Source organism: Arvicola amphibius, chromosome 5, assembly GCF_903992535.2.
Source record: "Arvicola amphibius chromosome 5, mArvAmp1.2, whole genome shotgun sequence".
In the NCBI taxonomy this organism is placed as follows: domain Eukaryota; kingdom Metazoa; phylum Chordata; class Mammalia; order Rodentia; family Cricetidae; genus Arvicola; species Arvicola amphibius.
This window is the reverse complement of record NC_052051.1, coordinates 131,444,534-131,718,699: the sequence shown is the minus strand read 5'-3', so window position 1 is coordinate 131,718,699 and position 274,166 is coordinate 131,444,534. Positions and strand designations below refer to the sequence as shown.

The window sequence follows — 274,166 nt, the reverse complement described above, 5'->3', positions numbered from 1 at the left end:
CCTTTTTCGAATCAATCAATCAATCATCTTGGGAGCTGGAGAGATGACACAGTGGTTGAGGGTACTGGCTGCTCTTCCATAGGTTCTGAGTTCAGTTCCCAGTATGATGGTTCACAACCATCTATAATGGGATCTGATGTTCTCTTCTGGCAAGCAGAGAAACATGCAGAGTACTCACATAAAACCCATATGCATAAATAAATTAAGAAAGGAAGGAAGGAGAGAGAGAAGCCGGTGGTGGTGGTGGTGGTGGTGGTGGTGGTGGTGGTGGTGCACACCTTCAATCCTAACACTCGGGAGGCAGAGGCAGGCAGATCTCTGAGTTCAAGGCCAGCCTCGTCTACAAGAGCTAGTTCCAGGACAGGCTCTAGAAACTACAGGGAAACCCTGTCTCGAAAAACCAAAAAAAAAAAAAAAAAAAAAAAAAAAAAAAAAAAGGTTGCACTTCTCTAATGTAACACTTTGTTTCTTCCTTTAAGGGATTTCAGTTGGTTGGTTGTAAAATGAAGGATGGAGAAATGAAATCTCAATTGTCATAGGAAAAAGGGAAGTCACCGAATTACAGGAGTCCAACATTTCTTTTTTTTAAATGTTTTTGTTCTTTGAAATTGTAATTGCATCATCATTTACCCCTTTTCCTTCTTCCAGCCTCTCCCACACACTACTCCTCCCTTGCTTGCAAATTCATGGCCTCTTTTTATTTCATTATTAAACATATACACATATATCTACACAGACACACATATATGACTAAATACATGAACACAACCTACTCAGTTCATATAATGTCATCTATACATATATGATCTCAGGACTGATGACTTGCTATTGGATAACCAATTGGGAGGTCTCTTCCTCCAGGAGGACCATTTCTCCCATTCAGTATTCCCCAGTTGCCCATAGTTCTTTGTCTAGGGTTAAGGCCCTTTCATGTTATCATGTGTATTGGCGTCAGGCTGATTCAAGTCTTCTTAAGGCATCCATGTTGGTAAAATTTCATGGTGTAGCATCTGATGTCTCTAGAAGATACAATCTCACAGCAAATGTCCTGTTCCTCTGGCTCTTACATTTTTTTCTGCCCTTCTTCCACAATGATCCCTGAGTCTTAGGTTCAGGAGCTGTGTTGTAGATGTATTAGTTGGGCAACATTTTTACTGCTAAAAATAAAGTGAGGGCCAGCAAGACCCTGCATCAGCTGAAGGTGATTGCAGCCGAGACTGATGTCATGAGTTCAGTCCCTCGGACCCACGTGGTAGACGGAGAGACCAGACTGTGACAAGTTACTGGCCTCTGGCTTCCACATGAGTGCCGTGGTTTGCATGCATTCACGCACAAATAAATAAATGTACATTTTTAAACTAAAAAAATAAAAGTAGGGGCCTGGAGAGATGGCTCAGCAGTTAAGAGAATTGGTTCTCTTGCAGAAGACCCAGGTTCGAATCCCAGCACCCACATGGTGGTTTCACAAGCCATCCGTAATGCCAGATACTGGGGATCTGATGCCTTCTTCTGACCTCCATTGGCACCAGACATGCACGAGGTGCACATACATGATGCAGCAAAACACTCACACATAGAATAAAGTGAATAAATCTTGGATGAAATATAAAATAATACAAGTCAAGTGGATAAAAGCATCTGTTACAGAAATAACTAGCATGCCATTCTCCCACACCATTCACCCTCTCATTTAGGATTCAGGAAGACTTTTAGGGACACTGCCATGATGTTATACCGTCACCTCTGTGTCCCCTACCCATGTGCCAGTAGACAGTGTCAAACAAAGGGTGGTCTCAGTGCCCTGGCCTTTGCCAGGCCCTTCCTCCCCTTTCTCTCAAGGTATTAAAGTAGCAGAGATATCTTTGTGTATTTCCTTTGAGCAATAGACTCTGGTGTGTTTCTGTGTGTGTGTGTGTGTGTGTGAGAGAGAGAGAGAGAGAGAGAGAGAGAGAGAGAGAGACAGAGACAGAGACAGAGACAGAGAGACAGAAAGAGAGACAGAGAGAGAGACAGACAGACAGACAGACAGAGAGGTGTGCAGTGGTACATGCAACAGCACGCCCACGTCAACTGACCTCCCTCCGAGCAAACTGCTAACAGAAATCTTACTTTTGAAATGTTTTAAAGCGATTCTCTGTAAGAATTACACAAGATGTGTGCCTGACTTCCTGTTCCCTATTCCTGTCTGAAAATAATAATCTGATCTGTAATAGTTTTTAGTGACTGCATACTATATATCTAGTGTTATTAAGAAGGCACTGAAAACAGTAAAAACATGGAGTCTCTCTAATGGCATTGCCCGATTTCGGTTTCATATTTATACATCTCATATTAAATGTTGCCCACAAAACTGGTCTCAGTTATTGATGAAAAAGGGGAAAGTCAGCTACTTAACCTAAAACATACATGCAGATACATGCACATATGCATGGCTGAGGTAGGTACTGAGGTAGGATTTATGTAGCCCAGGCTAGCCTGAACTTGCTCTGTACCCAAAGATGGTCTTGACCTCAAGATCCTCCAGGCTCTTCCTCCCAGTGCTGGGATAGGCTACTTCACAATTTTGAAAGTGATTATTTGGTTCGAAATGAAAATGAAAGCCTTTCCAGGGTTGTCCATTGTATTTTGTCATGTGACCATTTATCCTGATGTAGCATTCATATTTAGAAAATGCTGACTCGTGCACGCAGTAATTGAATTGTCACAGCTTGATTCAATTTTACACACTTTCTTTTTTGCCATCTGTTTTGGTTTTATTTTTGTTTCCAAGACTGTGTCTCTGCATAGCCCTGGCTATCCTGGAAGTCACCCCGGAGACCAGCGATCCAGCTGCCTCTGCCTCCTGAGTGCTGGGATTAAGGCTGGATTTAACAAACTTTTAGTGACTACAATTGCAGCCAGCTTCAGAGAGAGGAGGCAATGATAGAGGCGGTCTCCAGCATCCTACGGAGGTATTCGGGAAAGGCCATGGTGGGCTTCTCTGACTTGTGCTCTCACAACTACCTGGAAGCCAGCCTCTCTCCAAGCACAAGCTGCTCTGGCTGCTAAGTGGCGACCAATCACTTTCCCGTGGTGTCAGCCTCTGACAGGCACCAAGCTATTGCAAGAGGCTGAAGGAGATAAGATCTACTTCTCTTCGACATGATATTCAAATCGTTCCGCTGCATGTCCACCACTTCCACATTCTGAAAAGAACAGTCTGTGTGCACTTTCTGCCCAACAAGACCAACCCGTGCTGCCTGCTGGACAGAAGGAGGTAGCATGAAAGGTGCAGCCATCTGCTCGCCTTGGCTCCTGGGGAGGCTAGACATGCTAATTGGCGCCCTTACCCCACCTCCACACTCTTACCATCTGCCTGGGTGATCCTGTCTGCCCACATCAGTTCCTTCCGGCTTCCTTTGGCTGGAGCAAACCGTACATGTTCATCCTCCTAGAAAGACAAAACCAGGGTTCAGAATTTTCGGGCATGAGTTGTAAAATTCCAAAAGAAATTACACAGATTATCTTCTGCGTCCCCACAACCATACCCTGTCCCTCACTAGCCCCTGTCATATCACCTAAAGCATCCTCTCTTCTCTGTCTAGGAAAGTGTGGGATCCGGTGTGCTTATTACTGACAGTTGTTTGATGATCACCAAGAGCCAATTCCTGCCGAGATTCTCTCTCAGCAGTGTGACTTAGACAGTTAGGGACATAAATGGGATTCAAAACTCTGCAGTAAATATCATGTCTCTTGCTACGAAGCCACAGGAAATGGTGAGAGGTATACTTCTGAGGCACTCACGGCGCAAATGGCGCCAATCCTTGGGCAGACTCAGCAGAAATACACCACCAGTGAGGCAGACTAAGATTCTGGAGGTTTTGAGCCTCCCATAAGTAAGCACCAGTAGCTAGTAACAGAAGAAATATGATCGCATCTGTCTGAGGATTGACTGATCTGGATAAGTTGGTGTTTGTACCACTGTTTTTCTTTTGATTTAACAAAATCCTGTTTCACACACACACACACACACACACACACACACACACACGTACATACATACATACTCACATTTTTTTCTCTTTTGGTTTTTTATTTGTTTGGGTTTTGTTTCTTTTTCTCGATACAGGCTCTCACTATTTAGCTCTGCCTGTCCTAGAACTCACTATGTAGACCAGACTGGCCTCGAACTCACAGAGATCGACCTTCCTCCACCTGGGCTATTGTGGCTAGCTATGCCTTTTTTTTCCCTATCTTGTACTGTCATCATAGACTTTGCATATATGTCACATATAATATATAAGGGTGCCAGTCAGCATGTCAAGCCTCCCCAGGAGCCAGGGCAAGCTGATGGCTGCACCTTTAAAACTACCCTTTGTCTGTCCAGCAGGCAACAGTCTTGAAAAATCAGAGTGCTCTCACCGATTCAGATAGAAATCCGGTTAGGACATTATTAATGGGCTGTAGTTAGCCTGGGATGAAAAGCCTCACTCCGCAATTACATTGCAGACCCAGCAGCATAGACCCAGAGAAAGAAAGAACCTCAGGTTTTCCACACTGAATGAAGTCAATTATCCAGGGAAATGCCTGTGTGTTTTTATTATAACAGGCCAAGAAACTCTGTGTAGGATATTTTTCTAAATTAGATGAAATGAACCCGGGACCCAGATCCGTACAGATCCCCAAATGTTCCTACCTGTGGGAGACTCTATCTTTTTCAGCTGCTCGCCCACTCTACTGTTTCCAAGTGTCTGGGGAATTCCTCACCACCGAAATTTAGCAAGCCACAGGGGCCACCTCCCACCCACTCTTCTTTTTACTTTTTTAAGTACAACAAAAGGACCATTTTGTTAGAATTTGAAAGGAAAACAACAGGGAAGGCAAGCTGGGCAGCCTCTGAAGGAGGAGGCTGAGAAGAGCAGGACAGGTGGGATGGCTTTCGAGCTAGCTGTAAGACAGCAGTTTAGAGGCTGGGCGGTGGTGGAGCACACCTTTAATCCCAGCACTCAGGAGGCAGAGGCAGGCGGATCTCTAAGTTCAAGACCAGCCTGGTCTACAGAGCGAGTTCCAGGATAGTGTGGGCCACACAGAGAAACTTGTCTCAAAACAGCCCCTTTACACACACAGGAAGGAAGGAAGGAAGGAAGGAAGGAAGGAAGGAAGGAAGGAAGGAAGGAAGGAAGGAAAAGAATGGTCTCCAGAAGAAAAATGAGAAGTCCCAGAGTATCAAGGAAAAGATGCTCGGGCCTTTGACCAGTATCCAAAGAAGATATGGAAAGGTAGAAAGGAAAAGTTATTCTTTTCTGTGTTTGAACTCAGAAAAGCAGACAAGCCTGGGCCTAGCAGTGTTGCTGTTGGAAGCTCTGAACTGGGGAGCGGCAGGAGAATCCCCAGAAGCTCAAGAGCCATCTAGTTTGGCTCAACAGTGAGAGACAAGGAGACCTGGTCTATAAGGTGGAAGGTAAGGACCGGTACCTGAGGCTGTCAGTCCTCAGATCTCCACACATGCTCTCTGTAACACCCATAGCACTTCCCCACCCCACCCCCACACACAATTTCTTTGGAAGTGAGGGAAAGAAGGAGGGAAGGAGAAAGGAAGAAATTTTAAAAATTCTAAGAATTGTTGTGGGGCCTCCACCAGAGAAGACAACGTGGACGTGGATTCAAGCCAATAGAAAGTTTTTATTAGGCCGGGCGGTGGTGGCGCACGCCTTTAATCCCAGCACTCGGGAGGCAGAGGCAGGCAGATCTCTGTGAGTTCGAGGCCAGCCTGGTCTACAAGAGCTAGTTCCAGGACAGGCTCTAAAAAAGCTGCAGAGAAACCCTGTCTCGAAAAACCAAAAAAAGAAAAAAAAAAAAAAAAGAAAGTTTTTATTAGCCGACCTGTAGCTACACTGGGTGATCAGGAGCCCAGTACAATCCTGAGGTTTTCCCAAGGGAAGCTTTTAAGCACAAAAGTCACATCCTGGGTTAACAAGAGCAGTTAGCCAGAAGCAGAACTACAGAGGCCAAAAGGCAAGCTTAGTCCATTCACACTTCCCCAATAATTACAGACTTTGATGGGTTAGGTTAGATCTTTGTTTTCATTCTGGCAGGTGGTGCTGTCTGTGTGCTGAGTTTTATGCTCTGAATGGTTCTTTCATCATGGAGTCAGTTGTGCCAATATCTGGGGACCTGTTACAGAATTGAGGAAAGGGGTATAGGATCTCTTATAAACTATATTCTACTCACAAAGACATGAGCTAAGGGCAAGGTGATTAATGTAAACGTGTGTATTTTGCTTCTATAGAGGGAAAGGGGTCTTTACTGATATTTGAAAGCACTGAAGAGAAACCTTGTCTTTATCAAGGTCCGGGTCCCAAAACTTAGGCAAGATGCAGAACTAGTATCTGAAGGTCTCTGGTCTGCCACTTCCTTTTTGCTCAGGTCTCCTGAAAAGAAACTCTAGCCTTGGGGCTTGGAGAAGAGCAAAGCAGATGGATTCTGGAAGTTAAGGCAGATGCTTTGGAATCTGTAGCTCCCAGCTGAGACTCCAACAGGCAGCTGGGGTTAGGTGAGCACTCTGGTGGAAAGCCAGGGGCAGGGATTGATGTCTGACTCTTTGTCGCCCCCCCCACCCGCCTTTATAGCCCAAACACTTTCAGTCCAAGTTTGATCAGATAGTGTATGAGTTAGGTATCTCTAAAGGAACAGAACCAAGATGATGACTATATACATTTAAACAGGGAGTTTTGTTTGTTTGTTTGTTTGTTTGTTTGTTTTATGGAGACAAGGTCTGTTACTCAGTCCTGCCTGGAACTCACTAAGTAAATCAGCTGACCTTAAACTCCCAGAGATCTACTTGCCTTGCCTCCCAAGTGCTGGGACTAAAGTCATGCACCACCACAGCCTGACAGGAAAGGGGGATTTATCAGACCAGCTTACAGGATGTGGTTCAGGTAAGGTAGCTCGACAGTGACTGTCTCATAACAGAAGACAGTCTTGCAGTTGCTCGGTCCACAAGGCTGCATCCTCTGCAGTTCTAATCTGGGGATTTCTGGAGAGCTGCTGGTCTCAGTCCAGGCTGGAATCCTGAAGCAGCTGGGTTCAGCACTAGGCAGAACAACAGCACATCCACTGGCCAGCAAGAGCGAGGGCAAGCAGGCCAGACACAAAGCTTCCTTCCTCCATGTCCTTTGTATCTGGGCCACCAGCAGTAGGTGTGTGGCCCAGATACAGGATGGGTCTTCCCGCTCCAAATAATCTGATTAAGAAAATCCCTTACAGGAGTGCCTTGTGGCTTTCAGTTGACTCCAAGTGTGGTCGAATTGACAACAAGGAGAGTAGAGCAGCATCTTCTACATTTTTGTTGAGATGATGGAAAAACTCTGGAAGGAGATAATGGTGATGATTTCCCCGTACTATGAGCATGTTTAACATCACTGAGTTGTGGTTAAGAATGATAAAGGGCTGATGAGATGGCTCATTGGGTAAAGGCACTTGCTGTCAAGCCCAACACCTGTGTTAGGTTTCCGGAACTCACATGGTAGAAGGGGAGAACTGGCTCCCATAAGCTGTCCTGCCTCCATGTGTGTTCTGTATCACACAAATTCACACACACACACACACACAAGCAAATCAATGTAAAATTTAAGAAGAATATCAGACGAGATGGGGCATGTTCAGGGTAGTATGGCCGTAGACAAATTTAAGAAGAATATGAAGCTAGCAAATTTTGTTTTATAAATACTTAACACATAACTAGGTGGTGGTAGCGCACGCCTTTAAACCTAGCACTCTGGAGGCAGAGGCAGGCCTGTCTCTGTGAGTTCAAAGGCCAGCCTGGTCTACATAATGAATTCTAGGAGGCCTATCTGTGAGTTTGAGGCCAGCCTGGTCTGCAGAGTGAATTCCAGGACAGGCTCCAAAGCTACACAGAGAAACCCTGTCTCAAAAAACAAAACAACAAACAAACAAAACCCAAAACAACACACATTTCATTTATTTAATTGTTCTGGTGTCTGAGACAGAGTGTCTATGTAGCCCTGGCTGTCCTGGAATTTCTGTGTAGACCAGGCCAGATTCGAACTCGCAGAGATCCGTTGCCTCTGCCTTCCCCCAAATTATCTTCTGAACATTTGGTATTTGGTGCTAAGCAGTCCCTCTTTTGAGGAGTTGGGAAACTGTTCGTGTTGTCTAATAGACGTTTAATTAGTCACTCTCCTTTCCCAAAACATTAGCTGTGGATAATTGGGGATAATAGAATCACTAGTGCCTCGAGGTTTGAAATAATACATCAGAGACTTAATGGGAAGGAAAAGTGGGTCCAAGGATGTAGTTCAGTTGCTGGAGAGCTTGCTGAACATGCACGAAGCCCTGAGTTCAATACCCTGAACTCCATAAAACCAACCCATGGCGTAATGCTACATTCCTCAGTAAAAGGAGGAGTAGAATCAGTTCAAGATCATCACCAGCTACAAAGCAAGGGCAGCCACAGCTGTACGGGACCTCATCTCAAGAAAACCAAACCGAAAACAAACTGGGGAGACAAATGTCGTTATCATTTGGACATAAAGTATTCAGGTGATTAATGAAAGGTTTCCATACTCTGATATTAAGTCTCTTCTCCGACACAGTAAGTCAAATCAAGCCGAATTGAGAATAAAAGACTGTCAGGCAGTGGTGGCGCCTGCCTTTAATTCCAGCACTCCGGAGGAAGGGGCTGGTGGATCTCTGTGAGTTCCAGGTCAGCCTGGTTTACAGAATGAGTTCCAGGACAGCCAGAGCTGTCACGCAGAGAACCCTGTCGCAGATAACAGAAAAAGAAGAATAAGAGACCAAGTTTATTGGGCAAAACATTTCTGAATGATTTTCCCAGCCCCCAGAGAGACTGGGAGAGGAGACTGGGGGGGGGGGGGGGGGAACCCATGTGACTGCTCTCTAGGCGGCGCTTAAATACCCTGTAGGTGAGGTCTTGAACAGTTCTGGGGAGGAGCCTCCACTTGGTGGGATTTCTGAGAAGGGCCAGGTTTGGAATTGGGGGCACTGAGACCAAAGTGGAGCTTCCAGCTGAGCATTTAATATTGGTGTCTATCCAGTGGCATTATTGAAAGATAATTGGATCATGAGAGCACTAATTTCATTGAGGAGTTTGTAGCTGTGGTGGTTTGAAAGAGATAGACTCATAGGCTCACAGATTTAAATACTTGGTCACCTGGGAGTGGCTTTATTTGAAAGGATCAGGAGGTAGGGTCTTGTTTGAGGAAGTAGGTCACTGGGGGTGGGCTTTGAGGTTCCAAAAAGCCCATTCCAAGCCCAGAGTCTGCTCTCTTCCTCCTGCCTGTGGATCTGGATGTAAAACCCTCAGCGGTTTCTCCAGCCCTGTGTCTGCTTGCATGCTGCCATACTTCCCACCTTGCTGATATGGACCAGACCTCTGAAACCACAGCCAGTCCCAGTTAAATGCTCTCTTTTATGAGTTGCCAGGGTCGTGGTGTCTCTTCATAGCAATAGAGCTCAACTAACACAACAGTTAAATGGTATATTGGGAGGTGGAGCCTGGTTGGAGGAAGTGGGTCACTGGGATATAGTCCTTGGAAGAGCGCGTCTCTAGTCCCTTCCCTCTCCCCTCCCCAGCCCTCGTCCTGTCTGCCATTAAGTGAGCCACACTGTGCTGTTACATTAGCCTTCTGTTTCACCGGACACCAGCCCAGGAACAACAGAGCCAAGTGACCAAGGACCAAAAACTGCAAAGCCATGAGCCAAGCCAAACCTTCCTCCCCAAACGGTTTGTCTCAGACAAAATGCTAAGCGACACAAAGTCCTTATCTAGAATGTGGCAACCTGGCCAGAGAGGAGTTAAGAATTAGCAAATGAAGATGAACATTGTACTTAGCAAAAGATGACTTCAGAAAAATCTATGACGTTCACAAAAAAAGCGGATGGCTGTAGACTCACTCATAAGATAACGTGCTTGGAAGCTCTCAGCAGATTCAGTTCTGACTGACCTGCCCCACAGACCACATCTACCAAATTCTGCACCAATCCTCGCTTCTGGACGAGCACCTGGCTTGGCCCTGGGCATGCCCATTTCCATGTAATTACTCTAGCTGTTCTCTGTTCCAGGAATGTCCTTTCTACTTATCAGCACACATCCGGACCCCGCAAGCTTCTCGGGGTTCAGTCAAAATGTTTCCTTCCCCTTTCTTATGCCCTAGCTGGGGTGCCTCCTTCGATACAAGTCAACTGGTTTCAAAACGATGATTGTGGACACAGCACCCAGATGTTTTCAACCAGGGAGGGCAGGGATGGAGGCGCTCAGAAATGCCAACGTGGTAGCTGGGGATATAGTTCAGTTGGTAGAATGCTTGTCTAGTGTGGTCGCACAGACCTGTAACCATAAATCTAGTTAGAATCAGAATGGGAGCTTCCTTCTTACTAGCTAGCTTTCCTAATCTCAGAAGCTGTTGTTCAGGCCACTGGCAGAGAAAAAGCATCAGTCATCCTAACCAACCTGCCAGACAAGATGTGCCCTGAAGCAATAGTGGCACAATTGCTATGGGAGCCACCACCTGTGTTCTGATTGGATTTGAGGCCTGCTCTATAGGAACCTGTGTACATTACTTTAAATACAGTCCAGTATGTGTGTGTGTGTGTGTGTAATTGCAAATGAATAAAGTTGTTTTGTGCTCATGCTTTTTCATTTAGAAAAAGATATTGGAGTGGAGATCTGATTCTGACTCTTGCCACATTCCCTCAGCGTGACCTTGAGATCCTCTCCATCACTGTGTAGGCATCTAGTCTAGTTGCACAGGACTTCATGGTGGACATCTCCCATGTCTAGCTTACCTATCTGAAATAATGAGCCCTGGGCTGTACCAACCCTAGGATTCCACGTGCCCTACTACGATGAACCCCTAACCACCTCCCCTGTGTGGCAGAGTAGCAGCATCCCATGTACACAGACATTTACAAGGCCTGTCCGTTGTCTCAACTCCCTAGACCTGCATGAAAAGCTGTGGATAAGGTTTCCCCTCTCATTTCACAGCATCTTGCTGTTTCACAATGCAAACAGAGGAGCCAGAATCAGAAGCCCCGCCCACCTCTACTCTCTTCTTTAAAAACAAGTGCTGGGAGACCAGGGAGATGACTCAGCTGGTAAAGATTCTTTTCCCCAAGCCTGACCTGAGCTCAGTCCCCGGAACACACAGAGTGGAAGGAGAGAACTGAGTATGGCAAGTTGTCCTCTGACCCTGGCACGCATGCCATAACCCTAACACACACACACACACACACACACACACACACACACGCACACACACACACGGGATGGGGTTAGGGGTGAGTAGCAGACAGACAGACCAACAGATATAGAGAGACAGAGAGAAATAATAAGTAAAAATTTTTTTAAAAAGCTGGCTGGGTAGCTCAATTATAATGTGCTTGAACGCCAAGTGTAAAGCTGGGAGCATGATTCCCGCCCCCCCCCAGCACCACAAATAAACAAAGCAAAAAAATAAAAGCCAGGTGTGGTGGTTTACACCTGTAATCCCACATTTAGAAGGGTAAAACATGAGAATTGGTGTTAAATTCAAGACCAGCCTGAGTTACAAAGGGAAACCCTGTCTCAAAAAGAAAAATCATAAATTAAAAAAAATAATAACGAAGTACCAGGGTTCTGTGAAACGAGGGGGAACTACAGTTGAATTTCTTGGACGGCACTTTGTGTAATTTCCACCCCCACAGGGAGGAAGGTGTCCCTCCGAGGCAGAACACCGGGTAATCATTACCCCTGCATTACTGTGCTCAGCCCGTGTGCCAGGTATAGGGACAGCCTCGCCTATTCCTGAACCATAACCTGCTGCGTGAGAACGAAACTGGGAGCCAGGGCTTGACAGCAAGCCATGCATTCCCTGTATGCCATCCTGGAAGACCTCGCCAGAACAATCAGCTGAAATAACTCCCATAAAAGAAACAACCTTTGCTTCCTTGGATAACCTGGGAGTGTGGTGCCGGTGGAATGGGCCCTCGCTGGGCTCTGCTGGGAGCATCGCGCGCAGGTTTCTGGGATTCGTTCTGACAGGGGAAATGAAAACTCATTAGCTTTATTTGGAAAAATCCGGTAAGCAATTTTGCTTTTATTATTTTTTTTATTTTATTTTTTTGTAAGACAAGGTCTCACGTCACCAAGGTTAGTTGTGAAATCGCCCAATAGCTAAGGATGGACCTTGAACTCTGAACTCTGATTCTCCTGCCTTTATCTCCTGGCCTTACAAGCATAGTCTACAGGTGTTTTCTTCCTTCCTTCCTCTCTCCCTCCTTCCCTCTTTCCCTTTCCCTCTCTTCCTCACTCCCTTTCATTCCTTTTTCTGTTTTTTTGTTTTCCCTTGGAGGTGTTTATTGAGTGACCAATATGCTGTCATGGTCTTTGGACCGAAACTAACAGAGAGACTAAGTACAATTCTCAATAATAAAGTTGTGCAAGGATTTTTGTTTTGTTTTGGTGATTTGTTTGTTTGTTTTTCAGGTTTGGTTTTTCGAGACAGAGTTTCTCTGTGTAGCCCTGGCTGGCCTGGAACTCACTTTGTAGACCCCGCTGTCTGCCTCTGCCTCTTGAGTGTTGGGATTAAAGGTATACACCACCACACCTGGCTAAGAGTTTATTTTTAAAGCTACTTTTTTTAAAAAAAAAAATCACAATTGATCAAATGATAAGGAGAGAATAGTTCATGAGATCATGTCTTTTTTTAACTCTTAAATACAATTTTGCACTGGAAAAACCAGATACCCTGATGTGGAAGGATGAAGCCTGACCCCTATCTCCCACCCTGTGCAAAAGTCAACTCAAGATGGATCAAAGACCTAAATACAGCACCGGATATCTCAGCAGGCAAAGGCACTTGCTGCCTGGCCTGGCCACCTAAGTCAGATTTCCAACATGCATGTAGTAAAAGGGAGAAAACTGACTACCATACATCGTCCTCTGACCTCCACATACATGTCATGACACATGCACCAGCACACACACATATCCGCACACACTTAAACGCACACACAAATAATGTTAACAAAAGGAAAACCTAAGGAAAGCCTTCAAAATACCGACATCAGTGCTTACTGTCTGATTAGGACTCTGCTACCTTAGGAAATAATAGCAAGAAATGATAAGTGGGCTTGGGCATGGTGGTTTAATATTTGCAATTTCAGCACTTCGAAGGTTGAGACTGGAGGATCTCTGTGAGTTAGAGGCCAACCTGGTCTATACAGTGAGTTCTAGGTCAACTGGGGATACATAGTGAGACTTTGTTTCAAAAATAAAACCAAGGTAGCTTGGTGTTCTATTGCTGTGAAGAGACACCATGACCATAGCAACTCTCTCTCTCTTTTTTTGGGGGGGGAGGGCTTTTGTTTTTGTTGTTGCTGTTGTTTTTGTTTCTGTTTTTTCAAGACAGGGTTTCTCTGTATAGCACTGGCTGTCCTAGAACTCTTTCTGTAGATCAGGCTGACCTTGAATTTACAGAGCTCCAACAGCCTCTGCCTGTATTGAGATTAAAGGTGTGCACTACCACTGCCTGGCGACCTTGGCAACTCTTATAAAAGAAAACATTTAATTGGGGCTGACTTGCGGTTTCTGGGGGGGGGGGGTTAGTCCATCATCATGGTAGCACAGGCAGACAAGGTGTTAGATAGCAGAAAATTCTACATCTGAATTGGTAGGCAGCAGGAAGAGAGAGGACACAGGACCTAGCTTGAGCTCCAAACCTCAAAGCCTACCCCCAGTGACACACTTCCTCCAACAAGGCCACATCTCCTAATAATGTCACTCCCTAACAGGCCATTGAGGGCCATTTTTATTCAAGTCACCACACAAAGCCTGGTGTGGTGGTGCACACCTTTAGTCCCAGCTTTAGAGAGGTAGAGGCCAACCTTACAGAGTGAGTTCCAGGACAGCCATGGCTACACAAAGAAACCCTGTCTCAAACAGATATGCACACACACACACACACACACACACACACACGAAAGAGAGAGAAAAAAGAAAGAAAGAAAGAAAAGAAAAACAAAGGAGAGGGCATTGGAAAGATTTGGGTTAAGAGCACTGCCTGCTCTTCTAGAGGACATGAGTTCGAGTCCCTGCACCCACATGACAGTTTACAACAATCTGAAACTCAAGTCGCAGGGAATCTGACATCCTCTCCTGTCACCAAGTATGCTGTGGTATAGCTACATGCATGTAAGCAAAACACTCATGTATGTAAAATAATTTTTAAATTGAAAAGTGTGCTGGTCTTGCTAACATGCATGTAATTACAGCGCCTGGGAGGCTGAGACAGGAAGGTCCCTAGGAGTTCAAGGCTGGCCTGGGTAATCTACCTAGTTCCAGGTCAGCCTGGGCTACATGGTGAGACCGAATCCCTGTCTTACAAGGCTAAGAAATAAAACTGGTAAATTAAAAGGCTGCTTGCAGCAAGGGGAAGAATTAGAATGGAGAGGCGATTTATAGGCTAGGAGAACACCTTTTCAACTATTAGTCAGACAGGGGATTAATATCCAGAATCCATAAGCAACTCAAGAAATTCAACACCGGAAAGAAATCAGAATAAAGCCAAAAAGAAACATAGAAAAATGTTCTTTAACCATCAGAGGAAAGTAAGCTACACTGAGATCCCACCCTGGTCAGAATGGCCATCACCAAGCAACAGCATCAACTGGAGAGAGTGAGAGAGGGAGTCTGTCATGGTGGGTGGGAATGTAGATTAGGGTAGCCACTGTGAGGCCAGTATGGTGATTCCTCAATAGAATAAATACAGAACCATCACATGCCCCAATTTGCCACTCCTGGGTACAAACTGAAGGAATCTGAGTCTGAGCATTAGTGATACCATCCCACTTTCTTTATCTTGGCACTGTTCACCATAGCCAAAAGGCAGCAGCTTGGTACCCACCAACTGATGAATGGACAAAGGAAATACACACCGCAAAGTGCCACTCAGCTGTGCACTTTGTGCAAAGAAACCCATTATTTTGTACTATATATATATATATATATATCTTCTTTTATATATATATATATATATATATATATATATATATATATATATATATATATCTTCTTTTTTTCAGTCTGGAGTAAAGAGTTCTAGGAGTCTCATAAACTTTACGGCCTTGAAGAAGGAGAAATTGCTTTCTATGTTCTCTGGGAATAAAGAAATGTTGCCAAGTAGGCAGGAAGTTTACCTCTGCCCTCCTGGCCTAACTATCAAGCTTCAGTGAACTTTGGAAACCAAGATGGATGGGCAGGGCTGGGCAGGACTGGGCAGGACTGGGCAGGGCTGGGCAGGGCTGGGCTGGGCTGGCAGCCATCTTCCTGCTAATGCTTCAGGAAGCTGCTAACGCAGCAGGTGTGTTGATCCCTTCTGGGTCCCTAGAAGAGCATTTTCATTCTGTCCGGTGATTCTGAAAGTTCCTCTGACCTCCATACATGGACAACAGCACATGTGTGCCTCCCTGCGCCCAGATACACACTTAAGAGAAAGAAGAAAAAGGACCAGCCTGGGCTATGCAATAAGTTCCAGACCATCCTGGTCTTCAAAGTTAGACCCTGTCTCAAAACAAACCAACCAACAAACCAGAAATAAAGGAAAACAAGAAGCTAAGGTATTTGCAGAAAAATATTAGACCTGTTAACTTAAAGGTTTCTTTCTGTTAGTGGTTAAGGTTGAGGAAAATCCATATACTTTTTCAGAATTCCAGTGTTACACAGATCTTTCAACTTTTTTTTTTCAGATTTCTTTTATTATTTTATGTATATGAGTGTTTGCCTGCCTGTATGTATATGTCTCACATGTGTGCCTGGCGACCTCGGAAGTCAGTAGAGAGGGGATCAGATCCTCTACCATTGGAGTTGTAAATCACCATGGGGGTTCTCAGACTCAAACCTGGGTCCTCCACTCTTAATTATGGAGCCACCTCTCCAGCTCCATCTTTTGACTTCTCCTAGGCAGATGGTTCTTCTTGAGTTTAGTCATCAGACATGAACGTTCTTGTCTACAGACACAGGAAGCAAAAGTCCTAAGTCACTAAACACCAGTAAAGTTTAAAAAAAAAAAAACAAACAAAGCTTCAATAGGAGGAAACGGAGCAAAACCAGGCAGGGCCCCGTCTTGCCACAGTCTATATTACTGTCTCACCGGCTCGAGCAGGAGGTGCTAGAAGCTTCCTGCTCAATGTGGAGCCAGCAGCAGCAGCATTTAAGTCCCCAAGGGGCTGTTGCTACCCTCCCCCAGCCCGCTCCAAGCGCAGCAAAGTTCATCCTTGATACCTGAAAGTCTGCACGCAGGACACCACTGAGCATCAAGGACGTTATCTCCTTGGTCCCCAAAGAAATGACCTAAAATTGAGGGCAGGTCAGGTATACTGAGATCTGGATGGGAGTTCCAATAGATAGCTAATTACAGTATCTTGTCATTGAATTCCACACTCCCACTAATTAATTGTTTTTTGCTTGTTTGTTTTGTTGTGTTTTTGTCTTCTGAGACAGGATTTCTCTGTGTAATCCTGGCTGTCTTGGAACTCACTCTGTAGACCCGGCTACCCTTGAACCCATGGAGATGCCTGACTCTGCCTCCTGAGTGCTGGGATTAAAGCGTGTGCAACCAGCCTAGCTCACTTTGAACCATCTCTGAGCACTGAGATTTTGAACTCTTCATCTGATTTATTCGGTGCTGAGGATCAAACCCAGGGTTCTGTGCATGTTAGCTAAGCACTCTGCCAACTGAGCCACCCCCCCCAGCACCTTGTGAAAGATAGAAGGTCACACTCTACTTGTTCTAAATGAGAATTTTAGACATTACTTTGTGGTCTTTTAGTTAATGTTAGTGTCTTACTATCAGTTGAACCGAGCAATCCCAACTGTTCTATCAGTTGAGTTCTTAAGAACCAGAGCTTTGTGCAATCCATCTTTACATCTCTCATACCTAGTATCAAGCCTGCTGTTAAGAGAGTCAAAATCGGGCAGTAGTGGTGTGGGCCTTTAATCCCAGCACTTGAGAGGCAGAGGCAAGTGGATCTCTGTGAGTTCAAGGCCAGCCCGGTCGACAGAGTTCCATGACAGCCAGGGCTACAAAGAGAAACCCTGTCTTAGAAAACAAAACAAAATAAAACAAAGCAAAAAGCAGAAACAAAAAATCCTTTGGTTAAATTCTGAAGACCAAACAAGTGAAGCAAGTAAAATCCAAGCAAAAAACAACACGGCTTTAGGCTTCCAATCAGATATGCGGCCCAACAAGAGGTAAATACTGGCAAGCAGTGTTTTAGGGAAAATCAGTGAGAATGGAACCCTCTGACCTGAGGATGGGACCCTCTGACCCGAGGATGAGATCCTCTGACCTGAGGATGGGACCCTGTGACTGAGAGGATGGAACCCCCTGACTTACTATAAGCCACAAAATTATACAGTAATTGCTGACTCATCTTTTCACGAGCGACTTATCAGAACCAAGCGATCAGGTAAAGGCTAAATCAAAAGGCAAGACTTTTCAGCGTTATTGCTTTGTGAATAAAGTGGCTGTCCTTTGCTGTAGATTTTTCGCTGTAGCTGACTTTCCTTCTGCTACATATTTGGGAATTAATTCCCCAGCTCAGAACTGTTGCGTGAAAACAGTTTCCCACTGCCAGACTTTCATTCCTCTCAGAGATCTGCCTTCCTATAATTATCTTACCAGCAGGCATTTGATCAGTGCTTAGGGTCCAGGCATAGAGCATCCCATCTAAGATATTCACAGATATCCAAGAACAAAGAATTACTACTTGCCCAAGCTGCTGTTCTGGTTTTACCCCCAAGACCAGAACACCTGATAACAGCATACACCAGAACTGATAATTTAGATGCCTGGGTCTCTTCTTCGCTTAAAGCAATAAGTCCAACTCCAGACCTAGGCCCACAGATACTGCAGTGTCTGGTGTGTGTGCTATCTGATCAAGAGGCACCAGCTTCTCCCTGTTTACACAGATTACCTGGTTACTTGGTAGCCTCTGTGCATACTGGGAGAAAAGAAGCGGCACGCTGACTTAAACAATTCGTTCCCTATTCATAATTTTACTGAAAATAAACCTTATAGTTATTTTATCTACCACCTAAAACTGTAGTGCAGTGCACTAACCTCCTCCTCTAGAATCCTGATGATTTAATTCCTTTCTATATAACTTTAGCTAACTTTCTCCATTAAGGCATTCACCAGATGTGCACTAGTCACTCCCATGGATCTCTGTGTGTGTGTGTGTGTGTGTGTGTGTGTGTGTGGAGAGAGAGAGAGAGAGAGAGAGAGAGAGAGAGAGAGAGAGAGAGAGAGAGAGAGAGAGAGCCCTTATCTGATTTAAGAATTCCAGCCCTGGGACCTGCTAGGGCTGAGAAATTGCTGGGTTTAAGGATATATCTATCTATCTATCTATCTATCTATCTATCTATCTATCTATCTATATCTATATCTATATCTATATATATCCTTAAACAGGTAACATCTGTAACAGGTAGAACAAAGGAGAACAACGTAGAACAAGAAGGAACAATGAGAAATGATGGATGGAAGAGAAAAGAATAAGGAAATATAGACAGATAGTTCCCGTTGTGAGTAGCTTTCTTACCTCTCAGGACTTTATCCTCAGATTTATAGCCCCCTTTAGCTCATCCTGGCATCCTTAGTTGAACCCCAATACTGACTGTGAGGGTGGGACCCTTTGGTCTGAGGATGGGACCCTCTGATCTTGAGGACTGTCGCCAACAGTCTTAAAGAGTTCTTAAAGAGTCACTTTGTTCTTTTCAGTTGGCTGATGAGTCAAACCAAAACTGCCATGTAGGCTGCCAGCGTTTCCCCTCTTTCTTTTTTGCTACTAAGTCAAGCTCCTCTGTCTATTAAAGGGAGGTCAGAATATACCACAATAAACAGCGCCCCTTTAGCAGAAGAATATGTTGAACTTAAGGTCATAAAGAAACTTTAACCTTCTGCCCAGAAGCAGGGCACAAATGACCCCTTGTAAACGCATTCCCCTCCTCTTCACTAGGAAGAAAAGATTGACTCTTAAGTCATAACAGACACTAAGCACCTTATATCTACTACGCATTTTGTCTTGTTTTTGTTTTTCAAGACAGGGTTTCTCTGAGTAGCCCTGGCTGTCCTGGAACTCACTCTGTAGACCAGGCTGGCCTTGGAACTCAGAGATCAGCTGCCTCTGCCTCCCAAGTGCTGGGATTAAAGGTGTGTGCCACCAGCACCTGGCTACTATGCATTCTTTAGTCACCTCCCTAGAAATAACCATCCCAAACCTCTTTTCCTTTTGGTAAAATGATCCATAAACTCCTAGGTCTAATAAACTCTCTGAGTTTCTAGTTCTTTTGTGCCCATAGGCACCTAAAACACTAATGTTGTCCTAGCCTCTTTTCTATGCTATAACGGAATGCCTGAGAACGGTATTTATAAAGGAAAATGTTCATTTTGGCCCATGGGTCTAGAGTCTGGAAGGCCAAGAGTGTGGCAGCAGCACCTGGTAAGGGCTTTGTGCTGCTCCAACCCATGACAGAAAGTGGGAGAGCAAAGGAGGAGAAACTCCTGCTACAGTGTACCATTCCTGGTAGAAAGACGCATATCCATTCTGAAGGGCTTGCTGCCCCCAGCAAACACCGCCCGCTGCAACCCAACCCCCCAGTCCTGGCGCACTAAGGATTTAAGATTCCATACATAAACTGGGGGTAGGGGTTGAATGAAAATGAGGACGTGCCGGGTGGCGGTGGCGCACGCCTTTAATCCCAGCACTCGGGAGGCAGAGGCAGGCGGATCTCTGTGAGTTCGAGACCAGCCTGGTCTACAAGAGCTAGTTCCAGGACAGGCTCCAAAGCTACAGAGAAACCCTGTCTCGAAAAACCAAAAAAAAAAAAAAAAAAAAAAAAAAAAAAGAAAGAAAAGAAAATGAGGACGTGACCATTCATAGGTATGATCTAGATATGATTGAGAAGACGGTTTTTATTGTAGCTATGAGTTAAAAGAACAGCCAACGGCATCTGGAAGGGTCCAGACTGAACTGGGCCATGCGGTGGGTGGAATGGACGAACACGGGGCACAGGATGGGGACTGGGGGTGGGGCACTGATGCAAAAAAGAAAGAGAGAGGAGAGATGTAGCCAAGATGTCCAAGAGGGCACATAACTAAAACGGCTGAGTTATACAGAGATCGGAAGCTGGGGGGTAAGGGAAGCGTGAGGTTTGGGGTAGGAGGTGGAGCGAGAAGAACTGGGAGGAGCCACAGGTACTGAGTAAGACTTCTCCAGGGTTTCTTTGTGATCTGACACTCCTGACTGCTGGGATTAAAAGCATGGGCCGCCAAGCCCAATGACTACTCTCTTGAGATGACACAGGTATCGTATCATATCAATTAACCTCCCAGAAGACCTGAGAGCGTTGAAGGGTGGGGTGGGGTGGGAGTGTAGCACTTAAACCACAGAAGTGTCAATTAAAGAGGAGGCATTTGTCCCGACACCCTCCTCTCTCCCTGCTCGGCTCCCTTCTTTTGTTCTGGTGCTGAGAACTGAGCTCAGCCTGGAGCTGCAAACCGGCAGCCTCATCTCTGCCGGTCTATAAATCTGTAGATCCCAGAAGATCCGGCTGGCAGTCAACAGGAAGACTAAAACAACAGAAGTCCGGTCGTGAAATAGTGTGCCTGGAAGAGCGGCTTCCTGGATGTCGTTGGGAGTGTTCACCAAGGGGTTAACTCAGTGCCCCACCCCGCCCCCGCCCCAACTATCCTGCACACATTCCTGAGTCGAAGAAACTTCGACATATCATACTCTGAAAGCCAACTTTTTATCTGGGGCTTAAGAGAGAAAGGGACCAATGGAATTTCACAGGTCAGCAAGAGTTTCGCGGCTCTAATATGGAAACCCGCTAGAATGGAACGTGTTACTGAAACATATGCTTTAATGATGCTTTCATTACATTTTATTTATTTATTTACTGGTGTTTCAAGGCAGTTTATGCAGAGAAGGATAGCAGTGAATTTCTGGGACTTCTCATCCATCTCCCAAGTGCTGGGATTACAGTTTCGGACCACTGCTTGAAACGTATGCTTTTTGTTTTGTTTTTGAAGACTTGTTTATATTATTTGTGTGTGTGTGTGTGTACGCATGCTTGCACGTGCGTGCGTGAGTGTATGTGTATGTGCGTGCACATGTATACAGATGCTCAAAGAGAACAGAGCGGATGTCAGATCCCCTGGAACTGGAGCCATAGGCTGCTGTAAAGTGCTTCATGCCGAAACAGATCTTCGGTCTTCTGCGAGCACACCAAGTGCCCTCAACCACTGAGCCATTTCCCACACACAGACCTTGCACCCTTTTAATTTGGTTTTAGCTTTTAAGACAGAGCCTCACTATGTAGACCAGGCTGTCCTAGGGCTCACTATATAGACCAATCTGGTCTATAGTACACTCTGTGGACCAAGCTGATCTATAACTCACTATATAGACCAGGCTGGCCTTGAACTGACAGAGATTCACCTACCTCTGCCTCCTGGCTACTGGATTTAAGGTGTGCCCCACCACCACTAGCTGAAATGTACATTTTAAAATGACTAATGATTTATTTTATATTATGATAATTTTACACAGACAGATGAAAACTTGGCAAGCAAGTTGTGATCTCTGGAAATCATACCACAGTCATAAATTATGTCCACATTGCTTTGTGTTTGTGAGGAACTGGACAAAGACTAGAGAACCCAGCACTGCAAAGAAACTGTGAACACAAAGTCTGGGTTTCAGTCTCCATTCTGCTACATCTTGAGATCATTATAATTTTCATTCTTTTTTGCATGTATTTGTTTATTCATTCGCCCTCTTGCTTGGGGAAAGGAAGCAACACACATCATGTGTGTGGAGGTCAGGGGACAACTTTCAGAAGTTGCTTCTTTCCTCCATCCCTTGGGTTCAGTCATCAGGTGCCGCAAGTCCCCCACCTCCTGAGTCATCTCACTGGCCTACATTGGGATTCTTTTTTTTTTTTTTATCATGTATACAATATTCTGTCTGTGTGTATGTCTGCAGGCCAGAAGAGGGCACCAGACCTCATTACAGATGGTTGTGAGCCACCATGTGGTTGCTGGGAATTGAACTCAGGACCTTTGGAAGAGCAGGCAGTGCTCTTAACCTCTGAGCCATCTCTCCAGCCCCCCACGTTGGGATTCTTTAACCTTTTTATCCATCCAGTTCTTACAGCTGGAACACATAACTCTGAACCTCTGGGACACTGCAGTCTCCCATATATTTTATAAAATAGTGGGACAGTAATATCTTTTTTTCTTTTTCTTTTATTTTCCTTGGTTATTCAAGACTAGGTCTCTCTGGGTTTCTCTGTGTATCTCTGGCTGTCATGGAACTCACTCTGTAGACTAGGCTGGCCTCGAACTCACAGCCTCTACCTTCCTGAGTGCTGGGATTAAGGGCGTGCACCACCACCGCCCAACTGGACAGTAATATCTCATTCTGGTGGAAGCTCCACCTCAATCCTCCTCCCCCTCCCCTGTCTCCTCAAATTCTGCCTCATCCCAGAAAGCCCACCAAACACTACTCCTCCCTCAGAGATGCTCAAGGCCACTCCCACAGGGTATTTAAACTGTTCCCCAGAAAACAGACTGGTGGCTTTTCTAATCTCTCTTCCCTCTCCGGAGCGGTGGGGAGAGATTGTCCAGGAGTGTTTTACCCATTAAACCTGGGCTTTTTCTACTTCGGTTTTATTTGTTCTTATTTGTATTGCCGCATGGCGGAAAGGCTCATCAGGGTGCAGAAAGTTTTCATATCTGGTCACCAAGTTCTCTTGCAAATGTAAACGGACCCACACGCAAAAGTCATATTAAAAACTCCAACTTACCATGAACATGAAGTCTTACATGCATCTCATCTTCTGTGCAGGATGACGCCAACCACCTCTTCCATTTCTAGGTACTCACGCATTGGAAGTCAGCACCAGCTTACCTTAAAGGAAGCTTTAACAAAAGGCCTGTTTTTCTCTCTTTTTTTTTTTTTTTTTTGGTTTTTCGAGACAGGGTTTCTCTGTGGCTTTGGAGCCTGTCCTGGAACTAGCTCTTGTAGACCAGGCTGGTCTCGAACTCACAGAGATCCGCCTGCCTCTGCCTCCCGAGTGCTGGGATTAAAGGCGTGCGCCACCACCGCCCGGCCTGTTTTTCTCTTAATGAGCTTTTCTTACCCCCTGAAGAGTCGCCTCATGACTGCCACCAAGCCTTGCTCACCACCACAGACCATAACTGAGAACCTGGAGCCAAACAACCCCTTGCTTCCCTGTTTTTTGTCACAGCAAGGAAGCGAATAACTAGCAAGGAACTTGGGCTTGGCCCTGGAGACGTGACGAGAAAGCTGACTGGCTAATGGAAGATGCTCAGGGAACAACGTGCTATCCCGTCACAGCCTTTCTGACAGAATGTGTAGGACTTCTGTGAAAATGTCTGCCATTTGCTTTTAGTTGCCAGGAAACAGTAGACACACTTCAACTGAGGAGTTATATCATAAACAACCTGGACTCTTCAAAAATCTTAATATTGTGAAGATACTTTTTAAATTACCTCTAATTAAAGGCAGATAAAGAGATACCACACTGAATACATTGTATAATATATTACCTAAGTTTTTCTTTTGCTGTAAAAGACATTATTCAGATAACAGAAAAAATACCTGAATACAAAAATAAGATTTGCCATGTATAATGCCTTATGCCTGTGTTCCTATCGTTAGGGAAGTTGGGGCTGGAGAACTGTCATGAGCTCCAGGCAGCCTGAGCTATTATGGCTTAGCTGAGGAACAGTACCTCGGCCAAGGAATGCCACAGAGATCACACCACCAATAGATCAACACAGGAGATTTACTGGGGGCTTGGGGTGGAGACCATCAAAGGCACTTCAGAGCAGGGACAAGCATGACAGAGACAGAGAGTGAGACAGACAGACAGACTGAACAAGCAAGTGGGTTGTGATGGCAGGGACCTTTAAAGAGTACCCGTGTCACATTTGGCGGTTGGTGATGACGTCACTACTGGGGCTGAGTTGCTGAAGGCAGGCTGGGGGAGCACCTGGCTACTAACATGAACTACAGAGCAAAACAATACTAAAAAAAAAAAAAAAAAAAAAAAAAAAAAACCCAAGAAACCAAAATGTAGCTCAGTTACTGGAGTACTTAGTACAAAGTTCTTAGACTGATCAATCAGGTGTGGAATGCGTATCTGTAATCCTAGCACTGGACGTAGAGGCAGGAAGGTCAGAAATTCAAGGCTATTCTCAGCTGTAGAGTGAGTGTGAAGCCAACCTGAGCTACAAGGACAACTTCCTGATTTGTGCTTAGGATTTTTTATGACACCATGTAAGGGCTAAAGTTAACTTATAAGCTCCACTTGCCCAAGGACAGATAACTTCCTCCACCGCTGGTGGATGTTGTTCGAGTAAGATAGCAAGTCCTGTGTTTTCACTTTTGCAGATAAAGTTGGTTGTCCCAACTGCACAGGAAGTGCTTGATTGCACAGAGGCGGGAGGTATGTAGGGAAGAAGTCCATCAGGATGTATGCTTGCCCTGATTGGACAAAAGCAGGAAGTGCCATAGCCTTATGGGTTCTGCCTTTATGAGCACCTGACTACCATAATTTACCACCGTTCTCTGAGAATCCATAATCCTGGCCAGTATTAATAAAGCTTACTTTAATTGGACGATTGTGGATTTGGTCTTTCTCATTGTTTTCAAGTTTAACACCTGATTCTGTGGTTTCTATTTTTACAGATAGGGAAAGTTGGTGTTTTCTATCACTTCTGGTTTTTATAACCTGACTTGGGTGTGGGGGTTTGGGAAGGGGGGACTGGGGATTGATTCAGGAACCATACCTGAAAACCAAATAATAAATGTCTATCTGTTCACTTCTACTGAGCCTCTCCTGCGTCATGTCCACTACCTAAGCCTTGCCTGCCTTCCCTGGTGTCTTCCGGCTCCAGCTCTGGCCTTGAACTCAGTCTGTAGTTCAGGCTGAGCTCTTTAAACTAAAGATTTACTGAATAATTACTACTCTTATCGCCCACAAACAGAGACCCTGAGCATGCCCAAGCAGACTTCGCCCTCGCCATCTTACGTACACTGATGTCTATCTGTTCCTGGGGAAGTGCTTCACTGTACTCAGTTTTTAATTTATTATTTATGTATTTATTTTTTTTCAAATTTCTTAAGTTAAAATATAATTACACCATTTCCTCCTTGCCTTTCCTCCCTCCAGTCTTTCACATTCCCCGACTTGTTACCTCTCAAATCTATGGCCTCTTTCTTTCATTGTCATGGTTACATATATATACATGAATATAGAAATACAACCTGCTCTATTCATTTTGTGTTAGCTTTGCGTATAGAATTTCTGGGAAGACTTTTTCTCATGTTCTCCTTAATTGACCATAGTTCTTTGTCGTGGGTGAAGCCCCATGAGATTCTCCCCTTCCATGGTGGTGTGTCTATGGGTGTTGTACTTGTTCAGGTCTTGTTTAGGCAGCCATATTGTCGAGGTATCGTCGATGAAACTTCTCTGTCATTTCCAGGAGACACAATCTCACACCAGTTTTCCTGCTCTTATAAGCGCCCTGCTCTCCTCTTCCACAGTGTTCTCTGAGCCTTAAGTACAGGAGATGTTTATATTCAGCAGGGCAACCCACGATCACTTCTTCTCTGCCTTCAAACCAGTTGTAATTTTCAGTTTCTTTGATGAGGAGTGAGACCTACACTTATCTATGTGTACGAGGATAAGTATGTAGAGTGCAGTTGGGGATTAAGGCTAAGTATTTAGAGTGCAATTAGGGATTGCGACAGTTTAGTCAAGTGACAGTATGGCAGTAGCCTCCCCTCTAAGATCCAGGACCTCTCTAACTGAGAGTAGTTGGCTAGGATTCCAGCACTAGGCACAATATCCTTCTTGGGCAGCAGGTCCTAAGTCTAATTAAATGACTGGTGGTTACTACCGAGGTATGCGTGCCACTTTGCATCCGTAGAAATATCTAACCATGCAGATCATTACTGTTGATCCCAGGTGTTAGGATTCAGGCATTATCTCTAAGCGGTACAAAGTTCCCTTTAAGACACAGTCCTGCCTACTCCCACTCTCTTCTGGCTGCTCTTCAGAAGAGGCACGCAGGTTTTGCCTCTCTCCCCCCTCTCTCCCTCCCTCTCTCCCTCCCTCCCTCCCTCCCTCCCTCCCTCCCTCCCTCCCTCCCTCTCTCTCTCTCTCTCTCTCTCTCTCTCTCTCTCTCTCTCTCTCTCTCTCTCTCTCTCTCTCTCTGTGTGTGTGTGTGTGTGTGTGTGTGTGTGTGCGCGCGCGCGCTCGTGCGTGTGTTTCTCTCTCCCTGCCCCCCCTTTTCCTCTTTATCCTTCTTTCAATAAACTCTGCACTCAAGTTCTATCTGTCTGGCCATGTTGGCCCCTCACCTGTCATGGGACCACCTGCCAGGGTCCACTCACGCCAGTTTTACAACAGGTATCTCAACTGGGTAGACTATCAGTTCCTTCCTTCAGCAGCTTGCACACCATCTTTTAAGACAGCTATTCCTCAGGGAGGAGGCCTTTCTGGTCAGATCCAGCTCTGATTCAAGTCCTGTGTCCGAGGTACATGCTGTCTATAGCAACAGGGTGTTACTTTCAGTCTACAGGAGACAACGAAGGACAACAGCAATAGCCTATAATTTTTGGGGGGTGAGGGAGGGTGTGCAGTGATGTTTAAAATATAGAAGCTACAAATAATTAAAAGTTTCATCTAAGCTAGGTGATGGTGGCACACACCTTTAATCCCAGCACTCGGGAGAGAGGCAAATGGATCTCTGAGTTCAAGGCCAGCCTGGTCTACAATGTGAGTTCTAGGACAGCCAAGGCTACACAGAGAAATTCTATCTAGAAAAACAAAACAAACAAACAAAACCAAAAGTTTTATCTAAGTATATTTAAAGCTTTTAATTAAATCTTTTTTTGTGTGTGAGACAATGTCTCATGTAGGCCCAGCAGGCCTTAAATTCCCTTTGTAGCCAAGGTTGGCCTTGAACTCTTGACCCTCCTGCCTTCCCCTCCCAATTGCTGGGGTTATAGATATTTGTCTCCACATCCAACTAGCACCTTAAATCTTTTTAGAGTAACATCTCTTTTCGCATAAAATAAAAGTCACTTTCAAAGTGTTTACTTAGGTAATATTATATCCTGGAGTCTTTGATGGAGTTGAAGCATTTATACTTATAGTTAAAGTTTTGCTTAGTTATGATAAAAGATAAAGTAGATATAAATATTGTAATTGCAAAAAAAAGTCATTTTCAGGAAGACTGTCTTGTGTAAGTGTAGTATGTTAGTTAAGGTTATCTAAAAGAATAGCAGAACGGTTAAAATGAGTGTATCCTACCCATCATATTGTGAGTGCTTCATTAGAGTGGCTGACAGGCTGTCTGGGTCATTCAACAATGGCTGTCTCCTAATAGGAGGGCCGAGACTTGCGTAGTAGTTGTTCAGTCCCATAGACTGCAAGTCTCAACCATCCCAACTCTGAGGATTCCCAGAGGATCACTAGTCTTTAGTCTGCACTGAAATTCTGAAGAAATAGGTTCTAATACCAGAGAAGGAATGCTTCAATTACAGGATAGAACTTTCCAGCCAGAATGGGGGTGAGCAGGTGTGGTGGTCTAAGTAGGTATGGCTCCCATAGACTCTGAAACTGAAACTGTAAGCCAGCCCCAATTAAATGTTTTCCTTTATAAGAGTTGCCTTGGTCATGGTGTCTCTTCACAGCAATAGAAACCCTAACTAAAACAGCGGGTAAAAAGCAAAAGCTTTCGTCTTCTATATCCTTCTGTTTGGGCTGCCACCAGAAGGTGTTACTAGATTTACTGTGGTTCTTTCCAACTTAAATGATCAAATCAAAAACTCCCTCACAGGTGTGCCCAGATGCTTGCGTTATAGTTGACTCCGGATGTAGGCAAGTGGACAAAAACAAAATTAGCCATCACATGTGGCCTATATATACCCTCTCAAAAGAAAAATACAATCTGGGCAGGGCATGGTGGCTCTTGTCTGTAATTCCACCACTTGGGAGGCTGATTAGAATTGCCAGGAGTTTGAGGCCAGCCTGCTGGGACTATACAATGAATTACATACAAGTCTGTCTCAAATATATACCAGAGAGAGAGAGAGAGAGAGAGAGAGAGAGAGAGAGAGAGAGAGAGAGAGAGAGAGAGAGAGAGAGAGAGAGAGTGAGAGGGAGAGAGAGAGAAAATGAGAGAATGAGGCCAGGTATACAGTGAATTCTATACAACTCTATCTCATATTCACACCCTCACACACGCAAAGATCCCGGGAGTAGGGTGGGGTATAAAATCTGAGTCATTGCTCCTGAGAGCCCAAAGGGTCTAATTAAGAACAGCTGAAGCAGTAGTGGCTCCACCCTCCAGACTTAGTAGTGGAGAACCAAAGGCCACTTGATAACCCCTGTGGTGGGGGAGGGACACTCTGAAGAACTGGAGATTCTCCCGAGGCTAACTGCAGGTAGACACAAGCCGGCAAAGGCTGCCTCCTGAGAGGTGTGCCCCAAACCACCAGTTAAGTAGCCTCAGGTCGTGTTGGGAGATAGCGCAGAGCCAGGAGAGTCCAGCTGCCCAGCAGATAAGAGTAAGGAATGTCGGGGGTGTGGGGCTGTGAGGCTCAGGGGTAGAACTTTTGCTCAGTGTTCAAGAGGATCTGGATTCTGTCCCCAGCACTAGGGGTGAAGGGGAAAGAATGTCCCCTACGATGGAGAGAAAAGGTGCCTGAGTCGGTTTTAGAGGTGCAATCATCACGTAAAGCTAAGTTTTATAGCCTACTGATTTCAGAATATTTCACAGTGGACTCACAGGTGGGAAGAACAAAGTGCATAGCTGGGAACAAGATCAGTTTAAGTTTCGGTATCTGGGAGAGCTGACCGAACCACTGAGTTTTAGAAGTCAGTGTTTATACAACGTAAAACTCTCCGGTTCCACCTGTTTGCTGACAGACAGGGTGAAAGGGGCCTTGATTTAGGTTCGCGTTCTCACCAGTTAGAGTTAAAAGGCAGGAAAATCTCTGGCTCAACAGTGGCGAGCAGAGAAATCTTCAACACGGCACCCAGAAATGAGCAGGTTTTTTTTTTTTTTTTTTTTTTTTTTTTTTTTTATGGGGGTTGAGGAGTTACACACTCAAACACAAAAGCAGACACACAGAACCCGGCCACTTCTTGAAGACTGGGTTTTTCTTTAAGTTGCTGCAGGGTCTTTCCTGCCCTAATTACAGGTTGGTCAGTTTGAAGATAGGCAGGCTGGTGACTTGGCGCACAACTGATACTTAAAGGTGTCCTGGCCCGATTGGAACCTGTTGAGCCGGTCTATCAGCAGGGGGCTTCCTGGAAGAAGAAAAAAGCCCGGGAGGCCCTTGTTTTAAGGCGTCTACCTTTTGTCGGGGGTGGGGGGGTGGGGGAGGGGAAGCCATCCCTCTTGGACGTTAGCCACCTTGATTACCAAGCCAGGGCTCCTCTCACGGTCTGCCTATCCGGGAGTCTAAATCCTCGTCCTTCAGTGTAACCTACCTGTGGCACACACCTGTAATCACAGTGCTTAGGAGGCTTAGGAAAGAGACTCACAGGTGAGAGGCCACCCTGGGCTGGCCCTGTCTCAGAAAAGCAAAAAGCTAGGTGTCCTAGCCTGTAGTCCCAGCCCTCTGGAGGTTCAGGCAGGAGGCAGGCTCAGATAATTTAAGGTCCAGCTGGGATGCCTAAGGTCTTGTCTCAAGAAACTAAAATAAGGATAAATAATATAATATTTGTGTTTTTTTCAAAATATTTGTTTTTGAAACAAGAGTCTTTCTATGTAGCCCTGGATGTCCTGGAATTCACTATTGCAGACCACTTTGGGGCTCTCCTGAAACTCACCAGAGCTCTGCCTGCCTCTGCCTCCCAAGAGTTGAGATTGAAGGCATGGGACACAAGACAGTCTCTTGTTTGTTGTTACTTTGTTGTTTTGTGTTTTCAAGACAGGGTTTCTTTGTGTAAGAGCCCTGGCTGTCCTAGAACTTGCTCTGTAGACCAGGCCCGCCTCGCACTCAAAGATCTACCTGCCTCTGCCTCCCAAATGCTGGGATTAAAGTTGTGTGCCACCACAGCTACCTCTTTAAAAAAAAGTTTTTAAAAAATGTTTCACTTATGTGTATATATCTGGACAAGTGGAAGCTGTGTGTGCGTTGGTGCTCATGGGAGCCGAAGAAGGGGCTGTTACAGGAATTGGAGGCATTTGTGAGCTTGCTGACATGGGTCCTGGAACGAAGCTCAGGTTCTCCGGAAGAGCAGCAAGCAATCAAGCCTTAATAATTTTGTTTGTATAAGAAATTTTCGTTATTTAATTTGACACGGGAGCCAGGTGTGTGGAGGTCAGGGGACAGCTTCCAGGAATCATTTGTCTCCATCTACAGTAGGATCCAAATATCAGACTCAGGACTTTACATACTTCTATGCTTTTATGATGATCCATTAAATACTTTTAACTTTTTTTTTAAAAGATCACCCTTTGTTAGAATGAAAACATCCCCATAGGCTCATAGGGAATGACACTCTTAGGAGGTGTGGACTTGCTGGAGGAAGTCTCTTGTGGGTGCACTTTGAGGTTTCAGAAGCTCAAGCCAGGCCCAGTGACTTTCTCTTCCTGCGTTCTGCAGACCTGGATGTAGAACTCTTGGCTTCTTTTCCAGCACCATGTCTGCCTGCATGCCACCATGCTTCCTGCCATGATGATAATGAACTAAACTTCCGGATTGCAAGCCAGCCCCAGTTAAACATTTTCCTTTGTAAGAGTTGCTATGGTCATGGTGTCTCTTTACAGCAACAGCAACCCAAACTAAGACATGTTCTTATAATGTGATATTCTTTTGGAGGGAGGGGGTTTAAAGACAGGATTTCTCTGTAGCTTTGAAGCCTGTCCTGGAACTTGCTCTGCAGATCAGATTGGTCTGAAACTCACAGAGATCCACCTGCCTCTGCCTCCTGAGTGCTGGGGTTAAAAGTGTGTGCCTCTACACCTGTCTCATAATGTAATATTCTTAAATATTTAAAATGAGCAAATTCCCCTTTTGTAAAGCCATACACATCTCTGCAAAATCTTCTGTGGGAAGGATTGTCTTTTTTGTTGTCTTGGGTTACATTCTACCCTGGTGGGAGTGCCTCTTAAACCATTCAAAAGGTACTTGTCTTCATCTGGCAGACATAAAGAGAGAAGGAAGGAGAACAAAGGAACCACATCCTGGCTTGCCAGAATCTCCCAGGTGTGCCTCACTTCTGATTGCTTTGACACTTTACCTTGGCAAATGGGAGCTTGTAACACTTCCATAACAAACAATATGACTGATTATTTCTCAACCACATAAAGGGAATTGAAACGATCTCCAAAACGCCACAAAAACCCAATCTGTTAAAAGGATTATCTTTTCTTCAGAAGTATACACACACATGCACCTTCAGAGGACTGTGTCTGTGTGCTTATGCTGGGATGGCATTCACAGAAAAATCTCGCAAATATATCCACTTGTGTTATCTGCTTATATAATCATTCTTGCCCAGGCCAGCCCTGAACTCATGGCCTCAAAGATCCCTCTGAGCCAACTCGCCTACATCCAGCTTTTTATGAAGAGGTGGAACCAGTTGTGTGAACATCAAAGGTCTGTCATCTGGACCATTACAAAAATGGCGCTTGTACTGGGTAGGTCTCACCCAGCTAAATGCTCCTTTTAGTTACTTGACCAAATTCAGATATCATCCTGTGATATCTGAAGGTTTGGGATGCAACAAGACGGCTCAGCAGCTGAAAGTGCTTGCCACATTAAACCGGACAACCCGACCTGGAACCCCACCATGGAAGAACAGAAAGGACTCCTGAAAGTTACTCTCTGGCGTTCATAGCACGTGACAACATGGCCTACACACAACAATAATAACAATAGTAGTAGTTGTAGTAATCGTAATCATAGTGAACTAAATCAAAGGTTTTAGACAAAGGATAGAGGACGGAGAAAAATAAAAACAAGAACAAGCTATTTAGTAGAAATGCCATTCATCAAAATGCCTCACAAATAGATGACTGGTTAAAAAGATGAAGATCTGAGGTGTGGCTGAGAAAGGGAGCTTGCTTACTGTACTGCTGATTTTTGTTGGTCTGGGCTTTTTTTTGTTTTGTTTTGTTTTGTTTTTGTCAATTTGACACATGCTAGGGCCGTCCGGAAGGAGGGAACCTCAGTTGAGACAATGTCTCCAACAGATTGGTTTGTGGGGAAGTCTTCAGGGCATTTTCTTGATTAAAGGTTGATATGGGAGGGCGCAGTCCACTCTAGGTGGTGCCACCCCTAGGCAGATGTTCCTAGGTGGTATAAGACAGCTCTCTGGCCAGCTGTGGTGGTCTTATGACTTTAATCCCAGCACTCGGGAGGCAGAGGCAGGTGGATCTCTGAGTTTGAAGCCATTTGGACCTACAGAGTGAGTTCCAGGACAGCCAGGTCTGTTAACACAGAGAGACACTGTCTTGGGCAAGGGGCTGGGGGAGAGGGGGGGAATGGCGGTGGGCGGGGCAGACACCGAACCAGACTGAGCAAGTCTTGAAGAGCAGCATCTTCTGTGGCCTCTGCTTTAGTTCCTGCCTCCAGGCTCCTGACTTAAGTTCCTACCCCAACTTTGCTTCACAGTGGACTGTAAACAGTGAGTTAAAATAAACCCTTTCCTACTGTTTCAAACCCAGGAAAAGGGCCTAAGTGCCTACTGAACATACCAAAGCTGTACCTGGCTCCAGGTTCTCCCAGCATCCCTCAGTTCCTTCCTTTTGCAGGGTATGGCTGTCATAGCCCGCCCTCTATCTTGAACTCTCCAGCCTAGGGTCTTGGCTGCCCTCCTCCAGAGACTTTTTCCTATATAACCTGCCCCTTTGTTGAACCTTTGGCCTGCTGGCTGTCATACCTGGTTCTCCTCTTTCCCCTGCCCCTTCCCCTCCCCACTCCACATGGCCCAGCTCAGTCTGGTCCGGTCCACTCTGGACTCTCCCAGATGTCCCTGCCTCAGACTGTGTCTCCCGCAGGTTCTGCAGTGAACTCTCCACCACACCTAGGAGCAGCCACATTCTCTCCTTTCCTCTTTAGTTCCTTAAATAGTGCTCTCTAGAAGGGTGGGGTGCCTCCTCTCGCTGCTGCACTGGTGAGATCCAGGCCGGCTTGCAATTACATGCACGATAATAAACCTCGCCTTTTGCTTTTCAGCAAGCCGGGCTCCCTGGTGGTCTTTTGGGGACCCCATGGACTGGGCACGACAGTTTCTTTTTTCACTCTCCTCCCCAGGTTACTTTGGGTAATGGTGTTTATCACAGCAACAGAAAAGGAACCAGGACCTTGGTTTTGAACCCCACCACCACGAAGAAAAAAAAAAAATTCAAGAAATCTTCCTTTCTGTTCTAGGAATGTTAGGAATGCCCAGAAAGGCTGAGCCAGCAGCTGGACTGCATGCAGATAGCACTGTCATGACTTCTGCAACAAGTTTGTATGTTAAAATTTAGCCTTTTTCTTCCCAATCTGTGTAGTCCTGGCTGTCCTGGAACTTATTTTGTAATCCAGACTGGCCTCAAACTCCCAGAGAGTCACCTACCTCTGTCCCGGCTGAGATTAAAGCCCTGGGCCATCACATTTGCCCCCAGTTTATACTTCTTAGCTTCAGCCAAAAAAAACTTCAATTTGCACATTACATGAATTGCCTGAAGGGACAAAGTGAAGACTCTAAAGAAACCTACTTGTTTTCTTTGTTAGGAAAGTCAGTCTTTGAAAATGTTAGAAACACAGAAAACCAAAATGCTGTCTGGAGGGAATCTGCTGGTCCCCCAATCGGATGCAAGAGGCCTGGAAGCTGACTTCACACAGGGATTTCTGTCTCACAGGAAAACCATACCACAAACTGAAGCTCTTAGCACATGCGGACAGGATTCTCCCCCACCACAAACATTTCAGAAACTCACACCTAAGCCAGCCTTGGCCAGGAGCCAAGATAATTCAATAATCCACCCAGACAGCTGAGAAGAGAAAAGCTGGGTCAGAGATAAGCAGTGGCTGACCGTTCCAAGTCCAACTACCACCTGACAAGCTCCAGGCATGAGCTGTGAGGGACAGGTGTGCCCACGGGGCTTGCCCGAGCTTTACGGATGCCATGATCTAGCCTCCGAGACTGGTGCTCCCCTGCCTGGCACTAAACATTTGCCAAAGAGAATAAATTTCCTAAATTCATACATGGTTGCTGAAACAAAATCCTCAACGGTTTTTTTTATTTGCTTTTTTCTTTTAAAAAAAAAACAAACAAACAAAACAAAACAAAAAACCCACATCTCTACTGGGTTTTCATTTCACTCACTCAATAAAGATTTATTGAGTGCCTCCTGTGGCAGGGTCTTCCCTATGGTTGAGCCAAATAGAACACAGATGCTCATATTGGCCTTGTTCTGTTTCCTGAGTCAACTAATTCCCCTAGGAGTCCTGGTTTAGAGTCGTGTGCTGTGGCAGTTCCCAGCTGTAAGGGAGCAAAAGTGTCGCAGCTTCCCGATGACAGATGGAAGTGACAGCTTGGGTTAAAAATTGAAGAAAGCCAAGTGTCTGGACCAACAAGAGAGAAAAGTCAAGTTTCTTTAATGACATACATCTAAGCTCCGGAGTAGGATAAAAATCTAATTGACATGAAGCATTTCCATGTTGCCACAATACTAATAGATTTGAGAATTAAAATATTATGCTTGTTAAGTAGATTAGCACCCTCTGTGTAGTCCTGGCTTCTGCAGTAGTCGGCACATTTTCCTTCACAAGGGACAGAAACTCAACTCAAAACAGCGTGAGACAGTTTATCCGTTTGTGTCATTGGCGTGTGCAAGGTGGGGCTGGTTTCAAGATGAGAGTTAATGTCTCGGATGGGTTGGTAAGATTTTTCTCTCAGTTTAGGTTTGTGGTGGTTGTGAGTTTTTGTTGTTATTGTTGTTTTTTGTTGTTGTTTTTTTCAAGACAGGGTTTCTCTGTAGCTTTTTGAGTCTGTCCTGGAACTTCACTGTCTAGACAAGGCTGGCCTCGAAGTCAGCCTCCCGAGTGCTGGGATTAAAGGAGTGCATCGCCAACCGCCCGGTTGTTAGTTTTAGGATATGGTTTTACTATGTACCTGGAGTGGGCTTTGAACCACAGTGCCTCAGCCTTGGAGTGCTGGGCTGCTGAGCAGCACAAGGCAGATAATTGTGGTGGTGGTGGTGGCTGTTGCTGCCGGGGCCCCAGTGTTCCACAGCGGGTCTCTTCTCCACGGGTGGGCTTCCCCCACAGAGCTGGGGTGTAGGGTAGAGGGTCGGAGTCTACTTCCAGGTTTGAAAACTCACCAAAGCCCACCAGTCCTTGGCAAACCCACCAATACCTGAGCTTGAAATCCAACTAATCCCTGAGCTTGCCTTGAAATCCCACAAACCCCAACCCTGCAAATCTCCTCCCTGGAAAACCCCACCCCCAAGAAGCAGTTCTGCTTGCCCAAGCAGAGGCAGCCACCCTCTCGAGTCTCTCCTGATAAATCTCTGGTGTGAGGTTTGTTGTACAGTGTGACTTTGTGGTATTCCTTGGCTCCTTTCCCTTCAGAGCTGCAACCCTTCCATTAGGGAAGACTTTCCCTCAGAGCCAGAACACATGCGGGAGGGGAAGAGGGGCCATGCTTTTGGTTATGTCTGTTCCACCTCCCAAGTACAGAAGGGAAAGCAGGTTCTCCCAGGGACTCCAACTGTCCAGTTTACGTACCCTGGTCTGGAATGATTAGGGAAGCTGGAAGGATGTTAGAAAAGCCTGAAGCATCAGGAGCCCACTCATGAACAGGATCCTTGTTTACTTGTCCCCCCCTAGAATTGCACAACTGCATTGCTGTGGAGGACAGATTCCCCAAAGGAAAAGGAGATCAGCCTAGGAAAGCAAAAGACACACCAGAAGATTCCATTCCAAATTTTAAACCTGCCCTTCCCTTTTGTTTGAGCCAGGGTCCGCTGAATTATTGAGTAACATGGCTACACTTCTAGCGTCTTCTTCTGTCATCTACGCAGAAATAGCTGGGATGGCAGCTCAGAGTTCTTTTCTTTTTTAAATTTTTTAAAGATTTATTTCTTTGTTATGTATACAGTGTTCTGTCTGCACATATGCATGCAGGCCAGAAAAGGGTACCAGATCTCATTACAGATGGGTTGTGAGCCATCATGTGGTTGCTGGGAATTGAACTCAGGACCTCAGGAAGAACAGCCGGTGCTCTTACCGCTGAGCCACCTCTCTAGGCTCCAGCCAGAAGTTCTGACTCAAGGTCACAGATGCTGCTGGTCCAGCATCTGTGACCTTCTGTTTGAGATCCTCTTTTTCAAATGAGTAGCATCGCAGCTACCTACAGGCAAATGTTTTCGCATCTTTTGGGAAGATGTGGAGTTCTCACACTGATTAACTTTGACCTTTTGGACAAGTTTTTTAACCATACGAACAGTTTCTTTCTTGTATAAACCAGGAATCACTGTGCTGACTCCAAATGTCCACGGCAGAAACTAAGGGAGTTATGCATAACACACCTAGAAAAGTTCCCAGTCTATGGTGTGCAACATGCTAACATTTGAAAGCATTTAAGCTGCTTCAGAAATAGTCAAAGGAGAAAATCATCCCCATGGCTATAAAGGAATGAAATTATGTGATTATATTAGATTTTGAAGATTATGTACTTTACCGACGAGGATGAGTTAGCCGTGAAAAATCCTAAACTTTAGCAAATGGAATCCAGCTCAGCATTAAACTACAGCTGCACAGCTGTGTTGGTCACCTTTGTCGCAGCTGTAACAAGACCACCTGACGGGAGCAATTAGGGAGGAAGGGTGTACTTTGGCCAACAGTTTCAGGGCTGTTTCGTCATGGCCAGAAAGTCCTGGCGCCTGAGGGTGATGTGTGCCTCGGTCAAGAAGCACAGCAAGGGGTTCAGCTCCTGTTCTCTCTCTTTTCTTTCTCGCGGAGGTGCATTTGTGTGTGTGAGCAGGTGTGTGTGGTCTGTGTGTGTATGGATTCAATGGTGTGTACGTGTGGGGATGTGTCTATGTATAGAGGCCGAAGAGGCTGTTAGGTCCTCTCTATCTCTCTCCCCTTGTTCTCTCGAGACAGAGGTTTTCACTTGTCAGCTCAGACCAAACAAGTCCCGGCAATCCTCCAGTCCCTGCCTGCCCTCTACCCTGCCCACCTCTAGTACCAGGGCTGTAGACGTGGGTGGTCATGACTAGCTTTCACGACGTAGACCAGGCTGACTTTGAACTCACAGACAACAGCCTGCCTCAGCCTCCGGAGGGCTGGGATCAAAGGTGTAGACCACCACCCTGGGATTTTTGTTTTTGTTTTGGGTACTGAGGATCAAAACTCAGGTCCTCATGCTTGGACAGCATGTGCTTCCACCACTGAACCATCTTCCAGCCCTGGACAGTTTATGTATCGGTGAAAACAAGAAAAAAAAATCCCATTAATGACAGCAAAAGATACAGATGTTCCATGGCCATCTCTGGGGATTTTGCTGTCATTTTGACTTCTAGGAAGTCCACAGAAAGGGGCAACTTTGATTCATCCAAACCTTATAAGCACACTATAGGCAAGGTGAATTAAAATGTCCCAGTAAATCGGGGGTAGGGAAGGGGGGAGCTTTCCACAGGCCAAGCAAGCCAAAGGAGAACCTAGCGATATGTCCAGAGAGGCTTAACAGATGTCTATGCTCTTCGCTCAGTGGGATCCAGCCTAAGAAAATAATCAAGGCTGAGAACAAAGATGTGTGTGTGCAGCGAAGAAAAACTGCATCTGGCCTCCACAGATGACAAGCAGCCTCGTTATGAAGGAAGAAATGGCTTCTTCTTTTCTTTCTCCATGTTCTCTTCTCTTTGTCTTAAGTTGATCTTTAAATTGTATCATTATTACACTTCTATTTAGTCTCTCTCTCTCTCTCTCTCTCTCTCTCTCTCTCTCTGTGTGTGTGTATACATGTTACTGTACACATGTGAGGATTTTTAGAAGACAACTTTCAGAGCCCAATTCTCTTCTTCTACCACATGGGTTCTAGGAATCGAACTCTGTTCTTTGTACTTAGTGGCAAGCGCCTTTTACCAGCTGAGTCCACTTATCAGCCCAGCCTCCTGTTTTTAAAAGAAAGAATCTGCTTTCTTTTTCTTTGCCCTCCCCCTTTTCTCTTCTTCCTCCTCCCCTTTACTTTTTTCCTCTCTTTAATTTTAATCGTTCCTTATTTTGTCTCTCACAGATAGGAGCTGGGTCCATGGCTCAAGCCTGCAGTTCCAGCACTGGGGAAGCTAAGACAAGAGGACTGGCCGCAAGTTTGAGGTTAGCCTAGGCTACACAGTTCCAGGCCAGCATGTACTGTAGTGTGAATCCTGTTTTGAGAGAGGAGTGGAAGAAGGGAGAGAAGGACACACACAAAGACAGACAGTCAAAGAAATGAGAGAGAGAGAGAGAGAGAGAGAGAGAGAGAGAGAGAGAGAGAGAGAGAGAGCATTTTCCGGCTGGTCTAAGCTGATACATTGGGAAAAGCTTAGCAAGTACTTCTAATTAATGAGTTTTCACGGTGGGGCTTTGAAACTCCAAATGGAGGGAGGTTCTTGACATGTGCAGGGGGTGTGTGTTGCGGTGGGGGCGTGTCTCAAGCTGAGGAGGTGGACCCATCTCATGGGTAGGATGGTGGAGAAGGCTTAGCGAACAGGAAGGCCAGCCATGTCTCGGATTTCTTTTTCTGCATGTGATTAAATTCTAGTTTGCGGAGAGTAGCAGTGAAGACACACAGCACAGACAACGCAGCTTGAGTCAGTGAAGGGCAGAGGGGGACACAGCGCTGCCCCCGGGACCTCATGTCTGCAAGCCGCAAGGTGGAGTTGCGCCCGAGGAGAATTTGAATCTCACCACCTTCCAGGAGTTCAGTCCTCACAATTGCTGGGACAGATTGGGGCTTCGAGAAACAAGGATTTTCACAGCACTAAATAAAAGTAACCAAGAAAGCAATGGGATCTGGGGCCTTCAGATATGTCTGCTTAGTAGGACTCAGACACAGCTGCCTTCAGAAAGTCCCAAAATTCCAAACACTTAGAGCTCTTTCTTCCTTTAAAAATGAAGTATTACATTACATTTATTTATTTTGCGTTTGCACACATGCGTGGAGACATATATGTGCCGTGGCATGTGTGTGGCAGTTGGAAGCTAACCTGTGGGAAGAAGCTGGTTCTCTTCTTCCACCCTAAGAGTCCTGGGGATAAAATTCAGGACACAAACACCTTTATCTGCTATCCTGGTTATTTTATTTTTTGTTAGCTTGATACAAGCTAGAGTTGTTGAGAAGAAGGAAGCTCAATTGGGAAAATACTCCCATTAGACTGGCCTGTGTGAGGGCCCAGCTCACTGCGGGTGGTGCCATCTCTGGGCTTCTATAAGAAAGCAGGCTGAGTGGACTGGAATGTAGTGTTGCACGCCTTTAAGCCCAGCACTTGGGAGGCAGAGGCAGGGGGATCTCTTTGAGTTCAAGGCCAACCTGGACTACAGAGTGAGTTCCACAACTGCACAACCTGACACGCTCTCACACACATGTGCACACACAAATATACACACAATCTGTCTCTATCTATCTATCTATCTATCTATCTATCTATCTATCTATCTATCTATCTATATCATCTATATCTATCTATCATCTATCTAATAAAGCTTTCCTTTTAACAGATCTAAAGGCTGTCCAACTACAAGTCCATGCCGTATGATTGACAAGATCAAGGTCTCTATGCAGTAGAAATGAGGTTTCAGCCATTTTGCTTCAGACATGACAAGCAAGAGCAAGCACTCGCGACAGACTTTATCTCAGCTGTGCTATCAGAGGCCTCCTTTGTCTGCAGCATGGTGGCACAGTGACCTCTTCTGTGTTAAAACAGCCATCTTTAGATGGGAAAATCTCTAAGGCGGGGGTGCCAGGCATACAGGACGGGCATCTGTATTTGGTACCAGGGGTAAGACTCAGCAAGCAGGACCAATCGTTGAAGTGAGTATGTTGGGGGATTCGTAATATACTAAGAAAGGAGGACTCGGAGACCAGGTTCTGAGCATACTAACAATCTGACTGAGGATATACAAGTGGGAGGCAGTTCTATGCCAAGATTAGAATTCGGAACGCCTTAGTTAGGTCTTTCTGAGGCATTCTCGCTGTCTAGGTGGCTCTGCAATTTGCAGGCACACATGAATGACCCGCCTTGGCTTCTAAGTAGCTCCAACAACATCCCCCATGCCTGGCTTCAAAATCAGGCTTTTGTTTTTTTCAAAGCTGGGAATTAAACCCTGAGTCTCATGCATATGAGGCCTGTGTTCCACCATCAAGTTACTAGCCCACCCAGCACTGTTACGCTTTGAAGAGAATTTACACTATTGCTTTTGTTTATTTATTTATCATGAGTCTATATCTGTGTGCAATGCAAACTCTTGTGGGCGCCCAAGGAAATCAGAAGGGGACGTCAGGTCCCCGGGAGCTGAAGTTACAAGCCATAGTGAGCCTCTTGATGTGGTTTCTGCCAACCAACCTCAGGTCCTCCGCAAGAGCAGCAACCACTGAGCCATCTCTCCAGCTCCTGCACGATTGCTGTGAAATTCTAGAATTCTCACATTGGACATGGGAGCAACTTCAAATTTCATCTAATGAAACACACACCTGATGTTCAGATCTTGTTGCTGAGTACCTTCCACGGATCTAAGCTGGATCAGGATGGAAACTGGGATTCTGGATCTTCTTCATCCTATGTTTAGAACATATCAAGAACATGTTATTTTGAACATTGAACCTAAAAGCTGGGCATAGTGGCTCATGCTCAAGCACTAGGGAGGCTGATGCAGGGAGGTTACTGCTATTTCAGTGTCCCTGTGGACTCTGTAGTAAATTCAGCCTGCGTCACAGAGTGAGAAAACAAACAAAAGCAAACAGACAAATTAAGCTGAAATTTGCCCTTTTGTCTAAGACAATGCAGTCTGAGTTTAACCATCATCCACAAAAAACCCTCAGGCAACCTGGGACCTTCTGTTTTCCAGTCAAACCTGTTGGAGCCTTAGGGGTCTAAGACTCCAGCTTTCTTTCTAGGAACACTCAAAGGGGTTCTGCTTTTCCTTGTAAGAATGGTCTGCCATGCTCCTGGGAAGAAAGAGTGGCAGGTCCCTATGCTTTTTATTTAAACAGACCGGGATCATACTGTTGTGCTGGAGGGCTTGTTGTGTGGGAGATGGAGAAACTTCAAAGTGGGTGTGGCTGGTACAACTGCTGGTAGCCTTCCCCTGGTCATTTTTATGTGAGGTATTGCTTTTGTTTCCCTCCAGGCAACTGTTGGGCTGCTTGAGAAACTCCAATGTCCCTAGGGGTCACGGCCCAGCAACCTGGGAAGAACTGATCCAGGCTTCCAGATTCCAGGGAATCCTGTGCGTTCCATGCGTTCAGCTACAGGTTGTAGCTGTTCCTAAACAAGTGACCATCTATCTTTTTTTTTTTTTTCTTTTTTCCTTTTCTTGGTTTTTCTAGCCAGGGTCTCACTATGTAGCTCTGGCTGTTCTGGAACTCACTTTGTAGACTAGGCTGGCCTCGAACTCAGTGATCTGCCTGCCTACTGAGTACTGGGACTAAAAGTATCACCACTACTCTGGGCGTGACTAGGTATCCTATAAACATCAGTGAAGATACCAGATTTAGCAAATCCTATTGCTGTTTTGATAAAAGAGCAGCCGAAGGATGAGCACGTTTGGATTTTCAGCATTCAATTTTGCAATTGCAGATTCTTGGGGAAAACCCAAAAAAACAACAATAGAGTGCTTCATGAGTGTGCACTGAGACTCTAACCCAGGGCCTCATGTGCGATAATCACATTGAATCCTTTACTGAGTCATATCCCAGGCCCTGTAGAATAGTTTGTGGAGCTTTTTAAAGCCTCGTTTTGAAAGACTTGTACCTGAAATAACCGTGTTTGTCACCACAAAGCCTGGGTCCACTCCTGGGAGCCAGCAATGGTGGTGCATGCCTGTCATCCTACCATTTGGGAGATGGGCACAGAAGGATCGGGAACTCCAGGCTAGTTTGTGTGTGTGTGTGTGGTGTGGTGTGATGTGTGTGTACATGCATGCGTGTGTGTCATTCACCTTCTAGCCTCCAAACGTTTGAGAGAGAAAAGAATTAAAAGAAGTGATTGTTAGGAAATAGCATAGGACTTTGCAAAGTACCTGGCTCTTTCCCTTTTGTCTTGGTTCAACTTTGTGGAGCACTTGGAGCCCCTGAAGTCGGCATTACACAAGGAAAGTATCAGGGCCGAGTTTATAAAGCTTAGAAATGCAGTTCTTAGATACTTGGCACAAAACAAGGAATCTGTCAGATTCTTAGGATTACGAACTCCCAGGTTCGTGGGAGTTTCTCCCCCCCCTCCACCCCTTTTCTGTTTGAGGATTGAACCAGCAAACCTATATTGAATCAGCCAAAGACTCTTTTCTAAAATTAAAAAAAAAAGTTTCATATTTTGGGTTATTTAAAAAGCCTCATAAAAACTCAGCTGTGGCTAACTCAATAGACCCAAATACATGACTTCATACTTCTTGATGTAAGTGACAGTATTTTAAATCACATCTGGACTTCTGCTGTTGTAACTTTACCCGGCACACACTGCTGCAGGGGGGAGGGTGTTGTGAGCAGTGCAGCCCGCCAGTCTCAGGACATAAAATTCTTGACTTTTCCTATGGGAACTACAGGGCTGTCCCACCAAGGCGGGCTGATATTTCACTCTCTGGAAGTAAAGCAATGAAATGAGTTGCTTTTTTTTTTTTTTTTTAAACAAATACTGAAGAATAGCCCAAACCCACTGGTATTAATTCCCCTACACTCCTCAGTGTGTACATAGACATGACTCCACTTAAGACTAGCCCTTCCTCTACTTACGGGGAGGCCCATTCCTGGGTGGGATTTTTTTCTACAGAGTTGGCAGAGAAAGCACTGTTGTGTGAAATGTGAGCTCCTCCATCTGCTCAGCTCTTCTACCTACTGCTTGGGCCTTAGATCAGGTAGGAATGTAATGAAGGTGCTGTCTCCTGCATCCCTCAGTGGAGGGTCACACCCGCTTCTATCGGATATGGTCCTTCTCAGGTGAGAGCTATCGGCCCAGGGAAAGACCAGCTGAGCATCTGGGCTGAGAATGGTTGTGGTGGAAAGGGCTTTGTAAATGGGGATTGTACTTTGGTTCTAGGCTGCCCAGACCCAAATAATCAAGCAGAAACTATATTAATCATTTGGCCAGTGGCTCAGGCATATTTCTAGCTAGTTCTTACATCTTAAATTTACCCATTTCTATTAATCTGTGTATCACCATGAGGCTGCGGCTTACTGGTAAGGTTCTGGCATTTTTCTCCTTTGGCAACTACTATCTCTGCTTGGATTTCCCCTCTTGCTATATTCTGCCCTGCCATAGGCCAAAGCAGCTTCTTTATTAACCAATGGTAATAAAATATATTTACAGGATAAAGATACCATACCCAGGCTTTGTGGAGAAAATGACTTGCATTCCTCATAGAAGTGTCTGGTATGTGGACCATTCTGGGTGCCTGATTGAACAAGACTGCCCATCACCAGACCCCCAGGACAGTTAGCAAGGTGACCTGGCAGACCACAGTCTACCTCCCACACTGAATGGCCTCTAGTTATTGCTGACACTGGCTTCTACGGTCCAGTCTAACGCCAAGCCTCTTCCTCAGTACCTGGGTATGGTGTTTCCTCTTTTCTTCCTAAGCTCTGGCAGATTCTCTTTTTAAAGATAGTTTTGTTTGTTTATTTTTATGTGCACGTGTGTGCTTGCATGTAGTGATATGCTCAGTGTGCATACAATGCCCGAGGAAGCCAGGAGAGTACCCCAGATCCCTGCAACTGGAGTTACCATTGTTATGAGCTGTCACATGCGTGCTGGGGACCAAACTCAGGTCCTCTGCAAGAGCAGCTAGTGCTCTTAACTGGTCTCTCCGGACCCTCTAGTGATTTCTTAATTTGTTCTGGGGGTGATCATAGGGTACTTACTATAAATGTTTATGTGAATTTTCATCTTTACCTACACCAGCAGCTTTGTAACTCCAAGTGTGCAGAAAATGGAATGTTTGGCCTAAAGCCAAGGATGACTCAGATGTAGCTCACTGGGTGAGGCTTTCGAGGTACAAGGAAGATATTCACAGGGCACGTGGTGTGGGCAAAAGGCATGAAGATCACACATTTGTCCTTTGACATTTTCTATGACTAAATGTTCTTAGAGAGAATGGAACTGATAGCTTATAGTTAATTTTAAAAAAAGAGAAAACTACAGGTATCTTTAGTAGTCTTGCCTCTAGATTCTGTATGGAAAATGAAGAAAAACTTGGAAAACAAAGGTACTATACTTAATGAAAACATGTGATTTCTACGTGGAATAATAGTAGTAGAGCCTTAACATGCCTGAGTGTTTCCTTTTATTCCAAGCGTCCTCACCGGGCTGTTTGAGTTCTATCTCTAACCGCCTTGCCTCTTGGCAGCATCTCTGTAGCTTTGGAACTTGTCCTGGAGCTCACTCTGTAGACCAAACTGGCCTTGAACTCACAGAAATCCAGCCTGTCTCTGCCTCCTGAGTGCTGGGATTAAAGGAGCGTGCCTTTAATCTACCACCTGACAACAAAGTTTCTCTTTGCACCTTTATGTGCAATTCTGGATATCAAAGCTAGGTTTCCAGGCTTTTGCCAGATGTGCCTTTACCCTCTAAGCCACCTTGTCAGCCAAAGACTTTTATAAAATCATCTTTATTTTCTCGCTTTCATGAAGTTTCTGTCTCCAAATGTAGTTACATGGGAGTCAGAGCTTCAGCATATTAATTATAGATGCATAAGTATTCAGCGTATAACGTAGGGAATAAAAATGGTATCACGGGGCTGGAGAGATGGCTCAGAGACTAAGAGCACTGGCTGCTCTTCCATAGGTCCTGAGTTCAACTCCCAGCAACCACACGGTGGCTCACGACCATCTGTAATGGGATCTGGTGCCCTCTTCTGACATGAAGGCAGAACACTGTATACATAACAAATAAATCTCTAAAAAAGGTTGATTTGATTTGATTGCCAAATACTGATGATGTTAATCATCTTTCTATATTTATGCATCTTCTTTGGAGAACTATTTATTCAAAACGCTTGGCTGTTTTTACATTGGTGGGTTCATTCTTTCTTTTTTTTTTTTCTCCCTCCCTCCGCCTCCCCTTTCTTTCCCTAAGACAAAGTTTCTCTGTGTCACCCTGGCTTTCTTAGAACCTCCTCTGTAGACCTAACTGGCCTCTACCCCCAAGTGCTGTGATTAAAGATATGTGTCACTACACTTGGTTGCTTTTGTTTTTTCTTAGTGAATTGCCATTTATATATTACAAATACAGTTTCCTTTGAGGAACTTGGCCTGACTCCATTTTGAAGGCAGGAGCCATTCTGCTGTATTGGTAAAAATAAGTTTTTATTTACTGAGTTGCTCTCTGTTTTCTGGAACCTGACCTTCCCCAACTCATGACCTTGGCCCTCCCTGAACCTTCCCTAATCGCATAGTGACCACATGATATTTTTTGAGAGTTTTTTCTGTATTTCCTTATTGCTCCATTGTCTCTCTTCTGTAAAACTACTCATGATTTTACTCTGTAAAGGGGGCACAATAAACAAATTCAGGGCTACTCTGTTTAATCCAATTTAGGAGGTGGTTGCTAGCCAGCTCTTGCATGCACCCCAATAAAAAAAATCAAGCTTGCTTTGAATTGGCTCAAATTGTGGTAGTGGTCTTTGCTAGGCTGAAACCTCCAGCTCACTCCTTCTCGATCCAGAAAGCCCCATACCTCTTTCTTTGAACCCCGCCCTCTCAGAGAATCAAGAAAAACTGGCAAAAAGCCCAGGTCTGTGTTCTTAGCGAATATAGCAGCTCCTTCCCTGATGTTGCCAGTGGCCCAAGACTCCATCTAAAGTGCTCAGCTTTTGACCATACTTGGGCACAAACCCAGCTTGTGGAGGACACAGCATCATCCCCTTGCCTACAGGACCCTGCTTTAGTTGAGGCATATGATTTCTAGGCCAGGATCTCTGGGGCTGGAGGGCTCACCTGGGAGTTGCTTTTCTCAAATAAACCTGTTCTTTTACTTTTTCAGTTTGGCTTGATATGGCCTACCTCATTGGCAGAGAAACCTATTAGTCTTATTCTTTTTTATATATAATTTTTATTGATTTTTATTGAGTTCTACATTTTGCTCTGCTCCCCTCCCTGCCTCTCCCCACCCCCTTTCAACCCTCCCCCAAGGTCCCTATGCTCCCAATTTACTCAGGAGGTCTTGTCTTTTTCTATTAGTTTTATTCTTGCTGTTAAGATTAATACTTTACCAGATACACAGTTCGAAAAAAAAATATAAATTTTATAGAGAAACCATTGCGGGGGCTGGCTAGGGTGTAGCTTGGTGTGTAGAACTCATTCCTGGTATGCATGAAACTTTGCATTTGACCCCCAACACTACATAGAACTGGTGTGGTGGCATACATCTATAATTCCAGCACTTAGAGGTGGAGGCACTAGGATCAGCTGCAAAATAAGTTCAAGAGCAGCGTGGGATACAGGAGAGTTTGAAAAACAAAACAAAACCAGGACAGAAAGAAACCCCTGGAATTGAATGCAGGACTTTGCATATGCTAAGAATGTGCTATACCTCTGAGCTATACTTCAAATTCCATAAAACCATTCTTAATCATAAAATTTATAAAAATGTCAACTTCCACAAATATTAGAGTTACCAAAAAAAACAAAGAAAATAAATTACACTGAAAAAAAAAAAGAAATTATAAAGACAGGAAATAAAAAGGAATTAATAGAACCAAGACTAGACGTGACTGTCGTGTGAGAAAAATGGAAGTGTGCTTGAAGTCCCATCTGGAAACAAAGTGGTCCCCAGATTGGATCACAAAGCAACAGTTCAAACTGTAGTGTGTATGAAAGGAAAACACTTTGGGTCACAAAGGATGAAAATAAAAGACGGAGGAGAGGAGACATCTTAACATCAGACCAAAAATGATTCATGGGGGGGGGATAAAGCATGAAATGAGAGCAAGGACAACAGCCCTTCTCCGTCTTTGTCACCTTGTCACAAGCTTGGGTTATCTGGGAAGACAATAAGATACAAATAAGAAATGCCTCCCTCAGATTGGCCTGTAGGCAAATTTGTGGGGTGTTTTTTGTTTGTTTTTTTTGTTTGTTTGTTTGTTTTTGATTAATGATTGATGTAGAGAGGCCCAGCTCATTATAGGCGGTGCCATCCACAGGCAGATGGTCCTTGGTTGTGTAAGGAGACAGGCTGAGCAAGCCACAGAAAGCAAGCCAGTAAACACCTCTCCTCCGTGGTCTCTGCTTCAGTTCCTGCCTCCGGGTTCCCGCTTGAGCCCCTGCCCTGGCTTCCCTCAGTCATAGAATGTGATTGGGACATGTAAAACAACAAACCTTTTCTTTCCCAGGTTGTCTTTGGTCATGATCTTTATTACAACCCAACCAGGAGCTGGGCAGTCGTGGTGCCCGCCTTTAGTCCCAGCACTTGGGAGGCAGAGGCAGGTGGATCACTGCGAGTTAGAGGCCAGCCTGGTCTACAAGAGCTAGTTCCAGGACAGCTAGGGCTATACACAGAGAAACCCTGTCTCCAAAAAACAAAAGCAAAACAAGAAACCCAACCAGGACAGGTACTAATCATATTAAGTGGTATGATTTGCAATAATGGTATAAAACCTATAGATACTTATATGCATATTATACATAGCAAAATGGTCCAAGATCAGAAATGACAGTAGATAAAAAAATAGAAACCCATACGAAGTTCATTTGTATGTCAGGGTCCAAGTCAGATTAAGTAAACAAAAATGAAAAGTTAAACAGTTAAGGGTTGTGGCGTGGGAAAGGGATGGGGAGTGTAGATAACGTAGGAGAAACTAAGTGAGGTTTCATGTCTCCCTGATGTAAGATTCCAACAGCTGAACTAGACCATTTTAAACATGGCACTAGGAAAATAGATTCAATGAAATTGGCGTAATGCCTTAGTTATATCCCTGAAAAATGAATAACAATGGTTCATTCTCCTCTGCTTGTTATAAAATGCATTAATTATTCTGAGGGACTTGCCAATTTCTCCTGAATCCAGTTGTTTTATTTAGTGTGTAGTACAATTTGTTTTTACACATATCTCTCTCCGGAGCTAAATGTCACTTCTTTCTCTGTAGCTATTGTTCTTTTCGTCTTCTTATAGCTATTCTTTGAAGGCAATCTTAATTTATATTAATTATATTGTATACTTCATATCATAGTTAATATGTAATGAATATGTAATATAAATGTGTAATTTATATTACATATTCTATATATGTGTGTGTGTCTTGCTTATACTTATGTATTTACTCAAGACAGGGTTTCTCTGTGTACCTTCGGGTGTTCTGGAACTTGCTCTGTATGCCAGCCTGTCCTGGAACTCAGAGATCTGCCTGAGGGTTGGGATTAAAAGAGTGTGCCACCATGCCTGGTACTGTGTTCTATTCACCTGTAAGGCAAGTGTTTGCTATAACCCACCCTAGTTTGAACTCATGGATGTCCTGCCTCAGTCTCCTGAGTGCTGGACTTACAGGTGTGTGCTAACTCGTCTGGCTCAGAGTCTTGATTTTATAGGTGCAATGAAGCCTTCGGTTGTTCTTCACAAGACTGTGTAGAACTGTAATCCTTAGAGCAATAACCTTTGCTTTGCAAACATCCATTTTATATCTTTCTGCTTTGCTTCCAAAGCTTTCTATGTGGGTAATAGCTTCTATTTTCAGTGCCAAAGCATAGTGTCATCTTCTCAACCACAATTTAAAAAGCAGTTAAACTGCACATAGGCAGAACAAGCAATAAAACCTGTTAATATTGTCAACCAGCCAAAAGTTATTATAAATATCCACCATGTATTTTAAAATGCAAAAGAGGAAAATTGTGTCTTAGAATCTTGGGCTGAGGATCAGTCCTTGGGTGCACGTAGTGAATGGGTGGAAGAACCAACTTGAGTAAGTTGTCCTCCGACGTTCACGTACCCTCAGCAGCATGCGTGCAACACATGCACACACACACATGCACACACACATTGGTTGCATCTGTGTTACACAAACACACAACAAATAAATAAAATATAATAAATAAGTAAAGGGGCTGGAGAAATGGCTCAGAGGTTAAGAGCACTGGCTGCTCTTCCGGAGGTCCTGTGTTCAATTCCCAGCAACCACATGGTGGCTCACAACCATCTGTACTGAGATCTGGCGCCCTCCTCTGGCATGCGGGCATACATCGAGGCAGAATGTTGTATACATAATAAATAAATCTTTAAAAAAAATAAGTAGCCGGGCGGTGGTGGCGCATGCCTTTAATCCCAGCACTCGGGAGGCAGAGGCAGGCGGATCTCTGTGAGTTCGAGGCCAGCCTGGTCTACAAGAGCTAGTTCCAGGACAGGCTCTAAAAAAGCTGCAGAGAAACCCTGTCTCGAAAAACCAAAAAATAAAAAAAAAAATAAAAAATAAAAAAAATAAGTAAGTAAAATCTACCAAGGGATCACTGACTTGCATTTGAAGTGAGTTTATTAAGGCAAAGGCCTGGATTTTTTTTTTTTTTTTTTTTTTTTTTTTTTTTGGTTTTTTGAGACAGGGTTACTCTGTAGCTTTCGGCTCTGTCCTGGAACTAGCTCTTGTAGATCTGGCTGGCCTCGAACTCACAAAGATCCACCTGCCTCTGCCTCCCTAGTGTTGGGATTAAAGGTCTGCGCCACCATCTGACTGAGACCAGTTCTTCGTTGGGGGTACCTATCCACTCTGCAAGGAGTCTGGCAGCCCCACCTCCATCCATTAAATACTCCTTCATCATCACTGTGAGAGACATAATATGAGCCTACATGTTTCTGAACACACACGTTAGGCTAAGACACGTGCCCTTTGCTCCCCTCTGTACAGTCACCAACTGCACTGCTGTGATCTCGGATGCTAAAACTTAATGCAGTGTCCAAATGCATTTACATTTGCAAGTTTGCCACGCACTCCCTTGACATTTATCACAAAGGCCTTGGGCAGCTGCATACTGAGGGAGCCTGGAAAGGCCCCCCCCTTCACACACTGGAAAGACAAAGGCTCCTATACCCCAGAGGAGAGAATCAGAAGGGTCTCTAATGTGTATAAAAAAGGAAAACAAAACAAACAAACAAAAATTGTTTCTTTGGAGCATGGTTTCTGGTACTTCCTTTTCTACAACACGGTACAAAGTTATAGGGTATGTATCAGGCCTAACACTATGCAATGCTCTATGCTCATTAACAATTTGGTTAAATCTGGCTTATCTGTCCAAGGCAGTGAATTTGATCTTGACATAAAAAGCTAGATGAATTAGTAATATAAAAAATGATGAAAAAAAATTCTAACAGTAGGAAGTTACTAGGAAGTTAGGCTTATCCCCCATCCCCTTCTTTCCTTTTCTCTTTATTTATTTTTTATTTTAGCCAGGCAGTGGTGGCACATGCCTTTAATTCCAGCACTTGGGAGGTAGAGAGGCAGGTGAATCTCTGAGTTTGAGGTCAGCCTGGTCTGTAGACTGAGTTCCAGGACAGCCAGGGCTACACAGAGAAACCCTGTCTTGACATTTTTAATTTTAGTTTTAATTTATGTGTATATATGTGTGACTACCATTTTTGGATTTGTGACATGTATACAGGACCCTGTGGAGGCCAGAAGAGGACATTGGAACTCATGGAACAGGAGTTACAAGTGGTTCCGGGGTGTCTGATGTGGGTGATGGAACCAAGCCAGGTAGGAGTAATAAATGCTCTGAACTACTGATATCTCTCCAGCCCCTCCCGTTTCTTTCCTCCTCCTCTTCTTTCTCTTTCCCTTCCCCTTCCTCATCCTTCTTCTATTTATTTTGGTGCCAGTGATTAAATTCAGGAAACGGTGCATGCCAATACATGGGGTACTTTCAAAAATTATTATATCTGTTCTTCGTTTATTTAGTGTGTGTGTGTGTGTGTGTGTGTGTGTGTGTGTGTGTATGTGTGTGTGGTGCCCATGTGGAGGTTAGAGGATAACTTCTGGAAGTTAGTAGTCTTCTTTTAGCATGTGGGTTCCAGGATTTGAACTGAAGCACAATTAATAAAAACTCAGAGGCAGATATTGAGGTTCAACCTGAAGGTCAGAAAAGCAAAACAATCCAGTCACTGGCTCTTACCGCTACCTCAGTCTGAAATGGCGATCCTGCCTCCAGGAATCTCAGAATGAGACTGTGTGTGAGAGCTGTCTCCTCCCATTATATAATCCTCGCTAGAGTTGGGATTAAAGGCAATGCACCAGTTTCTATTGCAAACTAATGTGGTCACTAGGATTAAAAGTGTGTGCTACCACACTGCCTGGTCTGTAAGGCTGACCAACGGGGCTGTTTTACTCTATCTTCAGGCAAGCTTTATTTATTATAATACAGATAAAATGCCACTCATGTTGGCAGGATTGGCAGCAAAAGTCTTAACCAGATGAGCTGTATCCTTGGCTCTACGTCGGTGATTTTTTGAGACTATAAATGTAAGCTGGGCATGGTACATAGGCTGAGACCCCAGTCACTTTGAAGTGGGGTAGCAGGATGGCAAGTATGAGCCTATCTGTACAACCAAGTGAGAACTTCCCTATCAAAAGGGGGAGGATGAGGGTGATCTTGAGAAGCATGCCAGGAGAGGAAGTCACCTGCTTGTCAGCCCATCCCTCCAAAGACAGGCAACATTGCAAGTTCTAGGCCAGCCTGCAGTACTCTGACTCAAAGCTGAAACAACCCAATCCAAAGCCAACGCAAACAACAACAAAGTACCAAGGATAGGGTGTAACTCAGTGGTAGAACACTTTCTTAAGCATCCCCACAACAGAAATACAAGTTTGTGAGTCAAGATCTACTAGTGCAATCTCTCTGAACTCAGGAGGCATGGAGGGCCCGTATGTGAACCTGATTAATGTTAGAAGTAATTTAGAAATGAGTGTCAGGCATGGGTTTGTTTTAATCGTAGAAGAAACAAATAATGAGAGCCCATTTCTCCGTCCCCAACCAAGCCGATGCTCAGTTAATTATAGGATTATTCATTGGGGCTAAGTTTATATGACAATAAATGAGACTCTGCTACCAAAAGGAAAAAGAATGTGCCATGTCCTCACTCTGAAACATACCAAGTTGCACTGGGCTTTCTTTTTCATAGCTGCAGTTAATGGTCTAGTCTGTCATCTATGAAATGCTATGTATGGGCAAAATTACAAGGTTGAAGTGCCAACTGATGTAATAATAATGTAGCCAATAAAACATAAGAAAGTTGAGGCCTGGTGTTCCCACCAATTATATAAATATGGAGGAAGAGGCTGGTTTTGTTTCTTTTTTTTTTTTTTTCAGGATTTCTTGTAAATGTGTGTGTGTGAGGGGGGGGAGAGGGAGAAGAGGAAGGGGAGGGAGGGGGGGAGAGAGAGAGAGAGGGAGGGAGAGAGAGGGGGAGGGGGGGAAGGAGAGAGAGAGAGAGAGAGAGAGAGAGAGGCATCCCTTGCTGCTAAAGTTACAAGCGTTTGTGAGCAGCATGATTTGGATGCTGGGATCTGAACTCAGGCCCTCTGATAGAGCAGTATGCAATCTTGACTGCCAAGCTACTATCTCTCCAGCCCCTTGCTTTTTAAACAAAATTATATGGCTTAGGCTTCCGTGAGATGGCTTAGCAGTTCTTACAAATGGGCAAATCGAGCTGTTCTCCTGCCTCTGTGTCCTAAGTGTCTGGGACCATGTGTACGCACCACTGTGCCTAGCTTAGCTGGGGTTTTAAACAAATTCCCAACTTCTCATTTCACTGGTAAATATTTTAATATGAGTTGCAGATAGATACAGACTTTAAAATTGTATATAATAAGTGTATAGTAGTTTTTGGTATCTGTGTTAATTCAGCATTTCCTGACTAGAATCATGAGACAAATCATTTCATAAGGAGAACAGAATTATTTTGTTTATCTTTATATTTTATTTAATCTTGTTTAACGTATATGAGTGTTTTCCTACATGTATTAATGTATGCCTGGCGCATGAGGAGGGCAGAAGAACGCATTAGATCCCCTGGAACTGAGCTTGTACAGTTTTGAGGTCCCAGGTGGGTGCTGAGAATGAAACCCGGGTCCTCTGGAGAGTGCCCAGTGCACTTGACTGCTGAGCCATCATCTTTCCAGCCCCTAACAACAGAATCAGTTTTTTTTTATATATATAGATTGTTTTATTTTGGGGGCTAGAGAGATGGTTCAGCGATTAAGAGCACTGGCTGTTTTTCTGGAGGACCCAGATTTGAGTCCCAGTTCCCACAGGGTAACACACAATTGCAGTTCCAGGGGATATAATGTCCCTTTTTCTGTTCTTATGCACATACACGGTGCCCAGACATACCTGGAGGGAAAACGATCATAATACATATAAAATAAAATATAGACATTTAAAAAGATTAATATTTAAATATATATGTACCCATGCACATATATTTGGTTTTTTGACAGGGTTTTCTTTTTTTTCCTTTTTTTTTTTTTGGTTTTTCGAGACAGGGTTTCTCTGCAGCTTTTTTAGAGCCTGTCCTGGAACTAGCTCTTGTAGACCAGGCTGGCCTCGAACTCACAGAGATCTGCCTGCCTCTGCCTCCCGAGTGCTGGGATTAAAGGCGTGCACCACCACCACCCGGCTGAGACAGAGTTTTCTGTGGGTAGCCATGGATGTCCTGGAACTTGCTCTGTGGACCAGGCTGTTCTTGAACTCACAGAGATTTGCTTGTCTTTGCCTTCTGAGTGCTGGGATTAAAGCCATGTGCCACCACAGTGAGGCAGGAAAAAAAAACCCTACTTTTATTCATGCGTAGATGTGTGTGTGTGTGTGTGTGTGTGTGTGTAAGAGGCACTGGAGCACCTAGAGATGGAGTTACAGGTGGTTGTGAGCTACCAGATTCGGCTGCTGGGAAGTGAACTTGGGTCCTTTGGAAGTACACCAGGTGTTCTTAACTGTTGAGCCCTCTCTCCAGCCCTGAGAACAAAATTATTTCACTTTCCACTTTGAAGGCTTCCGTCCACACTTAACTGGGCCTCTGAGCCAGTCTATCAAGTTAGGGAGTGAGCAGTAAACTCTTACTTCACGGTGGCCATGAAAAGAGAAAGAGACTGGCATTCCACTGTTGGGGAATATTGTTTTACAGTGTGTTGCATTTGTTTATGCTGCATTTGTTTAACTCTGAAGCTGTGTTACGTTACCTGTCTGAAACACCTGATGGTCCTAATAAAGAGATGAGTGGCCAAGAGTGAGGCGGGAGAAAGGATAGGCCAGGCCGGCAGGCAGAGAGAATAAATAGAAAGAGACGAGGAGAAAGAGAAAGATAGGAGGAAGAGGACTGCATCATGGGCCGGCCACCCGGCCACCCGGCCACCCGGCCACCTAGCCAGCCACAGCGTAAGAGTAAAACTAAGATACACAGAAGTAAGAAGAGGAGAAAGCCCAGAGGCAAAAAGTAGTTGGGATAATTTAAGGAAAGCTGGCTAGAAATAAGCCAATCTAAATCTAGGCATTTATAAGTAATCATAAGCCACCGTGAGTGATTTATTTGAAAGCTAGGTGGTGGTCCCCCAAAAGACACAAAGAGCAAGGGTAATAAGAGTAAAAAACAACCAGCAGCATTCCACAGGGTCCTTTAAGGACAAACTCCAATAACCTAAAACATTGTCCCAGCCCTGCGTTGTACAGCTTCCGTGACCGCCCCAGATGGAACTATAGCATGGCCATCTAAAACTCAAGTTCATGTCAAATTTCAGTGGATTGGCTGAGAAATGCACATTTTTAATCTTTTTCTTTTTGACTCAGATTTCAAATATGTTACAACAATTTCCCCTGTCTCTTAAATCCATTTCATTATTTTTGAAGTGGGGACTTCCTCTGTTGCCCAGGCTAGCCTCAAATTCCTGAACTCCACTGGTTGTCCCACCTCAGCTCCCTGAGTAGCCAGGACTACTACAGTCCCTGCTCTTTTATATCTTTTTTGATCTCACTTAATTCCTGAAGAATCAAGTAGTATGTGAATTATTAAATTTTATTATTTTTTTATAAACTTTACTATTAAAATCTTCCAAAAATCACATACAAAGCAAATGAGACCCAGAGTCTATGCATCTCAATGAACTTATACAGTTAGAACAGCCATTCTGAAGCTCTGGAGCTTCACGTTGGATTTTACACTTTCACCGTTGGATGTATCTTTATGTGCTCTTTGCTACCCAGAAATAAAAATATTCATGGCAGATTGAGACTATAAAAACACCTAGCTATATATCCTTGTATCTTTCATAACTCCTGTCCATTTCCTGCCTTCAGTCCTTCCTTATCCCTTCTTCTAAATCTGATAATTAGGAAAGAAAAGAAGAACTTGGGAGGCAGAGGGAAATGGGTCTCTGTGAGTTCCAGGACAGTCAAAGCTACGTATTAAGACATTGTCTAAAAAAAAAAGCACAAAGAAAAGATGACACCAAATCAATTTCCACCCTCCCTTCCTTCCTTCCTTGATGTGGGATGCCCTTCTGTATACTGTAAATATGTTTTATTACTATTGGTTAATAAAGAAGCTGATTTGGCCAATAGCCAGGCAGAATAGAGTCAGGTGAGAAATCCAAGCAAAGATAAAGGAAAGAGGAAGGTGTAGTCTGGGAGATGCCAGCAGCTGCCAGGGAAGCAAGATTTGAGCTAACAAAGCACCAGCCTTGTGGTAAACTATAGAATACTAGAAATGGCTAATTTAAGTTGTAAGAGCTAGTTAATAATAACCACGAGCTAATAGGTCAATCAGTTTGTAATTAATATTAGCCTTAGAGTGGTTATTTGGGAACTGGGGAACAGGACCTCCAGTTACAAATGACACCCACCATCAGGTGTGGATCCACATAAGACCTGAAAAAACTTTAAAAAGGTTCTAAATATACAAAAAAAACCCAAAGCCGCATTGGACTTCCTTGTTTCACAGTCCTATGTCAGCAGCAGCTCAGAGACACATCTCCCAGCAGCTGCCTACAAGATGGAGCTGGGCACCAGCTGCTGTGAGCTAAGTGGTGTGGCAGGTTTCATTTTCATAGTCTCACACATGTCGTGGTACAGAGAGGCTAATCAGCCGTGCACTGTATGGTAGACTTAGCATTTGCTCATACATACAGGTATGGGCCAGCTGCACACTACCTGACAGCAGCATTGGTAGGGTAAGCATGACTCCCGTTGCCACCTCCACCATGTTGAAAAGCTGAGTGGGGCAGAACCAACAGCCAAAGTGGCCACTTTGGTCCTAGCCATGCCTACTTACCAGTTTAAAACGGTGATCAAAAAATGATTACAGGTACGCAATACTGACAGATTCAGACAAAAAAAAAAAACCCCAAAAACAAAAAAAACCCTCTAAATGAGTCATAGTGTGTTTAAAAAAATGTAAGTAAGCTTAAGAAAAAAAGAAAGAAAGAAAATGGGTATAGGCAGTTATAGAAAGAAAGAAATAGTTCTAAAAAATAAAGTCTTTAAAGAGACAATAAAAAGAATATAAAAGAAAAAGTCATGTAAAGATGAAAATACACAGAGAGTTTGTATTATGTATACTATTGTGTTATCTTTTAATTCTTTGACTGTTAATGCGCTATCTGCAGAGAGACATTTGGCTGTGGGGGCTGCTAAGCTAAAGCATCAGAAAGGTGTCTTGACTTCAAAATTTGGGTCTAAGGATGTGTCGCTTTGGAAAAGAGGTTCATTTTTTGTTTCCACAGAAGATGAGAAGCTGTGGATTCCTTCCGGGCTAATATAGTTTGATCAAGACCTCCCATGAGAGGTCTCCATGGGAGCAACGGCCCAGGTGATCCAACATCCAGAACAGTTTCAAGGCAACTGGCTCAGATTATGCAACCTTACAGACAACCACAGCCAAGAATTAACCATAATTCTAAATTTCCTCAGTATCCCCATAAGATTACCAGTACCCCAATCAACGTGAAATAGTATAGAAAGCTATGCCCAAACTACCAAAGTATTGTTTATAAATGTTTGTTTTCACTTAAAAGGGGTTGATTATAGATGGTTAATGGTCATAGTGAATCTCTTTCTAAAGAAAAATGGGGGATATAATATAGAAATGATAAAAAGATAGATTATTGAATATACTTTAATCTAAAAAACTGTTTATCCCAAAATACTTTATATTGGTATAACTTTCAGTTTACTGATACAAAGGTCAATTTTGTTATACTATATGTATATGCATATTTCTACTCTTGTTAAGGTATTACGTTTATGCAGCTCCTTTAAAAAATGTAATGTATAGTTAAGAAGTACAAATTAATTGTCATTTATAATAGTCAAACTTACAGTCATGTTAGTTTTTCTAGATATGCAGAGATATATTTCAGATATATCTAAATATATATTTCAGATATATCTAAATATATATTTCAGATATATGGATAGGTAATTTTCAAACACTTCGAAGACATACAGAATATGGCATTTTAAATGTTTTAAGAACTTAGACTTTTCTCAACAGTGAGGCTCCTTATGGAGTTTGTTTTCAATGTGGCAAGACTAGTTATTTGAGCAAGAAGCTGTTTTTACCTAGACTGATTGAGAATATGCTGTATAAAATGGACATGCAGGACCCACAGAAAAGTGACTGCTGAATTTGCCAAAACAAGATGGGACAGTCCTTCAAGGTTTCTGTTTCATGGAAGAGTCTAGCAGATATTCTGAACACAGAAGAAAAGGACTGATAAACTGTAAATATAGATAGAAGAATTTCAGATTTCCTACTTCAATGAGAAGTCTGTCAGACATCTAGGACTAGGCTAAAGATGGATGCCCCAATGTTACAGAAGAACTTTGGTTGACTGTCCAGGCAACCAGATATCTCTGTCATTTCTAGAACTTTGGAAATTGCTTACAATGTACTTAATGTTTACTTAGGTAATATTATATTAGATAGTTATAATTATAGTTTTTCTTAGTCATGATAAACTTAGACGTAAAACTTTAGACTCAGGAAGATAGGTAAGATTATAGAGAATTTTCTTTAAATGTTTAAAATACAAATAGACTAAATATTGTAACTGTTATTCTTGCTTAATAGTCATTTTGTTATATGTAATTTTACTATGTTAAAGTTAAAAACCTTCCCTTTTAATTAGACAGAAAAGGGAAGATGATGTGGGATGCTCTTCCATGCTCTGTGAATATGTTTTATTACCATTGGTTATAAAGAAGCCAATCTGGCCAATAGCCAGGCAGAATAGAGCCAGACAGGAAAACCAAGCAAAGATAAAGGAAAAATGAAGGTGCAGTTTGGGAGATGCAAGCAATGGCCAGGGAAGCAAGATGTGAGGTAACAAACCACCAGCCTTGTGGTAAAATATAGAATAATAGAAATGGGCTAATTTAAGTTGTAAGAGCTAGTTAATAATAATCCTGAGCTAATAGGCCAAACAATTTGTAATTAATATTAGCCTTAGAGTGGTTATTGGGAACTGGCAGGTGGGAAGGAAACCTCCAGTTACCCTTCCTTCCTTCCTTCCTTCCTTTCCTTTTTCCTTCCTCTTTCCCTCCTTCCCTTTCTTTCTTGGGTCTTCTGTAGCCCTGGCTTGGAACTGAGGGTGACCTTGAACCTCTGCTCTTTCTGCCTCTGCCTCCATTGTGCTAGGATGACAGGCATCCACTACGTGCCCCCCAGGGATGGCACACAGGTCCTCCTGCATGCCACACCATCACTCTACCAGCTGAGCAACATCATCATCCCTCAACCTAATTTTAAAATGCAATGAACTCAAATTAAATGTAGCTAAGGATATACAGCCAAAATTAGATAAAGTGGAGCTTTTACAATACAATGCTTAGTTACTTGTTTAAGGACAGTGACTGCATTTATTTATTCTCTTCCTCCCCCCATCAGGGTGGGGCAGAGGGGTGCTGAGGAAATCAAAGGATCTTTGAGATGAGGCGGAAGGACAAAGAGTTCAGAGCAGCCAGAGCAGATGATCCTAAAAAGCACTACTCCCCACAAGGACAGTTTCTAAAGTGTGGGGAGCTCTCGGGGTCCATCTTCTATGATTCCAGAGGAGAGTCCCGGCTCTTTAGCCACTCTACCAAAGTTAATCTATTTTGTTATTTTTCAACAAATTTAAAGGTGCCTGCCCAGATCTTATTGAAGGCTCAGGAACAAATCCTGATGATATGGGGTTGGGGAGGAGTAGTGAGAATTGTCATCTGCTGGGAGCTACAGCCTGCCCAGAGATAGGCCTAGGCTGATGGCTGGTACCTGCAGGAATTGGGATGCCAAGTTCTGTTTCCTTGACTCAGTCAGGGGCAATGCTGAAAGACTACCCTAACTTGAGAACGCACCACGGGACTGAAGAACAGGCTGGGGCCTCAGTTGTAATGCCATCATAGGTCAGCTTCCCTCCATGCCAAGGTGCCTCTCCCTTCTGTAGGCATGTCTCCGGAGGTCACTTGTCAATAAACCTTCTGCTCTCAGTTTTGTCTCAGAGCTCGCTTTCTACAATTTTCCTCTGAAATTTTTGGCTAAAAAAATATAATAAAACCAAGGCTCCTCCCACATTTCTTCTCTAGTGTCTCCGGTTATAGTTACCAGCCTGTCATACGCCCTCACCACACAGGTATAAACGGATGCACATAGTCCATCTCTCTTAGTTTTTACACAAATGATAGCTTACAAATCATTCTGCATTTTGCTTTTTTTCCCCCTTTGAGTCATACATTTATCTCTTAATAATATATCTTGCAAAGCTGTCTTATTATTTTTAATGGATGCTTACAGTGGTTATGTGATGCTTTATCTACCCATCGCTCTGTTATTATTGTATACATACATAAGCTGCTTCCATCTTTGGTATTATATACTGCGATGCGATAAACAGCGTTCTGCGTGTATCTGCCTTTTCAGACGTATGTGATTACATCTCCGGAGTACATACCTAGAAGTTGAATTGCTTGATCAAAGAGTGTGTGTCGTACTATAATAATAGACGGGCTGGGGTGGAGTGTGCTTAGAATGCAGGCTAGGCCCTGGGTTCAATTTCCAGAGCCCCAAACAATAATAATGATGATGACAGATGCTGCCAAATTGCTCTCCATAGAAGCTGGAAAATGAGATTACCTCTTCTGAGGCCCCAAGTGACTAATGGTTTTGATTTTTATCAATCTGATGAGGAAGAAGCTGCCTCATCATGGCTTTATCTTGCATTTGAGCATCATTGATAGTTTTATGTTGAAGAAGCATCATAATTATTTCATGTATGTATATACATGTATGAGCTAGTCTTCAAATCCATTGCCTTTTGTTACTATTGAGTTGATTGCTATTGTTATTGTTTATAGTAACTATTTTCTTAGAATCTTATATTATGAACTATGGTGCTTCTCACAGTTTGTGATATGTATTTAGCTTTCGTTTGTGGAGGGTTTTGCTATGATTTATCTCTCATGTATTATGTATATTTTACTGAGAGACTGGCCTAGTGTTGCTCAGACTGATCTTAAACTTAGGATCCTTGTCCCATCTCTTGAGCAGCTGGGGTTACAAAGCAGGTGCCTCAACACCCAGTGATTGTGTCTGATTTTCCTTTCTGAGTTGAGAACTCATTGTGCAGCTCATACAGGCTTTGAACTCATGATTCTCCTAATTCAGCCTCCCATGCAGCTGGAACTACAAGGATGAGAACCCACAGCAAGCTCGTTATACTTATATTTAAAAAGTGCGGCTTCTCGATCTTTTGTGGTTTCTGGGATTTGAGCTACAGTGGTGCAGAAGAAAAAGGAGTGGGCTGCTCTTTTTTTTTTTTCTTTCTTTTTTGGTTTTTCGAGACAGGGTTTCTCTGCAGCTTTTTTAGAGCCTGTCCTGGAACTAGCTCTTGTAGACCAGGCTGGCCTCGAACTCACAGAGATCCGCCTGCCTCTGCCTCCCGAGTGCTGGGATTAAAGGCGTGCGCCACCAACGCCCGGCTGGGCTGCTCTTTAATCACTCTGCTTACTAGCTCACTTCCAGCCCCTCCTGTTCTTGCCATTGTACTTTTGCTGTTGTTTGTTTGTTTGTGTTTTGAGTTAAAGTCTCATGTAGCCCAGGCTGGCCTTCAAATCACTGGGATCACCTTGAACTCTGGCCCCCACCTGCCAAGCCCTGGAATTATCGGCCTGTGCTATCATGCCCAGCCTACTCACATTGTTCAATAGTATCTGTCCTGTGTGACTAATGCCTATCTGTTCACTGTCTTACCTGTGCCCTCAAAGAATGTTATGTCCGGTTTCTATCACCTTTGATTCCACAGCCTTAGCCCTTAAACAGTGCCTGTCACATGTAGTCAGACTTTCTTTGGACCGCCAGCTCTGCTTAGTACCCTACATCCAACCTCCTCCCCTTCTCACTGGTGAATCTCCTGCCTCAGTGAGTCCCATGATACCCAAGGTCAAGAGTCAAGAGAGTGTAAATTCATAGAAGCTGATACTCAGCACACTTTCTCTGTTCTTACACAAGCCAAAGCCCGGCTGGAAGCATGGTGCCACCCACGTTCAGGGTGGCTCTACCTACCTCACAGTCATGCCCACAGGCCAACTCATCTAGACAATTCCTCACTGAAACTCTCTTACCAGGAGATTCCAGTCTGAGTCAAGTTGATAATTAAAGCGATTACGGGTCACATGTTTGGAAAGGCTTGAACTCTTCCAGGTAGCCATATTAGAGCAGGTTTGTGAAATTAATTTGAGAAAATTAATGCTGGGAAATGCAAATTTGGCTTAATTCAGGGAGGGTTAAGGGTCATGTCATGCTTAAATATATGTGCAGTAAAGAAACAGAAGACGTGAGTAGAAATGAATATACTGGCAAGTAGATCTTAAATAGCTGGTCTGTCTACTATTATGCCAAGATACATGGGAGCTATCTGCAAGAAAGCCAAACATATAGCATCACATAGAGGTGACAGCTTCAGAAAGGAATGACATGGAAAACCTGGTGTGTGCTGAATAGACCCAAACTAGCAAGGGATTGGTTGCAGAAAAAAAGAAAAGAAAGAAAGAAAAGATGTTAGGGCTGGAGAGATGGTTCAGAGGTTAAGGTTGCTCTTCCAGAGGTCCTGAGTTCAATTCCCAGCATGTGAGCCACAGTCATCTGTAAGGAGATCTGGTGCCCTCTTCTGGCCTGCAGGGATGCACGCAAGCAGAACACTGTATACAGTATAAATTTTAAAAAAAGAAAGAAAAGATGGATAATGCTGTTTTTTGAAGTGTGGGCCAAATAGGCACATAAGTTTCATGTAACAGTGTGACATGGGTGTTGTCTGTTCCTTATGGAACAAAGCCTTCTTTGGCTTGAAGGCCTCCTGTAGGTATCTGGAGATATTCTGAGATGGTTTCTCAGCAGAAAGCGCCAGAGATGCCTCAGCTCTACGTTCTTCCCTTCACACTGATGATAAGAGTGTAAGGAAGAAACCCCCCTGCCGTGGGGACCCAGGTCTGCAGCAAGCGGAGGAGAATACAATGTGCAGCCAAGAGGCTGAAGAAGGCTGCAGATACAGCTCAGCAATAAAGAACTTGCGCAGCATGCATGAGGCCCTGGGTTTGATGGGCAGACTCACACCTGCACATGTGCACGGTACACTCACAAAGACTAAAGGATCATCTGACCTTCCTGTACCTTTAAGAGCTTCATGAGTTACCATTGCTCATGTGTCACATGACCTCCGTAATTTGAGACTTTTGGAGATGGCTCAGCACCCTTGAGTGTGGGAAAGTTAACCCAGAGAAAACACACATTATAAAGTGGGTAATGTCAGAGAAAGGTCAGAAAAACCCTTTCTCATGTGCATTTGGCCCAAGTTTCTTATACAAACCACAGGCAACTGAGACTCTTGCTGTGAACACAAAAACAAACCTGTGATTCTGAGAAGCAGATAGATTATTGTTGTAGGAGGCTGCTTGTTTGTTCCCAGCAGTTCAGACCCAAAATAATCACACAGAAACTATTTATATTATTTAAATCATTGCTTGGCTATTAGCTCTAGCTTCTTATTGGCTAGCTCTTACATCTTAATTTAACCCATTTCTGTTAATCTGTGTATTGCCATGTGGCTGTGGCTAACCAGCAAGGTTCCGGCCCCTCTGTTCCTGGTGGTGGCTACATGGCATCTCACTGACTCCGCCTTCTTTCTCCCAGCATTCAGTTTAGTTTTCCCCACCTAGCTCTACTCTTCCTTATCACAGGCCAAGCAGATTCTTTATTCATTAACCAGTAAAAGCAACACACATACAAAAGAATCCCCTACACCATCTGTGATGGCATATGGAAATTTTTATTTTACTGATTGTATGCTTTCTAATGGAGTTTCTTTAGCCTGTTCATTTTTTGGCCAATGATTACTAATACATGCAAATACGGTTTTCCTGGAACACAACCATGCCTGCTTGTTTATAAAGGAAACAAATCTTCACTCAGTCTGTAGCTTAATTGGTGGATCCATTCTCAGCCTGGACTGTAGGTTGGTGACATGGTCCTGGCCAGGTGCCTTGGCTGACACAGGCATTGCCAAACAGCTGTCCCACTGGGCTTTCTTGGCTCTCATTAAGACTTCTCTGAAGCATAAATCATCCCCAATTACTACCTTAATTGAACAGAATATTGAAACTCTCAGTCACCTTAGCTTTCCTCTGGCACCAAAAGCCACGATCATAGTCTCTTGGCTCATCTCTTAATAATTTTAAAGTCCGATAATAAAAGATACTTAGTGATCAAAAGGTTGATGTATTGAAGGGTAAGTCTGTGCATTATTTAACATGCTGAAGCTTTGTGTTCTCCATCCTCTTAGCTGTCGGAGACTGCTGCAACATATTAAAACAACTTTAATTCAACCCAGAGAGTCATGAAATACAGACAAGGGATGGGGGTATGACTTGGTGAATAACAGCACTAGCCTTGTAAGCCTACTGACCTGAGTTTGGTCCTGAACCCATGTACAATACCAGAGGCAGTAGTGTATGTCCTTAATCACAGCACTTTCTGCGGTGAGTAAGAGACAAAAATAAAAAAATTGGCATGAAGCATATATGGGTCAGCTAGCCTGGAGTACCTAGTAAGGTACAGAAACAAGAGACTGCCTCAAAAAAAAGGGGATGGGGTGGGGGGTTGGTGGGAGGGCTGGACCTACACCCCTGCACCAGTTACCAATCCCAGGGAATCTATGAGGTGGGGAGTGTGGTTACTTTCCAGATGTATCTGGTACAGACAGCGCCCCTCAGGCCAGTGCTAGCCCCGTGGGAGGAGCACCAATCATATCCAGCACAAGCCAGCCTGGGAAGACTATTTAGCAGGGCCGAAGTAACATCTGGGCCACTGAAACATTTGCGCCACTCAGCTCCAATCATTTCGCGTGGTAATGTCACTCCATCTGCCAGGATTCTGACTGGTGCAATTTCTGAGTACTCATGAGAGGAGGGTTAGTGTAATAAACGTAAACACCCTGAATGGTTTGTTACAGCTGGTCCTGAGCCGAGGATAAATACAGTCATCCTCGGGATGAATGGCCGCTTGTTGCCCCGTGAAAGGCTCTGATGTAGTCCCTTAGCTTACACAAGTGGCTGGTTGATTTTCTCAAAGGACTGTCCTCTACAGAGGGCTCAGGGCCGGCTCCTCCTCACGGACGGTTACCAGCACAGTAGCGGCAGGAGGCACGTCCGCTTCGCAGAAGGTCCATGCTGCAGAACTCATTCAGAGCTCCAGTGGCTGGCCCATTCATAAGGCAACTGTATAAGAACCGGAGTGGCTGAAGCCGAAAGCTAGTTGAAAGCTTTTAGGTGATATTTCTAGAATTTTAATTGTTAAAATTATTTCATGTGTTTAGGTGTTTTGCCTGCATGCCTGTACACCATGTGTCTATACACCAAATGAATGCCTAGTGCCCACAGAAGCTAGAACACGGCATTGGATGCCTGGGGACTGTAGCTCCATACAGGTGGTTGCCAGTCGCCGTGTATGTTCTGGGACTCAAACCCAGGTCCTCTGAAAGAGCAGCCAGTGCTCTTAACCACTGACTGTTACACTCCAACCCCCTATTTTCTGATTCTTGTTCATTGCCTCATCTACCACGGTTAATTTTGGTGTGTATTAGCAATGCTCTTTTTTAAAAATTACATTTATTTGTTTATTGGGAGAGGGGCTTGTCACAGTATTGGTGTGGAGGTCAGACAGCTTGTCCAAGACTATCTTCTCCTTCCAGTATGTGGGTTCCAAGAGGATGGTATTCTTTGCCTCTTCTCTCCTCTCCTCTCCTCTCCTCTCCTCTCCTCTCCTCTCCTCTCCTCTCCTCTCCTCTCCTCTCCTCTCCTCTCCTCTTCCTCCTTCTCCTCTTCCTCCTTCTCCTCCTTCTCCTCCTTCTCCTCTTCCTCCGCCTCCTCCTCCTCCTCCTCCTCCTCCTCCTCCTCCTCCTCCTCCTCCTCTTCTTCTTCTTCTTCTTCTTCTTCTTCTTCTTCTTCTTCTTCTTCTTCCTTCTTCTCCTTCTCCTTCTTCTTCCTCTCTCTCTCTCTCTCTCTCTCAGTCTCTCTCTCTCTCTCTCCTCTCTCATCTCTCTCTCATCTCATCTCTCTCTCCTCTCTCTCTCTCTCTCTCCTCTCTCAGCAGGGTCTCACTATGTAGCTCTCTGGAACTCACAATATAGACCAGGCTGGCCTCAAACTCACAGAGACCATCTTGCCTTTGCCACCCACGTACTGAGATTAAAGGCATGAGTCAGCAGTCCCAGATGAGGATGGAATCCTGATTGTTAGTGTTGGCAGCAGGCACTTTTCCCTGCCATGCCATCTTGCTGGCCCAGAAGCACATCTCGCTCACTATCACAGATCCACCCACTCACCTATTGGTTCTTCCAACTGTTTAAGATTCCTCCAGTGATGCTCTCTGCGTGCACATCGCTGGCCAGGTCCATGGTCCATGACTACCCTTTTATTGGTACAGTTTCTTCTCCACCCACAGTGAATAACAAGGAGTCCCACCTGAAGTTCTAGCCCCAACACCACTGTCTTCCTTCCCTCTATCTTTTTTTCTTGCAGCGTTGAAAAACAAGGACTCCACCCCAGAGCTCCATACCTCTCTCCAGACTTATGCGGCTCCCTTAGTGGTAGAGGACACAGAGTACAAATATCTCCAGGGAAGAGTTGCCCTGCCGTGTCCAAGAACACTGGATCCTTGGAAACTTTGCCAGCGTAGCAGGCTCCTTCATGTTTTTTAGGGGTTATCTTCCATTTGTACTGCACGTGTCTTGGCAGCGTTCCAGAGAACCGGGCATTTCTTTCTTACCAGGTTCATCTTGATATCAACCGAATTGACCAATATAAACGTCGATTGTCAATACAATCCCTTTGTGCATTTTTTTTTGTTTTGTTTTTGTTTTGAAACAACATCTTGCTACGAAGCCAAGACTGCCCTCCAACTTATGCTCCTCTTCCCTCAGCCACCCCAGTGCCAGGATTGCAGTTTATCAGCACATGCCAGCCGCACTGAGTTTTGTTTCTTGGTTGGTTCAGCCCCAGGCCTCTGGGGAAACTTAGAAAGAACCAGCCAAGGTCACCGAATCACCAAGCCTCTTTCTCTTAGGCCACCCAGACCAGACTTTGCTCAATCATCATACCGAGCTGCACGTGCCGTGCTGAGGCGCTCACATCCACCGTCCTTCCACTTTGAGCTGGTCCTTTCAGACCTTGAAGCGAGCATGTCTGTGACTGTACCCCCCATCTTTTCCTTAATTTTTTTTAATGTTATGGGCATGAGTGTTTTGCCTGCATATCTATCTGTGTACCACAGTTGTGTCTAGTGTCCTTGGAGGCCAGAAGAGAGGATCCCCTGAAATTATGGACAGTTGTGAGCCATCATGTGGGTGCTGGGAACTGAACCCAGGTTCTCTACAACAGCAACAAGAGCTCCTAACTGCTGAGCCATGTCTCCCCGCCTTTACTTTTTAAACTATGATCTCAAACCGAGCATGCTCCAAATATGTATCTTAAATTGGGCATGCTCAGCAATGTGCCCATCCCTAACATGCTTTCTATATACCAATATGTATAGATTGTTCTGATAAACTCCCATTCTTCCTTATTTCAGGAAGTGCATTGCTTTGCAAAGAACCCCAACGTGACTTGTTGTGATGGGAGCGCATCCAGCTAGCTTTACCCAAAATAATTACACAGAAACTGTATTTTTTTTTAAACACTGCCTGGCCCATTAGTTTTAGCCTCTTATTGGCTAACTCTCATATCTTGATTAACCCACTTCTATTAATCTGTGTAGCACCACAAGGTGGTGGCTTTCCGGGAAGATCCTAACCTGTATCCATCTCGGAGAGGAGAGCTATGGCGTCTGCCTCACTGTCTGACTCTGCTTCCTTTCTCCCACAATTCTGTTCTGTCTACTCCACCTACCTAATTTTCTGTCCTATTAAAGGGCCAAGGCAGTTTCTTTATTAACGAATGAAAGTAACACATAGACAAAAGAACCTCCTACACCAGTGACTTAAATACAATAAATAATACAACTATATGAAATAAATATAACGTGACCGTAGACAAATTTTTTTCTACTCTTTTATCTATTGGTTATATGTTTCAGCTTCGCAGCCATCAAGACAAGACCAAACCACTGCATTCGGTCACACTGTGACTGGGAGTTGGGGAGTTAACACGGTTCCAAACCAAAGTCATAAACAAACTGAAAGAATAAAAAACAAAAGAAAAAAAAGGAAAGCTCACCACTGCTCCTAGGTATGGTGGAGGAGAAAGTTTATTCTAGATAAAAGGGAGAGACTAGTTAGAGGAAGAGACATCTGGGAGAGTCCAGGCTGGATGTGACTCTGAGCCATGTAGGGCGAGAGAGGACCCAGCTATAGCACCCAAGAGGGCAAAGGTACAAAAAAGGGCAGGTAGCCAAATTGTCTGGATTATACAGGGAAGAGCCTCTCTAGAAGGGCAGTCCAGCCCCTAGGATGGAGAGTTTAGGGTAGGGGGCAGGTAAGTATGTCAGTCATACCTGTAAGAGGTAGGGACTGAGGGATGCTGGGAGAACCTGGAGGCCAGGTCCAGATTTGATGTGCTATCTGGGCACCTCAGTCATTTGTCCCAGGGTTTGAGACTTAACACGCATAAGCATCCGTTCCTTGTAAACACAGCTATTTGTTAGCTATTACTGTCTAACGGGAATTATTGAAAAGGACGGAATTATAACAGAATTCCCAGGCTCGTCGGTGTTTCTCTGTGTGGTAAAGATGCTGTATTCGGCGCTGAGCTCCACTTAGGAGTGCAGGCCGATTGCTTCTGGTGCTGTTCCATCACACTTCCTTTCACTGAGTAGAAACCAGGCTACTTAATTAAATGGATGGGTGTGGGAATCGCTGTCTCTGTATCCCTTAGGCTTTGGTAACTCTATTAATATTTACCATTCTACCCAGGATTCAATACTGCTTTTGGTTGTTGCTATTTAGTTGTTTTTAGCTTCAAGCTGACGTTTGGAAATGACCGGAGGTTCACAAGAAGTTGAAAACTCCCTTGAAGGCAGCTCTGTGGACCCAGCATCTATATTCCCCGGGGTCTCCCATGCCAGGGTCCATGCACCTTCACAATTCGACGCAGCTTCTGTCAATCATAGTTCATCCCAGCGAACCACATGGGAATTAGTTACTTGCCTTGTTGCTGTGACAAAATGCATGGCGAAAACAGCTTCATGAAGGAAGTGTTCACACTGGCTTGCAGTTGAGGGGGATACAGTCCGCCATGACTGAACAGTAATAAGACATCAGGGGCAGCTGTTCATATCGCATCTGCTGCTGCACAGCAGAGAGGCTTGAACGCTAGCTTTCAGTTCACTTCCTGCCTTTTGTTTTCTTTTGTTTTCCAAGACAGGGTTTCTCTGTGTAACAGCACTGGATGTTCTGGAACTTGCTCTGAAGACCAGGCTGTCCTCGAACTCACAGAGATCCACCTGCCTCTGCCTCCTGAGTGCTGGGATTAAAGGTACTTTCTCCTTTTTATTACAGCTCAGGGCCCCTGACCCATGGAATAGTGCCACCCACAGTTAAAGTGGGTCTTCCTGCCTCAGTCGACCTAATCTAGATGGTCTCTCATAGACGTGCTCAGAGGTCTGTCTCCAGGTGATTATAGATTGCCACATTTGACGGCCACCACTGGTGAGCAAGCATCTTAGCAATTACAAACTAGCAATAGTTTACCTACCACAGATGATGGGGTTCTCACTGCCATCTAGTGGATGAATGATACAATGCACGTCTATCACCAAGTGTTCCTGTGAGCAGAACCTAGGGTGAAGAAGCTGAGGAGATGGTTTAGTAGTCCAAACATACCCCGTAATCTCACGACATCTCACAACCCTCTGTAACTCCGTTCCAGGGGATGCTCTCTTCTGGCCTCCACAGTACCAAGCATGCATGCGGCGCACAGATATACATAGATACATGCATGCAAAACACCAATACACATAAAGTAACTTTAAAAAACTTAAACAAGAGCAGGGTGTGGTGGTGCAAGTCTTTAACCTCAGTACTTGGGAGGCAGAGGCAGGTGAACCTCTGTGAGTTCGAGGCTAGCCTGGTCCACAAAAGGATAGCTGGGGTGTGGGGGGGGGGGGGCGGGAGATGGTGATTACACAGAGAAACCCTGTCTTGAAAAACAAACAAACAAATGCAACAGAACAAAAACAAAGCAACATAAAACAAAACACATCAAAAACCTCAAACCAAAAAGAACTTGGGGTAGGAATTTTCACTTCTGTGATTCCGAAGGAGAAACTTTCCACTGGGGCGAAAGGTGAAGAAATCCAGACTCCAACTAAGCCCAAGGCAAACCCAGATTATGAACTGCACTCAGGTGCTCCCTCCCCACAAGAGGCCGTGTCTTCCATCAGTTAAGTCTTCGCCGCCATCTCCTCTGGGAGCCAGGCATAGCCTTTTAGACACTGTCTCCAGAAGCACTTTCAGGGAGGAGGCACCTGTCAGTCAGTGACAGCCCAGCGGATGACGACAGAGGCCTGAGCTCCAGCAGCCAGCAGCTCCTCAACCGAAGGATAGGTAGAGTCTGGGGAAGGGGAGATGGACAGGGCAGCCAGCAGCATCCACCCTGCTTCCCAAAGAAGACAAAATTCAGTATAAAGACTGAATGATAAGAAGCAGCTATGTGCAGGGTTTGGGGTAGCACCGAGATGGGGACCATGTTAGCATATGCGCGACATCCAAAAGGAAGGACAGTATGGGTGGAATGTGAAGGAGGTGGAGCCAGGCCAGGCTGGGCTTGTAAACACGACAGAGTATGAGGTAAGAGTAGCCGGCTTTCCCTTGGAGCACATTGATAAAGTGATTTAGTTCCTATGTGAATGGATAATTTATACAGGGAATCATTTCTCTTTAATAACTGGGGAAACGAGAGCCATAATTAATTTGATGGGCACTAAGACACAGAGAAATTTGAGTTCGTGACCTGGTTGGATTTGTTGTTTCTGCTTCCATTAAAATTACTCATCCACACATCGCTCATAGCGCATTCCAAATGTATCAGATCTTAGCGATCGCTGCTCTGGGGAATTTTTGTGAGATTACAAAGCAAGTCCAGCGCTGACCTTGAGTGTCTTATCTATCCTCTCTTCATTAGGCTGTGCTCGAAGGAGCTGCTCCCGGAGGAGAAAATGTATTAGTCATGCTAAAACGCTCCGACACAGAAGAGCCCTGGACTTGTCGTGTCTGACACGAACATCGACCTTGCCCTCCGTGTAGTCACCGGCTGCCTTTGTAGTAGAAGCATTTCATTCCCACTTGGAGGATGAAGTGATTCTCTGAGAGCGCCTTCCTGACCTCATTCAGGAAGGTAAATGCCACGAGCAGCTCAGCACTTCTAGTGCGACCCTCGCCAATCTCCGCGTGTGCAAGCCCCGGTTGTGTGTGCTTCATTTACACCATCAAACCCTTCTCTGTCCCTCGGCTCTGGTCCTCATCAGAGACCGTCACCTGGACTTTTGTCTATGCAAGCACTCATGTATCTCACTTTGCAATTCATCATTTGAACCATTTCCAGATTGATTTTTTGTCACACCAGGCTGTACTCATTAGCATCCTCGTCTGTTCCACAGTAATCTGTTACGACTGCTTGTTGGGAATTTCAAGTTCTTTCTGAGAAGCCAGGCATGGCGATGCACACCTACATCCTGGCACTTGGGAGGAAACAAGAGGGTCTTGAGTTCAGGGATATATAGGGAAACCTTGTCTAAAAAATCCGATCTCTGTGAGTTTGAAGCTAGCCTTGTCTACAGAGCAAGTTCCAGGATAACCAGGGCTACATATAGAGAAACTCTGTCTTGAAAAACAAACAAACAAACAAAAAAAGAAATTTCTTTTTTTCCTATCTGGTGCTGTTGTTTGTTTCCATTAAATTTATCTTATATTATTATTATTTGTGTGTGTGTGCATGTGTGTTTATGTGTGTGACAAGCATATGTGCTAACAGCATGTGTGTTGAGGTCGGAGGGCAACTTTTTTTTTTTTTTTTTTTTCCGAGATAGGGTTTCTCTGTGAAACAGTCCAGGTTGTCCTGGAACTCAACTCTGTAGTCCAGGTTGGCCTCAAACTCACAGAGACCCGTCTGCCTCTGCCTCCAAAGTGCTGGGATTAAAGGTGTGTGCCACCAGGGCCTGGCAGGAGGGCAACTTTGTAGAGTTAGCTTTAACCTTCCACCTTATGTGGGTTCGCAGGCTTTGAGCTCTGGTCATCTGGCTTGTACAGCAAGCACCTCTGGCTTACCCTGCCAGTTCTAGTTCTGGTTCTTTGAGACAGGGTCTCCTGTAGTCCGGGCTGACCTTCAGACTCAGGAGATAGCCAAGAAGCACATTGAACTTCTAGCCCTCCTGCTTCAGAACCCTAAATCCTGGGGTTACAGGCATGCAACCGCACACAGCTTTCTTTGGTTTGTGAGAGCGTGCAGGCCATGAGCTCAGAATCCTCCTGCCTCTGCCTGCTGAGTGCTGACATCACATGCGTGTACCAAACTCAGCAGCACCGTCTTTATTTCTTTATTTAGGGGGGGGGGGTTGGGAGTCAGGGATCCAGTGTTTCGCCCTGTACTCTCCAAGTGCTGGGGAACATCACAAACTCCTGATCCTCCTGCCTCTACTTCTAAGAGTGCCAGGACTAGAGAGGGCGGCCACCAGCCCAGTTTAGCATCTGCTTTTATTCTCCAAAGAAAACCTTCCAGAGACAAAGTGCTCTGACTTCCCCCTTGCCTCTGTCTGAGCTTTATCTGAATATAAAAGGCCCACACCAGTTCCCAACTCCCCAAAGCTTGTTTGTCTGTCTTCCTGAACCTGCTCTGAGTGCTCAGGCCTCCCAAGGCTCTTTTCTCTGAAAGGTCACTACAGTCAAGGGCTGGTCATGTGAAGTAAGGGAGAAGGAGCAGGCCCGAAGGCTGGAGTAAAGCATTTGCTTTCTGAATGAAATGTCCGTGAACCTTCCTGCACTTGCAAAGAATTCTTTTAAGTTCTACAAGTTTATCATCCTGACCAAGAAAGAATGGAGTTGTTACTTTAAAACTGTGATAGCATTGTTACAATTAGTTTCAGGGGATGGCTGCCCCCATGCCTGTGGTGTGTGTGTGTGTGTGTGTGTGTGTGTGTGTGTGTTGGCATCCAGTCGAAAGCCTTGTGCCTGGGTAGTTGAGTGCTCTATATCTGAGCCACATCCTCGGGTTTGGGAGAGTGACCTGTGTGAATCCATTGAGTGAGGACCCTTGGAAGCTTGTACCTTCTGCCATGGGACATTGTCCCATGTACCTTTTCCCTTAAGTCATAGCCAAGAGTATGAGCATATGCTGGGATGTGTGAGTCTCTATAGTAAATGAAAAGTCACCTTTGGGAACTATAAACATAGAACCAAATGTCCTTCAGTGTGTAAATAGACAAATAACAAAAACATCGTCTCAAAAAACTCAGAACTTGCTGGGTAGTGGTGGTACACGCCTTTAGTACCAATACTTGGGAGGCAGAGGCAGGCGGATCTTTGTGAGTTCAAGGCCAGCCTGGTCTACAGAGCGAGTTCCAGGACAGCCAGGGCTACACAAAGAAACTCTGTCTCTAAAAATCTAAAAAAAATAAAAAATAAAAGTTGTGGGCGAGTTAATTCTAATTTGATTTCAAACTGTGCTTGGTGTGTCTTCATGTGTGTCTTAGTATGTGTGCATGACACAGAGGACATACCACCAGAGAGAAGAGCACAGTGAGTATAGTCAGGCCTCTCCCCATCCCGCCAGGAAGCAGGCAGGATGCTTCCTTGCTAAGTGCCTGCTCAGTCTTTTGTCTATCTTAAATGTCAAACTGCTTCTCTTCACACTGTTTCTTCCAAATGGACTCTTTGGGTTTACTTATTTCACGTGATGTCACCTAGTCCACAGATTTCTTTCACTTTGTGAGTGGGGTCTGAGGAGGAAGATGTCTTCAACGAAGTCAGGAACTTCAAATTTTCTTTTACGGCTAGTGCTTTTTGTGTCCCATTTACACAGTATTCAAAGGCATGTGGGAATTGGGGATGTGGTTTGGGTGCACAGGTCTCCTATCTCTCCTAGAAAGAGAGGGGAAATGGAAGAGAGGTGGGAAGGGAGAGGTTTTCTTGAGAGCCCATCCGCTCGCAGGCATGTCCTAAGCTCCCCTATTCTTTCTTGGGAAGCACATATTCCCACCCGCGTGTGCCATGTTTCCTCCGGGCACCTTTCTTCTTTGCCCTTCAGCCTGTATCAAAAGCATCCTTGCAAACTCCCAGCTGTGCTTTATTAAACCAGTCTCGAAAGCCTTTTTAGCACTGAAGCCACAAACTCTGGTGTGATCTCTGGCTGGTGTGGGTGGCGGGGTGGAGATGTGTCTGCCCTCGCGTTACTGACAGGCACAGGGATTTGGGGTAGTGATGAAAGCAGTTTTCATTGTTATTGTTGTTGTTTTTTGAGACAGGGTTTCTCTATGTAGTCCCAGTAGCTGTTCTGGAACTCACTACATAGACATGGCTGGCCTTGAACTCAGAGATCCTCCTGCCTCTGCTTCTCAAGTGCTGGGATTAAGGCGTGCGCCAACACTGTGTGATGAACGCATTTTAACATGACATCCCTGGTCGTGCTTGTGTAACGCTGTGAATCCCCTAATTACCACTAAATGACTCGAGAAGGACAATTCTTTCTTCAGACAGATGTCAATGCAAAAACACAATTCTCACGCCATAGAGGGTAAGAGAGAGCTGGTTTATTCTGGAGCCAACTCATGACCATGGCCAGGAACAAGTTTAGGTCACACCAAATTACAAGTTCCAACCTGGAAACAGATTCACGAAGTTTTTATTGTAATGAAACAAAGGAAGTAATAACTTAAGGCGCCTTTCAAATAAGTTAGTGGGGACATCAGAGAGGTGGGTTGTGGCTAAGGGGGAAACCTCTGCTGTAGCCGCTGATGCTGTCGGAGGACGCTCTCAGCGTGTGGGCTGGTGGAAGCCAGGGGTCTAAGTCAATATATTCCAGAGGAGAGCTAGCGTTCCGTTCATACATTCCTAGTGACTTACCTGCTGGCTGCAAAGCTGTTCAGCCAAGGACAGAGGAGGGCAGTAAATGGCTACCAAGAGGGCTAAAGATGGGGCTGGAAGAGCTGGTGCCAGGGCTAAAGATGGGGCTGCAAGAGCTGGCATGGGGGCTAAGAGCACTGGCTGCTCTTCCAGAGGATCCAGAGTTTAATTCCCAGAACTCACATGGCTGCCTGCAATCATCTTCTGGTCTCCTTGGGCACCAGGGACACACACGGTGCATATGCATACATGCAGACAAAGCATATAGAGACATAAAATAAAATTAATAAATAAACAGGAGAGGGACAAAACACTCTGAAGACGGACCAAGATAATTGGGCTCCGGTCCTGCCACATTCCGACTCTCTCCAACCACTGCCCCTCCCATTAGTTAACAGGCAGCAGAGCCTCAGTTGAAGCATCTTTCTGGGGACCCTGGTTTACATTCTCCCTGGAGGCTGAGTGACACATTTTGTGCATGTGGGGGTCACGTACTGTTTGTAAATGTGACTGGTGTCCCGGGATGTAAATGAGGCTGACCAGCAGGCAGGAAAGCAGTTTGCAGGAGAGGAATAGCCGCCAAAGCCATTTAAGAAGAAACCAGATCATACTAAAATCTGCTAGACATTCTAATCTAGATCGGATCTTTTAAAATTAATCTTCTGTACCTGACATAAAGTGACATATATTAAGAGCAATAGATCTAAAATTAAAATAATATGAACACTGAATAGATGAAAAGAATACACTTGTTGGGGGGGGTTGAAACAGGGATTTTCTGTGTAGCTTAGCTGTCCTAGAACTCGCTCTGCAGACCAGGCTGGCCTCGAACTCAGAGATCCACCTGCCTCTGCCTCTCAAGTGCTGAGATTAAAGGTGTGAGTCACCACTGCCTGGCCAGGAATACACATTTTAAACAACCAAAATTTCCATAGTTTTTAAAAGTTAGATTGACTGTTTATTTGAATCTAAAACACGGGAAACATATTTAAGGTATCCTAAGTACCTAAACTTATAAATACGGTAAAACGCATTAATAGTTTTGTATTTTCTTAGCCAATTTAAATGAGCTCATTTGCTAAAGAATTAAGTCATTATAATGACTACTTTGAAATTGCTTTTATTTTTTTTAAAAGGCATTTACTGCTCATTAAAGTTTATGAGGCATTGAAAGCTGAATAAAGTCGAGGTATTTTAATTCTTTTTGAGCTACCTGTTGACCTGGGTGGAAAATTTGTTAATCCTTTAACAAGTGTTTTATGTAAACTATTTTATCGTTATTTAAAACTAAAAGCACAGAGACGAATAATTGTCCCATGTATATTATTATGATTATAATTAATGAGATATGTAAAACTTTATGTGATATGTAAAAAAAAAGAAAACTTTAAGATGTGTTTGTTTTTTTTTGTGTTTTTTTTTTTTTTTTTTTTTTTTTTTTTTTGGTTTTTCGAGACAGGGTTTCTCTGTGGCTTTGGAGCCTGTCCTGGAACTAGCTCTTGTAGACCAGGCTGGTCTCGAACTCACAGAGATCCGCCTGCCTCTGCCTCCCGAGTGCTGGGATTAAAGGCGTGCGCCACCACCGCCCGGCTAAGATGTGTTTGTAAGCCTTGACACAGGTCTTTAAAAATGACAATTTTAGAAAGACTGCTTAGAGTTGTGTCCCCTATGGTTGGTAAGACACAGAACGTCGAAAATCTGCTTCGTTTTAAGAAACAATAGTGGTCAGAAATATGTTTAAATTCTTAGGATGCACACACATGTACACACACACACACACACAAAATTGGAAAGTACTGAGATCAGTCTTATTTAGCATTCAGAGGAGGGCAAGTGTCTTAAAGGAAAAATTGAACCCTGAGCAGAAGTGATCATCCCTCGAAGCTAATTTATACCTCAAACAATTCGGTCCATGTTGCAGAACCAGAACTGAGCAAGGATCCAGAAGATAACCTCTGAACCAGAACTGTATGATTTTATATATATATATCTATTTTCCTTTTTAAAGGAATGTTTACATTTAAACTTAAAAGCTATGTTAATTCCAGCAAAGTTGGATCTTGAGCATCAGCCTCATTTATTTCACCAAAGTGGTCACATTGCTGTCCTCTCTTTGCTGTTCTGTCCCTTCGACTGGCATACTGGGCACACGGCCAGACTTACTCAGCCTGCAGGGGTAGGTTTAGTTTTACTCTGAGCCAAAAGAGAGCTGGACAATTTAACAGCTTTGGTTTACACGAGCACCTACAAGTCAATTTGGCATTGAGTAAATGGCATATATAGACACTACATTCGTAGATAATTATATATCAGCTCTTAAAAAGGAAGCTAGATAGCTGGAGAGTGGGCAGTTTCCTCTACTGATAAAAATGCTTTTTCAATGTTACTTTAGGCCAAAGTTTTTGTTTTGTTTTGTTTTGTTTTGCTTTGTTTTGCTTTGCTTTTTAACCATCTTAATTTTATTTACCATGCTTGCTTTTGTATCTCAAAGCGGAAAGAAAGAAGTAAAAGTGTAGATCCTTGAATCAGGAGCCTCTGCTGCCCAGGATCAATCTGGAATACAGCTCCCTTCCTAGATCTGGCGGTGTCGCTCTGTCTCCGATCTGGATTAAGCATCACAGGCCTGTCTCAGGCGGCCTTTACCCAACGTCTGATCTGTACCCGTGTTCACAGAGCCCCTGCTTCCCTTACGCATCTATGCTTCTGTTCAGAGGAAAGTTTAAAGACACACACGCACACATATACACAGGCACGCACATACAAACACAGAGGCATACACAGGCACACACGTACACACCACACAGGCACACACATATATGCACACACACACACACAACCACACACCACACAGGCACGCGTGAATCTAACACCATCCTGTGTGCACAGACATACACGCAGGCAAAATACCTATACACACAAAATTCACTCATTAACCTAAAAAACTGGGGAGAGGGGGCTGAGAAGGCTCAGTGGGTAAAGGTGCTTGTTACCAATCCTGAGGACCTGAGTTCAGTACCCAGTACCCACATATGTTGTTGGTTGTTTTACTCTTTTGGCTTTTTGAGGGGTCCAGTTCCCATATAAAATCATACATAGAGGCATTTTTTAAAATATTTATTTATTTATAAAATATTATGTCTGTGTGTATGTCTGCAGGCCAGCAGAGGGCACCAGACCCCATTACAGATGGTTGTGAGCCACCATGTGGTTGCTGGGAATTGAACTCAGGACCTTTGTAAGAGCAGGCAATGCTCTTAACCTCTGAGCCATCTCTCCAGCTCCACATAGAGGCATTCTTAATTATGAATGCCTGGCCTCAGCTTGGCTTGTTTCTTGCCAGCTCTTCTTAACTTCAATTATCCCGACTTCCTTTTGCCTCTGGGTTTTGACGTTTTCTTCTGTGTAGCTGACTTTCACTCTGTGACTGGCTGGGTGGCTGGCGGCTGACATCCTCCTCCCGCCTTGTTTCTCCTATTTATTCTCTCTGCTCGCCAGGCCCGCCTATCCTTGTTCCTGCCTCGCTGTTGGCTGTTCAGCTCTTTATTAGACCATCAGGTGTTTTAGACAGGCAAAGTAGCACAGCTCCACAGAGTTAAACAAATGCAGCGTCAATAAAAGCCACACAGCTGACAATAATATTCCCTAGCGCACACGGTGGTTCACAACCATCTGTAACTCCAGTTCTAGAGGATGTGAAGTACTCTTCCGGCCTCTGCAGGCGCTGCACACATGTGGTGCACAGGTGTGCATGCAGGCAAAATACCATACACATAAACTATTTGAAAAAATAAAATAAAGGGGAGATGTTGCCTTGATGTCATAATACCAACTTCTTCCTTCTGTGATAAGGGCAAAGTTGAATCACAAACAATGACAGAAAATTCTTTAGTAACTGTTTTATAAGTTGAAACATTGCTTATCAGTAATTCACTCAGCATATAACCAAGGATAGTGGCTGAAGGAAGAGCATGCTTACCTAACATACACAAGACTCGGGACTTGATCTCTATCCCACTATACCACACAGACACACACACAGACACACCCACACACACACACACCCACACACACACACGTGTTTGCACACATAGACAACAGAGTGTGAACATGGATAGTTGTATAACCATTCTTTTCTCTTTTTAAGATTTATTTCTTTGTGTTATGTATATGAATCTTCTATCTGCATGTATGCCTTCATGCCAGAAGAGGGCATCGAACCCCATTGTAGATGGTTGTGATCCACCGTGTGGGTGCTGGGAACTGAACTCAGGACCTCTGGAAGATTAATCAGTGCTCTTAACCTCTGAGTAATTTCTCCAGCCTTGGACAATCATTCTTGATAATAAGTCCTTGAATTACGCAATGGAAAGATATTGCCGCTGTATGGAAAAAAAGGGAGAATCACAGCTGTGGCAACAAGGAAGCTCAGGAAGATTGACAGTCTAACAATGAACAAGATTCACAACTTGGCATTTGATGGCAAATTCAATGAAGAAAGCAGGAAAACTAAGATTTCTAAAACCCAGCTTAGTAAAGTGTTACAAAAAGCAAACTGAGCCTTCAAATATTTGTGTGAGCCCACTGGGGTCTGGCAGTGTGAGCCATTGGTGGTATATAGTACCCCCAAGAATCCTAGGTGAGCTTTGGGGAAGTGGCCCCCCAAGGGAGTTGTTGGAGGAAGTGTGTCACTATGGGGGCAGGCTTTGAGGGTCTCTTTTTCCCAAGTTTTCCTCAATGTGACAGTCAGTCAACTTCCTGTTGCCTGGGTCAAGATGTAGCACAAGCAGCTTCAACTCAGCTCCTCTGCCTATGCCTCCATGCTTCCCACCATGATGTTAATGGACTGAACCTCTGAAACTGTAAGCCAGCCCCCTTAATCAAATGTTTTTCTTTATAAGAGTTGCCATGGTCATGGTGTCTCTTCACAGCAATAAAACAAACAAACAAACCCTAAATAAGACATAGAGATACCACGAACTTTACCAACGAACACCTCTGTGTGCAGCCAATGGTATTAAGCACAAGCGTGCCCATTCACATTACTGTATGACTACCACCACCCCCCATCCCCACTTCAACCTTTCTTGAGTGCTGGCTGGAGGACGAAGATTTAACCTGAGCAAGCAATCTCTTTCCTTTCCTTTCTCTGTCTTTTCTGAGACATAGTCTGAGGTAGCCTGAGGTGGCTTCAGACACAGTCTGTAACTAAGGATGGTCTTGAACTCATAATCCTCCTGCCTCCACCTCTCCAGTTCTGATATCACAGGTGTTTTTTTATTGTTTAAAATCTGTATATATTTTTAAATCCTTGATAACTTCATACATGTGTGTGAAGTATCGTGGTCCTAGCCACCACCCACTTCATCCCTCCATCACCCCTTACCCTCCCAGTCCCCATCCTTTCAGCTTCGTGTCTTTTTTTCAGTAACCCACTAAGTTCAATTAGTGCTGCCCATATACGCATGGCATGTAGGATTGTCCTCTGGGACTTGGGCAGCCTACCACTGGCTTCTTCCCCCCAAGAAACATGACTCTTCCTCCCTCAGTCGTCAACAACTGCCGTTAGCTTCTCAAGTGGGAGGAAGACATAGCCGCTCTTTTCTTCATTATGCAAGGTTTTTTTCTTTTTCTTTTCTTTTCTTTCTTTTTTTTTTTTTGAAAATAGATTCTTCTCTCACACAATACAACCTGACCAGTTTCCTCTCCCTCCACTCCTCCCAGCTGACCTCTCCCTCCCAGATCCACTCCCCATCCACCGTCTCTTCAGATAGTGACTTGCGTTTTTAGTGATGCAACAGCGCCCCCTTCTGGTCCATTTATGGAATTGAACACAAAAATGGACCTGTCAGATAGGAAAAGTTGAATGTGAAGTTGAGGGCAAACAGCAACCCCAGGGGAGATGGTGTTTGTGTTGGCTTTGGAACTGTGGCAGTGCTACAAGCCGCAACATTATACAGTAATCGCTCAGCCATCTTCTTGCGAAAGACTTATCAGAACCAAGGGATCTATCTGGTAAAGGCTAAACCAAAAAGCAAGGCTTTTTGGCGTTATTGCGTTGTGAATAAAGTGGCTGTCATTTGCTGTAGATTTTTCGCTGTAGCTGACTTCCTTTCTGTTAATTTCTGTTAGGAATTAATTCCCTAATTCCTTGTTCCTATCTCCTAGGTAAATGCAGAAATCTACCTTCCTGCAATCAGCAGGCATTAGGTTCAGGCAAAGAGCCTCCAATTTAAGATATTCACAGATATCCAGGGACATAGAATTACTACTTGCCCAAGCTGCTGTTCAGCTTGATAACAACATAACCCAGAACTGACAGTTTAGAGGCCTGGGTTCCTTCTTTGTTTCTACTGCCTAGAGCAAAACTCCAAACCTAGACTGGAAAAAACTGCAGCATCTGGTGTGTGTGCTGTCTGATCAAGAGCCACCACCAGCTTCTCCCTGACTGTTTACATAGGTTGCCTGGTTACCTGATTCTATGCATGCTGGGAGAAAAGAAGTGGCGTGCTGATTTAAACAATTTGTGCCCTATTCATAATTTTACTAGAAATCAACCTTTTAGCTCTTTACTACCACCTACAAATATAATATAGCACACTAGCCTTCCCCTCTAGGATTCCCTGACGATTTAATTCCTTTCTTAACTAACTTTCTCCATTAAGGAGTTCATTGGATGTGTGTTAGCCACTCCCATGGTTCGCTGAGTGTGTGTGTATAAAAATTATTATCTCACTTTTTATGGGACAAAAGAATTCTGGCCCTGGGACCTGTGAGGACTGGGGAATTGCTGGTTTTAAGAATATATATGACTGGGAACATTTGTAATGGGTAGAACAAGGTAGAACAAGAATGAAGAGAGAGCCGGGCGGTGGTGGTGCACGCCTTTAATCCCAGCACTCGGGAGGCAGAGGCAGGCGGATCTCTGTGAGTTCGAGGCCAGCCTGGTCTACAAGAGCTAGTTCCAGGACAGGCTCCAAAGCCACAGAGAAACTCTGTCTCGAAAAACAAAACAAAACAAAACAAAAAGAATGAAGAGAGAAAGAGAAAAGAAGAATAAATAATTATGGATAGACGGAAAGTGTTGTGAGCAGATTTCTTACCCCTCAGATCTTTACCCTCAGATTTTTAGCCCCCTTTAGCTCATCCTGGCATCTTTAATTGAACCTTGAAATAATAATAACCCTGAAATAATAATAAAAAAAACATAATGACAGCAGGACAGAAGGAAGAGCATTTCCCACCCAAGGAAGAGTGTCTGCTGATAAAATACATGTTTGTGCTTGCCTGTACTCCCAGCACTCCTGAGTTCTAGGCTAGTGTGGGCTACAGAGCTGTTTCAAATGACATCATCACTAACATCACCAATAGCATCACCATCACACCCAGAAGTACCAACATTGGGACCATTTTGGTGTTCTGGCTTCCAGTATTGTTTCTGTTGTTATTCTCTCTCTCTCTCTCTCTCTCTCTCTCTCTCTCTCTCTCTCTCTCTCTCTCACACACACACACACACACACACACACACACACTACTATTACCACCACCACCACCACCACCACCACCACCACAACAACAACAACAGGTATTAAGGCTCCATTGGGAGGGAAATCGTAACCTCGAACCATCATGGAGAAGGAAAGCATTGAAAGGAGTTGAGTATGAAATCAGGCATGGGGTGGTCTTGAAAGGAACACTTACTGCAAAATAACTTGGTGTTCACAGAACTAGAAGGAAAAGCAAGTGGGACAGAATTAGTTACTTTTGTACAGTTGTGAACTAACACACCAAGAGAACAACAGTATAATGAACGAAATGCATTTGGGCTCATGGTTTCCTAGAGTTTGGCCCCTATCTCTTAGCCCCATGAATGCGAGCAGAACATCATAGGAGCAAGAGGTGTGGAGGACCCAGAGAGAGAAGGACTGTGGCCCAGATAAAACTCTCAAAGGCGCATCCTCAGTGACCTACTTCCTCTAGTTAGGTCCACCCTGCCCCCAAAGTTTCCAGAACTTCCCAGAATAGCTCCGTCCACTGAGATCAAGTGTTTAAACATTTGCCTGTGGAGGACTGTCTTAGTCAGGGTTTACTATTGCTGTAGAGAAACACCATGATCATGGCAACTCATAAAGAAAACATTTGTTCGAGGCCAACCTGGGCTACAAGAGCTAGTTCCAGGACAGGCTCTAGAAACTACAGGGAAACCCTGTCTCGAAAAAAACAAAAAAAAAAACAAAAAAAAAAAAAAAGAAAGAAAACATTTAACTGAGGATGGCTCACTTACCGTTTCGGAGGTCCAGTCTATTACAGTCATGATGGGGAGCACGGCAGCATGCAGGCAGACACGGTGCTGCCGTCGAGAGTGCTACATCTTGACTCAGAGGCAACAGGAAGTCAGCTGTCACACTGAGGGAAGCTTGAGCAAAAGAGACCTCAAAGCTCGCCCCCCCCCCCACAGTGCCACACTTCCTCCGACAAGGCCACCCCTCCTAATAGTGCTGCCCCTTTTGGGGGACATTTTCTTTCAAACCTCCCCAAGGCCATTTCAGATTCAAACTGTAATAGACAGAAAACTTGGTGTCATAGAGTGGCTATCTCAGGGTCAGACTTCACAGAGGGCAAGTAAGTTATTAGACTGTTCTAGTTACTCTACAGTATGTCTAGATATATTTACAAGGAAAAGTTTGAACCAGATGTGGCATGTATCCTAGCACAGGAGAGGCAGAGGCAGGCCGATATCTGTGAGTTAGAGGCTAGCCTAGGCTACACAGTGAGACTATGTCTTGGGAAAAGACAAGAAAAACTTAGGCTGGGGGCATAGTTCAGTGGTTGCGCACAAGCCCAGCACAAGTGAAACTCTGGGTTTGATCTCCAGTGCCAGGGAAGAAAGAGAAAGAACTCTTTTATGAAGCTTATATTTGGAGGCTGCAAGTAAAGATGAGTTAGATCCACTAGTTCGGTCCCCTAGGAAGTGGTTTCATAATCTGAGCATAGCCAAGAGTGAGAAAATACCCAAAGCCAGACCTGCCGCCCTTCCACGAGGAAGGCCCTGGAGTTGAGCCCTGATAGTGAAGGCAACATTAACAACCAGGGGACTGGAGTGATTCAAGGGCTCTTACAAAGAGCTAACTCAGGGGTCCCCCAAGTGCTACCTTAACTTCTTCTGAGTGTGCGTACCCAACTACCCAAGACTCCCATTATACTCCATCACTTCACACCGACACTACCGACCCAAACTCAGTACACTAATACCATTGGCTGTCATCAATGTATTCAGAGGTCTCTGCTTTGTGTTCGCTGCTCATTTCAACTCAAGCGTTTTTCCCATCTGGTTCTAGAAATATATGAAGATCCCAACTCACATCGGCTCCCAGACTCAAGGTAACCATTCACAGAGGTCTTGGGGCTCTTAAGATGCCCAATGAAGTTCTCATTCCTCATTCCTGCAAAACTGTCTGGACTTCAGGTATGTCTGAGGTTTGAAACTCTAATTGAGCGGCATAAATATAAAGGCTATCTCCGAAGTTGACACAAAGCCTTCGCTTCCCCCATTTTCAGCTGAATTTGCTTTGTGGTCAATGGCATTGTTATGCCCGCGTCATGAGCTTCCCAGAGACCACGAGTTCATGTGCAAAAGCAAAGAGTGTTTATTGCAAGCTCGAGCCTGGGCTCTCTGTCCGTTCCAACACAGTGGTTGGATTAGAGAGAGCACTGAGCTCAGCTCTGGCAGGGTTTTTAAGGAGCAAAGGATGGAGGGCCTAGGGTAACTGCAGATTCATCTGGGGGTTGAACTCCTGACTCGGCAGGAGTGAGGTAATAGAAGTCTTGTCAAACACGGATTAGTACTGGCGCTGCTGTAAGGAAATTGGCAACCTAAATACAAGTTAGGTAAGCTACTCTTTTTATTGAGCTATACATTTTCCTCCACTCCATCCCTTCCTCCCCTCTACCCTTTTGCCCTCTCCCATGACCCCCACACTCCCAATTTACTCAGGAGAGTTTGTCTTTTTTACCTTCCCTTGTAGATCCATGTATGACTCTCTTAGGGTCTTCTTTGTTGTCTAGGTTCTCTGGGATTGTGAATTGTACGCTGGTTTTTCTTTGCTTTTTGTCTAAAAGCCACTTATGAGTGAGTATATATTATATTTGTCTTTCTGAGTCTGGGTTACCTCACTCGATATGGCATTTTCTAGATCCATCCATTTGCCCGCAAATTTCAACATGTCATTATTTTTTATCACTGAGTAGTATTCTACTGTATAATGTACCACATTTTCTTTATCCATTCTTTGGTTGAGGGGCATGTAGGTTGTTTCTAGGTTCTGGCTATTATGAATAATGCTGCTATGAACATAGTTGAGCACATATCCTTGTGGTATGATTGAACATCCTTTGGGTATATACCCAACAGTGGTATTGCTGGGTCTTGAGGTAGATTGTTTCCTGATTTTCAAAAAAAATTACCATATCAATTTCCAAAGAGACTGTATAAGTTTGCACTCCCATCAGCAATGGAGGAACATTCCCCTTTAGGTAAATTATTCTTAATGTTCTGGAGCATCTAGTACTTATTTGCCTCAATTCTGATTGGTCCCCTATACCGTAGAGTATGTGGCTTTTCCTGGTTATTGTAAGGGTGAGGCCTAGTCCCAGTATTGTTAGTCTACGGCCTGTTATGGCTGCACTGATGCTAAGTTAGGCCTCTTCAGGCAGAGAGAGTATTGGATTGATTTTCGACAGGGGCAGGAAAGCTTGCTCTAGAGGAGAGGGTTAATTGACTCGGATCTATTTTAGAGGCAAGGTAGTGTCATGTGATTATAAGTGAAAAATCTACTTATCCTTAACAGCCTTTGACGTTCAGGGCCACTAACCTCTCATTTCTTAGGCATGTAATTTATATAAATGTATAAACGATCAAGGAGATGTAGAAAATAAGTCCTCTGTAGGAAACTCCAACTATTTCTTAAGTTTTGAATTGAATTATGGGACAGGGTGAGAGTTATCCTGAGTGTGATGTTACAAACGTAGAAACTTCTGAGCTTTTCTGCAATGTCAGAACTTAGAAAATAACAAACTTACAAGCCGTGTTGGCCTCATCAGCTGTAGCTTGTCAAATCGACCCAGCTGCCCTTGACAGCAGCGTTGGCAAACACGCTTCTTTTATTCCAGTCTCGACAGCTAAGGTTAACCCTGGGTCACAGTAGAAATCACACAGCAAGCCGGGCGGTGGTGGCGCACGCCTTTAATCCCAGCACTCGGGAGGCAGAGGCAGGCGGATCTCTGTGAGTTTGAGGCCAGCCTGGTCTACAAGTGCTAGGTCCAGGACAGGCTCTAAAAAAGCTGCAGAGAAACCCTGTCTTGAAAAACCAAAAAAAAAAAAAAAAAAAAAAAAGAGAAATCACACAGCAAATCCCCTTCCCCTCTCCTTCCCTCATTTCCTCCCTCTCCCTGCCCCTCCCCCTCTCTGTGTATGTGTGCACATTTGTGTACACACCTGTGTTATGGGATGGTCATGGAGAGGCTGCAGCAGAGTTCCAAAGAGGCCAAGCTAGAGGCAGGCACAGAGCTCTTAAGGATGCAGAGGGAATCTCTAGGCAGTCACCGACACAGCTGGAGGTCAGCTGGAGGCACAGCTACGGAGTGAAGCAACGGGGGCAGAGTTGAGCAGAGCCTAGGAGTCAAGTTTAACGAAAGCGGAATGCAGGGCTATGGTGGTTGTAGAGACCAACAGCAGGGCCGAGTCCAGACAGATGAATGAGAAGATCAAAGCCGGGTCCTGGGATGGCTATTCTTGGTTGTCAGTTTGATGAACTATAATCCAGAAATGGAGGGCACACCTGAGATTTGGGTCTTGATGCAAGAAGACAATGTGCCTTTAATCCAGACCTTGAGGGGGGGAAGGCACACCCCTGGGCCACACTGCTGTAAGGACAGTGGAAGAAGGAAGGGGGTGTGTTCATCCTTCACTTGCCCTCGCCTTGCCAGCGCATCCGTTCCTTCACTGGCAAGGAAGTCTACTTCCTCGGGATTCCAGCAGATACTGCAGACCAGCTGAGACACCCAGCCGCGTGGGGCTGAGCAGCTACTAGATTCTTGGACTTTCTGTTCACAGCCAGCTACTGTTGGACTGCAGCCTGTAAGTCATTCCGATAAATTCATATATGTATTTATATATATATATACATACATACACACATATATATGTACATATATATATATATATATATATATATATATATATATATATGACAGGGAGAGAGAGGGAGAGAGGGAGAGAGAAAGAAATATTCAATTCACTCCATAAGTTCTGCTGTGACTCTAGAGAACCCTGACTGATGCAGGTCCAGATAGGCAAATGGAATGGACAGCAATCTGAACAGGCCACACCAACAGCAAAGGACAAGCCTGTCTGTCACTTGCTGCACACACCAGCTGGTCACATGACAGCCCATTGTCACATTGTCACCACACTCTTAGATGTTTCTCCTCTTTGTGGAGGGCACACTTGTCTCAGTCTGGTGTGTTTGGTAAGTTCTCAGGCTTGGCTTTCCTATTATTTAAAAGCACTCACGCACTCACGTGGTCCCAGTTGACTTTCTAGGAGGGTGTCCCTTTCTATTTTTAGCAATAAGTCATTCAGGACCTGTGCCTTGTGGGTGGTGCCAGACAGAAGATGTTGTTTATGCGCCCATCTAGACACTCAAGTCCTCCTTTCCCTGTGTTTGCTCTCAAAACGGAGCAAAAGGCTGCTCCATGGAGCTACTCAGGGCAGGGCACAGCCTCAGAGTCAGTGTTTGCACAGCACAGGGTAACACTGAGCAAGGTACATTCTGATCTCAACAGTTATGTAAACTATATCCCACAGCGTCTCTCTCTAGTGCACCTTTTCTTAATATTTCTATTTATTCTTTGAGAATTTCACACATGAGTACAACAGATTTTTTTTATCATATCCCCACTGAACTTCTTCCCTCAAACTCCTCCTGCAAGACCCCCAACCATGACTTCCACCTCATACCTCATCCTTTTATCTTTTATAATTTACTGAGTACAATTAATGTTTTTCACATGTACATAGTGTGAGCCTATCTACTGGAGCGTGGGCAACCTGCCAGGGGGCCAGACTCCTGAAGAAAATGATTCCCTACCCACAGCAGTCATCAGCTGCCAATAGCTCCTCAGCTAGAGACGAGGCCTTGTGGGCCCCGCCTCCATCCATACCGAAATGGTGACTGGCTTGACCTTGTGCAGACAGTTTGAAGGCTGTGAGCTCTTAAGGGCTCCAGCCACGTCATATCCAGAAGATGTCATTTCACAGTGGCCCTCCCCAACCTCTGACTTTTACAAACTTTCTTCCTCCTCTTCTGTGATGCTACCTGTGTGTGTGTGCGTGTGCACGTGTGTGTGCACATGCGTGCGTGTGTGTGTGTGTGTGTGTGTGTGTGTGATCTAAATGTTCTATTTGGGGTGAGCATCCCACAGTGATGTATTCACTGCACTTTGACCAGTTATCTGTCTCAGTATGAACCACCATCTGCTACAAAAAAAACCCCTCCATGTCTTGTAAATTTATTGTTATTCAATAAATTCTGGCATTGTAGAAAGACAAAAGAGTGTCCATATGTTTCTGACAGTGCACTGATGACATTAAGTTTCCACGAGAGAAAGGGTGTCAACCCCCTGAACCTGTTTCTCAGCTTCTGACAAGTGGCTGAGAGGTAGAGGCTCCTTTGTGTACTTTTTTTTTTCTTTCTTCTTTTTTTTTTTTTTTTTGGTTTTTCGAGACAGGGTTTCTCTGCAGCTTTTTTAGAGCCTGTCCTGGAACTAGCTCTTGTAGACCAGGCTGGCCTCGAACTCACAGAGATCCGCCTGCCTCTGCCTCCCGAGTGCTGGGATTAAAGGCGTGCGCCACCACCGCCCGGCTCCTTTGTGTACTTAATTCCAACTCATGGGATGGAAGATGTACCTTGCACAGAACCCCAGAGAGAACTAGGACCTCCTTCACCCTTGCTCAAAACCTAAGGTTGGTGTTTCTAAGTTGATGAGCTGAGAAAACCACGTGCCTCCTACCCACACCATAGTGGGGACCTAGCTCCTTGGCATCCAAATATACTAACCTAACACACCGAGGTGTTATACATTATAGGAGTGCAGAGAATGTCGGTGAGATGGAAAGGGGGCTGAGACCAGCCATCCTTCAGAAGGAGCGTCATTGGGAGAAAGAGAGCTCTGTGACTAGTGAGGCCATGGTTGGGCCTTAGGGTGGGAGACCATTAAGGGTCATAGGTTAAAGTGGAAGAGAAGATAGGCATATATACAACACTATGAGGTAACTTGAAGAAGAAAGCAAGAGGGTGCTGGAGAGATGGCTCAGCGGTTAAGAGCACTGCCTGCTCTTCCAAAGGTCCTGAGTTCAATTCCCAGCAACCACATGGTGGCTCACAGCCATCTGTAATGAGATCTGGTGCCCTCTTCTGGCCTGAAGGCAGACATACAGACAGAATACTGTACACAAAATAAATAAATCTTAAACAAAAAAAAAAACCAAAAAAAAAGCAAGAGAGTAGACACACATACACAAAGAGAGAGAGAGAGAGCCAAACATAGAGACATCCCCTGAGCAGTACCGATGGGTCGGCTTACCAGGTAAACATGGTCGTTATGGGGTCTTCACGTTTGACAACCTGCATTTGATCTCCAGGATCCACGTGGTAGAAGGAGAGAACCAACTTCTGCAAGCTGTCCTCTGACCTTGACACACAGACTATGGCATGCGTGCCCCTTCAGAAATAAATACATAGATGTCCTTAAAAAGAAAGACACACACACACACACACACACACATACACACACACACACAGGGGATTTTCTGGCTTCTCTAAAATTTCAGGGTATGATGGAAAGTTCCACACCGAGTAAATCTGGATGCCAAGGAGCCAGGTCCTACTAGATAGGACCATGAGTTTATCGTGTAGCTATAAGAGGAAGGTGTTCGGCTTCTTTCCCCTGGCCCCTACCTGTGTGCTTTCTTTTACAGTAAGGGCCTATGGGCTTTACAGAGCGTAGGCTGACCTCTAGGGGAGAGGCAGTTGGAGGGTGTGTAACCTAACACAAAGCCTACTGGGGGTCTTCAGTTTATAGATCCTCAGGCTGCTCCCCACTTGTCTCCTATCCCACTCTAAAATCAGGCTGTGTTTCTCCTGCCATCTGTCAAAGAGCTGACAGGTGTGTGGGAAAATCAAACCCAGCCTCCCTCCCCACAGCTCAGCAAAGAGACTAAATTACAACTTGATCAGTCATAGTCTGATTCCAGGCACATAGTCCAGGACAGGCTAACCCACCCGGAGCAGAGCTTGGGGTTATCCTCTCGACCCTTAGAAAAGTCAGCCTCTGGCTTTCTTCAGTTTTGTTTGTTTCTGAAGGAAGTTTGAAGGCTCCCCTTCAGGCCCACTGACATGCTGCATGGCCACTCTCTCTTAATGCAGCTACTCATGGATTTCAAAGAGGTCTCTCTCCCTTCAAGATCCCATCATGCTGTCTCTTGTGTATTTCTTCTAATTCCTCTCTCATTATAAGGCTGGATCATGTCCCCAGAGTCCCACAGCCACAAGGCTTTCTCCTAATAAAGCCTGTGTCAACTTCATTTTGCTGTCTGCCATTCTTCCTTCATTTGTAACAAGACTGTTGTGGAATATATTTTTAAGATGTGTTACAGTCTTTTATGTTGCATTTGTTTAACTCTGTGAAGCTGTGTTAATTTGCCTACCTAAAACACCTGATTGGTCTAATGAAGAGCTGAATGGTCAATAGCTAGGCAAGAGAGGGGTAGGCGGGGCTGGCAGGCAGAGAGAATAAATAGAAGAATGAGAAGAGAGAAAGGAGCAAGAGAAGAGGAGAAGGAGAGGAGGATGTCAGGGGCCAGACACCCAGCAACACAGTCAGCCACAGAGTTAGAAGGAAAGAGATAAAAAGGTAAAAGTCCAGAAGCAAAAGGTAGCCTGGATAATTTTAAGAAAAGCTGGCTAGACATAAGCCAAGCTAAGGCCAGGGATTCATAAGTAAGAATAAGTCTTTGTGTATTTATTTGGGATCTGGGTGGGAGCCCCCAAAGAGCAAAGAGTAAAAATGAAAATCAACAACACAAGAGTGTCACATGGAAAGAAGTGGGCTACTGTCCTCGCATCCGCTCCAAGGGCAGGCTTGGGGATTGTTCCTGAGAGAAGTCGCTCAAGAAAAGCCACTCTTAGCCGGGCGGTGGTGGCGCACGCCTTTAATCCCAGCACTCGGGAGGCAGAGGCAGGCGGATCTCTGTGAGTTCGAGACCAGCCTGGTCTACAAGAGCTAGGTCCAGGACAGGCTCTAGAAACTACAGGGAAACCCTGTCTCGAAAAATCAAAAAAAAAAAAAAAAAAAGAAAAGCCACTCTTAATTTTTTCTCATAGCAACTGGCCTCTTTTGCAATGGTGTGAAGAGAAGCTTTAAGGGACTTTCAAAGACAAGGAACTCCTGGGGATGCTGGCGGGGAGGTCACAGGAGCCCAGGAAGAAGGCTGCCCAAACTCTGCCATAGGAAGACTTTTGGGTAAATTCAAGACCAATTTTCTGAAGATCCCCTTGGACACTCAATACTACAGCTGGATGAGGGGGTAGGAGTGGGACTGGGTTGAGGGGAGATTAGACTTCATTAGGAAAGAACAATTTATACATTAGAAAGAAAAAAGGTAACAAAAACTGTCAGATGTGGGCTTTGGCAGGTAGATTCCTAGAATCCATTGTAAGTTTGCTTCAAAAGTAAGAATATTGATAGTGAGTTCCAGTCTGACCTGGGCTACATAGAAAGACCCTGTCAAAGAGGAGGGGGAAAAAGAGTAAGGAAATACGAAGTGTGTTTCTAGGGAAGGGGGTAAAACTCAGGTGATGTGAAGGGGGAAAGAGAATAATGGAAGAGGAAGGGTTAAATGGGGGTGGGGGGAACAGAAGAAGGACTTTGGGGAGTGATAACATGAAAAATCTTTTTAAATGCTACATGGAAGGTGTGCAAGCTAGTCTTATATCAGCTTGACGCAAGCAAGAATTATCTGAAAGGAGGGAACCTCAGCTGAGAAAACACCTCTGTAAGATCTTGCTATAAGGCATTTTCTTAAGAGTGGTTGATGGAAGAGGGACCAGTCCATTGAGGATGGTTCCATCCCTGGGCAGATGGTCCTGGGTCCTGTAAGAGAGCAGGATGAGCAAGTCAGGAAGAGAAAGCTTGTAAGCATCACTCCTCCATGGCCTCTGCATTGGCTCCTGTCTCTGGCTTCCTGCCCTGTTTGAGTTTCTGGCTTCCCTTGGTGAAAGTATAAACCAAATAAACCCTTTCCTCTCCAACTTGCTTTTGATCATAGTGTTTCTTTTCAGCAACAGAAACCCTAAGACAGAAACCTACTGTAGAAGCTTCCTAATACAGATAAGTACATATAGAAAAGGAGTTTTAATGGGGGTACTCTAAAATGGGAACAATGTCTCTGTCAGACACCATAGGATATCGAATAACAAGCCCAGTTCCAAGTGCAGGTGACCTCTTTGCAAGCTGTTGTTCAGCAAGGTCCCATGGACATCTTCCCCTAATATTACAAGCTGTTGCCTTTGTTCTCGGTTCCCTCCCCTCGATGAACGTGATGGTAAAACCTTAGTGCTGAAGACATCACGTGAATCACAGGACTTGGAGAAACTGAGCTCAGCATTGCAAAAAATGCGATGAGCTTAAGCACCAGAACCGAGCGAGGGCAAGAGATTGAACTACTTTATCATTTTATTATTTTTAGTAGCAATGGGGTCCGAACCCTGAACCTTTTGTGTGCTGGGCAAGCATACGGCTACCCCCAGGTCAGCACATCAGACCAGTCGCCTCCTGAAGCCATGGGAGATCACGGTGCTCTGGTATCTGGAGAGAGGCGAATGCAAAGGCATGTCGGCAATCTTTATCTCCGGAGGGCCTTTCTTCAGGACGACTTTCCGATCTTCCCCATGGCAAAGCCGCTCACTGTAACCCCAGAACAGAGAATCTTCCAAGGGGCCAGCATAGATCCCACACGCTTCTGCTTGCTAAGAGAGAAAACACTTTGCTGAATAGTACCAGATGTCGTTTTCATGTTAGGTTTAAAGACTTTTTTTTCTTTCTCCTCCCCCACTCAAGGACTATATTAGAGTGTATTGCTAATGTGGGTGCTGAAAATTGAACACAGGTCCTCTGGAGGATCAGCCGGTGCTCTTATAGGCTAACTAGGTAGTTGGCTGGCCTGCAACTTGATATCTAGACCAGCCTGGCCTTGAACTCACAGAGATTCTCCTGCCTCTGCCTCCCAAGTGCTGGGATTAAATGTGTGTGTCACCATGTCTGGCTTTTTTCTGGCTTTTTTTTTTTCTGTTTAAATTTATTATACAATTTTCTGTCTACATGTATGCCTACAGGCCAGAAGAGGGCACCAGTTCTCATTACAGATGGTTGTGAGCCACCAAGTGGTTGCTGGGAGTTGAATTTAGGATCTCTGGAAGAACAGTCTGAGCTATCCCTCCAGCCCTTGCTTTTTAATTTTTAAATTACATTTACACAAGTATGTCACCATCTAAGGCAAAATGGAAGGGGAAGAGCAGGCTACAACACAGTAACCGCTACTCAGTGTGCGCACGCTATTTCATTTCATTCTCTATACTTCATGGTAACTGTTTAAGGTAGAACTCTGCACACCCACACCCACCCACAGACACACACACACACACACACACACACACACACACACACACACAGTCACCGGTAATATTGTGAAAGTTTTGGGGAATGCATTAACACACACTGTAAAAGTGAAGCATCCTTAAAATCACTAAAGATCCAGCTGAAGATGGCAGCTCAGTGGTAGAGTGCGCTCAGTACCAAAAGGAAGCCTGACAGGTCAACCCTCACACTCAAACAAAACAACAACAACAAAAACAACACAAGGAGGAGGGGCTAATGAGATGGCTCAAGTGGTAAAGGCTCCTGCAGTCAAGTCTAATGACCTGAGTTCAGTCCCTGGGACCCACATGGTGAACCAACCAGAGCACCCCCCTACTCCCACACACTTACACATAAATGTGTGGTAGTTTTAATGTAATTGGCCCCCATAAGCTCATAGGGAGTGACACCATTAGGAGGTGTAGCCTTGTTAGAGTAGGTGTGACCTTGTAAGAGGAAGTGTGTCACTGTGGGGGTGTGCTCTGAGGTCTTCTTTGTTCAAGCTATGCTCAATGTGGTACACAGTTCACTTCCTGTTGCCTGGAGATCAAGAAGTAGGACTCTCAGCTCCTTCTCCAGCACCATGTCTGCCTCTACGCTTCCACATCCTGCCATGATGATAATGGATTAAACCTCTAAAAATGTAAGCCACCCCAATTAAATGTTTTCCTTTATAAGAATTGCCGTGGTCGAGCCGGGCGGTGGTGGCGCACGCCTTTAATCCCAGCACTCGGGAGGCGGAGGCAGGCGGATCTCTGTGAGTTCGAGGCCAGCCTGGTCTACAAGAGCTAGGTCCAGGACAGGCTCTAAAAAAGCTGCAGAGAAACCCTGTCTCGAAAAAACCAAAAAAGAATTGCCGTGGTCATGGTGTCTCTTCACAGCAACAGAAAGACAAAATGAAACATACCTTTTACAGAAGCAAGCAAGCTTTCTTTAATACACTCAGTATTTCCAATTTCAGTTCATAAGGTTTTAATTTTGTATTTCTAATAGGCGAAAAGAATAGCTAAAAGCAGTGTCTTACCATGTAATGCTATTAATTTTTCTAATTTATTTATTTTTATTTTATGTGCATTGGTGTTATGCCTGCATGTATGTCTCTGTGAGGGTGTCAGATTCCCTAGAATTGGAGTTACACTTGTGAGCTGCCATGTGAGTGCTGGCAGAGCCCAGGCCCTCTGGAACAGCAGCTGGTGCTCTTAACCACACTCTCTCCAGTCCCTGCAATGCTATTCATTAAGCCATCAAATTATATAAAATAGATCCCAATATTAAGACTGAAGAAAAGCCAGTCATGGTGGTACACACCTTTAATCCCAGCATTTGGGAGGGAGATCAGGTGGATCTGAATTTGAGCCCAGCCTTGTCTATATGCAAGTTCCAAGATAACCAGGAATATATAATAAGACTTTGTCTCTTTGTCTTTCTCTCATACATATACACACACACATAAAACAAAATTTAAGGAAGTCTTAGTAATAAATGTGTGTAGACTGGCATTTCATACCTGTTTTAATTTCTTTAGGTTTTGTTTTGTTTTTTAAGTATTAAATAAAAACATATTTCAGGCTGGGCAGTGGTGGTGCACACCTTTAATTCCCGTACTCAGGAGGTAGAGGCAAGCAAGACAGCTAGGGAGAAATCCTCTCTCAAAAACAAACAAAACCCAAAACCAAACCAAAAAAAAAAAAAACCCCATATATCTCAAGGAAAATGTAATTTCTTTTATTTTATAGCATTATATATGAGCATTTTATAAGGAAATAGTTGAGCCATGTTTTATAATTTATTTTATTCCATGTAATTATTTATAATTTCTAAGACTTTTCTGCCTTGTCAAAACACACTCTTATTCAACATTAACTCTTCTATTGAAAACTTCAAATTATTTATAGTATACTACATTCTAACTCTTTAAATTAGAGAGATATGTTGGCTCATGTCTGTAATCCTAGCTCTGGAGAAACTGAGGCAGGAGGATAACCATGAGTTCAAAGTCAGCTTGGGCTATCTAGTGAGTTCTAGGAGAATCTGGGCTCCTCAGTTTGAGAGGGGGTAGTGAGAAGTGGAAGGAAGAGGAAGAGAGGAGGGAGAGAGGGAGGAAGAGAAAGGAGGAGAGGAGGGGAGGGAGGGAAAAGAAGAGCCCTATAATGGCCAGTTTGAATTTGGAAAACATTTTCAAATTGGCTAGCAGCACCGAAGGGCAAGTCTTACCTGCAAACCTAGAGCAGCCGCTTCCCTGGCTCTGCTTGAATATCCAACACGGTCTCAAATGGAGCTCCTGTGCCGTAGCTTTACTATTCACGCCACCTAAGCCGGCTCAGCCTCCAACACTGCCCATAAGTGGACGTGACCTCAAATGCTGTCATGCGTCCATTTTAAGTTTGCATTTGGGTTATTTTTGTTTACAAGTATATGTGAAAATATATAAAATGAGTTTTTTGCATTGATATATATGCCTTAGAAATTATACTAAATTGGGGTTCTATTTTTATTATCACATTTAGTTTGTTTAGTGGGCACGTGTGTGTGCACACATTAGCATGTGTGTGTGCGCAGGCCAGAGGACAACTTGGAGGAACTAGATTTCTCCTTCCATCCTGTGGGTCCTAGGTCAGCCTCCTACTGTCAGGCTTGGTGGAAAGCGTCTTTACCTCTAACAGCCATAGGCAGGCTTTAACCTGAATATTGGTGAGAAAATACCTTCAGATTCACATTCCTGAATTTCATGCTTTCTTTCCAAGGCATAACGTAACGTGTCGGGATCATGCCTTGCTTTAGTGAGAAGCGTGGCAAGTGAATCTCCTCAGACCTGAAGATTAGGAAAGGAGAAAGGGAGTTAACTTGTGTCCACATCGTTCTAAGACAGTGGTTCTCAACCTGTTGGTCATGATCCCTTTGAGGGCATGTCAAATGGGGTCACAGGGGTCACTTAAGACCACTGGAAAACACAGGCATTTACATTACAATTCATAACAGTAGCAAAATGACAGGAAATGGCAACAGAAGTAATTTTATAGTTGGGGGTTCACCACAACACAAGGGTCCCAGCATTAGGAAGGTCGAGAACCACTGCTCTAAGAAATGGATGCAGTTTGGGTTCATCACACCTGACAGCTGCGGGACAGAGAGCTGTGATACTGAGGTTCATCACACAGCAAGCCAGCCAGCTGGGTGTGGTAGCTCAGGCCTCTAATCCCAACAGTTGGGAAACTGGAGGATTGCTATGGAGACCATCCTACTCTACATTTTGAGTACTGGACTAGCTAGGGTAGAGTGAGGCCCTTCCACAAAACAAACAAAGCCAAGTATCACCAAGATCAAGTTAGGACAGGTACGTGTACTCCAACTACAAACGTGTATACACCCAGGTGTTCATTTTTATTTGGTGAGTGTCTGTGAACGAAGATGCCTTTCACAGGCCAGAAGTGGGCATTACAGTCCCCTGGGACTGGAACCAGAGGGAGCTGTGAGCTGCTCAATGTGGGTGCTGGTTCTCTGGAAGAACAGTGGGTGCCCTGAACCACTGAGCCATTCCTCTAGCCCCAGTCTAGATTTTGTCTAGGTTTTCTCTGTGTAACAGGCCTGGATGTCCTGGAACTTGCTCTCCACACGGGCTCTAACAGTAGACCAGGCTTGCCCCAAACTCACTGAGATACTCCTGCCTTTGGTTCTCAAGTGCTGGGATTAAGGGCTTGTGCCACCACCACCAAGCCCTACAATCTAGTTTTAAGAGTGAATATAGTACACCATAATTTGCTTCATATCTATGAATTGTACAAAGTAAATATGAAGCAATAGAAAAAAAAAGCAAAGGAGGAAGGAAAAGATTAACTTGGATTCTGGATTTATCCAAGCTCTATATTTAAGTCAGACTCACTATCCCTGCAAACTTTTCTCTATGAACATTTAGCTTTCTGTCCAAATCCTCAGAAGTGTGTGGTGGTTTGAATGAGGATGGTCCCCATAGGTTTGGGAAGATTTGGCGGTGTGGCCTTGTTGGAAGAGGGTAGGTATTGAGGTTTCAAAAGCCCTAGCCATTCCCAGTTAGCGCTCTCTCCCTCCCTCCCTCCCTCTCTCTCTCTCTGCCTTGTGCTTGCTTATAAGATGTAAGCTGTTTCAATATGCCTGCCTGCCTGCCTGCCTGCCTGCCTGCCACTACGCTCCCTGACATGACGGTCATGGGCTAACCCTCTGAAACCATAAGCTTCTTATAAACTCTTTCTTCTATAAGTTACCTTGGCCATGGTGTCTCTTCACAGCAATAAAAAAGCAGCTAAGACAAAACGCAAACTTACTGTGCTCTTGCATGTCCCAGACTGCACAACAAATCAAGAAAACCCAGGACTGAGAGTTGGTGGTACACACCTGTAATCCCAGTTATTTGGGAAGCAGAGGCAGAGGCCTCACAAACTCCAGACCAGCACAGGTAATTTAAGGAGACATTACCCCAGATCGGGGAGGAAAGACTATGAGTCAGAGGGGATGGAGGGCACCAGACAAACATGGGCTCAACTGAAACAGCAAGCACGGGCCGGCATGGGTCTGCACTTGGTCCTCTGCATATGCTAAGGCTGTTAGCTTGGAGGTTTTTGTTAGTTTTAAATAAAGTGAATTCTTTTTAAGATTTTATTATGTAGACAGTATTCTGCCTGCAGGCCAGAAGAGGGCACCAGATCTCATTACAGGTGTTTGTGAGCCACCACGTGGTTGTTGGGGATTTCAGGACCTTTGGAAGAGCAGTCAGTGCTCTTAACTGCTGAACCATCTCTCCAGCTCAGGCTGGCCTCGAACTCAGAGATCCACCTGCCTCTGCCTCCCGAGGGCTGGGATTAAAGGTGTGCCCACCACCCAGTTTAGCTTGGACTGTTTATGGAACTCCTAACGGTAGGTAGCAGGTGTATCTCTGACTCTTTTGCCTGCTCTTGAGACTCTTCCTCCTATTGGATTGCTTTGTCCAGGCTTGTTATCTTGTTTTGCCCTGTTTGGCTGTCCTCTCTAGGAGACCTGCTCTTTTCTTATGAGGAAACAGAAGGGGGGAAGGCAAAATATATCTCTGGGGGAGGGAAGGTGGTGGGAGTTAAGAGGAATGGAGGAAAAGGAAGTTGGTCAGAGTGTATTTATTATATGAGAGAACCTATTTTCAAATAAAAAAAAAAAAACCTTAGAGGCTGCAGCAGTTAAGAGCACTTGAATGTTCTCTCCTGAGGACAAGGGTTCAGTTCCCAGCTCCCACACTGGGCTGCTTACATCTGCCTGTGGTTCCAGTTCCTCCCAAATCTGATATCCTCTCAAAGCCTCCAAGGACATACATACACCACACCCACACAACCAAGTAATGGGTGTTTTAATAATAATTAAAAAAAAAAAACCCAAACCAGAAGAATAACAGTATTGAGGGGCTTCCAGGTACAAGGGATGAAACTTAGGTGGTAGAGAGTTTGCCTAGCATGCATAAAGCTATCTCTAGCACTGCTAGGTGGTGCTCACCAGCACCTTGAGCACTCTGGGGGTAGAAGCAGACTGAGTCCAAGGCCATTCTTGGTCAGCTACATAGGTAGGCCAAGGCCAGCTTGGGCTACAGGAGACCCTGTCCTGGGGGTGTAATGAGGAGGCTGATGAAACTCGGTGGTAGATCACTTGCCTAGCTAGTGTGAGGCCCTATACCATCTCTACTACAAACAGCAAACCAGCAGCCCGGAACCCCGAGGTCCTCACTTATTGGCAGGCTTCGCTGCATTCCCTGCTGTGCTGCTCTTGTCCAGTTTCGGCAAAGCAGGACAGGCATCTTTTTCCAAAGCCATCACTGGCAGCAATGACAGAATTCTTACCTAGAACCTCACACAGCCTAATTCTGATGAAACTGCTGCCGTTGATGTAACAATTGTCCTGCTAACGCCACAGCAACCCTTAGTAGCTAGGAGTAAGCAGCTCGGAGCTATTTAAGTCTCTTTGTGAGAAACACTATCATCAATTAAAACACGAGAATAGTTGGAGCCGCTGCGAATTTGGCAAACAGGAAAAGTCTGCTGACTAGAGCCGCAGGACGCAGATCAGTTGGTGGCATTAGCTCGGCATGAATGAACCCTAAGTTCAGTCTTTCACACTGGAGAAACCAAATGGTGGTGCACGCCCGTAACCACAGCACTTGGGAGGAAGAGACAGGAAGGTCAGATAGTCAAGGCCATCATTTGCTACATAGCAAATCTGAGGCCAGCCTGGTCTACACAATGAGTTCTAAGGACAGCCGAAAGTATATTATTACAATCCTATCTCAAAAAAAAAAAAAAAAAAAAAAAGAAAAAGAAAAAAAGCTTCTGATATTTACTTGCTTTCAACAAACAGATGGTGAGCAGCTTCCACACAGACTTGTTTCTGACTTTAAGAGTGCTTGAAAGGGGTCAGTGAGACGGCTCAGCAGATAAAGATGTTTGAAGTACAGGCCTTACAACCTAGAGCCCACTTAAAGGAAAAGACACCTAACTTCACAAAATTGCCCTTTGAGCACAACATGCATGCCCCCCCACCTCCATCTCTTACCCACCTAATAATAAATAGCTTTTTAAAAATTGCCAAACAATAGAACATGGTGGCATAAATCCATAATCTTAGCACTACTTAGGCTGAAGCAGAAAGAGGTTAGTCCATACCAAGATTCTGCCCACCCTACAGGAACAATTGGATGCAAGAGCTGAACAATTTATATATATTTTAGCATATTTTAATGGAATGTGTTAAAACCAAAGCATAGTTCGCCACCAAGATAAATCAGAAAACAAAAGCTTCTTAACGGCATGAAACAGTGAGCTGGCCAGAGCGATCGCAGGTAGAACTGGGCCGTAACAGTCAGTACAGGCAGCAGAATGAGAAATTAACCCGTGCTGCACACCTGACAGACATGGCCACCTCTAACACGTATTTACTTCAAACAAGAAACAGCAGCAGTTCTCCACTCTCTAGATTCAGTGCACAGCACAGCAACCTCAGCAGAAACGGAAACTATGTTTACTATGTTTGTACAAAGGTTTATCTTCAAAACGTCTAAAATGTGCCTAAAATATGTCCAAATCCTGAGGATGGTCCACCTCGATGGCTTCCTCGGCATCCAGTTTGGTTTCGCCAGGTCCTTCCTGGGCTTCATCAAGGGAGGCCAGGGCCTCGTTGGTGTCGCTTGCAAAAGTTTCTCGTGATGTGTCGTCGTCCTCTTGAAAGTTCAGACTTTTAATAGCTTGTTTCATTTTTTTCCCCAATAGCTGTGTTCTTCTTTTTCTAGCAGCTTTTTTATTTTCATATTCCTTTTGATTTTCAATGTAGAAAATGTCCTGAAATAAAAACAACTTTGGCTAAAAATAACAAAACAAAACCACCCCCTATTATTTGTTATAAGTAAATTATGAGGCAGGCATTTTATCATCACCTGTTTCTCCCAACCAATCTACTGTTAGGTAGGCCGTGCTCACTCTACTATAACACACTGTCCCATACCTGCTTGCTAAAAGAGAAACTACTATGGGGAAATTTTATTTAGAATTTAAATAAACTGTAACTGATAACACAAAAACCAGAATAAAAGATTAAAGACATACTCACTTTGAAACATCTTAACTACATGTGACTGCCTGTGCTATGAAATCAAAGTGACCCATTTAAGAACATGCCATTTGCAAAAATGTAACAATTTCATCTTTTAAGAATACTATTGTAGGGATGGAGAGATGGCTCAGAGGTTGAGAGCACTGACTGCTCTTCCAGAGGTCCTGAGTTCAGTTCCCAGCAACCACATGGTGGCTCACAACCATCTGTGATGAAATCTGGTGCCCTCTTCTGGCCTGCAGGCATACATGCAGGCAGAACACTGTCTACATAATAAATAAAATTAAAAAAAAAAAAAAAACCTCTTAAAAAAAAAGAATACTATTGTAGAAGCTGGAAAGATGGCAGTTAAGAATACTTGCTGCTTGTCCAGAGGACCTGGGTTCAGTTCCCAGTACCAACATGTTGACTTACAACTACCTGTAACTCCAGTTTCAGGGAGACCCAACAACCCCCCCTCTGGGCTAAGAGCACTGTACACACATGGGATGCATACATACATGCAGGTAAACACAAACACAAAACAAACACTGGAGAGCACAGTGCTTTCTAACACTGGCACTGCTGAAACTCCAGGCTGGATATGTAGTCTTCACTCTACTTGTAGTATGTAGCTATGGTATCCCAAATTCTGACAGTCAAAACTGCTTTCTGAGGCACAAAACTAGTACCAGTAAATATATGCTTGTTACAGTGCCCTGGCTAGCCTGGAACTCACTCTGTAGACCAGGCTGGCCTCAAACTGTGAGTATCCTCTTGCCCCTGCCTCCCAAGTGCTGGAATTACAGGTATGTAATTCTGCAATCCTTGAAATTACATCCTGGTTTCAAGAGGTTAAGATGCATTTTTATTTTATATAGAAGCACATTTTAATTTATTAAGCATCTTGAGCTTAAAAAAAAACTCTAGTAATATCTTCCAAAGCAGTAAATGATTATGAAGTTCCTTTTCCACCAAACACTGCAAGTCAAGAAACTGCAGGTGGGGCATGGTGGTGCACACCTTTAATCCTCAGCACTCAGAAGCACAGGCAAGCCAGGGTTACACAGTGAGACCGGTCTCAAAAGCAAAAACCAAACCATTACCTTCTCATTTACACACACACACACACACATACACACACACACAAAAAAAAAAAAACACACACACACAAAAAGCTCTACTCAGCAAATCTGGTTCTGGCTTCCAAACTCTATAGACTGACTGTCACCAATGTGGCAATTAAAAGACTGGTTGCAGCATCATGACAGATACATGTCTGGCATGGCAAACACTTTTACCATTGGAGACATCTAGCCAGCCTTACATTTGACACTTAAAAAAAAGTCTTTGTTTTCTTTATTGAACTTGGGTTTTTGGGCATACTAAGCACATGCTACACTACTGAGCTACACCCTAGTTCTCAAACTCACTTTTACTGCACCTGTAGAAAATTTTATTACACTTATTTGTGTGTGTGCATGCTTGTGCACATGTGGTCAGAAGACACTAGCAGGGGTCAGTTCTGCAGGCCCACCATGTGGGACCTACGACTAAACTCAGGCTGTATGCCTTAGCGGCCAACTTTTAACAACTGATCCCTCTCACTGGCCCGACTGCATGTTTTTTTTTTTTTAAATATTTATTTATTTATTATGCATACACAATATTCTGTCTGTCTGCAGGCCAGAAGAGGGCAGCAGACCTCATTTACAGATGGTTGTGAGCCACTATGTGGTTGCCGGGAACTGAACTCAGGACCTTTGGAAGAGCAGGCAATGCTCTTAACCACTGAGCCATGTCTCCAGCCCCCCCCCCCCCCCGACTGCATGTTTCTAAAACCAATCCTCAAAACGCTAGACTAGCCAGGCGGTGGTGACACACACCTTTAAACCCAGAACACAGGAGGCAGAGGCAGGTGGATGTCTGTGAGTTTGAGGCCAGCCTGGTCTACAAAGTGAGTTCCAGGACAACTAAACAAAACAAACAAACAAACAAAAAACAAAAGAAAAGCCGGGCGGTGGTGGCGCACGCCTTTAATCCCAGCACTCGGGAGGCAGAGGCAGGCGGATCTCTGTGAGTTCGAGACCAGCCTGGTCTACAAGAGCTAGTTCCAGGACAGGCTCTAAAGCCGCAGAGAAACCCTGTCTCGAAAAACCAAAAAAGGAAGAAGGAAGAAAGGAGGGAGGAGAAGGGAGGGAAAGAAGGAAGAAAGACTGAGTAGAAGTCCAAAAAGAACTATGCATCTTTTTTCTCCTCTTCCTGGGACAGGACCTCATATAGCTCTGTCTGGCCTCAGACTCACAGAGATCCACCTGCCCCCACCTGTACCTGTGTGCTGGGATTAAAGGCAAGTACCACCCTTCCTGGCTCCCCTCTATCTTCTAAAATGGGATCTTTCCTGAGATGTGCACAGGCCCTCCTCCTACACTCCTGCTTCTACTTCTGCATGATACAATTACAAGTGTGTATTTTTACAAGTCTGGCTTTTTGATGCATCATAAAGCCAAGGACACAGTCATTGTCATTACCTTAATTTGTTCTTCACTGATGCTAGGAGTGTTCTTCAGGAGATTCAGAAAAACCCCACCGGGTGTTCTTCTTCGACTACCATTCTACAGAAAGGAATTAAAAAAGTAAACTATATAGACATTTCCATAGCCAATTTTTCGAGATTATTTCCAATTTATTTTGCAACAATTTCACATGCAAAGACTGATTACTTATTTAACAGTGCTGAGACAGAAATCAGGCCTTTGCCATGCTAGGAAAGTACTCAGTCACCGAGCTACAAGCCCAGTGCAGGCCACGGGCTTCATGAATGACCAGGATATATCTGAATAGACATATGCTTATGGGGACAGCCAGGACCAGATTTGAAACCCAGATCTGATTCTGGCACTTTTTAAGATTTTTAGATTTAAATATACACACTAAGATATATGTATCTACTGTTACATCCCACTACTCATGATGACATATTCTATAAAGTTGCCACCAACACTGAACTAGCAACCATTAAAACATAGCTCTACATGTAGTATAACATTAATTTGTTCAAACTTGAATACTGCTTAAGGACACTTTCTTTAAAACAATCTGTTGGGGTTAAGGGTGTAGCTCAGTGGAAGAGGGCATGTTTTGCACACGACTGTGCCTGATCACCCACCAAAGTGACAACAAATCAAACCGAATCAAACAAAATGCACGTACACACACAGATTCATTAATACTGGACTAATGGTCAAAAGCATTATAAATCATTATTAGTGCTTACTATTCTGCCTTTTAAGCCAGTTCAGATCTCTACCCTGACCATATTTACTCTTCTCTGCCCTCTTCCCTTACACCTCTATTCAATCTACTTCTTTTCCCTCAGTGCTAATACACTTGAAATTATATTTATTGCTTTTTTAAAAAAAAGTTAAACTTTTTTTTGAAGAAAGGTGTGCATACATGAGAAGTTCAGTGGACAATGTGCAGGAGTTTGCTAACTGTTCCACCATGAGTGGGACTAGGGATGAGCTCAGAACATCAAGCTTGGCAGAAAACGTCTTTACCTACTAAGCCATTTCAAAGGCCATTTTTTGTTTTTATTTTTTTTGAGACAAGGTTTCTCTATAGCTTTGGTGCCTGCCCTCGAACTGGCTTTGTAGACCAGGCTGGCCTCGAACTCACAGAGATCTGCCTGCCTCTGTCTCCCGAGTGCTGGGATTACAGGCATGCATACCACTACCTAGCCTCCCCCACTTTTTATGAGACAGGTTCTCATTATGTAGGCTAGTGAGTCAGAAACTTACTAGGTAGCTCAGCTCAGCGATCCTCCTGTCTCTGCCGTCAATGCTGGGATTATAGGCATGTGCCACCATGCTTGTAAAATTACTGCAATAAACTGAGTTTTTTTTGTCTTCAGACTCAACAGCTCTCAGTACAAAGCAGGCACTCATTAGTCAAAAAGGATATATCAAAAGTACACTTGAACTCACATCTCAATATTCAGTAGACCAGTATTAACTCACTGGAACATAGTTTTCTTTTTTAAAAATTACAATATTATTAATAAACCTTGATCTTCATGTTCAAGTAAATGAAAATCTAAATAGCTTATATGACTAATTTTATCTTTGTTGCAAATTTCTATAAAATTTAAGATTATAGTCTGTTTTTTCAGCAATGTTCTCAATTCTTTTTCAAATTTGTTAATTTTAAATATCATGTGTGACAGTGTGAGTGCCGGTGTCCAGAGAGGCCAGAGCCTTGGGTCCCTGTGGGGCTGGAGTTAAAGGAGGCTGTGAGCCATCCAACAGGAGTGCTGGGAACTAAACTTGGGCCCTCTCAAGAACACTACGAGCTCTTAGCTTGTCAGCCCTACAGGTTTCTTTTCTATCTCCACAGCATGTTACTACCTGTGCTGTGCCTAGTGGGTCACACACCGCAAACCAGGAGCAGAAGACAGACAGACATCCACACTTCCATCCTTACTTCACAGTGAAAGCTGAATTAACGAAATCTGTAAACCATGTTCACAGAGACACTGTCCTTAGTCTTGCCAGTGTAGAAACAGTGAGCAGTTTTTCTCAACTGCTTTTCCTGTCATTGCTCTCCCACATAAGGATTTTTTTCAGATAGTTTTCCTTCTTACCTGAACTTTTTTTTTTTTTTTTTTGGTTTTTCGAGACAGGGTTTCTCTGTAGCTTTGGAGCCTGTCCTGGAACTAGCTCTTGTAGACCAGGCTGGTCTCGAACTCACAGAGATCCGCCTGCCTCTGCCTCCCGAGTGCTGGGATTAAAGGCGTGCGCCACCACCGCCCGGCTAGCTGAACTTTTTTTTTAAGGTTCATTTATTTATTATGTATACAATGATCTGCCCACCTTCAGGCCAGAAGAAGGCACCAGATGTCATTATAGATGGTTGTGAGTCACCATGTGGTCGCTGGGAACTGAACTTGGGACCTCTGGAAGAGCAAATAGCCAATGCTCTTAAACTCTGAGCCACCTCTCCAGTCTACCCTTGAGCTCTTAATACATGCAGTTTTACTGTGTATCTACTTGTGATTTGGCTTATTTTTGAGGCAGGGTCTTGTCTAGGCTGTCCTGGAACCCTAAGCAATCTTAAGCCTCGGCTTCCTGAATGCTGAGGTTACAGACAAATCCCATCATCCTCAGTTCTTCTATTTGACTTATTATTATAACTTAAGTATTTTCAAGACAGGGTCTTACTCTGTAAACTAGGCTGGCCTTGCAACCATAATGCCAGGCACCAAGCTAAGCTGTGTACCATCTCATCTATCCTTATAGCAAAGGATTCGTCCTCATTTTCTACCTGAGACTGAGCACAAGAAATTGAATAATTTAGCTAAACCACAATAAGTTGTGCTCAAAAACCAAAGCCTTCCAACTTGAGCTTTCGGTTCCTTCTAGACAGTTATCTTAAAATTATTCCTGTAAGAGGGTATAACGACACAGCCTACAGTATCAGCACTGATGAGGCTGAGGTGGTACCAAGTCTGAGGATGGATAGCTCGAGCTACATAGTGAAACCGGGTCATCAAAGTGGGGGTGGGGGGCAACAGAGAGGAAAGGTCATTTTGCTTAAATAAATAAAATCCAGATAATGATATAAACCCAGAAACAGGTGCCAGGCAGTGGTGGAACATGCCTTTAATCCCAGTACTCAGGAGGCAGAGGCAGGCAGATCTCTTTGAGTTTGAGGCCAACCCTAGTCTACAGAGAAAGTTCCTAGCCAGTCAGTCAGAGAAACTCTGTCTCACAAAAACCAAAACCAAAACCAAAACCAACCAACCAACCAACCAACCAACCAAAACTCCCCAAACCAAACCCAGAAACAGCACTAGCATTACCATTATGGAAAGACCACCATTCTGTTCAACTTCAGCCGTTTCCATCAAGAGTTCAATGGCTTTTTTGGTCCCAAGTATCCTCACTACTCGGGCTATCAGGTCTTTCTTCGGTTCCTGTAACCTGTTGAGAACACAAAGCAATTACTACTGTTGAAATCTACTTTAACTCCCAGTGAGTTCTCAACTGGAATTCAAATCTTCCTGCTAACGCTCGCTTTTCTAATCTCCATCGGTGACTGTGGAGTCACTGACAGGGGACAAGCTGCTCTTCAGTCACTGGAGGTTGCTAACCTCAAGCCCCATCTGTTCTTTAACTAAGGCTCTTCATTTGCCTTTTGGATTATGGCAGTTCACAAAATCAATGAGGTGAATGAATTCAGCTCTAAATGTAAAGATGATAAACTCGTGCACATCTGCCAAGACAAGTAACAAACATATAGTAGGCTTTCAGTTATATGCTTCAAAATTAACCTTCCGATGGTTTCTTATAGCTTAATCCTAATGGTCGGCCTTATCTGCACACGTCAATTCTTTCAAATGTTAGATACATTATTTTCATCCTACTCTTCAGAGATGAATAATACAGGGAGTGCCAGGCACGATGGCACACGCCTTTAATCCCAGCATCCAGGAGGTAGAAATGGGATTTCTGTGAGTTCGAGGCCAGTCCGGTCTACAGAGAGTTCCAGGACAGACTCCAAAGCTACACAGAGAAACCTTTTCTGGGAAAAAAATAAAAATAAAAAAGACAGACGCTTGTTGGGGAATATTATTTTCAGGTGTGTGACTTTTGTTTCTACCGCAGTTGATTAACTGTGAAGCTGTGATTCATTGCCTCTCTAAAACACCCGACGGGCTAATTAAGCGCTGAACGGCTAACAGTGAGGCAGAAGCAAGGACAGGCGAGGCTAGCAGGCAGAGTAAAAAAGGAGGCGAGAAAAAGGCACGCAAGAGAACAAGAGGAGGACACCACGGGTCAGCCACCAGCCAGCGACTGAATAACAAGGAGAGAACCAGAGAAAGATAAAAGTCCAGAGAGGAAAGGTAGATGGGATAATTTAAACTAAGAAAAGCTGGCAAGAAACAAGCCAAGCTAAGGCTGGGCATTCATAATTAAGAATAAGGCTCCATGTGTTATTCATTTGGGAGCTGGATGGCAGGCCCCCTAAAAAAGCCAGAAGAGTAAAACATACAACAGACCCCATTTCAAAAGCAGTAAATGAAACAAATACAGGGAGCTGGAGGAACTCTGCTAACCGGGTCAAACAGAGCCTATGGTCCCCATAGAAAAGAAACAGTGCAGAAGACTTTTCAGCTTTCAGTCAGACCCAGCAACTTGGTTTCTCCTCATAGGAAGCTATGCAATACTGTGGAAAAGGAGGAGGAGCAGGTAACCAAGGTTCAGCTTCAGGTCTGACCCTCACAAAGTCAACAACCTTGTGCAAGCCGGGTAATTCCTGGGCCTCAGTTTCCTCATTGCTGAAGGAGACTTTGGTTTATAAATTCTACATTTCTTCAGAATACAAATTCCAAACTTCTATTTAAATTTTTTGTAGGTGTAAGTGTATTACCTGCATCTATGTCTCATGTTTGATGCCCAGGAGGCCAGAAGAGGATGCTAGGTCCTCTGCAGCTGGACTTGAAACCCAGCCTGATTTTGACTGTTTTATTTTTTGTGTCTGAGTGTTTTGCCTGTATGTATACATGTGCACGCACCATGTGCACGCACCATGTGCATGCAATGCCCGCAAAGGTCAAAAGAGGGTCTTCAATTGCCTGGGACTGGAGTTACAGATGGCTGTGAGCTGCCGTGTGGATGCTGGGAATCGAACCTGGATCCTCGAACCTGGATCCTCGGGAAGAACAGGCAGTGCTACTAACTAACGAGCCACCTCTCCAGGCCGCAACCATCTTAACAATTAAAAAGAAAAACAAAAACCCAAAACAAAACTAACCAGTACAGATATTGTCTGAAACATTTGTTTCCTGACAGCAACACTTATTTTCAAATATGTGACTAGTGACTTAGAGCTAGTAAGTTAATTAGAATCTGAACCTGTGAAAAATGAATGAATTGACAATTTAGGATCTGCCAAGCAATTCTACTTACCCAAAAGAAATGAACATATATGGTCAAGGATTTACAAGCAAAGGTGTTCATTAACAGCATTAATCATAATAAATAAATGCAGACTACTTATTCAGTCTGGAGATACACAGATCTATACACATGCAATAAAAACACAGGGTGAGGGTATGGTCGTGATTGCCTACAACCCCAGCCTTTGGGGAGGTAGAGACAGGAAAATCAGATTTCAAGACCCACCTTGTTACATAGTTAAGTTTGAGGCTGGCCTGGGTTATGGGAGACCTTTCCCAAAACAAAACCCCAAAATACACAAAAAGCAACACTCCTCATTTATAAATTAATAAATAGCTAGGCATAGTGAGTGGCGCACGCCTTTCATCCCAGCACTCGGGAGACAGAGGCAGGTGGATCTTTGAGTTCAAGGCCAGCCTGGTCTACAGAACTACACAGAGGCAGGGAAATCTTGCTTTAAAAAAAAAAAAAAAAACACTACAAAAATGAATACTGCTGTGGCTGCATCTGTATGGCAAATTTGCAAGGACAGAAAGTACGCCTGTCTGGGAAGGAGAGAAGGATGTTAGCAGTAAATGGACATACAGACATGGACACCAAGAATTTTACTGGATGATGAGAGAAAGGTTTTAAATGCAATGGTTGTAAAAATATAATAATAAAAGCAATGGTTGTAAAACCAGATTTGTCTCCATAAAAAAATCAACACCTGAAAAGAGTGATTATCATATTAACATATCAGTTTTTTACTTTTCATCTCAGAAATAACAGTAAAAATTACATCCATTTATTTGTGTGGATGAATGTGGAGGTCAGGAGACTTGCAGGAGGCAATTCTCTGCTCCTACCGCATGGGATCAGGGAGTAAACTGACACCAGGCTTGGGGAGCAGCTGAGCCATCTTGCCAGCCCCCTACCCCCCTCCGATTTTTCCCCCTTTTGAGACAGTATCTCATCTAGCCCAGGCTGGCATCATGTAGCTGAGAACTCATTATCTTAAACTTTTGATCTCCCATCTCCTTAGTGCTGAGATTTCAGGCATGTAACACTATGCCCAGTTTATGGGGTACTAAGGATTGAACTCGGGGTCTCATGCATGCTAATCAAGCACTGTACCAAGTTCCAGTTCAAAGTTATCTTTAAAAAGACACAAATGTAGGGACTGGAGAGATGGCTTGGTGGTTAAGAGCACTGACTGCTCTTCCAGAGGACCCGGATTCAATTCCCAGTAACTACACAGTAGCTCACAAATGTCTGTAATTCCAGTTCCAGGGAATTGGACCCCTTCAAACCAATGTACATTTAAAAAAAAGACACAAATGCATTCATACTCAAATATGTCCTCGGCTGATTACTTTAGGAAAAACCAAACCAAACCAAACCAAACCCTCAGCTAGGTGTGATAGACACCTTTAACTCCAGCTCTGAGAGGCAGGTGGATCTCTGTGAGTTTGAGGCCAGCCAGGTCTACATAGCAAGTTCCAGACAGCAGGGACTATAGAGACCCTAAAATCAAGCAAATAAAAACAACCTCACAAAGGAATGTATTTAACATCTATTTTCTTCCTGTAAATACAGATATGTAGTCAAGTGCTTACCTGAAAGCAATCTCATCAGCCACTTTCTCCTGAGAGTCATCTTCTGTGATCTCATAGCGGCCTTTGTAGTTCATCTCTGGTCTGCTACCCAGTCTGTCTTTGACAGGCCGCTTCCGTTTGAGGTGGCCTTGCCCATTCTCTTCCTCCTTTGACCCTGGTTTTTTGTCACCATGCATATATTCATCTAGATCTTTGTCTAATTCCTTTGTATACTCTTGAGATTCCCGTCTAAGCTTCTTAGCAAGCAAATAATTATAGGTCTCAGACTGCCTGCTTTTGTCAAGGGTGCCTTCCATTCCCAAGATGCCAAGTTCAATGGCCACTGCATCTTGGTTTTGTTCCTGAAGCACGGCACCCCAAATGTTGTTCACCTTCTTTCCGCCATTGACTGCTTTCTGACTGCTCTGGCCAAGTGGAAAAGGCTCTGGCTTGGGAGGATGCTGACACTTCTGTCGCTTGCGTTTCCAAGGAGAGCACTCTTCATCTGAGTCCGCGCTCTCCTCGCTCGAGTCCACGTTTCTAACAGCCCGGTACTGTGTGACTGGTGCACAGGCAGCACTGTCCCCACCTAGTACTTTCTGCAAGTGAAAGAGATTACAGTCAGTTCCAGAGCATCCATCCCACCTACCACGGGCCAGTTTCCACAACGATGTAGTATTGCGCACGCCTGCCACCCCCACATTCTAGAGGCTAAGGCAGGAGGATCACAAGTTTAAGGACAACTTATGTTCAGGCCTGAGTTGCACAGCAGGACCTCAATAAGGAGAAAGGAGGAGGGAGAAAGAGTGCAGTAGAGATTCACCTGAAGCATCAGAAACAATCACACTCCAAAGACGCTGAAACAAATCTAACCCCTATTAAATTAACTCGGTCTGAAAGACCGCCTAAAAAATGTACCAAAGGGCCGGGCGGTGGTGGCGCACGCCTTTAATCCCAGCACTCGGGAGGCAGAGGCAGGCGGATCTCTGAGTTCGAGGCCATCCTGGTCTACAAGAGCTAGTTCCAGGACAGGCTCTAGAAACTACAGGGAAACCCTGTCTCGAAAAACCAAAAAAAAAAAAAAAAAAAATGTACCAAAGGGCTGGAGAGATGGCTTAGTGGTTGAGAGCATTGGCTGTTCTTCCAGAGGTCCTGAGTTCAACTCCCAGCACCCACATGGTGGCTCACAGCCATCTGCAATGAGATCTTGTACCCTCTTCTGGTCTGTAGCTACATATGCAGACAGAACACTGTATACATAATAAATAAATAAATCTTAAAAAAAGGTACCAAAGCCTTTATTTTTCACCTTTAAAGACCACATTTGTGAGAATGACATACGCAATAATTGTTACTGTCAGTTAAGACAGTTATCTTTCTCTCCAAAAATATATTTTCTCATTGGATATACCAACTTCCCTTATATGGTTCCGCAGCTACTCCTTTAAGATTTGATGGTATAGTAGAGCCTGGCGACCCACAACTTCAATTCCAGCATTCTTTGGAGGCAGAGGCAGGCAAATCTCTGTAAGTTCAAGACCAGCCAGGTCTACATAGTAAAACCCTATTGCAAAAACAAAAACAAAAACAAACAAACAAAAACAAACATTTGATGGAAAGCTCTTCTGGGGAAGAATCCCAGACATATCTACTTTTAACTGCAGATTTCATCACGTGCAGTAGCGCACACCTTTTTTTTTTTTTTTTTTTTTTTTTTTTTGGTTTTTTGAGACAGGGTTTCTCTGTGGCTTTGGAGCCTGTCCTGGAACTAGCTCTTGTAGACCAGGCTGGTCTCGAACTCACAGAGATCCGCCTGCCTCTGCCTCCCGAGTGCTGGGATTAAAGGCGTGCGCCACCACCAGGTTTTTTTTTTTTTGAGACAGGGTTAGTGCACACCTTTTAATCAGAGATCAGGAGGCTGAAGCAGAAAGATCTGGTTTTGAGAACACTTTGGGCTACAAAAAGACACCATGACTCAAAACAACAACAAAACCCCTCAAATTCAGATTTCACACATTATGTTAACCAACTTTTTAACTAAAAAATTTTTAAAGGAACTGAAAAATAAGATCCTAGTATTAATTTCCTAAGACATCTACATGTGAAGATAATCACTTAAAAAATCTGACCGCCACATAATAACCACAAAAATTTATGTGGTATAACATGATGCTTCAATTTGTGTATGTATTTTGTAATGTTCAAATCAGGGTTGTTAGCCTACTTATCACTTTAAATGTTTATCATTTCTTTACGGCTTTAAAAAAATACTTTATGGCGAATAAAATCCTTTTATGGGGGGGTACACTTGGCTTTTAAGTAGAGGGGGCTTGAACTCAGGGCCTCCAGCATGCTAGGCAAGCACTCTGCCAACTGAGCTACACCCCCACCCCCTGGCTATTCTTGAAATATTCGCTATTGTTAATCAGTCACTCTGGCATGCAAATAGAGCCCTGAGTGTATTTCTTCTAACTGTAACTTTGCCCTCAATCTTTGCTTTTTATACTAAACACAAAACCAAGCATTTATTGAGTTCCTCTTAGGTATTTAATCTGAGTGCGGTGTCTTAAGCCAGTGACACTAGTCCGCCAGTAACATCTGCTGCCAACATTGGCCAGGCCTTACAGTGGCCATCACGCCAGTCCCACCGGAACACCAAAACGGAGCAGTTAAATATTTTGCAGCTAGTGGCCGTGCCGAGGATGGAGGGCGGGTAGCCTGGCAGGTAGCCCTCCTGCGGGAGTACCAGGAGTCTCAGAAGATTAGGAAGCATCCTAGAGTGGCAGGGCAGTGGGATAGCCCAGCACTTCTGGAGCGTAAGCGGCAGGACGACAGCTCACGTGCCAGTCCAGCCGTGGGCGACACCGCGAGACGCCGTCTGCATCCCCGGACAACAGAAACAAAGCCTCGTGCCTCCATGCTGCACGTGGAAGCTGCCCAAACTCGGGGGGGAACACTGAAGACGGGGCCCCGGGTACGCGAGGACCTCGCTATCCATAAGCATCAAACGCAGTTACAGCTCTCTGTCCCCACGTTCTCCCTTTGGGCAAATCCTGTCCCCAGGAACGGCTGTGCTGGAGCGGGGAGTCTGCAGAGGCAGGAGCCGCAAGCGAGGGGATGCTCGCCCGTTCCGGGAGGCCGCGAGGCCGGCGGCTCCGCGGGGCTAAGGCTCCGGCGGGGCCCCGCGGCCTCCGAGCCGCCGCATCCCGGAGCCGCCCGCGCCCCTCCATCCCGGCCTCGCGGCCCCCGGCGCCCAACCCCGTCTCCCCCGCGCCCTCTCGCTCACCGCCATCTGCGTCGGCCTGTCGCTGGGGACGACCGTCATGTCGGAGTCCGAGTCGGAAAGCTGCCCCTCTTCCATGTCGCCAGCCTCCAGCGCCATCTTCCCGCGGCGCGCAGGGTCAGGAGAGCGCTTCCGGCGGGCGGAGGGAAGGCCCGGTGGCCGCGCTCCGGCGCCCCCGTGCGGGCGGACCCGCGGCGCCTCCGCAGGCCCCCGCGAGCCGCCCCATAGCGAGAGTCCGCGCGGGGAGGCGGGCTCCGTGCACCGCCGCGAGCTCCCGCCACGAGGTGAGGCGGCGCGCCGGGTCGCCGCTCCGACCTCCCGCCTCTCACCCGGATGCTCTGCGCAGGCCTTCCGGCCGCCTGGCTGCGCCGCCGCCTCCCTCGCTCGGCTCTCCCGGCTCGTACGCGCGGCTGTGCCTGTGGTCACTGGGCCCCGGCTGTCCGTAGGCCGCCTTTGCTGGCGGCTCTTCCCGAGCCTCCCTTAGGCTAAAGTAACTAAGTGAGCCCCCTTTTCCAGGGTGTTTGGTTAATCACGGCTGAATTCTTTTTAAAGTGTTGTTAATGATAGACCTATATTGTAAGCAGTCGTTGTAATGTTTATTTTTTTCCCTTTAACCTATGCTGATGGAGGCCGGGGCCCTTTGATCCTTTATTTTGCAAGAAATAAATCATATTGTGTGCTGCCACGCTTTCTACATCACTGTGAACTTTGACTCCCTGGAACCATGAGACAAAATAAGCTGTTATTAAATATTAAATAGTTTTCTATTATTAAATAGCTTAAATATTAACTCATTATTAACTATTAAAATAAGCTTTATTATTAAGTAAATAATGTTTCATATTCAGTATGAGGTGGTTTAGCGCACAACTAAACAGATAAGCCAGAGGCGCTAGCCCAACCCCTGCCACCACCATGGGTTCCCCAGCCACACCCCTGTCTTCCCTGAGCTGGCAGCTGGTGCCTGCTTGTCTCTCCAGTTTATCCTAGGGATGAAAAGTGACAGGGGCTGGAGAGATGACTCAGAGGTTAAGAGCATTGCCTGCTCTTCCAAAAGTTCAATTCCCAGCAACCACATGGTGGCTCACGAGGGCAGGCTGTCTTTTGCAATTAGGACCTTAAAAAAGAAATCACTATTTCTTGAAATATCAAACAAAAAAAAATCACTGTTTTGTGCCAAACTGGTATGCCAGTACTTGTAGTAGGCCGACATCCATGTCTACAGAATTGTAAAATAAAATTTTAACTTTCCATCTTCTCTTGAATTTAAAATTACAAAGTGAGGGTGTTGTTAATTCGTGTATAAAGCTAGCTGGTGGCGGGGATGCCGCCCGCAGCTCATCACTACAGAATGGCGCCCACCTGGATGGCTGAATCCACAGAAAGCCTGAGAAAGCTTGGGAAAGAATAGAGTAAAGCATGTTTTCTTGGTAGCAGCAATTTCTCCGGTTTGGCTCTGCTTGCTAGAGATAAGCAAGCACTCTCATCTAAGAGAGGCTTCCTGACTCAGCTTTAGCTGCAAAACCCTGCAGCTCTATTTTTTTGTTTTGTTTTATATTTTATTTATTATGCATACAACATTGTGTCTACATGTATGCCCGCAAGCCAGAAGAGGGTACCAGACCTCATTATAGATGGTCGTGAGCCACCATGTGGTTGGTTGCTGGGAATTGAACTCAGGACCATTTGGAAGAGCAACCAATGCTCTTAACCACTAAGCCATCTCTCCAGCCCAACCCTGCAGCTCTTTTAAGAGGTCCTGCTATGAAACACAGTGTTGATGAAAAGCTGAACGCATGCTTTTCGGTTTTCAGCCATAGCAGGAAAAAAGTTGTGCCGTTTTAAAATGCCTGCTTTCTGGGCCGTCCTGCCAGGGCAAACTCTGACTCTTTCAGGCAGGCGGTCCAACTGTGGTCTGTGAGCAGAATGCTGCACCTTGCTTGCTGGCAGGGACCTTGAAACACCATAGAGTTGTGGCAATAAAAATGGCTACAGCTGGTACCTCCACCATGAGGCTGGAAAGCTAAGGAATGGGCTGGATCTAGCCGGCAAAGCCACGGCTTTAATCCTACCCATATTGCTCAGTAATTTAAAGGCTCATGTGGTCAGAAAAAGAGAGAGAAAGATACAGTAAAGAGAGATTCAAAAACAAAGACAACCTCTAAATGATTTACAGTGAATTAAAAATGTACGCAGGCTGAAGGTTAAAGTTCTTAAAAGTAAAGAAAGTGTGGTAGTACACACCTTTAATCTCAATGCCTGGGAGGCAGAGACAGGAGGATCTCTGAGTTCAAGGACAGCCTGGTCTACAGAGTTATTCCAGGACAAAGATATACAGAGAACCTATCTCAAAAAGTAAAAGTAAAAATAAAAGAAATGGAAGTTACAACAAAGCTGTACAAAGATGGAAAATACACAGAGAATCTTGATACTGTATACTATTATGCTCTCTTTGAATTGTTTGAATGCTAAGGAGCAACAGCTGCTAAAAAATATTTGTTTATAAATGCTGCTGAACTAATCCAAGATAGATATTTTGAAAATACCTTGACTTCAGAATTTGGATCTAAGGATATGATACTTTGGAAAAGAGATTCTTCTTTTGTTTTTACAGAAAATGAGACCCTGTGGATTGCTTCTATCCCATTATGGTATGATAGACCATGCCCTCCTGAAAGGTTGCTGTGAACACCTTCAGAAAATTACTTCACCCAACTGATGACTGAGATGAACCTGGTACACAGGTTACACCATGAAAGATCTGATTAACAGCGTCCCCATTCAGCAGGAAGCAGTTTGGAGAGAAATAACTATGTCCATATTCCCAAATATTGTTTATAAATGTTCTTTTACATTTAAAGGGGGATATGATATAGATATGAATAATTTGCATTGGTATAGATTTTGCTTTATTGATAGAGATTTAAGGTCAATTTTGTTATATATATATATATTTCTGCTCTTGATTAAGGTATTGTGATTGTGTAGCTCATTTAAAAATGTAATGTATAATTAGGAAATATAGGTTGTTAATGGATAATCATCAATAATCAAACTTGTAGTCATGTTAGATTTTCTAGATATATAGAGATATATTTCAGTTAGATAGGCATTCTTCATATCTTTCAAAGACTACAGAATATGGCATTTTAAATGTTTTAATAACTCAGGGCTTTTCATGACAATGAGACACGTCTGCTCCTGGCAGCACCAGCTACTTCAAGAGGAGGATGGGCATCGAAGAGGCTCCTCATGGAGTTTGATGGCCATTTGGGCAAGAAACTGCTCTTGCCTGGACTGTTGTATAAACTGGACACAAAGAACCCGCAGAAAGAAGACTGCTGAACTTGCCTAAAGGTGAGATGATCCTTTGGGGTTCCTGACTCATGAAAGAGTCTGTAAAACATTCTGCAGGACACAGCAAAAAGTGACTGAACTGTCTTTGAAATTTCCTGCTTCATGGAAATGTCTGCTGGATACTATGGGCCTGTAGGCCGAAGATGGATGCCCCAATGGTACAGAGGAACTTTGGGTGACTGTCCAGGCAGCAAGATGTCTCTGTCATTTCTAGAGTTTGGAAGTTGCTTATTTCTTGTTTACTTAGGTAGTATTATATCTTTCTGGAGTCTTTGATGGAGTTGAAGAATGGATAGATAGTTATAGTTTTCCTTAGTTATGATAAAAGATAGATATAAATATTGTAACTGTAATTCTTGCTTGATAACTTTTGTTATACGGAATTTTACTATGATAAAGTTAAAGCCTTTTTATTTTGTTTAAACAGAAAAAGGGAAAATGATGTAGGTGGATCTTCTGTTTGATTTCATTGGTTAATAATAAAGAAACTGCCTTGGCCCATTTGATAGGCCAGCCCTTAGGTGGGTGGAGTAGACAGAACAGAATGCTGGGAAGAAGGGAGTGAGGCAGATGCTTCGGGCAATCATCATGCCTCTCCTCTCTGGACAATTGCCATGAAGCCAGCCACCAGGTCAGACATGCTGAATCTTTCCCGTTAAGTGACCACCTTGTGGTGCTACACACATTACTAAATATGGGTTAAAGCAAGATGTGAGAATTAACTAATAAGAGGCTGAAACTAATGGGCCAGGCAGTATTTAAAAGAATACAGTTTGTGTGTTGTTATTTCAGGTATAAAGCTAGCCAGTGGCCAGGAGCCGGGCGGAAATGCCGCCCGCAGCTCATCACTACAACACAGATTATTAGAAATGAGTTAATCAAGATGTGAGAGATAGCCTGTAAGAGGCTAGAGCTAATGGGCCAAACAGTGTTTAAAAAAATACAATTTGTGTGTTGTTATTTCGGGGCATAAGCTAGCCAGGAGGCCAGGAGCTGGGCGGGAATGCAGCCCGCAGCTCCTCACTACAGCCAATGAGGTTGTTTGCCTTTTTTCTCAGCATGTTTATTATTGCTATATAGGAAGACCACTGGATTAGTCATGTAGCTACATTGGTAGACTGTTTGTCCAGCATGCATGATTCCCTGGGTTTAGTTGCTAGCACTGTATAGTTGGGTGCCTTTGAGCATGCCTATAATCTCAGCAAGCAGGTGGAAGAGGCAGTCATTAAGGTCATCCTTCGTTGTGTAGTGAGTAGGAGGCTAGCCTGGGCTACATAAGACTTTGTCTAAAAAGGTACATTAATTTCATATGTTGATTTTGTATCTAACTACTTTGCTGCCAAGTGTTACCAGATATTAGAAATAATTGATAAATCTTGGGGTTTTTTATTTACTTATTTTTTTGAGATAGGGTTTCTCTGTGTAGAGAGAGCTAATTGCCCTGGACCTCGAACTCACTTTGCAACTCTATAGACCAAGCTGGCCTTGAACTTACAGAGATCTGCCTCTACCTCCTGTGCGCCTGGATGAGAGACTTGTACCACCACCGGATGTTTTTTAATTTTATTTTTTAAATATGTTTATTTATTATGTATACAGTGTTCTGCCTGCATGTATGCCTGCATGCTAGGGGCACGGGATCTCATTAAAGATTATTGTGAGCCACCATATGATTGCTGGGAATTGAACCCGGGACCTCTGGTAAAGCAGGCAGTGCTCTTAACCTCTGAGCTATCACTCCAGCCCCCACCACCAGATTTTTAAGGAAAGCATCATATTATATGCAAATAAATATAGTTTGATTTTGATTTTTTCCTTCCTGTTTGTATCCTTTTGTGACTTTAAGAATATGGTAGAAAGCAATGGAAATATATTGAAAACGTAAGTGGGGAATCATTGAGAAACCCAACATGGCCTGGGAATCACAAGGGCAAGTAACAGGCTGGAAATGATCAGGCACCTATTTAAGTTGAATGCATGTGTCTAGTGCTGATGAGATGTAGGATTTCCTTTATAAAAAAGGCCTAGTTATTGGGGGAATGACAGAGTTACCCTAAGATAACTAAGAGGAGGAGGAGCTAGGATATGATAGACCAAATGGAGACTTAAGAACATTGATCAAAATGGTCTGTTCTTCCAAAGAAAGAATATACTCAGGCAGCGTATTTAGAAGGCAATGCAATGACGTAATACTTTTCATTTATTAGGAAACATGTGTAACTCACCAAAGCAATGAAAATGACCCTCTTCAAACCTTCACCCACTGAAAAACCCTCAGGGCTACAACAGAGACCAGCAACACGACAGCTCCTTGAGAGCCGGTTAGAAAGGCTGAGGTTTTCAGGCCCCAGACCAGACCCACTGAATAAGCACGCCTGGAATACCCTGACCACTATGGCCTATGAGCATATCATTGTTTGAAAGCTCCTCTCTAACCCTCTGGACTTCAGAACCGACGGGAGGCGCGTTTCCCCGCCCCCACCTCCGCCCTCGCCTCCCCCTCCGCCCCCCCCACCTCCGCCCCCGTCCTCCACCTCCGCCTCCGCCCCCACATCCGCCAGGGGACCCAGACCCTGCCAGGCAACCTTGTCCAGCGCGAAAGGTCATGAAGACCCCCCGCTGGGACAAACTGGGAGGGAGAGACGGGCAGGGGACGTGTCGCCGGGGGGTGGAGCGAGGCTGCCGAATGGGCTCCCGGGGGAGGGGTCTGCCCAGTGGCCATTCGCGGAAGGGGGTGGGAGAGGAAGGTCTTCAATGGACTGGGCAGGGGGCGGGGCCTGCCCTGCGGACTCTCCCGGGCGGGGGGCGGGGCCGTATTTCCGGGACTCCCCTGCGGCGGGGGCTTCTGGGGTTCTGAGCTCGGTATGTGGCGCCTGGCTCGCCCTGTGTGCGAGCAGACTGCGAAGAGTTGCAAGCTTTTCCGCCCTCCGTGCAGGCCTACCGCCCTCATGTCCACTCTGCTGATCAATCATCCCCAGTATTCTTGGCTGCAAGAGCTGGGACTCAGCGAGGAAAACGCGGGCGTGTATAATGGACACTGGCGCGGCGGGGGAGAGGTATGCGAGCGCCCCGGAAAGTGGTAGCCTAGGATTTGCCTGGGAGGCCAGGAGGCAGGCGCCCCCATTACCATCATCTCCCGATTGGAACTGTGGGAGGATAGACAGGATGGGAAGTTTTAAATTTGTACAGTAGAAGTTTTTTCACGAAGAAAGACAAGAATAAGCGAACTTTAGATTTTAGCGCTGCGACGAATCGATGGAGGTTTTGGAGCCTCCAGGAAGGCTAAACCTCAGGGCTTAAAACCGTATGGCAGTTTTGCTTGGGATCTGTCACAAGCTCGACCTGGCTAAAATCTTGTGAATTTTTTCACCTTGAAGACTTGATTTTCAATATTTATTGCCCAAACTTGTCACGGTAATAAAACGTTTTCTAGAATGCAGTGGGACAGGTAAGTTATAGTTGCCCAAAACTTAGGAGGGTGTCAACGTAGTTTCAAAAGAAGGAAAGGAGGCTTTTTCAGAAACCTGTGGTTCTGCTGTACCAGAATCTGCTTTGGTACAGAAAACGCAACTTCTTTTCAAGGCTGCTGTTGACTGTAGGAGAGCCAGGTGATTTTTAATTGTTGTGAAATTGAGGGTTTCTCCCTGTTGTTTCTTTTAAACAAACAAACAAAACTTTTTGCCCTCAGCTGCTGCTTTTGTGGCATTAGTCATTAATGACTGATAAAATGTAGCCTTTTAGATGCGTTTCAGTTTTATCTTTCCACTTGGAAACCTCTCCAGTTTCATCAACCCAGGCTTTTTTGTAGTTTGGACTTGGGCGTTCTGTTTCCAGACCAGAGGATGGGCAGAGTAAGGTGGCAAAGCAGTAAGTTAAACTGTCAGTTGAATTTCTGGTTACCCTGAGGGGTCAATGAGTGAGTGTGTTGTGTGCCTTGACCCTAGTATTTAGATGACCAGCTCGTGGGTTTTACAGAAAGTTCCTAATGCATAGGTTAGAAACCCAAGACTGCTCTGAAGAGTGGGTTGATCATAACAGAAGTTAGCCTAAGGCTCCTATTTTGCTTTTCTTTTTCTCTTTGCTTTCTCCTCAATCATGGAATGGTTATAATTTCCATGTATGGTTGTCATCTTCTTGTTTGTCTCTTCCAAGGTAATTACGACCTATTGTCCTGCTAACAATGAGCCAATAGCAAGAATCCGACAGGTAAGTTGCTGAAACTCAGGGAACTGTGCTAGCGGTCTTTAGAGGCAAAGGTTAAGATCAGCGCAGTTGTACAGAAGTGAAGAGTTACGTACTTCCTTGTCATTGTGAGGCCCTCTGGGGAGTCTGCTCACTTTGGCTTGGTAGTATTAGCTGGAAATGGTACATCATAGAGAGAATTAGACAGAGGCTTTTTTTCTTGGTGTATGGACACAAGATACCTAGCCTAGAGCTTGCTTTTAGCTGGCTTTTAACTTAGCAATAGGCATGCAGCACCATGCTAGGTTTTTGCTGGGGCTTGAACCCAGAGCTTCGTGCATGCTAGGCAAGTTGAACTGCATTCCTAGTGTCCTTGGTTTTTGCTTCTGACTCATTCCAGAGGTTTTTTTTTTTTTTTTTTTTTAAGAATGAAGATTCTGATTTTTCAAATCTGGGTTGGAGCCCACGATTGAACTTTCTAATATGGGCTATATGTTGTATCCAGATGAGGCTAGACCTTGATTTGAAAAACAAGGCTTTAATGCACAATTGTGCTGTCTTTTCTTGTATTAGATTCTAGCTGGTGTTTCTATATATGCTTTAGTTTAATATTTCTATATTCCTCCCCTTCCCCCACCATGCTGGGAACTGAACCCAGGTCTTCAGGTATGCTCGTCAAGAGCTTTGCCTCTAGCTACAGCTCCAAGCTATAGCTCAAGCCTTCTGGATTGTAGACTGTTGAAATCATTATTGTCTTGAGTCTTAGGGACAGAGAAATTTCCACTTTTTTTTTTTTTTTGCAGAGATGTATATATATTCTAGAAGGTGAGTAACTGTGGTCAGTTGATGGGCCGTGGTGGCACATGCCTTTAATCCTGTCACTCGGGCGGCAGAGGCAGGTGGATCTCTGTGAGTTCGAGGTCAGCATGGTCTATAGAGCGAGTTCCAGGACTGGCTTTAAAGCAACACAGAGAAACCCCCTCTTGAAAAACCCCAAACCAAAACAAAAACCCACAGCTCTCACCTCAAAGGGAGTAGGATATAGCCTTTTCTGGACCCAAATTTGAGTAACCACCACACCCTGAGAAACACAGCCAGATTACCCCAGGTTGTTCCCTCAGGGAAGCTGTCTCTTAGAGTTTTATAGTCGCAGGGAAATGAAAGTTGTATGTCAAGGCAAAGTGGTTACAGCAAGACGTGGGGGGGGGGGGGCTCCGTCTCCGTCTGTTATCCAGTGACATTCTCTAGCCTTTGGGACTAGTGGTCTGCTAAATTGATAGATCCCAAAAGATCTTTTTTTTCCAGTTAGCCACAGGATGTTCTGACAGACACCGAGGTGAGCGAGGAATTCAGGGGACTGAAACTAGCTCAGGGTAAGGTAATTAGGCTCTGGATTTGCTGCGTTCCAACCTCTCTGCATCTGTTCTTTTTTTTTGAGACAGGATTTCACTGGCTGTCTCAGAACTCACTCTGTAGACCAGTATGGCCTCGAACTCACAGAGCTCTGCCTCCCGAGGGCTGGGATTAAAGGCCCTCTACAGTATCTGCAGACACAGCCTCTTTCTGGGAATTCTCACTCTTTCTTCCTTTTCTCGCACCCCAATCTTAGGCCAGTTCGGAAGACTATGAAGAAACTATAAAGGAAGCCAAGGAAGCATGGAAAATGTGGGCAGAGGTAAGTATGCGCTCCTGGTCCCCACTGCAGAGCAGGTCGCCTGCTGTAGTTATGAGAGACAGATAAACATGAGACAGGGCTGAAATGTGCAGTCTTGGGGACCGTGCTAATTTCCTCCCTGGTGTTCACAAGATAGGTCCTTCCCATCTGGGATTGCAGGGGTGGGTAACTGTAAAATCGATGAAAACTCTTATGATACGGTGTAAACCGGAGCCCGGAATAGTCTCCCCCAAAACTTGTAATTGAGCAAAAGAAGGGGAGCTCTTTGTTCTGTGCTCCTGCTGCCAGGGACTGGATGTCTTCACAGCATGTCTGGCTCCTGTGCAGCTACACTGTTTTCTCAGGGCCAAGGAGTTCTTGTTGGCCATGAGGCAGAATCTGCCTCCTTCATCTTTGCACACCATCCATCACAGGTTAAAAAAAAGCGAAATTGCGGCTGCTCAGTAGGTGGTCGCACACACCTTTAATCCCAGCATGTGGGAGGCAAAGGCAAGTGGATCTCTGTGAGTTCGAGGCCAGCCTGGTCTACAAAATGAGTTCCAGGACAGCCGGGACTGTTACACAGAGAAACCCTGTCTCAAAAACAAAACAAGCAAACAAACAAACAAACAAAAACAAACTTAAAAAACAAAGAGCCAAAGTGAGAATTCTGAGGGCTGCTGGGCTGGGCTCACTGATCCACCACTATAGGTCAGTGTGGAGGGGGAATCAGGAAGGAAGGAGTCACTTGGGTTTTCTGGCAGCCCTCTGTTTCCATCAGAGTGTGTTCATGAAGAGGGGAGATCAGGGATGTTGGTCTTTGCAGGTGTTCATGGCAGAGCTGGCACGTGGCAAGCATCAGTACACCATGATGCCATGTGTTGGAGTCTGAACTTGGGTCCTCAGGCTTGGTGGCAGGTGCCTTTACCCACTTAGTCATCTCAACAGCTCTCTGGCCTTTTGGTTTCTCTTTTTGTTTTAAGAATGATGCAGTACAAAAATCAAATTTAGTCTTAACTCCAACCTCGTGAATACAGATGGTTGTCAGAGCTGCCTTTGGGCATTTCTCTCCCAGGTCTCAGGTGTTTACTCCACCATTGTGATTCTTTTTTTTTTTTTTTCAAGACAGGGTTTCTCTGTGGCTTTGGAGCCTGTCCTGGAACTAGCTCTTGTAGACCAGGCTGGCCTCGAACTTACAGAGATCCGCCTGCCTCTGCCTCCCGAGTGCTGGGATTAAAGGTGTGCGCCACCACCGCCCGGCTCCATTGTGATTCTTCTATGCATATTACATGACGTGTGCAATTTTAGGATCACATTGTATGCCAAAAAATTAATGCGTACTTTAAAAAAGTTTATTTTTGTGTGTCTGTGCACATGTTGCGTGTGTGTTGGCACATGTGTCATGGAGGACGTGTGGTGGTCAAAGGACAATTTTGTGGAGTCACTTCTCTTTGACATCACATGGGCCTTGGAAATCAAACTCACGATGCCAAGGGCATCCTTCACTCACTGAGCTGTTTCTCTGATCCAGTTATTTTTTTAAAAGACATTTGTTTGTCTTTTGTGTGTTGTTCTTACATGCTTGTGCATGGCGTGTAGTGAGACCATAAGAGGACATTGATGTTCTCTTCCTTCACTCTCTGTTTGTTCCTTTGAAATGGTTTTCACTAGGTTGGAAACTGGCAATAAAATTCCAGTAATCCTCCTGTCTCTGCCCCACTCAGTGCCTTGAGGTTACTGGCATTTGCTGGGATTTCTGGCATGTTGTGCATGCTGGGATTAGAACTCTGTTCCTTAAGATCATGGAGCAAGTGCTGTTAACCACTGAGCCATCTCTCCAGCCCCCTTAAACTTCATTTTTTTGGGGGGGAGGACAGATTCTCTATTTTCCTGACTGTCCTAGAGCTTGTTATGTAGATCAGGCCGGCTTCAAACTCACGTAGATTCTCCTGCCTCTGTCTTCCGAGGCATGCCCCACCACACCTAGCCAACCGTTTAAAAAAGAGGTTTATTTTATACAGATGATGGTTTTGCTTGAATGTCTGTCTGTGTGCTATGCATGTGCCTAGTGTCTTCAGAGGTCAGAAGAGGGCCCTGAACCCCCAGAACAGGAGTTACAGATGTCTGAGCTACCCCATAGGTCCTGGGAACTGAATCTGGTCCTCTGCAAGAGCAGTGAATGCTCTTAACTGCAAAGCCATCTCCAACCCTGGCCTACTTTTCCCTCCTTCTTCCTTCTTTTTCTTCTTTTTTTCTGAGATATATTGTATGTAGGCCAGGGACTATCTACTTTCCTCAGTCTTCCAATGCTGGAATCATTCACATCTTTTAATGAGAAATATTTTATGTTCATGTGTGTCTACCTAGAGTAATACAAAGGAAAGGTTGATGTGGTTTCAGGGTCTGTTTTCCTAGACTGATTTTAAAGACTTTATTTATTGGTGGTGATGGTGATGTGTGTGTGCTATAATGTGCGTATGGCTGTCAGAGGTCAGTTTTGTGGAGTTAGTTCCCTCCTGCCATCTTAGGTGGGTTCTGGGGATCGACCTCATGTCACCAGGCTTGCGCAGCAAGCGCCTTGACCTGCTGAGCCACCCCATCTCCCTCCTCCGCTGACTGTTAATGTCCGCCCCCCTTGCTACAGTGGCTGCTGTCCTGATAATCTTTCTGAAATATTGTGCTCTATTGTTTTTGTTGCTCTTTTCCAATTTAGGTTCTCGTTTGTTACTTCAGTATCTTGCCCCACACTGCCAGATTGCATTCAACATTCCTTCAGCAGCTTTTGCATTTTTTTGAGTTGAGGTGGAATTGCTGGATAAGTTAGGCCAGCCACTCCCGGATCTGAGCGAATTGGATGAGTGGGGGACCTGTTTGTTGGCATGTGAGTTAAGCAATTGAGTTCAAAGTTTAGTGTAGAGACAGCTTGTGTTAACAGTCCTCTTGGGCTCTGGTCATGTGACAGCGACTTAGAGATGGGATGGCTGGGCCTCAACGAAAACATCAGAGCCGGCTGTCCGGTCCACAGCCTCCCTCGAGGACCCGCCCATGGAGCCTCTCTGCTGCCCTCTGTCCTGTTGGCTTTGCTGACCTCACAACAGAACATTGCTTCATTCATTCCAGTTAAGTGTAGAAGTTCCAAAGGGAATATTTTTCCTTAAGGGAAGTAAAAAAGTATAAACACAAAGGAAAAGTAATTTATAAAAGCTGCTTTGTTTATTTGTTTGTTTGCTTATAAATTTATTTTGAGAGAAAGGGTTTAATGTAACTTAGGGTGGCCTCAAACTTGATAGAGCCAAGGCTGGCCATGAGCTCCTGATGCCGCTGCCTTCCCAAGTGCTGGTGTTATAGGAATGTACCTCCATGCCTTCGCTGAAAACAGGTTTCCATCACCACCACAAATAAAGTCCTTAAAATCAATCTAGGAAAACAGATCCTGAAGCCTCATAAACTGTTCTCAAACATGCTTGTATTATTACTCTAGATAGACACACATAAGCTCTTAGTGACATCTCTAGCTATAGAGGCCCTGGCCTTCCCCACCAGCCCTTTATCCTCGATGATTCCTTCTGTATCTCAGGCCAACTCTTTCCATCCTTCAGGATTCAGCAGAGTCTGAGCTTAGATTGCCCCTGCATCTAGTCTTTTCGAAAGTCGTTTTCGCTCTTTCAGTAATTGTCTTTAGACCATCAGCAGTGGACAGTTGCTTGTTGCCTTTTCATCTGTGCCTCCCAGAAGAGATTCGCTCCAAGGACGTTTAGCCGTATCACAGTGCCAACACGACCCGAAAAGCCTCTTCCGACGTAGCTGCAGTCTGTTCTTCTGCGGCATGCATCTGACAGTGTGGCAGACACAGACATCTACTTTGACACCAAAATTCCACTCTTTTCTTAGATTCCTGCCCCAAAGCGAGGAGACATAGTGCGGAAGATTGGCGATGCCTTGCGGGAGAAGATTCGGGTGCTGGGAAAGCTGGTAAGGTATTCTTTCGAGTCTGTTCGTGATCTCTTGAGTAGAGAACAGGCTCTTAGTTTTCATGTCCTGTCCATTTTGTTTTGCTTGAAGCTGAGGTTTTTGCTGTGTTGTCTCGCCTTGGCTCAAGTGATCCATCCCTCTGCCTCAGACTCCTAACTGCTGGAGTTCTGTGTGCTTCCTTTCCCCGCTAGACTGAATAAGATTTAAAAGGATCATCATTGTATGTGTGTCCTAAGATTGTGATTTCTAAGAGAGACAAGTTTTGAGATCCATTGTTTTAGAGGAAAGAGAGAAAAGTGAAAAAAAAAAAAACTATGTGATTTAAAAATTCATTGAAATCCATTATGCGTGGATGAAATTCCCAAAGAATTAATAAACAAATTATATTAAAAATGAGACAGAAGCAAGTAAATAAAGAAGTAGAAAAATAAAAAATCATCAGAAAACAGGTTTTCTTAGTTTCTTATCTACATAAAATAAAATAATGTTTTTATTTTGTCCTTAGCTTCATGTTTAAAATACAGATTCTACTGGAGAAATTCTACTTGGATTTCTATATTTTTAGGTGTCTTTGGAGATGGGGAAGATCTTAGTGGAAGGCATAGGAGAGGTTCAGGAGTACGTGGACATTTGTGATTACGCAGCTGGCTTGTCAAGGATGATCGGGGGACCCGTCTTGCCTTCTGAAAGTAAGCCAGGAGTCGCTTAAGTGTTTGGTGCTGTGGTACAGAGCTTCAAAATTTCCGCGGCCCAGTGAGATCGGGCGAGATGGCTTGACAGGACGCCTGACAACTTCGGTTCCATTCCCAGGACCCCTGGAGCAGAAGGAGAGAACTGAGTTTGCTGTCCTCTAGCCTCCATGTGTGTGTCCACACAGACTCGCACAACAATTCCTTAGGTTTTAGAGTTGAGGGCAGTGTCAGGGAATTGGTAGCTGTAATAGAGCGAGTGGATGTTGAGACCATATGCATGTAGGTATGCTGTCGAAAGGCCTTGCAGGGAGGTTAGTCTAAGGCCTTGAAGGAGATGGAGCTGGGAGGTCGAATACTTCAGGTGGGGAAGGGGGTTGTGGAAATGGAAAGTCAAGGATGGAGGAACATGCACGTGGAGACTGCCTTGCTTCGGCACAGCTGGAGGACACAGTGCAAGGATCCCTGTTGGGAGTTTGGACTTTACCCTGAATAGCTACAGCATCTATGCAGACTGTAGAAGCCTCCAAGCGAGGGATTGATGGCAGTAGGGTAAAGAAGGGGGAGCTGGAGTGAAGGCTAGCCTTTCCAAGAAGGAGTTGGGGTGCTGGCCTGCAGGATGGCCTCAGTGTGAGGTGCTATGCTGGGAAGTCCCCAAGCCTGCTTCCAGGGTGTTCTGTGTTCAGTTTATATCTTATCCTTTGTGTTCACATCTCCTGGGGGGACTTCTTACTGCCTCACTGACATGTCATTGCCTTCCAAATGGGATCCATAATGCCCTTACCTCTGCGGCTCCTAAGGTATGAGGTGTAATGAACATCATTAAATTTGCTGACGTGGTATAGCAAGAAATAGTACTTTTTAAAATTAAGTTATAAGTTTTTATTAAGTGATATATTCATACCCTTTTGGTTGTGTGAGGTGATCCAAGGAAGCAGCAAGAATCCTCTCTGGTACATGCACTTCTGACCTGAAGAGAAATGGTTTAGGATTTTATTCTTAACACATTTACGCTCACTACGAATATTTATACACCTCAGGACCTGGTCATGCTCTCATCGAGCAGTGGAACCCGTTAGGCCTGGTGGGAATCATCACTGCCTTCAATTTCCCTGTGGCTGTGTTTGGCTGGAACAACGCCATCGCGCTGATCACAGGGAATGTCTGCGTTTGGTAAGCTGGGCTCGTTCTCCCATCTCATGGAAAGAAGGGGGCGAATAAATAGCAGTAGCGATTGCTCTGCTCTGCTCAAAGGGTTTTAGATGTGTTAAAGTGTTTTCCAAACTTTTGCAACTAATACATGAAGTCACATGTGCTGATTGTCTTCATTTTTAATTTGTATTTTACCATCAGTGATGTGTTTGGATATAGTAGTGTCCTCTTCCCCTCCTAGCTGTTCTCCCTCTCAGTGGAGGTCTCATATCTGGGTTCTGATATGAAATACCTGGAGTTAGGCTCCATATGTTAATGGCTCAGCTTCCAGTTCAGATGATTCATTTATTTATTTATTGGAGGAAAACTTTGAACTCTTTCCTCTGTCTTCTAAGTGCTGGGATTATAGGCATAGGCTACCTTGTCCAGAATTTTTCTAAATTGAAATTTTTTTTTTTTTTGAGGTAAGCTCTCACTATGTTACCCAGGCAATTTTACCGCCTCAGCCTCCCGAGTGCAGGGACTACAGGCATGTAGCAGTGTGCCCAGCCAAATTTATTAGTGTTAAATATGCCTTCAATAGAATATTCTCAATTTCTCTATAAGACAAAATGTAGTTTGAAGGCTTAACGATTTGGTACCATCTTGCTGAAGGAACCAATGCTTTCTGTTTGAGATTTCTCATTGCTGTGACCAACTGCTTGATAAGAGGCAACTTACAGGGGAAGGGTTCTTTTGGCTCACAGGTGGAGGGTGGGGTACAGTCCATCATGCGGAGGAGGCATGGTACCAGCTTGCTCACATCTGTGCAGTCAGGAAGCAGAGAAAGGAGAAGGCTAGTGTTCATCTGTCTTTTATTCCGTCGTGGAGCCCAGCTATGGGACGCTGCTCCCCATGCTTGGGGTGGCTCTTTCCCCTTCAGTTGGTGACCTCTGGAAGCACCTTTCTAAGCACGTGTGGTTTCCATTCTGGGCATTTCAGCACTGCCCAGGCAATGCTTAGTCCCCTCAAATTGACAGTCCTATGTAAGAATTGTACAGTGTTGAAATCACCTTGCTGTTATGTAGCTAGCTGGCAGTTACCATAACAGTTCTGACTGTCCTGCAGCAGGTGGGCTCAGCATTGCTTGGTGCAGGTTGATGTTCGTGAAGTTTCCTTATCCATTGTGCCCAGAGACGCCACCTAAAGGATAGGTTTCCATTTCAGTTACTAGAGCTATTTGTTGTCTAATTGGACAGAACCTTTTCTCCCTAACTTTGTTTTTCTTTGTAATGAAAGGTATTTGCCTCTCCTCAAGTTTATTTTTTCTCTCTTTCTCTCTCTTTAAAAAGGAAAGGAGCACCAACAACTTCTCTTGTTAGCATAGCCGTCACAAAGTAAGTATGGTGGCTTGCTTTTTCCTGGGCATGACAGAATTTTGCAAAGGTGATTGGTGGGCACTGCTTTTTGTTTGTTTGTTTTGGTTTGGTTTTTTTGTTTTGTGTTTTCAGGACAGGATTTTTCTTTGTTCTGTCTTTAACAACCCTTGTGTCCTATAACTCACTCTGTAGACCAGGCAGATCTTGAACTCACAGAGATTCACCTGCCTCTGCCTCCTGAGTGCTGGGATCAAAGGCATATACCACCACATCCAGCTCCCCAGGCGCTGGGTTTTTAATGGTGGGAAGCATCCTGCTTCTTTCAGCTTGGAGATCAGATAACTTCCTTCTTTGGTTGTAGCAACACTTTACATCGCTTTGCAGTTGTGTGGTCCCTTCTGAGCCTTGCCATTTAATTGGGCCCCCAGTCTCCTGGAGCAAATCCAGAAGCACAGGGTTCAGGTGCCCGGAGAGTCAGGTGCTGCCAAGCTCAGGGAAAGCTGAAGGTGTGCTGTTCCCGGGAGTGGAGTCCACAGCTAGTTGTCCCGGTCCAGCTGGAAAGGAGCTGCAAGTTGCTCTGTTTGTCCTCTTAAAAACTCAGAATTAGTTGTTTTGGAATAGCATCATCTCACTCTGTAGCCTAGGCTAGTTTCTCACTCATGGTGAGCCTCCTGCCTCAGCTTCTTGTGTATTAGGATTACAGGCATGAGCCATCACACTCCACTGGAAACTTGGAAGGAAGAATCATACTTCCGAAAATGCAGAGTCAACAGCCTCCTTCCTTCCTTCCTTCCTTCCTTCCTTCCTTCCTCCTTCCTTCCTTCCTTCCTTCTCCCTCCCTCCCTCCCTCCCTCCCTCCCTCCCTCCCTCCCTCCCTCCCTCCTTCCCTCCCTCTCCCCCCCTCTTTTCTTTCTTTTTTCTATTTATTTATTTATTTATTTATTTATTTATTATTTTGGATGCAGAGTTTCTCCGTGTAGCCCTGGCTGTCCTGGAACTCTGGAACTCAAAGATCTGCCTGCCTCTGCTTTTGCAAGTGTATGGATTAAAAGGCACAACCACACCTGGCTAGTTAAGCCAATTTTCACAACTCACAGCCAGAGTTAGGTAGTGTTTAACTATGATCTCATTTAACTGCAGCCCTTAAATCGAGAGAACATATTTTCCTGTCCACAAGCCTTTTGGGCATGGAGGTTGCTGCCGTTTTCTGACGGAAGCCAGCAGACACGAGCCCTGTGATACGTCAGGGTTACACTTGGCGGGCCCCGTTCCCCAGCATAACTCCATGGAAACTCATGTGCTTTGGAGACGCCTTCCCTCCACATTCCATCCTTTTTTTGTTTCAGTTTTGTTTTTTTGAGGCCGGTTCTCATGTCGTCATTCTGCCTACATTCTTTACACAACTGAATTTGACCTTGAACTCTCCATCCTCCTGCCTCCGCCTCCCAAGTGTTGGGATGGCAAACATGCACCACCATGTCTGGCTATCCTTCCATCCTTTGCTGCTCTCTCTTAGAGGAGAGAACAGGTTTTTTGTAGTCCAGGCTAGCCTTGAAGTTCTGTTCCTTCCGCCTCCACCTCCCAATTGCTGTAATTTCAGACATGCAGTAATATGGTTGGCGTATGCAGGACTGATGAGCCCAGGGCTTCATGCAAGCTAGGTAGATACTCTCAACCGGGCTAAACATCCCCTGCTTCCCTTTCCCGCTTCTCTGTGTGAGCAGATGCAGGGCTATGCTCAGATGTCTTATTTGCTTATGGAGTCTCTTTAATCTCCTTCATCTTCCTGTACCTTATTCTTTTGTACTTCCCATACTATTGTTTTGATGGATGTGTGGTTAGGGATAATAGCAGAAAAGCAGGGCTTCATCCCTGTACTTCCATGCTGACAACACTCCAGCCTCCAGTCTGCCATGTTGACTCAGATGTGTCTTCATAGTTGGGCAGAAATATTAGATGAAAATATGTTCTTAACCACTCATTGCTTTCCATCTCCTATTCATATTCTGTATATGTTTTCCTTTAACACTCTATTTTAAACCCAAACTTCCACTTGTGTTTGCAAACCTTATCTATAATCTGTAAGGAAACCCCAGGTCTGAGTGTTTGAAGAGTCAGAGGCAAAGTTGAGAAGGGGGGTTACATGAGAGGGATTTCTCTCGTTTATAAAAATGTTCTGAGTGAAACGGTTGGCTGAGCAGTCTCTGTCGTTTCCTTCCTAGGATCATTGCCAAGGTTTTGGAGGACAACCAGCTCCCTGGTGCCATTTGTTCCCTGACTTGTGGTGGAGCAGATATTGGGTAGGTGAATGCATGAAGAGCATCCTTCTGTTGAAGGACCCTGGGTTGATTGCTGGGAGTCTTCTACCATAATAACCAAACCCAGTGTGGCTAAAGAGGCGAGGAACCTTCTGTGGGCGATAACACTGTAGACCTGCTGTGTGTTATACTGTAGACCTGCTGTGTGTTATACTGTAGACCTGCTGTGTGTTAATACTGTAGATCTGCTGTGTGTTAATGCTGTAGACCTGCTGTGTGTTATACTTTAGACCTGCTGTGTGTTATACTGTAGACCTGCTGTGTGTTATACTGCAGACCTGCTGTGTGTTAACACTGTAGACCTGCTGTGTGTTAATGCTGTAGACCTGCTGTGTGTTATACTGCAGACCTGTTGTGTGTTATACTGCAGACCTGCTGTGTGTTATACTGTAGACCTGCTGTGTGTTAATGCTGTAGACCTGCTGTGTGTTAATGCTGTAGACCTGCTGTGTGTTATACTTTAGACCTGCTGTGTGTTATACTGTAGACCTGCTGTGTGTTATACTGTAGACCTGCTGTGTGTTATACTGCAGACCTGCTGTGTGTTAATGCTGTAGACCTGCTGTGTGTTATACTGTAGACCTACTGTGTGTTAACGCTGTAGACCTGCTATGCTCTTTAGTGAATAACCTTCCTGGGAAATACTTGTGTTTTAGTTCTTAACCTACTGAATGTCAGCGCTTATATTTTCTTTTTTTTTTCTTTTTTTTTTTGAGACAGGGTTTCTCTGCAGCTTTTTTAGAGCCTGGCCTGGAACTAGCTCTTGTAGACCAGGCTGGCCTCGAACTCACAGAGATCCGCCTGCCTCTGCCTCCCGAGTGCTGGGATTAAAGGCGTGTGCCACCACCGCCCGGCCAGCGCTTATATTTTCAACAGATAATAATTTCCTGATACACGATTTATTCAGAGACCTATTAAACAAAGCTGTGACATTGCTCTTCATGCCTGAGGACTTAGCCTAGTGACATTTCCTTAGCTGATTGTAAAAGGAGACAGGGGATGTAGCCAGGAAGATGGGGAAATGGGGGGAGGGTAGAGTGTTTGTCTAGCATTCAGGAAATTCAGGGTTCAGTTCCTAGCACTGAATATGCCAGGTATGGTGGCACATGCTTGTAATCTCAGGATTCTGGAGGTGGAGGCAGGAAGATCGAGTTCAAAGTCATCCTCAGCTACACGGCAAGTTTGAGACCCTATCTAGAAAAAAAAGGACTTTGAGTTTTTTTTTTAACTGCCACAAGATTCATATACCATAAAGTCCTCTCTTTGAAACTGTATAACTTGATAAGTTTTTGTTAGTTTTGTGTTGGTCTTGGAGTGGGAGCCCAGGAACTCTGTGTGTGTACTCTGTGTGCGCAGCCTAGGTAAGGGTTCTCCCACTGACTTGTACCCTCAGCCCCTGCTGAGTGGCTTGGAGAACATTCATTGTTGTGCAGTCATTGCTGTCTTATTCCAGGGTATTGTCCACACCCACTTCCCACTGCCTTCCCCAGGTTTCTCACAATCACTGACCTACATTTTGTCTCTGAATTTTTCATTTGATGCCACTTTGTATAAATGGAATCATATAATATCAGCTCTTTTTTTAAAACACTATCTTTATGAGTCTTCTTTTGCTTAGCATAAGGTCACACACAGCCTCTTGAATCTGGAGTTGGCTAATATTGTTCTGAATTATCAGGAAAGCTGGGGTCACTTTAAAAAAAAAAAAAACAACCAGCTTCCCCTTTGACCAGGGAGGTTCCCTACGAGTCAAGGCTGAGAATAATAGAAAACCTATCTCCTACCTCCGTACCCCCATAGTAGCCACTCAAGTGTTTTTAAATGTCACTGAAACTTGAGTTTTGTATTCTTTGGCCTTGGCATCGCTCAGTAGCATACATAGGATCTGGCTAAGCACAGCCGCCTGGCATGCAGGTGCCCATGCTTGTGGGCTGAACCTGGCGAGTTGTACCTGAGTAATTCGCTCAATCTGTCCAGTGTGCAGGCCAAAGTAGGGGCTGCCCTGCATTGCTCACGCTGAACGGAAGCACGAACAACTGAACGGTGACGTTTCAGTCAGTAGTATTGGAGCTGTGTTCCTGAGAACCAACTGGAAATCCCAGAGCAGCTTTTAATTGTTTAAAAATTGTATGTTTTTGGGGGAAATTTTAGTTGGGAGAGAAAAGGGGGTTCAGGGAGGTACTGATTTTGGAGAACTTAGGGTAGTGGACATGACTTGAGCTTTGATCCTCCTGCCTTCACCTCAACTTGCGGGATTATAGGTATAGAGCGCAGCATCCAGTTTTGTGTGGTTGCCTTCTGAGTGCTAGGAAGCAAGCTACATCCCTAGCCCTAAGAGAAATGTGTGTTATCTGGGTCCTGGAGTTAATTGTGAGCAATTTTACTTCAAGGCAGTCCCTTACTAAGTGGCCCAGGATGGCTTTGAACTCACTCTAGCACAGGCAGGTCTTCAGCATGTGCTCTTCCTACATCAGGCTCCCAAGTCGCTGGGATTACAGGCTTGTGTCATAGATCCGGTTCTTTTCTTTTAAATAAAGCCTGCATGAGTACCACACGTGTGCCTGGTGCCTGTAGAAGCCAGAAGAGAGTTGGGTCTTCCAGAACTAGAGTTATGGATGGTGGTGAGCTACCATGTGGGTTCTGGAACCTGAATCTGCGTCCTCTGGAAGAGTAACTGGTCTTTTTAACTGCTGAGCCAGCACCCCAGCCCCAGGTCTGGCTATTCTTAAAGGGGCCGTTTTGCAGAGCAGGAGCCTAAAAGCACCTGGTGCTCATTAAGAAAGCACAAGGAACACATTGTCTCTGCTCCCTCTCAGTACAGGAAGAACTCTGTTCATGTACTAAGGAGGTTCCCTGAAGGGCTGTCATAGCTCACAGAGCAGGTCGGCTTGCTTTCCCCGTGCTGCTACTTGTGAATAGTTTGTTTCATTACTTCATGCCTTGGGATAGACTTCCTTGTAACCTTGACTGTCTTGCCAAGGGCCCGTGTCATGCTTCTTGCTGGTACTGTTGGCTGCCGTCATTTCTAGGTGGTTTTTTTTTGTTTTTTTGTTTTTGTTTTTTTTTTTTTTTGCCTGGGTCACTCTCTGTGTTCCCTTGCAGCACAGCAATGGCCAAGGATTCACGTGTGAACCTGCTGTCCTTTACCGGGAGCACTCAAGTTGGGAAGCAGGTGGCCCTCACGGTGCAGGAGAGGTTTGGTAAGTGCAGGCTTTGTGATGAGGGTTTGAATCACTATATGATATCTGCAAGTCATTGCTGGGCCTGGTGGTGCACTCCTTTAATCCCAGCACTTGGGAGGCAGAGGCAGGTGGACCTCTGTGAGTTCAAGCCAGCCTTGTCTATATAGTGAGTTCTAGGCCAGCCTCGTCTATATAGTGAGTTCTAGGCCAGCCTCGTCTATATAGCAAGTTCTAGGCCAGCCTCATCTATATAGTGAGTTCTAGGCCAGCCAGTACTATATTGTGACCCTGTTTCCAAAAGCCCAAGAAACTGAAAAACAGCAAACCGAACAAAAAGCTCAACAAAATAAAGAATAAGGTCAATAAGGTTGTTTTAAAAAAATCTTATTTCAGTGTAGCAACTATCAGTGACTTAAAAATGAAATTTAGAAGACAGTTCCACTATGGTGACATAAAAAAATAAAACACATGTAAATCTAAAGTCGTGTTAGTCTTTTGTGTAGAGTAGCTAATGAAAGACATTAAGACCTAAATAAATGGAAAGCCGTCCCGGTTTCACTTTTCCTGGTGTTTAGGCTTGTTAAGATAGCAGTTCTTCCCAGGTGATCTCTGGGCTCAGTGTAGTTACTATCAACATCAGCTCTGTTTTGTGTCACGCGACAGATTGCTGCAAAATTCCTACGAAGAACGCTGACATCAGAAGCAATTTTGAAAAATATTAGTGATGGAGAACTCATACTTCCTGATTGTACAACTTACCCCCAAATTATTGCACGAAGTCATAGAGATAGAACCAAGAGCCCGTACGTTTATTGCTCATGGGTGTCTTATCCTCTTGGCCCGATTGCCAGACATTTTCAGTGGGTAGGAACAGTCTCTTTTGACAGGTAGTGCTCGGACAATTAGATAGCCACTTGAATCAGTATGAAACTTTTCCTTGTCTTACTCTAAACCTCAAACTTAACTAAAAATGCATGCACAGACACAACACACACACACACACACACACACACACACGTGGAAGTCAGAGGTCAATTTGCAGGAGTCAGTTCTCTCCGTTCATGTAGGTCTTGGGGATTGAACTCAGACAGGCTTCAGGCTTTATTTGCTGAGCCATCTTGTCAGCCTTTAATGAATTTCATTGCTCAAAGGATCGAGGGTGAGGGTTTGTTTATAGGCTCACAGGTGCCTTACCAGTTGCTACACTGAAGAAATGATCTCTCCCTGCTCCATCAACCATTAACTGTGTATAAGTCCCCAGGGAGCAGTGGGACCCCATGAGTTCCTCCTTTTCCATGACAAGTGTTGACAGGCCCCATCTTATTTGGATGATCACACAGCTACTTTGAGCTAATTTGCCATAGCCACATCCTGCCTGGAAGTCACCCGTCCCTACTACTTAGGAGGGTGTGATAGCCATGTCCCTTCCCATTCATGGTGGGCGTTCAACTGATTCTCAGTACTCTGACTAGTAATGAGTCAGGGCAGTCCCTGCTCAGGGAAGCTTCCCTGACCAAAGCGGACAGCAGCAGCAGCAGCTGTGTGCATAACGTTTTGTCCTTTACTCTTCCTAGAAACATGCATGTGCATGGGCTCACACGCACAGTGTGTGCACTTAATATCCATTTTCAGTGTATTTCTCAAGAACACATTCTTGTATGTAACTGTTGTGCAATGTTGTAATTGTCATTAATATCATTGTTAAGCTGCTTGAATAATCAGAAAGTAAAGGAAAAGATAACTAGGATCGCTCTAATGTGAGCCAGTGTGCACTGAGTACTGAGACAGGAAATAATTGTGTCTGTTTTCTTTTAAAGGGAGAAGCTTGTTGGAGCTTGGAGGAAACAATGCCATTATTGGTAAGGCTGCTCTTTCCCCTTTGCTTTCTGTGCAGTCATCTTGAGTGTGTGGGACTTGCATAGAAACGCATCCTTTCCCGAGCCCTGTGTGCTTGGGACTCTGTGCCCATCTTTAGGAATTTTCCTTAGGAGTCAAGACATGAACTTGGCTTCAAGGAAGAGGGTGCTTAAGAAACAGGATAATGTTGGGAAAAATGTTACCTGGGGTCCTGAATGTGGGCATGAGACTTCTGTTGTCTCTAACGTGGCATTACTTCTTCATGCTTTTCCTTTTCTTGTTCTCTAGAAACTGCCCATGTGCTCTTCTAGAAGAATCAGTTATTTCCTAAGTGACTTGCTGATTTCTTTAGGTTTCACACACACAAAGTTGACCTTAGTGGAGTATTTGGGGCTTTCATGTTAGGAAGGAACAATTCTTTTTTTGTTTTTGTTGTTTAAGATTTTTTTTTTACGTGTGTGTGTGTGTGTGTGTGTGTGTGTGATTTATGTAAGTGGGTGCAGGTACCTGAGGAACCAAAAGAGCCATCAGCTCCCATGGAGCTGGAGTTACAGGGGCTTGTGAGCTGCCTGACATAGGTGTTGAGAACCATTGGAGTCCTCTTCAAGAGAAATACATGCTCTACTCTACTGAGTTATTCCCCTGTGCAGCTTTTAAAGCCTCCGTTTGCTCATCTGTAATGTAGGCTAATGATGCCCCCATCTGAATGGATGGAGGGAAGGACTGAAGCCCTGTGCTCTGTGCTCTGAGATCTGATGTCAAGGACACAGCTAGTACACAACCTCACACGTACAAGACCCTGGATTTGGCCCCCAGAACTGGGAGAACAATTAAATAGTGGAATTACAGAGTTGGGAAATGGATAGGATGTCTAGGCTGTGTGTGTAAAATGCCTCTTTCCATCTTCCTGAACCGAGGATGCTTAGGTTGGACAGGTGACAGCATAGGAGGGGACAGTGGCGGTAGATTCCGGAAGGCACAGGAAGCAGGGATTGTAAGTCGTAAATTAGCCTCCTACAGGTTAACCTTGTAAAGACGACTTTTCCTCTTCTCAGGGGAGAGGAAGAGGAAGGGAGAAGACGGTAGAGATAGGACTTTACCTGGATGCCTTCAGGGGAAGCTGGAACAGGCTTTGACCATCTCCCGCAGCAGGGGACAGGCTGTCTCATGTAGGAACAGGAAGCTTTGTGGCAGTAGGGAGTGGACTGGGACAAGCGAGCACCCTGATGGTGGCAGAGCTCATGGGTTTCCATGGAGCAGTAGTGACGGGGTCTCTAAAACAGGTGAAAGGTGACATGACCCAACCGAGACTCAGTTTACCTGTGTATTGGGTAAAGGTTGTAGTTTTCATTGCTCTGTTATCATATACCTTTCCCTAGAAGAAAAGCACACCTTCCCCCTTGGACATGTGTCTCTGTACCATGAATCGTCTGTTCTGCCATAGTTATTTTGATGTCATTGTATTTTCTAAAGGCATTGCTTTATACCGCTTAGCAAATGTTCTCTCTGTCTGCCTGCTGCACAATGATGGCGTGTACTTTTGTTTCTTTAAGCTTTTGAGGATGCAGACCTTTGCCTGGTTCTTCCATCAGCTCTGTTTGCCGCCGTGGGAACAGCCGGCCAAAGGTGTACCTCTGTGAGGAGATTGGTGAGTGTGTCCACAAACATGCTAGAGATTGTCCTTCCTCTTCCTACGAATGTGTGTATGTGTCTGTGTGTGCTCTGTGTGTTGTGTGCAGGCGCGCTCAGAGGGCCCAAAGCAGGCATCATATCTCGTAGAGCTGGAGTCCAGGTGGTTGTGAACTGCTCAGTCAGGGTCCTGGGAACCAAACATGGATCTTCTGGAAGAGCAGCAAGACTTTTTCAACTGCTAAGCCACCTGTCCTGCTATGTGAACACCCCAGTTTAATGAACTCTGTTGACTGGGTGTCATAGAAGAGTTGCTAGAAAAATATATTCCCTAAACATGAGTGGCAGATGTGTGCTCCTCCTCTACTCCTGTGATGGTGGAAGATGCTAAACCACCCTAAGCTGCAGTAGGCTTACAACCAGAAGCTGGACACAGAGGCGATGCCAATTTTGTGTCATAGTCCATGGCTAACATGGACTAAGTCCAGTGTCTTCTAGGAGACCAGATGAGTTAAGTTCTAAAACTGTTAACTAAACAGTAGCTTTGCTTTTTCATAAACATTTCAAATATTGTAAGTGTTGGCCTCAAGTCTCAGATTTCACTCAGTGTGATATGGCTTATTGAAAAGCAAATGACTGTCATGTCTATTTGTTTTACTTGGGTGGTGTTTTAAACACACACACACACACACACACACACGTCGGTATGAGGAGGTGGTGTCTAGCTTCAGTGTGTTCAGTGTGGGGGATGTGGGTAGTTGAATTTATATACTAGATCAAGTTGGATTTCAATTTAGAAATAAATCCTTGATTTATTTGTTTGTTTGTGGCTCTCCTATAGTGAAAGACTACAGCTAAATAAGTTTTAGGTATACAGTTTGGCTACATTTACATTTAAAAGCTGCCACAGAGTCATAGAGGGACTGGTTCTGTGTTATTTTTTCTCACTCCCAATTATGAGCAAATGTTACATAACACTGATTTCTAAACCAGACCAAGTTGAAGAATTAAGTGACAATATGATCTTTAAAAATCTTATTTATTTTCATGTGTATGGGTATTTTGTCTCTGTATATCTATGCACCTTATGTATGATTGATACCCTCAGAGGCTACAAGTAGTGTGTCAAATCCCCTAGGACTGGAGCTACAGGTAGATGCTTGTAGCTTAGCAGGCCAGGCTCTTAAAAACTTGATACAGACATGGTTTATGGTGTTTTCTTTGGTTGCATTTCTGGGTGCTTTTTTTGGTTGAGACAGAGTCTCATGTATCCCAGGCTGGTCTCAAGCTTACTATGTAGCTGAGGATAGCCTGGAACTTCTAATCTTCCTGCTTCTATTTTTCTAATACTGGGCTTGTAGGCATGTGATATACCATACTTGACGTGTAGTGCTGGGGATCAAAACCAATGTTTCCTGAATGCTAAGATCAGCGTGACCAGCTTACTTGCATCCCTAGCTTTGGTTTATGGTTTTACTTCAACATCCACCTAGAAGAGGTGGTTTATTTTTATAGTTAATATTAAAACTAAAAGCTTGGGTTCAGTTTCTTTTCAGAGATGATAGTATCTTAGTAGTTACTAATCAGTACTGTTGAAGAACTTATTTACAATCTCAGGATGTGTATATTCATCTTGCTGTTCCCCTGAATACATGTTCTTTACGTAGTTTTTGCACGAAAGCATCCATGAGGAAGTTGTATCAAGACTGAAAGGTGCCTACGCACAGATCCGTGTTGGGAACCCCTGGGACCGTGAGTAGCTGGTTCTTTTCTTAAAAGTTATTCCCTTTTGACAGCTGGTGCTACCTGTACTTCTGACCTTCTGAGTTGGAGGTAGTGGTGGGTGCCCTTTTCTGAGAGGTCTGAGGGCAGTTTGATGACTTGTCTTCCTAGGTTGAACCTCATACTTGATATATGTAAGAGCTGAGGTCCTGGTTGCATGGGGTCATGGTTGGATGGGTGGTGATTGGATAGGGTGATGGTTGGATGGGTGGTGATTGGATGGGTGGTGATTGGATAGGGTGATGGTTGGTTGGGTGGTGATTGGATAGGGTGAGGGTTGGTTGGGTGGTGATTGGATAGGGTGATGGTTGGATGGATGGTGATTGGATAGGATGGGGTGATGGGTGGTGATTGGATAGGGTGATGGTTGGATGGATGGTGATTGGATAGGATGGGGGTGATGGGTGTGTGATTGGCTAGGGTGCTGGTTGCTGGAGTGTGCTTGGCTCGGCCTGGGGTGCTGGGTGGTGCTTGGCTCGGGTGCTGGTTGGCTGGCTGGTGCTTGGCTCGGGGTGGGGTGCTGGGGTGGTGCTTGGCTCGGGTGCGGGTTTGGTTGGTGGTGCTTGGGCTGGGTGGTGCTTGGCTCGGGTGCTGGTTGGTTGGGTGTGCTTGGCTCGGGTGCGGGTTGTTGGGTGGTGCTTGGCTCGGGTGCTGGTTGGTTGGGGTGGTGCATGGCTCGGGTGCGGGTTGGTTTGGGTGGTGCTTGGCTCGGGTGCTGGTTTGTTGGGTGGTGCTTGGTTGGTGCGGGTTGGCTGGACTTGTTGCTTGGCTCGGCTGGTGGTGCTGGGTGGTTGCTTGGCTCGGGTGCTGTGTTGGCTGGCTGGTGCTTGGCTCGGCTGGGGTGCTGGGTGTGCTTGGCTCGGGGTGCTGGTTGGCCTGGCTGGTGCTTGGCTCGGCTGGGGTGCTGGGTGGTGCTTGGCTCGGGTGCTGGCTGGCTGGTGCCTTGGCTCGGGTGGGGGTGCTGGGTGGTGCTTGGCTCGGGGTGCTGGTTGGCTGGCGTGGTGCTTGGCTCGGGTGGGGGTCTGGTGGTGCTTGGCTCGGGTGCTGGGTGGCTGCGTGGTGCTTGGCTCGGGTGCTGGTTGGTTGGGTGGTGCTTGGCTCGGGTGCTGGTTGGCTGGGTGGTGCTTAGCTCGGGTGCTGGTTGGCTGGGGTGGTGACTGGCATCCGGGTGAGGGTTGGTTGGGTGGTGCTTGGCTGGGTGCTGGGTGGCTGGGTGGTGCTTGGCTCGGGTTACTGGTGCTGGGTGGTGCTTGGATCGGGTGCTGGTTTGTTGGGTGGTGATTGGATAGGGTGATGGTTGGTTGGTTGGGTGATTGGATCGGGTGATGGTGGATTGGGTGGTGATTGGATAGGGTGGGGTGCTGGGTGGGGTGAGCTGATGGTAGGTGGGGTTGGATGGGGTGATAATTGAGTTCTTTTTCTTTTTGCTGCTGTTATCCTTCCGAGTCACCACCATCTGAAGGGAAAGTGTTCAAGTCCCTAGGCCTGCTTCCACTGCTCTCTTTCATAGTAACCAGAGTGGTTTCTAAGATGTATTCTATGCTGGGCATGGTGGTGCATGCCTTTGAGCCTATTACTCAGGAGGAGGTAGAAGCCGAACTAGCTCATCTCTGTGAGTTTGGGGCGAGCCTGGGACTGCATAGTAGTTCCAGGCAGCTAGAACTACATAGTGATAGCCCATTTTTTTTTAAAAAAAAGCGGGGTAGAGACAAGGGAAGGGTTGGTTTGGGGCCTGGGGGGGGGATGGCTCAGGGTTAAGAGCACATACTGCAGAGACCCGGAGCATACATATCAGGTGATTCACAACTGCTTTTTGTGTTTGGGGAGTGGGTTGATACAGCGTCTCTTAGTGTCGTCACGACTGGCCTTGAACTCCCGGAGATCACCTGCCTCTGCCTATTACGTGCTAGGATTAAAGACATGCACCATCATGTCCAGCTTTTAAAACATCCAATAACTCCAGCTTCAGGGGTCTGATGCCTCTGGCCTCTGCAGGCACCTACACTCATGCCGTCGCCTACACAAACACAAGCACACACATAATTAGGAATAAAAATAAGTGAAAAAAATGTAATTCACCCTTTTGCTAGGGACACTCCAGTGCTCTTTCTTACTCTGCTTAGACTAAGGTTAAGATTCCCTCTGTGGCAGATTCCCAGGCTTTTATGATACGGATTCCTTCCACCTTGCTTATCGTCCACTAGTCCCATGTCCACTTGGCCTGGGCTCCAGTTTGTCCAACTTTCCAATGTTTCCAAGCATTCCTGGCTCTTTGCTGCTATTTCCTCTGCTAGAAATAACCTTTGCTGAGGTCTTCCCATGACAGACTGCTACATCCTTGCAGAGGTCTAACTCCCTGTGGTTCCTTCAATGCTCTAGTTTCTGGTAGTTGGTCAGTCTACCCCGTTGAGCTGCACACTAGCCACAGAGATTATAGTGGTCTCCAAGAGTGGGCACGCTGTTACGAACATGCCACCCCTGTGTTTTTAGGGCATCACTTTGATGGCTCTTCCTCTAAGGTAGGGGTTGGCAAGCATATTCAGGTTGCTGTCTGTTTATGTCTGCCTCACAGCTACCCCTGCTCATTTGCACATTATGTATAGCAGCTTTCAGACTACAAAGGCGGGGTTGAGTAGTTGTATTGGAAACCACATACTTGATAGAAAGCGTAAGTTGCTAAACATCTGGTCCTTCACGGCAAAAGTTGCTGATTCCTGCTCTTAACTGAGGATAGAGGGAGGAGGGTTTAGCCTCTTAGTTTGGAAAGCCACTAATGTAAAAACACCATGCTATTGAGGGCAAAATGAAGAGCATCTCTTTTCTCTCTCCAGCGAATATTCTCTATGGACCACTACATACCAAACAGGCAGTGAGCATGTTTCTTCGAGCCGTGGAAGAAGCAAAGAAACAAGGAGGCACAGTGGCCTTTGGGGGCAAGGTAATGGGAGTTGTGGGTGGATGATGACAGCCTGTATCTTTCTTTCCCCTGAACTCAGATTGCTGAGAAAAGGTGGGTCCCAGAAGGGTCCCAGATGGATGCTCTTCTTCTCCCTATTACCAGGGAAAAGGGTTTTGAGGAATGCATGACGACAGACTAGCCCTGAGACCCAGAAGAAACTGTCATCATAATTGCCCTTGAGTCAGTCTCTAGGACTAGTTGTTACAGAAATTGGGTCTACCTTTGTGTGAGACCTGAGTTCATGGTTCAGTCGACCCATGCAGGAACAGGTAGCGTTGCATGCAAACAGTTTAGAGTGCAGGGTTGATGCAGAGCTTAGAGGGTCAGAGTTCAGTAGATGGAGAGGGTGTATGGGGGCTGGCTACGAATATTGCCTTTTCTGAGTTTTCTGCAATGGATATGAATTCCCTAGGGCTTGCGTAACAAAGCGTCAGAAACTGGTTTGGAAACACTGGAAACTGGATGTTGAAGACCAGTACCGAGTGCTAGTGACGTTTCTCTGGGTTGTGGTTGAGTCCTCACATGACCTTTCCCCAAAGGGGAGGGGACACTGGCCGCATTGGTTTAGGCCTGTTCTTCTGCCTTCATTTATTAACGACTAATGGCCTCTCTGAGGGTCCCACGTCCAGATGCCATCACTCTGAGTCTTGGTCGTATTCAGTGTGTGGACTGGGGTAAACACCACCACTAAATGAGTTACACAATGGGTACAGATTGCCTGTTTTCAAATGAACTCAAAAACAAGCATTTCAGCCATCTGCCGCAACAAGTAACGTTACTGTAGCACACAGCATGGTTTTCCTCTCCAAACTTCTCTGTTTTCTCTCTGACAAATAGGAGCAGGAGGGCGCATTCGCTCAAACAGGATGCTGCTTTGGAGAAACAGTTACCTGTAAATGCTGTTTCGTTTCTCTCCTCATAAATGTAGGAAGGATATGTCCTCTGATCCCAAGTCTGGGAAAGGAAACCCATCCATTCTTTTCATCTTCTTTCTGCTAAGGTGATGGATCATCCTGGCAACTATGTGGAGCCTACCATTATCACCGGCCTGTCTCATAATGCCCCCATCGTGCATGAAGAGACTTTTGCCCCAATTCTCTATGTCTTCAAATTCAAGGTAAAAAAAAAAAAAAAAAAAAAAAAAAAAGATCTAAGCCATGAAAGAAAACAGATTTAGCAAAGCGTTGCCTCTTGGTTTTCTTTTGTGCACTGAAACTGTATTTTATGCCGTGAGCTTTGACCTGAGCGCAGTGGCGCTGGTAATGCTCACAGCTTCTGGTCTCGTCCTTTAGAACGAAAGAGAGGTCTTCGAGTGGAACAATGAGGTGAAGCAAGGACTCTCGAGTAGCATTTTTACCAAGGACTTGGGCAGAATCTTCCGATGGCTTGGGTATAACGTAGTCTGTTTTGAACGTCTGTAAACGTTTGATGTGGTTGTGATTGTTTCCTTGTGAGAGCCACACTGTCTGGGCTTTGTTCTGCTGTGATTTCCGGTGTTCTCACTGTCCCTCTCCTCACCCACAGACCCAAAGGTTCGGACTGTGGCATTGTGAACGTCAATATTCCGACCAGTGGGGCTGAGATTGGTGGTGCCTTTGGTATGTAGAGACTCGTTTTTCCTTTTGAAAAGTCACTTTTGGTTTGGTCCTAGGCTGTTATGCATGCTAGGCCAACACTCTACCACTAAGCTAAGAGCCTCTGCCCTCCTTTCCACACTGAACAGCACAGGAACAGTAGTGTTCACCTTTAGTTTCCAGAAATGGAAACCCAAGCTGGGTGGTTATTGCACATGACTTTAATCCCAGCAGAGCACTTGGGAATTAGAAGCAGGTGTATCTCTTAAATTTGAGGCCAGCTCAGTCTACAGAGTGAGTTCTAAGTCAGTACCCAGAGAAACCCTGTCTCAAAAAAACCCAACAAAACAAACACAATAAGAAATGGAAATTCAGTTTATATTCTGCAATAACCTGTAATCGGTCATGCCGGAAAGCTCATGCACTCCAACCCAAGTTCTTACCAGGGTCCTCATCTTCTGCTTAGGTTGGAGCAGGGCCCTTAGCTTAAGATACATGAACCTTGACATTCAGTATTTTTTTTCTAGACAGAAGATCCCAGACCTAGAAAGGTTAAAAATTTCTACTTCAAAGCCAGGAAACTTAAAATATAATACATTTGCAAATACCCATGCAGAGTGGGCTTAGAAATTGGAATGAAGAAATGACAGATACACGTACAGAAAAGCTGAGGACTGGTGGTCTGTGCAGTCCGGTGGAGACACGGAAGCAGCAGCCTGGGAACTCAGTGCTTTTGCTATTTACAGTACGAACAGGAGGAGGAGGAGGAGGAGGAGGCAGGTTAGCTAATGTCCACAGGAAGTGCTGCGGGGGGTAAGGAGGTTTGCCATCAGGCCTGAGACTCTTGAGTCCAATCCCTGGATGCTCGAAGGAAAGAACTGACCTTGGAGGTTGTCTTCTGGTCTTTACACTTAGAAAATGTATACAAAAATTAAAAACAAATTAGCCAGAATGGTTAAGTGTGGTAGCCCATGCTTGTGATCCCAGCTCTCTGTAGGCTGAGGCAGAAAGATTGCCATAGTGAGGCCTGCAGTGTGTACCAGGCCAGAAAGGCCCACCTTGGAAAAAGAAAGACAATAACAAAAAACCCAAAGCAAAAACACAAAGTATAGTAAAAGTAAGTGGCCTCCCAGAACCGCCTTCCTCCACACCCAACTTTACATTCTCATTCTCTCTCTCTCTCTCTCTCTCTCTCTCTCTCTCTCTCTCTCCCTCTCTCAACATATACACATGAAAATCAAACAGGCAAAAGACCAACAAGACAAAAAGAGAAATGCCAAAACTAAATAAAATTCCCCAAAAAAAACCCTCCCAAAACCCCCCCATGGAGTTCACTTTGTTTTGGCTGACTACTCCTGAGCATGGGGCCTGATGTGGAGTGTGGCTGATAAGCACTTCGACATGCCACTGAAGGAAACCAGTTTTCCCTTCGCCATTGGGGTATCGCTTGCCAATAGTCGATTGGTTAGGGCTGGGGCCCAGTCTTCATTTCTCCTTGTTGGTGCTGGGACCACATCTGACTTGAACCTGTAAAGGTTTTGTGAGTGTTGCCACAGTCTCTGTGTTTGTACGTGCCTCAGTTCTGTTGTGTTTGGAAGACACTTTGCTGGGATCACCATCTCTCTGGCTCCTTGCAGTCTTTGTGCTTCCTCTTCCACGCACATCCCTGAGCCTTGAGGGAGGGGTCTGATGACTCCCCCTTTTAAGGCTGCGTGTTCTAGAGCCTCTCACTCTCTGCATATTGTTCAGCTTGGGTCTCTGTTGCTTTTCTTCTTCCTTTTTTTTTTTAAAATTTAAAAAACATTTAAGATTTATTTCTATGTATGAGTGTTTGTCTTCATGTGTACATGAGCACCACTGAAATGCCTGGTGCCTGTACGGGCCAAAAAGAGGGTGCCAGGTCCCCTGAAACTGGAGTTAGAGGTGGTTGTGAGCTGCCACGTGGGTGCTGAGAACTGAACCTGGGTCCCATATGAGAGTGTAAACAGTGCTCTTAACCACTGAGCCATCTCTCCAGCTGCCACTGCCACACCTCTTCCTTCTCTTTTCTTTTTTTTTTCTTTGGGGCGGGGGAGGGGGAGAACACACTTTGTATATCTTATATACCCCAGGCTGACCTTAAACTCATAATCTTTTTACCTCAGTCTCTAGGATTGGGATTATAGGTGTTTACTCCCTTACCCAGTGCCCTGTCTTGTTCTGCTAGCTCAGGTGTCTTCTGAGGGCCACAGGAAAGGTGTGTGATGATTTTGCGTTTCTCTAGGAGGAGAGAAGCACACTGGTGGCGGCAGGGAATCTGGGAGCGATGCCTGGAAGCAGTACATGCGCAGGTCCACATGGTAAGGAAGGGCTCTGGGGAGGAGGGTTGGTCTTGAGGCCTTCGGGAATGGGCTGCTGCTTGCCTGTGTCCCAGTTCTGCCTTCACTCAGTTCCTCTTGGTTTTACGTTTCCTGACTCTGTAGCTGCCTTCTTTTTGAGCATGCATGCTACACTACGGGTTAAGCACCACTAATTCCAGATGCTCCCAAATCTGAAAACTTCTGCACTGGCGTGACATAACATGTGGACAGTTCCTCCAGCTGGCTCTATGACGGTGACAGTCATAATGGAGGTATCCTAGGAATGCAAAGTTGCCTTGAGGCAGTGTGGACAGAGCTACGTGAAGCAGGAATGGACTTCAGGCTGACTTGAGTCCCATCCCCAAGGAGTCTCCTGTCTATGCAGATGTTCCCAAACCAGAAGGTGTGAAAAGTGACTCCCGCATATTTGCAGTGAAGGACGCTCACCCTCAGTTGTCCCTTCCAGCCTCCTTGTCTAGCATAACAACTGACTATGAGATTTCCTTGTTGGATTCTGCCCCAGAGGTGGAATAGGGAGTGTGAGAACCGGGTCACTCAGCATGAGGAGGTGGAAGGAGCCATCCTTTCCATTTCTCCCGGGATGGAGTTTTCTTGCATAGTGAAGTAGAGAGGAGCATGGGGTTCTGGCCTGTAAGCAAGACTCTGGGGGCCAAGTCAATTAGGACGTTTGCCTGGGCATGCATGGTGGCTTCTGGAGATGCTGCCTGGGACTTGTTTTGTCTTTATTGTATTCTCTGGCCTACTTGGGTGGAACTGGCTGGAATGTGTGTACAGTAACCTAGGAGACCCAATCATTGCCAGGCCATGCTCAGTGCTCAGGGAAGAGTGCTGGGCGGGGCTCCTGAGACCTCAGCCTGGTCCCCTCAGAGCATCTCAAGCTCTGCCTCCTTCCTGTGCCCTCAGAACTGCACAGGCAAACACAGCGTTCTGACTTTTCAGAGCCCATAGACCCAGGATATAAAAAGTCCATAGAGAGGACTTTTCCTCTCAGAAAACCCAAGTGTCTTGTGACTAGTTTGGGGAAAGGAAAAAGAAGCAAACAAACAAAAACCTTTAAAAAAGTAGTACATCCTTACCAATATGGGACAATTTAAATTTTCCCCAGATAATACAGTGCGAGTTATTGAGAAAGAAAGTTAAATTGCCTATGTGCTTACACGATGATCAAAGGAAACTGGGGGTAGCAGATGGTGTGCATCTCCCAGACATCTGTGTTTCCCTTGTTCTTTCCTAAGGAGTCACACTGGCATTGTTTTGTATACCACTTTTTTTCTTACCAACTTGTAAGTTGCTAATATAGATGGGCCTATGTTTTATGTTATGAAAGTATTCTACGGTGTGTATGCACCGCCATTCATTTAATTCTCTTCCTCCCAGTACCATCAACTACAGCGCGGACCTTCCTCTGGCTCAAGGCATCAAGTTTGAGTGGTGATACCTCAGTTTGACCTCACAGTCTGCGGCTGCTCTGAAGAGGCCCCAGAAAACTTGGATCTGCCCTGATTGTTTTATGTGCCAACAGTGGCTAATCTCTAGTGATCCCCAAATCTGACTAAATCAAGATACCTATTTTTCAAAAATTCAAATTAAATATTCTCAACCTAGTTACATTTAGCAAAAGATGGATTTGGTGAATTTGTGTCATTAGTTACTTTTTTTTTTTTATTACAGTTAATTATTTCTTAGTTAAGTATATGCAATCACCGGAGATTGGGGGTGTGGAAAACGGATTAGAGAGGAAGAAGAGTGTTTACCTGCATGACAGAAGAGAACACCAGATCTCATTACAGATGGTTGTGAGCCACCACGTGGTTGCTGGGAATTGAACTCAGGACCTCTGGAAGAACAGCCTGTAGTCTTAACCTCTGAGCCATTTCTCCAGCCCAGAAGAAGAGTCTTTGTGTAGAATGATGAAGGCTGTCTTCTGAATAGTGTCGAGTACTCACGGTCCCCTCCTCTGGCAGGGATTGAAGGGGCAAGGCACCCTCACTTGTTGGGGAACCACAGATCTGAGTAGAGGCACAGCCCCCTCCTCTGGCAGGGGATTGAAGGAGTGGGGCACCCTCACTTGTTCGGGACCACAGCACAGTTTCAGGTACATGACTTGCAGTGTTTGAAATGACAATGGGTCATTGCTGGGTGAGGTGAGGGATTTATGTCAGTTGTGAATGGTTGCCTAGCATGTGTGAAGTTCTGGGTTTGAATCCCAGCACTAAAGCAGTAACAACAAAAAAATGCTCTAATGGCAAAGGGTGTTCACCCACTTAAGACTCCTGCTCATGACTGTCAAACAGAAAAGGGTGGGGATAGATAGACCTTCATGCTTGTCCCAGAACTTGTCACCTTCTGGGAACTCTGGGACTGAAGTCACTCACGAAAGCACATCTGGATGCCTTAAGTGACCTCAGAGCGTATGCCAGAGCCACAGGCTGGTGCAGCTGCTCACGGGTTTCTTCTCAGTCTCAATGCTCACAGCGCACTCTGGAAAGGTCACTGCTGAGCGTCTAAGGTCTCACTGGGAAGCTGTGGGCAGGCCAGTTGTACCTGTCCTATGGTACTGTCACTCTGTCCTCCGGCGTAGCAGCCACCACTGGGCCTACTCCTGTCACACTGAGCCACTGGAGACTAGGACATTTGTAGGTAACTTGACTCATCATGGACAGCCATAAAGTATTTGGGGGACTGATTGCAGTGTGGGGAAGTGGCAGTGGCACGTTAACCAGTTTCAAATTTGTGTTCACATTGCTCCATTGTCACCGGTGGGTGGCATTGAGTGGCAGGTCCTTGCCATCCCTGGATATGAGCCAAGCTAAATACCGATGATGGAGCTACTGAGAGGGTGTTGGCAGGAGTGAGGGTAGGGGAAAAAGGACAGTTCGTTTATTGAGGAAAATTTGACAGTGCCCCAAATTACTAGGAAACTGATACGGCTTGCTAAGATTTGGGGGTGGACTCTGAATCACTGCTGTGGCCACGAGGACAAATCGCCCTTTTTCGTAACACACAGAATGCAGTGAGCTGGCCAGTTCCTACTGCCCACATTAGAACTCTTCTTGGGACAGGCTTTTTATTTTTTTTTCTTTATCCGGGAATCTCAGTTGTTGAGATTATACGTGTGTGTCACTGTCTTGATTGTTTAAAGCAAGAGAATGAAGTTGGAGAATCAGGAACTTGGAATGTAGTTCCACACCAGGTACACACCTGGAATCTTAGCATTCAAGAGGCAGAGACGAGGATCACGAGTTCTAGGCCATCCTTTAGAACATGATATCATGTCGCGATGAACGAAACAGAAGAGGAGTGCAGTCAGGAGCAGCACTTTAACTCTGGATGGCCTTGAACCTCGAGGTCCACCTGCCTCTGCCTCGCAAGTGCTGGGATCAGAAGTCTACCGTCGTGACTGACCAGTACTCATTTTTCTCAAAAACAAAACAATCTCACACTTCAGTTAAACATTTAAGGAGCTATGTATGATGGTGTGGCCACACGTGACAATGGCATGTGTGAAGGTACCTTGATGGGAAGCTAGAATCTTGTCCAAAACTGATCTAGAGGTTCCTTTGGAAGTTTATAATGTTTATGTATTTCTAGCCCAAGGTCTCGGTTTGTTGTCATAATGTTTTGATTAAAACTTTGACTTTTAAATTGTTCTCTGTACTTCTTTTTTTACTGATTTAAGAAATAAAGATTACTTACTTGTGTGTGCCTGCGTGTATATGTATGATGATTCTCCACCTTACATAGTAGAGGCTGCTTCATCTAGTCTGTGTAGCCAATGGGAATCCTGTCTGCAATCCTCTTGAGCTCCTGGAATAACAGGCAGGTCCATGACCTCCAGGTGTCCCTGTGAGTGTTGGGGCTCCAGACTTAGTTCTGCGTGCTTGTGTGTCAAGTGCCTTCCCCGCTGAGCCATCTTCCTGCCTGTTAATGTTTTTATGTGTTTTGGTCTTTTGCTTAGATGTATATCTGTACCCACCTGAAGAGTATTGGATCCCTGGGACTGGAGTTACAGTTGTGAGCTGATGTGTGGGTGCTAGAAATTGAACCCGGATCCTTTGGAAGATGCTAAGCCATCTCTCCACCCCTATCTCACCCCCTACCCTGAAATGTAGGGTCCAGACTGGCCCGGGACTCACTCTGTAGCTGACAATGACTTGAGTTCCTGATTATACTGCCTCTCCAGTGCTGGAATTGCAGATGCACATTACCACGCTGATTTAATGCAGTGCCGAAGAAGGAGGAAACCCAGGCCATGAGTGGCAAGCAATCCCTACAGAGCTACATTCCCAGCCCCTTTAACTTTTATAGAGTCAAATCTATTAATATAGTGTTTACCCAATTTAGAGAATCAAGTCTGAAGTCTTCCTCTACTTTTTAAAAAAATTTATGTGCTTTGGTATTTTGCCTGCATGTATGTCTGCTGATGTCAGATTCCCCGAGGTAATTAACAGGCAGTTGTAAAAGCTGCCATGTGGGTGCTGGGAATTGAACCCAGGTCCTCTGGAAGAACAGCCAGTGCTCTTGATCACCGAATCATCTCACCTTTCCACCCCCTTCCTCTGCTTTCTTTTTAAGAGAGAATTTTTAAGAATCAGGGTAGAAAGTAAAATTTTAGGAAGGGCGAGAGTGTTGCCATAGAAGCCAGTCGCTGTATTCCCTTCCCCAAGGCTCCCAAGCGACTGACCGCCGCCTCTCCTGATGCTCCCTGCCGCCTCTCCTGGTGCTCTCCGCCGCCTCTCCTGGTGCTCTCCGCCACCGTGATTTTAGGTTTACTTTGAGTCTTTAGTTTTCTGTTTCTGAGTGTTCCGTGCATTTATTTCCCTGCACCATGTGCCTGCTCATGCCCAAGGAGGTGAGAAGAGGGTGTTCAGTTCCCTGGACCTGAGTTCGGAGTGCTTGTGAGCGCCCACATGGGTCCTCTGCAAAAACGACCGGGATTCTTTTTTTTTTTTTATTGTTGATTTTTATTGAGCTATCATCTATTTTTCTCCACTCTCCTCCCTGTCTCTCCCGCTCCCCTTCAACCCTCTCCCATGGTCCCCATGCTCCCAATTTACTCAGGAGATCTTGTCTTTTTCTACTTCCCATGTAGATTAGATCCATGTAAGTCACTCTTAGGGTCCTCATTGTTGTCTAAGTTCTCTGGGATTGTGGTTTGTGGGCTGGTTTTCTTTGCTTTATGTTTAAAAACCACCTATGAGTGAGTACATGTGATAATTATCTTTCTGTGTCTGGGTTACCTCACTCAATGTTTTCTAGCTCCATTTTCCTGCAAAATTCAAGATGTCGTTATTTTTTTCTGCTGTGTAGGACTCCATTGTGTAAATGTACCACATTTTCCTTATTCATTCTTTGGTCGAGGGGCATTTAGGTTGCTTCCAGGTTCTGGCTATGACAAACAAAGCTGCTATGAACATAGTTGAGCACATGTCCTTGTGGCACGATTGAGCATCCTTTGGATATATACCCAAAAGTGGTATTACTGGGTCTTGAGAAAGGTTGTTTCCTACTTTTCTGAGAAATTGCCACACTGACATCCGAAGGGTGAACAACAGGTATTCTTAACTGCTACACCATCTCTCCAAACCCATAAATTTAATTAGTTAATTAATTATCATTTTTCAAGACAGGGTCTTTTGTTTTCCAAACCCTTAGATTTAATTAGTTAATTTTTATTTTTCAAGATAGGGCCTTTCATTTTGTAGACCAGGCTGGCCTCGAACTCAGAGATCCAACTACCACTGCTTCCCTAGCTCTGGATTATTAACAGCGTGTGCCATACGCCTGACTTCTTAGTTTTATTTATTTTTCTTTTTATTATTCTCTCTCTTCTTAGATTTATTTTTAATATGCAGAAACTTCTTTGGTTTGTTTTATTGTTTTTAAGATTTATTTATTATGTATATAATATTCTGCCTGCATGTATGGCTGCATGCCAGAAGAGGGCGCTAGATCTTATTATTGAGAAATAAGCCACCATGGGGTTGCTGAGAATTGAACTCAGGACCTCTGGAAGATCAGCCAGTGCTCTTAACCTCTGAGCCATCTCTCCAGCCTCCAGAAAGTTTCTAAAAAAAATTGTGCATATGCTATTTGCTACGTGCATGCTTTGTTTATTGCTTCAATCAGGGCAAACATCTCAACACTTCTTCATGTTGAAAATATTAAAGTCCTTTCTTTTAGATTTTTGAAATACATAGTACAGGAACTGGAGAGACGGCTCAGCACTGACTGTTCTTCCAGAGGACCCAGGCTCAATTCCCAGCACTCATGTGGCACTTCACAGCCGTCTCTAACTCCAGTCCCAGTGGATCCAACACCCTCATCCAGAAATACATGCAGATAAAACATCAGTGCACATAAAATAAATGAAATGCACACTACATTCCTGCTGTGTGCAGCCACATGAGCTTATTCAAGCTGTAACTTAGTAGCCAGCAGCAACAGCCCACCTTTCTCTAGAACAGTCGTTGTCAGCATTCCTAGTGCTGTGGCCTTTGATACAGTTCCTCATGTTGTGCTGACCCCCAAACATACAATTATTTTCATTGTTACTTCATAATTATAGTTTTGCTACTGTTATGAATCACAATATAGATGTTTATGGAGGCAGAGTTTTGCCGAAAGGGGTCATGACCCATAGGTTGGGAACCACTGCTCTAGATGCCCCTCTTCCTGCTCTCCCTAGTCTCTTAAAAGCATCCATCCAGCTGGGTGATGGTGGTGCACGCCTTTAATCCCAGTACTCGGGAGGCCCAGGCAGACAGATCACTGTGAGTTTGAGGCCAGCCTGGTCTATAGAGCAAGTTCCAGGACAGGCTCCAAAGCTACAGAGAAACCCTGTTTTGAAAAACAACAACAAAAACAAAAAAACCCTCCTAATTTCAAGATAATTATTTTTTTGTTTCTGTAGGAGTGAGATTATTTTTGTGCCTGGATTATTTCACCAAATTTCAAATTTCATGGATGTTGATAACAGAATTCTACCCACCTTTAATGGCTGACTGGTATTTTCCATTGTATATAGTTAGCATATTTTATTTTCACATTTAGTTTGTGTCGTTGGCCATGGTGATGGTGAATCACTAAACCTGGGCGTGCAGATGTCTTATACATTAAGAAGAACTAGGAAGACTTGGGTTTTTAAAGACTTGCATACATGCATCTTGATCTATTCCAGTTTTTAAGGTTCCTTGAAAATGTGTGCAGTTTTGTAGGGTTTTGGTTGTTTGTTTTTGGCTTTCCAAGACAGGGTTTCTCTGGGTAGCCTTGGAGCCTATCCTGGAACTCTGTAGACAAGACTGGCCTCGAACTCACAGAGGTCCAGCTGCCTCTGCCTCCCGAGTGCTGGAATTAAAGGCGTGCACCACGACCGGTGGTCCAGTGGTTTTGTTTGTTTTGTAGCCCGGGTTGACCTCACAGTCTAGTGAAAGCTGGCTTCTACCCCTCCCACCTCCCGATTCCTGGGATTACAGGTAAGTGCCACCATGCCCAGCTCGACGTCTTAACTTTTAAATTTATTCCTACATGAGATGATTTCAGTTATTGTAAACTGGATTCTATGTGGCCAAGAGTGGGAGAGTCTCGGGCGTCATTACGGTGTTGACCTGTAGGTGTCACTGTTGTTCAGTGCCATGTTGGAGCAGGTATGTTGAGCTTCCTAGATTCTAGGTCTCATTCTGGAAGTTTCTAGTCAGCAGAAATGTGCTGAGCTCACGGCCTCATTTTCATTAGCTCCCTTATGTTCCAGTGTAGGAGCAGCCATGATAAGCTAAATATGAACAGACCACCCAAAGGAAGTTCTTCTAACCATTATCACCTGGCAGTGTAGAACTCAGCCATCGATAAGTTTATTGGGGGCCTGAGTCTCAGTAGTTTACCCTGAAGCAATATCTGGTTGCAGGAGGAACCACAAACTGAGATTACTCGAGCACCACCCAAGAACAGACTATCCAAAGGAAATGCCTAACATTCCTGCCACTGTAGATAGGACCACCTGCCAGCACACATTCACCAGGACACCCCTAGACAAATTTCAGCCAGTCGGGGGTCTTGAACCTTTACTGCTATAAAAACTCAACTCTAACTGAGCTTGGGACTCTCGTTTATTCCAATACATTGAATGTGCGGAGAGCCCGAGTTTGCAAATTTGCATAAAATAAAGGCTCTTTGCTTTTACATACTGGACTCGGTCTCCTTCTTGGCTTTTTGGGTGGCTTTGTGGATTTGGGCATAACACCAGCACACTTCTTTTAGCCACACAGATCACCCCGCTCTATGGGTTAAGCCCCAAAGAGAAACATGATGTTTGCAATTGTGGGTTTCTATCTTTTAAGTTAAAAATATGATTATGGGGTCTGGATAGATGGCTCAGCAGCTAAGAGCATTGACTGTTCTTCCAGAGGTTCTGAGTTCAATTCCCAGCACCTGAATGGTGCCTCACAACTGTCTGACTCTAGTCCCAGTTGACTGTAGTCCCATGGGATCCAATGTCGTCTTTTGGCGGTCACGTATGCAGACAAAATACCCATATACAAGCCGGGTGGTGGTGATGCATGCCTTTAATAGTAGCACTTGGAAGGTAGAGGCAGGAGGATCTCTGTGAGTTTGAGTCAGCCTGATTTACATAGTGAGTTCTTGGCTGGGTATACCTGTTTGAGATTCAGTACACACACACACACACACACACACACACACACACACACGCGCGCGCGCGCGCGCGTCTGGGTCCTGATGGAACCAGTGTTTGCATCTGCATTGATGTTCGTGGCTCCTGTTAGCACCGAAGGCTGAGCAGATGTTCCTAGTCTGAGCTGACACCCGAGGCCATGTTGGTGTCTGAGGGTCATGCTGCTGCCAGGACCAGATTGGGGTGGCCTTCGCTGCCACCCAGGACCATGGTGATGTCTGAGCCTGAGTTTGGTCAGGGTTCATATCTGGGTCCATGGCCCTACTGCAGCCAGGGTCTGTGTTGATGTCTGTGGCTCCTGTTACCATTGAAGGCTATGTCACTGCCTGGGGTCTGGGCTGCCATCTGGGGCCATGCTGGAGTCTGAGGGATCACACTGCTGTTGGATCCATGCTGACTTGAGAATCCTGTGTTGTCACCCTGGGCGCATGGTGACATCCTAGTCCAAGCTACTGCTTCTGGCCATACCAGGTCCGTGGTCCTGTTGCAGCGGGGGTTCTGTGTTGATGTCCATTGCCTGTGTTACCACTGACACCCGTAAGAACCATGTGTTGAAGAATGGTTGAAATACCAGGGCTGTGCCAAGCTGGCCCCATCCCTCTGTGACCTGGGGAGAGCAGCCTCCGCTCATCAGAGAGCTGACCCCGCCCCTCTCTATGGGCGTGGGAGAGCTGGCTTGCCCCTCGCCTGAAGAGGGTGGTCCCATAAGCCTGGACTGACCAGCTCAGATACCACCCAGGCACACATCCAGGGTTTGGGTTGGCACTTCCCACCATCTACCCAATCTGTGAATGGAGCGCATGAAGAGATCCTGTTGAACCACAGCAATGGGATTGCCGTGACTCGGGGCGGCTGCAGGATATCCGAGAGGAGTTTCCTTGAGGGTCCAGTATCGATGGGATACCAGAAACTAGAGCCTTGAACCTGATACAGCACATTATCCAATGAATATTTGGAAGAGAAGCTGCTTGCACAAAGGGATGTATTGCATGATACACAGCAGCTCCCAGAGCCATTGAGACAAATGAAGAGGTGATGGAGAGGTGGGAAAGACAGAGGAGCCAAGTCAAGAACTTTTTGTTTTTAGCTGATATTCTTGTTTGTATTTTTTTGTTTTTGTTTTATTTTTATTGTTTTGGGGGGGTTCTCTGGGGGGAGGGGCAGATTCAGAGGGACTGGGAGATGGGTGGGATTGGGATGCAGGATATGAAATTCCCAAAGAATCAAAAAATTATGTTAAAAAGGTAAAATAAAAAATGATTAATGTGAGCTAGAGAGATGGCTCAGTGAGTCAGAGTTCTGCTAGTCCAGAGGACCCAAGTTGGGTTCCCAGCACCCATATGGTCACTCACAACCACCTGAACTCCAGTTTCAGGGAATCTAATGTCCTCTGAACACATATGGTAGATATGAACTAACTCATCCAGGCAAACACACACACGCGCGCGCGCACACACACACACACACACACACACACACACACACACATTTTGGTTTTTTGAGAGAGGGTTTCTCTGTGCAATCCTTGCTGTCCTGGAACTCATTCTGTGGACCAGGCTACTCTTGAACTGAGATGTTCTCCTGCCTCTGCTTCCTGAGTGTTGGGATTAAAGGAGTGCATCACACAGGGCATGTGCATTTTCTTTCTTTCTTTCTTTCTTTCTTTCTTTCTTTCTTTCTTTTTTTTTTTTTTTTTTTTTGAGAGAATCAAAATAGTGCCTGATTTTCCCTTGTCGGCTATGACAGTGAGCAGATGCTTGTAACTTCAGTCAGTGAGCACAAGTCCTTGAGATGGGATACTATGTTCCAGGTACAATTGCCTGTAACTTCTTGTTTACACAGAACAGTAGTTCTGCACACTGGTGTGAATGTGACTGTCCTCGCCAGTGGTAGACTGGGAAATGTGTGGGACTTCCTTAGCCTCACTTCCTGGGTAGATCAGAGACATGGATGGTGCTTGCTCAGCCTCACCTCACTGCTTTGGTCAGAGTTTCCAGCTGACCCTTGAATGACCTCAGGGGTACCGAATGTGCCAATCAGTGCTGGGATGTGGGCTACTGCTTCCCTATTGAGAGTCCCAGCAGCAAACCTGCCGAGTCAGATTCCATAGGATCAAGAGAAAAAAGAACAAATAAACAAAAGCCACCGCAATGTTTTGAGAGACAAGTTTGCCATAGTTTAGTGGCAGGTTGTTACCTAAAACAAAATAAACTCATAGTGTGTCACTCCCCAGGGTCTGCAGAAATCTTAGAGGAGATAAATTATTTTCAGGTTGGTTTACTGGAGGGCTTTGCTTGATTGAGAGCGAGAAATGAGACCTCACCCTTTCTTCCACTTAATCTCTGGAAAGCTTGGCTCTCAACTCAAGCCAGGCTGGAAGTCCCCACTCACTCCTGGTTACGTCTAAGATCTAGGTGGGACCTCTGGCTTCGGCTTCTGTCCTATGAGCCTAGAGTAGCCTTGAGACATGTCTGTGTGTGCATCTGTGCACGCGTGTGCATTTGTATGTACCTGTGGTGGTGGCCTTACCATTCTGTGAGAAATCAGGGCTGTCTAAGATTTGGGATTATTACAGATGGCAGTTGTTTTATTAAGTGATTATAAGGGGAAAAATCTAGAGCTGATGAGGGACTCAGTGAGTGAAGGTCAGAATTATGCGGCCGCTGGCTTCAGTTCTTTTCTTTTTGTGCCTGCATCTCACTGTGTAGCCTGAACTGGGACTCTCAGTGTAGACCAGGCTAGCCTCAAAATCATAGAGATCCACTCACCTCTTCCTTCCCAAACTCTGGGATTAAATGCTCTTGAAGAGGAGCTAGTGTGGAACATTCTAGTGGGTGAAATTGGCCTCAATTCCACTATGCAGCAGCAACAGCAGCCTGGGGTTTGTTTGAACCTGTATCACCATATCACCGTGCTCATTGTCTTGTAGAATCTTCTTCAAGTCTTCAGAACTGTGTCACTGTCCCCCTTGCAGTGAATATGAGATTATAATTATAATCATGCTGGCCGGGCGGTGGTGGCACACGCCTTTAATCCCAGCACTCGGGAGGCAGAGGCAGGCGGATCTCTGAGTTCGAGGCCAGCCTGGTCTACAAGAGCTAGTTCCAGGACAGGCTCTAGAAACTACAGGGAAACCCTGTCTCGAAAAACAAAACAAAAAACAACAACAACAACAAAAAATTATAATCATGCTGGCCTGCCCTATTACCTGGGTACCCTGTACCTTTAAGAGACACGCTCCCACTCCCAATCCCACCCAGGCAAGCTGGTCTCCATTCTTTCTTCCTTTCTCTCTCTCCCCACACACTCCCTACTTCCCCTTACTCTCCCAATACACGCTAAATAAACTCTCCTTACCCAAGCTCTCTCTGTATGGCGTATCTCTCTGTCCCCCCCTGTTCCCTCTACAGTCTCCCATTAGCTGTGGGAGAGAGAGAGAGAGAGAGAGAGAGAGAGAGAGAGAGAGAGAGAGAGAGAGAGAGAGAGAGAGAGAGGAGAGCACACATAAGAGTGGTAACTGGGAATGGTTTGGGCTTTTGAAACTTCAAAACCCACCCCCAGTGACATACTCCTCCAATAAGTCTTTACCTCCTAATCCTTCCCAACCAGTTTCACCAACCATGGACTGAGCATTCAAATATATGAGCCTATGGGGCCGTTCTCATTCAAACCACTGTAGGTACTATGTTTATCACTGGTACCCAACACTGAAAAAAAATAAAAAAATGATAATTATCAAACAGTGAATAAAGGAGTATTTGGGAGACACTATACAGTTCATGAAAACCAAATTCACAGGATACGGCATTTAAATCTGAATGTTCCCTACAGACTCAGCCGGCGGAGGTTGTACGCATTCCTGGGTGTTGTTCGTATGCCTTTGAAGATTTTACCTGGCTGACAGTCATTTCTCTCTTGGCCATGTGGTGAACAGCCTCCAGCACATTCTCTTAGTACCATGATGCTCTGTCTAAGTGTGTGGGGCCAGGAAGCCATGGCCTGGCCCCGTGAGATGGTGAGCCAAAATGATCGTCCTTATGTAAGCTGTTCTCTCGGGTTCTTTGTTCTGGCACAGGAAAGAAATCAAAGCTTGCTCATGCTCCTGCATTTCCTCATAGCGAGGGTTTAAACAGTACGGATACACAGGAGGACAAACATTTATACAAGAAGCTTCCAGACTTGCAAGGAAGCAGAAAGGTTGGTCAAGTGTTAGCCCCAATCAGCTAGTCCTGGCTGTCTGGTCACCTTTGCTAGCTCTGCCACTGTTTATTTAATTTTTTAATTTTAATTTTCACATGTATGGGTGTTTTGCCTGGCATGTGTCTGTGTATGTGCATGCCTGTTATTCAAGGAGGCCAGAAGAAGGCATCAGATTTCCTGGTACTGGAGTCACAGATGATTGTGAGCAGCTACGTGGGTGCTGGGAATCAAATCCAGGTCCTCTAAAAGAGCAGCCAGTGTTCTTAACCACTGAGCCATCTCTCCAGCCCTCCGGCACTGTTTATGAAGCTGGAAGCAGAGGATGGGGGTGGCATTACTTGTCCTTTATAAATGTCATGGTCTGATTCATGAAAGTTTACCCAAATGTTAGGAAGTGGCCCATATGTAGAAAGCCTGAAGGTGCCAGGATAAAAGATTAAAGAAAAACATTGACTTAGAAATAGAAAACCTTGTATTTTTCCAGGAAGACCATGTATCTGGTTTTATGCAGCTCCTTTCATAGGAGGTGTGGCCGTGTGGAAATATTTACCTGGAGAAGAACCAAGAGGAAAGCTGAGAGCTTCTCAGTCATCGCTCTCAGGGGAAAAAGTACATCCTGCTTCCCCAGGTCCTCATCAGAGCGAAGTTTGGTGCCACGCCATAGCTTTGGAATCTTCAGCATTGTTCCCTTTTTTAAAATCACCTCTTCATTAGACAGAATTCAGGACACTGAACTCTTCCCATGTACAAGTGGGAGGATCTAGCTCTCCAGCCATGTTCTTTCCTTCTCTGACTAAACCAGGGGAGCGGATATTCCTGAGACCTTCCTTCTTGAGGCCATAGTGGATGTAGAGGTGGGATTCCCACCGGCTTTTACATGGGCTCCCTGTGAAGGGGAAACTTAGTTTTTTATGTGACTTGTCCCAAATGACTACCAAATTATTTTAGAAACTCGCTTTCATATGATTTGTTATTTTATTTTTTGTATGTGTTCATGAGTAACATATGTTTGTGTGTGTGTGCAGGTGTATATGTATGTGTGCACAGAGGCTGGGGGTCAGCACTGAGTGTCATCCTCATTATCGAGATGGAGTCTCTCACTGAGTCTGGAGCTCACTGATTCATCTAGATTGGCTAGCTAGCAGACATGAAGGATTCCCTACTTATGCCTCTCCAGTGCCAGGACGACAGGCATATGCTCCTGTGCCTGGTTTTTTGTGGGATCCCAACTTAGGTCCTCATGCTGTATAGCAACTACTTGCTGAATGGACCGCTTTTAAATGAATGACTATTGCTGATATTGAAGCACTGATATAGGAAGGTGAGTACTTGAGAGTCTCAAGCCTCTTGAAATATTTATATGCACTGTCATTTACCTAAAAATCTTCATTCAAGGGGCTGGAGAGATAGCTCATCAGGTAACAGTACCTGCAACCATAGCCGATGACCCGACTTGAGTTTAATCTGGGGCATTCACATGCTACACAGTGTAAGGAGAGAAATGACTCCCACATGTTGGCTCTCTGACCTCCATACATGTGCCAGGGCATATGTGTGTCTACATACTACACCCCCCCCCACACACATGCATGCGCGTGCATGCGCGCGCGCACACACACACAAAGGCATATATTAAACATAATTTAAAAGCTTCACACAGAGACATGCATATGAAATAAATAAAATGCAATTAAAGAAACTCCGTTCAGAAATCCATGTAGGCTCTAGGGACGTAACTCAGTTGGTAGAGGACCTGTCTACTACTCCCAACACTGCATATCTGGATGTGGGAGAGACCACCTGTAACCCAGCACTTGACATGTAGAAGCAGGAAAATCAGGCGGTTGACGTCATCTTTGGCAAAATATCAGGCTTGAGGCCAGCCTGAGCCACATGCGACTTTGTCTCAAAAACACAAATCCATCTGGGCAAAAGGAAGACCTTAGTTCCATGGTGTGGGTTTGGAGGAAGTGGAGCTGGAGGGCAGCATCCTGCCCTGCCCACTGAGGCACAAAAGGGTATGAATCACCACTGAGGTAGCCTTTAGGTTTCCCAAGGATCAAAAGGCTGTATATGCTGACCCGAAATGCATGCACTTCTCTGATCAAGCGTGCTAATAGGATTCTGGTCACAGGGCGCCATCTGAGCACAGGAAGAGATCACGTGACTGGACTTAACACACTAAAGACTGCATATTTTGTGTGGGTGAAGAGTGGATGAATTAGTTTATACACTGATGATGGGAATGCATATTTAGGATAATAGGTTACCATTTCATTCTTTTTTATTTTTAAAGAATATTTATTTGTGTGTGTGTGTGTTTACAGATGCCTGAGAAGGCCAGAAGGCATTGGATGCCCTGAAGTTATAGGTGATTGCAAGCTGCCTGACATGGCTACTGGGAACTGAACTCAAGTCCTCTGAAACAAACAAACAAACAAACAAACAAACAAAAACCAGTGTGTGTTTTGGACTCATCTCTTCAGTCCAGTTCTTATTTCTTAAAAAGTTAATCATACACTTGCCATGAGATGCAGCCTTTCAATTCTTAGTTGTTTTCCAAGGAGAAATGAAAATATTAATACAGATTTGTACTAGAATGGTTACAGAACTTTTATTTCTACTATCTATTTATCTATCTATTTACCTATTATCTATCTACATACCTACACATCTATCATCTACCTACCTATTACCTATCTACCTACCTACATATCTACCTTCCAGCATATCTACTATCTACCTACCTACCTATCATCTACCTATCTACATATCTATCTACCTATCTACATATCTATCATTTATCTATCTATTATCTATCTACCTACCTACATATCTATCATCTATCTACCTACATGTCTGCCTGCCTGCCTATCTATCTATCTATCTATCTATCTATCTATCTATCTATCTATCTATCTATCTATCTTCTATCTTCTATCATCTATCTCTATCTATCATCTGTGTTTTGAGACAGGGTTTCTCTGTGTAGCCCTGACTGCCCTGAAACTCATTCACTTTGTAGACCAGGCTGGCCTAAAACTCTCATAGATCTATCTGCCTCTGCCTCCTGAGTGCTGGGACTAAAGATATGTACCACCAGCCCAGCTTACATATATTTTAAAAATATTTATTTTTATTTCAAGTGTATAAGCGTTTGCCTGCATGTATGTACGTGTACCACATATGTGCAGTGCCTACAGAGGCCAGAAGAGGGAGTTGTGATCCATATATACATAGCTAGGAAGGTATAGAATTCACTGTTATGCTCAAATGAGGGGACAAGGAGAGCAAGCGGATCCTTACATGGCCAGAGCCTGAGCATGCAGGAGAGAAGGAGCCTAAAGATGCTTGGAGCCAAATCTGCTTAGTTAGTCCACTGGCACATTGTAACAGGGAACATGGGAATGGAAACAAAGTAACCAGTGTTGCTCCACTAATTTATGCACACGTGGCAGAGGGATAGTCAGAAACGAACAAAGCAACACTCTCAGTGAGTATCTGTAGCTTTCTGGAGAGAGGAGAAGGGATGTTTCTGTCTATAATATTCTTAAAACAGATAGAAGGGGCTGGAGAGACAGCTCAGCAGTTAAGAGCACTTGCGGCTCTTGCAGAGGCCCTGTGTTTGGCTCTAAGCATCCACATGCTGGTTTACAATCATCTGTAACTACAATGCCAGGGAATCTGCTGCTCTCTTTTGGTCTCCATGGGCACCAGGCATGTATAAGGGATACAATCATACACGCAGGCAAAACAACTCACATACAAACTAAGATACACACATCTTTAAAACCTTAGGCGGAGTGATGGCAGGACAAATGGATGCACACTTCCCCATGCTGCATTTTCTCATACTTTGTGTGTATTAAGGCCACTTCCAGAAAGAATTGTCAAAGCGAGGCTTTCTGGCTAGATTCTCAAAGACCCAAAGGATAAGAGTTGTGTGATTCATAAAGACCCATTCATACAGGGGTTTTATCTGCAGACAAGGGCTACAAGGGCCATTTCATCCCCCATTTTTCAGGATCATATGCAGAATATTAGTGTAGTGGATGCTCTCTCTCTCTCTCTCTCTCTCTCTCTCTCTCTCTCTCTCTCTCTGTGTGTGTGTGTGTGTGTATGTGTTTATGGGGGGTGGGAGAGAGGGGGACTACATTAAGTGGTTAGAAATACAAAAGATAGGAAAAACCACAATAGAAAATGTGGTTTTCAGTCTTTCTGCCCACACTATTGAAAAGGCTTTGCTTCTAGACACAACGAAGACAGCCTGGACATCCGGGCTATATCAAAGATGCCGCAGCATTAAGCTGTATGGAGCAGCCTAAGCCCGAAACCCCAGCACCAGGGAAGCTGTGGTAGGGGACGGCAAGTGCGATGCTAGCCTCGGCTCTAGCAGTTAATCTAGCCACAGCATTAGTATCAGGATACATGCTTGGAAGCAATACATGAGGGGCTGTCAAGATGGCTCAGTGGGTAAAAGAGATTGCTGCCAAACCTAATAACCTGAATAGATTCCTGGGATCTATACGGGGAGAGACTCGACTCCTGCAAGCTGTCACCTGTTCGCTGCGCACATGTATGCCATCCCCTCTAATGAGATAAATGTAATAAAATGGGGGGGGGGATAAGTTCATGAAAGGATATTCTGGGCTGGTGAGATGGCGGGGACTCTAACAGGGAGGTGTGCAAATGGTGACAAAGTTCCACAACGTACCTTTCTTAAAAACTGCTCAACTGGGCGGTGGTAACGCACACCTTTAAACCCAGCAGTCGGGAGGCAGAGGCAGGTGGACCTCTTTAGAGTTCAAAGCCAATCTGGTCTACAGAGTGAGTTCCAAGACAGCCAGGTCTGTTTCACAGAGAAACCCTGTCTCAAAAACAAAACAAAACAAAACAAAAAAACCCCAAAGCCACACCAAAACAAAACAACCTGTTCTGCTACAGAAAGTTTCCAAGACGGAGGCTGAGTGTGACACGTGGCTTTAATCCCAGTACTTGGAAGGCAGAGGTCGGTAGACCCCTGTGAGTCAAAGAATAGCTTGGTTTATAGCAGGTTCCAGAAAGAGCTACATAATAAGACCCTTTCTCAAAAAAAAAAAAAATCCTTCCACGCAAAACTGCTATCTACCTGGTTATTGCTTTAAGACGCATCTCTAGATGGCAGAGCCCTTAACAGTGGGGCCAGGGAGATCTGAGTGGGTAAAGGTGCTCGCAGAGCAAGCCACATGATCTAAGTTTATCCCTGGGAGCTGTGGTTCAGAGAGAACTGACTCCCGGAAGCTGTTCTCGCTGACCTGCTCGTGTGCACAAATACACACACGCAGATAAAATTAAAAAGCAAAACAAAGCAAACCACGTTACCTGTTAGGAGGGAAACTGCTGACCAGCAAAGCTGCGTGTTTTCGAAGCTTCACAGGCACTTTGGCCTTGGATAATTTCAGTCTCATGAGTAAAATGGGCAAGAGGACGGCAAACACCTCATAAAATGTCAATTAAACTTAGGACTCAAACACTCGTCTACTGAATTCAAAGCGCATTTTCTTTCCTTGATACCATTATAATGCCACCCTCAATTTTCTTTCATTCTTTTTTTTTTTTTAATATTTGAAATAAATCCTCTGTGGCCGTGGCGGTGGAGAGTATAGTATGAAGCTGAGAGTCCTAGTGTGGAGGCAAGGAGATGTAAAAAGCACAGCAAGCCTTAGGTAAAAGAATTTACAAACCCAGGAAACAGTTGAGTGTTTTAGCCAATGAGTATTTATTAAAAGCCAGTGCCCCGGGCACAGTTACCCAGCGGGCTGACAAGTTCAAAGGACGTAACCGATCCACTTATTAGCTTATCTGATTAAACAAAGTACATTTCACAGAAATGATTATAAAACGCATTGCAGAGAGAATGGTTTATACTTACAGATCTTACGGTACCCTAAATAATTATTAATAAAAAAAACCCATCCAACCCATACTGTAAGTAAAGTTAGCAAACCACCACTTATTGCTTTATTGTAGGAGAAGGGCGTTCGATTACCATGCTGACATGGAGCTGAGAGAGCAACACAGACATCCCTGTTCCAAACTGCCACCGTAGCCCACTACAATCTTAAAAACAGTACTTTTCCATACCATAGTAAATCACGATCACAAAACTTTTGGCTTAAAGATTTTGGTTTCGGAGCGAATCTAATTCAGTATTTCCATCTCCCCACCCTCAAGGATTCCTGATCGGAGGTAGGGGAGGAGAATCACTCCGATTAAGTACTAGACCCGGGGAACAAAACAGCGTAACACAAACGGAACATTTAATTCACTTTATCAGACGCGCTTACAAAACGGAACTGAGAAACTGAAACGCACAGATGAAAGAAATCTGGACATAAAGAGTAGGGAGCAAAATAGAGTCAAAAACACAGGGGTTCGAAGCAAGTCTGCCCATCTGGAGCTATTCAGTGCCTTGTTGGAGGCGCATGGCTAATTCTTTAAAGGACCGTTATTGAGTTTGTCGGTCTACGGCGTACCCCTTAGGTCTGAAGGTTGGTTGGGACGTGAAGGGAGCGAAGAGGAGGCTGGGCAGGGCTGAAAAGCATGGAGTGCAGGGTTTACTGACGCTACAGGCGTCCTCCAGAACCTTGCTCACCTTCCGAGATGGGTCTGTTTTCTTCAGGCAGCAGCAGAGACAAGGTCAACTTTTATTACACAAAAGCAAAATCATTCCCTTTCCCACCCCTTTCTGAGCTGGAGACCTCCTAGCGCGAACACAGCTGGATTCTCAGTCTCTTGCGCCTCTGGCCAGCAGGGGGCGCATAACAGACTCTCTCGGGAAGCACCTTCTTCAAGGGAAAACATGAGGTATTATGTTGGCCCCAGGATCTGGTCACTCAGTCACCATTCTCAAGCAGCTTTTGTAAGTTGTTTTGTATCTTGAAACAATAAAAGAGATGCCATTGTTAGAAATAACAGTATGTATCTTAAGAGTCTATTTGCTATGGCGGGGAAATGCTAGACCTTTTTCTACCCAGAATAAAAAGCTACGTGGAGGTTAAATTTAAATAAAGCTCCACCCTGTGTTTTTAAGTAGCATCATGATGTTTAGCAGTTCTAGAACACGTTTCTTTGCATAACATCCACAGAAGACTGGCTTCCAGAAAGACCAACTACGCCATGTGTCTACAGTTTGCAGTTAGGTATTAAAATGCTCTCAGAAAACACAGAACAGGTGAGTTTTAAGGAATTCGGAGCAAGAGATTCTGAACGACCAATAATATGATTGGGTAGAGAACCCTGTGAATAAAAAAAGAACATACTCTACGGCCTGGTATTTGTGTCCTTCCCCCCCCCCCCCCTCCCGCCAAAGAAAAACTCATGCTGAAATGGAATCCCCAAAGTCCTGTGCCGATGGTATTTTAAGGTGGGGCTTTACTAAGAGTTGCATTCGAGCCTTGGTAATACGTGACAACCAAGTTTAGCAAGCTTGTTCTGTCTCACCAGGGCATCCCCATCAGCAGGAAGTCCTTCACTAGGTATGCCCTCCCTACTTTGAACTTCCCAACCTCCGGAAAGGAAAGCTTAATAAACCCCTTCTCTTTAATAAATGACCCAATCGTAGCATCCTGTTAGCACTATAGACCAAACTAAGACCCTGCTGGGAGGAGTCTACGATATCCTACAGGCAGGCAGACTCGGGGTATGCAGAAAGAAAGGGCCTCTAGGATGAGGGTGAGGTACTGATGGATTTGTGTCATCCCATACACAGGCTGGGTCTGCAGAAGAAACTGAGGGCAAGGAAGGAGGAAAAGTCACAGGACTATGTACACAGGTAGCAAGGGACTCAAATTTAGGTTCTTCCTACTATATTACTCTACCATCAATGGCCCTTCCAGTCCTAAGAAAATAATTACTTCTTTACCCATTAAAAAAAACATTCTTGGGGGAGAGGGGCTGCTGGAAAGATGGTTTAGTATGTTAAGAGTGCAGCGCACAACGCCTGTCTGCACTCTATGCGCTACCATACGGTTTGCGAGCTTTGGGCAAGGGGCTGGAAGTTGAAACATACAAAGACACACAGAGAGATGGAGAAATGCGGACCTCTAGAGACTGGTAAAAAGCCCTATATTCAATAGCACCATGGAGGCTTATATACCCAACAGTCAGGTGGGCCAACAGGTGAAAACCTTATCCGCTGATCCTCAAGGCCAAGGCAACACGTTCTCGTGAGGCAGAGCTGGTAAACAACTTTGACACAGCTTTCAGTAACTCAAATCAGAAGGAAAGTAAAGATCTCTAGCAAGGAAGAGCAGCTGGAGGCCAGGACTCCAAATATTCCCAACATAAGAGAATGTTTTGCTCTTGCAGAGAACCCTGGTTTGGTTGCCAGCAGCCACATCAGGTGGCTTTCAATTGCCTGCAACTCCAGTTCCGGGTGATGTAATGCCCTCTTCTGCCTCAAGGGGGCACTTGCCCACATGTATTGCACATACATACATGTAGGCAAACACTGGTCCACTAAAGTAAAAACAAATCTGAAAGCACTCTGAGCTGGTGGGATGGCTCAGCAGATGTCCCAGCTAGCTTCAGTGTCACCTCGTCACTTATTGGAGACACCTGGGAAAGGGGACCCTGAGTTGAGGAACTGCCTCAGTCAGGCTGGCACAACCCCAACTGTGAGACATTTTCTTTTTAATTAATTTTTTCTCATTTATTTTATATACCGACCATAGTTTTCCTTCCCTCCTCTCCCGTTCCCTCCTCAGACATTTCTTAATTGGCTATTGATGTAGGAAGACCCAACTCAGAGGGAGATGCCATTCCTAGGCAGGTGAGCCTGGGAATATGAGACGTAACTAAGATCTGAGCTCCCAGCACCCAAATGGTAGCTCACTACTGTCTGTAACTCCAGTTTTGAGATGTGTGTGTTTGTGTGTGCATGCCTCCAACTCCTTCTTCTGGCCTCTACATACACTGCATATATAAAGTGCAAATACAGAGTCAAAACACTTAGATACATAAAATAATTAAAAAAAAAAAATCTAAAAAAAATGGGGGTGGGGAGAGATGCCTCAGTGGGTCAGAGTACTGGCTGCTTTTGCAGAGGACCTGGTTTTGGTTTCCAGCATCCACAAAGTGGCTTACAGCTGTCTGTAGCAGCTATAGGGCATCTGGTACTCTCTTCTGTTCTCCCTAGGCACCAGGCCCACATGTGGTGCTTGCATATACATGCAGGCAAAATACTCAGACACATAAAATAAAATAAGTCTCAGAAAGAGAGAAAGGCTGGCTGGGTGGTGGTGGTGCACACCTTTAATCCTAGCACTTGGGAGGCAGAGGCAGGTGGATCTCTGTCAGTTCGAGGCCAGCGTGGGCTACAGCGTGAGTTCCAGGACAGCCAGAGCTACACAGAGAAACCCTGTCTTGAAAGAAGAGAGAGAAAGGAAGGTAACTGAGCAGGCTAGTAGGCAGCATTTCCTCTCTCATGGCCTCTGCTTCAGTTCCTTCCTTGGCTTCCCTGGATGATGGAGTGTAAGCTGAAATGAGCCTGTTGTGCCCCCGCCCCCCTGCTCAGTGTTCTATTACGGCAGCAGAGAGAAGCAAAACAGGACAGGGACCTATATCACTTTGCCTGTGGCTATCACAAAGGCCCTGCAGTAATTCTCAATGCTAGGCTACAAGCTTAGGGGCTAGTTCTGGCTGTCAAGCCTGACTACCTGAGTTTGAACCCTGGAACCCACATGGACTCCCACAAATTGTCTTCTGACTCCTACGTGTGCTCTGTGGTATCGAGTGCATGCACACACGCATGCTTGTGAGCACACACACACACGTGCAAATAAATGTGGAAAATAAGCTAACAATGCCAGGCAGTGGTGGCGCATGCCTTTAGCCCCAGAAATCAGGAGGCCAAGGCAGGCTGATCTCTGAGTTTGAGATCAGCCTGGTCTACAAAGTGAGTTTCAGAACAGCCAGGGATACACAGAGAGAGACCCCATCTTAAAAAAAGAAAAGAGAAAGAAACATACCTATAAAGACAAACAAAAAATCACAACACAAACAAAAGAGATAAATAAGCAAAACTCCAGCAGCCAATAAACATATTAAATGTTGATTCTCAGGAGTATTAGAAAATACAAATAGGGGCCATGGAGGTGGCTCCATGGGTAAAAATGCAGGCAGTGCAAGTTTGCTGAACTTCAGACCCACTAAAGAAAGAACTGACTCCCAAAAGTTGTCCTCTGACCCCTACCCGTGGTCAGGAACCCATGCGCACACACTCCTTATACTTCCTCACATCCCATAATAATAAACAGAAAATAGAAAACCCATAACAGGATTCAATTTCATGGTGTCAGATGTGTGGTCGGGGCCAGCATGGCGTGACTGGGAACGTGGGGCACCTGAGAGCAGACTTCGTGGGACTCGAAGGGGAGGTTACCCTTGGGTTTCCTGTGAAGGTGACCGAAGGGGCAGGGACAATAAACAGAAACAGGGAGCAGAGCTGCGGAATGACCATGAGGTTTAGGTACGACCAGTCTCTGACAGCAGAAAGGAATTGCGGCAAAGAGCTGAGTCATGCCTCAGGATTCCCCACAGTGCACCTCGGTCGGCCTTTTCATTTCCTGGCCTGTGCCAGGCAACAGCTCAAGCGCCTCTGGGAACATTTTGGCCCAGATCTACCTTTTACAGACTCTGCTTTGGGATACATGTGGTCTCCCTTCATTTCTTCTAGCGGTCTCCCTAGCGGCCCAGCTGGGCGTGGTTCGAGCCCCACACAGACATGCCAACTGTGGCTGGGGAACAGAGCTTTCTGTGGTGTCCCGGCAGTGCTTAGCACAGGCGGAGGGAGAAAAGGCGAGGGGAGGTGAAAGGATCCTGTGTGCTTCCAATCCAAAGGACAGCATTTACAAGCCAGAAGGAGCGAAACTGAAAAACAACAGTGTCCCCCACGCTGGAGAGCCCCAGGTAAAGGATTAGGGCAAAACCAAAGGAGTTACCAGATGGGAAAGGATGGAACTGTTTGAAAGGAGAAATAAACCCTGGTACTTAGGTGTATCTCTAGGACAGTTATGAATTACCCTCTTCTCATCCATCCTCTTAGAAGCTAAAGATAGAGTTGACCCAGGGAAGATATTCTGGAGACAGACGCATATGAGCACTAAATCAGAAGAAAGATTTACTTATTGTTAGGATTGAACCCACACCCTCTTGAGTGCTAAAGACACTTTCTACCACTGAGCCAATCCTATGCAGAGGATCCCCTACCCCCCAAGACAGGATTTCTCTGTGTAGCTGGGGCTATCCTAGAACTCACTTTGTACACCAGGCTGGCTAGAACTGGCTAGAGATCCTCTTGCCCCTGCTTCCCAAGAGCTAGGATTAAAGGCGTGTGTTACCATACCCAGGTTTTTTAAAAATGATTTTATTCATTATTGTATTTTATGTGCCTTGGTGCTTTGTTTGCACATACATACATGTCTATGTGAAGGTGTCGGATCTCCTGGAACGGGAGTTACAGACAGGTGTGAGCTGCCATGTGGATGCTGGGAACTGAACCCATGTCCTCTGGAAGAGCAGCCAGTGTGCCCTTACCTGCTGAGCTGTGTCTGCAGCCCCTAAAGCAAGCAGGAGACTTCTAACCACAACGTGGCCAGTGGTTCAAATTCTAGGCCCTCAGATAACAGCCTTCTACCCGGAGCAAGGTAATGTAAAACTTTACTTCTTATGAGCCAAGGTAGTAAGAGGGATTAAACACCATATTCACGTGAGCGGAGTCTCCACTCTGCGGCGAGTCAGGAGTCTCTCCTTGACTCCCTAACGCATCCCTCCACGAACCCCAGGGCCACTGATCACTGACCAGTGGTCTGATGTCCAGCCAGGGACACAAAAGACAGAGCAACCAGATCATCATTTTGTGGGTGGGGAGATTAAATTCTATTTCTTTATGGAACTAAAATAGGACAGTGGCCATCGAAAGGAATGACGAGGTTGCCCCTGTACTCGGGAAAGATCGACTTTACCTTTTCTAATTTCACTATGTTAGCTGTGAGCTCCTGGCAGAGGGCCTCTACATTCAACTGCACTTGTGATCCCAGTCCTGATGGGACTGGCTGCCTGTGGGGGAAAAGAGAAACATCAGTTAGTGCAACCACAGCAAAGAAAGGCATAGGCTGTTAAGTCTGAATGGAAAACTATAGGCTAGAGGAGAGGAGCAGCGAGTGCTTCGTAGGAACGGATCCTTGGTGTTTCCCAAGGAGGACTCTAAACTTAGGACAGTTGGTACGCTAATCCGAAGAGCAAGCACTGGGAAGCCATCTTACTCAGTACTGTAGGGCTCCGCCATGGACGTCAGGGACCCCAGGCGCTCCTCCAGAGTGTTAATTCTGTGTCTCATGTAGAAGGTCGACATGATCAGTGTACAGACACTAGAGGGGCAACGAGACATTTCCAATACGTTACTGGCCGGGAACCGATGTTTAAAAAACAATGAACTCGAGCATTTTCAAAAAATAATCAAAGGCCTAGGAGACTTTAATAAGGTCTAAGTGGAGGGGCTGAAGAGATACCTCAGCAGTTAAGAGCACTGGCTGCTCTTCCAGAGGACCTGAGTTTGATTCCTGGTACCCACAGGGCGGCTCACACTGTAACTCCAGTTCCAGAGGATCCAGTGCCTTCTGGCCTCTGTGGGTGCCGGGTGTGCATGTGGTGTACAGACATACATGCAGGCAAATCATTCAAATGAAATCAAAAATAGAAAAGTCATAATAAGAAATAAAGCCAAAGAAAGAAAATGGAAAGTTTATTTTAAAAATTTCACAGCAAGGGTACTTAAAATCCTGGCACCCACGTCCTCAAAGAGAGAAAAAAAAAAAGGCCATTCTTATAGGATTGCTCAAGGCCAGACCCAAGCAGGATGGCTAAGTCGAAACTCCCATCCTTTTTAGCACTCTCTTCCTCTGGTCCAGGAGCCTGAGCAGAGAGCAGCAAACTCTGTTCCCTGGAGAGTCACAAATTCCTTGCTTTAATGGGGACCAGATGAACATATTTATCCCCCTCCGGTATGAGAGACACTCTAGACCTGAACTGGCTCTTCTCAGAAAAGCAATTGGTTGGAGATTGGAAGCTGATTGAAATGCTAAAAGAGTCTGTGCCTAAGCTGTCAGTAAAATCTTGAAGTTATTTTGGCTTCAGTTCAGAAGAAGTTGAACACACAGAAAAATAAATAAGCAGAACAAAGATGCTTCGGGAGTTACTGACTGTTGCTTAGTCCTCGGTTCTGTGGCTGATTCAGCACACTGATTCTGAAAAGCTAACCTAAGCCTGGGGGGGGGGGGGACATTAAAAAAACATCCGAGAAGGAAACGGAAATTGCCAAGAAAAATATGTGGGTTGTGTCAGCACCAGTGGGATTTACAATGACTCCTGGCAATGTGAAGAGATTATTCATGGGCAAAACAGGATCATTTGCATAAACCACTTGGAATAAACACATCTACTTACATAACTGCATAGAATATAAGAATATGGCGAAGAGTTGGGCATTTCGGAGACTTGACGCTATGCAAAACACCGATAGCTTCTGACGGGCCTGTTGAGGGGAAACCAAAAGAGCAACAATTTAGCGCCCTGGTATACTTCTTTCACTTAGCAGTATTTCAACAGGGAAGAGGTACTCGAGACAGGTTCATCCCCAGGTGGAAGGGAAGTTTAGTGGAAGCTTCCTCCTTGGTATTTTAACCAGTAGGTTCATTTGTTCCCCCAAGTCATTTTATCTAATAATATATATTTGACAGGCTTCTTTCTGCCAAATATTGTATTGGGTGGGTGGGTGGGGCAATGTTACAATGTAACACCACTATTATTATTATTGTTGTTGTTAATAAGTAAGAAACAAGTCAGTAGCAAGTTTAACCACCAACTTTTAGTTCATAATCTCCACGTACTGAGACTAACGCAGCAACTTCCACCGTGACTCCTGGTAAAGTTCAGAACCAGGAACTAACTACTTATTGAATTAGTAAGTGGGATTTGACATGCAGAGACCAAAAGGAGGAAGGAAGCGAGGGACCCTGGGAGGCAACCATGGTGTGAAGCACTTTACTGGCTACCAACAGAGGTCGCTTTCCTGTCCATACCCTGCTCCTCACCGTGCGCAGGCAGGCTCTTGGCTTTCCCATCTGGCGCTCTGTTCCCGTGCGCATCTGTCCGAGGTGGTTTTGCTTCTCCCTTGGTGACATTCAGAACTGTTTGGGACTCGGTCACGTGGAAGTCTGTCAAGAAAATGAAGCGAGGTCAGTTTGCTCCCCAGTATATTTAAAAATCCTGGGATCAGCTACAAAACCCGTGATTCCTTTATCTACACGATGGCCACGTTGTGAAGCTCTCATGAGTGGGATGTGGGGGCCTGGAGACTGAAACCCAGAGTTCACCAGGAAATAAAATGATGCAGGGTCACGGGGTCGGCATCCACAGGTACAAAGTATACAATAGTCTCCTATTTATCACTATTACTGACATAGGTGAGGAACTTCACGCTGATCTCTGTCAGGCACCCTAGTTTATCAGCGTAAGAGATGTTTGTTAAATAAGGACAAAGGAGATGGATTTTGCCACAGAGGCAATTCACTTCCTTAGGATCCCTCTCCCCAGATTTCCTTTGCAACCGTTAACTGGGAAGAGAAGGGTGGGCCTTGTTTTGTGTTTTGAAGAGGGCAAAGGGAGGGTTCTTTGTGGGGCACGGAACTTGAATCAGGACACAATTTCCCCAGACCTCGGGAGTTCTCGGACTCTGGAGTCTGGGAGCCGGAGCTGCTGTATCCTTCCATGTCTTGCCTTCGTCGTCGAACCACTCCATCCAGGTCTGAGAATTCATCATTGAAATCCTGAGGGGAGGCAGCGAAGTGAGGAGACAGGCAAGCCTTTGTAAACTCCAGCAGCCCTGCTTAGGCCTGACCCATAAAATATGGAAATGAAGCATGGATTACCACACCCACTAGGATTTTCCTAACCTGGGAGTATCTGGTTACGGAAACTGAGACTCTTCTGCATGGTTAGAATTCTATTAACAAATAGCACACGGCTGGGTAGAAACAAATGTCCAGAGAAAGCACTGGATGGCTGGTGAGAGACTGAGAATCTCAGGAGCACTGAGCCCGGAAGAATCTGACTGTCGCAGACAGCGTCAGAGAAGAAGAGTGGACAGACAGCTTAAATCCATTCAAATATGTAGATAAAAGTATTGCAAATTATAATTTAAAAAAATGACAGTGGGCACAGGAAAGAAAAAAAATCACTGCCAGAAAATCAGACTGGGAAAAGAGGCTGCAACCTTTAAAGTTAGATCGGATCAGGGTGGGCTATGGTCCACGGGACAGGAAGTGGACAGGGAGAAAAGGTCACCGAGCAGAGCGTTTTAATTTGCATTCTACTGGCTTCCCTTAGTGTTTAACACTAAGGAGACACTTGGTGTTCCCAGCTGGCCCTGGCAAAGGCAGAATTAGGCTGAGCTCTTAACAGTTTAGCGGCCAACTGAGGAAATACTCATCTGGTAAGCAAATGAGCATCGTTTGTGTTTGAGTTTGCTGCCTTTGGGTCACCTCAACATTCATTAGATTCCTTACAATGATGTATAGGGAAAGGAAAGTTGAAAATTTGATTGATTTATACTTAATTTAACTCTTGGAGACAGGGTCTCCTTCTATATCAGGCTGGTCTCAAAGTCTCAATGTGAACTGAGAATGACTTTTAATCTTGGACCCTTCTGCCTCAACCCCTACCGGTATGAGCCACCATGCCTGCTTTGTTTGGTGCTGGGGACAGATTCCACGGCTTTGTGCTACCGCCCAGTTTGAAAAGTGAAGAACTTGGGTCTCTTCAACTTAATCATGCAGGCTCATTGTGCATGGGGCAGTGTGCAAAACGCATGGTACACAGGGATCCAGTGACTCTCCCACCCATGTGGCGAGGCTAGCATCAGTGGATGAAAGAAGTGGCTCAGGCGGGAAGGAACTTGCCTGAGGATAGACTCCAGCTAGGTGGGCCCATGTTGGACACCGTGCTTGCTGAATTCTAAGGCATCTTGTGTGTACTTTGTACCACCCAGGGCTGTGGATCATCATGGTGACTTAAGAGGGTGGAAAGCCCCTCTAATTGGAGAAGCCTCAGGAAATGCAGTCATGTGACACATAGCCTCTTGTGTTTGTCTGTTTTCTTATATATATTTTATATAAGGTTTTGTGTTTTCTTATATAAATTTTAAAATTACATTTAGTGTGTATGTGTGTGTGCATGCATGCTCACATGCTTTTGTCGTAATGATTTTAAGGTCCATCCAAGTGGTAGCATGTATCAGCACTTCAGTTCCTTTTTACGAGGGGGTAATACTCCACTGTCTACTATATTAAAGACATTCCATTACAGGGTTTTATCCTACTTTGGGGCTATTATGAAAAATACTGTTATAAACATTCCTTTTTACTTTTGAGACAAGGTTTTGCTATGTATTTCTAGCATGGCCTGTGTAGCCCAGTCTGGCCTAAAACTCACAGCAATCCTCCCGTTTCAACCCCCCAAGTACTGGGGTTACAGGTGTATGCCATCACACCAAGATAAACTTTCTTGTTCAAATTTTTATGTAAACATGTTTTAATTACTAGCTTTTCAAAATGCAAAAGAAGATTCACAGATGTTGAAACTATGGGTTTTTTATTTTTATTTTTACCTTTTAAAGACAGGGTTTCTCTGTATAGCCCTGGCCAGAACTTACTCTGTAGACCAAGCTGGCCTCATACTCGGAGATCCATCTGCCTCTGCTTCCTGAGTGGCGGGATTAAAGGAGTGTGCCACCACTACCTAGCTGAAACTATGGGTTTGTATTGCTTGATTCAAGGCAAACATTTATCAGTAATCAGTGTGGGGTCAATGGTTTATATGATATTGTTAGAAAAACAAAATTCTATTATTGATTGGTATCGCATGCAAATGGGAGACACCACACACAACAAAGCTGATAAGCAAACGAAACAAGATCTTATGCACCTCTAGTCTCATGACCACATTTCTTCTCTGTACAGAACAACCCATAGATTACTAGAAAAAATGTTAGTGGCCTCCTCTGGTTGTCTGCTTCTGGGGAGACAAGCTGTGCCCTGCAGCTGTCCCCAACTACACTGGTCACGAGTTCTTCCTGCCCTGACTATGGTGTGAACACAGGGTAGCTGTGGCTCCATCCTTGGCTCATGCATTTAGATCACTCTCGGGGCAGCTTACCAGAGGCAGAGACGAAGGGCGAACTGTCTCGAAACTGTTTCCAATAGAAGATGGGTTGGGGCTGTTACCGACACTGGTGTTCTGAAAGCATAGGAACAAAATGAAAACCCAGATCAACTATAGATGTTAAGAAATACCAAAGAAAGACGGCATAGAGTTCTGACGTCACACGTACCTCCAAATGTCCACACACAGATTTGAGCAGTTTGTATGTTGAGTCTCTGGAGAGCAGGGAAACAAATATGAACTGGAAAATGAAGTGCAATCAAGAGTTTAGAGTTCAAAACATACTCGTCATGTAGGTTTTGTGTTTTCTTATATAAATTTTAAAATTACATTTAGTGTGTGTGTGTGTGTGTGTGTGCATGCATGCACACATGTGTGCCACGGTGTCCCTGTGGAAACCAGAAGACAACTCTTTTCACCATGTGGTCTTAAAGGCATGGTACAGACATGCCTTATCAGCTGAGTCATCTTTTTGGCCCTTAGCTTTTATATTTTCAAACGATAAAGACCTTCACTTTAACTGTATAACCTCGGTTTTTTTTTTTTACCTGAACATGCAATTTTTATTTTCTTTTTTTTACTAAAACAAGTACATTCCCCCATGTGTCTTTTTTTTTTCTTTCCTTTTGAGGCAGGGTCTCATGTGACCCAGGTTGGTATTAAACTCGCTATCAGCTAAAGATGATCTTGAACTCTTGATGGTTCTGCCTCCACCCCTGCCAAGCGCAGAGATCACAGATAGCTGCCACCATTCCAGTCTACGTGATGCTGGGGATTGGACCCAGGCCTTCATTCATGCTGCTAGAATTTCATTCATGTGGCTCTCCCAATGGAGCCACACCTCCAGCTCCTTATATCCCAGTTATTACAGTATAAAACCCCCAAACTCAATTTAAGCATAATTTAAAAAAATGGAGCAAAATGAAGGCTCCCAAAGGATGACATGGGTGCCCCCTAAAAACAGAGATGGGAGGGCAGAGCACTGAGGCAAGGCTGGTGATACAGGCTGGGTCCTCCAAAGCCCCCTCCCCGCTAGAGCATTTTGTTTCTGAAGGTATTTTGTGCATCCTGGAGGAGGCCTGCTTTCTCTGCTCTGACCTAGATTTCTGGAGAAAACGTCCCAGCGGCTCTACCAGGGTTGCTCTTGTTCACGTGAATTCCAGGTTCTTCCTTGAACTCATATGGAGATCCACCCCCTGACCCAATGCTGGTGAGTTATGGAGGAAAAAATAAAAATCAAAGCTAGCCAAATATTTTGGAAGCAAACGACATATGGAAAGATTTCACGTCTGTGTAAATGGTACATCTACAAGATTTGAAAAGCTGCGATTTTCTCATGGGTGTGTCATGGAGTCTTTTCAGACTGACCGACCCCTCTCATTGGCTACCGAGAGAATGATGCAATCTCCAAGTCAGTATCACTGCATTCCAGAGTGAGGGCATTGTGGGCTCCAGCACTGGACAGATCTAGGTACAGAGCTAGCTCTGATACTATTAGAGTTAACAATGGGGAACCGCTCAAGCACGCTTTCCGTATGGGGTGCGTACAAATAAATCAGAAAACAGAGAAAGCCCTTAATGTACACCTGGCTGTTGGGAGCTGTGAAATCCCCCACCCCCCTCCAGATCCTGAATTTCTGGCAAACAACTTGTAATGCTTGCAGCTGCTCTGAGCACGAGACCCTCAGGAGTTCCTGATGGCAGGAGAGTGGTTTCTGGTGCGTTTGGCTGGGACGTGGCTATCAGCGGCTTTGGTACACAATAAAGGAGGCATTCCTGTTTCAAGGATGACCCGTGTCTCTGTGTGTTTATGTGTTTCAATCTCCAGCCCCTTGCCCGGTTCACAAACTGTACCGTAGCGCAGACGGGCGTGGTGCGCTACACCTGGCAAAGAGTAAGTGCTTGGTAGCTATTTGTATTGAAAAAAGGGCATGTTAATTTGTTTTCTAGCTTATCAGAATCCTTCCTTCCTATCTATCTATCTATCTATCTATCTATCTATTATCCATCCATCCATCCATCCATCCATCTGTCTATCTATCATCTATTTCTAACAACTGTCTATCTTACTACATAATCCAGTCTGGCCTCAAACTTATGATTCTCCTGAGTTAGCTCCTAAGTACAGAGATTAGAGATGTGCACACTTGGCCAGAATAGCTGTTATTTTTTTCTTTTCTCATTCATACTCAGTTATCTAGTACGGAAGTTCAAAGTAGCCTTTACGCTTTCACAGAAAGAATAGGTGAAGCAAATGTCTAAATGGAAATGTTTCTGGCTGTGTGTGTTCAGGGCAGTCTAGTTCAGGAGTTAGTCCAGCACCTTGGTATAGAAGAGAGGCTGTGTGTGTGTGTATGTGTGTGTGCATATGAGCATGTGTGTGTGAGCAGGTTATGTGTGAGCATGTAATGTGTATATATGAGCATGTTGTGGTGCATGTTCAGAGGATAACGTGCTGGACTCGGTTCTCTCCTATCACCTGGGTCCTGGGCGTGGAACTCAGATCTTTAGGCTTGGTGGCACGCCTGGCTCACCTTTGGATTAGAAAAAACTCTCAAATTAATTCATTTAGTGTGCACATGTGTGCTCGAGTTCATGTGTGCATGTTCCTGTCACCTGTGAGACTGGGGGCCAAACTTAGACTGTCAGGCTTTGCCAGTCCCTTTACTTGCTGAGCTGCCACACTAGCCCAGGTTTCTCTCTCTCTCTCTCTCTCTCTCTCTCTCTCTCTCTCTCTCTCTCCTCTCTCTCTCTCTCTCTCTCTCTCTCTCTCTCTCTTTCTCTCTTGTTTGTTTGTTTTTGTTTTTAACACAAGGCCTCTCTCTGTAGCCCTGGCTGTCCTGGGACTCGTGATTTAGACCAGGCTAACTTTGAACTCGCAGAGTGCCGGGATGAAAGGCATGGACCACCATACCAAGTCCAAGCTTTTATTTCCTTTTCCCTTTTAAACTTAGTTTTAATCTATTATTATTATTACAAGCATGCATATGTGTGTATGATACATGCGTGGACATATGCACACTACAGTGTACAGATGTAGAGGTCAAAGCACTGTGTTATTTTGGGATTCTGGGGACTGAATGCCAGCTGTTAGGCTTGCACAGTTAGCACTCTTACCCACGAAGCCATCTTGCCAGGCTCCTGCGTCTGTTTTTAAAGAATAAATCTTTTATTGGTGTCAACTGGACGGTGAGGAAACACTGTTAGCACACAGTAGGTTCCATGCATCCAACATACTTTTCAGAGTTGTCCTAGGCACGATGCATGTTTAGCGTTTGTCTGCTCTGATGTTCCTGTAAATTTGCTATTGAAACGCACTAATTATAACAGTGCCACACAAGGACAAGAGTAGCAGCGAAGGAGAAGAAAACAACAACAGACAAAAGGTGGTCCTGCGATGCTGTACTCACCCTGTCTGTCACTGTCGCGATGATCAAGGCGTTTGGCACCAGAAGGGCAGTTTTGGTTTTCTTTATCAGGGTGACCGAGAAAACTGGGATAGAGATCTGAAACAGAACCATCCAGTCAATGCCAGCTCAGACCTGACACAGAGCGTTTCAGATCTACACCTGGCTAAAGACACCAGCAGCGGGCTTCAGGAGGAAGAGTGAAGCTGGGAGCGGTGGGGACATCACTGAGCTGTTCAGACTGGGGTTTCTAAAGCCACAGGGCACGGCTGGGAAGCTCTAGACACGGTAACAGAACACAGCATCTACCCTGATGTTCAGGCAGCCGAGCTCAAGGCTGCTCAGAGGCCTAGCGCTTATGGGATCTGCTCTGGATTCGGTTTTGGGGTGGAACACACGTGGGTGGGGAAAACATGCTGGAAAGAAGTCTTGAACCTGAATTTAGTCCCGTACTGTTTACATGACCTGCTCAGCCTGACACGCCATCTATGCAAAGCTTCTCCCTCCCGATTTACAAGTACCGACAGCCTTTCTTAATACTCTGAAAGTTTTTTTCTGGATTCAATAAGATAAGGTGCTCAAAATATGCCTAAGAATAACGTACAATAAGCATATATAAAAAGCAACATGAAGCATGCTGCCCTCCAGAACTAACATCGGCATAATAGAGAACACCCGTTATATTTGTCGAGTGGTCCTTACAGGATTACCAGTGGTTATAGGGAGGATGTTTAGCTTTAGTATATTCATTTCAAAGAGAGTTCATCACTGGTGACTTCATGGGTATGAAATGGCTTATTCATAATCTCGAGGCACAGTAGGTGAAAACTCGCTGAGGTCATGCAAAGCAGGAAGGTGACCTCTGACCTCTGGCTGCCTGGAACTGTGTTACGAAGCCAGAGTTCACAGACACGGAAGGCCTTTTTCTTGTTTGTAGGACAGTTTTAGAAAGCTGTGTCTCAGGAAACTGCCACTTCCTCATCATGGAGGTGTTCTCAAGCTCTGAGTGTCTGGCCTGTATCTCAGCTCAAATTTGTGTTTAACAGAGAATTCAAGGCAGCCACACCAGAGCATATTTGAGGTCATGGGGCTCTGACTTCCATAGACAAAGGCTTGTACATGCGAGTTCCAGGTCCCTTGTGCCTGGCAAGAGTTAAGACACCAATTTACAAACCTGTTGTTCTAGTAACTGCTATGATTATAGCAAAAATGGTTAAGTTTTAAAAGATTTCCCCCCTGCCCCTAGAGTGGGGTAACTGTTTGAGGCAGGGTCATATACAGTAGGTTAGGCTTCCCTGGAACTTACTTATTATAGCCCAAACTGCTGTCAAACTCCTGGAAGCCCTCCTGCTAGAATTACAGGGCTGAGCCACCACACCCAGCTACGTGTTTTGGTTTTGAATGAATGCTTTCCCCAGAAATGCACAGAAACAACTTTAATGTCTCTGATGATGCTGCGTGGGTAATGTAATAGGGATTCAGGGCAAAGGGTGGAAGAAGCACTCGCGGAAGGAAGGATCATCCGGGGTCATTTAGAGCTGTCGAATTGGAAAGCACAAAAAAGGAAACCGGTATAAAGTCAGACTCACGATGGAGATGTCAAAATAAAGCTAAATTTAAAGTAATTTCTATTTGCAACATGTAGCGACCACCGTGTTAACCTTGTCTTCTAGACGCACCGACCTTAGTGTCTTTTCCGAAGACTTTGGAATGGAAACAAATCCAGTTCTCCGACACGAAGAGCTTGCCTTGGTACAGGATTTCTTTCTGGAGAGCACAGGTAAAGCCTAAGGGACGGACGGGTGGAACAGCACCATTTAGAATATCACCAAACTACTGTTGCTTCTAAGAGGTCTAACTCAAACAACAGTTTGCCTGTATTTTGGTGACAAAATAGTCACTCACACTCCAAAGTTCCACCGCTAGCTTCTTCAGGGCCAACACATCCATTTAATGCAACTTCAGAATGGCCTGCCTGCCTTGTTTGGCTACTGTCATTTTGTTTGTTTTTCACCAAAAAACTTTCTGGAGGGAGCTCGGCATGAGCAGAGATGCTCCTGTCCACCATCTTTGTGACCCCGACTGAGCATCCCCCAAACCTTCAGGTCTGCCACTTTAACTTTCAAGTATGTGCCCTGTGAATTTGGGTTGAAGCATGCCCAAAAGTGTGTCTGTCATCTTCCCTTCTTGAACTGTGACCTTAAAACGAGCATGCTCAGAAGTATGCTCACCCTCAACATGATTTCCTGCTTATATAGTTTCCCAGATTAAAACCTTTTGGCTTCCTTTCTTTGAGGAGGACACTGCCTTGGGAATAACTCCTATGTTCTTTACCCACTGCAGGTAATAGATTGCTTCTCATTTTTTAATTTCTTGCTATACGTTTCTGCACTTAAAATATGTAAAGACACATTTGGCTGCACTATCCCTTCTTTTTACAGAGCTTTCCCCATCATTTTTTTTCTTTCTTTCTTTTAAGATAAGGTGTTTCTGTGTGGTCCAGGCTAGCCTGGAGTTCAGCATTTAGACCTGGTTGACCTCAAACTTGAGAACCTGCTGTAGTCTTGAGTTCAGGGTGGGACTCAGGAGTGCCTAGCTCTTGAGTCATCTTTAGCATAATAAGGTCACGGTGACTAGAATGTGTTTTTCAATTCGAAGTGTTCGAGACATCTTAAGAGCAGAAATGGGAGGAGGTTAAGTCTCCCTCTAGAAGCCAAGAATGATGTTTGAGAAGCCTCTTCTATCTGCAACAGTGTGTCACCTGCATGCTAAGATAAGCATTCCTGGTCCTCTCTTGCCAAGATCCTAATGACTCACCGATGAAATAAATGGTCTTACTGGGGAAAGAGCACATGACCACACCTTCTGCCAGCAGCTCATGGCAGGAACCTAGTCTTGACTCAACAAGTATACGCCAAGAGAGGCTGGAGTTAAGTCGTGGGTCCTGTGATGAGCCACATGCTAACCAGGTATGCCCAGAAGCTGCTTGGGTGTGCTCACTCTGCTCGGCACCCCAGCCCCCCTCCCAGGCATGAATGCTTCGGTAGACCAGGGACGATGCTTCCTGTTAGACTTCTGCGGCAGCCGTTCCTGCCCCAGGCTGATTATCTCAAATCTCAGGATGCCTCAGTCACAGACATTTCAGCATACATAGAAATGGCAAGGACATCACTGTGGAACCTTCCTGGATGCGTCTGTATCACGAGAGCAGGCAGTTCCTTTTGTCTCATGTTCCAGGCTGCTAGTGAAAGGTGAGTGCAGCCGGACACTTCCGTCAGGACATGGTCTATACCTTCTAGAAACTTGTCTCTTGGTGACTGCGTCCCTGGAATGCGCTTTCCTTCTTCCTAAACTGTTTCGACAACTCAAAAAACACTTTTCAAAATATTTCTATCTTAAGTGTATGTGTGAATTGTCTGCACGGATATCTGTGTACCATGTTCATGCCTAGTGCCCTTGGAGGGCAGAAGAGGGCACTGCTGGCCTGGGACTGGAGTTACAGACAGTTGTGAGCTGCCGTGTTGAGGGCTAGGAACTGAACCCAAGTCCTCTGGAACTGTTGAGCCATGTCTCCGGCTCCCTTAGACAGATGTTAAACCTGTAACTTAAGCCAGCAACAGGCGGGACTTACTTTGCCTCAGCGGCTCCTCAGTTGGGACGTCAAGGAATAACTTGTGAAAGTGCATGTTGGCCTTGTACTGCAGGAGGACAAAACACAGGCATCAGCACCGCCGCTACAGTTCTTCTCAGCCATCACACATCATAGCCTTAGTTTAACTGATTGATTTTCCAGTTCAATCCATCAGTGAGACACAGGGGATCACACAAGTTCACGTTCTAATGATTAACGCCTTGCCGGGTGGCCAGCTTAGCATCAGAGCAGGGCAAAGGTACTCCTGATAAGACAGGAGACGACAGTCGAAGGACTTTACCAGGGAAGGTGCTAGAGACATACACACCTAAGTACCTTGGGGAAAGTTCATGACTTAGAAGCTTTGCGCTCAAATCACCCTGAGCTTGAAGTCTTTGCCTCTACTTCTGCCTTGGTGTGTGGTCATGCCCTCACCATGGGCCTCAGTTTTTTTTTTTTTTTCTGTGACTGACATCAAAAGAATTTCCTGCCTGAGAAGGACAGTGACATGAAGCAATACACTGGGAGAGCCCCCGACGAGGGACAAGATGGGGCCACCAGTACTATGTGGTCGTGAAAGCACATGAGGCCACGGGCAGACGAGCAGGACCTAATGCTCCAGGGCAGTTCGAGGCCCAAGAGTCTGAAGCACTGCAAATGGCTTCCTTGCAAATTGTACCTGTCTCCTCAACTGTGGTGGTAACACACGGCCAGAAATTTATAGCTAGCGAAATGGTTACCGCAAGCATCATCTGTGCCCCGACCCAAGTAGGTGACACCCCCATTCCAGGCTTAGGACATCGTGAATCAGGGCTACTGAGGAACACGGCCACACAGTGACTGAGAGACATATTCAGGTCCTTTAGTGACAGGTTGCTCTGCTTCTAGAACGCTTCCAAGAAAATATGTGATAAGATAGTGTTTCTTAACCTTCCTAATGTGCCCATCTTTGATATAGTTCCTCATATGGTCACACCTACCATAAAATTATTTCATTGCTACTTTATAACTGTAATTTTGATCCTGTTATGAATCATAATGTAAATATCTGATGTGCAGGATAGCTGACATGTGACCCCCATGAAATGGTCCTTCAACCCCCATAGGCTGAGAACACTGTGGTAAGAACTCTGACAAGCAGGTCCTTGATGCTATCTGAACCATCATTGCTCTGCAAAACCAGACCATCTACTGGCATAAAGAACACCCTAGATCAGGTCATTAAGAAGGCAGATGGCCCCGGCATGTCAGCTGTTTAACAGACGAACATCTTATGTAATGTGTACTAATGCATTCTGCCTCCCACGCGTTCATTTTGCATCAGAGTTCTGGAATTTCCTCCTATGAGGGTCCCTATTCAGGTTCTCCATCCTAGGAGCCTGTATCGAAAGCTATATGTCCTATACAGTAGGGGCTTCACAGTTTTTCTTTTTAATGGTTACAGACAGCACTGACTGCACACCTAATTTCAAATATCCCAGAATAGTTGTACATGTTGACATGCACCCGCAATGTGGGTTATTAGGGAATCTAAGGCAGGAGGAGGACAGTCCTTTAAGGTCAACCTGGGCTATACTGGGCAGACATGTCTCAAAAAGAAAAAAAATAAAGGTTGGAGATATTCTATTATAATAGCTGGGAGACTAAAACAAGAGGATTGTCATGAGCTCAAGGGCAGCCCAGGCAGCAGAGTATTGTTGGGTGAGGAGTGGAGGAGAAAGAAAGGAAGAGAAAAATAATCAACATAGCAAATAAGCACATAATCTGACTGATGACTGCCCCTGTGGGGGATGGCAAAAACAGACCTTTAAAAATGACACACCTTCGTAGGGTAGCTGTGGAGATTAAAAATACTTAAGTTTCATGTCTGTGTCAACGATTTTGTTTAGTTCTTAGAAGGTACGTATGCATGCAATTAGGGGAGATGCGGGAAACTGGGGTCAGGGGTCTCGCTCAGTAGCGGAGTTTGTTCTTGGTACACAGGATTTGGGTTCAACTCCCAGAATCCAAACCTCAAATAAAACTCAAACTCCCCTAAGCTGGCCCCAGTAAAGGTGGACTTTGTCACCTCTCTGGGTGAATTTAGCAGAGTTGCGACCCGTGTGTTCATAGGTCTTGCTTCTCTGTGTGGTGGGTTCCCGATGAGACTGTATTATCATAAGGGTGTGGCAGCATCACTGTGTTCTGTGAGATTACCACATTATCTCACATTATCCGTGAGATACCAGCATCTGCAGGTCAGGCTCCTGACGGTCCCACAGTCTTGCATACTCCTCTCCGTGTGTGTGTGTTGATGGGTCAGCTGTGGAATCAGGCAGACGGACGAACAGCGTCCATCTCTCCTTCACATTTTCTAAATCCCGTGCCTACTCTGGCCTTGGTTAGTGGGGCACTGCATTTATCCATTCTTACTCTTCATTGGCTCCGAGGGCTATGGCGCCCTCAGAGCCAACACACTGCAGTCCCTCATTACCTGGCTGGAAGACGAAGACTTCTTTCTTTCAGTCTTAGGGTCACTCTTGCTCTCGGCTTTACACTCATTCTTATCGCCCGTCAAAGAGGAACCATCAAAACTGGATTTTGACCTGGGGAAATAAAACCCGCGCAGATTACACAAGGAACTGTTTATGTGAACGCACTATAAATCCTCACTGTGGTACCACGTCATGAGAAAGACTGGCATTGGTTTGTTAATTTTCGATACAGATCAGAACTCGCAACACTGAGGGCATTTGCGCATCACGTGCCGGGATGACCTCAGCAGGCTGCTGCTGTGAACTGCAGAAAGGGAGTCTGAGATGTGAAAGTAATTCCATCAGTTCAAAAGCGTTTAAATCAATAGGAAGAGGAGTCCTCGAGGCCCATTACCCAATAAAATTACAGTTGATGCTCAATCAAAGAATATTTTTTTATCTCATAATCCATTAGTATTTAATAAGAACTAACTAAGTGGAGCATTGTGCTGAAGGCCTTAGGCATACAAGATAGTCTTTACTCTTAGAGAGCTTGTGGGTACACGTATCAAACATTGTTTTTTCTTCCTTTTGTTAAAGGTAGTGCACGCTGGGCATGGTAGTGCGTGTCTGCCATCCTAGCACATGGAGGGCTAAGGCCTGAGGCCTTGATTAGGGGTCTGACAGGTTCATTTCACATCTGCTTTCTGGTCCTGCTCACAGCACCTGTAGGGAGTGAGCGCATGTTGAGAAGACCCAGAGGGCAATGCTGTATAAGGAAGTGCTCCACCCACAGAGGGTGGTGCTCCACAGAGGAGCCCCTGTGCTGAAGTGCCTCTCCAGGTCATCAAAGGTGGCATTGTCTGGCCCATTAGCCCACAGTCCTCACTTCTTCCAAAGATCTCCCCGTTTCTGCAGCTTGGCTGACAGGAAGCAATGCAGGTGAGGCCACCGTGGGCTATAGAGAATGTTCCAAAAACAAGAGTGGGGTTTGGGAAGAGGGCTTAGTGGGTAAAGAGTGAGCGCTACTCAGCCATGAGGACCCGATCTTGGACCCCCAGCACCCATGTAAAAAGCCAGGCATGTCTGTGTGCGTCTGTAACCTCAGCACTGGGTAGGCTAGATGGGGGCCGTTGCTGGGTTTGATGTCACCAGCCTAGCTGAAAATGATGGGCTCCATGCTCAGTGAGAGACCCCGTTTAAAGGGATATGAGGGAGAGAAAGAGCGACAGGATACATGAATTCCTCCTCTGGTCTCTCAGTGTGTACACATGGGCTCATATAACCCTCCCTACCATGGGCCCACGAGGCATACCACACAGCCAGACAGCCAGACACCACCTTAAAGCCCAAATCTTCCCCTGTCTGTTAAAGGCAGAGGCCAGAACTCTGGAATTCTTGTGGCAGGTGACTTTTAGCCGGGCTCCCCACTTTAAGCAGATGTGTGAGTCTGTACATTATCTCCGACCCTGCAGCTGAGAGCAGTCGTTTCGAAGTGGAAAGCGTGTATGAGTTCTAGAACTGACGCGCAAATGCGTTTTTATCATTATGTAGTTGCTTTATTGCTAGTGGCTGGAAATAGTATACAGAATGCCCATCATTTTACAGTTTCTTAAACTGAAACTACCGATTTGGTTCAAAGTACATTTAGTAGGAATCTAAATGAGTTCAAATGCCACAGAGGGACAGACGTATAGAAGCTGGGTGGACAGTAGGCACTGGTTTTCTCTGCTATGAGAACACAGGCTGTACGAAGTTCATGCTTCCTCCAGCGGTTTATGATACCTAAATCTCAGGAACTCACAGTAGATGGACTTAACCATCTCTGGACTAGCTAATGTGTTCCCTGGGAATCCTGCGATTATTGTGATTTTTTTTTTTAAACTATGAGTTTGCCTATACTCGACCTGAAAAGATAAAGTAGTCTTACAAAAGTCAAAAATAATAACGACGCTGGGCTGGGATGGCGCAGGCCTTTAATCTCAGCACTCGGGAGGCAGAGGCAGGTGGATCTCTGTGGGTTCAAGGCTAGGCTGGTCGACAAAGTGAGTTCCAGGGTAGCTAGGACTATCTCAAAAAAGTCAAAAAGACATTTAGATCATTTAGATAGGTACGACAGTGCCCCCACTACAACCTAGTAGTTGGAAGATGAAGCAGGAAGATCGTGAATTTAAGGCCACCCTGGGAAATATAGCGAGTTAGGGGGATGCCTTACCTACACAGCACCTCATATACAAACAATAACAATAAAACAGCGCTCGGTATTGGCGGCGCACACCTTTTTAACCCCAGCACTCGGGAGGCAGAGGCAAACGGAGCTCTGTGAGTTCGAGGCCAGCCTGGTCTATAGCGTGAGACTCTGTTTCAAAGCAAACAAACAAACATCAAAAAGGCAAAATGACAACAACAAATAAAACCCCCAAGCAAATAAAAGAAGGATGGAACACATCACTTCTGCTGGTTCGATCCATGTTACTGGGATCAGAAGGCAGCAGGCAGGTGTTCTGAAGGACTATGCATCGGAGGCAAATGCAGTAAGATGGGCAGCCCTCTCTTTGAGGGCTTGAAAGACACAGTGGCACAGAGGCTGGTGTGTGGAGCAGACGGGAAGCTTCTTTGCATAATACTGACTTCTTTGCACCTTCTCGGTCACGCTATTCTCACTTCCTATAGCTGCCCACAAGCAAGACCAAAGCCCCGTGCAAGGTAAAGGCCCACGAATGGCCAAGCATTTCCAGACATGGCGCCCAGAGCGTCAGTGCCGGGGCCCTCTGCACCACTGCGTGCCCCCGTGGTTTCCCACATCTCCTACCGACGCATGAAAAGTTCTCATTTGGAGCCTGGGGGAAGTCAGAATGAAGCCAAGCATTTGCAAGGTGACTCCCCAGTCAGTCACAGTGAGAGAACGGTGAGGGTACATGCACGGCACTCTTGTCGGGGACAGTTATTTGGTGAGTGGGGCAGGATGCTCTGCCAGGAAACGGCTATAGAAAAAGGGTGAAAGACGAGATACTGCAAACAGGGTGTGCAGGGAAGACAGAAACAGTTGGCGGTGGTACCCAAAAAGGGAAATCTGGGCGAGAAGTTACGATGCAGGCATTGATTTAGAAAGGAGATACAGGTGGGGAGCTGGGGATGAAGGGGAAATGTAGGGCTTGGGTAACTTCTCCTGGCAGAGGCGGAAGGTTCTAACAGTTACAATAACGGGAAGGAGAGCCGTCTCCCTTAGTGGCGAGTTCTAAAGTCTATATTTAGAACTGGGGAATGTAGCTCAGTGGTAGAACAATTGCAATGTGTTCAATCTCGGGTTTGCTCCCCAGTACCAAAAAACAAACAAACAAACAATAAAAAAAGAAAACAACAACAGCAACAGAACTTCTCACATTTACCACCCCTCTGGCCACACACCTCTCTAAGCTTGCCCTCGGCAGTTTCTGCCTCTGGGAGTGATGGAGCCCACAGCTCTCTGTAAAAGCACTCCATCACTCCTTTGACCTCACGGACAAACCAGGTCTCCTTCACAGCCCCAGACTCAGAACCCGAGCAGCTTTGCAGAACCCTGGGATGTTTTCTCCTCTGCTCTTTCCTGTGGCTTCCAGGAACGTGAGGGCTGGGTGTGCCTATGTGGGGGCCAAGCAGACACTGGGTGCATTCGGCACTGAGAGCAGACCCGCTGGTTTCCTCGGTCAGCAAATTAACGTTTCCAGAAAGAGGCAGCCTTTCTGGAGAGGCTAGGGAGCAGGAGGAAAAGATCCTGCTAGGAAAACGGGAGAAGACAGGGCAAAGACCACGGCCATGCTTTCTTAGGGCAGGATTTGCCAAGGTCGAGCCACACTCTTAACGGCAAACATAAAACTAGAACCACAGCGCTCCCTACCAGTCCGAGAACAAAGGATCCACCGAGGACTCACCACAGGCCGAGGCTTCTCTTCTGGTCTGGGGACTCGGCCTCCACTGATGAGGTAGGGGACTGGGCTGTTGGCGACTTGCTGCTCTTCCTTCTGTCCTCCACACCATTCTCGGCCTCCGAGCTGGAGAAGAAAGAAAACCGCTTCACTTTAGACATCCGGAGGGAGGTGGACGGAGACATGATGAGGTGCCCTCGAGTTCTGGAGAACCGGAGGAATGAAGATCATTCCTCACTGGCAGCCTTGTCAACTCCCTGACAGCTGTGGTCCTTCCCAGGCTCCATTCTAAAGCCACTCTGTGGGACAGTAGCTGCAGGTGACACCTGCTTCACTTGTAAAGGTCTGACCGCCCAGGACTTGCTCAGCTCCCTGTCTGCGCCTGTGGCCCCGAGCTGCTCGGCTCTGCCCAGCCAAGGCGTGTGCTGGGCTGCAGATCACCTGGAGGCTGGGAGAGGCCCTGAGCGCAGGCGCAGAGCTCACACACATATGGGTGGCCTCCTGCAGGTGCTGGGAACCCCCACCCTCTTTGTTTGCACTTCTCTTATGTCACTTATCACCTTTTGTTGTACTTATGACGGTCACACTTTGGGTTGTTGTTTTAACTACGCACTTCCCTAAGCAATTTACAGACACTAATCTTTACAGCCACCCAGGCTAGGTAGGCATTATACCTTCATTTTTATAGGTAGGAAATCTGGGGCCCTCACGGAATATCTTGCCAACAGAACTCAAATCAATTTTAGTTCTGTCCCTTCGTAAGGTATTTGTATACACATTCTTTTTCTAATTCCATCTACCCATCCATCCATCCATCCATCCATCCATCCACCACCCATCCCGTTCTCTCACCCCCAACTCACCTACTTATTCACCTTATTCAATGTGGAATTTCCAAGGTGTGGCAAGAATTGCATTCATCTTTACATTAACCCACTCAACACGGAGTCTTAGCATTAGCAGCGGGCTATGAATAGGCTACGGGAAAACCAAGCCTGACCTTGGTCAAAGAGACAGGAAGGGAGTAGAGAAGAAGGTAAATTAAGAGGCTTTGCTAACTGAACTACCAACACATGGATGGCTGCCAGAGTGGTGGATGAAGCAGGCACAACAGTTGGCAGATGAAGATTGCTTTGGGGTGACTTTCAATGTGGGAAGCGGGAAAGAAGGTAAACCGACGGAGAACAAAGGTGGTATTCATGGTCCAGACTGTCTTTGATCTTAGTCTGTGCTGTAAAAACTCAGGAGACATGCTTCTGAGGTTTCGAGCACTCTCGTGAGGCTGAGTATAGAGTCAGATGCACTAGAACGACATCGCTATGGCACATTCGTTGATTTTCCTCCTAATTTATCACCTATGGGGTATATCCGCTTGCATGCGATCAGGCAGGAGGTTAGCATGCAGGGGGCGAAGCTCTGTGTGTGCTCATTGACCCTGTTTCACACCATGCAGACACTGCAGGCCACACCCAATGGGAATGATATCCTGGCACTAAAATCAAGACTGCAAAACCAACTACTAATCCCAGAAATGGCTGGGGCTCTCATTTTGTAGTTAGTATTGCTCTTTTTTCCAAGCAGATAAATACTGAAGGACAGAGACCAACCCTCACCTCCTTCAGTTTTTCTCAAGGTATGTTAGAAGCGCTTAGTCCACACTGTACTGCTTAGTTCACATGTACTACACACATGACAAGAGGCACATGCGAAGCCTTGGAACTCTGACTGGGCCAGGTGTGGAGGTACACACCTTCAATCCCACCTCTTGGGATGTAGAAGCAGGCAGATCTTTGTGAGCTTGGGGCCAGCCTGGTCTACACTGGTAGAAAAAAAAATGCTTTGCTTTAAAATTTTAGGGAAAAAATACTTTATTTAACTTCAGGACCAATTTGTGGTCTTGAAGAGCTGAGAAATTGTTAAGAGGCTTTGAGTCCATGTGGTGGTTTGAAAGTAAATGGCCCCCAAAGGGAGTGGCACTATTAGGAGTGGCACTATCAGATGTAGCTTTGTCGGAGTAGGTATGGCCTTGGTGAAGGAAATGTGTCACTCCGGGGTGATTTGAGTTCTCCTGAGCTTAAGTTACTCCTGGTGTCGCAGCCACTTCCCATTGCCTTCCAATTAAGATGCAGAACTCTCAGCTCCTTCTGCAGCACCACATCTGCCTGCACACCAAGAGGATAATGGACTGAACCTCTGAAGCTGTAAGCCGGCCCTAATTAAATGCGTTCCTTTATAAGAGTTGCCGTGTCATGGTGTCTGTTCACAGCAATAGAGACCCCACGTAAGACGGGCCATCTTGGCCTGTTCTCTCTGTTCATGTATTTTATGTGGATGAGGGCTCTATCTTCATGCACCTCAGAAGACGGAGTCAGATCCCATTACAGATGTTTGCAAGCTACCGTGTGGTTGCTGGGAATTGAACTCAGGACCTCTGGAAGAGCAACCTGTGCTCTTCACTGCTGAGCCATTTCTCCAGTCTCCATGCCTGTTCTTTCTAATGCCAAAGATCGAGCTGTCTGTCTATCTACACACACACACACACACACAAAACCTCTTTCAAGTTCACCAGACATAAATCCCCTTGGGAACCCTTCTTTCAGTAGAGAGACCGACTTCTTTTATGTGGGAAATGACTTCATTTCACCATCCACTTAAATACTTCCTAGATTTTACACAGGTTCAGACTGTCTCTTAGAGGCATAGCCACGGCTGTCTTGTATGGAAAGAGCTGCTCCTCCGAAGAGCGACTCAGAAGGTGGCTCTCCCGATACTTGGCTCGGCAGAGACAGATGTACCTTGCTTTGAGCACAGACGGCCTAGCTAGAAGCTGCAGGGTATCCAAACTGGGCTGGATTTTAGCTCCTTCCGGGCCGACCTTACTTGGGCAGGCACTTCGTACAGGGCAGGGTTCTGAAGGTCTCATCACGTGGTAGTTCTGTTTCTCAGACTCTAGATTAGCACTGGAGTCTCCAGCACACATCTCTAAATGTCCTACAAACAGTGACGTTCAGTGTAAGACACACTTCCACTCTCTTTGAACACGTGCTAAACTTCAGTGCCGATTCTCTGCTTGACAGCCCTACTGGGGGCACATTGGCTTCACGGCCTTTCCTACCTGGTCCCCTTCAGGTACCTGCTGGTTTCTTTCTCTTTTAAAAGGATTTGTTTTATTCTCAGTTATATGTATGTATCCAAGTATGGATACATGTACAGGTGAGCGCAGGTGCCCCCAGAGGCCAGAGGCATTGGATTCTCTGGAGCTGCAGTTACAGGCAGTGAGTCACCCAATCAATGCAGGTGCTAGGCACTGAATTCTGGTCCTCCGCAAGAGCAGTATATGATCTTAACTCCTGAGCCATCTCTCTAGCCCCTCCTGTTGGTTTCTTAACTCAGCAGGTACCAACTGAATGCCTTGGGTTATTCACTTTTCTCCCCAATGCCTTCCTTATTGAATTACTGCTAGAAGTTCCTTCAAATTTAGGCACTTTCTGTTTTTTTCCATGGCACTAAGCTTTCACATTCTCTTCTGCTGGTCATCTGTAAGCTGACTGATGTGGGAGTAATTGGGCATTGTCTCAAAGAGGAAGTGAATTCCGTCCATGGGCCAATTCAGTTTCAAGGTGTTGTTTATTTAAAGGTGCTAAGGGCTTAAGGGTACTAATTCCCAACAAGTAACTTTCCTGCAGGTGCCCCTCACCTTGAGGCCTTGCTAGCAGAAGACTAAAACCCACATAGAAGCCAGACAGTGGAGGCCCACCCTGCTGTGCTTGAGGGCTCCCAATGCTTCCCTTCGGCTCTCGGGAACTGGGGGATTACTGAAAATGAAGTCAAGCAGGCTTAACTTGCTCATGGACACAAAACCAGGGTTTCATTGTTGTTTCTAAAAAAGAAGACAACCCCTTTTTACGGACAAAGCCTGAAAGAGTCAGTTGGGAAATCTAATCAGTTTCTTGGAAAGGTCTTTATTAGGCTCAAAGCTTTCTCAGTGAGCGATATTAGGATGCGGATCAATCTGAGTACCCACAGAAGGAACAGAAACTGCCAAAACCACAGGACTTAGCTCCATCTGCCTTGGCAGGTTGTTTCTTCTCCTGCCTTAGGTATCCAAGTCAGTATGAGTTATGGGCCCTCAACGCCTCTCAGTAGGAATCTGAGAACAATGGGATGGCTAGCATCGACAAATAAACCTGCCCCGGCCTATTAAGGGACTGCATTTCATACTAGCCGGGACAAGCTGACTTTGGTTTAACACTGCCACATATTGTTATACAATCCACAAATCAAAACAGGTTGGACCACCCTTATCAAAAGGTTGATGCTTCTCATTTCCCAGACCTCACTAATCTGATGATGACTTTTAGATTTCACAGTTTTTTTTTTTTTTCAAAATTAGATTTCTTAGGTAGAGGTTAGTATCATTTCTTCTGGTGATTGTCCTGGGGAGTTTAAAGGACATCCAATATTCCTTTCTCTTGTAAGCACATTGCCACTAGGCAGAAGCCACAATTAAACTGCTTCTCAGCTAATGACATCAAGTACCTTGCCGTGGTTTAGTCCAGGAAGCTGGAATCCTTCCCAATTACAATGTCAATTCTGTGTTAATCTAAGTGAAGGCATTAAAATAGTGTGTCACTAAGCTTTCTTGTGCTAATAACGGTTAGGGTAATTTTCCAGGCACCTCTTTAGAAACTATACCCTTTACCATCAAAGAGGATCTAAGTAGGAAAAATTCTGGAAGTGGGATTGTAGAGATCAGGGCCAGCTCAGAAGCAGCCCTATTGCTGCTTGAAGCGTACCCCCAGACGCTTGTCTTGTACGTTGCCTGCTAGTCAGTGGCTCCCCAAAGAGCGGGCAAAGCTGCGCTATTTGAGAAGATTTATCCTCTAGTGATGGAGGAGGGTTCTGGGAGTTGCTGGGTGACACCCTCTGTAAAAATACCAACAGCTGGTCTAGTTACCCTAAGGAGGAAGCAGACTGGACGGTCAGAGGGACAATGCCCCGAAAGAAACTTTACTCTCCCTATGGCTGTCAGACTAGTGAAAACACAGCTCCAGAAATCTCCGCTGGAAGAGGGAGCAGGGTGGAATCTGTACCAGTCAGAGGAAGGGCTTGTCACCTAGAAACAGATCTCACACAGTCCCAACATCTTATCAGACAGCCTTGCCGGAGAGACTGGAATGAGACAGCGGTGGGTGCGACCACTCCTTGACCAAATCTGCCTAGTTATGCATCCTCCTGTCTTCTATTTAAACCTAGGCTTCCAATCAGAACCTCAAAGACGGATTAGAGCCTGGGTGAGGGTGACGTGTTTACCCGAACTTTCTATTTGCTCTCTTCCTCCAATGTCGTCACACTAAGCAATCTGTTTTCTCTGCTTTTCACCACTAAGCATCTCTTTAAATGGAGTATCGAGGACAAGTGGCTGAGCCTATCTTGTTAGGGATGCTGGTGCCCAGTCTTTGACCTTAACCAGTGCAGTGACATAGGGTGTGAAGTGTAGAAGTTGATAATCAACAGAAGAATGACTAGAAGACCCTCAGCTTCTCTCATCTGGTAAGGGCAGGATATCCCAGTATAGATAGAATGTGTAACAACAGCCCCTGGTTTACAGTTCTAACCAAGTGTGTATTTTTCTAGCAGAGTTTATGGGTCTACATTTGTACTTCAGAACAGATACCATAAGCACCAACACAGTTTGTACGTTACCAATGGAGAGAGAGAGAGAGAGAGACAAATTCTTCTACTAGTTTCACGGTGGCTCAGTTTCTCTCTCCAGTAACTCGGGTGCCTTTCTTGTTAAGACTCTGGGAAAATGAGTATGTGCATATTATCCATGTAAATGACAGCATCCTAGTGTATACCTTGCTTTTAAATAGTTTTAGAGTTGCTTTAAATCTTGTCTCTGTACGGGGTGGGGTGAGGTGGGGGGTATGGGAACATGGGCGCAGGTGCCCACACATGCTAGAAGAAGGCGCCAGATACCCTGGAGCTGGAGTTATAGGCAGCTTCCAGCTGCCTGTCACGGGTGCTGGGAACCTTTGTAAGGAGAGGAGGTACTCTCAATCGCTGAGCCATTTCTCTGCCTCCTAAGTTTAAGAAAATTACTTACGTATTTATTTGTTTATTATTTTGTGTGTGTGTGTGTGTGTGTGTGTGTGTGTGTGTAGCTGGAGGTCAGAGGGCAATCTGTGGGAAGCTGTGTTTCCCTCCTACTGTGTGGGTCCCAGGGATGGCCTGGCAGTAGGTTGGTGCCTTTGTCTGCTGAGCCATCATGCATGTCAGCTTCATTTTGCTTTAAAAACAACAAAAACAACAACACACATGACTCGGTGCTCTTTCTTCATCAGTATGCACAGATCTTTTTTTTATTATCACCTTTCTTCCTTCCTTCTCTGTTTCTCTCCCCTCCTCTGTCCAATGGGGTCTTTCTATGTGATCCAGGCTAGATTTGAATTCAAGGCCCTCCGGTCTCAGCCTCCTGCGGTTGGATGACGGTAGTCACCACGCTCAGTGTCCTCGTTCTTTTTCAATGCCTGCACAGTGTTCCACTGTAACCAGTGATTCATAACTGAACCAGTTCCTTACTGATGGTTATTTAGAGAGGTTTTAAGGTTTTGCAAATACAAAGAACACTGCAACTCCTATCTTTATATTAATCGTGTGTATGACTATACCTACAGGAAAGTACAGATGCATCTTCTGCACCAGAAGTCGTGAGATTTAAAAAGGTTATAGTCATTGTCAAACTGCCCTTGGTAGAGCTTCTGGAACTTACACCCACAAGACACAAAGATACTTATGGGTTCCTCCTAATGAAGGGTGGAACAATATACATATTAAAAGCAGATAGAGTCCCTGACACATAGACTATGATTAACAACTTTAATAATGACTGTTAGGCTTTTTGATTTTTACAAATAAGAAGAGTTAAAAAAACCCCATTAAAATCTTAATCTTTGCTTATTTTACTTATTAATTTCTAAGGTAAGTACACAAAGTAATGAGTTTCACTATGGCATTTCCTTACATGCTTGTCCTTTTACTTTAACCTCATTTGTTCTTCTCCATTGCCCTTCCTCATGTCCTCTGCCCTCCTCTGGCTGGTTCCCTGCTCCTCCTCTTCTGTTTCAGGTCACAGGTATTCCATCATTTTGTTCCTACTGTCCTTAAATCCCTGCTCCTCTCAAAATCCTTTTCTAGATTTATGGCCTACACACACACACATACACATAACACAACACACATACTTAAAAAAAAAACAAACTTTAAACATTTAGAAACGTTTCCAGGGCCTTTAAAATGAGTACATCTAAAAGCCACACCATAATAATGGAATAAAACCTCCAAAAGAAGAGTAACTCCCCACGTCCCTGAACAAGGGAAAGCAGAAAGTAAGAGGTACAACACTCATTCACGCAGGACTCACTCAAATCGCCAGGGTCAGTGGCTCAGACCAGAACAGAGATGTGCTTATCAGACTGAGTGCACGAGGAAGTGTAGGCGGGAAACTTCTGGAAACACTAGATTAATTCAAGGTGTGCCTGTGAAGGATCTTTCACAATGCTCCTTCCACAGCCTATGCTCAGGCAGCTGAGGGCATAGTGCAAGAGGGAAAGACATCAGAAATATCATGACGGAAGGATGCTAAACTCTGAAGTACAAGAAACAAGGGCATCCAGGACTGGTACAGGGCCCAAGGACATCCTCCTGATCCTTCTGGGGATAGGCTTGTCCTCAAGCAGGGGACACTCTCTATCCATGAACAACAAAATCTGAACAGACTTGTCTAGCGTCCTTCTTTCATTTATTTCCCTTCCTAACCAGTACTAGAGATGAAACCATGGCTTAAGCATGCTACATACGTGTTGAATCACGTCTTCAGCTCTTCTTCCCTTTGAGACAAAGGCTAACTTACAAAGGCTGGCCTTGAATTTGTAATCCCCCTGCCTCATCCTCTAGGGTAGCTGGGTTTATAGGCTCATGCTACTAGACTTAACTGAGTCTCATCATTGTTTTGAAAGATTTATTTTACTTTTAATTATGTGTATATGTGTGCATGCGCACATGTGAGTGTGCATGTGTTAATGTGTGAATGTGTACATAGGGCTGCAGGTACCTGCGGAGTTCAGAAGAAGGGGCTGCATTCTGTGGAGCTGGAGTTATATTCAGAAGTGCCTACAGTGAACTGAATTCAGATCCCCTGGAAGAGTAGGACTTTAACTATTGCACCTGTTCCTGGCCCTCATTCTTAAATAAGAAATGTAAATGACATTCAGTGATGGCCAGATTTTGTGGGAATATTTAAGTACGTAAAGGTGTGTTACATTTGTTTCTGTGGCATCCGTTTAATGATGTAAGGATGTGTTGTGTTCTTTTCACCTTGCCTGCCTAAGGCACCTGATAGGTCTAATAAAAAGCTGACCAGCCAATAAGTAGGCAGGAAATGGACAGGAGGGGCTGCTGGGCAGAGAGAATAAATAGGAGAGAGAAGAGATAACAAATAATGAGGGAAAGAAGAATAAGAGGAGAGAACGAGGGGAAAGAAGGAGAGAGATGAGAGAGATCACGCTCAGGGCAAGAAGCTAGGCATCTGCCAGCCAGCACACGTGAGAAGCAGCGAAAGCAAGATATACAGAAGGAATGAAAAGTAAAAAGCCCCAAGGCAAAAGGTAGATAAAGAGAATCAGGTATTTTAAGCTAAAATGAGCCTAAGCTAGGCTGAGCATTCATAACTAATAAGAAGTCTCTGTGTCATGATTTGGGAGTTGGTTCGTGGCCTGGTACAGAACCCTGCCCCCACCGAACAACAACAACACAACAAACAAAAAACTAATTCACAGTATTGTGGAGAAGGAGAGCCCATTTGTCTCCCAACTCTTACTTCTAACCCTGGTTATAGTTTGTAAGACACTTCAGGACCTGCCCATCTACCTTCTTGGTCTCTCTGATGCTCACACACTCCAGCCAGCCACCCTGCTTGTTCCCAGGAGGAAACCCTGCCTGGGCTTATCCTTCAGGTGGACACTCTCAACTTCAAGTCTTTCCTAGTCACCTTCTCAGTGAAGCCATGTCTTTAACAAGTGCTGGAAGACAGTATCAAGACAGAAAAATATCAAAAGGAGGAAAAGCAAGAAAATTAAGATGTGTAAGCTAGACGCTTTTGCTTTAAATGAACAGGGATTCCAAATAGAAGACAAAATCAACAACAATAACATTAACAATCAGAAAAAAAGAAACAGAAAAAAAGTCAGTAAGGATCATTAAGAAAGAAAAACAGAAACAGAAAAAGGGGGCTCTTTATTATAAAATATAGAGTATACATTAAAAATAAGTGGATTTCTTCTTAATCTGCCTAAGACTTAATGCTAGACTCTGCTCTTTCAAGTGGATACTCTCAAGTCTTGAGGACTTAGCCTTTGTCGGGAATAAGTTTAACACACTATAAGTGATAATGTGAGATCAAAAACAGGAATAAGAACAACACACCTTGCATGTTAATGGGAGGCCAATTGGGAAAAACACACCTTGCAGGTTAAGGGTTTTGTTTGCAGTAAGGACAGTTAAGAATAAGAATAAACATTTGTCCTATGTTTGTTTGACCCATTTGAGCACAGGTGGGCAGGAGGATATGTGGGCAGGAAATACGTCAGGATGTATGCATGCCCCTGATTGGATGTAGGAGGGAGGAACACAGGCAAGAAATACACTAGATGCATGTTTGCCCCTGATTGGATGTAGGAGGGAGGAACACAGGCAAGAAATACATCAAGATGTATGCTTGCCCCTGCTTGAGCCTGACGGGAAATGCAGCAAATGGTAGGTTTTGCCTTTTTAAGCCTCTGCAAAACATGACTTGTGGCCATTTCCTGGGAACCCTGGGATGGTCCTGGCCAGAGCCCATCCTCCTGGCCAGTATTTAATTAAAGCTTGCTTCAAATTTGGCTTAAAGTTGTGGTAGTAGTCTCTCTCCTGGTGGGATGAACCAGAGCGATCATGAAGATGCCCCTGGGGAGTCAGACGTGTCTTCTAATGGGAGGAGGAGAAGGAGGGAAGCCCTGAAGTACAACACTTTGTGGTGGCAGTTTGACTTTTTAAAGCCTGGGCAGGTGGCAGGAGGCAGCTGAGAGGCTATGAAGCTTGATTTAGCTAAAAGACAGAGGGGACTGTCTCTGACTTCATTTGATTGGCAGTGGGGATTAATGAGGATTAATTAATGAGGATTAAGTAGGAGGAATGAGATGAGATGTTGAGTGCCTACCATTCCTCACCAGGGACCTGAGGACACGCACATCTCTGGAGCCTTATATTTCCAACAGTGGGCACGGATGACCCACGCGGAGGTCAGAAACAAAGAAAATGGAAAAGTGGACGAGGGATGAATTTGAGGGCAAGAAACGGATTTACACAAGGGAAGTAATCCAGAGACAATGTTGAGATGGATAGGGCAAGACAAGGTCATCGGGGGAGGGGAGGGCAACATTGCCAAGATAGTCTTAGGGTCACAAGAAGCAACAACCTGCTAGGAAGGGTTTGATGGATCTCGCTTTAGGTATGATAGACAGATGTGGGCAACGGGTAGAAAACTGTACCTCAAAACCAAATCAAGAAAGGCTATGAGAAACCAACAATAAGAAGAGTACACGATGCTGCATGGGGGCGGGGGTAGGGGGTGGTTTGCCAGCTCGGAACACTGGGTTGGGCCACAGCAGTCTCTCTGGAACCCTACAGAACTCTCTCTGCTCCTACGGAGGCAAGTGGGGTATTGTCCCTTCCCACCCAACCTTCGTTCCTGATCCTGTCTTCCCAATTACAGCATTTCTCTCAAAGCCTCGGGCAACTCACAGAACTACTCCACAGCGTTCACGTCTCAGGATCCCTACTCTGAAGTGACCGAAAAGCAGCTCATATTATAAAAACACACAGAGGGAAAGCCAGGCCCTTGGAGTTGAATAGTGGGGAACAGCCGGCAGTTCCTTCCACCCTGGGGGACATGCTGCAGTGACAGCCACGGTCACTCTCCTGGAGCACTGTAGGACAGCAGGGCCTGACTCATCCTCCCCAGACTCTACCTCTGTTGTATCACAGGACAGCTCCAGAGCCAACAGTGGCCTTTCATTGAGTCCCGGATGTCCCCACACCTCTCCAGGGTCCTCCCTTCTCCATCTACTTTCCACTCTGGCCCTGCTGTTCTTGCTATGGCCTCTTTTATCCTGTCTCCTTCTGCATATACTCTGCCCCTTCACACGGCCTCCAGACAAGTCCAATAATCTCCCCTTTGGACATCAGCTTCGAGCTCTTCATTCCCCATATCTGGCTGTAGGAAACCGAATCTCACACTTAGTTGACCAGACAATATCACCATCCAAGGACAAGACTTGGCACTATGAAGAAAGCTTATCCGGGCATTTTGTTTCAAATCTCCATGGTAACTTCCTTTTCAAATGTGGGTGACAAGACCCATTGGAAGAGGGCCCCCCCCTGAGGGTTGAGGCGAGGGGATAAAAAGGCCAATCCCAGCTCCCCGCCCCCCCCGATTAGTATTATGTTAACTTCTTCAAACAGATCATCAATTTGGTGAGCCACGATCTGAGACTATATGGAGACTTGGAAAACTGTCGTCATTATTAGTAGACACCACAGCAAGGAAAAGCACACTCAAGTGAAATAATTTCTCAGCAGCGGCATTTTCAGGCCGCACACAGCTGGAAACAGCCCAGAAAAATAACAAGATGCTACGTCAGGGAGGCAGCAGCTGACACGGCCTATTTCCAGCCGGGTACTGACTGATACTGCCCGTGGAGCTGTTCTCTTGCTATGTGCACCCTCTGCGTGGGTATATGAACTTGCCTTGCTTGGTACAAACAAAATATACTGATTATACTTCAACTGTGAAGCAGACTATAGTCTCCACAAGTGCAGTGAGTCTTTTTGTTTGTTTGTTTGCTTTTGTTTTGATTTTGAGAGGCGTCTCATGGACCCAACCGAGCCAGGGAGAGCACAACGGTCTTAAACTCGTGGCCGTCTTCCCACCTCTGCCTCCCAGACTCCGTCAGTTTTCCTATTTTTGTCTCCATCATTTTTTGAGTCTGTTCATTTACTAGTGATTGCTGAATATCAGAACAAATCACTTTTTATACATTTATAAGACATATCGGGGGACATTTATTTGATGAAGCTATGTTTAGGGGAGAATTGGCTTTCAATAGGATAGGCACCTTATTAAAAAAAAGTACATGAAGTGCGGGGGGGGGGATGAGATAAAGTACAATATTAACAAATCTTCAGCTATCAAATCCTATAAACATCAGAAATGTCAAACAAGATAGAAACGTTGGTTTGATATTTCAGAAATAGCTGAAAACTGAAGCTTAAATTTTGGAAAGCAATTTAAAGTTTAAATGACAAACAAAAGCCAGGACTACTGCATAGGACAAGGCAGACTCTGAGGGATAAATGTTTGCTTTTGTTTCGAGGCCTTCCTCTCTCTCCACAGAGCCCAGTCCCCCCCCCCCACCCCCCAGCCTGTGGGAGGGGACATCTGGACCCAAGGCACAGGAGGCGGAAGCTGCCCTCTGAACTGTCACCGTGTCTTCTTCAGCCCTCTGCCCTGAATTTCCTAGGACTCTCTCCGTCTGTCCCATGTAGGAGAATAAAATAAGCAAACACAGAGATCAAAAGTTAGGGGGAACGAAAGTCCCAAAGACAAGGTCTTCACTGCTGCAGGACTCCAGAGTATCCCAGAAGCCCCTAGGCTTTGCTTCCTCCTAACTCAAACCTGCTGTGACAGTTTCCTGTCTCCTGTGTTCTGACCTCCCACTCCAGGCTGCATGCATCACAGGGTGTGCACCACGCAGGAGTTTCCCAGAGACAGGCTCACCCTATGCCACATGACACCGGGCAATCAACGCAGCACGGGAGGGGCCGAGGCCATGAGGAAATGTATCGTGTGTGTATAATACTATGCATTATTAAATCCAGGATGCTGTTTTTAACGATCAGTCAGGTGTGGAAGCACCTGCTTGTAGTCCCAGCTATTTGGCCGTTTGAAGCAGGAAGATCACTGGAGTTCAAAAGTCTGGCCAGCCTGAACAATGCAATGAGACCAAGTTAAAAAAAATTAATACAACCAACCAAAAACTAACCAGCGTCAACTTCTAGAAAAGTGATTGCATTTCTTAAAAACAAGATATCTATACATTAGAGAAAACAGTTTTCTACAAAAGGCTTTGTGTAACCCAAACGCTCCTAAACTAGATACATTTACTTAAGAAAAACAAGCAGCTCATCTATTCCTATGAGGAACAAGCAAGACCTCTGAAAGGGGGCATGTTCTATGACCTTTCTCTCACCAGAGCCAGTCAGATGTCTACTCCTTAGTATTTTCTAGCCGACTTCCTTCCTTCTTTCCCTCTAGTTTTGGTTGGCTTAGCCAGGGTCCAAAATGCTTCCAGCTTGGATGGAGTCTTCTTTATTTGACTTTATATTTGATACCTCCTTTCATATTTACTGGAAAATAACTTAGCCATGAGATCTCTGGAAAGAGCAAAGAGAATCATGCTGTCTGGGGGTGGAGCTCAGTTGGGTAGAGTGCTCACCTAGTATACATTAAGTCCTGGGTTCTAACCCCAGCACCACATAAAACCAGATGTGGCAATACGTGCATATACCTCCAGCCTCTGGGGGTAGAGTAAGCAGAAGGCTGAGATGTCAAACGTCATCCTTGGTTGCGTAAGTGAGAATGAGGCCAGGCTGGGGTTCATCATGAGATCCTGCCTCAAAAACAAAACAAAACAAAAAACTAAAACAAACCACTTAAAAGTTAGGATAGCAACATTCCTCTGCCTCCAAAGCTCTTGTAGTTGTTCACTGCCAACAGGATGAAGTTGAAATAAATACATGGAATAGATCCTTTGCAAGGGACACTGGATTTCTGGCTTTGAAGCCTAAATGCCTTAGATTGGGCTGCCTCTGTCTTCAATGTCTCATAAGATCTGTATTTTTTTAAAAGATTTATTTATTTATTATGTATAGATTGTTCTGTTTGCATTCTTTTTTTAAAAAGATTTATTTATTTATTATGTATACATACATACATACCAGAAGAGGGCACCAAATCTCATTACAGATGGTTGTGAGCCACCACATGGTTGCTGGGAATTGAACTCAGGACGAGTGGAAGAGCAGTCAGCGCTCTTAACCTCTGAGCCATCTCTCCAGCCCTCTAGCCCGCTTTTCTAACTTAAATTATCCCATTTCTTTTTAACTACATTTTGTCTCTGGACTTTTTACTTTTCTTTATTCTATATATCTTTCTTTCCTTCTTACTCCATGGCTGGGTGGTCTGGGTGACTGGCTTTTGGTGTCCTTCTCTCTGTTTGCATTCTTGCTTGCATGCCAGCAGAGGGCATCAGATCTCATTATAGATGGCTGTGAGCCACCATGTGCTTGGGGGGAGTTGAACCTTGGGAAGAGTAGTCAATGCTCTTAACCTCTAGCCTGTACTGTTTTTTAGATTTAGCGCTGGTTGGGATCACACCCTAAGTGAAGTTTGTTCTCTGACTTCTCAGCCTTTCTGGATCCTGAGACTGTCTTCTCTCCTCGTGCCCTGTGAAGTATGACTACTATGGCAATGCTATCCCTTTAGTACTTGACTTAAAAGTTACGAGTGAACGAATGCTTGTCTTTTCCTGCTTGGACTGTTCATCAGCCCCTGAAGGGTAGTGTTCTGGTCCTGTCACATCTATGTGACCCATAAAGGTGTAAAGTTACTTGCCTCAAGAATTGCATGCCCCTTAAAGTCCAGGCTATCTGAATTCCCTTTCTTTGACACTCAATGTCATCAACAGTGGCAGGCAGGGATGGATTTCACTTGGAATCCCCTGGGCTTAGGAGTACTGGCGCAGGAAGGCCGGAGTCATTTTCTCCCGTGGGATGGATCTTGCTCTGAGTACTGAACTAGTGAGGGCGGATCACAAGGAGGCAGCCGCTGCCCTCCAGTTCTTCCAGGAAGTGACCGGACACAAGGAACTTGCGAAGATAAGGAAGTTCATCTTCACTGAGGAAGCTTCCCCAGTCTTTCTCAGTAATTGGGTGAAAGTTAGTGGAATTGGTCTGGTGACCGAAGCCAGATGATCTTACCACTCTGCTGGGAGTGGCCACTGGGCTACAGTGTGGACTTTGTTTGAGTTGAAAGGGCAATGTGCAGATACTGTAGGCTGCAGGGAACTGGAAGAAAACAGGACGGGATTTTCTCCATTTATCCCTTCTTGGTCATGGGGGAGGCTACAGAAGAGTCTCTTGCAGGATCTGTGGCTGCCTAGGAAGCCTGAGGTAGATTCCTCCCAGGGGATGCCTACCTACCATAATTCAGTGTCTTAAGAAGAGATGCGGGTTTCCTCTGAGCAGGCCCACAGGCTGTATCTCATCTGCATGGCCTGAGCTGTTCTTTGTTATGCCTTCCTCCAAGTCAGAACACAGACTTCTACAAAGACTTCTGGGGGGGGGGGGTCTATGAACTGGCTACCTGATTGGAGAAAGCCAGGAACTACAGAAAGAAACGGTGGCGGTGGGTTTCATTAGAAAAATCTCAACTGGCCTACTTTTTGAGATGACTAATAAATTTATATCCCAATGAGGTAATAGGAGGCAACTGTTCAAGAGAGAGGGAAAGCTACAGACTCTGACGCTGATCCAGTGTGACCTGTGGCCCTGCCAACTACACCCACTTCCTCTTGGTTTTGAAGCAAATCCCCATGTTATCTTTTCATATGTGGCTACTACAGCGTGTAGCTGGAGACGATGGCTTCTGAATAACCAACAACGGGGCTAGGGAGATGGTACAGTGGATAAAGCACTCGCCATGCAGCATAAGACCAGAGTTTGGATCCCCAGAACGCTGGTAAATCACGCGTGGGTACGGCTGGCCAGCTGTAATCCCAGTGCTCTCAGAAGGCAGGGAAAGGGGATTCCTCAGAGCAAGCCAGAAGCCTAGATTTGCTATATTTGTGGGGTCTGGGTTAATAAGTCAGAGAACAATTGAGGAAGGTTCTAGGAATCCACACATATGTGCACACATGTGTAGGCATACCCTCAACATGAGAGCACACATAAGCATACACATGTACACCCTACACGTACACATGTAAAACCAGTAAACAAAACCATCCCAACAATAAAACCACAATGGTAAGTCTGAAAAACGATTAGGAGCGGCAGATGATGTCTGAGTTAAATCCAGATGTTTTTCTCAGGGTGGTACTAACGCTGTGCAGGAGGAGGCAGGAGCCCGTGGACTAGAGCATCTCTTAGACACACTGCTAGACACTGGGTACCAGTATGAAATTCAAGGGCTACATGTCCTATGCAGTCCACAGAGCTGCTGTCAGGGGCCAGGGACCCTACATGCTCTGGCTATTCTGGGGAGAGGAAGAAACAGAAATGCCACTGCCTAATTTAACATCTGGACCAGATGGGGTTTTTTGGAGATCGAGGAAGTGATTCCAATTACATGGGTCATCATGAATGGAGTCATAACTATAATAGAATGTATTAAAGCACATGGAGTGTCACTAGGCTAGGCTGGAAGATGGGACCATACATAATGCCACAGCTGCCCCTTTCCTGTCACCCTTGTTCTATGCCTAAGGGACAGTTCTGAGAGAAACCCAATCTGCAGTAGACACGACAATCTATCAACACCTTATGTTAGTAAGGCTGCGGACTGGGCTGGTTCCAAGTCTGTCTGGGCTTCTGTACAGATACTCTCATCTGCCTTTGAGACCGCAGGGTTAGGTCGGACCTCCCAAACACAGTTCCACACCCATCTGAGAAATGTGCCGCTTGTGGACTTCAAACGAAACCCAGGGAGCTGGTGCAAAAACTCAGCTCTCAGGAATTTTCATCTTCAGAACTGATGGGTGTAAAGAATGTCTCGCTCGGATGAGGTCTATCTTCTTATGCCTGTCAATCAAACACCTACAGTGTCCTCTTTATGACAAACAGCTCCTATGCAAGCATTGCAGCCATAATGCCCAGTCTCTCCCCAGACGGCTTCAGATACCACACAGGCGGGAAGGACACGGAGTAAATTCACTTTCTAAGCCAGAGAGCCAACTTGTTTTTAAGGCAGATATCTACATAATAGAGTATCCAAAAAAGCAGGAGGCAATTGGAGGGGCCCCTCTCTGGTCTGCCCTCGAACCTTCCTATTGCCCACTCTTAGGCTTCCAGGTTCCTAGCACCCTTGCAACTGCGTCCTATGAACATTCTTAGGAATGATCCTAGAAAAGGGTAGGTCAAGGTCACATGTGGGACAGTGTTGGTAGGGAGTCAGAAGACAGATCCATGTCCTCTATATGTCATTGTTTTATGATCTTAGTAACCCAGCATGAACGTATGAAATGAGGTCTCCATGACAGCAGAGAGGCCAGTGCTATAGTGGAGACAGCAATGGTACAGTAGTCCCGCCTTGACCATGGGATATGTTTGAAACCACGAATAGATGTTTTGAAATGGCCAATACAAACTGCAGATTGAACTGAATCCTATATGTACTATGTTATTCCTCTGTGTGTGTGTGTGTGTGTGTGTGTGTGTGTGTGTATGATACAGTTTAATCCATGAATTAGGCACAACAGAAATAGAAATAAGCGTTACTAAAAATAAACAGTATGGAAACAGCCAGTATCATTATTCTTATAATTTGGGACCCAGTATTATGTCACATAAAAGTCACTTGCACACGGCCACTATGGTATCATCACAGAAGCTACAAGGCTAGCTAGGTGACTCACAGGTAGATGGTGGATAGCACCTAGATACCCTGGAAATGGGGTCTGGGTGGGAAGGAGTGGACAAATGAAAGAGTTCACTCTGAAAAGAACACAATGATCAGCCGGGTGGTGGTGGCACACACCTTTAATCCCAGCACTTGGGGGCAGAGGCAGGCGGATCTCTGTGAGTTCACGGCTACAAAGCAAGTTCCAGGACAACCAGTGCAGTTACACAGAGTAATCTTGTCTCCAGAAACAAGAACAAAATCAAAACCAAACAAACAAACAAAAAAGAGAACACAATGGTTTTGACACCTGCTTTGTACCATATCTTAAACTGGAGCAAATTTCAAGTAAGATTTTAGGATGTGTTTGCAAGCAGCAGATTCACAAGGAAAAAAAAAGGAATCTAGAAGTCTTATAACACAAGAGTGAGTAGACATCGGGAAAGACATCTTAAATTGGGTTTTGGATAAATTGCCTTTAAAGTTATGACTGATGTAAAATACTTAGGTGCAGGAATTAGATTAGGAGAGTGGATTCATACACTACATCCAAATCCTGTCTGGTTTTGTTTTACTAAGTATTCGGTGGGGCAGGTAATCTCCTTAAAGTATTTTTATATGCATGGCAAGAAAAAGAATTCTTTCTTAGGTAGTAGGAAAAATTATATATGTACAGAAAGCACACTAAGATTTTTACTTCAGCCAAATAAAAAGTGTTTGTGATTGATTTGGAAACTAATATAATCCTATGACCTGTCACAGTTATTTGAGTGATGCTGTTGTTTGGCATTGGAGCATACGGAAGTATATTTTATTATGAGCCTGTAACTGCTAACACGTTTCTAAGCTGACTCTCATCGGCGGAGCTCTTAGAGAGCACAGTCTGTTCTCAGAAAAACTACTTTGTGACTGCCCATCACTATGGTACCTGTGAAGTCCTATGGGGCATCAACACCCACATCTGTCTCCCTGTTGTGGGGTTAAGTCACCTGACCTAACCACGTGAGGGGTACGGTTGAAGGGAAAGGCTGGGAGATTTCCACAGACTGCGATGGGGACACCTGTATACCGTGTTATGACTGCAGAAGACCAGCAACACACACGCAGTAGTGCCAAGGGCAACACAGTAGAAGAGGGATGGCCATGACTCAACCCCTCAAGCAGTCTCCTCGGCACCCAGAGGTGAGCCCGCAGCTTTGGCAATCTCCATCCCACAGCCACTGACGTACAGCCTGGTTTCCGGGTCAGCGGTCCCGGGCGGTACAGAACTTCAGCCCGTAATGTAATTACAGTCTTCCGGCTGTTACATCTCCACTAAGTTCAGCTAACTGTATCTTAGTGTTGAAAAGGCTTCGATGGCTTCTGTGAAGTAGGCAGCCAAGTTTAAAAGGGAAATGAATATTCTAAACCACGTCCTAGAATAAAGTTTTTCTTTTCTCTTGCCGTGATAATAGATGTTCATTTTAGGAAACCCAAAACGGTATCAATGGGGTAAAAAATAAACTGGCGACACAAGAAAGCACAATTCACACAAAACCATCCTTGAGAAAGATCTCAGTGACCTCCTTCGCAGGCCCGCTTCAAGGAATTCAAAACATTCACATGCAATTTTATAGAGTAGGACCATGTGATTTTTTTTTTCAGTTTTAAAAATTATCTAAGGTATCCCTGAGTTTATATTCTACTTCAAGAATAGACATAAATGACACCTTCACAAATGCTGCAAAATATCCCATTATATTAATGTATTATTCATGCAATAATTGATGGTTTATAAACCTCATCCAATATTATGGTTCTTTAGCATGTCCTGTTTGACTCTCATATTTTCTTAAATTTCACTCAATCTTTCCTTTCATAGTTTTTTTTTTTTTTTTTTGGTTTTTCGAGACAGGGTTTCCTGTAGTTTCTAGAGCCTGTCCTGGAACTAGCTCTTGTAGACCAGGCTGGCCTCGAACTCAGAGATCCGCCTGCCTCTGCCTCCCGAGTCCTTTCATAGTTTTGAATGTAACTCCATGAGCCTTTTTCTGCCTCAAGCTTACATCAGGGTTCATGATGTCTTCTAGTACTTTTACAGTTCTTTTGTGTATAAATACATGATCAGCCAGAAACTTATTTTAATTATGCAGTAAAGAGGTTTCTTAAACGACTAACCAGTTACTTCATCTTCTCTCCACTGATCTGAAAATACTTCCAGAGAAATTCAGACTTCTTTCTGACGCTCCATCCCAATGGCTTCACCACGATGTGCTGGGGCCTGTGTTTCTATCATTCTGATGTCACCTGGGCATTCCAAAGCCCTGTCTTTCAGAGGAATCTTTGGGTCATTCCTAACATCTTTCTGAGAGCCAGGATTAGTCTGCAGTTGCACACAGACGTCAGGAACTGTTTGCCACGACCAGCTCTCCTGAAGAAGGTGAGCCCTTCATTTATCCAGGTCATTTGCTTTAGTAAGCACCCGGCTTTACACTAAATCTTAGCAAATTCACTACTAGGCATTTCATTTTTTTGGTTGCCTATCTTCCCTTCCCCTCTTTCTCCAACTTATATTCTAACTCATCACTGGTAAGAAAGCTGACTGGTTTTTCTGTCTTCTTCTTGGCAACCAGGAAACTGATTTAACTCTTTAGTCCTAGGTGCACTTTGGGTAGTTCGCTTGGGTTTAAAACACGACACAATAAAACTCGGCCTCTATTCAACTCGCATGTTGAGAAAGTCCGACATCCCACACATGACTCTTGACCTGGCTGCCTTTACTTCTCCTTACTTCCCTCATCCTCTGACACACTTTCCTGTGAACTCTGACACCTGGGTCCTTCAGGGATCGTTTGGGCGGTAGCTCAAGACCCTGTAACCTCTACTGCCACATCACAGATATCACTTCCTGTCACTAAGGCTCGGAGTGCTCCATGTGGTGATCCTCCATCAACATGGTGTCTCTAATCCCTCAGCTGTTTGCTTGTGATCACGTATTCTACCAAGTCCCAGCCCTTGCCGCTCCTATGCTTTAAGCCTCAGAGGCAGACAGCTGCCCTTGACGTTTCTAGTCCATGATGCCTTCTGAACTTGGCTTTCTAAAGCGCTTGGATTACCCATGAGGTCAAGTCATGTTGTTCCTCCGCTACACCCACTAAGTACACCATGTTCCTGCTGACGAGCTCAAGCCCGTCTTCAACGTCATAATCCCTGGCTTCTAAGGTCGGAGAAACAACCCAGTTCTTACTGTGGACTCAGCTGTTCTCAGAATCCTCTCCTTCCGTTCTCCGAGCTCAAGTTGCAGCCACACATCACACTTCTGAAGCCCTTAACCAAACACGGCTCATCTCTCCAGACCAGCAGTTCTTTACCGTCCTAATGTGGAGACCCTTTGATACAGTTCTTCATGTTGGGGAGGACCCCCAACCATAAAATTAGTTTCACTGCTACCTCATAGCTGTAATTTTGCTATTGTTATAAATTGTAATGTAAATGTTTTAGGAGATAGAGGTCTGCCAAAGGTTGAGACCTTTGACCTGTGACCCACAGTTTGAGAATCTCTGCTCTAGGTGATGGGGCCATGTCATGAGGGAAGCCTGAGGTTCACAGACAACAGCTGTGTCTCCTGACCTACAGTTGCTCCATCAGCACCGAATACACCTATCTGTTCACTCCTCCTGCTTCAGAAGGTGAGGACTCTTTAAATCCCGTTCAAGGACATCTCTGACACCCACAGGTGTGTTATTCCAGTTTTCAGTTGTCTATATTATCTCTTCTCCTCTCTGCTGGCTCCTCCCCGACTTATGTACAGACCCACAAGTGTCACCAGTGGAGGGCTTCTCCTTCCTTCATGTCTCTGCTGGGCCTTCTGAAGCTGCTGCAGTCTGTACCTGCTGGCCCTGCTTCCCTCATTACCCAGCACACAGCAGTTTGGCCTGCAGGCCTATTGTTTGTTCTACTGCAATTTCTCCGCTGATGTACGTTGAACTATCATGTGGCATCCTGCTAATAGATATGTTATATATATATATGTTAAAAAATAAATTTAGTTAAAAAAATTCTATTGGTTTCTGCCTTAATGTTCTTAAGAACAGTCTTTGCCAAAGACTCCCCAAAGCAGTCTAACAATGTAGGTGCTTTAAAAATGTCCCTTAAATTCAATTACTCTGCAAACACAAGTGTCTTCAAGACACAAGGGACACTACAAACGCAAGAGAAATGATCGAGGGGACAGCTGCTACTTCTCGGTGTCTGCCTTGTTCCACTTCTGAAGAAAGAGCTTTTTCATCTTGTTTTGTGTTCTTCAACTCAATGAATGATTACTGTCAGACTCGAAGTGTGCCAGAGACGCCTGCCGCGCTATTGATGATGAACTTGGTCCCCATTTGTGTTACAGGCTAAAGTTAGGTTACTCACTCAGGCATTTCCACCGTGACTCCATGGCAACATGGGGTCATGGGAATGCAGCCGAACATGATAAGGACCTATCGTTTGTGAGGGGTAGTCTAGCTTTCCAGAAGTAGTCCCACCTTAAACAGGTGTGAATTTATTTAAAGGAAGAAATTAAAGAATTAATAAAGATGCCAAATCATGCAGGAAAGCGAGGATCCTCTTCATATATATATATATATATATATATATATATATATATATATATATATATATTTTTTTTTTAAAAAAGCTGTTTCGAGTTTGTTCAGGCTAAATAGAATTCTCTACACAAAGGCACCAAAGAGTGCTGAGAAGTAGGGCAGCTTCTTCAAAGACCTATTCCTTAGTTTGGCAAGGCTCTAACAAGCCAGGTCATTCTTCTACAAAGAAGGGAGCTGAAGGCTGGAGGAGAATGGCTCCCCTAACGTGTCAAAACTTTGGTTGCAGAGCCAAAGTTGGAAGCAAAGCGAAGTCGAAGCAGGAAAGGGATATTGACTAACAGGGCTCCAGGTCCCCTCTTCTCATTCTCCCTGTTCAGGACACTCCCAAGTTCACATCAAAAACACACATCTGAAGGGACAAGTGGCTCGGTGCGTCAAGGTACTTATTGCCAAGCCTGTATGAGCTGAGCTCAAATCCCGAGGACCTGTATGATGGAAAGAGAAAACTGACTCCCACAAATTCTCCTCTGATATCCACAAGCAAACTGCAATATGTGTGCATGCACCCACACATGCTCATGTACACACGCGTGCGCGCACACACAAACACACACACACACACATACACACAAAATATTATAATTAAAAAAACATGCCCTTGAGCTTAAAAGGATAGCACTTTTATTTTTCGGTTCATCTATTTCATGTGTGAGTGCTTTGCCTGCATGTATGTCTGTGCTTTGTATGCCTGCCGGAGCCTGCAGAGGTCAGAAGAAGGTGTCAAATCCCTTTGAACTGGACTAGCAGATGGCTGTGAGCCATCTGACTGTTGGGGAGTTGTACCTAGGTCCTCTGGAAGAGTCTCTCCAGGCCCTCTAACTTTTTTGTTGTTGTTTTTTGAGACTGCCCTCTGAGTGCTGGGATTAAATGCATGCGCCACCACCGTCAGGCTTCCTACTTTATTTTTTAATTATGTGTATCTGTGTGTCTGTGCACATAAGTGCAGGTTCCTGCAGAAGACAGCTGTCAGATCTCTCTGGAACTGGAGATGGCTGTATACCACCAGACATAGGTACTGAGAAATGAGCTCCAGTCCTCTGGAAGGGCAGAATATGTTCCTAACAGCCATCTCTCCAGGCCCTCTACCTTATGGTTTGAAGCAGGGTCTCTGGCTGAGCCTGGAGCCCACTAGCTGGCTAAGGAGATTTTGTCTCTGCTTCCCCAATGCTGGGATGACAGGTGCACTCTGCTGCCCTTGTGGCTATTTGAACTCAAGTATCTATTGCTGTGAGGAGACAGCATGACCATGGCAACTCTTCTAAAGGAAACCATTCCACTGGGGCTGGTCCACAGGTTCATTGTCATCACAGCAGGAAGCGTAGCAGCGCACAGACAGGCACTGCACTGGAAACGTAGCTGAGATATATATCTATATCTGTATCAGCAGGCAGCATGAAGAGAGTGACACCGGGCCTGGCTTGAGCATCTGAAACCTCAAACCCCACCAACAGTGACACAGTTCCTCCAACAAGGCCACACCTCCTAATAGCGCCACTTCCTATGAGCCTATGGGGGCCATTTTCATTTAAACCACACAGGGCTCTTATGTTTTCATGGCAAGTACAATGAGATATGTCTCCAGCCCCCTAAACATATTTAACGCTACTGCCATATCAGCATTGATCTGAGTCTATCAAAGGAAATAAAAACCATTTTAGAACAGAATATCAATCATAAAAACGTACTGTTTCCACAGGGCTATTGAGCAGTAACTCTAGATCTGGAGGTGCAGAAATTATTGTGAATATTGCCAGACACTGTCATGTTATTTTATTGTCACAGCTTGTTTTTGATTTTAAAAAAAATCTTATTTACAGAGAGGTTTAAAGGTATTAAAACAATTCTTGTCCTTTTTATTCAACAAAATTGGCTTCAAAAAACTTCAGGCTGTTTCCAGAACTTGAATTTTCTTTCAAAAGAGGTAGTCCTTGCCAACCTGGTGGCTATTCGATCAGGCTTGGAAAGTAACTCTGCAAGACGGATTTTCAAAAGATTTTGTGAAACTTCAGCATTCTTGGTCAAGTTCTTGGGTTCCGCTGGCGACTACTTTAAAACAGACGATATTCACAAGGTCTTCAAACATCGCTCATAGCCCTGCACAGAAACATTCTAGATTTGTGCAAAGAAGAACCGAACGATGGAATTTATCTTATTTTAATGAGATACGGTCTCTCTGTTTAGCCCTGGCTATCCTGAAACTTGCTTCATAGACCAGGCTGGCCTCAAAGAGACAGAAATCTGCCTGACTCTGCCACTACAGTGCTGGGATTAAAGGCATGTGCCACTATACCAGACTTCAACAATAGGCATTAAAATAGGGGATTTATGAATAACTACAGTGCCCACCATAAAGCAAAGCAGCAACAGAAAAAAATTCACTTCTCTTCTGTCAGAACAGAAGGCAGGTGGATCTCTGAGTTCTTGGCCAGTCTGGTCATCAGAGTGAGTTCCAGGACAGCCAGGGCTATGTAAAGAGACTCTGGCTCAAAAACAAAAATAACAAAGAAAATGAACTGAAAACTGGGACTGCTCAGTTAGGAACCTCCGTTTCCACCGAGCTCAGGAGTCCACTAGCTAAGGTCATGAGACAGTCATGTTCTGATGGTTTTGTTGGATCAGTGCAGTCACTGTATAAATACTAACTATGCTGCAAAGACACCTGGGAAGAGTGGGGTGTAACAGCAATGCCTGCCACTTACTAAGCTCAGCTGTCCAGATGTGCGATCACCCTTCAGTCTCATGCAACCCCCAATACAAGTGCAGAACTTTTATCTGATCATGCGTCACACAACGATGCTTTGGCCAGTGAAATACTGCATATAAAACAGTGGCCTATAAGAGTGTAAAGGATTTAGAGGGCTTGGGAGACGTCCCAGTGGCTAAAGCACTTGCACTGAAGCACAAGGACTAGAGTTCAGATCCTCAGAACCCATAGACACGCCGAGAAAGGATGATGGGTGGTCTGTGATTCCAGCCTGCGAGGGCAGAGACAGGATCCATAGAGCAAGTTGGCCAGAGAGACTAGCAGTAGTAGCAAGCTATGGGTTTGATGGAGACCCCTTACTAATTGAGATGGAAGGATGACTGAGAACGATTCCAGATATCAGCTTTGGGCCTCTACATGCATGGGTACCCATGCAAATGTGTACCCACGCATGTGTGTTTACACACCTGCAAATATGCACCCCCTCAAACATGTACCCACACATGTGTTCACACACACACATACACACACACACCACATACACGTGAGAATGGAAAAGAAAAACATGCAATAATGAATTACAATAATTCCTACTTAATAATTAAAATAATTCCTTTGACATCACAACATTATAACGGTATCGTGATGTGCTATGTGTTGATGGTGATGTTGGTGCAAAGGAACTAACTATAAGACCAACTGTATAAAAGCACAGCAATATCATTATAAGGTACATAGTGTTTGATAACAAAAACAAACTTTAAAAAGATTTCCTGCTATGCTTTTTATTCTTTCCAAATTTACTCTCTTATAAAAAAAGATTACTGTCAGTCAGGCAGGTTACACCCTCTGCTAACAAGTTCTTGATTGCATCACTTTCTCGGGCTGAATCTAATCTTTGACTGTCTCCCTCACTAAGGCCCCAGGGGGCAACAGATTAGCCCATTACAAGAACAAGCAAAAGGCCCGGGTGTGCAGCAGTCTGGTGTAAGTACACCCTCTGATGTTCACACCAAGGTGGAATCACCCAACGGTGCCATTTCTCCAAATGTGTTCCCCTCAATGCACAACACAAGGCTGTATGTCCATTTGAAACTCAACATTGTAGGAAAACAGAACAAAACACATGATTATGGCCTTAAGTGGCAATAGAATAAAAACATTTGCTTTATTCTATTGCAAGAAGTGTGATATACCCGAAGTTACGCAAAAGAACAGCAAGGCATTAGAGCGCCTTTCATTGGATTTAACGCGAGCAGAAAACTTTAGCAGGTTGAGGCTAAAGATTGACAAGAGGAAATCTCGATGCCAGGAATCAGGGTGTGAGGTCTGGGTGTTCCAGGTAAGAGCAAGGGTAATGGATGTTGATAAAAAACCAATCGCTAATATTGAAAGAAGCTGGGTGCCACAGAAACACAGCGCATGCGCATTTCTGCATAGCCCCTGCAAAACCGCCTTTAATCCCGCACTCGGGAGGCAGAGGCAGGCGGATCTCTGTGAGTTCGAGGCTAGCCTGGTCTATAGAGCTAGTTCCAGGACAGCTAAGGCTCTTACACAGAGAAACCCTGTCTCGAAAAACAAAACAAAAGCAAACAAACAAAAAAGAAAAGAAAGAAAACACAAAGCCGAAAGCCACCAAAGACCCCTCAGGGTCACATAACATGGTTGTAAGCTAATGGAAGAATTTAAAACTTCTGAAGTTTGACCATTTACTTGTATTACATCTTTCTCCCCGCTCCTACCCCTGAGTAGTCCCAGACCCTTAGCGCGTACTAACACAGCTACAGTTTATGAAGTGCTGGGAAATACCAGACCTCGGCCAAGGGCACCTTTTATGGTCCCCGTTTAAACGTCCAAGAGAGCGGACAGAACACAGGAAATAAAATTGTGATTCAGTGGTCCAGTACTCTGCCAGGGCCTTTCTGGTTTATGACCCCAAATCATTCTGACACAGACAAGGTATGAAAAAGACGCGCCCGCCTGTCGTTTCTTTGGCCAGCAGAGTACTCAAACCATGGATTGCAAAAGATAGAATTTCCCTGGAATCTCAGACTGGAGGAAGGTTCCTGAATTCCTGGGCCAGCCATGAGGGAAGCCTGTCTACCAGAAAGGTGTGCAGTTTTCAGATCACCACGCAGGGGAAAATGGAGTGTACTGTGATGTGGGATTTCCCTCTGTGTGCTGTGATTACCATTAATGAATAAAGAAACTGCTTTGGTCGTATAGCAGGGCAGAACCTAGGTAGGCAGGCTGAATGCTGGGAGAAAGAAGGGTAGAGTCAGAGAGAAGCCACGGAGTCACAGGAGACAGACGCTGGGAACTTTAGCCAGTAAGCCACAGCCTCATAGCAATACACAGATTAATAGAACTGGGTTAAATTAATATAAGAGTTAGCCGACAAGAAGCTAGAGCTAATGGGCCAAGCAGTGATTGAAATAATATAGTTTCTGTGTTATTATTTTGGTTCTGGGCGGCTGGAACGAACAAGCAGTCTCCCCCCAACAGTAGTTAAGAGGTCAGTGATGAGCAGCTAAGCTATGCAGAACTCTGAACCTCAGGCCTCAGCCTCAGGCCAGGATCCACAGGTGGACTCGGGGAGGAGGACAGGGGGAACGTGGCCCTGGGGTCCTTTGTCTCTCTTCCCACCTTGGCAAATCTCCCTTTCCTGGTTTTCAGTATTAATTTGACATTATCCCCCCTCATTTTTCTCTGTGCAACAGCTCTGGCTGTCCTGGCCTCAAACTCACCGAGATCCGCCTGCCTCTGCCTCCTGAGTACTGGGATTAAAGGCGTGTACCACCACTGCCCGGTTTAATTTGGCTTCTTAAATTTGTCTTACTGAGGAGGGTGACTAAGCCTGGCTCATTAGCTCAAGCAATCAATAGACTCTGACCCTAACTGCAGTAAGAATCCTTTGTCCTCAAACCACCAGCAAGAAATTTGTACATGAACCAGGGTATACAGGTATATAAAATAGGCCTTCAAATGAAAGTTACTGATACTAAATCATAAAGAAATGTATTGTAGAACAATTTTTGCTATATGTATAATTTTGATATTTCTTAGTGATGATGTACTTGATTACTGTAATATAAAGAATTAAATTTTGACTGAATATTTGATACAAGTCCTTACTACAAGACAAGGAACATCTTCCAGAGTTGATAGACACTTTGATCTGGTAATTGTCAGTGCCGAGAATGCTCCTTGGCATAAATCCAGCAGAAGTATGTTTGGGAGCATTTCAGAAGACACTGTATTATTCCCAAACCCAAACTTGCTGAACATTTTTTTTAATATTTAAAATGTGTACGTCATATGCACACAGTGCATGTAGAAGCCAGAAGAGGGCGTCAGGTCCCCTTGGAACTAGAGTTACAGATGGTTGTAAGCTACCACGTGGATGCTGGGGATCAAACTGCAGCCGCTCTGGAAGAGCAGCCGGTGCTCTTGACACATGGGCCATCTCTCCAAGTCAGCAACTTCAACAGCAATCTTAGAAATCAAACATTCCAACATTACAATCCAGGGACATATTGATGTGATACATGATACGGGGCAGGGAATGACAACAGAAAATATTAAAAAGTCCGTTTTCCATAATGAAACCACTATATTTCTGTAAGAGCAGAACACCTTGTGAGTAAAAACACCACAGTTCATAACGAAGAGCGGTCTGGGATCTGGAATGCTGTTTCAGACATTTGTCGGCATTGTGCGGTGAGAGCGTGCACCCCACCAAGTATGCTTGCTCTCTGCTCAGAATAAGGGCAATGCAGAAACCCACAATGCAACATGGCGAGGCACACCTCAGCTTCACTATGTGTTGATTTTGAATTAACTGTGGTCATTTCATTTAGAAACCTGCGACTGTTGCCACATTTTTCTTGACTCCCACGTTCAGTAAATATATCCCTCAGGGGATTGGGTCCTACAGTTTAAAAAGGAGGCTCCAGGAGACGGGAAGACCCACATCCCAACCTTGGTGCTCTGGAGACGTTTTGCACTGTCTGAATAAACCAGCAATTTCCTGTGATATTAACCCAGTCAGAGAGCTGGTTTGGCTCACTACAGATATTTTCAAACCTGAACATGTGTATATTTATCATTTCAATGCCCCCAACACCCATGACTATACACCAATGTACCTTTGGCACTTTTTTAAAAAAATTTTTAGAGACAGGGTTTCTCTGTGAAACAGTCCTGGCTGTCCTAGAACTCATTCTGCAGACCAGGCTGGCCTCGAACTCACAGAGATCCTCCTGCCTCCACCTCCTGAGTGGTGGGATTAAAGGCGTGTGCCACCACCAGCAGGCTTTATGCTCTTTTTAATATACTATGATGTTTAATTCCTACCCCAAAGTTTATATTAGCAACTGAACTGGGGCTGTTGAATTTGATGATTTAGAACTGAATACACAGACAGACAGACACAGACACACACACAGACACACAGACACACACACAGACACACGGATAGATGAAGACAAACATGCATACATTAAATTAAATCTTTAAAAAAAATTTCAAATTTAAGTGAAAATGAGTAACCTGCAGTGAAAGTTGCCTATAAAGCTTTACTGAGCTTTAAAGTCTTATTACATTTAAAATCTAATGTGTGTGTAGGTGTGCAGATGTGCAGATTCTCAGAGGGACTGGTTCTCCCCCACCACGTGGAATCATCTCACAAGTCCTTAATTAAGCTTTCTATGGTTTTAAATTTTTCTTTTATTACATTTCTGTGTGTGTGTCTGTCTGTGTGTGTGTGTGTGTGTGTGTGTGTGTGTATGTACACCACGTACATGCCTGGTGCCTTCAGAGGTCAAAAGAGGACATGAGACTCCCTGGAACTGGAGTTACAGATGGTTGTGAGCTACCACAAGGGGGCTAGGAATTAAACCCAGGTCCTTTGGATGAGCAGCAAATATTCAACCTTTGAGCCATCTCTCCAGCCCCTTGAATTTGAATTTGAAGTGAAAAAAATGTATCCCCAAAATAATTACTGATAATAGCAGAGAGAGCGTCCTCTGAAGTCAATGTTTATATCATGCTCATCCTTTCTCATGTTCTGCTTACATACGGAGTCAAACAGGCTGTCTTGTTTGTATGTTTGTTTACTGGTACAGGGGTGTCAAATCCAGGGCCTTACACATGTGAGACAAGCCCTCTATTGCTTAAATTAGAATTCATATGTCTCAAATTATTAAAGTTCAGATTTAAAAAGCCAAAGTGCATTAAAATGTATATCACAAACGTAATTCATTGTTTAGAATAGGATCCAAAATAACATTTGCTGAGAAATCCATCTTTGGTTTTAGCCATTTGTTGAAACTCAGTGATAGTAACTTGACCACTACTAAATCAGTTCTATAATTTTAAGGAGTGTGCCATTTGATTAATTTGTCAATGGTGCAGCAAATTCAGAATGAAAAATGTAGTAAAAATAGCAAAAATCAAGATAATGAAATATACAATTAAGTTATCCTTTTTTGATCAGAAAAAGGGCACACTGCACTCTAAATTTCTTTTATTATTTTTAATTGTGTGTGTCCGTGTGTCCGTGTGTAGGTATGTTCACATGTGTGAGGATAACCGCAGAGGCCACAAGTATCAGAACCCCCTGGAGCTGGAGTCACAGGCACTTGTGAGCTGCCTGAAGTAGGGTGCTAGAAATCAAATCTGGGGTCCCCTGGAAGAACAGTATGTGCTCTTAACTACTGAGGCTTCTCTCCAGCCCCAGGTACACTGCATGCTAAAGTCACATATGCAGTTTGGTGACAAGAGAGTCAACTGCCTCAATGCCTAGCACAGTGACTGCATAAGTTGTAGTGATTGGGCAAGCAAACACACCTAAAAATAGCTCACAGAAAGTCTGATTCAGACAAGGAAAATGTGGCGGTCCCCCGACACAGTCAAGCTGAATGTCAGGTCTAAGCCTGCCAGATTTCTTAATTAGGGAGCCACAGGTCTCCACCTCCCTAGCTCAACCATATTAAAAGCAACCATTTGCAGGTCGCTTTTAATCAACTCCTGAGAAATTTAATGAGAGAAAAATGGAGTCAGTTTATAACCCTAACCTGCTTAGGGTAAAGACACCCAAGAGAGTCTAGTGGGCAGCATGCGGGTTGATATGTGCCAAGAATTGCCAGCAGCACTTGGTACAAACTAAACCCTCCATAAACAACAAATAATTATTATGACAGCAACAGCTAAATTCCATCCACGGACGGCATGCACACAAGGTGAGCACGGGTAAGGAGGGGCTGTTTGTGGCTAGAAGTCGGTTGGTGGAAGGCTTTGATTGAAGGAAACTTTGAGTTGATTTCTAGATATAGAAGAGAAAGGATGGAAAAACCTCTGCAAAGAAGCAGAGGTAAGGAGAGAGCCGGACCGGGACAGCTCTTTATTCCTTCCGTATATTGCTTCCTCTGTGTGTTAGTTTTCTAAGAATATTTTCAGACTTTAATTTGTCTATTATTGATTGTTTCTGGTGCTGGACCTCAGTCTACTGCTGAGCTAACATTGTCCCTTGTTTTGAGTGAGTAGTTTAAATGCACTTATTTTTGTTTTATATGGATGGTGTATGAGTGTTTTGCCTGCATGTATGTAATTGTACTGGGCATGTGTCTGGGGCCCGTGGAGGCCAGAGAGGGCATCAGACCTTCTGGACCCTCTGGGACTGGAGTTGGGAACTGCTGCAAGCTACCATGCAGGTGCTGGGAACCAAGCCTGGGTTCTTAGTATGGTCAGTGCTCTTCACCATCTCTCCAGCCCCTTAATCAATACTTTAAAATGACTAATCATGACTACATCTATTTATGGGGCACACGCACACACAACACAGAATGAGAAAACTAATCAACATATTCCACACCTCACTTACGTATCATTTTTTTAGGATGAGACATTTGGTATTTTTCCACTTTGAAATACACATTTTGTTTGTTTGTTTGTTTTTCGAACCAAGGTTTCTCTGCAGCTTTGGAGCCTGTCCTGGAACTAGCTCTTAGACCAGGCTGGCCTCAAACTCATAGAGATCTGCCTGCCTCTACCTCCCGAGTGCTGGGATTAAAGGTATGAGCCACCGCCGCCCAGTGAAATATACATTTTTATGTCACTTTAATTACACTACTACCCATCCTATCTCACATTAATTCTTGCCATCTATCTGAAACTCTGTCCTCTTTATTATCAATTACATTCATTCTGTTTGTGTGTGTGTGTGTGTGTGTGGTGTGTGTGTGTGCACCACGGACCATGTGGCAGTCAGAGGGCAATTTTGGGGGCCAGTCATCTCTTTCTACTCTGTGGGGCCCAGGGACTGGATTCCGATCCTCAGCTGACTCTACACTCTGACCTAACTTGTCAGCCCCGATACGCTGTGGTCTGAACAACAGCTCCCCATTCCCTCCCACTCCGCACTCTGGCTAACTATCATTCTCCTTCTATGACATCAGGCAGTACTTGTTATTCTGAGCTTGGCTTGTTTTCCCTTAGCCTAATGTCTTCTTGGTTAAATCATGTCCCAAATGTCAGGATTTTTCTGCCTTTTTTGAAGCCAAATAGCATCCCTATACCACATTTCCCATGGGGCATATGGATACATTTTATTTATCCCTTTGTTTATTAATAGGTAAAGGCTGATTCTAGAGCTTAACTGTTGTGAATAATTCTGGGCTGAACGTGGTGGGGCTACGTGTAACCTCTTTAATCCAGGCCTGCAAGCGCGACGACCTCACTGTAAGTGACAATGGAAAGGAGGTTGAGATGGTCTATGCGTGTCCAGAATTAGAAGGATTAAATTTGGGCAGAGAACTCTGTCTTTTAGAGCAGGCAGTGGAGAGCCACTCTGGCATACAGACTCTGAACCAAGGACCAGAGATAAATTACCATTCTCTAGAGAGAGAGGATGTGGGCTGGAATCTGAGCTGCTGTTTATTCATCCTGCTCAGCGCCTCAGAGCGTCAATGCTCTCTCTTATTTGTAAAATGGAGCTCTAAGGATCCCTATCTCATTCTATGAGTGTGAAGTGTCCAGCACCATCCCTCTCACATAGCGAGCGTTCTTAATGATGCCCACTGTTATTACCTAGGAGGCTAGGTTCTGCGTCACGAGGCGGAGCGGTTAGGGTGCCGTTCTCATAGTTTCCCACAAATGTTTACTGAGACACTTGGAAGCCCACAGGAGTAAACACAGACGTCTGGTAAGCTAAAATGATCCCGAGTGACATCATCACATTAGGATACCCACACGGACGTTCCCTCTTTAACTCTTAACCTGCCCGATACTAGAGAAACAGTTGAAGAGCTCAAAAGGAAATGTCTAAAATTTAGACGGAAGCAAAAATGACTCCGGCTGGCTTAGAAAATGCTACCTTATAGAGAGAAATAAGTTAGCAAAATTTGCTACATTTTACCAAAGACGGCAATAGACAAACATCTTAAGTACATGCAAGATTCAGTTAGCGGTCAAACTTTCTATGGTACCTTGTCCACTTCATGAGGCAATGGCCGCATCGGAGCCTTGCCTAGCCTACTGCTCTTTTGAGTTCCAGAAGGACAGATGCAAAACCACATTTACCTTTGAACTGACCGCATGATTGCACAAGTGGGTACTGCGGCGCTTGTTAACTGAAATGATTTTGTGAAACGGACTCTTCCAAATGAAAGGAAGGCTGTCCCGGAGCTATGAGCTTCAGTGTGGTCTGGCTAATTATCTTCTATGAAAGTATTTCCCAAATAATCTAAACTTGGAATGAAGAAAACTCGTACGGATGCTAGAGCAGAGTTTCCTATCAATCGGAAGCGTGGCTTTATCTGAGGATCTAGACAGCTGGGACGCGGAGATTTCAAAGCTTGGCAGCTGTTTGGTGGATCTGAGCCACCATTCCTTCTGTACCTGGAAGTAGACTGCCTTGGTAGAAACTCCTTGGACTAGGAGTTTCAAGACCTAGCTTCTCGAGCCCTGCTTCTGCCATGCAATGCTCCAGTCACCATGCCTGGAACACGGAGAAAGGACTGTCCATACTGAGCTTTCTCTAGAGAATAAAGTATATGCAAACATGATAACGAGCAAAGGAAACAGGTGGTATTTAAGAGTCCATCTCTTTCTTAGAGCTGAGTTATTTTATTTAGTCAGTTCGTTTTTGGTGTTTTAAGACAGGGACTTTCTCTGTAGCCCTAGCTGTCCTGGAACTTGCTATGTAGATCAGGCTGTCCTTGAACTCATGGAGAGTCTCCTGCCTCTGCCTCCAGAATGCTGAGATTGAAGGCATGGACCATTATGCCTGATCATAGATCTGAATTATTATTATACAGTTAGGATTTTATTTTAGGGTGAGAAAAAACTCCCACATTTTATGGGAGTTTTACTTCTGGTGACCTTGTCCCTTCACCAACATGAATGGGAAATACACTTTGCAACCTTTTTGGTAAGACCAAGTGAAGGATGAGGAACATTAGCTTAAGCTGCTGGACACTGGACAGCGAAGAAAAGAGAGGTCAGGGGAACAGAGACCTAGGAGACTGTATAGCCATGGCCTTGAAACCACAGACCACAGTGGCTAATAGCTCTTCCTCCCAAATTTCCATGTAAACGCAACGGATGGAATCTAGAGCCGTGGTCCCCCATCTCCCTAATGCTGCCATTCTCTAATACAATTCCTCACGTTGTGGTGACCCCAACATAAAATTATCTTCATCGCTACTCCATAACTACAGTTTTGCTACTGTTACGAATCGTAATGTTAATAAGTATCAGTGGTTTCCATGGTTTTAGGCGGCCCCTGTGAAAGTCATTCGACCTCCGAAGGGGTCACGATCCAGAGGTTGAGAAACGCTGATCTCGAGTCTGCAGTCATGTATGAGAGTTGAGGATTCTCATATATGTGGAACAAGGCGGTGATTCACAAAAAGAAAAAAACAACAGCAACAACAAAACAACTACATGATGGTCATAGAGACTGAGTCTTCACTATTAGAAATTATCATCGATAGCAGTATCAATAAAACATTCTAGGCTCACCCACAACTTAACATGAAAAAAATGGGCTAATTTAGATATTGGTTGTGCCATCAGTTAAAGTTGCACTGATACATTCTGACACATTGCGGCGATAGAGCAAATCAACAAATAGTGACTCTTTTTTTTTCTTTTAAAAAGAGGAACAAGAATAACAATCATTTAAAAACCACACCTCTGGATTGTTATTTGGATTAAAAACCAAAGCATTCAAAGTAGCACAAGAAAGGAAAAAGAGTTTCCTTACAGGACGTAAACCCTTGTGATGGAAATATTTGTTCTCAGTGTGAAGAATTTACAGGTCAGATCTAATGTGCAAATCTAATATGCACGTCAGTGCTTCAAGAGCACAGGCACAGCAGTATTTGAAGTGTCTTGGTACATACTTTGGTATTCCTTCATAACACTATAAAAGGCGCGTGTGTGTGTATGTGTGTGTGTGTGTTTGCACAGACTGGGGTGAGGGGAGATAAAGTATGCTTGTTTCCAACTCTCTTGTGTGGAAACAGTGAAGAGGAGTTCTGAGAGACAGCCGCGAGCTCTAAATCAAATAAAGTGCACGTTATTGTGAAAGCGACCAACACAATGTCATGCAAAAACCAGAGACACCTGGATCTCCCTGGATATCATTCAGAAATACAAGAATTGAAGCAAATTTTAGCATGATCTCTTGACATGGCACCAAGATTTGAGAAGTTTCCCCGAGAACTCTTTGGGGAATTAAGAAACATCGATTATACTTTCGCATCCTTTCTCATCACCACCGGACTGCAAGATAGACAATGCATTCTTTAATGAGGGTAGGAAGGGAGAAAGGAAGAGAAAGAGCTTGAGAAGGAAGGAGGGGAGGAGGAAGAGATGGAGGGGGAGGGGAGGGGAGGGGAGAGAGAGAGAGAGAGAGAGAGAGAGAGAGAGAGAGAGAGAGAGAGAGAGAGAGAGAGAGAGAGAGAGAGAGAGGGAGAGAGAAGGGCCGTGTCTCCACAAGTTTAGAAAGCCTTTCCCATAGGAACGCCGGCTAGCAATTCGGTATGGGCGCGTCCCCCCAGAGGTCACTTACTGGGCCGGGCCAACTTTGCCTTCTCTCTTGCCGAGCACTTTGGCGGGCTTGGCGTCCTCCACCTCTTGCTGGAGCTCAGTCATCGGGATCGCGTCCTGGGCGCACCCCAGGACTCGGCTCCCCACTAGGGGCTCCCCGCTCCCGGCCCTCTGGAGTCTTAACCCTGCGCATCCAGGGGGCCGAGCTCCAGAGCCGCCGACCTGGACACGTTGGAGCGGGTGCGATTGGTCCGAGCCAGGCTGGGAGAGCCCAGAGGGAGGGAGGGAAGGGGAGGGTCGAAGCAAAGTGACAGCCCTTTTCCCCAACCCACGAAGCAGAGGGAGAGCAAATGGAAACCTGTTGAACTCGTCTTTCTGGGAGAGGACGCTAATTGGCTAAGCAGGTGAAACATTTGCCTAACAAGACAACGCAGTAGCCGTCGGCTGCTTTGGGTCTTCTCCTCCCCGCCCCTTGCGGGTAAACTGGGGTGGTGGTGGAGAGGGATGGGGTGGTAGGGCGGGCGTGGGGGTGGGGGGTAGACTAGACAGGAAGTGGACCGCACTGAGTGGTGCGAGCTCACACCAGTGACCTGCGAGCCGGCCCTCCGCCTCGCCGAAATTATCCACGCAGAGTATTGTCTCACTGGGGACACCCTCTCCGTGCTAACAATAGAGACCCTCGGTTTGTCAGGTGGGGACAAAAATAATAAGTAGTCACCTTCTTAACCCCGGCTAGTTCTTCGGTGGGTAAGAGATGGGAGAGGCAGTGAAACAATCATTGAAACCACCTTAGCAATCTTGGCGGGTGTGGTTTGGCTGCATAATATTCCATCATCAAGTATGCATCTTCCATAGCAGATGTGTTTTTATGCATATACTGATGGAGATTTGGGGGCGCTATGATGGAGATTTGGATGCTGCTATGAACCCCGGGACTGCCTGTTCAAGTCCGTGCTTACATTCCTTCGGATGCTTATCTAAAAGTAGACGTGCTGAGTCACGTGGTGCTGGGTGTTTAATCTTTTGCAAAGCCATGGTCAGGCCCTTTAGATGCATGAATAGGCTAAGTATTCAGGCATACCCTTACAGCTGAGTTAAGCTCTCAAAGACTCTATACCCTCTCATATTAGGACTTCAGCGGTGTGGCTGTAAGTGAGGCAGAGCTAGGGGAGGTCATAGAGATGGAGCTTGTGGGTGAAGTTCCAGAGTAGCCTGCTTTGCTTTACCTGCGAAGTTTTTATTACATCACCAAACAGCTAATTGTTTATTCTTCCAGATATTTTTTTTTATTTTATAAACTTCACTATAAAAATGGCAAATAGATAAAAACGTTGCGTGTGTGCGCACCCCCCACCCCAAAAAAAAGTCTATACAAGTCAGTGAACTTCTCTACAGGCTGGGCGGTGGTGGCGCACTTCCCAGCACTCCAAGGGCAGAGGCAGGCAGATCTCTGAGTCTGAGGCCAACCTGGTCTACAGAGCGAGTTCCAGGACAGCCAGGGGGTACGCAGAAACCCTGCCTCAAAAAAAAAAATTGACATTCAGGACAGAAGCTCTGGCGCCTCACATTCAATTTACACTTTCAGTATTCAATATATTTTATGTACTTATCCACCACCAAAATCACGAAGATTCATGACAGAATCGGAACTAGGAAAACACTTAGCTTTATGCCTTCTTTTATAACTCAGGTTCATCACCTGCATCTCCTAATATTTTTCATCTCCTAATATTTAGATTTTCATGTTCCCTTTTCATGTTGTATGGTATCCACATGTGCGTTTATTTACTTATTCCCATATATTATTGACTAAATCCCACAGATGAGAGAGAACATGTGTTTTTTTTTCTTTCTGAGATTATGTGACCTTGCTTAATATAATCCATCCATTTTCCTATCCTACCATTTGTTAAACTCCATTCTCCTGCAGAACTGAGTAATATTTCAACACACACACACACACACACACGCACACACGTTTCATGATCCATTTATCCATTAATGGCTAATAAGGTTGATTCTAATTCTTTGCTATAGTAAATAAAGCAGCAATAAGCCTGGGGGTGCAGATGTTTCTGTGGTAGGGTGTGGAGTTGTCTGGACATGTGCCCGAGTGAAATAACTGGGTCCTGTGGTAATTTTATTTCTAATTTTTTGAGAAATCTCCAAACTGATTTCCACAATGCTTATAATAATTTGCACCCCCACCAACAGTGATAAAAGTTCTCTTCCAATTACCAGGCAACCAAATCAAACACAGTGTGTACGTCAATCAATAAGGAAGTCTCCTGTATAGGACAGACGCAGACGACGTTGCTTAAGATGTGATTTTGAAAGTGCTTTGACCTTGCACTTCTATGAAACTCATTACTTTTCTCCCTTCGGGCCTCTGGAAATTCTTATCTAATATCCAAGAAGAGCTCCAGCTCATAGATCTTCCAGTTATTGAAATAACTTTGGTAGAAAAACTCTGAACTCATGTCTTTGGAGGTAGAAGCTTCAAACAGTTTAGAATATTGGTCAAATGTTGACCTTTACTTAGCATTGGTCAGAGACGCCACACGCATGCACGTACGGCTTTCACAGCTCAAGGGCAGAGTTCAAAGAATGGGTTTGGAAATTTGAGTGGAGGTGTGGTCGTGGTGTGTGACCAGATGGCTACTGAAGTCACAGAACATGGCAGGGTGTATGTTAGTCAACGTGACGGTGCATTAACTGGCTTCACAGGCCAGGAAGGTTACTCACAGTCTGAGGATACATTTTGGAAGGTGCCTATGAGTTTCCGAGATTAAAAACTGGAGACTCTATCGTAATTTAGACATGCCCAGTGTTCATGGTCAAAGTATCCCAGAAGCACTGATAAGTTCATCCCTGCTTTCAGTGACCGTTAGTTATCTGAAGGGAACCGTGGGAAGACTTGGAGGGATTAAGAAGAAAGCTGTGCAGGGACACTGGAGAGCTTTATTCTAAGACTTACAAGTTGTCAGAGTCAAAGTTGAGAACTATTACTGGAGGCTAATCACTATTGGATGCTTTGTTGTATTAAATAAGAAAGTCTGGTGAACACAGCCCTTACAGTGGAAGAGCGAATCATAGGCCAAGGGACACCTGCTGTGGAGCCTTTAAAATAACAAAACATTTCAAATCAACAGAATGGTTTTGAACCAGTATTTCCCAACCCAGGTAACAGTGTTTACTGGGACATTTAATCACCTGAGATTTCTGCCTACAGATGAAACAAAACCCATGTTTCCCGTCTGTGTTGAGAGGAACAGGGCAGCTTGGCAAAGGATCCTAGGGCCAGAGGGTAGCTCAAAACCACTAGCATGTATCTGGGTCCCCAAGAACATAAGAGGTGACGCAAAACCGTCCTCATTTCAGAGCTCTTTAGAGTTTTAAAAATTTTCTATTGTTTGCTTATTTGCTTACTGTTTTTAAGGCAGGGTCTAGAGCCCTGCTCATCCTGAGCTCTCACCGCATTTGGCTTGTATGCGGGGCTGAGGACTGAACCCCAGAGGCTGTGCATGCCAGGCAAGCACGGTACCCACCAACGTGCATGTCAGCCCTCATTTCAATACTGCGTGAAAAATGCAGCGAATGATGCCACGTGCTACGGTTTAGATAAGTGTTCCTTCCAAGCCGATGTGTTAAAAGGTACGATGCCCAGATCAGGAGGGCAGGACTGCAGGGATGGTAAATCTTAGGGATCAGGCCTAATGGCATGAGGCTCGGTCACAGGGGCCTATCCTCAAGAATATTGGGACCCTGACTCTTCCTACTTTCTCTCTTTTGCTTCCCTGCTACCACAAGGTGCGCAGTTCCCTCGGGCATGCTCTCTCTCCACACTACACTTCCTCTTAGCAGCTTCCAAAGCAATGGCACAACTGGTCATGGACCACAATCTTCAAGACTGTGAGCCCAAATGAACCTTTTCTTCCCTGTAAATTGATTATCTCAGTTATTTTGTTATAGTAACGAGAAGCTAGTATATCACCTAAACAATAAATTGAAACCTGCCCCATAGTTTAAAAACACCTGCCTATTTGCTAAATGGTAAATGTTATTGAACACAGCTCATGAGTGGGAAGGCTTTCGAGGTCATCCAGATGAGTTCTGCACACTTTGGATAGAATCCAGGCTCTTAGGCCTAGTGAGGGGAGGACCTGGTATGTGAATTTAGGTCTTCTGACTCAATGCCAACGAAAGGAAACTCCTCTAGTGAGGACTGAGAGATGTACTTATCTATGGGTATAAAGATAAGATCTTAGGGGGACAGCTTATTACCACTTTCATCTAGAACAATAATAGTGTTGGGTTTCCCCCAGGGCCTATGACCTAGACAGTCATAGATTTTTGGCCCAGTTAACAGTACCAGGCATGCCTTCCATTGTGTTCAGAGACAACTTTTTTTTTATTTTTAAATTTATTTAACTTTATTTTATGTGCATTGGTGTGAGGGTGTCAGATCCCCTGGAACTGGAGTCACAGACAGTTGTGAGCTGCCATATGGGTGCTGGGAATCGAACCTGAGTCCTCTGGAAGAGAAGTCAGTGCTCTTAACTGCTGAGCTATCTTTCCGGCTCTGAATGCCAACTTCCTAACATTATTTAGGTGTAGTCACGCTTGCTTCCGTTGGAATTCATTTGCTTGACTCTGCTTCACATGTTTGTACTTTGTCTTCATTTTACTGGGGGAAATAGAAAGCTTGCCTACCATGCAACAAGATTTAAAAACCAAACTTCCATCACTTTTAATAGGTGAGTCTGATCTTCAGTGAGTACAACAACAACAACAACAACAACAAAACACCCACAGTGTTCCCGAGAAGATGAAGACCCTGTTTTCTTGCCCTCCAGTGGGGTGCTTGTAGGATTATAGAAGCCAGAATCACTCTAGAAACTACAGGGAAATCCTGTCTTGAAAAAACCAAAAAAAAAAAAAAAAAAAAAAAAAAAAAAGAAGAAGAAGCCGGAATCAACATTTTGTTGATGGCAAAGAGCTGGGTTGGAGCATATGTTGAAGGAAAGCCCCACTAGGGGCCACAGGTGTGACTACAAGATCCATGAAGAAGCAGCTTATCAAAATGCAGAGAACAATGGTCCATGAGGTGCCCAACTCACACTGGTATACCTACAGTGCAACCCCTACATCTGTGGTTCGAGTAATGTGTGGAAGAGGGAGTGGAAAGATTGTAGGTACCAGAGGACCCAGATGTCTCCTGTGTGACAGTGTCTTCTCTGCATGACAGGAAAGCTGTACCCATGACATCTCAACAATATAATTGCCTAAACGACTTGCAAAATGACAGCTTCAGCTGATGCGTGTCTTAGTCAGCGTTTCTGTTGCTGTGAAGAGACACCATGACCACAGCAACTCTTGTTTTGTTTTTGTTGTTTTGAGACGGAGTTTCTTAGTGTAGCCCTAGCTGTCCTGGAACTCATTTTGTAGATCAGACTGCCCTCAAACTCGCAGAGATCTGCCTGCCTCTTCCTCCCGGGTGCTGGGATTAAAGGCATGTTGCCGTCATGTCTAGCAGGCCACAGCAACTCTAATAAAGGAAAACATTTAACCGGGTTACAGGCTCAGGAAGTTTGGTCCATTTTCATCATGGTGGGAAGCATGGCAGCACGCAGGGAGACAGTGCTGGGGAGGAGCCAAGCCTTCTACATCTGGGTCAGCAGGCAGCAGCCTGGCCTGAGCATCTGGAACCTCAAAGCCTATGCCCCAGTGACACACTTCCTCCAAGCCACACCTACTCTAAAAGGCCACACCTCCTAATACCACCACTCCCAGGTGACCAAGCATTCAAATCTAGGTTTCCTATGGAGCCTATGGGAGCCATTCTTATTCAAACTACCACAACATGTCGGTGTGGATGGAAAACAAATTTCCCTTCCATAGATGAAGAGTTGTAACCAATGGCTGCTGAGAGGGAGAATCAGTCTTCTTCACGGACAACCCCCTTCATAGGCTATCCAATCCCAAGTAGCCAGTCCTAAATACATGTCTATACATGAAACGACCTCAGTAAGTTGTGTGTGCATGCATGTGTGATTGTACACATATTTGTGTATATATTACATATATGCATGTGTGTGTGTAACAAAAAACATTCAAGGAGATGAGGTTATGAATTTGAGAGGGAGAAGGTGGACACAGGAGGAACTGAAGGGGCAGAAGGAAGAGCAGAAGTGATTTAAGTCTTCAGACCAGCCTAGATTCAAGATGTGAATACCAGGAGCTAGGTCACTAGGGAGCTCTTTTAAATACACGAGATGAGTAAAACCCATCTTGTTATGAATCATCCATTCTAGCCATAGAAACCAAAAAAAAAAAAAAAAAAAAAAAAACCAAAACAGTACAACCAGCCCTCTATAGGCACATATTCTGTCTCCTCTGAGGTAACTGATTGCAGGTCAAAATCTAAACAGGCCTCCAGTGGGTCCGTCTACACTAAACATGTATGGAGTCTCTCCCACTTGTACGAGAACTATTTACACATCATTTCCATGGCATGAGGGACTGTAAATGACTAGAGGGTAAACACAGATTTGACACCAGGTTTTATGTGGGCCTTGAGCCTTGCTGGCTTTTGATCTTAGAAACAGTCCGCGGAGGATGCTGATGGACCACTGTATCTGAGCGGCACCGGTTCTCAATGCGTAAGGGATACAAAGACGATGAAACAGAAAAGAGGAGAAGGGGGGAGGGAGACTTGCTCTACATAGGATGGTGGGGATGCTCCATCGAGAGGTGACTGCTCAGCTGAGCTTTAAAGGACAAGAAGGAGGAAGCCCAGAGATCTGGGTACAAAGCTAGCCCGCTGGAGGGAAGAGACAGGCAGATCCTGAGACTGGTCGCAGAGCTTGGCATATTCTAGAAACAACAGAAAGGCTGCTACTCTGTAGTTGTGTTTACTGTAGGGAGGGAGACAGCCAATGTCTCACACAGGTAATGGGTTTTCTGTCTACTTTTTTTTTTTTTTAAATCAGTTCTCTCCCTCAAGAATGGAATGATTCCCAAAACAAGCACCCTGTCTGCCGTATTCACTACTCTATCCGAAACGCTCTGCTTCATGTTAGATGCTGTGGTGGTTTGAAAGAAAATGGAAGTTCCCAAAGGGAGTGGCACCATTAGGAAGTGTGGCTTTGTTGGCGTGGGTGTAACTTTGTGGGAAGAAGTGCGTCACTGTGGAGGTGGGCTTTAATACCTCATGCATGCCCAAGCCACACCCACCGTCTCAGTTCTCTTCTTGTTGCCTGCTTATCAAGCTGTAAAACTCTCAGTTCCTTCTCCTGCACCGTGTCTGCCTGCACACTGCCGCGTTTCACCTGATGATAATGGACTGAACCTCCCATCTGTAAGCCACATAATCAGATGCTTTCCTTTATAAGAGTTGCTGTGGTCATGGTGTCTCTGCACAGCAATAGAAACCCTAAGACAGATGCTCAGTAAAAATCTGCCAAGTGAATGAATCACTGGACAGCTGTTCATCACCACTGATGCCAGACCACACTCCTGTAGACTTCTGACTAAGATATTATAACACTGGCATTTTCCCCCACTTCACAGTGGAGGAGAGGAGTGAATGAACAAGAAACAGAATAGAAAATAATAAAAAGAAATAATAGGAAATCTCTCCCCACAACCGATAAAAAAAAAAAAAAAAACCATTGGCTCATGCTGTGTGTTACTTCTCTGCTAGTTGAGCGCAGATGTCCCTAGTCCAAGACTCCCAGATGGTCTAGCCCATGAGCCACTATATATAATGTACAGGTACAGATGGAGTTGCAGAGTCTAGAAACTTGCCTCATTTGGGGATGGTGCCATTCTTGGCCTTTCTGTCCCCCCGCACCCTCCCCCGCCCTTTTGGCAGCTTGCTTTTCTATCCCGCGAGGCACTTGACAGTGTGGTCCACCATTGCCCTTGTCATGTTGTCCCGAAGCAGCTAATGTTTAACTGATAGAGTCGTTTCTGCCTATCACATTCTTCATTACTCCTACTGCATGCTTTTTATTGCTTCTTCTGACTTTATTCATTCCCTTTTTATACCCTTCTCTTCCTTTTTGACAAATTCAATTAGCGTTTTCTCATCTTGCAATTCTTTTGTTTACACTTAGCCCGGAAGAAACACGCAAGAAGGGTTTCAGAAATGTTGAGCAAACATTAAAGATTCGCTCTTTTGTCAGTTAGCTACAGATTTGCTTTGCATTTTGACTCAAGTCTTACAAATAGTTAATTTGTTTGAGGCAAATGGTGCCCAACCATCCGTCACTTCCCCTCTCTGTTTCTTCCCTTTATTTTGCCCCCTTCAACATTTTTTGGGGGGGTGGGGGGTGATTTTATGAACCAGGCCATATTCTGGGTGATGGAGGTATAGAAGCAAACAAACATCATGCTTGCTGTAGGTGACTTTGTAATCGTGTGGGAGAGCAGACCCACAGGTATTTCCCAAGCGTGTCTATACTGACTGCTTGTTTCATAACTGGGTACTTGGTACTAAGTGCTGTCAAGGTGTCGAACAGTGGGAGAGAGAAGGGACTGGCCATTCTGTCCTCCTGTCTAGGGCACACAGAAGCAGCTGCCCTCCCCCACACTGACAAAGCCATCTCCCCTACCCCATATTGGCAAAGTCACCCCCCCCACCCCTCCCCACATCTCCATAACATTTTAGAAATGGCCCTAGCCTGGAAGTCAGGAGAACTGGGCTCCAGTCCAAGCCCTTAGTTTTGCGTTGGAATGTGACTCTATTAATGGAGCACAGAATGAAAGTACCCAAGCTGCCCTAAGGGTAGGGCTGGCTAGAGCAATAGCCTTTCTTTCTGCTTTGACACAATCTAAGTAGTGGGGAGAGGGGAGGTGATGTACAAGTTTTGTGTGAACCAATTGCAAAACAATTGAACAATTTCCTGAGGATAGAGTAATTATTACAGTCTATTCATCTGAGAAGACAGGGATTTTTGTCTTCTTTCCACAGAGCTGCGAGGTTTGCATTGGTTCTACTTAGAAAAAAAATTCCAACTGAAGTCAGCACCTTTCTCTGTGTGCTAAGGTCATAGATTAATTAAAACCAGAATTCAAATTTAATTTGTATTGTAACCAAATACATTGGCTAAAAATCTTGCTCCACATCAACTGATTGGTCTACCAAGTCATGTGTCACAAGGACAGTTGCTGGAGTGCTCAGTGTTAGAAAATATAAAATATAAATATAAAATATAAAAGATCTGTAGTAGGCCGTGCAAAGCAGCCCCTGGCGAGAGCTGCTGGATGTCATCCTGGCTTCTCTATTGTCTTGGCTTCTCGCCTAACCACCAGATGTTGCCCAGTGTTTATTTTTTGTCCTTGGGTGTTCAAGGGGTTGTTTGTGGTGTCCTTTCAGTAAGCAGCTCTTCCTGTTGGAGCTAGAAATTTCCCTTGCTCGAATTCCACTGGCAGGAGTGTGTAAGGCTTGCCCTGGCAGTCAGACCCCCCATCCGGGGGGGGGGGGGTAGAGCAAGAGTATGGCAGGATGGGAAGACTGAGGTGGCTCTGAGACTCTTCATACGACGTCTACTGCCTTGGGAGGATGGGTCACTCTCTCGAAACCCTCACTTTCCTCATTTTGGGGGTGGGAGATGGGAACAGTGGAAGCATTTACTTCCTAGAACCCTTAAGGAATTTTAAAAGATCACTGTATTGTGACTCGTATGTCAGACACATAGTAAGTTAAGCATCTAATCCTCTGAACTATTAACTATCATCATTACATTAAAGAATTGCTTTTAACAAATTGGAGATGTAGCTGTCCCCAGTTCCTCAGCCCTCAGTATTTAAAGTCAACCCACAGTATACAGAGTATCGATGTCAGGCTGGAGGAAGTTACTAATACTCCATGAGATGTGACCTATGTCATTCTCTCAGTATTCAATCTCATTCAGGCTAATTTATTCTTGTCAGAAGTTAAGGCTATATCCTTAGGTTAGAGGCAGAGGTTATTTCACTTGTTCCATTTCAGCCCTAATCTCTCCTCTTCTTCCACCTCCCCCACTCTGGCAGAATATCCTTCTTAACACAAAAGCTTTAGCTTAATTAGTACAAGAGTTATTTGAATTAGGAGTTAATCAGCGTTAACTCTTTGAAAGATTTGTGGTCGCTCTGCTTGGGACAATCCTGATTTAGTCCTGTCGCTCTGGCATACTTAAAATACAGCTCCATTTCATTCCCTAACTATGACTCTGTAAAATGCAGTGGGTGATGAGACAGTTACTATGGAGTCCAGGCTGGCCTCAAACCTACGAACTTTTTGCTTCAGCCTTCGGAGTACCCAGATTACAGATGTATATTACCACATCCACCTTTAACCTACAGTGTTGACCACACGGAATATTTCAAGCGGGCATCCAATGAGCCAGGCTGCTCTGCTGACCAGGGGCTTCTCTCTGTCAGTCGCTCTGTTTCCAACATTTCTAGTAAATGACTTGAAAGTTGCCAGCAAGGTGAAAAAGTTATCCCAATTGCTGGGCAACAGCCCAGGCTCACGGTCCACTGAGAGGAAGCCAGGGTACTTCCTTAAGCACAGAGCCGGTGTCTCTCCATCCAATCAGAAGTGTGGATCTGACTAATTCAGTCTTACTGTTTATCTTGATTTTATGAAACTCAGCGCGAGTATGTTTTGTTACTCACTGAGATACACTATGTGGGGCTGTGATTGACCTGACCTCCTTCGTGGGATGCTTTCCTGAACTGTTTTGCTTTAGTGAGAAAGAATGTGGAGGCTGCTTCTCTGAAGTCCCAGGCTCTGGCTTTCAGGTTAACTACTCAGGGTACGTATTTCTTAGAGGCTCGGGTAGCTGATGACTACTGATGTCCAAGCGATAAGCTCTGCCCTGAGAAAACCATAGCATATGCCAGGAATCACAATGACATCAACATCCTTTTGTCTGTCTTTATCATTTTCCATCTGTGTGGTTTTATCTAGAGGCGTTCTGAAAATATTCGATACATCGATCTTAGTGGTCAGTTACTTGTTTGTATAGATTGAACAAATTCGTTGAACATTTCAATATACAGGAGTTAAGTTTCAATTTTAACCATTTTTTTTTTAAAAAATGTTCCAACTGTCTTCTATGAAGGCTGATTAAAAAAAAAAGTGTGTACAGTTAGTAAAGTAACAGATAAACTAAAACAACACGTACCAAATCTTTAATCTCATTTTGTCTCTGCTCTGCGGATAAGTGTCTCATTATCTCTGCTTTAAATATTGGATGACTAAACTTCAGGGATGACAAAGGACTTCTCGGTTGGGACCTTCTCCATTGTTCCTTCTCCCATTCTTCTTTCCATAGACGGTAAAGTGTGTGACTCTTCGCCACTGAAACCTAGAGAATATCTGCTGAAAATGTCCCAGAACTCTTAAGTTTTTTTTTTTTTTATAGTGTGAATCTTTACTTCTTGACTCCTAGTTGGTTGTGCAGGTGTAGTTGAGTGGGGGGAGGGAGTCAAAGGGCTCAAGGAGAACAAGTAGGGTATTATCACACAACATGCTGTATGCAGATTAGATCCTTTAGTTCTAGCAATGAAACTACAAGCATCAAAGATTCTTTATTTTGCTTTGTTCCTACCCCTAGGTGGCCTTTTTGTGATGTGCAGCCAGCCTTGATCTGGCTTACTAGACGAAGGTAGTTTGGGGACTGAGATTCTATGCAATTAAAGGAAAAGGAAATGAGGCAGTGGACGTGAAATGAGCTGAGTGCTTCTGATATGCTAGGCATCCCTATGTGGGACATCTCATAGTGACAATAAGAAGCGAAGACTGGTCCTAGTGCCAGGGATGGGCTACTTCTCCCTGAGTTGTTGGCATGGGAAATGGTTTTGGAATGTTCAATGTCAATTTTTTTAAAGATTTATTTATTTGTTTGTTTGTTTGTTTGTTTATACAGTATCCTGCCTGTAGGCCAGAAGAGGGCACCAGATCTCATTATAGGTGGTTTTTGAGCCACCATGTGGTTGCTGGGAATTGAACTCAGGACCTCTGGAAGAGCAGTCACCGCTAAGCCATCTCTCCAGCCCCCAATGTCAATTTTTTTTTTAATTAGAAGATCTAGTTTAAGGGAAGAAGTGTCAATCACTTTGAAAATGAGAGTCAGTTTATTAGTCATGGAAATATTATTTATGTATTTCGTATTACTGGCAAATGTACTTTCAAAAATAGGAATGCCTTTAAGGCTTTCCTGGCTTCATGGGTATGCAATTCGTACGAAAGCTCACTCTTTTAAGTGTGTGCTTCGCGGATGAAAAATGGCTCAGTGGTTAAGAACACTCGCCTTTCTTTTAGAAGACCCAAGTTCATTTCTTAGCATCCATACTAAGTGGCTAACAACTATTTCTAGCTCCAGGAAACTCAACACTCTCTTCTGGGCTTGCACAGGTGCCCGTACACATATGCCAGACATTCACACACATGTACAGAGATCTACACATGAGTAAAAATTAAAATAAATATTAAAATGTAAAGTTCCGGCCGTGGAGGCACACACCTTTAATCCCAGCACGAGGGAGGGAGAGGCAGGCTCTGTGAGTGTGAGGCCAGACTGCTAGTGAGCTCTAGGACAGGCCTATGTAGACAGACCCTGTCTCAATAACAAAGAAACAAAACAAAAAATAAAGCATACATTTCTTTGGTTTTTGAATCACTAAACAGAATTGAGCAAGCATCATCATTGTTCAACTCTAGAGCATGTCATCATCCCCTCTCTGCAAATAGAAAAAACCAAAGAGCAAACTCTTCAGAACTCTGTATCAACTAGTCTCAATGTCCCTTCCTCCACTCCCTGGGACTATTGTCTGCAGTCTTTACAGATTCGCCTACTTTGAACAGTTTATTTAAATGGAACCATGCAGCCTTTTGGAGCCAGTCTTTTTCATTTATGTCATAGCATGCAGGAGTATTTCGTCCTTTATTGTGACCAAATAATATTCTAATAACCTTACTAGTCCCACATTTTCCATATCTATTCTTTAGCAGATTGTTATATAGTGGCTGCTCATTATGAATATGTTCATTGTGAATTATATATTTATATGCAATTGTATTATAAACAATACTGTGGTGGATATTTATATACCAGTGGTGGCTCTGTCGCTAGCCCAAGTTTCCTCCCAGCTTTGCTGAGGAGGTAGAAATGACAAAGAGCCATCAGCAGGTGTGCTGTGGACAAGTGCAAATTGGCTGGGTCATATCATAATTCTATGTTCTGCTTCTTTTCTTTCTTTTCTTTTCTTTCCTTCTTTTTTCTTTCTTTCTTTTTTTTTTTTTTTTTTTTTGAGATAGGGTTTCTCTGTAGCTTTGGAGCCTGTCCTGGAACTAGCTCTTGTAGACCAGGCTGACCTTGAACTCACAGAGATCTGCCTGCCTCTGCCTCTCTAGTGCTGGGATTAAAGGAATGCGCTACCACCACCTGGCTGTCTATGTTCTACTTTTTGAAGAACTTGCCAAGCTGTTTCTTTCAAAGAGGCTGTATGATTTTACATTCTCAACAACAATGTGGAGGACCCAATTTCTCTACATAATTGTTAGTGACTGTCTTTATTTGTAGCCATGAAACCATTGTGGTTTAAATTTTTATTTCTTAATGACAAGTGATTTTTAGGACAATATTCTACTGTATTTGAATGTCTTATCTGGTGAAAAAGCTGTTCAAATCCATTCTAAAAAGACTTATTTTTATTATTGTGTGTGTGTGTGTGTGTGTGTGTGTGTGCAGTTCTCAGTCACCCAACTTGGGTGCTGGGAATAGAACTCAAGTCTTCTGGAAAAACAGCATTCCTTTCTTAGCTGCTGAGCCATCTCTCTGGCTCTTCACTTTGTTCTTTCTTTTTTTTTTCTTTGAGTCAGGGTTTCTCTGTGTAGCGCTGGGTATCCTGGAACTTGCTCTGTAGACCAGGCTGGCCTTGAACTCAGAGATCTGCCTGCTTCTGCCTCCCAAGTGCTGGGATCAAAGGTATATACCACCATGCCCAATTCATTTTGCTCATTTTTAAGTGTGCTACCTTTACTTTTGAGTAGTAACAATTCTTAATACTAGACCAGTATCAGATACATGCTTTGTAAATATTTTCTTCTATTCTATGCATTTTCTCTCACTTTTATGCTAATATATTGCTCTTAATTTATTATTACTCCATTAATACTTTTAATTCCATATACTAGATTTTAATTACCTCCTTACTTTAGGAGGGCTACATATTTTAGCCCAGTTCTGATACTTCATGAAAGAGGGAATTAAAGATAGGAGGAGCTGGGATCCAGGGAAGCTGAAAGAGCGCGGGTTTAGAGCCTTCATCCAGCGCCAGGCTCTTCTCTTAGCCTTTCCACGCCTCCTCCCCAGCTTCCTATCTGCAGTGACAGCAGTTTCTATTTCATTGAAGCTATTGTGATGTTTGGATTAGCTCTCGGGAGGGGAAGACGTCGGCACACAGGAGACTGCTCAGAAATGTTAAGCTGCTGTCATTTTTAGTAAGAGACAGCGGAGCTGGATCTAAGGAAGAGCCACCTGGCTGGTAAATTGTCACCCAGTCTCAGTGCGTTCTGACTGGGTACTAAAACTCCATGGTTACCTACCAGCAAACTTGATAGGCGCATAGCAGTTATGATTTATCTCCTTTGATCTCAGTGATAAACAACTCTTTGGGGTCTCAGGAGTCATAGATTAAAAATAAGCTGTCATGTTGGCCTAATGAATATTTTATCATGTTGTGTTCTTGCTGTCACTAAGCAGTGGCTGTTTATGTCATTGCTAGAGAATAGCAGAAAAACTCCCTCTTTATCAGTTAGATACGGGACTGTAAGAAAGGTCACTTGATGTACAGTTAAATATTTACCATACTGTGCAGTATTATTTCAGAACTTTCATTTGGGTGAAGAAACATGTGAGGGCCAGTCTGTTATTGTTGTTGTTATTATAAAAAGTATTTAAATTTATATATACATAAATATGTAAATTTACTTAAATATATCTATATAAATATATAAAATATATTTAAATTTTTATTGTTATTTTATTTTATGTGCATGGTGTTTTCATTGCATGCATGTCTGTGCACCATTTCCATGCAATACCAATCGAGGCCAGAAGGGTCCCCTGGGACTGGAGTTATAGATGATTGTTAGTCACCCTGTGGAGTGTTTGAATTGAATCTGAGACCTCTGGAAGATTAGCCAGTGCTCTGAACTGCTGAGCCATCACTCTAGCTCTGTTTTATTATTATAAACCGGACATGAGGGGCTGGAGAGATGGCTCAGAGGTTAAGAGCACTGCCTGCTCTTCCAAAGGTCCTGAGTTCAATTCCCAGCAACCACATGATGGCTCGCAACCATCTGTAATGAGGTCTGGTATCCTCTTCTGGCCAGCAGGCGTACACGCAGACAGAATATTGTATACGTAATAAATAAATAAATAAATAAAAAATAAACCGGACATGATGAAAGTTCAAAGTCAGATGATCTTAGTTCAGCCCGCTCTTAGAGGCAAGCGCTCTAGTAAATGAGCAGGCACCATTCACTAGAGATGCACTTATCAGTGTATATCTATAGCTATATAAAATGCATAATGGAATTTTATGAAATTTTTATTTAAACAACTCAGTCTTGCACCCTCTCTAGTCCCACATGGTAGAAGGAGAGAATGGGTTCCTACAAGTTGTCCTCTGACTTCCACATGCATGCCATACAGTGTGCATTCCCTTTCCCTGCCAAATAAAAAGAGAAAAAAAGAAAAGAAAAAAATTCTATCACTTCTTGGCCTTTTGGATAAGACCACTCATTAAAAAGCGTAACTCTTGGCCTGGACATATGGTTCAGCCACTGGAATCTAGGTTCACAACCCTGAAGACAAACAGTAAAACTCCTTTTTCTTCTTTCTTTCTTTCTTTTCTTTCTTTCTTTCTTTCTTTCTTTCTTTCTTTCTTTCTCTCTCTCTCTTTCTTTCTTTTTTTCTTTTTCCTTCCTCCCTTCCTTCTTCCCTCCCTTCCTTCCTTCCTTCCTTCCTTCCTTCCTTCCTTTCTTTCTTTCTTTCTTTTTTTTTTTTTTTGTTGAGTCAGGATTTCTCTGTGTAGCTTTGACTGTCCTGGAACTCACTCTGTAGACCAAGCTGTTCCTCAGACTCACAGAGATCCACTTGCCTCTGCCTCCTGAGTGCTGAGATTAAAGGCGTGCACCACCACCACCACCTGGCAAAAACAGTAAAACTCTTAATCGACAATTAACATGCAATTATACTTCTCAGTGCTGAAGAGTTATCCATTAAAGATGGGAAATATAGTAAAATTGTATTTCTCTGTGTTGAAGATATTTAAGTATCTTTTGGGGGAAGAAAATCACCATTACGCTCTGCTGTGAGACGTTCACTGAGTGAAGCCAAAGTTTCCTTTTCAGTTTCTTATCAACTTCCAATCCCCAGTTCCAGGAGACTTGGGGGACAGAAGACATGCCGTGGGATGAATTTGGAGATTTCTGCTAATAGTGTGATATTCAAAGTGAGCACATAGGACTTCTGGTTGGTGTTTGTGTTGGCCACAGAGACTGGAGGTCCTGGAAGCAGGACCTGCGTCTTTAGCCATCTAGTTACTCAAGGAAGCTCTGCTTTTAACAGACTGCCTTTTAGGTGTAGGTGTAGGCTAGAGAGGAAAGGGAGTATTCTTAACCACCCTAGGAACTCTAGGGAGGAAAATATTCCTTAGTTTTGGTGTGAATTCCCAATTCTTCACTACCTTATAATCACAACATAGAATGTCTGTGAGAGTCAAGATTTGTTATAGAAACAAATACACCACACACACACACACACACACGTATCCACATGCACACATACACACAAACATGCTAATTCTTTTTTCTTTTTCTTTCTTTCTTCCTTATTTTTTTTTTCAGACAAGTTTTCTCTGTGTAACATCCCTCCCTGGCTGTCCTGGAACTCACTTTGTAGACCAGGCTGGCCTCAAACTCACAGAGATCCGCCTGCCTCTGCCTCCCGAGTGCTGGGATTAAAGGTGTGCGCTACCATTGCCCGGCCACACACTATATTTCATGTTTACTACTGTACCTATTTCTAAATGCCCCCGCCCCCGGGACTCTCTGCAGACAAAGGACAAGTGTAGTGGCCCATGTTTTTAATCCTAGCTCTCTTGAGACAGGGAATTCAAAGACAGCTTGGTCTGCATTGTGAGTTCTATCCAGAGCTACATAGTGTGACCTTGTCTCAAAATAACAGCAATGAAAACCACACAGCAACAGCAAAGCCAAATTCTCTGCACTCTTCATTATCCTCACTTTACTGTTTTAGAAAGTGAGACTCACCCACAAATGGACAGTTTACAAATTAGGGAACCAGTTGCACACCAAGCAGGGCTCCTCACACAGATGCCCCCCCGCAAAAGATGCTAGGGAGCTTTCTGTGACTGTTTAAAAACATCACCCATCATGCTTCCTAACCTCACCAGTTCCCAGAGGCACTCAGAACACATGCCACTGTCTTTTATATGTAGATGGTTCCTGACATACAATGGTTCAGGTTTGTGTTTCTTCCACTTTATGATGGCATTAAAGAGAAATGTCTTCAACAGAAGCCATACTTTCATAGTCTGTGTGCACATGCACACACGCTGTGGATTTGTGCCCATATTCATGTGTGTGCATTGTGGGTCTGTACACATGGGGGCCAGAGGGCAATCTCCAATGTCATTCTTCAGAAGATGTCCACTTGGTTCTTGAGACAGGGTCTCTCACTGGGACCTGGGGCTAACCAATTTAGAGACGCTGGCTTGTTCATTAACTTCATGGATCCTTTTGCTTTTGTCTCCCCAGCACAGGGAGACTACGGCTCATGCTGTTATCATCACTATTGCTATTATTACTGCTACTATTTGAGTGCTGGGAGTCAAACTCAGCTTCTTGTGTTTGAGTGGCCGGAGCTTTTTGAAATGTTGACTGTTTTCCCGAGGTGTGTTTATGCTGTTGTCACTGGGAATCCCGAGAAGCAAGCTGTGTCTGCAGAGACTAACAAGAACAGCAATGATGTGGGCCAGTTGGAATGTTACGGGTCCGGGGCTAATTATCTTATCTTGACCAGCTTTAGCACCCTGAATAAGTCATTCCTTGTCCACCTCTGTGTTGGAACTAGCATCCTGTGACTAATAGATTAAAAACCTTTTGGAATCTATTAACTTAGCCGACAGTGAGCTTCCACCAACCCAAGAGCTAAGAATGTCATCAGATGGCATCTTGGGCCTATAGAAAAGCTCCCTCATCTTGCTGTAACTGCCTCTCTGAGTGCCCATCCATGTATTTTAAACTTGCCTTGATTTAGGAATTTGTTCCATAAGACTATAAGACTTCTTGAAACTGCCTCCGCATTGGAACATGGAATTTAGTTTAACCTAAATCTGTGTTCCTGGGCTAAGATCACTCAAAAAGGCTCCAGAATAAACTCTCATTCCCTTTAAGGCAGTGGTTCTCAATCTTCCTATCGCTGTGACCCTTTAATACAGTCCCTCATGCTGTGGTGACCCCAACCATAAAATTGTTTTTGTTGCTACTTCATAACTGTAATTCTGCTACTGTTATGAACCATAATGTAAATATCTGATATGTAGTACATCTGATAGGCAACCCTGTGAAATAGTCATTTGACACCTAGAGGGGTCCTGACCCACAGGCTGAGAACCTCTGCTTTAAGGTAACTGCTGTGGGTTTTTGTTTTATTTTTGGTGTTGTTTTCCCGTCTAACTCACACTGGGGTTCAGGGAAGTAGCCTCATCAGGAGTGGACGAGGATCTGTTCACTTTACCAGAAACTCAGAGAGCTGTGTAATCAGTGTAGGGCCAGCAATCCCATACTTCTCTTTATTTCTATTCCTGCATTTCCCTCCTGAGCGCTAAAAACTATCCTAGGGGGCATAAATAAACTGGATTCAATTACCATTGAATTCTGAAAACAGTAGGAATAGGCTGAATCCAAGCCAGGTGAAAGGCAGAGCTCTATGCTGGATGGGGCGGGCCCATCGGTGCATTCGCTCCCATAGCTCATTTCATTTTTATTAGTTTTACTTCATCGCATAGCAACACAGAAAACTTCCTCCTTTGTTCTGTCACTTGCCTTCCTCATCTAAGCAATGTAGCGAGTGACTGTAATCCATCTAGTAGTGTAGTGAAAAGCGCTCAGGTTTATGGAAGTATTCCCACGCACAAGCCGCTATGCAAACACGAAAGACAGTCGCTTGTACGGGGCTCTCTGTAAGCCCGCATTCACCCCAGACGTGCTTCCTCTCAAGGATCCGCTTTGCTCTCTGGCTGCTCCATGCTTTGTCTTTCACTGAGTTGCAGAGGAAGCCATTCCTAGGACTTTCAATTCAGTTCTCCTTGCCTGCTTTTGATCTTGTTAAGCAAATCTCAAATAAACAAAGATAAAATCATATAAACCCATCTGATTGTTTCTTTTTTTTTTAAAGTCTGTTGGCAAGCTCTTAATGAAAATAAAGGCAATTAGGTTGAATTAATCTGTGTTAGTTGAAACTTTAAAGATGGGTTAAAAAGTAGAGCGTAGATGATTAGATAGATTATGCTTTTCTTTAAAAAACATTTTTGAATTATCTGCAAATTTTAATAGAATTAAAATAAAACCTTTCTCAAAACCTTTTATAAAATTCTCTCTCTCTCTCTCTCTCTCTCTCTCTGAGACAGGAGTTCTCTGAGTAGCCCTAATTGTCCTGGAACTCTCTTTGTAGACCAGGCTGGCCTTGAACTCAGAGATCCACCTGCCTCTACCTCCCAAGGGCTGGGATTAAAAGGCGGGCACCACCACCTGACAAAGCTGACTTTCTTATACTTTTTTTTTGTTGTTGTTGCCAAAAAACTGAAATACTAGTAACAGGAGTCACTTCCAATCCAGCATGAATTCCTAATGGATATTAATTTCCCCCCAGCTAGCCAAACCACATTTGTTCCTTAACCAGCACTTGACAGTATGTGGCCAGGGTCAGGGTCTATCCATACCAAAAGCTCAGACCAGCCTGGTGATGAATTCAGTTGTAATCAGCAGTGGACACAGCTGTCGAGGGTCTGGGGTTATGCAATCTTAAGTTTTTCTGTAAGAAACATCATGACTAAAAGTCAGGTACAAAGGTGAGTATATTATTTATTCATATATTATTAGAATGAGGAAGGAAATCAAATTATACTTTGAAAATGACAACGCATTCTGTAACATCTTCAAATCTAGAAAAGTAATCCTCATTGAAGCACAAGGATTGATTAATCATCAGAGTCTAATATATATATTATAAATATATATACTTTTTATATTTTATAAGTTTTGCCAAAAGTAATTTGTTTGAATCCAAATTCATTCTTGTAAATGTTAATTTATGTAACACACAGATGTCATGTATTACTTTGTATTACTTTGAGGTTTGTTCCCTTCCAGTAGGAATTCTGACAAACTAATATGTACAATTACCCTAGGAAAATGAAAACAAGTCTAAGACTGGTTAGTTAGTCACCCAGAGACGACTGAGCGATAATGAGAATGGGCCTATGACTTGGAATTTACACAATTAATGATGGGAAGGACTTTTCCAAGGCCCAACTTCTGGCTCCACGCATTTCAAACCCTTGTTTCCCTTCCACTACCCACAGGCCTCTGATTTGTGGCACCTGTAGGGGATGCTCATATTATAATGTTATCATAGGTCCTGGTTCCCTATGCCAGCAAGCAGAGTGAATGGCCTTAGTAAGTGGTGAAGATATTTCTGAAAGGCCTTCTAACTCCGGCTAAATGAATCTCCAAACAGCATTCCCTAGACCCGAATGTCAAAGATGCCCTTGGCTATTTGACCAGAGGTGAAGTGTGGCAGAGGGAGAATCAGTGGAGAAATACAGCGATCAGAACAGAGGTGAAAAATGTAGGGGTGTGTGAGCACCTCAGTAGAGACGTTCCAGAGGTGGTGGAAGGTAGCTGGGGGCATGGTCAAGCTGCGTTGGCTTGGTGAAAAACAAACAAACGAACAACCACACCCCGGTGTGATACACTCTGAAAACTGGCTGATACAGGACGTGTGCCAACAAATGTAATGACTGCTGTGGTGGAGGCGCTGGAATTGGGGACACAGGAAAGTCCCCCGGAGGTTGTAAAAGCCTTTAAGGAGGCAGGCGGATCTCTGTGAGTTCGAGACCAGCCTGGTCTACAAGAGCTAGTTCCAGGACAGGCTCCAAAGCCACAGAGAAACCCTGTCTCGAAAAACCAAAAAAAAAAAAAAAAAAAAAAAGAAGGTACGTCTTGCGAGGAGTAGGTGTCGTCAATGAGGCAGTCAAGGGAAAGAGGGGCATGCTGTAAGTTTGAAAATCTGGTTAATAGTACGGAGCGCCATCACTGAGAACTTGTTCTGGGCTTTGAGTAGAGGCTGTGTGGAGATGTCGCGGGGACAGACTCTCTCCCTGTAACGGTGGCTGCTGAACATGTCTATCCTTTCCCGCTCGAGAATCCTGACTCTCCAAAGGAAGAGGCCTAGCCATCGCGTTTAACCTCATTCTGACCTCCACAGCCGCATTCCCTACATCCTGGTGCTCTTATTCTCGCTGCCTTATGAATTCGCTTGCCCTTCGCCCTCCTTCCTGAGGTTCTCCAGCAGTCCTGCCACTCTGGCGGTCTTCACAGGACCGCTCCCCCACACTCAGGAAGCAAATGAGCTCCCTAACATGGCTTTCTTTGACTGCTCCTAAGTCCTCCTTGCTTCTGGAGGAGGGAGCAGCGGTGTATGTATTTTCAAAACTCAGCTCCCCTGAAGAGACTAAATTTTCCTCTTGCCTCAGTGACCCCCGTGGAGAGGAGTGAAACTCGGTCTACTAAGTTCTTTTCCTTAGTGTTTGGCTGAGCGAGAGTGAAGCTCTGGGAGAGCGAGGAGCTAGAGGGAGAGAGGCAAGCAACCCTCTTCCACTCTTCGGTGGCAGCTGCTAAGTGAAGGGGTAGAAGGAGCTCATGTAGGTCACCGAGTGTGACTGCAGGGTGGCCCTGCACTTCGAAGTCATTGTGGGTTATGTGGAATAGTCCCCAAAGCTCAGGGACAGTTGTCGGGCATGGCTGGTCCTCTCTCCTGCATTCCAGCACAGCTCTGCCTCATTCTTGACCTGCTTGGTTACCATCCCGAGCCTGGTGTGTGCCCCTAAAGCCCACAGTAGACCTTCCATTTTAGTGCCAATGAGCAACTTTCCCTTGGTCTGAGAGCCAGTTGGCACAATGGATCTCCCAAAGCTACTTGGCCCAATAATTTTTGATTTTCCTATTTGTTGAATGACTAGTTTAATTAACCAACCAACATTTAACTTTGAATTAAGTCAAATTATACTACTATAATAATAATTGTAATAATACTATAACAATTTGATTATTAAGTTGAATCAACTTAACTATTAATTTGCCAAAGCTTCCTCCAATCAAATGTACATAAGATTACAGCAATTTGTATTTCTTTTCTTTTAATTGTTTATTATTTATTATGTATACAATATTCTGTCTGTATATATGCCTGCAGGCCAGAAGAGGGCACCAGACCCCATTACAGATGGTTGTGAGCCACCATGTGGTTGCTGGGAATTGAACTCAGGACCTTTGGAAGAGCAGGCAATGCTCTTAACCCCTGAGCCATCTCTCCAGCCCCCAATTTGTATTTCTTAAAGCTTGGCCAGTGTCTTGTGTATTTTAGCAAATGATGGTTTTTATGACTTTGAATATAGTGATACTGTACATATTATGCATTTTCAAATAAAGATCATCTTGTTTGTTTGTTTGTTTTTGTTTTTTTTTGTTTTTCGAGACAGGGTTCCTCTGTAGCTTTGGGGCCTGTCTTGGAACTCACTCTGTAAACCAGGCTGGCCTTGAACTTACAGAGATCTGCCTGCCTCTGTGTCCTGAGTGCTGGGATTAAAGGTGTGCACCACTACCACCTGAGAAATAAGGGCCATCTTGATGGAGCTACGGAAGTGCTTGGTAGATATTATAGTTCCTTAGAAAACCTGAATTAGAAGGGGAGTTTTTTAGCCTTAAGATTGATAAATACTGAAATATTAAAGGATTCCTTTAAAAATTGGAAACAAGAGCTAGAGAGATGGCTCAGTGGTTAAGGGCACTGATTGCTCTTCCAGAGGTCCTGAGTTCAATTCCCAGCAACCACATGGTGGCTCACAGCCATCTATAGTGGGATCTGATGCCCTCTTTTGGCATAAAGGCATATATGCAGATAGATCACTCATACACATAAAATAAATAAGTAAATCTTAAAAAAACGGAAACAAGAATATCTGGAATCACTACCTATATGCAACATTCTAATACTTTCTTACTTGTGTAACTATTAAAAACCATAAAGATTGGAAGGGTAAAAACAGGTGGGGAGATAGCTCAGCATGTAAAACATTTGAAGAGCTGAGTTTAAATCCTGGCACTCATATAGAAAGTTTAGTACTGTGTGGGGTAGAGACAGGAGGATTGCTGGGGCTTGCTAGGTGTCAGCCTCATTCCAGGTTGAGTGAGAGACCCTGCCTCAAGGGCATAAGTGGATAAGGATGGAGTAAAGCATTTAATGTCCACCTTAGGCCACTGCACAAATGCACACCTGCACACACATGCATCATACACCAGACCATACACACACACTCACACACATGGCAAAAACAAATATATTAATATTTCTAATGGTTTTATCTTCTGCAGAAAAATATTTTAAAGTCTACAAATTGTCAAAACTAATTAAAGGATGTTGAATAAAAGATCAATTTAGAGACGTGCTCAAATACATGTGAACACAATACACTCATGCACACATATACGTGCAAAAACCCCTCAGTCGATTTAGAAACCTAAGAACATTTCTGTATATTAACAAAGCAGTTGCAATTAATATCTTTACAACAGCAACACAGGAACCAAGTACCTAGAAATAAGTATAATAAAATGATCTATGAGATCTTTGTGTAGAATGATCTAAAATTTTGTTGAGCATTTTTACAAATGATCTAAGCAAATGGAGAGATACATGATGCCTCTAAAAATGACTATTTATGCTGTAAAGATGTCAAATTTCCTTAAAATGAACAATGTCATTTCAACTAAATATAAAAGTCAATCCTAAGAATCATAAAACTAACTATGCTCTTCAAGTAGGTAAGTAGTCCTGCTTTAAGAGATTTTCTTTTACTATAATGTGATAAAAATTAGTAGCATGATATATGACAGGTTGTTCATAGTAAGTAGAGGAGGAAAGGTTAATCAATAAATAATATAGAACAATTCATTATCTAAATCAAAAATACTATTGATTAAATCAAGAAACAAAGACAAACTGCAGCTTTAACAAGGACCCTAACTTAAAAGGAAATGTTAAACAAACAAATTCTTGTAAGGTCTTCACTATAGAAAGCTACAACCACCACAATGCAGAATTGTGGAGTTCAGTTCTAGTAAATACATCTACAAAACACACCCTGTCATCTACGGCTCAGGCAGTGTTCTGGCAAAGGGACTGAAGACCCTAAGAGCCAGAGAACCAGGGAGTTTGCTGTGAGACTGTGTCTCCTAGGAAGGTCAGAAGCTACACTGTAAAGTGTCATCAGCAAGACTGCCTAAACATGAGCCGAATAAGAACGATACCAACAGACATGCTAAGATGGATGGGGGAGAGAGCCCATGGGGCCTCGACCCTATACAAAGAACTTCAGACAACTAAGGAACACTGAGAGTGGGAGAAATATTTTCCCTAGTGAAGAGTTCCCAATGAGTTACACAATACCAAATGGTCAATCCTGAAAACATACATACAAGAAATAGTATACAAACTGAGGTTATTTTTAAACAATATATAGGTATGTGCATATACACATATGCATGTGATAACAATGAGAAGAGGCCATGAATTTGAGAGAGCAAGGAGGAGCATATGGGAGGGTATGGGTGGGGGAAAGGGAAGAGAGAAATAATATAATTTCAAAAAATAAAAAAATAGAAAAATAAAGTCTTGGACATAATGTGAGAAGACAAAACTGAATAGAACAAAACTGTTACAACACCTGCAACTGACAGAAAATTACTCTTCAGAGTATTTATGAGCTGTCAACAAGAAGGAAAAGATAGTGATGCCATCAAAGAAGTGGAGGTTAAGCATGATTGACAGCCATGCCAAAATGATGATCCTTTTGTTATTAATGAGGAAAGCTGCACCAGGATTCCAGTTCCTACCTTCCCAATTGGGGAAAATGTAAAACGAAGACAACTCAAATGCCACTGAGCACTATGCCACTGAGCACTATGCCACTGAGCACTATGCCACTGAGCACTATGGCACTGAGCACTATGCCACTGAGCACTATGCCACTGAGCACTATGCCACTGAGCACTATGCTGGTGGTAATGTAACCAACACAGTAAGTCAGACACGGATGGATGAGGTTAATAGTCCCATGATCTATGATGCGCAAATGCCTCTTCTAGGTCTGTACCCTTGTGGTGCCAAGCACAGCACACCAGGAGACATGAGCCTAGCGACACTTTCCTTGTATGATCAGTGACACTGGAAGTAACACGCTGGGATGCGGAGTGCTCATCTAAAGTGACATCACATCATACTCTCCTCCCCTGACCCTCAGAATGTCTTGTCTTACTTGGATTAGGACGCCAACCTTCATCCTCCCCTTTCTGATTCTGTCCTGTACCTCTCTCTCCAGGTTACTCAAGATGTCTGTTTTAGTTTGGGCTACTATTGCTTTGATGAAGCACTATGGCAAAGCTATCTGGGGAGAAAAGGGTTTATTTCATTGGCACTTCCATGTAACAGTTCACCATCAAAAGCAGTAAGGGCAGGAACTCGAACAGGGCAGGCACCTGGAGGCAGGAACTGATGCAGAGGCCATGGAGGAGGGCTTCTTACTGGCTTGCTCAACATGGCTTGCTCAGCCTGCTTTCTTGTAGAACCCAGGACCACCAGCCCAGGGATTGTGCTATCCACATGGGCTAGACCTTCCCACATCAATCACTAATTAAGAAAATGTGCTACAGGATTGCCTATAGGCCAATTTTCTTAATTGAAATAAAAATAAATTTAAAAAATGTATGGAGGCATTTTCTTAATTGAGTCTCCCTCATCCCAGATGACTCTAGCCTGTGTCAAGCTAACATAAACTAGCCAACACAACTTTCCTTATCCCTGGTACATGCTTCTTTCCACACTATTCATGGCTGGTTCTTTCCACTGGGCTCAGCATCACTTCCTCGGGGAGCCCTTTGCCATTTTACTTAAATTAAATTAGTTTTTCCTACTTAGCCGGGCAGTGGTGGTGCACACCTTTAATCCTAGCACTCGGGAGGCAGAGGCAGGCGGATCTCTGTGAGTTCGAGACCAGCCTGGTCTACAAGAGCTAGCTCCAGGACAGGCTCTAAAGCTGAAGAGAAACCCTGTCTCAAAAAACCAAAAAAAATAAAAAATATAAAAAAATTAGTTTTCCTACTTTATTCTTCCTCTTGGCTTTGGCTTGTTTCCTATTAAAAATACTGATTTTAAATTATGTATTTATGTATGTTTACATACATGTATCTGTGTGGGTTTTTTCCAGGCCTCCAACATTAAACATCATCCCTAAGAAGCCAGGGACTACTCTTCTCTTCCTAATGATTGTGTCCCCTCCACACAGCCTGGCATACAATAGTTACTCCATAAACTTTGCCTGAATTGAGTGCTTTGAATAAAAATAGTACATGAATTCTATCTGTTTCTATTTAAGGTAGCTTGTTGGTCTGAGAATAAACTTTATCGGCTCCAGTTCGTGGGAAAGAAAATAGGAAACCAAATAGTCACAGCTACAGAAATTCCTAGTATATATTTATGATATAGACGCTACAGAAATTCCCAGTATATATTTAGACTACAGGAGACATGTTTTCTTATTCTTATTTTGTATCTGAAAATATCTAACCAATGCGTGCCTGCGTTCAAGTATTTTCAGTAATTTTATATACGAAACACCAGAATCTTTCAACTAGATTAAAGGTTCTTCCATGCGAACACTATTTGGAGGTATGCTAATGTGTTTTTAGGTTGTTTCCAATATACATTTAAAAGTAGCACGTTCATAAATGCTGAGATGGAGAGCTGGTGGTAAATATTGTGTAGGCAACGTAGATCTGTATCCTTTCAAACGGATGGGAACATTTAGATTTCGGGAGCCTTTTCTTTTGATAAGGGTTTTATTTTTATTTTTAAATTACATGTATGTGTGTGTGTGGGGGGGTCGCACATGTGACTTCAGTACTCATGGACAACAGAAGAGGGCATCGGAGTCCCTGGGGCTGGAATTACCTGTGGTTGTGAACCAATAGCTACGGGTACTGGGCACAGCCCACTAGTCTCCTGCAAGAGCAGCAAGTGCTCTTAACTGCCCAACCATCTCCCCTTTTCCTTTTGTTCCATTTACTTATTGAAAATTGTGTTTATTGATTTCACTTAAATCACACCTAGCAATGTATTTTTGTTTGCTAGTGCACCGTAATTTTCCTCATTATTTTTGCAAGCCAGAGAAGAGCTTGCACGGCTGTCGAACAGGCAGACCAAACAGAAAACGCATTTCAGAGACTATTGGAACTTGGCAAAACATGAACTTATGCTGCAGGGATTTTGCATTTATCTTTAAAGACGTCTTTCTGTGTATGGGTGTTTTGCCTGCAGGGATATCTTTGGACCACATGTGTGTAGTGCCCAAGAAGGACAGAAGAGGATGTCAGAGCCCCTCACACTGGAGTAACAGATGCCTTGTGGGTTCTGGGATCTGAAGCCAGGTCCTCTGCAAGAGCAGCCAGGGCTCTCAACTGCTGAGCCCTCCAGCCTAGAGTTTTACATTTTTAGCCACCTGTCTAGCCACTAATAATGAATGGAAAAATTAAACTAACATCGAAACATACAGAATTATTGAGACTAAATTAATATGGAGTTGAGTTTCCATTAGTAATACGTAATTACACCGTATCAGAGCAGTGTGTTGGTATTAACACAGCTGAAGGGAGACGTGTCCTGACTGTGGTCAAAGGTTCTGTAAGTCATCGTACCATAGAGAACTGAACCAGAGCACCTAGTCATATTTAGTTCTTAATTAGAGAGACAAAAAGAGGACGATTGTCTGAATGTTTTAAGAATAACTACTTAATCACATTTTAATAATAAGCCAGATTTCTGGTTCAATTGTCCAACCCCACTTCCTGAAAAGCTTACAGCAAGACAAGAATGGAGGAAATTCCCAGGGCCCGATTATCTGATGTGAATATGAAAGAGGAGGTGAAAGATCAGGCTTAGTGGTGGCCATAGTTGTTGCTGTTGTGTTTCTTCGGGTTTTATTTGTTTGTTTGTTTTCTCTCTCTGCTCCCATCCCTTCTCTCCACAGCCTCCCAGTTCCATCCCACAGGACGCCTGGCCTAAGAAGTCCCTTTCCCCTGGCTCAGCGTTCCTCCAGGGAATGCCATAGGAGCTCTTCAAGGGCCACCTGCCGGTGGCCTGGGGTGGCCTGGGTAGCCTGCTGGATGGCCAGGGCACGGTTGTACTTACTTGAGAAACACAGGGCTGGGGCTGTCTGTGGAGCTTTGCCGGGCCTGGGCGCTGGTCTTCGGGCTGCTGGGAATCTCAAACTTGAACACACTGTCACTGGAGGGCGGCCTCTTCTTCCCCATTGCAATCTTGTCACCAGCCCTTCAGGAAGTCAGCTCAGAGGCTCATCGTCAGAGCTCTCAAACGAAGTGAAAATCGTTGTCTCCAGCAGGCAGCCACAGCTCCTGCCTGGCAGAAAGCTCCTACCCGACTCTGATCTAGCCCAGGCAAATTTTTTTTTTTTTAAGTTAGTTAATGAGTAACGGATCAGTATGACACAGCCCGGTTCTCTCTTACTGACATTTGCTCTGAAAGAGAAACAAACGGATTTGGGCAAATCAGCTCTCGCTTTATGAATATGAACATTGCTGAATCTGTGGACTCAGGCAGAAAAACCTATGGAAAAATAAACGACTCAATCCAAACAGGGAGGAGCGGCGCGGGTTGCAGGTAGACATTAAAAACAGGATACCCTTGCCAGCCGCCTGAGCCTGCTGGGCAGGGTAAGGAATGTGGACGCACTGTTTCCCCATGCATACAGGAAATGATCCTCATCACTATGCCCAGGATGCTTACAGCTGTGTGAGCCTTGGTCCTCAGGACCTAAAAGCTTCTGGAAATCTGATGGATATGGCAAGGTAAAGTCAACTAGAACTCTGGCCTCATTCTGCTCTGTCACAGCTGGCCACAACCTTTAACAAGACCACACCAGCAACGACACTAAGAAGCAAGAGTTTGAGGGTCTCGTCTCTGTCACTTTCTGAGTGGGCAACTCAAATGGTCCCCACCCTACAGGGCTCGGTGTCCATCTCTCTGCCTCATAGGCTTAGGGGACAATTACATGGGAGAATGTGTCATGGTGGTTTGTAACTAAGCATGGGTTGATATACATTGTACCCAAAACCCAGGAAGTCCGGAAAGGAAATGTCTTTGTGTGATAATATTCAGCCACTCAACGGTCATGTGATAGAAAGCATCAGTGCCCTCCCACACGTGGTTTTCCAGCAAGGAAGGTTCGCCCCAAAGGAGCCTGGGCCTTTGTCATCAGCCAGATCAGCCAGTGACGCGTAAAGAAGTACAGATTCTGAGTGTGGAAGGGAGCAGAGATTTCTGGGAAATCAAACCGTCATCCTTGGCCTTGTTATCACTCTACTGATAACCAGGCAGGGCTAGGTTTGCTGACCGCACCACTGCCTGGAAGCACACTCTGGAAAGGAGGCAAAATATGTCTTTCAGTGGAACTTTCCTGGTACCCAGTAGGGTGACCTGTTTATCTTTGTCTGCCTGGGATTTTTCTCCTAAGAATCAATCATCGCTGGGCAAACTGTGCCTGGTGGCTACACCAGTCTTCTACACTGAGACTCTTGATGGTGTCTTGGACCCAGCTGCCCCTTGTGCTTCCTGATGAGGCGTGATCTTTGTCTCTCTCTTCTGTCCCCTTGTCTTATGCCTCTCTTCTGTCTCCTTGTCTTGGTATTCCCATAGTGTTGGAAATTGCGTTGCAAAGACACGGCATAAAATCTAAGTTATACTCAAGTGTTGCATGATACTGGTCATCGGATCTCTTAAATAAGCATCCACCAGCAAGGGAGTTTCCAGCCTTGTTAGGAAAAGTCTACTCGGTTCAGACGTTAAGAAGCTACGAAGTACAGGATGTTGTTTCGCTCCTGCAGCTGTGAATTTTAGTTGGCAGCAATGTTTAACTCAGAATAAAAGGTCTCTAAGGGGGTCAATTCTGGTGTCTGTGTAACAGGCATAGTTTTCACTAGGAAAGCTTCCCCAGACTTGATTAACACAATATCTGTCTATTGGCAAAGCTCTCCGCTGGTCGCCAGCCTTCATGGCCCCTCTGTGTGCTCTACATTTTAGTTTAAAATTCACGGCTAACAGTAGGCTGAAGATGGGTGCCCACAATGTACAGAAGAACTTTGAGTGACTGTTGAGCAGCAAGATGTCTCTGTTAATTCTAGAGTTTTGGAGTTGAAGAATATATAGTTATAGTTAGTTTTCCTTAGTTATGATAAAAAGATAAAATAGATAAAAATATTGTAACTATAATTCTTGTTTGATACCTGTTGTGTTATATGTAATTTTCCTATGTTAAAGTTAAAACCTTCCTTTTTATTTAAACAGGAAAGGGGAAATGGTGTGGGAAGTCCTTATGTCTATGTATTGCTTTTATTGGTTAATGAATAAAGAAATTGCTTTGGCCTGTGATAGGACAGAATAGACCGAGGTGGGGAATACTAAACTGAATGCTGGGAGAAAGAAGGCGGAGTCAGGAGAAGCCATGTAGCTGCCACCAGGGACAGACGTGCTGGAATCTTGCCAGTAAGCCACAGCCACATGGCAATACACAGATAACTAGAAACGGGTTAATTCATAATGTAAGAGTTATCTAGAAATATACATAAGTTAATAGACCAGTGATTTAATTAATACAGTTTCTGAGTGATTATTTTGGGTCTGGGAACCCAGAAACGAACAAGTGGCCTCCATCAACAGGGAATGAAGGTTCCTTTCAACTACACAGAACAGTAAACAATCACTTATCACTATGACGTTACAGGAAGCAACTTGCATCCAAAGATACTCACTATAATGGGATCTTCCACGTGACCCTGGTGTTCATGTAAGGATAATATCACCATGCCAGGAGAGAGTTCTCTGTTTCATTGCGCCATCATATGATGAATTTGATAAAAGACCACCCTACCCATGAGCCAAAGCAAAATACATGCTGACTGTCTGAGTCAGTGCTTAGTTCATCCATTGGTTGTTGTAAATTTTCTAAAGTTAGATTCAGAAGACAATGTTCCCTGCTCTTTGACATCACTAGAATTATAATCCCCACTCTTAACTCAGGCACAAAGCAAGAAAAAAAATGGCTTTCTTTGAATTTCAAAAATGCTATTTTAATTTTCAGCTAACTGAAAGGAAATATTAACACTTAAAATGTAGAAAAGATCCAGATTTTGTTATTTTTAGGATAAATAATATTTAATTATAATAGATTGAATTTTGCCCTATCTGCAGCATTTCTGGGATGAGACTGATAAAATTTGTTCCCCTAAATATTAGAATGGTCTTGCTTCTCATTCTTAGAGCATTAACAATTGACCATAAAAGTTGAACACAAGACATATCATAGATACAGAAATTCTTTGTTGTTCCATTTGTTTATTACTTGTGTAAAACACATGTACATCTTTGTTACATGTGTATGTGTGTGAGAAAGAGGGGGAAAGAGAGAGAGAGATAGAGAGAGAGATTTAAGATTACAGTTATTTGTCTCACTATTATTTTATACCTCTTTAGAGTAAAATAACATATGTTTAAAACAAACACAAAGAAATTTATGGCCAAGATGATGTTTGAAGTCTTCTCAATCTCTTTGTGTAAACACCACAGAGTAAAATTTGGTTTTAAGTATTTTTTTTTTAATTCTTCAATCAAGCAAGGCCCATAGTTCTAATAACTTCGCATCATGCAACGATGATAGGCTTGTTTACTTAAACCCGAGAGTTCTGAAGTCCATATCGGAAGCTGTAATCCACTTTCTGCTGCTAGCTAGTTTTGAGGTGGGGTCTTTCTGCCTGTGTGAGCTTCTTTTCCTCCTCTTTCTTCTCCCCCTCTCATCTTTTCTAGAAGTATGGAGTTTGGCTATCAAGACATACGATCAAACTGCAAACACGAGACAGCTTTAACCCAGCTTCCCAGAGGCATGGAATGTAAAATTCTATTTATAAGTGAATATTTCCTCTGTGATTAAGCAGAGTTAGAGAGATATGTACTCTGTGATTCATCTGGTGGATTTGGTTATGTCTTGGCTAGAATAAAAGACATTAGTTTGTGTGCTCTAAATTCATGTTAATGCCATTTGGGCATGGAAGGTTCGAGTATGCAGTCTGTATGCAGACGGAATCAGAAAAATATTATGGATGTCAGGGAAGATTATGATTTTTTCAAAAAATATTTATTTTCAGTTATGTGTATGTTCCTGTGTGTATGTGGAGTATGTAAGTTTAGGTGTCCACAGAGGTCAGAACAGGGTGTTCAATACCCTGGAACTGGAGTTACAGGCAGTTGTGAGCCACCCGATGTAAGTGCTGGGAACCAAACTTGGGTTCTCTGCAGAATCTGTCATGTGTGCTTTTAACCAATAAGGCCATCTTCTCCAGCCCCCAACTGTGGCTTTGAGCTATATTTTCACTAATGTTGAATGGAATCATACACTGTGCAATTAAAAAGTGTGGTTTCCTTTTTTCAGTGCAATGGCAATGTGCTTGTGGAAGACCCAGTCCCACAAGCAGAGCTAAGAATCTGGGGACTCCAAACGCCCCAGATGGTAATGGTGCCATTGAGTTGATTGTACTGTTCCAGGCTTACTCATTGGCTGCAGTCTACATAAAGTCCCTTTCAGTGTCTTCAAGAATCGTCTGTTCTATGATTTCTATCGTGAAGATTGGAGATGAGGTTCATTCATCTCTCGTCAGCCCATCTCTGCAAGGATGAGGGGGGAGACAGACACTGTCCTTGACAATGTCTAATGATATAACTCTGTAGAGGCAGTGACAATAGGAGGAGTTTTGACCCCAGAGAGATTAGAAAATTAACCTTTCGACAGCAGTAAACAGTCAGAGAGCACTTGGGGCAGCCTTTTCTTTAGGTGCTTTGTTTGGTCTTTGGGACAGAAGGGAAAGAAATTTGAAAACCCATTTTCCTAACCCAGTCCAGCCACCAGCCCGGGCAAATATTTTCATGGTTCTCAATTGTGTTTGCTTACATTTATAAATTAAATTACGGTTGTTAGTTTTGGGCTGGTGAGAGGGCTCTGTGGACAAGGAAGCTTGAGACCCAACCTGATGATTGATCTGAGTTCAATCCCTGGAAACCACACGGTGCGAGCAGAGAAGCAGTGTTGGCAACTTCTGATGCCCATATCCAGTATGCAGTGCACACACCTCCATCCCCCATCAGAAAATAAACAAAGGGAAGAACTCTAAAAAAGGATTCCTCTTCTCTCTCCTCCTTCCTTCTTTTTCCCCTTCATCTCCTAGACCCGCCCCCTTCTCCTCCTCCACTCAACACTGTTGCAAGGCCCACGGCTCAAAGCCCACACATCCGGGTCATAGTTTCATATTCATTTCATAATGATTATGAGGCCACTCTCCTGCTGAGGTGGAACCTGCCCTTCACTAGCAATGTGTTCTATGGGAACCTGAGGGAAAGGAGTGAACGTGGGTTCAAAGTGGTTCTCATCACGGTCAGATCAATCACGGTTCCTGTTTGTATCAGGCACAACAGCGCATTTCTCAGAGCATGATCACTGGGCCACGTGGCAGATGGAGGTGTCATGTGTATTAAGATGCTGCCTGGGACCAAAAGGGACTGACCAGTCCTCCCGTTCACAAGATAGGATGTTCCAGATTCAGATGGGCTGCGGATCTGGCACTTGCACATTTGGCTGGTTCACAGTGACAGCAGAAAGCTGACCCATCAGAAACCTGCCATTTCTAAGTTTCTCAGCTGTGATGCTGCAGCCTCAGAGACGTTTGAAAAGATTAAGTGACATGCAGAGGAGGAAGGTCAGAAGGCCTGCGGTTCTAGTCGGCCCCATGCTCTTTCTGTTTCAGGGTGACTGAGGCCCTGCTGGAAGGCAGAAGCTGTTCACGCCAAGTGCCTGTCCTGGTGAGCTCTTTAGAAGAGTCTTGGCTGTAGCTGACTGAAATGGTCTGTAGCCCACGGAAGGGTTGCTTTTAAAACACCTAACTGATGCAATGGGCTCTTCTACTCTTTGTCCCCTCAGGCCATGGTGCAGTTGCCTGCTGGCAGGGGTCAACCACCCCCATGCTGGCTTAGCTCAACTGACATGGCCTTTCTTCCTGCCCATCTCCATTGCTAGCATGCCTTGGGGCATTCCTTTTTAACTCTAATAAATTATCCCCCCATCTTCCAATTGAGTATGTCCCTTGTCCTCAAGCTTCTGTTTGTATCCATTCTTAAATTCTTTTCTAGATGAGACTAAAAACCTCACGGGGAATCCTGGGCTTCCCAGGTATCATCTGATGGCTCTCTGGAACTCTCCCAGATTTCTGGGAACACTTATTGCCTGCCTTTTCATTGGCAGAGCAAATGAACCTGTTCCTGCCCCCCTAGATGCTCCACGATCTCCATTATCTATGTAACAGACATGGCTTCATGTACCTATACCTCTGCTGTGTGGGACTGAGGGGTGGAATGGAAGTGACAGATCCCAGGGCTTGATGGCTAGTCAGTCCAGTCACAGCTGTGGGCTTTGAGACACTATCTCAAAAAATAAGGCAGAGAGTTACAGAATAAGATCCCCAGCGCTGACCTCTCTAACCTCACACACACATGAATACATAGGCATACAACACACAGACACACACACACACACACACACACACACACACACACACACGCATTCTTGTTTAGCATTCTGCTATTGTGATTGACTGACACATTTCTTACAGAACAATTGTTATATTAATAAGCTGGCTTTCCAGAAAACAAAGCTCTAACATGTAGTGCTGGATAATTTCCATCATGTAAATTCTCCCACTGTGGCTGATCCCAACATGATGTCCTCATGGCTTGGTGACGGTCAATCCCTGTGAGTCTGCAGAAGCTGACTTGCTCATTTTGAGACAGACACTTTGACATTCAAGTCTGGGTGCTGGCTGAAGCCCCTCCATCTGTCCCCAGGACTCTAGATTTAAGTAGCCTGTGTTCTCTGATTTAATTAGCATCAGCTAACAGATTGCATAGAGCTATTGCATACTCTGCCTTTGGCTATATATGACTTGGTAATTATTTTTGGAGATACTATGGTTATTTGTGCCACGAAAGGGGCATTTTTAGTGACATTACTAGAGTAAAATATAACAAAAGTTGTAATTTTTAAGTCAACATGTCGGTGGTATTCATAAAATAAATGTTTATTATTCTGAAAATACAGAAAACATAAAAGTACTTCATATCCCCGAGAAAAACACTGTTCATATCATAGTGTCATCAAATTTACATTTTACTCTCAAAGTTTACCAAAGTCGTTCAGTAATCCTGAAAGTATGGCCAACTACTATTTATTACTATTTATTATGACTAAATAAATAAATTTATCACTTTTGAGAGCCCTTATCAAAAGGGAGTAATAAAAAAATTGTCTTCTTGGCTCCTTCCTTACCAGAGGCCAAGGGCAGTTGAGATGTTAACAGTATCATTGGACAACCTCTGGACACACAGGGTTGAAATTTACCGCAGGTCACCACGGGTTTGGGATGAGTCTAGGAACTTGATGTTGATCGCTGGTGGCCTTGCCAGAGGAGCAGCAGATGGCAACTGACTTCAGGGTGTCAGCCCACTAGGAGGAAAATCTCTGATGGGTGAATCTCGGGTAGGGATGGCATTTAACCCACAGATTCCAGAATGTCTTTTGCTTCTGCTGTGCCTTTACATGTTTGCTGCTGCCATCTTTCTCTGGTTTCTGACATGGTGTGAATGGGTGTGGGGAGATCCCCATTGCTGTCATGTAGTGTGTTTATCTCATGAAATCATCCTGTTCTACCTTGCATTTTTACCTGTGGCTTATTATGGAGATGGTTTCTTCGTAAGCTGTACTGTCTAACGGATAGTAATAGTGTCAGGTCAAATAGAGCTTTGATGATTAAAAATGAAACAAAGAAGTGTCACACAGCTGGAGCACGCGAGTTTCTATTGAGGAGCGCTATAGACAATTGAGTCCCAGTAGCCCAGCTAGTTTTTTTTTTTAAATATTTATTTATTTATTTACTTATTTATTTATTATGTATACAATATTCTGTCTTGTGTGTATGTCTGCAGGCCAGAAGAGGGCATCAGATCTCATTTCAGATGGTTGTGAGCCACCATGTGGTTGCTGGGAATTGAACTCAGGACCTTTGGAAGAGCAGGCAATGCTCTTACCGCTGAGCCATCTCTCCAGCCCCCCAGCTAGTTTAAATTCTTTTAATCTTAATGTTGGGGAGATGTGTTCACAGGTTTCAGAGTGCATCACAGCTGGAACAAAGCTTTAAAAATAGCTTAAAGTTAGACTAAGATGTTTTTGTGAAGTAGCTTTGAGGTGAAAAAACTGAAGAAGATAATCTAAAGTTTTAGAAAGGCTCATAGCTGAGTGAGGAACTCTTTAAGGTCAAGGAACAAGAACAAAGCAGCCCAGTTCTCATTAGCTGATGTGCCTTTCTTGTTAGGATTGGCTGATGATCAAAGATGATGATTAATTCCTTGTACCCATTTTTTTTTTGCCCTCAATCTCCTGATATAAAAAACTATTGATGAGTGGGTATGCACTCTAAAGATTTAGAGTAGAGCTGACTGATTGCTTTTCATGTATTAAAGTTTAGGTTTGTGATTCCTTTAATATTCCTTATACAATTAACTTTCAAGGTAGGTAATAAAGTGATTGATTCTTTCTTCGTAACCACCCTATGCAGCCTGCCAGTAAAAGAAACGGCTGAGAAAATCCCCACTGCTTGCTCACACCCTGTTAATCTGTAACAAAGTACTTAGATGTAAATGTATGTGGGTTCTTGGGATGATTTTGTTTTAATTATGTAAGGGAGATGCAAGACATGTTTTTACTTGTATTCAATATAATCACTCACTTGAAACATAGAATGCAACCATATTGTAATTTCTATATTGCCTGGAAGATTTTGTTGGGGTATAGAAGATGTAGAAGAAAAACAGACAGACAGAATTCAGGAAAGGAACGCAAAAGAAAAATAAAGGTAGTGTCTGAAGGAAACCCCCAGGAGAGCATGTGAATGTCTTTCCCCTTTACTCCACAGATAAAGTCAGTATACCGACTTCATGGGTTTGGTTTCCCTTTGAGCCCTGTGTTGCTGGAGGCTGCCCCCCGCCCAGGCAGCAGAAATTGATTATGAGATTTGGGGACCAATATAGACCTTACAAAGCGTTCAGTTAAATTAGCTCTTGTTGTCTTTGTTTGGAGAGGATGGCAACCTTCTCGAGCTCACAGGAATAATCAATAGCAAGGGGAGCACTGCCTACAGGCTCCATTCATTTCTGACCTCATAAGTGGATGTTTTCTGCATGATGGTGCTCTGTAGACCCACTCCTCATTGTGAATCATGGGGGATTAACTCTGCTCAGCTGTAACCCATTAGTGTGTGCTTTTTGTTCCTCTTGTTCATAGTTGTCTCCTTCCCCTCCCCCTCCCCTTCCTTTCCTTTTCCTTTTCCTTCTCCTTCTTCTCCTTCTTCTTCTTCCCCTTCTTTTCCCTTCCCCTTCTCTCCTCCTCCTCCTTCCATTAATTATCTATCTATCTATCTATCTATCTATCTATCTATCTATCTATCTATCTACCTATCATCTATCTATCTATCTATCTATCTATCTATCTATCTATCTATCTATCTTCAATGGAAGATCCCTTACCGGTACTGCTTTCATGGGTGGCCAAAATCAAGGGAAGGGATGTGGGTCACCAGCTGGCTCAGGGAGGGCCATTTCCACATATCATTTCCACATATCATTTCCACATATCATTTACACACAGAACTAAACAGACAAACAGAGAATCACTATTGTGGTTAGAAGTTGGCAGCATGGGATGGGGGTGAGGTCAGGAGTAGGGATGTCATTAAAATATAATAAGGCTATCCTTGTACTGGGTTCCTGAGAAGGGACTTGGCCTACAACAACCCAAGAAGAATCACAAAATAAAACAACAAAACAAAACAAAACAAAACAAAACAAACAAAAAGAAACCAGTTTGGGAAGGCCAGAACCATCAAGGATCAAGGGGAGATGATGGTCCAGGGGGGTGGGGACATTTGGTAACTGGGATGAGGGGATTGCTGTCTCCCTACCGGGATACCCCAATCTCTTCCTGTCTGGCAGGAAAGGGGCAGTTTGCAACATCCAAGGGCAGATCTGGGGCTGCTATATATTCCAGGCAGGAAACTGCAGGTGTTCAGAAAGGCTTGCCCTCCAGGGACATGACAGCTACCACTTAGTTTTTCTGCCTTGGTGCTGTGGTCCTTGACCACCTCTTAGCAGTTTGCTGTCAAATTCCTGTCAGCTTCTTCTTCATGGCATCCTTGGGGCTGGCATAGATCATTTTGCTCTTAAAAGTTGTATTGTCAGGGGCCTAGAAGAAGAACACCAGGTCCTCCTTTTTCTTGGTCTCTTAGGGTTGCATCGTAGAGAGCATAGCGGCGGTTCTTGTCTGGCAGCATCTTAACAAAGGTGGTGTAGGGATCGTCCACAGTCTGCTACCAGGTCACATCTCCCACCAGAATCTCCTCTCCCTCCTCCAGGATGATGCTCTTCTTGTCTTCACTCAGGCAGAAGAGTCCTGCCTTCTTGTGTTTCTTCACTCTGGGGTCGAGGACTTGCGCACTTCCTTGTCTTTGAACACCCCATGACACCATCAGAGACAGTCGCACCAAAGGCCTTGTTTCCAGAAGCTTTTGGCACAGAACTGAGCCACCCCAGCTGCTGCTGGGATTCGCCTGAACGGTGATATTTCTCTCATATACAGCTTAATAGTTTTAGTTCATCCGCGAGTGCACAGTCTGACTCCCTCATGTTAGTTCTGAGTGTGTCGTGAGGTGGATCCTAGCTTCTTTTTGTTGTAGCTTATTCATGCTCTTTCATCGAGAAGACCATTTCCACCTTGGATTGCTCTAATCGCTTTGCTAAAAGTTACCGTTACCATTTATTCCCAAGGAACTAATTCTTTCCAACAACTTAAGTAGAAACATACTCAGAATTGTGAGTTCTGTATTACTTTTGAAGTGAACGGCAGTGGAATGATAACTCAAATGCACGTCTGTGGAATCAAAAGCCCAGCATGCTTCCATTGCTTCATTGTCTCCTTAGAAGGGAAATACAACCCCTGTTCTCTTAACCCATTTACATTTTTTTTTTTTTTTGATTTTTCGAGACAGGGTTTCCCTGTAGTTTCTAGAGCCTGTCCTGGACCTAGCTCTTGTAGACCAGGCTGGTCTCGAACTCACAGAGATCCGCCTGCCTCTGCCTCCCGAGTGCTGGGATTAAAGGCGTGCGCCACCACCGCCCGGCTACCCATTTACATTTTATAATATGATCTGTGTTCCCATCATCCTGCACAGGCAGTATTTGTCTCCAGAGGGCTGCCTGTGACCACCATGTGCCTTATATGTCTGTCTTTACGTGTTCTCTTTATTGGTCTACATCTGGGCAGTTATCCACCGCCCCAACCCTCCAATCAAAATCTTCGCTGTTTGAAGGATTTTAAAAAGAAATTGTAGCTGGAATAATAGAGAATTAAAAAGTATCTTTACCTATCTGCTAGTAATTTGATAAAACTTAAACAAAAGAAAAATTCCCAAACCCCAAAGCCTGACCCACACACAGTTCCTGCTTAAAAAAACAAAACCTGAAATTATTTTTTAATCCTCTCTCTTTCCCTTTCCTTTCTGCAGTGTGTGTGTGTGTGTGTGTGTGTGTGTGTGTGTGTGTGTATGCACATGAGGCAAGAGGCCTCGTGCTGGAAACTGAACCCAGGTCCTCTGTGGGAGCAGTCTGCTCTTAACAGCTGAGCCACTTCTCCATCTGTCATTGCAAGGAACCGGAGAAACATAACCTAAAACCAAACCTAGCTGTATGGATTAAAAGGATGCAGAGGGACACCCTGGAGAGGGAAATGCGGAGCTCGGAGCTCGGAGCTGGCTGAGTCTCAGGCCACAGCCTCACCTTCCTCCCTGTGTGTCACCCACTACCTTCTGTCTAAATTCTTCAACTTGAAGCACACAAGAAACTCACCTAAGTCTGCTTGCTATGCGATGGCTGTAAATGCCAGATGCTCCTTTCTAGAAGTCCCCGAGTATATTAAAGTCTGTAGGACCATGCTCACCATGATCAAAAAGCCTCTGATGAAAGAGTCTCAATGAGCAGCTAAAGACCTTTTCCATGCAGAGAAAAAGACTGCACGCCCCTCTCTGTTGTTTGTTTTTCCAGGTCTGAGACCTGTCACTTACAATTCCGGGTCCAGCTCCTCTGCTTTCACATCTCTCCACGGGAGCAAATTCTTCCAGGGCATGAGCTGAGCTTGCAGTGTTTGCTGTATGCTCTTCTTCGGTGACAGGGCCTGCTGCGTTTCCTTCATCTCCAGAAGCCAGCTGATCCAAGAAACTCTGGATAATACCAGGAAGAAACTCCGGGTTTGTGCTCCACCTGGCCAATGACAGCCCTGTCGGGGGAAACATCTGGTTTCTCTTTCAGAGGCTGCTCAGGAAGACGGGATCAGCCACACCTGAAACGCCCACCTGTGGTTCCGAAGGTGACCACAGGGAATCTGTGCAGCCACTGTGGAGATCAGCTATGGAGGTTCCTCAAAAGTAAAAATAGAGCTCCCACACGATCCAGCGGCGCCACTCCTGAGCGTAGGCCAGAGGCCTCAGAGCCAGCAGACCATAGGCAGATCTGCACATCCACGTTCACTGCAGCGTTATTTCCAAGCGCCAAGATATGGAACCGAGATGCCCGTGAGATGATGACTAAAGAAAATGCAGGCCAGCTCTGGTCTACAAGAGCTAGTTCCAGGACAGGCTCTAGAAACTACAGGGAAACCCTGTCTCGAAAAAAAAAAAAAAAAAAAAAAAAAGAAAATGCGGTATATATACACAAGCTTTAAAGAATAAAATAATATCATTTTCAGGAAAATGGGTGGAACCGGAGATCATGTTAAGGGAAATGAGAATGCCTGAGAAAGACAATTGCCATGTTTTCTCTCCTATGAGCGATCTAGATTTAAATGCATGTGAGCACACAGACTATAAACATACACATACTCACTGTGAAAGCCTAGGGGGGCTATTTGAGGAGAAGGAGGTGAGCAGCGGGAGATGGAATTAAGGACAAGTGAGGGTTACATTACCGGGTCCTACACCAGTCCTGGTATTATCCTTTTCGCACTAGAAGGCAGCGAGTGTCTGCAACTTGAAGGTTTCTACCAGAATTCTCAAATTATCCTCAGTTTATTCAAGTTGGGGACTATACATTATATAAATCAAACCTCTGCAATGCAAGCTGGATGCTCACTATTCAATGACATCACCCATGTTTCAACTGGAATTTCTGTAATCAGAACGGACATGACTTCTGCTGAACGCTCAGGGCCAGGCTCCTCGTGGTTTGCTCCTCACCTGTAGAGAGTCTAGAACTATTTACCTATTAACAAAGGAAACCTGCCGGGGGAGGCAGTGGATTCTTGGAGCTTCTCTTTTCGATTCTCTGTAAGCGGTACCATAGTGTCAACAAGGTGGGTACTAAAACTGCTTATTTATTAGAATAAAGAGGGGTTCTTAGAGCCTATCCCCGCTTCTGTATCAAACAAAATCTCAGTTGTTGAACTCGAACGGTTGAATGTGTTTTGTGTATTTAAGATCACCATAGAACAAAGGGAAGAGGATTGATTTGCCCAGGAAGTTCTAAGATAAAGGTGTCCAAACAGACGAGCACAGCACGTTTGAGTCTGTGGTGAGATGGAGCCAGACATTCCCATGAACAAGACGATTAGGACCATAAATGACGTTCATTCTATGATCTCCACCCTCTTTTCTCCTCTTTGATGAAAGCTTGCCTCAGATGGTGGGGAAGATTAGCAGCACGACAGCCCATGTTAGTCAGCTTTCTGCCACTGTGACACCCGAGAAAAAACATTTAAAAGGGAAAAAGCTTCAGTCTGTCTAAAGGCATGGGAGATTTCAGTTCATGGTCAGTTGACTCCATTGCCTTTTGCCCAAGGCTGGGCAGAATATCATGGCAACTAGAGAATGGGCCACAATGGCTTTGTTTAAATCAGTGGTTCTCAACCTTCCTAATTCTGCAACCCTTTAATACAGTTCCTCATGTTGCGGTGCCCCCCCCCCCAATCTTATTTTCATTGTTATTTTATAACCATAATTTGCTACTGTTATTAATGGTAATATAGACACCTGTTTTCCACTGATCTTAGGAGACCACCGTGAAAGGCTTGTTCAACCTCCCAAAGAGGTCATGATCCACAGGTTGAGAGCTTCTGGTTTACATTAGTAACATCTATGTCCGCATACGACACTCCTTGTAACTTCTGCCCACTTTAACTTGAGTGTGTTAACTTGAATATGGCGGCTGTGACGTTCTGACAGCTGGAAACTTAGACCGCAAAAAGTCTGAGCGCTTCTTCTCGGTGGTTCTCATGGTAACATGCCCGAATTACAGGCATATTACCGTGTCCTCCCTGAGCAGACCTGGGTCATCCCAGATACAGGACTCATAGACCACTCACCTCCCATGAGCCATTTCTCCACAGCCACATGAATGAGCCTGACCCAAAATCTACTCGACCTAGGTTTCCAATACTTCTGCTAACCTGTAGGCTCACAGAAAAATAACAAAGCATGTTCAAAAACTTGTTATGCTCCAAGATCATGTGTCATCTGTGGATAACTGCTTCTGAACATTATTCATAATATGAATGGGGTAAACGGGGAATAGCTCCTCCCAGGGACAGTCACAATGTAAATGTCAAGTGTTTGAAGCAAATGAAGATAAATCTGAGGCAGCATCTGCATCAGGCAGAATCAAGGGAGTCCCAGAGTCTTCATAGAATGAGAGACAGATTCATTGCAGAGCCAATGTATTAACAGTGAAAGGTGACATTAGGATCAGGATTATGATGTCTGTGACAGGTCTCAGAGTCAAATATGGTAGACCCAGTCTCTCACTCTCATGTCTGATATGTGCTGGGACCACATCCCCACCGCCTTTCCGTCCCTGCACTCTGCTCCAGGTTTCTTAGCAAATTCAGGACAGGGTCCAGCATCGCTCTCCTCAGGCCCTGTTTCCACAGCCCATTCTCTAGGACCCAGCTCCTCTGCAGTAAAGGGATAACACATCATTAGTGTGACAAATTCGCCATCAGAATGACACCCCACAGCTTCGGCTTCCGCCTCATGCCTGACATGGAAGCGCCCTCAGACATCCTGAGGTCCTAGCAACCAAGCAATTGAGTTCCTTTTCTGAAAAATGGTGGTGCAGGGAGGACATTGGCCAAGCTCTGTGCTTGCTCTGCACCGCTTAGCCTCACTATTAAGGAAGGAAATAGAAGAAAAACAAGAGTTGATTGATTGCATTTAAGACAGATAGTCCAAGGTCCTTGCCATCACCAGTAAAGACGCGTTCTGCTGATTTGGAAACTTGGAGTTATGGGCCAAAATTTTTTGGTAAATATTAACTCTCATTTTACTACTTTCCTTATCGGCCCCAGGAACGAAAGTTCAGACTTCCTGTAGATAAATCCAAAGTCACACGTGATGGGAGGCGAGGTCAGAAATGCAACATCAGCTTGATTGTTCAAGTTGTGATCGTCTTTAGAGAAAAAAAAATACGAAAATCCACCTCTTGCTCGATATTATGAGAGTGTAACAAGGTCATTCCTCTTTAGGAAGTTCCTAAGTCTAAGATGCAATTCCAGACCCACGAGGGAACTTTAAAGCCTTCTCTAGTCACCTAATCAGATGGAATTCCTTTCTAGATGCTTCATCTTCTCAGCTTTTGGGAAGGCAGTAGAGGGCTCCTCAGAGTTTGGAAAGAAGGGAGGAATGTGGGAATAAATTTGAAACAGTAAGGAGCATTAGAAAGATGGCATTTTCTAGAACAAAGTGCTCCAAACCGTGTTATCAGAACACTTCACTCGTAAGGGATGTGGCTCGGGTTACTCTGTCTCCATTGTCCCCAGTTTTTCATATGTAATACATAGGCTTGGGGATGAATCAGCATTTCCCTAATCTGTGGATAATTCCTCTAGCCCGCATAAAAGTTGGGAAATGCTGTAGAAAATTTCTGTCCCTCGGAGAGACCTTGACGAAGGTCACATGTAATAAAGCTAGACACCTATGTTAACCCAGGCTTAGCCAAAAGAAGCATGGAAACCTATTAACACCTGTTGGAAAAAAATCTTCTTTGAGACATGCAGACACAGCCAAATAAGGCTTTCTTTGGCTGTAAAGATGCCTACTTTTGCCAAAGGAGGAAATGGAGGAATCATTTTGTTGATTGCTGATTCTGTCAGGCAGCATCCAGGTGCTTTTTATTTTCTTGTTTACTCCTTACAGTAACCATATGGAATAGTATTAATTTATTTTGTCAGTACCAATTTTAATAATTATACTTTTCCATCCCCATAACCAGTTTAGCTTTATGAAGAGAGCAGCAAGAAATACGTAATCTCTTGGGGGTAAATTTTGTTCTCTTGTTTTGCTTTTTGACTTTTTGAGACAAGGGCTCTTTATGTAGTCCTGGCTGTCCTGGAACTTATTATGTAGACCAGGCTGGTCTTGAACACACCAAGATTGGCCAGCTTTTGCCTCCTGAGTGTTGGGATTAAAGGTGTGTGCCACCATGCCCATCAAGGCTTGCTCTACAAATGTATAAGGCTTTTTACCAGTCCTATGACGAATGTCATCTATACTAGTGTTGCCCTAATCCTAGCGTTTCCTGTGACTGATCCCTAGTAAATAAAACATCTTAGATTTCATGTGACCAAAGTAAAAATTTAAATCCATGACAAAATTTTAAATCTCCTCGACAACTTTCCTTGTGGTTCTTTACCTTTCTCGTCAGTGTTTCCTCCTCCACCTGGGTGGCTGCGGAGCAGTGTAGATGATGCTAATGTCACTCACCGACTCCTTCCTTACATATCTCTAACAGGTATTAGCATCTGTGCCTTCAGAAGGTGCCCCTAAGTGTCACTGCCTCGAATGCTAGATGAATAGCATTCCAGGTCTGTTTGTCCTTCCTCATGAATCTTCTCTCCACAAGGTGATCTTAAAAAACAAAATTAGTCATGCCCTCTACCCCCACCCCCATGCTAGGAATTAAACCCCAGGCAGGTACTCTATGCCTACCTACACTCCATAAATCAAACTTTTTTCACTTTTCCTATTTTAGATGTGATGGTAGCAGTGTTGGTTGGCTTTGAACTCCCAGGGTCAAGGGATCTTCCTCTCTCAGCCTCCTGAGCATCTGGGTCTCCAGGTGTAACCATCATGCCTGGCTTTATTCTCCTTAAAGATGCCTGATGATTTCACGTACCACTAAAAATGAAATGGAAATACAACCTCTGGCCCTGTCTTCACCTACATCTTGGCTCATGCCTGCTTCCACTGGTTTTCTTTCTGATCAGCAAACCCAAGGCTCTTCCCTAAACTGTGTACCCGCTTTGTCCTCTGCCTCACCCCAGCTTTTCCTGTCAGTCTCTCCTCAAATGTCACCTCCTCAGAGGCCCTCCCTGACCAGGCTGTGAAGAACACTTTTACCTTGTGCAGGAACTACCGCCACCCTTTGTCCGTTTATTTGTAAAAGTGGCTGCTCTCTGTCTCTGCCTGGTTAATTTCTTTTCTTTTTGGTTTGTTTTGTTCAAATGTGTATCCCTAATCCAATGTCTATTACAGTGCCTGGCCAGATAGATATTTCTAGAGTTGCTGTGGTGTGAATGTGTTGCCCATACAATCTAGGGGTTGCTGATGTGGTTCCGACAGGGGGTGGAGCCTTCAAGGGTGGTTAGAGCACAATGGCTTCTCACTCTATTAAAATGGAGACGACTTCACACAGGCTTAGTTTAAACTCCTGCTTCATTGTGAGGAAGACCCTGATTGGACAAGGAATGCTGGCAGCTCCCGGAATAGTAAGAAATTAATACTATTCTTCATACCTTAGCTATTTGCAGATATTTTATTATAACAGCCCAAACA

At 44.6% G+C, this 274,166-nt stretch overlaps 4 protein-coding genes and 1 long non-coding RNA gene across 6 annotated transcripts; 2 read left to right on the top strand and 3 right to left on the bottom strand.

The window, feature by feature from the left end:
* Nucleotides 1-92,699: 92,699 nt before the first annotated feature.
* On the bottom strand, nt 92,700-99,837 carry Tex43 (testis expressed 43). Its single transcript, XM_038331114.2, has 3 exons — nt 99,304-99,837; nt 96,289-96,481; nt 92,700-92,918 (listed from the first exon to the last, which is right to left on the bottom strand). The coding sequence occupies exons 1-3, from the start codon at nt 99,387-99,389 to the stop codon at nt 92,709-92,711; spliced, it is 489 nt and encodes a 162-aa protein (XP_038187042.2). The 5' UTR covers nt 99,390-99,837; the 3' UTR covers nt 92,700-92,708.
* Nucleotides 99,838-100,290: 453 nt separating this feature from the next.
* On the bottom strand, nt 100,291-114,182 carry Phax (phosphorylated adaptor for RNA export). The gene is made up of 5 exons (XM_038331113.1): nt 113,982-114,182; nt 110,717-111,294; nt 107,018-107,138; nt 103,689-103,772; nt 100,291-100,907 (listed from the first exon to the last, which is right to left on the bottom strand). The coding sequence occupies exons 1-5, from the start codon at nt 114,075-114,077 to the stop codon at nt 100,638-100,640; spliced, it is 1,149 nt and encodes a 382-aa protein (XP_038187041.1). The 5' UTR covers nt 114,078-114,182; the 3' UTR covers nt 100,291-100,637.
* A 5,966-nt stretch (nt 114,183-120,148) lies between these two features.
* Nucleotides 120,149-149,623, top strand: Aldh7a1 (aldehyde dehydrogenase 7 family member A1). The gene is made up of 18 exons (XM_038329602.2): nt 120,149-120,391; nt 121,488-121,541; nt 123,127-123,192; nt 127,063-127,143; nt 127,709-127,832; nt 128,873-129,005; nt 130,316-130,360; nt 132,565-132,642; nt 135,763-135,860; nt 137,660-137,701; nt 139,253-139,347; nt 140,996-141,080; nt 143,942-144,048; nt 145,070-145,186; nt 145,362-145,459; nt 145,594-145,667; nt 147,907-147,982; nt 149,381-149,623. Exons 1-18 carry the CDS (start codon nt 120,200-120,202, stop codon nt 149,436-149,438), a joined length of 1,623 nt encoding a protein of 540 aa, XP_038185530.1. The 5' UTR covers nt 120,149-120,199; the 3' UTR covers nt 149,439-149,623.
* Nucleotides 149,624-166,631: 17,008 nt separating this feature from the next.
* On the bottom strand, nt 166,632-256,557 carry Gramd2b (GRAM domain containing 2B). Of its 2 annotated transcripts, none has more exons than XM_038329755.2 (14): nt 256,321-256,557; nt 191,554-191,673; nt 187,663-187,774; nt 185,190-185,256; nt 183,242-183,345; nt 181,562-181,657; nt 178,321-178,392; nt 178,146-178,226; nt 175,648-175,759; nt 175,025-175,147; nt 174,378-174,465; nt 173,198-173,302; nt 172,898-172,991; nt 166,632-167,809 (listed from the first exon to the last, which is right to left on the bottom strand). In XM_038329755.2, the coding sequence occupies exons 1-14, from the start codon at nt 256,440-256,442 to the stop codon at nt 167,768-167,770; spliced, it is 1,338 nt and encodes a 445-aa protein (XP_038185683.1). In that variant the 5' UTR covers nt 256,443-256,557; the 3' UTR covers nt 166,632-167,767. The 2 variants fall into 2 exon arrangements, with proteins under 2 accessions (XP_038185683.1, XP_038185684.1); XM_038329756.2 differs by lacking the exon at nt 256,321-256,557 and adding an exon at nt 227,733-227,955.
* On the top strand, nt 228,035-232,677 carry LOC119814243. The gene is made up of 2 exons (XR_005285380.1): nt 228,035-228,114; nt 232,468-232,677. It is a non-coding gene; the product is annotated as an uncharacterized LOC119814243 (long non-coding RNA).
* Nucleotides 256,558-274,166: the final 17,609 nt, after the last annotated feature.

Bases quoted from the DNA above. Each gene is read 5' to 3' on its own strand.
- Tex43 (XM_038331114.2), bottom strand. From the start codon at position 99,389: ATGGCTTTGGAAAAAGATGCCTGTCCTGCTTTGCCGAAACTGGACAAG. The intron at 96,482-99,303 runs GTGAGGACCTCG...ATGCCCTCAAAG, and splicing joins GCAGCGAAGCCTGCCAATAA to GGATCATGACCAACAGGTTG. The intron at 92,919-96,288 runs GTATTTTCTCAC...TTTCTCTCTTAG, and splicing joins TCAGGAATGTGAATCTGAAG to CAAGCAGAAGCGTGTGGGAT.
- Phax (XM_038331113.1), bottom strand. From the start codon at position 114,077: ATGGCGCTGGAGGCTGGCGACATGGAAGAGGGGCAGCTTTCCGACTCG. The intron at 111,295-113,981 runs GTGAGCGAGAGG...TTTCACTTGCAG, and splicing joins ACAGGCCGACGCAGATGGCG to AAAGTACTAGGTGGGGACAG. The intron at 103,773-107,017 runs GTAATGCTAGTG...TCCTTTCTGTAG, and splicing joins ATGGTGGTCTTTCCATAATG to AATGGTAGTCGAAGAAGAAC.
- Aldh7a1 (XM_038329602.2), top strand. From the start codon at position 120,200: ATGTGGCGCCTGGCTCGCCCTGTGTGCGAGCAGACTGCGAAGAGTTGC. The intron at 120,392-121,487 runs GTATGCGAGCGC...GTCTCTTCCAAG, and splicing joins ACTGGCGCGGCGGGGGAGAG to GTAATTACGACCTATTGTCC. The intron at 137,702-139,252 runs GTAAGGCTGCTC...TGTTTCTTTAAG, and splicing joins AGGAAACAATGCCATTATTG to CTTTTGAGGATGCAGACCTT.
- Gramd2b (XM_038329755.2), bottom strand. From the start codon at position 256,442: ATGGGGAAGAAGAGGCCGCCCTCCAGTGACAGTGTGTTCAAGTTTGAG. The intron at 187,775-191,553 runs GTGAGTCCTCGG...TTATTTCCCCAG, and splicing joins AAGAGAAGCCTCGGCCTGTG to GTCAAAATCCAGTTTTGATG. The intron at 183,346-185,189 runs GTAAGTCCCGCC...TCCGTCCCTTAG, and splicing joins TGAGGAGCCGCTGAGGCAAA to GCTTTACCTGTGCTCTCCAG.